Source organism: Oncorhynchus tshawytscha, linkage group LG12 (assembly GCF_018296145.1).
Source record: "Oncorhynchus tshawytscha isolate Ot180627B linkage group LG12, Otsh_v2.0, whole genome shotgun sequence".
In the NCBI taxonomy this organism is placed as follows: domain Eukaryota; kingdom Metazoa; phylum Chordata; class Actinopteri; order Salmoniformes; family Salmonidae; genus Oncorhynchus; species Oncorhynchus tshawytscha.
The window spans coordinates 55,936,368-56,143,552 of NC_056440.1; the positions used below are offsets into that span (position 1 = coordinate 55,936,368).

The window sequence follows — 207,185 nt, forward strand, 5'->3', positions numbered from 1 at the left end:
AGCTCCCCGAAGCTGTCATATAATTAGATAAAGGTAGATGCTGCGATGCCGGTCCAGCCCCGTCGAGAATTCCCGTGACCCCACAGGTCAGCCTGGAGATAGCGCTGCGGGGAACTGTGCAGTGTTGCTTGATTTTTGTCAAGATCACCTCACAACAATTAGGGGGAAAGAAATAAGTGCCTTGAATATTCCCTTTGAGTAATCGACCGCTGCGTTCTATGATAAAAGAGACGTGGAGTCATCTATGTGGTATGGATGTTAAAACGTACACGTTCCTAGCTACTCTCTTCTCACCTTCCTGCTAGCAGCCGAGCTACATGTCCCAGTTTGCTGAAAGCCATGTTGGGAATAGCAGAGTATATGTTAACTAATTTGACGAGGAAGTGCATATGCTTTTATCTGGTACTTTTATTAATACCTTTGTTCCAGTGCTGTTGGTAGTGCGAACAAAGTGAATCAAATCATTTGTGCTTTTGATATGAAATAGCTACTAAATTAAGTGAGGAAATACCATGGATAGTTGTTTCTACAGTACAGTCAAAAAATGTGCTATCTAGAATCTTAAGCGGTTCTTCGGCTAACACCATAGGAAAACACTTTGAAGAAACATTTTTGGTTCCAGGTAGAACCCTTTTGGGTTCCATAACCCTTACACAGAGGGTTCTACATGGGAACCAAAAAGGATTTACCTATGGGGACAGACAAAGAACCCCTTTGGAACCCTTTTTTCTAAGAGTGTAGATAGGTTTTAGTTGTATTGTTGTTTTGGACCTTTCTTGTTGTATTTGGTCATAAAGGCTGGGATTCAATCTGAGCCCTGCTATAAGCACAGGTCACTATACCTATATTTTACTAGGCAAGTCAGTTAAGAACAAATTCTTATTTTCAATGACGGCCTAGGAACAGTGGGTTAACTGCCTGTTCAAGGGCAGAACGACAGATTTTGTACCTTGTCAGCTCGGGGATTTGAACTTGCAACCTTTCAGTTACTAGTCCAATACTCTAACCACTAGGCTACACTGCCGCCCCATATACAGCTGACAATGCAGTCTAAAGGCTTTTTCCCAGGGAGATTACATTTATGGTACATGCTGCATATAGTCAGGTTAAAACATTATTGGGACCCTTGATAAATTAGAGTAAAAAATACTATAAAATAAATCAAACAAATACTCAGCTGTAAAAAAAAATGGGGGAAATTATATTATTCTCTACTGATACAATTGATATTTTGTAATAAATTAAGTAATTATCACACCCTGATCAGTTTCACCCGTCCTCGTTATTGTCTTCACCCCCTCCAGGTGTCGCTTGTTTTCCCCAGTGTATTTATCCCTGTGTTTCCTGTCTCTCTGTGCCAGTTCGTCTTGTATGTTTCCAAGTCAACCAGCTGTTTACCGTTTTCCTGCTTTTTGCATTCTCCTTTTACTATTCTTTCCGGGTTTTGACCCTTGCCTGTTTCTGGACTTTGTACCCACCTACTTGACCATTCTGCCTGCCTTGACCACGAGCCTGTCTGCCACTCTGTACCCCCTGGACTCTGAACTGGTTTTGACCTTTTGCCTGTCCACGACCATTCTCTTGCCTACCCCTTTTGGATGAATAAACATCGAAAGACTCCAACTATCTGCCTCCTGTGTCTGCATTTGGTCTCGCCTTGCGCCCTGATAGTAATAATTTTATTTCAATACCTCACCTTGAACGGATAACAGCACTGAGCTTTTTTCAAAAATGTTCTCTGAGATTGGAGAACAAATTGGGAGGGATCTCAGACCATTCCTCCGTACAGAATCTTTCCAGATCCTTGATATCCGTCATGTGCGCTAATGGACTGCCATCTTCAATTCAAATCACAGGTTTTCAATAGGGTTCAAGTCCGGAGACTGAGATGGCCATTGCAAAATGCTGATTCGTTTTTTTTGGTCAATGAACCATTTCTTTGTAGATGATGATTATTATTATTATTATATATATATTATTTAAAAAAAAATTGTAACCAGATGTTTAATCGGTTTATATTTTTTCAGAAGGCGGTTACAGGTATAACATCATATTAATTCAGATATCTTCATACATACAGTTGTATTTCATACTTTCCTGTACCTGTGGACTGACACTCGAAAGAGTTCCCCTCCCACCCATCCAGCCCCTGAGTCTCTCCTTAAATTCCCCCCAATCCCCCGCCCCCACAACGAATAGAGAACTCTCCAAACCCTGCTGGAGAGAAGCATACCCATAACATGATGCCACCACAATACTTGAAAATACAAAGGAATCAACAACATTGCATTCACTCCACATTACTGACCTGTATGACAAAGTGAAAAGAAAGAAGCCTGTGTTAAAAATCGACTCCAAATCATCCATTCTATTTTCAACAGCAAAGACATTCACTTTTTGGGTAAATTAAAAACTACATTTTTGGGTCATATCCAAAAAAACTGTGTAACCCTCTGTATTTTCAAGTATTGTGGTGGCAACATCATGTTATGAGTATTCTTGTCATCACCAGGGACTGGGGAGTTTGTCAGGATAAAAATAAATATGAAAGGAGCAAAACCCAGTTAAAAGGTTGAAGGAAAGCTCGCCTCAGTCTTTTGAAAACCTAACCCTGGGATATAAGTTCTATTTTTCAGTGAGACAATTACACACACTTTTATGCCAAAGGAACACCAGAATGGCTTTCCATGAGGTGTTGAGTGTTCCTGAATGGTGGAGTCTGAGTCCTGACTTATAAGTTTGAACATAGCTGTCCATCAATGATTCTCAACCAAATTTTCTGAGCTTGAGTGACTTTGACAAAAACAATGGGCATAGGTTGCTCTAAGAGTTGTGCAAAATTGGTAATATTATTCCAAATGATTCACCGATATAATGGATGCCCGTTGTAGCGATGAGACAAGATCGAAATTGGGGAGCAAAAGGGGGGGGGGGGTAAAGATGTTATATAATATTTAACTTTGAACATGTGGAGTAGGTTGTGTAGATCTGTAGGAAATGTAATTTTAAGACAGACAATGTGAAGACTGTGAAAAGGGTATATAGACTTCCACTAATCACTGTACCTCAAATAATTGAACACAATATTACATCTTGTTCTAAGGGCAGTTCTACCTCAAGGCCAAAAATGAATGCAATTGTTTAAGTAAACAATTTCAGCACATCACAGGGGTATGTGAAGGCACGAGGCCGAAGGACACAAATCAAATCTTCTGGATTGAAACATTTTATTTGGTTCCCTCTGAGAATTATTTTTTTTGCAAAATAATCAAGTATTTTGGGGTCGCGAGAGTTCCGTTTAACTTCTGACAATTACGTATCCCCCACCACTCTCTGTTGCGGTGTCACTACACCACAAAACAAGTTGTCCCATTATGCAGATGTTGACAGAACGATAATATTAGCCTTAGTATTCTTTAGTTGCTAGTAATGGATAAGTGCTACATACCCACATGGCTAGCCAGTCATTGGAGCAGGAAACGTGCTGCAATTGCATAGCTACACCTTGTCCTCTCTGTGTTGGTTGCTATGAAAGCTGGCTGAAGTTCTTGTCACTTCACTTGCTAGTTAGTTAAGTTTCTTCAGCAGAGTCATGTCAGACTATACAGCTGGAATGGAAACTAACTATGTTTGCCTAGTATTGCAATGACTGCTACAGTACCAGTCAAAAGTTTACTCAGCAACTCATTCAAGGGTTTTTCTTTATTTTTTACTATTTTCTATGGTGGCATAATAGTGAAGAAATCTGTAGTAACCAAAATGATGTTAAACAAATCAAAATTTACACTGCTCAAAAAAATAAAGGGAACACTAAAATAACACATCCTAGATCTGAATGAATGAAATATTCTTATTAAATACTTTTTTCTTTACATAGTTGAATGTGCTGACAACAAAATCACACCAAAATTATCAATGGAAATCAAATTTATCAACCCATGGAGGTCTGGATTTGGAGTCACACTCAAAATTAAAGAGGAAAACCACTCTACAGGCTGATCCAACTTTGATGTAATGTCCTTAAAACAAGTCAAAATGAGGCTCAGGAGTGTGTGTGGCCTCCATGTGCCTGTATGACCTCCCTACAATACCTGGGCATGCTCCTGATGAGGTGGCTGATGGTCTCCTGAGGGATCTCCTCCCAGACCTGGACTAAAGCATCCGCCAACTCCTGGACAGTCTGTGGTGCAACGTAGCGTTGGTGGATGGAGCGAGACAAGATGTCCCAGATGTGCTCAATTGGATTCAGGTCTGGGGAACGGGCGGGCCAGTCCATAGCATCAATTTCCTTCCTCTTGCAGGAACTGCTGAGACACTCCAGCCACATGAGGTCTAGCATTGTCTTGCATTAGGAGGAACCCAGGGCCAACCGCATCAGCATATGGTCTCACAAGGGGTCTGAGGATCTCATCTCGGTACCTAATGGCAGTCAGGCTACCTCTGGCGAGCACATGGAGGGCTGTGCGGCACCCCAAAGAAATGCCACCCCACACCATGACTGACCCACCGCCAAACCGGTCATGGTGGAGGATGTTGCAGGCAGCAGAACGTTCTCCACGGCGTCTCCAGACTGTCACGTCTGTCACATGTGCTCAGTGTGAACCTGCTTTCATCTGTGAAGAGCACAGGGCGCCAGTGGCGAATTTGCCAATCTTGGTGTTCTCTGGCAAATGCCAAATGTCCTGCACGGTGTTGGGCTGTAAGCACAACCCCCACCTGTGGACGCCGGGCCCTCATGGACTCTGTTTCTGACCGTTTGAGCAGACACATGCACATTTGTGGCCTGCTGGACATCATTTTGCAGGGCTCTGGCAGTGCTCCTCCTGCTCCTCGCACAAAGGCGGAGGTAGCGGTCCTGCTGCTGGGTTGTTGCCCTCCTATGGCCTCTTCCACGTCTCCTGATGTACTGGCCTGTCTCCTGGTAGCGCCTCCATGCTCTGGACACTACACTGACAGACACAGAAAACCTTCTTGCCACAGCTCGCATTGATGTGCCATCCTGGATGAGCTGCACTACCTGAGCCACTTGTGTGGGTTGTCTCATGCTACCACTAGAGTGAAAGCACCGCCAGCATTCAAAAGTGACCAAAACATCAGCCAGGAAGCATAGGAACTGAGAAGTGGTCTGTGGTTATCACCTGCAGAACCACTCCTTTATTGGGGGTGTCTTGCTAATTGCCTATAATTTCCACCTGTTGTCTATTCCATTTGCACAACAGCATGTGAAATGTATTGTCAATCGGTGTTGCTTCCTAAGTGGACAGTTTGATTTCACAGAAGTGTGATTGACTTGGAGTTACATTGTGTTGTTTAAGTGTTCCCTTTATTTTTTTGAGCAGTGTATTATACATTTGGGATTCTTCAAAATGCAACCCTTTGTCTTGATGAAAGCTTTGCACACTTTTGGAATTCTCTCAACCAGCTTTATTCTACAATATAGAAAATGCAATGTGTTTCAATTAACACATGTGCCTTGTTAAAAACACTTGTTAAAAACTCCTTCAAGACTGTTGGAAAAGCATTCCAGGTGAAGCTGATTGAGAGAATGCCAAGAGTGTGCAAAGCTGTCATCAAGGCAAAACATGGCTACTTTGAAGAATCTGAAATCTGAAATATATTTTTCTTTGTTTAACACTTTTGGTTACTACAAGATTCCATATGTGTTATTTCATAGTTTTGAATTCTTCACTATTATCCTACAGTACAATGTAGAAAATAGTAAAAATAAAGAAAAACCCTTGAACGAGTAGGTGTGTCCAAATTTTGACTGGTACGGTATGTGGCTAGCGAGCCACAGTAGTGGGGCAAATTGTCTACAATTTGGGTAATCCAGTGCTTATTGGGTTGATCACGCAATCACAATTAGCTGACTCACTTGGCTGCTGCCTGGCCATTGAGCCAGCATCCTTCTAAATGCAGTGGCCAGTGAGTAAGGTAGCTATGAGTTGAACATACAGTATTTATATGAACTAGTCGGCAGTTGTTGCTTCCCATGGTGTATAAACATAGATAATCAGCTGGTTGTAGCCCATGTATCAAACAGCAGCATAAACACAAAGTCCATTTGAATTAGCTTGCTAGCGTTGCAAATTATCCAGCAATAATCCACTGCACCATGCTACGAAGTTACAGAAAACTGGCCTCCCGGGTGGTGCAGTGGTTAAGGGCGCGAACCCAGGGATTCTGCTGTGCAATTCGCGCCCAGGCTCTGTCGTAACCGGCCGCGACCGGGAGGTCCGTGGGGCGACGCACAATTGGCCTAGCGTCGTCCGGGTTAGGGAAGGCTTGGTCGGTAGGGATGTCCTTGTCTCATCGCGCACCAGCGACTCCTGTGGCGGGCCGGGCACAGTGCGCGCTAACCAAGGTTGCCAGGTGCACGGTGTACCCTCCGACACATTGGTGCGGCTGGCTTCCGGGTTGGATGCGCGCTGTTTTAAGAAGCAGTACGGCTGGTTGGGTTGTGTATCGGAGGACGCATGACTTTCAACCTTCGTCCCTCCCGAGCCCGTACGGGAGTTGTAGCGATGAGACAAGATAGTCTACTACAACAGTAGTAGTCTACTACAACAATTGGATACAATGAAATTGGGGAGAAAAAGGGGGTAAAATTCAACAAAAAAAAACAAAAAAAAGAAGTTACAGAAAACTAAACCAACAATCAAGCAAACCAAAATTGGATACATTCTAAATGCAGGACCCTCGAGGGAAAATGTAGCTAGCTAGCTAGCATTCCTTTGTTTATGCAGAGACATCTTTGTTGCATAATCTTATGGTGAGTCACGAGTTGTTGTTGTCCATGTGAAATCATAGCTAACCAGTTGGTTAATGTAGCTACAAGCTCCTGAGTCTAGCTGCATCTAGGTAGCTGGCGTCGTCATGAACTAGAACTTCACATAGACTGAGCTGTTTTATTAGAAAATGTCTGAGATTACTCAAATCCTGTAGCTAGCTAGCAAGTCTACCTCGGTGACAGTGTTATTGGGGTGTGGGAATGTTAGATGAGTCTTTAAGTATGTGGTTACTACTGGTTATGGATCCAAGACAAGATTCCTTTCCGACATGTTTTTTTGTTTTGTTCAGGGCTCTGAGTTGGAATATTGATATTTTGAAAACTGTCACTACTTCCATAGTGCGGATAACATGGAATAATCACTGGCTTGGAACCCCATTTCATTCAATCAGATTGCAGATGTTCTAAGTTTAGGCAAGTTATTCCAATCAGTTAAAGTTAGAGTAAGGAGTTGGGTTAAATTTACTTGCAACCAGACTTTCCGATAACTAGTTAATTTCATTGAATCCCAAAGAAACACACAAAAAAACTTTATTTCAACTTTGTCCGCGAAGGGGCTAAACCACCGAAGAGCGGCACTACACCATTAGAGCGAGACCAGCTGTGCTTGGCCCGCGACTGGAAAATGCTAGCTGACATTGGCCGGAAACTTGTGTTTCCTCCGGAGATCGCAACCACCACCCTAAGACCTGACATGGTGCTCTGGTCCCGTTCGCTCAATAAGGTCTTCATCATTGAGCTCACAGTACCCTGGGAGGACTCAGTAGATGAGGCTTATGAGCGAAAACATCTGCGCTATGCTGATCTAGCTGCCGAAGCACGGCATCATGGCTGGAACACAGAAGTCCGACCAGTGGAGGTGGGCTGCAGAGGTTTTGTGGCAACATCTACAACCAGACTGCTTAGAGACCTGGGAATTAAGGGCCAGAGCCAGCGTTCGGCAATCAAAGCTGTATCGGAGGCGGCAGAAGGCAGCAGTCAGTGGCTCTGGATGAAGAGGAAAGACCCCAGCTGGGCCCCGAAGTGAGAGGGCCAGGAGGTATGCGGTCAACAATGCTTGACTCAGGGAGGAGGACGCCCCTGCCATGCATAGTCCCATGGGATGTTGGCTATCAACAACAAGGCAACTCCTATGACTAATTGGGAATGGGACGCAAGCGTAGGATTGATCACCCTGTCGCTGGCCGCCTTTGGGGAGGGTGTATAGTGTGAAAGGCCGAAACACCCTAGGAACCAAAGGTACACTACTGACGATGCGCTCCCCAAATTTCACCACGCTCACTGTTCATTAACTCTTGGAAGTGCTTGCACAAAGGATAGTAACATCTCATCCTGTGTTCTTGGAATCATGATACTGAATATACTATTTTTCCATGTCATTTCAAATATACATATTACATTGGCACTTTAAAAATGTCATCCTGGAAATTGTTTGATGTCGCAATCATGTGTTGTGTGTAGACAATGCAGCATTCTGGAACCTTGTTACAAGGACAGGTTTTGTCTGCTGCGGGGTTACAGCACGTTGTGGGGAGGCTAGAACGGTGGGTTCCTGTTTCCATGGCAACCATGTGAGTGAGGGAGAGAGTGTGTCGTTCAGCGGATGCCTGAGGTGAGTTCAGGATGTAGAATCATTTGAACCGTGCAAGATTTTCCATTAAATAATCTGCACTGTTTATGCCATTTTAGTAGTGTGCAAAATCCCTCTATGGTATCTTATTCAGAAAATCATGGCTTGCGTTTGACCCACTCTCTGAACTGTTCGCTAACCACTAAGTACAGTAAATGTGAAGGCTTTGGCTGAATGGATGGATACAGTGATGAAGGCCAATGGACTTCATCTACTTTTTTGGTATATCCTTATTTTGCCCAGCTGGCCATAAAAATACCCTCAAATAAAAGTTGACATTCTGTACTGTCACCTCATGCGAAATATTTTATCTAAAATACAAAATGTTGGAGTATAGAGCAAAGTTTTAAAAAATGTGCTTTAGTGTCCGAATACATATGGAGGGGAGTGTAACCTATGAACACAGATAAAAACTGTATGACTGTGGTAACTAGTATTTAACTATTCATGGTGAATTGAACCTATAATATATGTAGCACCTTGGTGAGTACAACACTAAATCTCCACCCCCTGAAGGAACAAATGTCAGTTTTAATTGTGTGTGCATAATATTTGTTTTAGTAATTTACATTCCCACCTTTCACGTTTTATTGGGTAATTAGTTAGCAGTGGCAGTGCCTTTTAACCTTTGGCTAGTGTTACTCTGTAACCATGTGGCTTCAAGTCTGGTTCCACCATTGTTTTTGTTCATCCATACAGCAAACAGCCCTCACAACCAAACACCACTGAATAGAAAAGGTGTGGAGGGCACAGGCTCTTGCAGGCCTGCGGGAACATGCGGAAAGACATGGCAACCACAGTCTCGCCTCCAGCTAAGTATTTGTGCTTTTCTATGATTGACACCTCATGTTCTCGACAAAAAGTGATTTTCTGAAATGAACCACAAAAGCCATTTAATGGATTGTCCTTCTCAGGCGACCATTATAACCTACGATTGCCTTTTGGCTAGTGGTGGTAAAACAACTATTGTCCCTCTGGCATTTCCTCTACCACTACTTCTTGGCCTCGTTATTGGCAGATCTCAACTGCATGGTTTCAGCGGTAATAATGTCAGACAGGACCCGAGGTTGGGAAGATGCTCAAGGCATGTTTAGAATATTCCATACCTGCCCAAGGCCTCTATTAAAACTTCATAATTGCAATGTGAACAAACAATAGTTTTCAATTGAATTGGTTGTTTGCATGTGCAGTGTTCCAAGGTCTCTTCCCACGGATCGATTGATTTAGGCAGTGGTCGGCCACCAAATATGAACTTGACATAGGCCTGTGTCTAGTTTACATACTTTGATTTCCTAAATAGAGACATATGGGGAACAATGTTAATTATTAATTTCTCATTCTCAGAATTCTTAATAGAAGATAGGGAAGATCAAAAATGTTCCTGGCTAAGCAGTTAAACTAATTAATGACACTTCTCTTAAAATGGCCCACTATTCTTTTCACTGGTTCATCAATTAAAATGTTGATACGCAAGTCTACCTTTCATCATATATCTGTAATTTGGGGGGGGAACAGATTCTCCCAGTATCTCAGTTTTGAACACACATCTAAGATGAAACATTCCTTGGGCACAAATAGTGTCAGGAGTTGCAAACACAAGGTTCAGTTTTCTTCCTTCAATTAGCAGTTCTGCTGCGCAATATCTTTACCTCAGGCTGTAATGTCATGCGGCTTAGTTGACAGGCAACTTTTTCTTCCCCACACAATTAATGCCTTTTCAATTGCTGCTGGCAAGTTGATCCTCAAAAAATAAAATGGTTGATGTTTATTATTTTGTTTTTGCATATCACTATTTTCTATTTTTGCATATCACTAATTTCTGTCTTCCTTAGATTCAGGGGGATAAGGGTAAGGATAGATGTTTATTTTATGTGCTGGTGCGGTCCATAAACAAGAATTGATTAGCCCTTGATAAAACCTAATGGTCATATTGTAATCCCAAAATATCTAATATACTAAAAGAGGCAAGACAATTTTGGTGTAATAAATGCTGGCCCTACCTGGTCCAAACAAGAACGACAGAACAAGCTTCTGCTGTTAAAAATGGATTGTCACTCACACCGCTCATGAGAAATCAATATGCAGCAGAGTGAGCGGACTGTGTCTCCAAAGCAAGTTCAGCAGAGGACTCTCTTTTCACCGAGCCTATAGGGGAGGTAGAGTGTTTGACATTCATTTTTGCCTGAAGCTTCCACTGAGAGTGACTCGCAATTACTGAACGCAATTGAGAGTTCAAGGAACGCGTGAGTGCTCAGTTGCTAGTTTCATCGGGGATTTTGCAAGCAGGTGGAAAAGGAACAGCCAAAAAAGGACTTCTAAAGAAGGCTGCAGTGGGGACTGCTCATTAACTAGGCCTAACCTTAGCCAGTATTGAGGCTAAGGAGAGTTTGTGTCTAATTTCAGGAGAGTAGGAAATGTTTTTCTTCTTCATTAGGTTTTCAAGTTTGTTGACAACTAGGTGAAAGCAAACAGCAGCTTGCTCCTGCCAAAATGAATGATTACTGATCCACTTTTAGTACGATATGACAAGCCTTTGACTTCTACACCTGCATTGCTTGCTGTTTGGGGTTTTAGGCTGGGTTTCTGTACAGCACTTTGAGATATCAGCTGATGTACGAAGGGCTATATAAATAAATTTGATTTGATTTGATTTGGTTGAAATGCCCTATAGTGATGAGAAATTCAAGCCATGACAAATAATGTAAATGTTGAAGATCTGTAAATACTGAAAGTACAAATGCTTTCTTACATTGTTGGTCATTGTTTGGTATCTGTGTCACACCCTGACCATAGTTTGCTTTGTATGTTTATAGGTTTTGTTTGGTCAGGGTGTGATCTGAGTGGGCATTCTATGTTGTATGTCTAGTTTGTCTGTTTCTGTGTTTGGCCTGATATGGTTCTCAATCAGAGGCAGGTGTTAGTCGTTGTCTCTGATTGGGAACCATATTTAGGTAGCCTGTTTTGTCATTGTGGGTTGTGGGTGATTGTCTATGTGTAGTGTTTGTGTCAGCACGATTGTTCATTAGCGTCATGGTTGTCACGTTGTTGTTTTGTGGTGTTCAGTTTTTCCATTAAAATGACGAATACTTACCACGCTGCACCTTGGTCAAGTCCTTCAGCCAGCCGTGACAATCTGTTCATATTTGATCACATACAACCAAATTACAGATGTGGAATGTGAGTCAATAATAATATTCTTCCCACACAGCGAGAATGTTGAAATGAATATGCATTCAGGCTTCTATTTGTTTTTCACTGTAAACATTGATCATTTGAATCGCGATGAACATTCGTGCAGCACAGGGGGACTGATTGCTTTCATTCTGAGAGCCTAGTTTACTTCATATAGGGACCATTTTTATCATATTTTCTCTTGATGGATAATGCACTCTGTCTGTGATACAGGCATTTAGTGTTGGTTTGTCATGTGGTTTGTGACATGCATTAATTTTGCATGGTGTATAAAAGCATGAGCTGGGGTAATGGCCATGTGTTGGAAACAAATTCTGAGTACACCCATTACACATGAACGTAATGTAACAGAGTACAATTCTGTTCTGCCCCAAGGGGGGCTTGAAGTCAGAACCTTCTGCACAATGTCACATAAATCAAATTCCAAGCCAACTATCTTAGCCAACAGAGCAAGAGGCATATTCTGTGAGCTACTGTTGGCTTTCAGATCTCAGGGAGGGTGACATCACTGATGTACTCCGGCCAACATGCTATGGGTAAGATTGCAGTTAGTGAATGCAATTGAAGGTTCGTCTAGAAGTTGGAGGACAATACAGTATGTTCTGATTGTATAAGATTGGGCTTGGATATGTTGTGTACTGTACTTCATTAATTCAGAGTATTTTTGTCCTGAAACATGTCTCTTCTGCAGTTGTTCTCTCAAGGTTAAATATTGGGGATGCAACATTTAAAAGAAAATGCAACATTTAAAAGAAAATGTTGAGGTTGTGACTTTTCAAAACAAGGTTTGAACAAGCGTTTTCAGGTGCAAGTCTCATTAAATGTTTATTCAGCATTGCCAAATGTATGCTGAATTCGGCTACAGGACGACAAAATCTGTCTCAAAGAGATCTGAAATGTATTCCCTTTCTGCATAAGCAGTGGAAAACACTGTCACTGTCATATTTCTCATGAGACGATGAAGAGCAACCCCTTCTCTGAGGGAGCTTATTGATGTCTCCCCGCACCTTTAATGCGCTATTCTAAAAAGGCCTGTCTTGTCCCCGGAGTGACATTTCTGCTGTCGCTAGTAATAATGTGCACATGCACAGGCTAATATCGAAAATATGAATGTACAGTAGAGAGGAAGGCCAGCGGCAATTCCCATGTGTTTCTCATTTGGCTTGAATACCGGTGAAAAAAATAACTGCTATTTTACAGTCGCTGAGTACTGTCCATAGTAATAGCCTCGTGTCATGACGTTGGCCTGGGGGGTAGGTTTATGACAGTCATAAATACCTCTTTCCCCCTTTTTCCTCTCTCTACCCTATTGATGTTACATTTGCAAAACCCTTGGTTAACATAGAGATTCTGGGAACATCAGAAGGTGGGGGGGAAATGAACTATATTCTGGTAATCCGACCAATGGAACATATGCGGTGGTACTTAATGAATATGATGTCAGTTCGGTTGTCATCTGAGACATTCTCATCAATGATAAGATGAAAAACTCTACAGTGGAGAGTCTACACATCAGAGTTATCGGATTCACATGGAATTGTTGTTCAATTTAAATATTTTGAATATTAAATTATTCGTGATGGGATGAAATGTGATTTTAGCTTCTAAAATGTGAGATTTGGGTTTTCATGAGATACGGCTATGCTCAGTCAGTGGCCCGCCCCTGTGAAGGGACATGGGCTATAAACCTTTTCAAACACGCCCTCCTCTCCCTTCCTATATAAGCCCTTGACGACAATATAACCTCCGGTTCCGAGGACGTGAGGACGACGGTCCTATGTCAGAATGGTTCAGATAATAACTACAGAACGAAGCCAACATCAGCGTGAGCTTTGGTTGCGAATGGTATGAACTTTGAACTCTTATTCACTACAGATGTGATACCTCCTAGCCATTGAGTTAGCAACAGCAGATGCAAACGAGGGTTAGGAAGGAACAGACAGAGTATCCCGTCTATCACACAACGATGTTACTACAACGTATTCAATTGACGACCAGATACATTCTTCAAAGGACTCGGTTGGGCAACACGGCCTTCCATCTACCACCAACCTACCGAAGCGCAGCTCAGAGTAAATATTTATTGCATTTTCCTTTTACAAATGGGTGGTAATTTAGAATGCATAAAATACTGTATTTACGATAGCACAGCTTCTTCCCTTTGTTCCTCAGTCTTCCCGCTCCTTCACTCAACCCAGCCCCTTTTCTTTTATGTAACAAGCTGTCATATCTGTTCCGCCCGCTAGGGACGTTTTCCTTTATGACATAATTTGTAATCAAGTTATGATTTAATTATGTGTCTGTGTAATTCTGTGTGATTAGTTAGGTATTTAGTAAATAAATAATTAAACCCAATTTTGTATTGCTGATTCAAATTGTTAGCCAGGGTTCGTGCAGATAACCAAGAATTTACAACTTTCAGATGAGACTGAATTAAGATGCCGATTAATATTGACTGCTATTGATATAAAATACTACTAGGTCTTTAAGAGTTTATTCGGAAGACAACAGCTCTATAAATATTATTTTGTGGTGCCTGACTCTCTAGTTAATTACATTTACATGAATCAGGTAATATTAATTACAGAGAAATTATTTTATAGAATAGCATGTCATATCACTTAATCCGGCATAGCCAAAGACACGACACTAGTAAGTGATAGATTGCAATGCAGGAGCCTACTTAACATTGTACTTGTGTAAACTGCTGAGACTGCAATGAAAATAAGGTAATCTATTAACATTCTAAAGTTTAAAAAAACAGCACTGTTATTTTGTCTCCTAAGCAATTGTTTGTGACAAATGGGTGTTTTTCGATCTGGAAAGCAACTTGTTTGCAGTGGAATGGAGAGGAAGGCACACAGAATGTGGGCTACTGATTAATAAAACATGTCAGTTTCACTGATTATCACATTGTGCCACAAAATGAAATATTAACAGGAAATGTGTTTTATGTTATGAAATGTTTCTTCAGTTACACTGTAGACTACTTATGAGTTAGATGTGCCACGCAATAATTTTGCAGAAAAAACTGCTTACTGAAGTGTCGATTGCTTTTGTTTTTAAGACAAACTAAGTTTCTTGCTCTATAAGGAATATGAAATGCATCTCAATGCTTTTGGTGACATTCAATACTACAACTTTTTTTGTCACCCACACAGTGAAATTGACTGTTCATTTTCATGTATTTTGGGAAACAATTCTCAAATACCAGTGGAAGTGGGACTGTAAAAAAGCATTACTAGCAGACAGGGGGCCAATGCTTTCAGTGCCAAACCTTTTTATACATTTACATTTTAGTCATTTAGCTACAGAAAAGTATTTGGGCAAAGTGAAGAGAAAAAATAAAAATGGAAATGGATAGTACTTTAAAAAATGGAAATACTTTGAGAATAAAGAGGACATTTTGAGAATAAAGTCAAAATGTCACTTCAAGAATGAAGTCAAACTATTTTGAGAAAAAAGTCTAAATATAATTTTGAGAATAAAGTCATCATATTGACAAAGTTGCAATTATATTTATAAATCAAAGTAGGGGATTTGGTTAATTGCATGCCTTCCTGGCTCCCTGTTGCTGTGCACGCCACTGTTGAAATGCCTGGGTTAGATTGCCTGGAGATAATTTCCAGCTATTCTACACATTTTGCCATGATGGTAAGAGAAAATGTTACAGTTTTACAGCTAATTTCTTGTAATTCTAAAAGAAATTGCCATGCCATGTTCATATGCTATCTGTGCATGTGGTTTTCCCAATGTACAGTTTCGGGCAAGGGCACGGCACTGGATAGTTTAGATGACACCCGCAGAGGCACAGGTGGTGGTTCTTCTGTCTGATGGGTTGGTTGGTTTTTGGGTGGGGGAACTGTTTGAGTTTTAGAGATTGTGCGCACAACGAGCGCATATAGCGATCGGTTCACCGTCTGCCCTGGCCTGTCTCCCCCTGTCTGGTACAGGTATCCCCACCACACTCACCTATCTCTCCCGAGCTTTCGCTCGCCTCCAGCACACAGGCACTGTTGGGGCGAGTGACTCTGAACTTACAATTTTTCTTGTGCATTTAGATATTTTGCTATTTGCCTCATGACTCCTGCATACTTTGTTGACTACAAACTTTCTTTACCCAACCTTTAGGTTAGACTGTTTGTTCCCACACTCGAGATTCTGACTCTATTGGTTACACAGACTTTTGGCCTATCCTAATCTAACCACCTCTCGCCAGCTTAGTATTCATGTTACCTGATGAAATTGCTGTACAATAGGATCTTGTTGCCATCTGATGCACATTCAGATGTCATAAGTCAGCACTGCAGATCTCTCCCTGTCCTCTGCCGTTCCAGATAATATCTGGAAATGTGCAAGTATACCCTGGCCCACCTACTGTTGCTAGTCCCAATTCTGACTCTGATATCTGCTTCACTGATTTCTGCTCTTGTAAAAGCCTGACTTATTACCTAAAATGGATCAATTGAAAGTGTGGGTGCACAGCTCCCATCCAGATGTGTTGGTCATTACTGAGACGTGGTTAAGGAAGTGTTTTGAATATGATGTTAACCTTTTTGGTTATGACCTTTTTCGGCCAGACAGATCTTCCAAAGGTGGGTGAGTGACAATCTTTACCAAGGATCACCGTTAGTGCTCGGTTGTCACTACTAGGTCTGTCTCCAAACAATTTGCTGGTTTTAAGCACTAAACTTTCAGATAGTTCTTTGTTGACTGTTTCTGGGTGCTATCGCCCTCCATCAGCACCGGTCTGTACCCTTCCTGCACTAAGCTTTGTCCTGGCCCCTTACACTAAATCTGAATTTGTACTGCAAGGTGACCTAAAATGAGACATGCATAAACCACCTGACCAAGTCCTAAAGCAATGGGACTCCCTAAATATTTCTCAGATGATCACAAATCCCACAAGGTATGACTCCAAATACCCAGAAAAGGCAACTCTCCTTGATGTTATCCTCACAAATAATCCTGATAGGTATCAGTAATGACCTTAGTGATCACTGTTTTACAGCCTGTGTTCGTAGTGACTGCTCAGTGAAACGACCTGTCCTGATTTGTCATAGACGCTTGCTAAAAAACTTTAATGAGCAAGCCTTCCTTCATGAACTGGCCTCTGTAAAATGGTATAGAATCAGCTTGATCCCCTCTGTCGAAGACACGTGTACCTTGTTTTTTAAATATTTTCAGTGGTATTGTTAAAGAAAATTAGAATTAGAAACAGGTTCAGCCCCTGGTTATTCCACCTCAAGAATTGCATTTGGCGAAAGGCTCGGCACACGCACACTCAGGCTGACTGGCTATTGTTCAGGCAAATGAGAAATAAGTGCACTCATCCTATCCGGAAGGCCAAAGTTAGTTACTTTAAGGAGCAGTTCTCTCTCTGTGGGTCTAACCCCAAGAAGTTCTGGAAAACGGTTAAAGACCTGGAGAATAAACCCTCCTCCTCACAGCTGCCCAAGTCCCTTAATGTTGATGATGTGGTTGTTACTGACAAGAAGCACATGGCTGAGCTCTTTAATCACCACTTCATTAAGTCAGGATCCCTATTTGACTCAGCCATGCCACCTTGCCCGTCCAGCATTTCCTCATCTCCCACCCCTTCTAATGCGACTATCCCCGATGCTTCTCCCTCTTTTTCCCCTGACCCAGATGGTTTAGACCCTTTCTTCTTCAAGGTTGCTGCCCCTATCATTGCAAAGCCTATCTCCAACCTTTTTAAACGTTCTCTCCTTTCTGGGGAGGTTCCCATTGCTTGGAAGGCAGCCACAGTTAGTCCTTTATTTAAAGGAGAGATCAAATTGATTCTAACTGTTATAGGCCTATTACTATTTTACCCTGTTTATCAAAAGTGTTGGAAAAACTTTAAAAAAATAATCAACTGACTGGCTTTCTTGATGTCCATAGTATTCTCTTGGGTATGCAATCTGGTTTCCTCTCAGGTTATGGATGTGTCATTGCAACCTTAAGGGTCCTCAATGATGTCCGCATTGCCCTTGATTCTGAGCAATATTGTGCTGCTATTTTTATTGACTTGGCCAAAGCTTTTGATACGGTAGACCATTCCATTCGGCGAAGGGGTATTGGTGTCTCTGAGGAGTCTTTGGCCTGGATGGCTAACTACCACTCTCAAAGAGTGTAGTGTATGAAGTCAGAAAATCTGTTGTCTCAGCCACTGCCTGTCACCAAGGCTTAATCCTAGGCCCCAAGCTCTTTTCAATTTACATCAACAACATAGCTCAGGCAGTAGGAAGCTCTCTCATCCATTTATATGCAGATGATACAGTCTTATACTCAGTTGGCTCCTCCCTGGATGTTGGGTTAAATGTTCTACAGCAAAGATTTCTTAGTATCCAACAAGCTTTCTTTACCCTTAACCTTGTTCTGAACACCTCTAAAACAAACGTCATTGGTTGGTTTGGTGGCCCCTCTTCCCACAGGTGTTATTACTACCTCTGAAAGTTTAAAGCTTGAGGTAGTCACCTCATACAAGTACTTGAGAGTATGGCTAGACAGTGCACTGTCCTTCTCTCAGCACAAATCAAAGCTGCAGGCTTCTTGACCTTTGTGCTGTTGTCTGTGCCCAATAATGTTTGTACCATGTTTTTGTGCTGCTACCATGTTGTGTTGCTACCATGTTGTTATCATGTTGTGTTGTCATGTTTTACTGCCTTGTTATGTTGTTGTCTTTGGTCTCTCTTTATGTAGTGTTGTGTGTCTCTCTTGTTGTGATGTGTGTTTTCTCCTAAATGTATATTGTTTTTATTTATTTATTTTAATCCCAGGCCCCTGTCCCCGCAGGAGGCCTTTTGCATTTTGGTAGGCTGTCATTGTAAATAAGAATTTGATCTTAACTGACTTGCCTAGTTAAATAAATGTTAAATAAAAAAATAAAAAAATATGACATGTCCTACAGGAGTTGGGATAACATCAATCTTTTTTTTGTGTGGATATGTCCGATTTGAGTGCAGCGTACACAAGTTTGTAGCTGAGGTTGGTGTTCCAATATGTGCGATAATATGTGAACTGTGTGGTATCATTATCCATTAAGGTGCCACCAAACTCCAGTGTTCTAGAGACATGTTAGCTTCCGTCCACAAAGCTGCCTGAGGAAGACCAATCGAAAAGATTTGCAGTTGTGCATCCTGTTAGCAGGTTGACGTTTGGACGCACTGCCAAATTCTCTCAAACAACGTTGGAGGCGTTTATGGTAGAGAAATGAACATTCAATTCTCTGGCAACAGCTCTGGTGGACATTCTTTCAGTCAGCATGCCAATTGCACGCTTCCTCAAAACTTGAGACATCTGTGACATTGTGTTGTGTGACAAAACTGCACATTTTGCACAAAACTGCACAAAACTGAGTGTCCTTTTATTGTCCCCAGCACAAGGTGCACCTGTGTAATGATCATGCTGTTTAATCATATTCTTGATATGCCACACCTGTCAAGGGATGGATTGCCAAGATAAAGTCCACTAACAGAGACGTAAACAAATTTGTGCACAAAATTGGAAAGAAACAAGCTTTTTGTGTGTATTTCCGAGATCTTTTATTTCAGCTCAGGAAATATGGGACCAACAAATTACATGTTGCGTTTCTATTTTTGTTCAGTATACTTTACTTATAGTGTATGTAGACCCCCTCAGGTTGCACCTATTGTAGTGTGTCTATTGATCTATTGTTTTGAGTGTCATTGAAGCAAGAATTACATTGCTGCATCAAATACAGCTCCGACTCCAAGTCTTGTTTAATTTAGTTGTGTTCATGTGGGTACAAACATGACAAATTGGGAGATTTGAGAGATTGAACCTGCTTTTTTACCAATGTGCCATCCTGGTCTGAGATTACAGCAAAACTTGAAGGAGAAGACAGAAAAGTCCAGAGGAGTTGGATGTCGAAATCATGCAATGTCAGAATGCTCCGTCTGTCACGCCCTGATCTGTTTCACCTGTCCTTGTGATTGTCTCCACGTCCTCCAGGTGTCGGATATTTTCCCCAGTGTATTTATCCCCGTGTTTCCTGTCTCTCTTTGCCAGTTCGTCTTGTCTGTTTCAAGTCAACCAGTGTGTTTTTCCCTTGCTCCTGCTTTTTCTATTTTCTTTTGCTAGTCCTTTTCTGGACTCTGTACCCGCCTGCCTGACCTGACCTCGAAACCTGCCTGCCACTCTTTACCTCCTGGACTCTGATCTGGTTTTGACCTTTTGCCTGTCCATGACTATTCTCGTGCCTACCCCTTTTGGAACGAATAAATATCAAACACTCAAACCATCTGCCTCCCGTGTCTGCATCTGGGTCTGGCCCTGAGCCCTTATACCGTCTATGCTAGCAAGAGGGATGCGTAAGTCAATTGAAAAGCACAGAATGACTTTGAAATAAAGTTAGCTTATGAATGTTGAATGTTTTTTTCACCTTTATTTAACCAAGTAGGCTAGTTGAACACAAGTTCTCATTTACAACTGCGACCTGGCCAAGAATAAAGCAAAGCAGTTCAACAGATGCAACAACACAGAGTTACACATGGAATAAACAAACATACAGTCAATAATACAATAGAAAAAGTGTATATACAGTGTGTGCAAATGAGTTGAGATAAGGGAGGTAAGGCAATAAATAGGCCATGGTTGCGAAGTAATTACAATATACCAATTAAACACTGGAGTGATTTATGTGAAAAAGATGAATGTGCAAGTAGAGATACTGGGGTGCAAAGGAGCAAGATAAATAAATAAATACAGTATGGGGTTGAGGTAGTTGGAAGGGCTATTTACAGATGGGCTATGTGCAGTGATCTGTGAGCTGCTCTGACAGACGGTGCTTAAAGCTAGTGAGGGAGATATGAGTCTTCAGCTTCAGTGATGTTTTGCAGTTCGTTCCAGTCATTGGCAGGAGAGAACTGGAAGGAAAGGAGGCCAAAGCAGGATTTGGCTTTGGGGGTGACTAGTGAGATATACCTGCTGGAGCGCATGCTACGAGTGGGTGCTGCTATGGTGACCAGTGAGCTGAGATAGGGTGGGGCTTTACCTAGCAGAGACTTGTAGATGACCTGGAGCCAGTGGGTTTGGCGATGAGTATGAAGCGAGGGCCAACCAACGAGAGCGTACAGGTCGCACTGGTGGGTAGTATATGGGGCTTTGGTGACAAAACAGATGGCACTGTGATAGACTGCATCCAATTTGTTGAGTAGGGTGTTGGAGGCTATTTTGTAAATGACATCGCCGAAGTCGAGGATCGGTAGGATGGTCAGTTTTATGAGGGTATGTTTGGCAGCATGAGTGAAGGATGCTTTGTTGCGAAATAGGAAGCCGATTCTAGATTTAATTTTGGATTGGAGATGCTTAATGTGAGTCTAGAAGGAGAGTTTACAGTCTAACCAGACACCTAGGTATTTTGTAGTTGTCCACATATTCTAAGTCAGAACCGTCCAGAGTAGTGATGCTGGACGGGTGGGCAGGTGCGGGCAGCGATTGGTTGAAGAGCATGCATTTAGTTTTACTTGCATTTAAGAGCAGTTGGAGGCCACAGCAGGAGAGTTTTATGGCATTGAAGCTCGTCTGGAGGTTAGTTAACACAGTGTCCAAAGAAGGGCCAGAAGTATACAGAATGGTGTCGTCTGTGTAGAGGTGGATCGGAGAATCACCAGCAGCATGAGCGACATCATTGATGTATACAGAGAAGAGAGTTGGCCCAAGAATTGAACCCTGTGGCACAACCATAGACTGCCAGAGGTCCAGACAACAGGCCCTCCGATTTGACACACTGAATTCTATCAGAGAAGTAGTTGGTGACCCAGGAAAGGCAGTCATTTGAGAAACCAAGGCTGTTTAGTCTGCCGATAAGAATGTGGTGATTGACAGAGTTGAAAGCCTTGGCCAGGTCAATGAATACGGCTGCACAGTAATGTCTCTTATCGATGGCAGTTATCATATAATTTAGGACCTGCTCTGAAACCAGATTTTCATAGCGGAGAAGGTACGGTGGGATTCAAAATGGTCTGTAATCTGTTTGTTAACTTGGCTTTCTATGACCTTAGAAAGGCAGTGTAGGATAGATATATAGGTCTGTAGCAGTTTGGGTCTAGAGTGTCTCCCCCTTTGAAGAGGGGGACGATCGCGGCAGCTTTCCAATCTTTTGGAATCTCAGACGTTACGAAAAAGAGGTTTTAACAGGCTAGTAATAGGGGTTGCAACAATTTTGGCAGATAATTTTTAGAAAGAGAGGTTCCAGATTGTCTAGCCTGGCTGATTTGTAGGGGTCCAGATTTTGCAGGTCTTTCAGAACATCAGCTATCTGGATTTGGGTGAAGGAGAAATGGGGAGGCTTGGGCGAGTTGCTGTGGAGGGTGCCGGGCAGTTAACCCGGGGTAGGGGTAGCCAGGTGGAAAGCATGGCCAGCCATAGAAAAATGCTTATTGAAATTCTCAATTATAGTGGATTTATCGTTGATGACAGTGTTTCCTAGCCTCAGTGCAGTGGGCAGCTGGAAGAAGGTGCTCTTATTCTCCATGAACTTTACAGTGTCCCAGAACCTTTTTGAGTATGTGCTACAGGATGCAAATTTCTGTTTGAAAAAGCTAGCCTTAGCTTTCCTAACTGCCTGTGTATATTGGTTTCTAACTTCCCTGTAAAGTTACATATCACGGGGGCTATTCGATGCTAATGCAGTATGCCACAGGATGTTTTTATGCTGGTCAAGGGCAGTCAGGTCTGAAGTGAACCAAGAGCTATATCTGTTCCTGGTTCAACATTTTTTGAACAGAGCATGCTTATTTAAGATGGTGAGGAAGGCATTTTTAAAGAATAACCAGGCATCCTCTACTGACGGGATGAAGTCAATATAATTCCAGGATACCCCGGCCAGGTTGATGAAGTGAAGTGTTTTAGGGAGCGTTTGACAGTGATGAGGGGTCGTAATTTGCCCGCAGACCCATTACGGATGCAGGCAATGAGGCAGTGATCGCTGAGATCTTGGTTGAAAACAGCAGAGGTGTATATCTATGAGGGTGCCCGTGTTTATGGATTTGGGGTTGTACCTGGTAGGTTCATTGATAATTTGTGTGAGATTGAGGGCATCAAGCTTAGATTGTAGGATGGACGGGGTGTTAAGCATGTCCCAGTTTAGGTCACCTAGCAGCACGAGCTCTGAAGATAGATGGGGGGCAATCAATTCACATATGGTGTCCATATGGTTGGCAGAGGGTTGGCAGAGGGTGGTCTATAGCAAGCGGCAATGGTGAGAGACTTGTCTCTGTAGAGGTGCATTTTTAAAAGTAGAAGCTCGAATTGTTTGGGTGTGAAAACACTTACATGAATACAAATGTTGGGATATATTGGATCTATTGGGCAACCTACATTGAAAGAGTGGAACTTGTTTGTGACATTAACGATGTCGCTGATGGGAAGAAAGTGTCTGTTGTGCTTAACATTATGGTTGCAAAGACATACAGCTTGCTACGCAGCTTGTTTACACCAGAAAAGCCAGCCGACATGTCATTCGAAGACATTGTTGACACATTACAAAACCATTTAAGCCCAAAACCTTTGGTAATAGCAGAGAAACTCTGATTCCATAAATGGAGCCGGTCAAAAAGTGAGACCATATCAGAATACATTGCAGAGCTGAGGAAAATATCTGAATATTGCCAATTTAGGGCAGGGCTGTCAGATGCATTGAGGGACACGTTTGTATGTGGCATGTAAAGAGAAAGCATACAAAAGTGGTTGCTAACAGAAAAGGACTTGACATTAGGACGTTCACTGAACATTACAATTCCAATGGCGAGCGCAGCAAAGGATGCATCTGAATAGCAAAGAAAGGGCTTGAATGTGGTAACAAATAAAATGTAATTTAAAATATGAAGGGAGAAACATGTTTTCCCTGTGGCAAGACATCACGTGATGCAAATGACTTTTGGTTTAAATCAGTGATCAACAACCGGTAGATTGCACTCGACTTGTCAATATCCAAGGCTTTCCTAGTTGATCGCCAAACATTCCTGAAAAAAACATTCCTATTTGTGTCTTTTTTTGCACTGTTTGGGGTAGGTGCACTTGATTCAGCTGCCCTGTGCCCCGGATAGTCGAAGTTCCCCCGTTTTGAACCATTTTCATGTGTCTGAAGGTACAAACTCAGCCTACCCAGCGGGCCCGAAGAGCAAATCAAGTGCACCTATAGGTCTACCGCTGGCCAATCAGAATATTAGTTATTTAACCTTTATTTAACTAGGCAGATAGCTTAGAACACCATGTCTGTAGCTTTCTCGAGCCCACAGCAAAGTTGATAGTTGACTACTGTGTGACTCATGTAACGGCCGTTGTTGGTGGAAGAAGGTGAGGACCAATGCGCAGAGTGGTAAGTGTCCATATTGATTTAATGGAATAAATGAACACTCAACAGAAAACAATAAAGTGACAACGAATGAAACGAAACAGTCCTATACGGTGAATACACAAAGCACAGAACAGAAAATAATCACCCACAACTCAAAGGTGAAACCAGGCTACCTAAGTATGGTTCTCAATCAGGCACAACGATTGACAGCTGCCTCTGATTGAGAACCATACCAGGCCAAACATAGAAATCCCAAATCATAGAAAAAAATAACAACTCACGCCCTGACCCATACTAAAACAAAGGCATAACAAAATAACTAAGGTCAGAACGTGACAACTCAACATGACTGGAGACACACTGTCAACGAATAGCTGCTGTTTTTATCAGTTAGTTCATGTTTAAGATTTTATTCAACACTTATAAGCCATAAAACGCCCTCTTCCTATCCACCTGCTCTACAAAGTGTATTGATAGACTTGCGTTGTTCTTAGCGGCTTGTGTCTTTCTAATATTGCGGAGTAGCCTATTTCACGCTCTCCGGTCATACCAATAACAACATGAATTGGTGCATGAGTCAGAAATAATGACGGGCGACTCAAGTTTCGCCATCAGCTGGAAGACAGTGTCCCCTTTTTGGTCAGTTAGAGGAGGGAGGAAGAGCTGAGGGACATTGAGAGGCAGCCTCTCCGCCTCTCTCTCGCTCTCTCCCCCTCCCCTCCATCCACCATCCACGCATCAGATCAGTAAAGAAAAAAATAGTTGTATTTCATGACTCACAAGTAATACAACAACTGATCTATTGTCAGTGAGATCTTACACCTCATGTTTTGAAATAAAAACGTTAAATGCGGTAGATCTTGGCCTGCATTTTGACTCAAAGTGATCTTGGTTTGTGCCACAAGCAGGAGGAGTGTGTAAAAGCAAACAAAAAAGCACACACAAAGCAAACAGAAATTGCATAGAGAGAGAAACGCAAAACTACAAATGTACACAAAGTGACTGAGAGTGAGTCAGACTCAACTGGAAACAACACAAACTCATAGAAAGATGCTCTGTCATTCCTTGAACTGCATAGCATTACAGAAACAGACCGCAGAGTAATATGGATTACTCCCGAGAGTTGACAGGAGTCCATTTATAAATGGAGATAGACACCGGGTCAGCGTTATCAGTAATCTCAGCGACAGATTACAACAGACTCTTTTCAAAAATACCATTACAGAAGACAACAGTGATGCTCAAAACACACACTGTGGAAAAGGTTTCTCATTTGGGAAAAATGAATGTACATTTTACAAAGGCAAAACACAGCAGCTAGACCTGTATATACTACAAAATGGAGGACCAGCACAGCTGTCAACTGGACAGGCACACTATCAAAGCACTGCACTGAATGTGTCATCACTAGGCAGCAGCAGCACTGCTAAGAGACTATCCAACTGCTCACAAATTCGCAAGGATGTTTTCAAAAAGGGAATTAGAAAACAGAAAAGAATGAAGGCCAGGACTGAGAGAGATAAAAAGGCTACTCCAAAATTTCACAAGGCCCATCCTGTGCCATATGCAATCTGACCTAAAGTGGAGGCAGAGTTGCAGAACTTAAAGAATTCTGGGATTCTGTCCAAGGTGGACTGGAGTGAGTGGCCATTGTTACAGTTTTGAAGAAAGGGAAAGCTGGAATCTGGAAACTTAGGCATCTATGGGACTTTAAACTGACAGTCAACCCCGTATCCACTGTCTCGCATTGAGGACATAGAGTTGAAGTCGGAAGTTTACCTTGGCCAAGTACATGTAAACTCAGTTTTTCACAATTCCTGACATTTATTCCTAGTACAAATTCCCTGTCTTAAGTCAGTTAGGATCACCACTTCATTTCAAGAATGTGAAATGTCAGAATAATAATAGGGAGAATGAGTTATTTCAGCTTTTATTTCTTTTATCACATTCCCAGTGGGTCAGATGTTTACATACACTCAGTTAGTATTTGGAAGCATTGCCTTTAAATTGTTTAACTTTGGTCAAACGTTTCAGGTAGCCTTCCACAAGCTTCCCACAATAAATTGGGTGAATTTTGGCCCATTCCTCCTGACAGAGCTGGTGTAACTGAGTCAGGTTTGTAGGCCTACTTACTACAACTACTACTTACACACTTTTTCAGTTCTGCCCACAAATTTTCTATGGGATTGAGTTCAGGGCTTTGTGATGGCCACTCTAATACTTTGACTTTGTTGTCCTTGAGCCATTTTGCCACAATGTTGGAAGTATGCCTCGGGTCATTGTCCATTTGGAAGACCCATTTGAGACCAAGCTTTAACTTCCTGACTGATGTCTTGAGATGTTGCTTTAATATATCCACATAATTTCCCTCCCTCATGATGCCATCTATTTTGTGAAGTGCACCAGTCCCTCCTGCAGCAAGCACCCCCACAACATGATGCTGCCACCCCTGTGCTTCACGGTTGGGATGTTGTTCTTCGGCTTGCAAACGTCCCCTCTTTTCCTCCAAACATAACAATGGTCATTATGGTCTCATAGTTCTATTTTTGTTTCATCATACCAGAGGACATTTCTCCAAAAAGTACGATCTTTGTCCCCATGTGCAGTTCCAAACCATAGTTTGGCATTTTCATGGCGGTTTTGGAGTAGTGGCTTCTTCCTTGCTGAGTGGCATTTCAGGTTATGTCGATATAGGACTCGTTTTTACTGTGGATATAGATACTTTTGTACCTGTTTCCTCCAGCACCTTCACAAAGTCCTTTGCTGTTGTTCTGGGATTGATCTGCACTTTTCGCACCAAAGTATCTCTAGGAGACAGAATGCTTCTCCTTCCTGAGCGGTATGAAGGCTGCGTGGTCCCATGGTGTTTATACTTGTGTACTATTGTTTGTACAGATGAACATGGTACCTTCAGGCGTTTGGAAATTGCTTCCAAGGATGAACCAGACTTGTGGAGGTCTACAATTTTGTTTCTGAGGTCTTGTCTGATTTCTTTTCATTTTCCCATGATGTTAAGCAAAGAGGCACTGAGTTTGAAGGTAGGCCTTGAAATACATCCACAGGTACACCTCCAATTGACTCATATGTTGTCAATTAGCATCAGAAGCTTGTAAAGCCATGACATAATTTTCTGTAATTTTCAAAGCTTTTTAAAGTCATAGTCAACTTAGTGTATGTAAACTTCTGATCCACTGGAATTGTGATACAGTGAATTATAAGTGAAATAATCTGTCTGTAAACAATTGTTGGAAAAATTACTTGTCATGCGCAAAGTAGATGTCATAACTGACTTTCCAAAACTATAGTTTGTTAACAAGAAATTTGTGGAGTGGTTGAAAAAACGAGTTTTAATGACTCCAACCTAAGTCTATGTAAACTTCCGACTTCAACTGTATTTGCTTCCCTATCAGGAGCGGGACTCTTCACGAAGATAGACCTAGTGCAAGCTTACTTACAAATGGAAATTGAGGAATCGTCATAATAGTTTTTGACAATCAACAGACAAAGGCTTATTCTCATACAACCATCTTGTTTTCGGGATAGCCTCAGTACCAGTCAACTAGCAAAGCAATGGACCAAGTGCTTCAGGGGATATCAGATACCACTACTCCCGAGAGGCGCAGGGGTCTAAGGCACTGAATCTCAGTGCAAGAGGTGTCACTGCAGTCCCTGCATTGAATCCATGCATGCAACGTCTGAGCAGGGGACCATTGTTTGCTTATGGCCCCCACCCCACAGAGGGTGTGCCCGAGTGAAACATGCCAGTGAGATGTTTCGCTCTGGGGCACCCCCTCCGCGGCAAGGGGCAATAAGCTTTGACCAGTGGCCCTGACCAGAGAGAAATAAAGGGCTTTCTCTACTGCCCTGCCTCGGATTTGTTTCCTGTTGTTCGCTAGCGATAGCAAAGATTATCTATTATATTGACAAGATATATTGACAATACATGTCCTCAAAGGGAGGAGACGAGGACAGGTGGGACCATTCTAACCAATGAGAGGGCAGATATGTGTGTGAACCACAGGCACAACTAAGTTGTTTTTCTCAAAGATACCGAATGCCACGTGCGTCCATATATATCAGTACATTTGTAACAACCTAAACATGAATCTGTTTGATGAAATAAGCCTCACGTAATTTGACACACTCTCATAGACCTCCATGCAAAATGGTCTGCTTACCTCATGGGGACAGATTTTGGGTGGAGATAATACTCCATGGTGGTAGCCAGTCATAATGATGCACAAGCTTGGTCTATTTTAAACATTACCGTCCATAAAATTATGCCAGCTGATTCATGATTTCGACTGGCTGAGAAACGCTGCATGCCTGTCTGTCTCGTCCTGACTCCCGACACATTCATTACTATGGCACAGGCTGGAGATCGAATTTGAATATCGAAACAATGTTGCAAATGTCGGAGAGACAGACAGGAAGGTTTATACAAGTCTCTGCTGTTGAAAACTAAATGTCAGTCTCAAAGAAATGTGAGATAATGTCTAGATGCTTTTATATAGTGGAGATCAAGTTTATAAATGCCTGGCTGGGCTGATAAGACAGTGGATTATGCAGTCAGATGGAGCAGAGTAAATATGCATTTTAATGTCATAGATTTAGCCGGTGGTAACTTGTGGAATAGACACCGTCTGGAATGTGGTTTTAACCAATCAACTTTCAGGATTAGATTTACCCGTTGTATAAAAAGGTAGAAAACATGACGCCGCCATTTAAATCCCTGTAAGGATACTGACGAGTTCAATCAGATTTCTTTGAAAATGTAATAAAATTGTTTGAATTGGTAAACTGTCATTTTTACAAACCTGCCAAATGTTTTTGACTAAACTACAGTATGATTCTCAAAGTACAATAACTCTTCCTCTCTAGCAAAACACATGGAGAGAAATCAAAGCGATACTAATTGGACAAATTGAAGGGAAAAGTTCAACATGCTTCATTACCTTTCACAACCTTTGTTTTGCCATGCCTAGGGAAATGCACACCACAAATCCACACACATACAATTTGAACTGCTGTTAACGTGAACAAGTGGGAGTAGATAGTGAATGTATGGTACACCCACCTAACCATCCTCCCAATTGAATCGTTTGCCCTCTCAGTGCATTAAGCATAGCTTTAAAAAACTGGGAATAAATAGTGGATGAAGTCAGCAATCTCGACACACTCTCCGGCACACTATGTTCAAAGATTTTGCAATTGCTCATGCGCGCCTAGTTTGAGTATCAACTGACAGCTGAAATACAAAAAAAAGGAGCTGGGGGAAGCTGTGTAATTAATGTGAGTGTTTAATTGGGTTGTGTGTCTAGTGTACCGAATGCTATTCACACGGATATTACCGCTGACCTTCAATATCTAATGCGGGCATCCCTTCAATTTTCTATTGTGTAAGGAACTTAAAATCTTCATGATTGGCTTGAAAGATTCTTGAACAGCGTTTGTCATTTTGACAGTTGGCTGTCTGCCAGATACAATACTGCCACATACATTGTGGGGACTCTTATCTTGAAGTGGCACCGTAAAGTCTCCTCAATACAAATGTGTTTCATTACAAAAAGTAGTTATGGTGTAATTATTACATAGTACCCACAACAGTCATACCTGTTTTCAGTTTGTGTAATTACACTTTTGTATGAACACATATTGCATTGCATTGATGTCATAAACGTGTGTATAGGTGGCAGGGAAGTCAGGCGCAGGAGAATCGAACTTGGTAAAATGGAGTAGTTTAATAACTTAAAAACATAGCTCCAAAACCATGACAATAAATCAAAACAAAGTGGGTACGAGGACCAGTCGCGCACCAATACAAACAACACGATAAAATGAACAACAAACAATCTCTGACAACAGAGGGTTAAATACACAACAGGTAATGAATGGGATTGGAACCAGGTGTGTAGGAAGACAAGACAAAACCAATGGAAAATGAAAAATGGATCAATGATGGCTAGAAGACCGGTGACGTCGACCGCACCACCTGAACAAGAAGAGGCATTTACTACAATTGTGTCTGAGCAACCACCTAAAATTACATTGCTAAGCCTTGTTTATACATCGTTTGTCCTGATCTTGCCCACATTCTGATTGTACCCACATTTTCCAAAATATGTTTACACAGTGTCTGCATTGTGACCACATTTCCTGTTCCCTCCCTGTATGCAAGTTATTTGACAGTTATTCTTTCAAAATAATATTATTTATTTAAAGACACATATTGATGCCATAAGTCAATGGTGCCACCTGTCAAAGATTTAATGATGATTTTAAATGGTTTCACTGTCCAGATCCGTCTACACTTGTAAGACATAATGAGTGACTGACTTCCTCCGGAGGTGGTCAAGACCAAATCACAATCAGACCACAACTAGTCTTTTAATTGTCTACACTTGTCTGAAAATGTGGGCACAATCAGAATGTGGACAAGATCAGGACTAAATATGAATGTTAGAACCAGAACAGGGCATAAGATCACTCAATGTTCAATCTCTGTTATTGTGCATGCTGGAAACTGGAATACGAGGTACTATGGTACAGTATGTAACAATTTGTTATGTAACTACCACATTAGTACATAGATATGGGGAGTGACCCAAAAGTAAAATCTGAATGTGCTACTTTTGTTTAGCGTCTAATTACATGACATACTGATTGCAGCTCTTGTTTCCTTAGAAACGACATAGTTACACCAGCACTGCCTCTGCCCACGGCACTCGTGGAATCCTTTTCCAGCCAAATCATGGGGAGGAACCCTTGTTGCTTTGTTGGAAAGCTATCCACTAGACCCCTGGGATATGCTATAACCTGCCACAAAGAAGGATTAGAGGACCAAAAAGAGTTGTACACCTGTCATCCCATATTTTCCTGCTCGGTCACACTCGGATCCTGCTGACTGTACCAAATATCACAGGGAAAGGGATAAAAAAAAGTATTTTAAAAAGATGTGATACAGTAGGCCTACTGTGTCCAGTATCACAATTACTTACACAATTACTTACTAACTAACTATATACTTACTTATACATACTGTCACATTCCCAACATTTTTGGGGGCTCTCAGCAGATAAAGGGAACTAATCAATAAGTTACTGATAACCAGTAACCTGGTGGGGGGGCAAGACCAAGTTTGGGAAACCCTAGGTGAGGTAGGAAACAAACAAAGCCTGTAACACATAACTTACGTACTTATGTATCATAATGTTTAATGTCATTGCTATTTGAATGATGAATGTATTTTCTATATTACATGTAATTGACAAGTCCTCATCAGCTGTATGCCGATTTAAAAATGTATTCGGGACCCACTCCTAAATTACACAGTAGTTCACGACACTGCTATTGAAATATCTAGGTTGCTTATAAAGGTGTGTAATTAAAATCATGTAAAATTACACACCTTTTGACATTCATAACACATCTGTTGTGTATCATTCTACTTCATTTCAAGTGACGCACATACATTCATAACAGATCCGTGATGCTGTTGTATCATGTCAACAAGAGACTCCCCACAATCTGTTCACTTTGTTTTTAAATTACCCCCCCAAAAAAAAAAACGATATTTAAATGGTATTCCTAATGATTAATAGCTCTAGCTTCCTTGCTGTCTTGTTTTGATTCATTTGAGAAAGTCAAATAGGGTATCTGGCGCAAGTTGTCGCTAATGTCATTGGTCATGGATATGCTAAAAAAGGCGATGATGGTAGCCCTATAACGGTAGCGGCATTAGCATATTATAAGCAGTATTTTTATGAATCATTACGTTCCAGTTATATTAAGCGGCCAAACATAGCCTAGCTAATAAAAAAAATCACACCAAGACTGATTAAATACTTGACTGCTTTACTTTTCTTTTTAACTCTGCTCCTTTATAAAGTCTGGAATAATTACTAGCTGCCCTCCTTTGAGATTTCTTCCATAATGAATTAGTATGCAACTGCCAATGCTGGAGTGAACATAACTTGAATAAAAATATATCTTTTGGTGTACAGCGACAAAAGAGTAAGTATTTGCTTTAATGACAACGGTTGGTTTTGTTTTAACCTCACACAAAACAACGAAAAAAATATCAGTTGCAGTGTTTTCTTCAGGTCCTTCTTTATGTTTCATTGACCTTATGCCATAACATTATAAATACCCTTGGCCTAAAAAATAGTATATAGTAACTACTGTGATGCCTAGTTGAATTTTCTGTAATTAACACGTCATTTGTTATACACATATTATATTGGCAAGCAAACTGAAATACATTGTTTGATTCTCCCCGTACATTTCCGACTACCTATACTGCAATTACACTGCACTTACAAGGGTGTGATACATTTTTTACGGAAGTGGTATAAAGTCTACATTTTGTAAATAGTTCTTCACACTATAGGTTAAAAATAGACCAGTCGATTCGTTTTCTCCACAAATATCCATTTAATCTTCACAAATTTACTGAAAATCACAGTTTATTGAAAGAAAGGTCAAATAACACAGATCAATGTAGCTAGGAGTAACTACTCAGTGCATGGCACATTCTCAGGGAGACGACTCATTGTGAGTCTTTGGCTCTTCACCTCTAGCATGTTAAAGGCAGAAAGAGCTCTGAAATATTAAATGTTGAAAGAAGTTGGCCAGCCAACTTGAGAGCCTATATACTTTAAAATATGGAGGAGATAGTAAATTAACCTTGCTACAATGAGTGACAAACCATATTTGTAAGTTTGGTGTTACAGCAGTTTTTGTTAATGGGACTACTTATATTACAGAATATCATGACCTCACCAGTGCAAAGGGATTTATTTAGAAATAACACACATTTACTGTAGAAAGTAGTGTCCTCGCTCTGAAAAAAAACAACAATGAACAATCATAAAACAAGTTACCAATGCCATTGCTACCTTTTAAAAGAAGTCTAGAATGCATGCCATGTTATTATGCAGGTTTTCAATCGAAAAATTTAAACATTTCACGGTTGAGAAGTTTGTTTTCGTCCAACAATTCCTGTGTCTCTTTTGCAAACTGTGTGTGTGTGTGTGCGTGTGTGTGTGTGTTGGCACAAGTATGTGCTCTGAAAAAGATCTCCAGGTAACGCAGGTGTTCTGCATCTCCAATGACATCCCATCCATTCAGTTGTTTTTGTGTAGTTTCGTGTTTTTGCTGCCTCCCTCTACTTCCTCCCTGCCATCTGAGGGCTTTGCATTTGATTTTCCAATCTGCGCTGCAGGCCTTTGCTGTTGACAATACAAAAGACAAGAATGTATAGCTCATAAACAACAGCGGCAGAGTAACAGAGAAACAACAGGCTACTGTACAGAAACAATACTGGATTGATGACAGCAGTACTAACAATACAGCAGTATTACTTTAACAATACTGCAATCCTACTTCACACTCATGTTGATTAGCCTATCCCTTTTACTGGAAATATACACTCCACATACACTTAGGTCTGGGACAATACCAGTGTTGCAATATATATTTTGTTCCATGGCAAAATAGAAAACTTGAAGCTGTCCTTTAAAAAGCTGCTGTATGTCAAATATTGTGTGATTATAACTACGTTTCCATCCACAGTTTTTAAGTAAAATCATACTATATATATATATATTTTTTTTTTACAGCTGTGATAGAAACAGGTAGTTTCGGTACAATTTAATAAATGCAGACAGATAATTTGAGATTAAATGTGTGTCGGTTAAATTAATTATGCGAGAAATGCTGGTGGAAACACTTTTATGTACAAATATTGATATAATAACAAAAGTTGAGCTTTAAACAAAATGTATGTTATTTTTCATTTTTTAAACAACTAATTGGCCAACATTAGTTACATTTTTGAATTCCATTTCATTTTTTTTCTGAACTGAATGCGCAGTTTCTCTAGAGATGAATTAGATCAAGCCCGAACTGTGCAATGTGGTAGGGGGTTGTAGTTTCCAACAGGCTAATATTCTACATACAGTACCAGACAAAAGTTTGGACACACATACTCATTCAAGTGTTTATTTTTTATTTTTACTATTTTCTACATTGTAGTAAAATAGTGAAGACATCAAAACTATGAAATAACACATATGGAATCATGTAGTAACCAAAAAAGTGTTAAACAAATCAAAATGTATTTTATATTTGAGATTCTTCCAATAGCCACCCTTTGCCTTGACAGATTTGCACACTCTTGGCGTTCTCTCAACCAACTTCACCTGGAATGCTTTTCCAACCGTCTTGAAGGAGTTTCCACATATGCTGAGCACTTGTTGGCTGCTTTTCCTTCACTCTGCGGTCCAACTCATCCCAAACCATCTCAATTGGGTTGAGTTCGGGAGATTGTGGAGGCCAGGTCATCTGATGCAGCACTCCATCATTCTCCTTCTTGGTCAAATAGCCCTTACACAGCCTTGAAATCTAAATAAATCACAGCAAAGCACCATCACACCTCCTCCATGCTTCACGGTGGGAACCACACATGCAGAGATCATCCGTTCACCTACTTTGCATCTCACAAAGACACAACGGTTGGAACCAAAATATTTTACATTTGGACTCATCAGACCAAAGGACAGATTTCCACCGGCCTAATGTCCATTGCTCGTATTTCTTGGCCCAAGCAAGTCTCTTCGTTTTATTGGTGTCCTTTAGTAGTGGTTTCTTTGCAGAAATTCGACCATGAAGGCCTGATTCATGCAGTCTCATCTGAACAGTTGATGTCGAGATGTGTCTGTTACTTGAACTCTGTGAATCATTTATTTGGGCTGCAATTTCTGAAGCTGGTAACTCTAACTCTAACTCTCTTATCCTCTGCAGCAGAGGTACCTCTGGGTCTTCCTTTCCTGTGGTGGTCCTCATGGGAGACAGTTTCATCATAGCGCTTGAAGGTTTTTGGGACTGCACTTGAAGAAACTTTCAAAGTTCTTGAAATGTTCCGGATTGACTGACCTTCATGTCTTAAAGTAATGATGGACTGTAGTTTCTCTTTGCTTATTAGAGCTGTTCTTGCCATAATATAGACTTGGTCTTTTACCAAATAGGGCTATCTTCTGTATACCCCCCACCTCGTCACAACACAACTGATTGGCTCAATCACATTAAGAAGGAAAGAGATTTGACAAATTAACTTTTAACAAGACACACCTGTTAATTGAAATGCATTCCAGTTGACTACCTCATGAAGCAGTTTGAGAGAATTCCAAGAGTGTAAAGCTGTCATCAAAGCAAAGGGTGGCTACTATGTAGAATCTCAAATATAAAATATATGTCACAATATATAGATCACATCCAGCTGTGATTGGGAGTCCCATAGGGCGGCACACAAATGGCCCAGTGTCGCCGGGGTAGGCTGTCATTGTAAATAAAACTTTGTTCTTAACTGACTTGTCTAGTTATGTAAAGGTTAAAAAAAATAAAAAATTGCTGGATACCTTGAGGCTTCTGCATCACACTTTCTGTCAGTGGCCAAGCCTTTCATTGTCTGAAGTAAAGCCAATACAAACAAACAACATATACAGTGGGGCGATAAAGTATTTAGTCAGCCACCAATTGTGCAAGGTCTCCCACTTAAAAAGATGAGAGAGGCCTGTAATTTTCATCATAGGTACACTTCAACTATGACAGACAAAATGAGAAAAAAAAATCCAGAAAATCACATTGTAGGATTTTTATTGAATTTATTTGCAAATTATGGTGGAAAATAAGTATTTGGTCAATAACAAAAGTGTATCTCAATAATTTGTTATATACCCTTTGTTGGCAATGACAGAGGTCAAACGTTTTCTGTAAGTCTTCACAAGGTTTTCACACACTGTTGCTGGTATTTTGGCCCATTCCTCCATGCAGATCTCCTCTAGAGCAGTGATGTTTCTGATGTTGAGGGAGAGGTTGTGGTCCTGGCACCACTGACCTCCTCTTTATAGGCGGTCTCATCATTGTTGATGATCAGGCCTACCAACATCATGTCATCAACAAACGTAATGATGGTGTTGGAGTCGTGCCCCAGTGTTAAGGGTCAGCGTGGCGGATGTGTTGTTACCTACACTCACCTCCTGGGGGTGACCTGTTAGTGTTCAGTCCCAGGATCCTGAGCTTATTGATGAGCTTGGAGGACATTATGGTATTGAATGCTGAGCTGTAGTCAATGAACAGCATTCTCACATAGGTTAAGGTTGGAGAAGGCATTGTGGAGTGCAATAGAGATTGCATCATCTGTGAATCCTTTGGGGTGGTATGGAGTGGGGTGATGGTGTTGATGTGAGCTATGACCAGCCTTTCAAAGCATTTCATGGCTACAGATGTGAGTGCTATGGGCGATAGTCATTTAGACAAGTTACCTTGGCGTTGTTGAGCACAGGGACTATGGTGGTCTGCTTGAAACATGTATTGTAGGTATTACAGAATGGGTCAGGGAGATGTTGAAAATGTCAGTGAAGACGCCTGACCAGCTGGTCAGTGTATGCTCTGAGTACGCATCCTGGTAATCTGTCTGGCCCCGTGGTCTTGTGAATGTTAACCTGTTTAACACTTTGGCTACGGCGAGCGAGATCCGAGATTAATCCGGAACTGCTGTTCTCTCATGCATGGTTTCAGTGTTGCTTACCCCGAAGCAAGCATAGAAGGAATTTCGCTCATCTGGTAAGCTTGTGTCACTGGGCAGCTTGTGGTTGGGTTTCTTTTTGTAATCCGTGGTCGGTTTTAAGGCCTGCCACAGCCGACGAGCATTAGATCCGACTTAGTAGAATTTGATCTTAGTCCTGTATTGATAGCTCGTCGAAGATCGTAGCAGGATTTCTTATAAGCGTCCGGATTTGAGTCCTGCTCCTTGAAAGTGGCAACTTTAGCCTTTAGCTCAGTGCGGATGTTTTTGGTTGGGATATGTACGTATGATCACTGTGTGGACGACTTCGTCAATGCACTTATTAATGAAGCCGGTGACTGATGTGGTAAATTCCTCAATGCTATTGGATGAATCCCAGAACTTATTCCAGTCTGTGCTAGTGAAACAGTCCTGTAGCTTAGCATCCTCTTTATCGGACCACTTCAGTATTGAGCACGCCACTGGTGTTTCCTGTTAGAGTTTTTTGCTTGTAAGCAGGAATCAGGAGGATAGCTTTATGGTCTGCTTTACCAAAGGGAGGGGGAGGGAGGGCCTTTAGTGCATTTCTGTATGTGTACTAAAGGTGATCTACAATTTCGTTGCCTCTAGTTGCACATGTGACATTCTGGTAAAAATGAGTTAAGACGTATTTCAGTTTCCCTGCATTAAAATGACCAGCCACGAGAAGCGCCACCTCTGGATATGTATGTATTTTATCCATGTCCTTGTTCTGACACGACTCCAGGGAACATAGGATAGTCTTCAACAGAGCTCGTGCAGTTTCTTCTCTAGTGAGTCTATATTGGCCAACAAAAACAGAGGATATGGCAGTCTAGATGCTCGCCGACGTAGTGTAATCATGACGCCGCCGCTTCCTCTTTCAAGACCTGGGGATCATAACGTCCAGAGCTGCTGACTTACTGAATTCAAAATCTTTCTCTAAATTGAGGTTAGTGATTCTGCTCTGATGTCCAGAAGCTGTTTTCGATCATAAGGAAATGATGCAAAGAAAGTTAAAATCATCATTAAAAAAACATAATAACACAAAATAAACGCAGAATTGGTTAGGAGCGTGTACATCTTTAGGCTACATTTATCCTGTCACCTTTAGTGATGAACAAACTAAAATCCGTTTATCAAGCAAAACACACCCTGAAAGAAATATACATGTTAGAACAAAAAATACAAAATCGTGTTATTCTCAGTGTTTTTGAATGGTGACTACCCAACATGGCAGTGGAATTTAGGTTGACGTAAGGTCTCTTTCGCTCCCTCAGTCAGGCAGTTGAGTATCACATGCTCTGGGTGGCTGGCTGCCACATGGCCTTATCAGTGAGGGATCAGCCCCTTTGTGAGCACCTCTCCCTTATAATCAGTCAATTTGACAATGACCACAGGAGGGAGAAAGCACTGGGCCTTTGCTATTCCAAAGCTTTCCCGTGACCTAATAATATTGTCATGTTCATTCCATTCAACCTTTTCTCGTCCCAGGTTCGTCTCTATTATAATATAATCTCTTTTACCAGGGACCCTGGTAAAAGACTCATAAGGTTAAGAATGAGGTTAAAGAATAAACACTCGTTTGAATGTGGGTGGTATTACATAGATCATACTGTAGGCACGGTATAGGTATTAGCCATTTCCCCTGCAAATGGTTATAGAATCGATGGCAGCTGATCCTATTTCAGCGTGACAGAGATGGAGAAATCTCACTTAAAATGCATGACAGCGGCTCAGTTACACAGTGTTATACTACATTCCAATGGGATCTGTTTCGCTGTACCATCTGCCACGTCCAAACAGGTGTGACACTGCTTCCTTATGATTGAGTGAGCCAGGCTTGGATTTGTTTGGCAGAGCGCAATACAATCAATATCACAGTTCAGTAGATTGTGGTGGTATTTGCTGTAACAACGTGTATGTGCATGCAATGTATTAATTTCACCAAAATATCCCACACAGCCCACATTGTTATTCCCATGGGGAGAAATGCAAGAGGCACCTTGTAGAACGGTCACTTAGAAATGTCTTTGTTTTTAAAAAGAAAAGCACATTTTTGGGTCCATTAAAATAACGTAAAATTGATCAGAAATACAGTGCAGACATTGTTAATGTTGAAAATGACCATTGTAGCTGGAAACGGCAGACTTTTTATGGAATATCTACATAGGCGTACAGAGGCCCATTATCAGCAACCATCACTCATGTGTTCCAATGTCACGTTGTGTTAGCTAATCCAAGTTTATAATTTTAAAAGGCTAATCGATCATTAGAAAACCCTTTTGCAATTATGTTAGCACAGCTGAAAACTGATGTCCTGATTAAAAAAGCAATAAAACTGGCCTTCTTTAGACTAGTTGAGTATCTGGAGCATCAGTATTTGTGGATTCGATTACAGGCTCAAAATGTCCAGAAACAAAGACCTTTCTTCTGAAACTCGTCAGTCTTGTTCTGAGAAATGAAGGCTATTCCATGCGAGAAATTGCCAAGAAACTGAAGATCTCGTACAATGCTGTGTACTACTCCCTTCACAGAACAGCGCAAACTGGCTCTATCCAGAATAGAAAGAGGAGTGGGAGGCCCCAGTGCACAACTGAGCAAGAGGACAAGTACATTAGAGTGTCTAGTTTGAGAAACAGATGCCTCACAAGTCCTCACCTGGCATCTTCATTAAATAGTACCCGCAAAACACCAGTCTCAACGTCAACAGTGAAGAGGCAACTCCGGGATGCCGGCCTTCTAGGCAGAGTTCCTTTGTCCTGTGTTTGTGTTCTTTTGCCGATCTTAATCTTTTCTTTTTATTGGCCAGTCCGAGATATGGCTTTTTCTTTGCAACTCTGCCTAGAAGGCCAGCATCCCGGGCTCCCACTCCTCTTTCTATTCTGGTTAGAGACAGTTAACAATGTTTACACTGTATTTCTGATCAATTTGATGTTATTTAATGGACCAAAAATGATATTTTCTTTCGAAAATAAGGACATTTCTAAGTCACCCCAAACTTTTAAACGGTAGTGTATATAAATGCTAACCTTCTGTTCAAGCAGCTTTTTACTGTCGGGAGAGGATTCTGTCTCCGTCTGGTTTTGGAAGCAACCCCCGCCAATCTGTTGTGATACAAAGAAACACAAACTTAAATGTATTTCTTTATTTGACGGGGACAGTACACATTAATCAAAATGTCATTGTAAATCTATGTAACTGTACCAGAGTTAGCTAAAGAGATCAATTTCAGAAGGCCTGAACAAACAAGCTGGTCTAATGAAAATGCATGAGGTGAAAATAACTATTATACTGCAGATTAAAACAATTTTCACGGTGTGTGTCCATGCATTCATGCGTGAAAGTCATACAAGGACATCATTAGCGCCAGCGTGACTATTTCAAAGACCAACTTCAATAAACAGAGGCGGGATCCAGATCTCTCACAACCTGCATCCTTTCATTGAAAGTAGAATCTAACATTTCCCTTTGAACAGAACTACTTTACTCATTACACCTACAGTGCTGTACTGTGGCTAAACGACCACAGATAATATAAAGACATACACCATAATCTCTGTTTCTACCCTCCAGTGTGGGTCTTGGTAAATAGTATTTGAATGATGTGAATGCCCCATTGTTTTTTGCTTTCGTGGACGGTTACCACAGAATTCATATAGTTCAGTGGCAGTTACATTTGCGAGTACTCCTCAGTTTACAAACACAAATGTTATGGGCTCTTGTGGCCCATCTCTTGGTGGCGGAGAGAAAAGAATTGCGGTTTTAATGTTAATGTCCTGCAATTCTACACATTTTACCATGGGGCGTAGAGATAATGTTGCAGTTTTATAGCACATTTTCTGCAATTCTACACATTGTTTCATGGGCCAGAGAGAAAATGTTGCAGTTTAAAAATTAATTGAATGCAATTCTACTCATTTTTGCCATGGGGCGGAGAGAAAACGTTGCAGTTTTATGTCATGTGTGCTCCCTCTCTGGCCTCTAGGTCACCAGGCTGCTCGTTATGGCGCACACCTGTCACCATCGTTACGCGCACCTGCGCGTCATCAGATTCACCTAGCCTCCATCACTTCCCTGATTACCTTCCCTATATATGCCACTCCCTTTGGTTCCTTCCCCCAGGCGTTATTGTTTCTGTTTCTTGTCTCCGTGCTGTTAGTGGTTCTTATTATGTTCTGTTTATTTTATTAAAAACACTCACTCCCCGACTCTCAGCGCACATTGTTACATTTTAAAGCAAATTTCCTGCAATTCGACACATTTGGCCATGACTTATGTCATGTTAATATGCTACATGTGTCTGAGTATGCATGCCCAGTCAGTAATTCAGCCATGATTACGACCAGGTTTAGATACCGGGCTAAACTAACTTACCTAGCAATCTATAAAATGTTAGTTGACGTGGGCTAATTGAGTGACTGTCAGTGACTGACATAACTACAGGAAAACTGCTGATGCACTACCAAATGTCAAAATTGCACCTTCGAGAACTTGGGACCAATGTTCCCTCAAATGTCTTTTGTCACTGAGCAAATGTCAGGTCTGCTGAGCGCAAAGTTGAATCTTGTGAAAATTCTGTGTGAGTTTACTGTGAACATTGATGATGTACCCGCTTTGATGTACTGTTTTAACAGCCGCTACAGTAGCAGCCAATGTGTGGTGTTCCATGAGACTTGAAACAAACATGCAGGGCTTGACATTAACCTGTTTATCCACCTGGAGGTGACTGAACATTTTGTTGTGTTGATAGATCCACTTTACAAAATAAAATGTATTATTATTCCCATATCATTATTAGACAGAATTAGACAAATTATGCTACCCACTGCCTATTGGCTACTTAGCTTAAAAAACGCATGAGATGAAAATAACTATTATACTACAGATTAAAACAAATTTCACGGTGTGTGTCCATGCATTCATGCGCAAAAGTCATATAAGGACATCATTAGCGCCAGCGTGAATATTTCAAAGACCAACAATAAACAGAGGCGGGATCCAGGTCTCTCACAACCTGCATCCTTTCATTGTTGGATGAAAGTAGAATCCAACATTTCCCTTTGAACACCAGTGAATAGATGTGCCAAGCTTATAGAGACATACTCCAAGAGACTGGCAGCTGTAATTGCCGCAAAAGGTATGTCAGCATGCTCAAGTTCTATATTTTGTGTTATTTCTTGTTTGTTTCACAATAAAACATATGTTGTATCTTCAAAGTGGTAGTTTTTGTGTAAATCAAATGATACAAACCCCCCCAAAAATGTATTTTAATTCCAGGTTTGCAAGGTAACAAAATAGGAAAAATGCGAAGGGGGGTGAATACTTCACAAGCCACTGCATTTATTTGTTTTCACCATAAACAGCTTACATTATGGCCATTCAAGTAATTGAAAAAGAGCACATGATATATATGATATAAATAATGGGACTACAATGTTCTATCTGAAAAAAAAAAATGTATCGTTTGAGTCCTAGATCTCAGAACAGTTTTGTGATGTCTTCCTCTTTCATGACTCAATAAGTATATCACCTTATATCACAATTATTTTTGATTGATAACCATCATTGTGTGATTGGATTGGATTGCAAATAGAACCTTAAAACACCCAGTAACATTTTTTTTGCGCGGATAGAACTTTGATGTAAAAAAATATATATTTGTAAATTGACTTTAAATATCTCACATTTAAAGGGCCACCTAAAGAGCAACTCTATGTGAATAACTTATTTCTGATCAAAATGTCAGATAGAAACTTATAGTCTCAAAGTCACGCATTGTGTATTCTACTATTCTTACAGTAATACTGACTTGTATTTATTTTATTTTTGGGAGCCCGAAGCCGCATAAATGGACTCCTTTCAGGAAACTAGGTGTATGTCGCATGTCACTACTTCACAGGAGAGGCATTTGAACGTAAACATATTTAAAAAAAATCTAAATTAGTTTTTGGACAGAAATGCCTTCTGGAACATGTGAACTTTCATATGCCTTTATAACAAACTTATATGCCATCTGTAAATACAAATAAATTGTTAAATTACGAGCCTAGTTGGTTTAGCCATTAAAATAACAAAATTCATCAAAAATACAGTGTAGACATCGTTAATGTTGTAAATGACTATTGTAGCTGGAACACAGGAGTGATGGTTGTTGATAAGGGGCCTCTGTACACCAATGTAGATTTTCCATGAAAAATCTGCCGTTTCCAGCTACAATAGTCACGCTAGCTAACGTTACATGTATGATCTATGAAGCAATATTATTAGTATCTCAGAAAGCGATTTGCATTGCTAGTTATAGCCTAATGTTAGCCTAGTTGGTTAAATTGAGTTACCTTCAGATTCATGCATGGTAGTAATGTTATAAGTTGGGCACTGCATCACTACAAACACCCTGGTTCGAATCCAGGCTGTATCACAACCGGCCGTGATTGAGAGTCCCATAGGATGGCACACAATTGGCCCAGTGTCGTCCGGGTTTTAACGGTGTAGGCCGTCATTGTAAATAAGAATATGTTCTCAACTGACTTGCCTAGTTAAATAACATTTTTTTAAATAAAATAACAAAAGACTCCTGTGCACTCCTGTGACAAATAAATGTTGATTTTATTTGATATTGTGTGTGTTAACCAGAGACAGTAATGCAAAGAACAACATGACCTGCCCCAGAGTCAAATTAGGATATATAGTTAGGCCAAAGAGACAGTGACTAAGTTCAAAAAGTCCCCATTAGAATGTCCTGCTTATATTTTGTCACACGTAGAACCGTAAGCAATTTTCTGTAATTAGTTCACCATTAACTTGTAAATAATGATCTTGTTGTGAGTTTATTTTCCTGTACTAATGAATAAAAATGTGCTAAAGTTAAGACGTTGTCAGCTATGATATCGTCATTATTTGAACTGGCTAGCCAGCTTACTTAACATTAGATAGCTAGCTAGCTAGCTAGCAAGCTACAAACTAACCAAAACAATGTTTAGAAAGTTGCTTTTAGTTGCCTGGTTTGCTAGATTGACATATCCTAAAATAATGTTTAAATGGATGGGTTTGTTGATGTTAAAATATATCAGTTATGTTATTTTGGACCACCAGGCATGTCGGTAGACATATAGTATACCAAAAAACATTCAAGGGCCATTTTCTCAAAAGTGGGGTTACAAGTTTATTAACTTTCAAAGCAGAATTACTTTCCCATTTCCCCTCAACCGTAGTGTATGATATACCATTTTCTAGCTCTGAGTAAAGACTTTAATCCAATGTAAAAAACACAATTTCATTTTTTTCTACATACTGTGTATTCGGAAAGTACTCAGACCTCTTCTTTTTCCACATTTTGTTGCATTACAGCCTTATTCTAAAATTGATTAAAAAAATATTTGTCTTCCCTCAATCTACACACAATACATCATAGTGATAAAGTGAAAACAGGTTTTTTGACATTTTTGCAAATGTATTAAAAATAAAAAACAGAAAAATCTTATTTACATAAGTATTGAAACCCTTTGCTATGAGACTCAATATTGAGCTCAGGTACATCCTGTTTCCACTGATCATCCTTGAGATGTTTCTACAACTTGATTGGAGTCCACCTGTGGTAAATTCAATTGATTGAACATGATTTGGAAAGGCACACACCTGTCTACATAAGGTCACATAGCTAACAGTGCATGTCAGAGAAAAAACCAAGCCATGAGGTCAAAGGAACCAGATGGTCACTCTGGGGGACTCCAAAGTTTCTCTGCGGAGATGGGAGAATCTTCCAGAAGGACAACCATCTCTGCACCAATCAGGCCTTTGTGTTAGAGTGTAGAGTCCTACCCAAGAAGACTCTAGGTTGTAATCGCTACCAAAGGTGATTCAACAAAGTACTGAATAATGGTCTGAATATGTGAATGTGATATTTCAACTTTTTATTTTTAATAACTTTGCAAAAACGTCTAAAAACGTGTTTTTGCTTTGTCATGATGGGGTATTGTATGCAGATTGATGAGAGGGGGAAAAACAATTGAATCCATTTTAGAATATCGCTGTCATGTAACAAAATGTGGAAAAAGTCAAGGGGTCTGAATACTTTCTGAATGCACTGTAGGACCAAATCCAGGTGGTTGGTCACAAATGAAAAAACACAAGGTGATAGAAGGTTATGGGAAGTTGCATTTCACCTACTGTAGTAATGTAAGTGAGTACAAATACATCTTATGATATTACCTGTGTGCAGAAGTTTGAGCCCTATAATTTCTAAGCAAACAGCTGGAGGCATCTTTCTCCTATAGAGCTTCATTTTTATGGAATGGTCTGCCTACCCATGTGAGAGACGCAGACTCGGTCTCAACCTTTAAGTCTTTATTGAAGACTCATCTCTTCAGTAGGTTCTATGATTGAGTGTAGTCTGGCCCAGGAGTGTGAAGGTGAACGGAAAGGCACTGGAGCAACGAACCGCCCTTGCTGTCTCTGCCTGGCCGGTTCCCCTTTCTCCACTGGGATTCTCTGCCTCTAACCCTATTTCAGGGGCTGAGTCACTGGCTTACTGGTGCTCTTCCATGCTGTCCCTAGCAGGGGTGTGTCACTTGAGTGGGTTGAGACACTGACCTGATCTTCCTGTCTGGGTTGGCACCCCCCTTGGGTTGTGCCGTGGCAGAGATCTTTGTGGGCTATACTCGGCCTAGTCTCAGGATGGTACGTTGGTGGTTGAAGCTATCCCTCTAGTGGTGTGGGTGCTGTGGCAACGTGGGTGGGGTTATATCCTGCCTATTTTGCCCTGTCTGGGGGTATCGTCGGATGGGGCCACAGTCTCTCCCGACCCCTCCTATCTCAGTATTTATGCTGCAGTATTTTATGTGTCGGGGGGCTAGGGTCAGTCTGTTATATCTGGAGTATTTCTCCTGTCTTATCCGGTGTCCTGTGTATATTTAAGTATGCTCTCTCTAATTCTCTCTTTCTTTCTTTCCTTTCTTTCCTTCCTTTCTTTCCTTTCTCTCTCTAGGAGGACCGGAGCCCTAGGACCATGCCTCAGGACTACCTGGCCTGATGACTCCTTGCTGTTCCCAGTCCACCTGGCCATGCTGCTGCTCCAGTTTCAACTGTTCTGCCTGCGGCTATGGAACCCTGACCTTTTCACCGGATGTGCTACCTGTCCCAGACCTGCTCTCTAGAGACAGCAGGAGCGGTAGAGATACTCTGAATGATCGGCTATGAAAAGCCAACTGACATTTACTCCTGAGGTGCTGACCTGTTGCACCCTCGACATCCACTGTGATTATTATTATTTGACCCTGCTGGTCATCTATGAACATTTTAACATCTTGGCCATGTTCTGTTATAATCTCCATCCGGCACAGCCAGAAGAGGACTGGCCACCCCTCATAGCCTGGTTCCTCACTAGGTTTCTTCCTAGGTTCTGGCCTTTCTATAGAGTTTTTCCTAGCCACCATGCTTCTACACCTGCATTGCTTGCTGTTTGGGGTTTTAAGCTGAGTTTCTGTACAGCACTTTGAGATATCAGCTGATGTAAGAAGGGCTTTATAAATACATTTGATTTGAGCACTCTGCAGAAATATTGTAAACACTCATCGCTTCACTGAAAACATCACAGAACTTGGTGAATTAATTGTCTGTTTGGATAAACATGATGTGCAAAAATGTTTATTGCTCAAGGCTTCTTTAGCTGTAAAACTATGTTGGGATGCATGTTCTTAAGCTCGAACTTTGACTGGTTAGAAGGATCCTAAAAAGAGTACACGGTTGTTTCAGAACACCATTTTGCAATCCCCAAGCTCATTCATTTTGTATGATACAGGAATAATACAAGTGCTAACGGTGGTCGGTGAAGCTGCCTATGAAGAGGAGATTTAAGGATTGCAGTAAAACAATTCCTAAATGTGAACATTGTAAGAGAACACATGATAACACTTTCTATGAGGCGCGGGGCACACACACACACACGCGATGCCTTATAAATCCATTTATCATGCCTTGATGTACACTTACAGCGCATTATAACGGTTGTTATAAACTGTCCTCATTTCTAATCTCTCTTCCCTCTCTCCATTTCATCCAATCGCACAGTGGAAGAAAAGTAGAACTTGACGGTGTCTGTGGGGGACAGGTCTCTTTGCGTGCAGGATTTCCACTTTTACGGGCCCGCCAAAAATGATATCATCAATAACACGACAGGAGCGAACATTGTTTTTGGCACACGGGATCTCTTTTTGACACGTTTCTCCATAGAGGGTCATTTAGTCTCTGGAAAGGATCCCTCTGGACAGTGCACTGTCTCTCCCCAGCATCCCCCCCGCCTCATTTCTGTAATGGTTATTGATAACCACATGTCAAGGAGAACCTTCCTCCCTGGAACTGTCCCTTCCCTGCCGCCCAATCCAATAGAGTCGGGGCAGTCGTAATTTGGCTTCCTCGTCCACGGATCATAACCATACTAATAAAAATGGCTTGAGTTTGTTTGTTTGTGTCTTCAGCGAAGACCGGCTGTGTATTTCTGGTGTAGCTGTGTATTTCTGGTTTCTTGAAAATACAAACATTCACAACAAATTATTTTTCTCCAATTTCTCCAATGACACTGAAAGCCTGGCCCAAGCCTCACAGACTAGTTGTTGATTGACCCAGATCCTGTGATCTGAAATTAGCCACAGTGCGGGTGTAACACTGTGCAACGGAAAGACGTTTTGGGGTAAAAGTTGCCAGTGATCCATAATGACTGAAGGATTAAAATGAATTTAATGAACAGATGAACCTGCTGGATTGGGGCCTGAGGGTCACAAATATGCTATTACAGATTAATTAGTCCAAAGGTTCACCTTTTCCATCTGGCAGTCCTTGACTCCGGGACTACTGTCTCTCCTCATTACCCCAATGTTCGCAGGCGATTTACTGGCTGTGATGATTCTCTGAACTTTCGGGATATCCTGCGAGAAAGAAGTGCAGGAGAGAAAAGGAAATTCTAAAAATGGAAGGTGGAACATGACAGGTATGGATAAGATTGGTATAAGTCATGACACACAGTGCCTCTCTGTTGAAATAGATCATGACAAGAGATTTGGTACTGAGGTGCATTTAAAGTGGTTTGTTTTTCATTGAACTGGACAGAGCTGAGCATTTTATTTTGCTTATACCACAGCTACTTTCCAGAAAAAGAAAAAGACAGATTTTTTATTTTTATTTTGAATTTGCCTCTTGAAGTGACCTATTTCAAAGTACGTATCATGAATTATTTCAGTTCTTTTTGACAGAATCCGTCAGGGCCAGGACAATTCAATGGAACAGCGATGGGGTATGAGTGCATGCTGAAATAGTTTTCTGCTCACAACGGTCCTGCTACTCAAGGGACACAAGAGATGTCATGTCTTTAGAAATTCATGCATGGATGGCTGGCCTGGAGAGTTCATTTTCTGTTCTCTTAACAGCTCTCACAGCACATAGATCTTACCAGAAATATTAACAAAAACATCTAGAACATTTAAAATAGACAGAAATATGCAAATTGCAGAGATCTTACCCAATTCAACCAAAACATTTAAATAAGTTCTCAATACTTCACTCTGCAGTGTCATGGCTTGTTGCTCATTTCCCTTTCAATCCGCATTAATTATTCCTGTCCATCTCATGGACTTCGTTAAAAGAGAAATTTTAAGTCATTCAAATGAATGTTGCATATTTTAAGAGATCGAATGCGTTCTGATCATAGCAATACTTCTCTACACTGTAAAAAAAGGACAAAAACAAACTCACTGATTTCAGCTGGAGAAACCATCAACAAGTCAAAAGGGAAGTTTAGAGAGGAATCCAGCAAATGAATATCCAGCTGTTTCTTTAGGCAGTAAATTACTGCCTCAAGCATTCCACAGAATCCACATTCCACACATCATCTTCCTTTACTTGGTTGAAAATTGCATGCTATCACCACCACATGACTTGGCTTCCTCCCTCGGCCTGTTAAATATGAAGAGACTTCCACCCTGATCTTGCTGATCCCGGCAACCTCTCACTAATGAATCTTTCACCAACAGGGGATTGTGTCTGCAGCCAAAGACTGGAGTCTTATCCAGTAATTGTTGTCTAGTGGAGCTTAAGGCCCATTACGTTTAGAAACTCAAACACCAAACATGATGCTGAGAGGGTAGCTGGTACACACAAATATCCCAGCACTTATCCACTTTGGAATCCAAAGACAGAAAGTGGGTTTTAGCATAAGAGTGCTTATATAAGCATTATATTTTGTAAAGCTGTAGAGGAAATAATGGTAGCCCTTCAAACCTTTCTCATTTCAATGATGTAATTTCATATTGCTTTCTGTGCAAATTAATTGTACCTTTTAAATCACAGACAATAATGGCCCTTGTCAGGCTAGTCAGGCATACTAACACATATCAGCCTGTCCAGCAGAATGTTTTTAGTAGCTATTCATTTCTATTAAATACCTAATAGATAACCAAATATGCAACGGAAACTGGGCCACAAAAGGGCTGATGGAATACATTTGGTTACATTTGTAAGAGGCCCACTTGCCTTAGAATATTGAGCCCATTCGAGTTGTCCTCCCGCAAAAGGAGGCGAAATGTGGATCAAATCAAATCAAATCAAATGTGGGGTGGTGTTAACGTTTGTCAGTGGTCCCCAGTTTTTGTCCATCTTTGACAGTGATTTATATTAGATGTGGGCCCCTTTACATTGAACAGAAAGCGAAAAACAGATGGGCAGGTCTAGTTGTCTTTACAGTGAGGAGAACCATCTTTGATTCACCCCGCAGACAGTATCCGTGGATACAGCAGCGGATGGCCATAGTGAGTGCTCAGGATGGAGTGGAGCTATCTGTATGCTAATCAAGTGAGAAGTAAACACTTGGTTTGCATAAGCAGATCCCTAGCACCCGTATGTATGTTTTCCCTCAGTTGTCTTTCCTTTTGTCAGATCCCCCCCAACCTCAACCCCCACACAACTCCCTTAATTTGGCTTGGAACATGAGACGACGCCCAGAACATTTCACTCATATCGGCTGTAATAGAGTCATCTTCTGCCATTGTGAACATTGACTATAGTTTATAACTTTGGAGATAAAGTCTCCATTACATCTTTTGCTTTATGTGATGCTTCCGTGTGGAGGGGTATTGGAGCGTTCTCTGAAAGAGCTGTAAAGTCCTCTGGGTGGCACATAGCTAACGTCAAGGCTCTTAGCTTGACACCCAACACACAGAGAGGCAGAATGACTTCCGACTGCATCAGGGATTAAAGCCTCTTTTTGAAACAGGATTGCTCACTAGGATCAAGGCCAATAAGAAACCGCAATGGAGCTGTGATTGACTTCGAAAATTCTGATTTTGATATGACTGCAGTAGTTGACTGATATGACCTGTGATTAGGTCCGACATGACTTTGCACAGCGTATAATTGAAGTGAATGGGATGTAGAAGACGTGGATGTCAATTATGGCAGTCCCCCGCACCTCTCTGATTCAGAGGGTTTGGGTTAAATGCCGAAGACACAGTTCAGTTGACTAGGTACCCCCTTTTCCCTTTAGTTCAGAACAGATGAATGTGACGGAAGAATTGAGCTCAATTTCGGTTTCATTTGAAAAAGTACAGTCAATGAGAGGGAGGCCGTAAATCTTGAAATAAAAAATCTGTGCCCTCAAAGGGTTCATCCTCTTGGCAACGCTGCTGACAAACTTTTCTACATATCCTTGGGCAGAGTGAGTAAGACACAAACCTTCATTTACACTCTTTATGAGGTAAATCACTTTTCTATTTACTGTGGAAAGCTACTAATGATAAGCTACTCATCATCTAGAAACCTGCTCCATTACAATTCCTATGTTTATTTATTTATCATCCATTTTTGGGTGGGTGGAGGATGTTGAGGCCTATGTCTTGTGACAGTACCTACTCAACTAATCAGAGTGACAGCCAGGTGTCAGCATAACAAATCAGCTGTCAATCCTGTAAGCTAGTTGCTAATAGCGCCCCTCAAAATAAATCCTTACTGATCTTCTCTATAAATCACTCACGACATATCCAACTTCGAGTTATTGTGGCCTGTAGGTGTTTCACTGTGCACTCTGTCATGGTGACCGTTTTGACTGAAAATGTGCATATAGAGGTTCCCCAGGTTAGTCCTCCATAGATATAATCCTGTTTTCAATAGATAACCTTCCCCTTACCACTGTCACCCTTGGTTTGCTCCCAGGGGATTAAGTCATTTTGTTAAGTGCTCTACGAAGATGACTTTGAAAGACATTCAACAAAGAATGTGTCACATTTAATTACGGTTTTTATTGAAAACAAGTGCCGATAGCACACCCTTACATTTCAAATAATTGGGTCTTATATTCCTGGCAATAGAGTGTGAAGAGTAACATAAATTACACAAAAGCCTGCTGTATTTGGACATGTTATTATTTTGAACAACTTCTGCAATCCTATTTGCCCGACTATTGTCTTTAGTAGTAATTATGTTCGGAAAGACTCCTCCACAGGGAGTGACACTGGGTGCATTCGATTGAGAAATCGGTACTTTGCTCTGTGGTCGTCACCCCCTATAATCTGCTGCAATGTTTATGTTGCTGTTTCTCTTAACTGGCGGGAGTTGCATGGGGTCAGAATGTGCATTACCTTGGCGTGTGGCTGCTGAAAGGTGACTCTGGAGCTGTTGACGAGTGAGGAGTATCTGAACAAGTTGGTGGGGGTGGCGGGGAACCTGTGGCTGCTGGTGGGCTGGTTGTGCAGAACAGCAGAGAAGCAGATGTGCACTGTGTCCTTCAGTGCCTTCAACTGAGACTCCTGTTCCAAGCAACAGAAGCAAACAGATATGAGTCTTTGACCATCCATCCATGTAACAGCAAATAACAATCACTGGGGCTTCCCTTTCTACATTAATCTGACAATTCCCTCAATTACACACCAATTATTGTATATCCACCCATTGATAAAATGTAACCGTTATCAAATCACATTATATTGATCGCATGCGCCGAAAACAACAGGTGTAGACTTTACCGTGAAATGCTTACTTATGAGTCAATTCCCAAAAACGCAGTTAAAAAGATATTTGCGAAATAAAAACAGAAATAGTAACACAATAAAATAACAATAACAAGGCTATATACAGGGAGTATCAGTACCGGGTCAATGTGCCGGGGTACGAGGTAGTTGAGGTAATACAGCATGAACATGTACAGTTGAAGTCGGAAGTTTACATACACCTTAGCCAAATACATTTAAACTCAGTTTTTCACAATTCCTAACATTTAATTAGAGTAAAAATTCCCCTTCTTAGGTCAGTTAGGATCACCACTTTATTTTAAGAATGAGAAATGTCAGAACAATAGTAGAGAGAATGATTTATTTCAGCTTTTATTTCTTTCATCACATTCCCAGTGGGTCAGAAGTTTACATACACTCAATTAGGATTTGGCAGCTTTGCCTTTAAATTGTTTAACTTGGGTCAAATGTTTCAGGTAGCCTTCCACAAGCTTCCCACAATAAGCTAGGTGAATTTTGGCCCATTCCTCTTGACAGAGCTGGTGTAACTGACTCAGGTTTGTAGGCCTCCTTGTTCGCACACACTTTTTCAGTTCTACCCACAAAATTTCTATAGGATTGAGGTCAGGGTTTTGTGATGGCCACTTCAATACCTTGACTTTGTTGTCCTTAAGCCATTTTTCCAGAACTTTGGAAGTATGCTTGGGGTCATTGTTTATTTGGAAGACCCATTTGCGACCAAGCTTAAACTGATGTCTTGAGATGTTGCTTCAATATATCCACATCATTTTCTTACCTCATGATGCCATCTATTTTGTGAAGTGCACCAGTCCCTCCTACAGCAAAGCACACCCACAACATGATGCTGCCACCCCCGTGCTTCACTGTTGGGATGGTGTTCTTTGGCTTGAAAGCATCCCCCTTTTTCCTCCAAACATAACAATGGTCATTATGGCCAAACAGTTCTATTTTTTTCATCAGACCAGAGGACATTACTCCAAAAAGTACGATCTTTGTCCCCATGTGCAGTCGCAAACCGTAGTCTGGCTTTTTTATGGCAGTTTTGGAGCAGTGGCTTCTTCCTTGCTGAGCGGCATTTCAGGTTATGTCGATACAGGACTTGTTTTACTGTGGATATAGATACTTTTGTACCGGTTTCCTCCAGCATCTTCACAAGGTACTTTGCTATTGTTCTGGGATTGATTTTCACTTTTCGCACCAAAGTACGTTCATCTCTGGGATACCGAATGCGTCTCCTTCCTGTATATAACAACTGCGTGGTCCCATGGTGTTTATACTTGCATACTATTGTTTGTACAGATGAACGTGGTACCTTCAGGCGTTTGGAAATTGCTCCCAAGGAAGAACCAGACTTGTGGAGGTCTACAATTTTTTTCTGAGGTCTTGGCTGATTTCTTTTGATTTTACCATGATATCAAGCAAAGAGGCACTGAGTTTGAAGGTAAGCCTTGAAATATATACACAGGTACACCTCCAAATGACTCAAATCATGTCAATTAGCCTATCAGAAGCTTCTAAAGCCATGACATAATTTTCCAAGCTGTTTAAAGGCACAGTCAACTTAGTGTATGTAAACTTCTGACCAACTGGATTGTGATATATTGAAATAATCTGTCTGTAAACAATTGTTGGAAAAATTACTTGTGTCATGCACAAAGTAGATGTCCTAACCGACTTGCCAAAACTATAGTTTGCTAACAAGAAATTTGTGGAGTGGTTGAAAAACGAGTTTCCATGACTCCAACCTAAGTGTATGTAAACTTCCGATATATAATAAACAGAGTAGCAGAGGCGTGTGTGAAGACTGTGAAAGTGTGCGGCTTCAATATGCATGTGCGTGTTAGCGTATGTAGTGTGTGTTGGAGTGTCAGTGTAGTATGTGTGAGTAGAGTCTAGTGAATGTGCATAGAACCCGTGCAAGAGACGTCAGTGCAATAAAATAAAGAGGTAAAAATAAATCATAAAGGGCGACAATATAAACAGTCTGGCCATTTGATTAACTGTCCAGCAGTCTTATGACTTGGGGGTAGACGCTGTTCAGGAGCCTTTTCACTAGCCATTCCACAATTACGCATTCATCCCTACACCTACTGTAGAATAGCACAATGAAACTCCTTCTCCGAAGCACCCATAAATATAGATAGAACCGTTGAAAACTGTAGGGCGCAAGCGTCGTCTCATGCCATCCATTTATTCATTTAGTAACTAAGGAGTAAAAAGCTACACTTAAAATAGTTTGGCAGTGCAAAGCATTTCAATAGGTTAGACTGAGAACACTATCCCCGGGAAGAAATGAAGAGGAGAAACACAATACAAACAAGAAGTCACCAAATATCAAAGTGAGAGACTGAAAAGTGATGGATTACAAGGAAGTAACAGTTTAATGACATCCACCTTGTCCAGTGCGGCCTTTTCCAGCTCTTCTTTGGCAATGGTTAACTTGTGCTCCAGATCCATTAGCTGCTGTCCCTGCGGAAAGACAAGATACTTGAGCTGAAACAGTTGAACTCTTGCAAACACAGCAATTTCCTAAGCTACCGTGTCTTGACTACTAAATACAGGTTAGGCGGTCACTTCAGTCAGAGGCGCTTGCTCAGACTTGCTCTGCGTGGGTTCATCACTTTTGGCTGAAAGTCCCAGTGATTGTGTTCCTCTCAAAATTATTACCCCCAAAGCCTACGATAAAAACATGACAGAATCAAGAAGATTTGATTGAACATGGCTCAATTACAGTACATACCAAACTGTTTGAGCAATAAGGTGAATTGGGGTAATGAGTTTTACCTTAATCGACTGATATATCACCAAACTACCTTTTTTTTTACAATCCATGAAAAAGGCAGAATATTTCTGCAATTGCAAGTTCCAGTATTCCAACATAATGAAAATGTAGGCTACAGTCTGGCTTTTAGGATTACGAATACCCTTCTGCTTTTAACAAAATATATACATATCCACGACTTATCCCTGTGCGATGTGGTAACTCTAAGCCAAGCTATAGACTGCTAGACACCTTCCCCTCAAAAGCGTCTCAATGTGTAGACCAGTACATTTCAAGGTTCAAACTTCAGGGTTACATACTATAGGAGGGATAAGGGGGAATAAAGGGATCCACCTAAATTCAAGACCGTCTCGACTAAAACAAGATGGCTCTTCACCAAGGGTTTGATCTTGTCAACGGAAAAAAATGCCACCGGTAAAACCATCACGCGTGCTCGAGAGCAGGGTTGAGGCCAACTCGATCTCAACGCAATTAAAATTCCATCCATAAATTGGACATTTCAAAAAGGTTTGTTTTTATTCGCCCTATGAACAAATTTAATCTGATTCATTATGTGAATTGACTGAGTTCAAAATGAATTTGATTCTTGAAGGACTCATTACAATATTGAGGAAGTCATCAGGGAGGGAGGACATGCTTAATAGGAGGGGATTTACAAAGGGTGTGTAAAACAGCCCGGGTGATGGACTTCACATTGTGAAAGTTTATAGCGTGCCTTTTACAGGGCTCTCCAACTGATATATTGTACAGGCGTACATTCACAAATTACAAGGTCAACGTCTTCTGGCATGGAAAAAAACTCAGGTCTAAATGATCAACCATGAATATGTGTAGGAGACTATATGTGAGGGTGTCAGTTCACGTAAGACCTATGGCTATTATGGAGATGTGGAGTGTTGCATGGTGTACATTAGCACATACATGCTACATCAGACTCTAATCGAAAATGTCCTAATATGTCAAGGGATGGCGAAAATATTTTTTTCATAGGGATGCAGGATTTTTTTAAAGCCTAGATAGTTATGTTTCTGCTTATACAGTGCCTTGCGAAAGTATTCGGCCCCCTTGAACTTTGCGACCTTTTGCCACCTTTCAGGCTTCAAACATAAAGATATAAAACTGTATTTTTTTGTGAAGAATCAACAACAATTGGGACACAATCATGAAGTGAAACGACATTTATTGGATATTTCAAACTTTTTTAACAAATCAAAAACTGAAAAATTGGGCGTGCAAAATTATTCAGCCCCCTTAAGTTAATACTTTGTAGCGCCACCTTTTGCTGCGATTACAGCTGTAAGTTGCTTGGGGTATGTCTCTATCAGTTTTGCACATCGAGAGACTGAAATTTTACCCATTCCTCCTTGCAAAACAGCTCGAGCTCAGTGAGGTTGGATGGAGAGCATTTGTGAACAGCAGTTTTCAGTTCTTTCCACAGATTCTCGATTGGATTCAGGTCTGGACTTTGACTTGGCCATTCTAACACCTGGATATGTTTATTTTTGAACCATTCCATTGTAGATTTTGCTTTATGTTTTGGATCATTGTCTTGTTGGAAGACAAGTCTCAGTCTCAGGTCTTTTGCAGACTCCATCAGGTTTTCTTCCAGAATGGTCCTGTATTTGGCTCCATCCATCTTCCCATCAATTTTAACCATCTTCCCTGTCCCTGCTGAAGAAAAGCAGGCCCAAACCATGATGCTGCCACCACCATGTTTGACAGTGGGGATGGTGTGTTCAGGGTGAAAGGCTGTCTTGCTTTTACGCCAAACATAACGTTTTGCATTGTTGCCAAAAAGTTCAATTTTGGTTTCATCTGACCAGAGCACCTTCTTCCACATGTTTGGTGTGTCTCCCAGGTGGCTTGTGGCAAACTTTAAACAACACTTTTTATGGATATCTTTAAGAAATGGCTTTCTTCTTGCCACTCTTCCATAAAGGCCAGATTTGTGCAATATACGACTGATTGTTGTCCTATGGACAGAGTCTCCCACCTCAGCTGTAGATCTCTGCAGTTCATCCAGAGTGATCATGGGCCTCTTGGCTGCATCTCTGATCAGTCTTCTCCTTGTATGAGCTGAAAGTTTACAGGGACGGCCAGGTCTTGGTAGATTTGCAGTGGTCTGATACTCCTTCCATTTCAATATTATTGCTTGCACAGTGCTCCTTGGGATGTTTAAAGCTTGGGAAATCTTTTTGTATCCAAATCCGGCATTAAACTTCTTCACAACAGTATCTCGGACCTGCCTGGTGTGTTCCTTGTTCTTCATGATGCTCTCTGCGCTTTTAACGGACCTCTGAGACTATCACAGTGCAGGTGCATTTATACGGAGACTTGATTACACACAGGTGGATTGTATTTATCATCATTAGTCATTTAGGTCAACATTGGATCATTCAGAGATCCTCACTGAACTTCTGGAGAGAGTTTGCTGGACTGAAAGTAAAGGGGCTGAATAATTTTGCACGCCCAATTTTTCAGTTTTTGATTTGTTTGAAAAGTTTAAATATCCAATAAATGTCGTTCCACTTCATGATTGTGTCCCACTTGTTGTTGATTCTTCACAAAAAAATACAGTTTTATATCTTTATGTTTGAAGTCTGAAATGTGGCAAAAGGTCGCAAAGTTCAAGGGGGCCGAATACTTTCGCAAGGCACTGTAATTTCAGACATTTAGGTGGCTACTTATTGCTCAACTTGGCCTCGCTAGACATTTAGGGACCGGGGCGAAAATCTTAACACGGGAATGAATATTCCCACGCAAAAGGACATCCGTTTAACTGCTTTTGTTTTTAAGGAAATGAAGGCTGTGAAAACGATCCAACGTGCTTCTGATAATATTTCAGTTCGTCTTGGATGCATAACGTTATGTATCTTCCCCTTCCCCCAGGAGACTGAAAATATTTGGCATGGGTCTCCAGATCCTCAAAAAGTTCTACAGCTGCACCATCGAGAGCATCCTGACCGGTTGCGTCATCGCCTGGTATGTCAACTGCTCGGCATTCAACCGTAAGGCGCTACAGAGGTTAGTGCGTACGGCCCAGTACATCACTGGGGCCAAGCTTCCTGCCATCCAGGACGTCTCTACTAGCCCCCCTTTGTTTTTACACTGCTGCTACTCGCTATCTATTATTTATGAATAGTCACTTTACCCCTACCTACAGTACATGTACACATTTCCTCAATTACCTCGACTAACGTGTACCTCTGCACATTGACTTGGTACCCCTTGTATATAGCATTGTTATTGTTGTTGTGTTACTTTTTAAAATCTATTTGTTGGTTAAGGGCTTGTAAAAAAGCATTCCACGTTAAGGTCTACACCTGTTGTATTTGATTTGTTTACATATTTCTCCAGTCCTGTTCCTGAGACAAAATTGACATTTGCAAGAAATACTTAATTTTGATCATTTGTTCAAGTTCATTTTATATTTGACTACATGTGAGAGGTTGGCCTACAGTCATTGTCCAGTTCAGTCCAGTTCATTTAACCCATCTTAAATTCAAAGGTGCGGTAGACCATGGGGTGCTGCCGCACCTGCTACACCCCTACTTCCACCATCGCTTAATTGAAACTTCTAGAGATAGCACCCTTTTTTCAATTTTCGCCTAAAATGACATACCCAAGTCTAACTGCCTGTAGCTCAGGCCCTGAAGCAATATTCTTGGTACCATTTGAAAGGAAACACTTTGTGTGAATTGAATGAAAATAATATAACACAATAGATCTGGTAGAAGAAAATACCACCATCTTTGAAATGCAACAGAGAGGTCCCAGTTCTAGCCATCACTCTGTTTGTAATTCTGATGGTGTCCACAAGAGGGCAGCAGTGTAAGTGCAAAGTTTCAGAAGAATAACAGTGTAAGTTTAGCAAAGAAAAGGCATGCTGTATGCAAGAATATCAAGGTTTGATTTAGCTTTTTCAAATACATTTATAAGTTCAACATTTGCAAAACAGATAACTCTGAATATTCTTATAATTTTTGGGTGCTGTTGCCGGATACTCCCAGATAAAGGGTTTCCCAGCTCATTGGCTATCTAGCTAGCTTTGTTTGACCCCAATTGGTGCTTATTTGACAAAGTTAGTCGATCAAGGGAAGAAGCCCGCGTCATCGGCGTGCCATGAAGGCGTTGCTCTCTGACCAAATATGGTGTCCTATAGGATATACCACACCTCTGATGATATAATGGAGTCCGGTTACGTTCTAGGATCTCTGAGGAATACAAACGAATGTGATTTGACTGGTTGAAACAACTTTTTGGGTTAGATTTTCACAGATTCCTTTCTTTGCAAATTGAACAAGTGGAAATACAAAATCAATCGTGCATGCTATATGGACCTTTTCAGGATATGAAAAAGGATTTTATCTAACAAAACAACATTTCATGTTATCTCTGGGACCCTTTGGATGATAAATCAGAGTAAGATTTCAGAATGTAAGTACACATTACACCTTCAGAGGTGAATTTATCAAACTTATCGCTGTGAAAAAAAGTGTTTTGTTGTTAGGAGCTTTCCTCAAACAACAGCATGACATTTTTTTTCCGCTGTAATAGCTACTGTAAATGGAACAGTGGAGTTATATTAACAAGAATTCAAGAATTTCAGCCGATACAAATCACTTATATGTACCGACATTTGTTGTTTCTCTAAAATCTGTGATCACTTATATGTACCGACATTTGTTGTTTCTCTAAAATCTGTGATCGTGACACAAGGCGCTGCATGATTTACAACTGTCCCATTGACGGGACACCGATCCTTAAGAAGTTTTTAATATGTCCACCATACTGTTGTGGAACATGTTGTTTCTTATCTTCCCCTCCTCTTCTCTAGAATCTTAGAAAAAATAACTTTCTGTGGAAAAGGTTCTACATGGAACCCAAAAGGGGTTTTCAAAGGGTTCTCCTATGGGGACAGCCAAAGAACCCTTTAAGGTTCAAGATAGCACTATTTTAAAGAGTGTGTGACCTTTCTGAGTTGTCTAGTGTCTGAATGTATCCTGTATTTTCCTGCTCTTAGATCATACAGAAATGCTTACACCTGATTTCATGTTTCAACTGTCATTGGCATTATAAAGGCGCGTTGAACTGCACCTGTGTGAATGCACCTGTTGTGTTGATTATGTGACAAGGTTGGTTTACACCCTCCTTTGTAGTACATTTACATGTTGGGTGTTGCATCAGTAGCATTGTGTAAAAGTGAAATACTCAAATTCAGAGTGCTGCTGAGATCACCCAATTGATCTGATCAAAGAGAAGAAGTAGTCCTATTTTGTATTTGTCTTCACATGGTAAGAAAACAGAGCAAGTACATTCAGGCCGAGGCCACAAAAATACATATAAAATACAAATACGCATTCATCATTATCCGTTTTTGTCCGTCAAAAGCTCAACTCACCTCAAACTTTTCAGTCAATATTGACTGAGAGCTTCAAGTTGCAAATGTACAAAGGTGGACATCTTGGCAGTGTTTTTGACAGGCAAGCATCTCTGTTGTCCATCATCCGTCAACAGAAAAACTATTGACTAAATACATTTTTGGAGTAAACAAAATCTCTGTGGTTGTACTGTTGTCAAGTTGTCTCCAGGTTTCAGTGAGCGAGCAAGGACATTAACTGTTGTGCTATTGAAGGCATCACTGAGATGTAGCAATGCAACAAGTCAGCCTTTTGAATGAGGCATTGCAGAAGTTTTGTTTTGTTATTGCGTGGATTTCTTGCAGAGCACAGTCATGGACAGAACTGTGATTCAGAACGAACCGTTTACACTGAAACCAAGGAATCAAGCAGAACACCATAGTCCCTGTTCCCAAGAACACTAAGGTAACCTCGTAGCACTCACGTCTGTAGCCATGAAGAGCTTTGAAAGGCTGGTCAAGGCTCACACTAACACCATTATCTCAGAATCCCTAGACCATCTTCAATTTGATACCGCCCCAACAGATCCACAGATGATATAATCTATATTGCGCTCAACACTGCCTTTTCCCACCTGGACAAAAGGAATACCTATGTGAGAATACTATTAATTGATTACAGTTCAGCTTTCAACACCATAGTGCCCTCAAAGCTCATCACTATGCTAAGGAACCTGAGACTAAACAACTCCCTCTGCAACTGGATCCTGGACTTCCTGACGGGCCACCCCCAGGTGGTAAGGGTAGGTAACAACACATCCGCCTCTCTGATCCTCAACACGGGGGTCCCTTAGGGGTGTGTGCTCAGTCTCTTCCTGTACTCCCTGTTCACTTATGACTGCATTCCCAGGCACGACTCCAAACACCATCATCAAGTTTGCTGATAACACAACAGTGTTAGACCTGATCAATGATGAGACAGCCTATAGGGAGGAGGTCAGAGATCTGGCCATGTGGTGCCAGGACAACAACCTCTTCCTCAAGACAAAGGAAATTATTGTGGACTACAGGAAAAGGAGGATCGAGCATGCCCCCATTCTCATCGACAAGGCTGTAGTGGAGCAGGTTGAGAGCTTCAAGTTCCTTGGTGTCCACATCACCAACAAACTCTCATGGTCCAAGCACACCAAGGCAGTTGTGAAGAGGGCATGACAAAGTATTTTCCCCCTCAGGAGACTGAAAAGATTTGGCATGGGTCCTCAGATCCTCAAAAGGTTCTACAGCTGCACCATCGAGAGCATATTGACTGGTTGCATCACTGCCTGGTATGGCAACTGCTCGGCCTCCGACCACAAGGCACTACAGAGGGTAGTGCATATGGCCCATTACATCACTGGGGCCAAGCTTCCTGCCATCCATGACCTCTATATCAGGCGGTGTCAGAGGAAGGCCCTAAAAATTGTCAAAGACTCCAGCCACACTAGTCATAGACAGTTCTCTCTTCTACCACACGGCACCGGAGCACCAAGTCTAGGTCCAAAAGGCTTCTTAATAACCTCTCTGGGATATGCGGGACGGTAGTTGCCAAAATCCAGTGAAAATGCAGAGCGCCAAATTCAAATAAATTACTATAAAAATCTAACTTTCATGAAATCACACATGCAAGATAGCAAATTAAAGCTACACTTTTTGTGAATCCAGCCAACATGTCAGATTTACAAAAGGCTTTTCGGCGAAAGCAAACGATGCTATTATCTGAGGATAGCAAGCACTATAGTAAACAAAGAGAGAGAAGCATATTTCAACCCTGCAGGCGCGATACAAAACGCAGAAATAAAAATATAATTCATGCCTTACCTTTGACAAGCTTCTTCTGTTGGCACTCCAATAGGTCCCATAAACATCACAAATGGTCCTTTTGTTTGATTAATTCCGTTGATATATATCCAAAATGTCCATTTATTTGGCGCGTTTAATCCAGAAAAACACTGGTTCCAACTTGCGCAACGTGACTACAAAATATCTCAAAGGTTACCTGTAAACTATGCCAAAACATTTCAAACTAGTTTTGTAATACAACTTTAGGTATGTTTTAACGTAAATAATCAATAAGATTTAAGACGGGATGATCTGTGTTCAATACAGGAGGAAAACAAACTGTAGCTAGCTTTCTGGTCACGAGCCTCTATCTAACAGTACACTTCAAGTGACTCTCGTTCAAGATGGCCATACTTCTTCATTACACAAAGGAAAAACCTCAAACAATTTCTAAAGACTGTTTGAAATCCAGTGGAAGCCAACTGCAAGACGGTCCCTTAGAAATCTGGATTCCCAATGAAAACCCACTGAAAAGAGAGTGACCTCAAAAATAAAATCTGAATGGTTTGTCCTCTCAGGGTTTTGCCTGCTAAATAAGTAATGTTATACTCACAGGCATGATTCAAACAGTTTTAGAAACTTCAGAGTGTTTTCTATCCAAATCTAATCTTCTGGCGATGAGTAGCAGGCAGTTGAATTTGGGCATGCATTTCATCCAGATGTGAAAATACTGCCCCCTGTCACCAAGAAGTTTAACAGCTTCTACCCCCAAGCCATACGACTCCTGAACAGCTAATCAAAGGGTTACCCAGACCCCTCTTTTACGCTGCTGCTACTCTCTGTTTAACTCTCTGTTTATTTACCTATGCACAGTCACTTTAACACTACTGTACCTACATGGCCATATTACCTCAATTACCCCGACTAACCGGTGCCCCCGCACATTGACTCTGTACAGCTACCCCCGGTAAATAGCCTCGCTATTGTTATTTTACTGCTGCTGTTTAATTATTTGCTACTTTTATTTTATATTTTTTACTTACTTTTCTTAGAACTGCATTGTTGGTTAAAGGCTTGTAAGTAAGCATTTCACTCTAATACCTGTTGTATTCGACGCATGTGACAAATAAAATGTGATTTGGTTTGAAAATAACAAACAATATGACAGGATTATTCTTTAGATCCCCATGGACCATTCTTAACATTCCTATCTTTTATGAATATTGTTCCAAAGTTCAAAGACTGTTCCAAAGTATCACAGGCATAAAGGCTAGTATATAATTTCCTCATATCAAATGACGTTTGAAAAGAGAGGTAGTCATTGCTCCCTACACTAAATTACTCTGAAGAAGATGGTGGATACTGAAGTGCTTACAAACGATTCAAAGCGGTCCTTTTCGAGACAATTGGACAGAAAAGATTATCAAACATTGCTAGTCAATAACAAGTGGGGTTATTTTCATGCTGTAAACATCTCAGCTGTATACTGTATGCAATGAAGGCTTTGTTCCCTGTTATGCGGGCTATACAGACGCAATTTGAAAATGTCAATATATGTTTTTTTATTGGAGAATAATATGAGTGCAGGGAGTTAAAGACTATTGAGTGTTGAATTTGCCTCTTTGAAAGAATTGACCACTAAAGAAAGGCCACCGAAGGCTCACAGTTTGTTTCCGTGGGGAATATACAATAAGGGTGTGGGGTACATACGGTGGAGAGTAGAACCATTACAATAGCTGTCATCATTCGAGAGTGCTCTGAACACTATATGGGCAAAGTGACCCATATATATCGAATTGTGTCTATAAAAGAAGTCACAAAAGGGAAAATCTTCTACAGTATATCCAGAGATATCCAGGCAGGGGGAAAAAACCTGGCATCTTCAGGATACACAAGCCAGTGATGCGTGCCTTTGCAACATGTACATTTAAAAAAATATATAATAAGTAAATGTAACATACACCATCACAATAAACCCATTATTTATTTTAGGCAGGTCTAAAGAAACATGATGATACTGTATGAAGAAAATGTATTTCAGAAGCACAGAATATGAGTTGGCCTACTGTATGTTATCTGGCTATGCGTCATGCCGCACGCTGGAAGGCTTGTTCATTTAGCAGACAAGATATTCTTATAAATCCCATGTCATTGTTTTATATTAGATGATTTGATAGTATGAAGCATAAAATAGAAAGGATATTTTTCCCATCCTGGAGCGCGTGTGCATGTGAAGTGGCTATGTTGGAGCATAAAAGTGATCATTTGAAACAGGTCCTATATGCTAGATTTTGAGTTATTTGACCACGTTAATTGTGAATGATACAAGCCTTAGAATGTTGTAGAAATCCAAACAAATATGGGCTGCGTGATGCGACTAAAGGCTTTTGATGATTTGAGAAAGTCACCATAAAAAAACTAGCGCTCTGTTCCTTGCCTCTGACTGCACATGCTGTTCTCTCATCAAGTAATCATGTTTTTCACCCATCAGACTATTCTCAATGTAATCTTGTCTTTACTAAGATGTCCAATTTGTTTCGATTTAGAATGGCCTATTATCAAATTGTCAGGAACAGGAGCAGGGGAAAAAAATACATGTCAGTCATATGCACCCGATTAGCGAATGGAGACCACTTTCCCGTCAGTTCGTTTTTCATTCAAGCGGGTAGGCTACTCAGGTTATTTCACTCCACACATCAACCGCTGTTTGAGGAGCAATGCAGCTAGTCATAAGCCATGGGCTCTCGAACCCTGTTCCTGCAGCTATCCAGTGCTTAATTTGGGAAACCAAGTTAAATCTGCTTGGGAACATCAATAGTAACAAGTTTTCACAACTAAACATATTTTATTTAACTGTTGACAGCCCCTCTCTCTGGAAAGGAATGAAGGAGGGAGGGGAGGAGATGGAAATGCACGGTGGTGGGATATTCTGTAGCTAAAGGTCATGTCAGCCTATTAACTATGAAAATATAAAAAATGCACTATTACTAGGCTATTCAAAATCAAATACAAATTCACTATAATTGTAGGCTAACTGTAAGCCGCACAAGCTGCACAATCAATGAACCAACAGCATTGCCTAGACCTATACCTTCTTTCCCAGACTCATGTTTGAAGCATAGCATAAGGTAACGAGTCCATAAGTATGCCTAATAATACAGTCCACACTCAAAGGTCATTACTAGAATTTGTTTCATTTTGGAGTAAAGGCTAGACCAATTCTGTACCAAAGACATATTAAATCTGTTTTTTTTTTCTTTTTTCTGCCATGCATAATATAAGTAGGCTATGTAATTGTATAAAGGCACCATCATCGGGCTTGGACTCATATATAGGCCTATGCTATGCATAAGCTCTAATATGCATGAGGGTTTTGAATTAATCATCCCCTTAGAAAGCACTGTCCATTTCGATGTGTTAGGCTTTTTAACAACATCCCAAATGACCTTGTTTTTCACTCAGTTTCAACCTGTTATTGAACTTCTTTCTTCAAATTCATCAATCAAAGTGAAGTGAGTTTTAAAAGCACATAGAGTTTTGATGATAAGTGTTTGATGTGATGTTCTATTGCATTTGCATTGATGTCAGAGTGGTTAGAGGGACAATAAAGCCCGGAGTACCAGGCCATTAGCGACACAATGGTCATTAGTGAGTTGGGCACTACCAACGCATGTCCATAGTGCATATGAGGAGATTACCGTTGTCAACGGTCATGTGGAATTTTACTGTGGTCATGACTCATGACTGCTGGTGTGGCAGTAATACGGTGACACCAACAGCCCTAGCCACCACCATACTTCACGGTAGGGATGGTGTTAGACAGGTGATGAGCTGTGATGAGCTGTGCCTGGTTTTCTCCAGACATAGCGTTTTGCATTTAGGCCAAAGACCTCAATGTTTGTCTCATCAGACCATACAATCGTTTGCCTTATGCTCTCAGTCTTTCACATGCCTTTTTGAAAACTCCAGGCGTGCTGTCATGTGCCTTTTTCTCAGGAGTGGCTTATGTCTGGCCACTCTCCCATAAGGCAAAGATTGGTGAAGTGCTGTAGAGACTGTTGTCCTTGTGGCAGGTTCTCCATCTCAGCCAAAGAACTCTGTCAGAGTGGTGATTGGGTTCTTGGTCACCTCATTGCTCCGTTTAGTTGGATGGCCAGCTCTAGTCAGAGTCTGGGTACTTCCATATTTTTTCCATTTCCCAATGTTGGAGACCACCGTGCTCTTGGAAACTTTCAACACTCTAGAAATTGTTTTATACCGTTCCCCAGATATATGCCTCATCACAATTATATCTCGAAGATCTACAGACAGTTCCTTGGACTTCGTGGTATAGTTTCTGCTCTGACATGCCCTGTCAACTGTGGGACCCTATAGACAGGTGTGTTTCTTTCTAAATCATGTCCAAACAATTGATTTGGCCACAAGTGAACTCCTATCAAGTTGTAGTGACATCTCAAGGATGATCAAAGGAAATTGGATGCACCTGAGCTCAATTTGGAGTGTCACAGCAAGGGGGTGTGAATACTTATGTTTAGACTTTGTCATTATGGGGTAATGTGTGTAGATGGGAAGGGGGGGAGTCTATATTTGTTGAATTCAGGCTGTAATACAACAAGGGGTATGAATACTTTCAGAAGGCACTGTGTTGGAACACAGTAACAGCTTCTTTCTATAATGACCAAATAAAATATATACCCTAATCACCAAGACACAGGGTCAGCAAGATGCGTAGCCAAATGATGAAAACATCAGTAGCCTAAACATCATTGTAAATGACAAGTAGCCTTGATAAATAGTGAAAATCATCACAAAAGCAATATGTGTCAATATGCCCATTATTGTTAGCTCGTAAAATAGTCAGTTATTGTCAGATTGTGTTCAGCTGTTGACACAAATATTCACACCTTTCACTTGCTTGACACATTTTGACATACAGTACCTTTGTTTGGTTGTAGTGCGTAAGAGTATCCAGTTCTCTCTTTATTGTCTCCATCATCTTGTCATTCTTCAGCACTGTTGCACAACTGCTGTGCAGGTGCCTTATTTTGCTCAGAGGGAGGGAGCTCCCAACTCACTTTGTTCATGATGCCGGCCAATGACGGCACCAAGAAATTGTCCATGGTGAAATTTCCAAGAAATTGTCCATGGTGACATTTCCATGGTGACAATGTAAGGTTCCACAAGCTTCATCACCACATTCTCCAACAGTCGCTCACCTGATTCCCGATGTGGATCTTTTCCCATATATTGAAAGTCCTTCAACATGTACAATTATGCACACTCTCACTGTAGCCTAGCGAGTAGACTGATAAGACTGTTTGGATTCTGTGGACTGATATAGGGTACATACACCCCCCCCTCCCCCTCATTTGGGTGGTGGAGCGTGAAAACCCCAGCAGCGTTACGGTTCTTGACACTAACCGGTTCTACCATACCCCGTTCAAAGGCACTTAAATCTTTTGTCTTTCCCATTCACTCTCAGGTACACATACACAATCCATGTTTCAATATCTCAAGACTTAAAAGTCCGTCTTCAACTTGTCTCCTCTCCTTCATCTACACTGATTGACGTGGATTTAAAAGAGTGACATCAATAAGGGATCATAGCTTTCACTTGGTCAGTCTATGTCATTAAAAGAGTTCTTAATGTTTTTGTATACTCAGTGTATGTGTGAAATTAGTTTTGGTTTAGGTTCAGTTTCGAGGCAAGTATCGGGGTGATTATCAGCTGGGCACTGCACTTTCAACTGTCGGAAGGGGAAGGGGCAATGGGGGACCTCCTAAAACTGGTTATAACTCCAGTTCTGTTTGTGATACTAAGCTTCTAACACCGACAGTGTGTTATATATACTTATTTAGGAAATATCAAGAACAGAGGGCATGTAATGAAAGATTAATACATGTTTTAAATTCAAGAGCAGTCAAAATGACTGCTTTAGCAGTTCTAGTGTTAAAGAGCAGATGAAATGTGTCCTGGAAATGCTCTTGTAAACACCAGGTGAATCTATCTTTTGTGACGTCCTCACAATGTTCTCACCAGACTGTTCCAACAACCTAATGAAACATTCTGGGAACATTTAAAGAGCACATTAAATGTCTTACAGGAGCGTTCTTGCAACATCAGGCAAATGTTTTATACAAACATGCTATAATCATCACCAAGAATGGACAGTTTTTGTGTTATGAGAACATTTGCCGCGACCTAACGAATGCTCTGAGAGCTTTCACTGAACCAATTTTGGTTTGCTGGGAAAACATTACTGGTACATTGTGGTAACACATTACCTGGAAACCTAATGAATGTTTCTCTCCGAATGTTTGTGAGACCTTTATCATCCTAATGTTAGATAAAAACCCTAACTAGAACTTAATTGGAATCTTCAATGATGTTCTGGGAAGGTTCCCAGAAAATGTGTTTTTCTAGGAAGCAAACCATGAAAATGAGCCACACAATTGGAATGGTGTCTTCTCATCAGTTACAGTAAAATGCTATCATGTATGAATCATGTGAAGCATTAGCAATAAAGTATTTTTGTATTTGTACATAACGATGCCCAGCCCTTATGTTCACTGCAAAAATCACTGCAGTTCTATAACAGTCACGCCCAGTGGCTTATTGGCAAAGTCATCAATAACTACATTTATTGATTAAACCTATAGCTGACCTCAGCATCACCACTGCAAAGCTGAAAAAACATTGAAGTCAGTGAAGTGTCTGCCTCTTACTGTCTGTTGAAGTGAATGCCTTTGGTCAGGTCTTACACATGACTAAACAAGAACTGAAGACTGGAATTAAATCAAAAGTAGCCACTTTTGTCTACTATATCGCCTGTGTTTAATTTTCTAAAGGCCATAATAATTTTTAGGTTGAAGAGTTGGAACATTTTTTCAGGGAGATTGAAAAATAAGGTTGTTCTGGATGAGCATCCCTGAGAGATTTGGGGACAACGATTTCCAACCTGTGACACAATCCCCCACAAAAAGTCCATGCATCCTTGAGATTGAAATTGAACGGTCGAGAGGACCAACTGGACAATATATTCAAACAATTTGCTATTGGAAGCATTAAACTCAGCGGGGAGGATTGAGCCCTTTTCTAGCCACTGTCATTATTCCATCTGACAGAGCTTAAAAAATGACAGGTCTGAGGGATCAAATCTCGCATTTATGAAATGGTAATAGGAGGCACTGTGGCAGAAATGTCAACTGACATTTCTCGACCCAGCCCTCCAAACAAAAACTGAAAGGTCAGCCTATGTCCCCGTAAATGCCAATGATTATTACATGAATTCTTAGATACAAAAAAATACACTTAAAAAGGTCAATTCTTCCAATTAGAATGGGATTATAATGTGTAGTTGTGTGTAAGCGTATAGTTTACTTTATGTGATAGACCTGTGGATTTTTTTCACTGCTGTGGGTTACATTTTATTGTAGATGGTTTATGATACCAGAGCTTGTAGTCTTGTCCAGGTCTCCTTTATCTCAATAGGTCTTCATGGATTGCATAAGGATTCATTTATATATTTAACACCATATACTGATTTATGTATACTACTTTCCAAGGAATTTGGCAATGCAGCATAGATCGGACTTAAATTTCAACAATATCTCAGAAAAGGTTTGACATCGGATAATGTACTTTTTGGTTGTGGAAATGGATGCAACACATGACAAATTAGATTTATTTTTGGAAAGGGGCTTATTCACTTCGGGGATGTGACAACAGTGTAAATAATGTGTGGCATGTCAATGACAATAGGAGTTGACAAGACAGCACAAACAGATCTGGAACCTGCAACTTATCTGTCCAAAGCTGTACACATCATGAAACCAAAGGAAACCTTCCAGGGTGGTAACAGAATAATGCACGTTGCACTGACTACAGTATAAGAGGGGAAAGCAATTGTGCAAAAGCCTGTGAGTCCTCTGTGTACTGGCCATCCCTTCCATTGGAAACTTACTAATCGCAGACTCAATTAAGCCAAGTGGCCCCAGATAGGATCTTCTTTTCAGGGTGGACTGGAGCACCTGTTTACTCCTGGTCTGGTACCATAATAAAGTAGCCCCTTTCACTTTGCGCTTACCTTGAAAATTAAATCCTTTTTCCCGTACCGCAGCTCTTTCAGTTGAGCCTGGATTTTTTTAGACTGCAAGTAGAAGATAAGAAAATAAGTGTTAGCTTATTCAAATAGTGAAATTGGTTTTAGATCACGTAGAAGGATTTCGCCGGATGCAGCGGAGCACACCTTTGTGCGTGTTACTTGGGCAAAGCTCCGGCTCAAAGGAGGGACCTACAGAGAGCAAGAACATGTAAAATCTCCCATTCAGTGAACTGCAAAGCCCACACAATTATTCAGTCATGCACTGGCTACTTGCCCACTGTCTAAAGCCCTATTCCCACTCCACACAACCTTTACCACACATGCAGTTCCCTGGTAGCACCCCTCCCTTCTCATCTGGATGGCGACACACACTCACACATACAGGCACACACAGAGCTCAGACAGTCTGCAAAATACATGGCTTTCCCTGGCCTCTGACTTTAACTGCAGCACACATGTGCACAAACACACACGGTACCCAGCTATCCCTGCCATTACACTACTATTGTTACACATCGGTAAGCTCATGGAAGCACATGGGGGTTGGTTCCCTGATGCTGGAGATTACAGTTAGTCCTCTGGGGGCCTTTGCACTAATACGAGTTTAACAGGTGTTTTCGTCCTCCGGGAAAGTAACTTCTTTAAACAAAAGTTGGATAGCGTGAAATGGCAGAAAGCCCTATTTTAAAAGAATACATAAAAAGCACAAGTTTAAAAGACGACATAAAAAGGTGAGAGTGAAATGAGGTAAGGGACAGATCAAATTTTACTGGGGGGAGGTGTGGTCCAAAATAGTGAAACTTTTATTTTTGCTTTGGGGGCACAGGGAAGGGTAATGCATTTTTTTCCCCCTGGTTTACTTTTACTCTTCTGCTCATATTTCCCCTATAAACAATGGCTTGACTTACTTTTGATATTACCCTAATAAAGATTAGATACGTTTGTGAAGGTTTGGTATGGTGTGGCTATTATTCAGCTTAAATGACTTTAGGCCTATGATTTGAATATCATATGGTGAACACCTAAGCCTATTGGCCTTTGCATGCAATGCCCTCATACATTTAGTGCTAAAATCTTTGAGAACTGAACAGTGAGGTGGACAACTATTGTTTTAGGAAAGTAGCCTAAAACCCCTCCCAAAATATAGGCGATAAAGTTTTGCATATGCTACATAGTAATTTTGTAATTTTGGCTGTTTTTATAGGACACGTAAATGTGGCTCATTTGGCCAACATCCCTTGTTTAGTGATGCTGCTGGCTGCGCCAGGTTGGATCTGAATGCATTTGGATGTCCATTACATTTCTCAAATGTCCGGAAAATGTCAATATTCCCTCTCATGTTGTCCGGCGCCAAATTTTCCTAAAGGAAATTATGAAAAGGCATATTGTTTTCATTAAGATTTTAGAATACTCACATGAAAATCTGTCGCCAATTGGATGGAAACCGAGCTATAGACACCCTAAAGACTCTGATAAGTGTGCAAGTCCAGTGTCACTTTGATTATGCCTGCACTTCATGGTTCACCAGCAGCCTCAAACATCTAAGCTACCAGCCAAACAAGCTTGTAAGAAATGTACTCTCCCCACATACTCATCTGGAGGTTGAGCATTTTCTTCATCTCTATCTCTGTAATGTGTCTATCTATGTAATTGTATATGTATTTATGTATAGAATAGGGACCGCAATCCTGGTCACTTAAAAAATCTTTGAGTATACAGTTAGAAGTTTACATACATGGAATCATTAAAACTTGTTTTTCAACCACTACACAATTTTCTCGTTAACAAACTATAGTTTTGGCAAGTTGGTTAGGACATCTACTTTGTGCATGACACAAGTAATTTTTCCAACAATTGTTTACAGACAGATTATTTCACTTATAATTCACTGTATCACAATTCCAGTTGGTCAGAAGTTTACATACACTAAGTTGACTGTGCCTTTAAAAAGCAAGGAAAATTCCAGAAAATGATGTCATGGCTTTACAAGCTTCTGATAGGCTAATTTACATAATTTGAGTCAATTGGAGGTGAACCTGTGGATGTATTTCAAGGCCTACCTTCAAACTCAGTGCCTCTTTGCTTGACATCATGGGAAAATCAAAAAAAAAGATTGTAGACCTCCACAAGTCTGGTTTATCCTTGGGAGCAATTTCCAAACAACTGAAGGTACCACATTCATCTGTACAAACGATAGTACGCAAGTATAAACACCATGGGACCACGCAGCCGTCATACCACTCAGGAAGGAGATGCGTTCTGTCTCCTAGAGATGAACGTACTTTGGTGCAAAAAGTGCAAATCAATCCCAGAACAACAGCAAAGGTCTATATATATATCCACAGTAAAACAAGTCCTATATCGTCCTATATATTGTGGGAAGGTTGTGGAAGGCTATCCGAAATGTTTGACCCAAGTTAACCATTTTTAAAGGCAATGCTACCAAATACTAATTAAGTGTATGTAAACTTCTGACCCACTTGGAATGTGATGAAATAAATAAAAGCTGAAATAAATAATTATCTCTTATTATGTGACATTTCACATTCTTAAAATAAAGTGGTGATCCTAACTGACCTAAGACAACTGTATGTGTATTTTTTTAAATGACAATTAAAATCAATCACTCAATCAATCCAAACTGTACAGCGGAAAATTGACGAATGCAAAAAGACATCTGTTACAAAACACCAAAATGTCTAAAATACTGGGTAAGCCTACAAGGTAGGGATGTATTTTCTGTTTGTCGAGATTGACATTTATTGTGGTGTTGAAAATGCAAACAATGATATTGAAGTGCCCAAAGTCAGTATACTTTGTTTGTTGGTTGTGTGGTACATTAGCACAGAAACCTGTTGATGGAAATTGGTTGCCTATATTTTATATAATTATCAAAATCAAAATCTTATCAAAATCTTGAAAATCTGATTTCCCCCCGCCGGATCTGATCGTAGTGTAATGAAACAGGCAGGGAGAGTGAGCTCGTCTGTGGTGGTCGAAATATCAACCTTCTGGCCAGTAGCCCTCGGTGGCATCGAATGTGCCACAAAATCATGCTGTGGCAAAGTTGATATCCATGTCTATAAACACAGGGTTGCAGTTACTGTTATTTCTTATCATAAACATTATTTTGAGTTAATTCTATGAGTGGGGAGGAATTTAAATTTATTTGACAGTACAAGGGGAGGGTAGTGTGAAAATATTTTTTACTTTGGGTAGAGGGGTGCAATTTCTTCTTATGACGCCTTGAGTTGGACCAGTTCCCCCCCCCTCCCCTAGTACATTTTGATCTGTCCCTTAGCGTTTCATGTTTTGTTAGTTTGTTTAAGCTCTTCAAGTTTGTTTCAACTAGAATAAACTGGGCACTGAATGTCAAAAGTGAGTTGAAATGGTAACCCAAGGACAGTTAACTTTTCATTGGTCTTAGACTTGAGTGATTGTTATTAACAACCAATGTTGTTAATCCATTTTGTAACATGTCGAAGTGCATGCTCTGAGTACATGCCCTGGTAATCCATCTGGCCCGCGGCCTTGTGAATTTTGACCTGTTTAAAGGTCTTGCTCACATTGGTTACAGGGAGCGTGATCACACAGTCGTCCGGAACAGCTGGTGCTCTCATGCATTCTTCAGTGTTGCTTGCCTTGAAGCGAGCATAAAAGTAATTTAGCCTGTCTAGTAGGCTTGCGTCACTGGGCAATGCTCAGCTGATTTTCCCTTTCTAGGCCGTAATAGTTTGCAAGCCCTGCCACATGTGAAGGGAAATCTTAACTCTACAGCATACAATAACATTCTAGACGATTCTGTGCTTCCAACTTTGTGGCAACAGTTTGGGGAAGTCCCTTTCCTGTTTCAGCATGACAATGCCCCCCATGCACAAAGCGAAGTCCATACAGAAATGGTTTGTCGAGATCAATGTGGAAGAACTTGACTGGCCTGCACAGAGCCCTGGCCTCAACTTCATCGAACACCTTTGGAATTAATTGGAGCGCCGTGCCCGACCTCACTAATGCTTTTGTGGCTGAATGGAAGCAAGTCCCCACGGCAATGTTCCAACATCCAGTGGAAAGCCTTCCCAGAAGAGTGGAGGCTGTTATAGCAGCAAAAGGGGACCAACTCCATATTAATGCCCATAATTTTGGAATGAGATGTTCGCCAAGCAGATATCCACATACTTTTGGTCATGTAGTGTACGATCAGCTGATTGGCCATTGAAAGTGTCCATTGACAGCAGGATCAAGATGATAGGAAGTGTACCGGTCAAGCTTTGAAGGGTTTTGGTTTCTCTTCAGTGAGTATGTTACTGAGGAAAGAAGTATATATGTCACACCTCCCTCAAATGACTGGAGAAGCTGCTGGGACTTGATAAAACATTGACTTTTTGAATAGACAAAAATACACACAGGGAAAAGCCTAATTGCACACAACATATTGTGTTGCTTATCGTCAGCATCCTCGAAAAACCTTGTATGTCCATATTTGCCTATTTTTATCCTTTTTTACATAGACTGAAAGTAATCATTCCCCTCCATGTGCTGTGAAAGTTTCATGACTGTAGGACCAATCAAAGCAATTCCAAAATATCACACTGCTTTTTCAATTGCTGAAAAGTGAACTGTACAAAGTTATCCAAGGCGCCGCTGGTTGTTTTTGCTGGGTAGGCTGTTCTAAGGGGCTTGTGTGCAGGAGAGATTCAGCCATTTGGGATACTATTAAAGTTAAACAAAAAGTGATTATTCATTATTAAAAGCTAAAGATTTTTGCCAGCCTTCATGACAAGCACTCTTATGAAGGCTGCAATGCCAAAATATATATATTTTTAAATAATATATGCATGATCAGAGTAAATGCATGTAAAGTGAGGGACAGTCTAATCAATGAAGACTTGGGCCCCAATTCAATCCAACTGAATTATGACCTTTTTTTTTTTTTTTATTTTTTTTAAACCTGTTCATCTGTGTGATTGAAAGGGCTTACCTCTTCTGCATGGACATCACACAGTTTGTTGCCAGATAGCAGTTTATTTTTCAAGCTCTTGTTCTGCAAAAAAATAAAAATAAATAAAAAGGTGGTATTAGTTAAGGGTTGATGAGAGAAAATCATTGATAACATTTAGTAATGGCTTGCACTGCTTTTCTGTTTCATCCGCAGTGACAAATGTAATTACATTAGACGCTCATACAAGCGAGTTTCGATTCATCAGGCCTAAGTATTGACTACAGAACACATTTACAACAGCAAATGCATTCATCAATGATCTAATTAGCTAATCCAGAGCCTATTCTTCAACCACTCTCTGTTTAACACATGCAGTACGAGAGTAACATGACTCAACATTGACTAATCACTCATGAACATGAAGCAATAGAAATGACTGATAGCATGAGAGAGACATATACAGGTGCACTATTGTACAACATTGTTCCTTCACTCACACAGATTCATCAGAACAACATGTGCAGGGACACAACTCAGAGCAGTGGTGCTGACTGACTGGCATGCAGTAAGAGGTAAGAGGTGGCCTTACAAATAACAAGTTTTCTGTACCAGGGAATAGCCCTCTTCCTTAGAATTGCTACATTTGTTGGTCATAGAAGTATAAAACATGTTGGTTCCAATTTTGGTTTTGGGAAACTGGTCAGAATTGAAGAAATTATGGATGGCTCTAAATAAAGGGAATTCTTGCTGGAAACCTTTTTTCAGTCTTCCAGAAATTTGAGACTGGGACAGAGGTTCACCTTCCAGCAGGACAATGACCATACTGCTAAAGCAACACTCGAGTGATTTAAGGGGAAACATTTAAATGTCTTGGAATGGCCTAGTCGAAGCCCAAACTTCCAATCCAATTGAGAATCTGTGGTATCATAAAGATTGCTGTACACCAGCGGAACCTATCCAACTTGAAGGAGCTGGAGCAGTTTTGTCTTGAAGAATGGGCAAAAATCCCAGTGGCTAGATGTGCCAAGCTTATAGAGACATACCCCAAGAGACTTGCAGCTGTAACTGCTGCAAAAGGTGGCTCTACAAAGTATTGACTTTGTGGGGTGAATAGTTATGCATGCTCAAGTTTTTTTTTTAATCTTCTTGTTTGTTTCACAATAAAACATATTTTGTATCTTCAAAGTGGTAGGCATGTTGTGTAAATCAAATGATACAACCCCCCCCAAAATACATTTTAATTCCAGGTTCTAAGGCAACAAAATAGGAAAAATGCCAAGAGGGGTGAATACTTTCGCAAGCCACTGTATCACTTTTTCATTTATTTTACTATCTCTCCCGCTTTTCTCTTTCTCTCTATGAAACACACACACACACTCTCTTACACACAGAGTTAATGAGGTGGAATGACAGCGCTATGTGATTCAATGAGCTAGAATTGGCCGGGATTCCAGTCCAGACACTTACGCCTCCTCTCCTCTCTAAAGAAAGGGTACTGTGGCTGGGAGAAATGGCAGCTGTCATACAAGGTGACGTGTGCCTGCCTGAGAACAGACCCACAGTGAAATTTTGATCCAGTAGAGCTCATATGTCATGCAGTATTATGCTAAATGAGATCCAGTGAACCGCAAATGTCATAATATATTATGAACCAAGTGTTGCCATATTGGGAACCATGCATGAACTTTATGATAAAAAAGTGTGCGAGACATTACTGATTATGATCATACTTTCCTCTATATTTATGGTTCGCACTTACATGAACAATATCATTTTATTTGTATGTATCCTTTTTTTCCCTCGCTGTATTAATCAAATTAATACATATTTTTGTTTGACCTTTTAAGCTGTTCAGTGTGCTTATGTATTGGTCATCAAGCAAGCAATGCAGCATGACTATTGTAAAGCACAACTAAGATATAACATTAATAAGTGCTTTAGGGGGTGTCTGTCCAAATTATTCTGACAATTTTGTGAATGGAGGGGTAGATAGAGGACCACCTTATTTTCTTCCTCTTCAGTATATTAAAGGGATACTTCAGGATTTTGGCAAGGAGGCCCTTTATCTACTTCCACAGAGTAAGATGAACTTTTATGTCTCTGTGTACAGTTTGAAGGAAGTTGCTCACTAGCATTAGCTCAATTGCTAAATAGCATTAGTGCAATGACTGGAAGTCTATGGTAAATGCTAGCATGCTAGTCGATACCATAGACTTACAGTCATTGCATTAACGCTAGTTAGCATTGGTGTGGAAAACTACCTCTAACTTCCTTCATACTGGATGCAGAGACTTAAAAATGGTATCCATGAGGTCTGACTCTCTGGAAGTAGATAAAGGGCTTCATTGCCAAAATGCCAAAGTATCCCTTTAAGGTTTCATACACAATATGACAAATTCTGTGATGAGATTTGACATTTGGACTTATATATTATAATTCGCTACAACAACAAAGTTTGAAGTTCAGGGAATCCAGGCTAATCAGCAAAAAAATGCTGCGGAAATGCCTCAAGGTATCTCTCTCGAACTTGTTAAAGTTGCAGGTGCAGATGCTCGCTAGAGGATGATTGGACGAGACACGTGTCACCCTCATCTAAACGGTCACCAATAAAAGCATCTGGCAGACCATACTAAACTTCCATTTACCCCTCAGGACTCTTCATACACTGTTTCCGCCTGTCAGAGTGATCTCCTTCACACTCGCTGCAAAGAGTTTGAGCAGCTTATGGATCAGCTGTCTCCTACAGAAGCTCCACTCTTAGCGACTGTCATATCAAAGCGGAAGCGTGGTCTGTGTCGATCACTCAATCATTCTCTAGCCTTAATCCTAAAATGCACATCCTCAGCCCTAAAAGTCAATTATACAAGATGAGTTTACAGCGAATTGCAGCCATACAGATTTTCTGGTGACATGATCGATTGAAACGGATCCTTGGAAGGGCTGATGTGAAAGGAGCATGGTTTGTAAATGACTGCAACAAAGAGTTATCTGCAAATGCAAATGGCCGCATCACACTCACGGACACCACATTTTAATTCCGTTGCAGTGAACAATCGATCCAATCTCGAGTCGAAGTTTAAAAAAGAAGAACAAGAATAAGATCAAGAACAAGACCTCTACGGGCTAATATTTTATTCAAAAAGGAAAAACATGTAGCTTAGCTGAGGTCTGATTCTAATTGGAGAGGAAAGCGTCAAACCTTTTAAGGGAATTGGCGGAGTCAAGGTCTTTACAAAGAGCTCATCAGAGCACCGGATCAAGTAGAAACTCAGACGTCATTGTAAATAAGAATTTGTTCTTAACTGACTTGCCTAGTTAAATAAAGGTTAAATAAAATACATGTAAAAAAATTTCCTGTTTTATACTCTTAACAGATCGCTTAACAAATCAAATTCTTGGAGAGAAATACAAAATGGTCGCACTTTACACTAAGGGGTGGTTTCCCGGACACAGACTAAGCCTAAAACACACATTTATTGGAAAATCTATTGATGGTTTTTAGTGCATGCTTAATCTGCATCTGGGAAACCACCTCCTTGTGTGCAAAAAAAATATGTAAATACAGTATAGTTACAGCGTACCAATTATTATTACTATTACCAATTGAAATGTATATGGCGATACATAGTTTGCCACAAAAAAAATCTTTAATTAGAGGAAAAGCTGATGGCCTTCAATGCCAGACCTTTCTAGCTACGGTATCAACATGGGCCCTGCCTACAAAGTGTCCCTGATATTGAAGAAAAACACGGCTCAAGATGAATCAGCATCTGCAAGGCCCCATATTACTCATTAATATGGTAATAGGGACAGATGCTCAAGCCAGGGTGGCCCACTATCTACTCTCCTGTTTGCATATTGATCTCAAGCTCCTTGCTAATTCAATAAGGTACTGGCGATAATAAGGGAATAAAAATAGTAGCCACAACCCAGTTAAAGTTGAAGTCAGAAGAATACATATACATTTAAACTCAGTTTTTCACAATTCCTGATATTTAATCCTAGTAAAACCCTGTCTTTGGTCAGTTAGGATCACCCCTTTATTTTAAGAATGGGAAATGTCAGAATAATAGTAGAGAGAATGATTTATTTGAGCTTTCGTTTCTTTCATCACATTCCAAGTGGGTCAGAAGTTTACATACACTCAATTAGTATTTAGTAGCATTGCCTTTAAATTGTTTAACTTGGGTCAAACATTTCGGGTAGCCTTCCACAAGCTTCCTACAACAAGTTGGGTGAATCTTGGCCCATTCCTCCTGACAGAGCTGGTGTAACTGAGTCAGGTTTGTAGGCCTCCTTGTTCGCACATGCTTTTTCAGTTCTGCCTACAAATGTTCTATAGGATTGAGGTCAGGGCTTTGTGATGGCCACTCCAATACCTTGACTTTGATGTCCTTAAGCCATTTTGCCACAACTTTGGAAATATGCTTAGGGTCATTGTCCATTTGGAAGACCCATTTGCGACCAAGCTTTAACTTCCTGACTGATGTCTTGAGATGTTGCTTCAATATATCCACATAATTTTCCTACCTCATGATGCCATCTATTTTGTGAAGTTCAGCAAAGCACCCCCAAAACATGATGCTGCCATCCATGTAGTCTGGCTTTTTTATGGCGGTTTTGGAGCAGTAGCTTCTTCCTTGCTGAGCGGTCTTTCAGGTTAGGTCTCGTTTTACTGTGGATATAGATACTTTTGCACCTGTTTGCTCCAGCATCTTCACAAGGTCCTTTGCTGTTGTTCTGGGATTGATTTGCACTTTTTGCACCAAAGTACGTTCATCTCTAGGAGACCGAACACGTCTCCTTCCTGAGCGGTATGACGGCTGTGTGGTCCCATGGTGTTTATACTTACGTACTATTGTTTGTACAGATGAACGTGGTACCTTCAGGCATTTGTATATTGCTCCCAAGGATGAACCAGACTTGTGGAGGTCTACAATTTTGTTTCTGAGGTCTTGGCTGATTTCTTTTGATTTTTCCATGATGTCAAGCAAAGAGGCACAGAGTTTGAAGGTAGGCCTTGAAATACATCTACAGGTACACCTCCAATTGACTCAAATTATGTCAATTAGCCTATCAGAAGCTTGTAAAGCCATGACATAATTTTCTGGAATTTTCCTTGCTGTTTAAAGGCACAGTCAACTTAGTGTATGTAAACTTCTTACCAACTGGAAATGTGATACAGTGAAATAATCTGTCTGTAAAAATTGTTGGGAAAATTACTTGTGTCATGCACAAAGTAGATATCCTTACCAACTTGCCAAAACTATAGTTTGTTAACAAAAAATGTGTGGAGTGGTTGAAAAACTAGTTTTGATGACTCCAATCTAAGTGTATGTAAACTTCCGACCCTCAACTGTATATATGCAGATGACATTTCATTAATTATAACAGGACAGGAAGGATATATCTCTGTTCTGTACTGTAATTGATTAAAAAAAATGTATTTCCCCAGACGTAAGACACATCCTAAAAGACAGGAACTTCTGTTATTATACGGTTCTTTTAGAGATCCATTTATTTAAGCCTTTAGAAAGTCAATACCATTGGTTTGTCACAACGAGATTACAATGTATCTGAAATCTAAGAAAACGACTTCCGTCTCGTCTCAATGGCATTGCAGAGTGTAGTAAAAACACAATAAGAGTGGACAAATTACAAATGTTGTGTGATGGGATATGACAAAATTAGGATACCACTCTGACTTACACAGTAGGAATGAATGAACAGATGAACCCTCTGTATCTAGTGAAAAAAGACACCCAAAGATGTTGAGATATTTTTCATGACACACCCGGTGTAGGATATAGCCAAGACTTGAAATGTCAAAGCTACAGCCGTCAAAGTAGTTCTCAGACGTCACTATCCACTACTGATGACCCCTCTGTATCAAGCTACAATGACACTCAAATCTGGAGAGATAGATCTGGCACAGGAAAAAGCCAAGACTTCAAATGTCAACACTACAGCGACCAACTGATAGGGAAGCGCTGGCTCTACATAATGTACTTCCAAAGTGTTCACAGAGCCCATTTCCAGTGCTTCTGACTGCCAGCAGAAATCTCAGAGGTTCTGCCCAAACACAACTTCAATGAACTGTGTAAAACATTTTCAATTGTAACTCTCCCAAAGACCCATGTTTATTTTGAGCTTGATTTAAGTACAATTCGACTCCCTCCTACATAGGTCATGCTACTGGAAGCCTTTGTTGGCATAGTGATTGGTGTGATTCTGTGCCTTGCAAGTATTTTTAAAGACGCGATTGAGGATTTATACTGAACAAAAATATAAACACAACATGTAAAGTGTTGGTCCCATGTTTCATGAGCTGAAATAAAATATCCCAGAAATTTTCCATGTGCACAAAAAGTGTATTTATCTCAAATTTTGTGCATACATTTGTTTACATCCCTGTTAGTGAGCATATCTCATTTGCCAAGATAATCCATCCACCTGACAGGTGTGGCATATCAAGAAGCTGATTAAACAGGATGATCATTACACAGGTGCACCTTGTTCTGGGGACAATAAAAGGCCACTCTAAAATGTGCAGTTTTGGCACACAACACAATGCCACAGATGTCTCAAGTTTTCAGGGAGTGTGCAATTGGCATGCTGACTGCAAGAATATCCACCAGAGCTGTTGCCAGATAATTACATTTTTAATGTATCTACCATAAAGCACCTCCAATGTAGTTTTTGACCAACCAGCCTCACATCTGCAGACCACGTGTAACCACGCCAGCCCAGGACCTCCACATCTGGCTTCTTCACCTTCAGGATCGTCTGAGACCAGCCATCCAGACAGCTGATGAGTATTTCTGTCTGTAATAAAGCCCTTTTGTGGGGAAAAACTCATTTTGATTGGATAGGCCTGGCTCCCCAGTGGGTGGGCCTGTCCCCCAAGTGGGTGGGCCTATGCTCTCCCAAGCCCACCCATTCATGTGAAATCCATAGATTGAGCCTAATTATTTTTTTTCAATTGACTGATTTCCTTATATGAACTGTAACTGTAAAATCATTGACTGTGGCATACAAAGGACTGTATCCTTTCATTGCCTCATTTACAAGTCATTTAGACTAATCTGTTGTACAACATTACTGTAAAGAGTGCGCTGAGAGTCGGGAAGCAAGTTCAGGGAGTGAATACGTTTAATAATGTTGGTGACAGGTGTTCGCCATAAAGAGCAGCCAGGTGACCTCCTGGTGACCTAGAGGCCGGAGAGGGAGCACACGTGACAGTACCCCCTCCACGACGCGCGGCTCCTGCCGCAGGACGCCGACCAAGATGACGATCACGGAGATCAGGAGCGGACCGGTCCCCTCTGCCAAGGCACGGGAACCTGTAGATCCGGCTGATGCGCGGAGGCATGACAACCTAGAGTGCCGGAGAGAGAGCATACATGACAGCACCCCCTCCCCGGCGCATTCGGCTCCGGCCGCAGGACGCCAACCAAAGGGACGACCCTGGGGATCAGGAGCGGACCGGTCGCCTCCGCTGAGGTGCAGAAACCTGGCGAACCGGCTAAGGCGTGAGAGCCTGATGAGCCGGCAGAGACCTCCCCGGTTCCCTTGGTCGAGGCACAGGAGCCTATCGAGCCAGCTGAGGCATGGGAGCCTATTGAACCAGCTGAGGCATGGCAGCCTGTCGAGCCAGCTGAGGCAAGGGACCTTATCGATCCCGCTGAGGTGTGTAAACCCGTCGAGCCAGCTGAGGCAGGGGAACCTGTCGAACCCACCGAGGCATGGGAATCCGACAAACAGGCTGAGGCCTCCCAAGTATCTCCGGTTTTGACAACCGGACCCGACATCACCTCCAAAATTCTGAATATTGTGGTAGCTTCTGGTCCAGGGCTACTATGCAGCTGTGGTAGAACATCTTCCAAACCGTCGTGACTCCATTTATGATTGATTACTTTCTTCTCCTCTGCTCTGGGGCATTTGCCCTTAAGCTACAGGATTTTGCGCCAGCCACGCTGCAGCCTGTAACTACCCACTGACCCCAGGTTAGCCAATTAGAAGGTCCCACGACACCAGCCCAGCTCAAAGCCCCGAGGCTCTGACGAATTCAGCGCATCCAGTGGTATTAGTGCTCATAATAGGCCTCTCCACCAATTACATCATTCAACACTGACAGTATAAGGCCCTTAGTTGCCTATGGCTATCTGTGACCTTTGCAATTCAAAATGACAGCATCATATTGATTTAGAAAAAAGGATATCAAAACTAGTTCACGTGATGTCGATGACCATAGATATTGTATGATACGATTACTGAGGCATTACTCTTATAACAGTAACATAACATTTACAGGTCATGGTGATCATGAATTAGGAATGTGATCATGAATTAGGAATGAGTCAGTCATTGGCGGTAGGTGAGGAGAACAAAAAGTACCTCCTGTTGCAGGTCCTTGATTATTTTGGTCTTTTTCTCCATCTCCATCTTGAGGAACTTGATCTGTAGGCGAAATAAATCAAAGTAAAGACATGTATTTTCTTACAGACTGTCCATTTTTTACAGACTGTTTCTTACATTTAAATTATGACATTTACGTTAAGCTATCATGAAGGTAGTAACTGTCACCAACCATGCCACCTGCCTGCACTGGATTTCATCATACAGTATGTTGTTGCACTATCTTCAAAACAGATCTATACATCCCAAGGTCAAACAACTTAAAATGATTCTCTGCCTTTAAATCAGACATCCTGCTAATGCTCCAAGTACCTCCGTGTGGTTATATTACACGTTTTACTGCTATTTTAGTTCGTTTTATATGTGTTTTTGTGAATCTTTAGAAGCTAAGTAAAACATTATGATTCACTGCTTGTTTAGACTATGATTTATCGTAAATGTGTGTATCTAGAAAAGGTAGGTTGACTGTTGGTGGGGTTGCTGTTTCTCATATTGGATGCATTTATGCCTGTGATAGGCGACTGACTATTTTCCACTGTGTGATTAATTTCATAGCCATATGCTCATTGTGTCAGAGTGATATCTTTGTTTATTGCAATCCCTATATCGCGAGCTCGGCATGTCTCTGTAGTGCAGCCATTCCCCATGCCCTGTATTTTAACAAGCAGTCAGGCCTTAAACGGCTGATGCAGATAGCGGCCAACCGCAGCGCAGGACTACAACTATAAGACTGGATAGCGGTGTGTGTGGGGGGGGGGTTATTCCAATCCCGATTCTGCTTTCTATTTCACCTCTGCGACGAAGGATTCTGAGGGAAAGGTTGTCCTTCAATGAGGCCATTGAGATTGTCCCAGGGAGGAAGGGGAGAGAATTCATTGCCCAGGTGACCTCAGCTCTGAAGGCACCCGGGGGACTGTAAACTGGGGCTAGGCGGTTGACACACGAATAACATCACAGTTCATGTTGATGTATTTGTAGTTCATGGCCCTGCCCATGGGTACGTCGATAACACATCCCAGCACAACGTTCCCTTTGGGCTGTGGCACGACACACTGAAATGATGGATAGAAAATAGAAAACTGTAGCATTCTACATGGTTAAGATTTGACATTTTGAATTGTGTTATTACAGTATAATTCATTCGTATGACGTACTGGTTAAATCAATGCAATAAGCCTGAGTAATGTTGGGAAAGTTTTGTGTGTTTCCAGAGCTGTTATACAATTAAACGGTATATTGCAATGCACAGCATGTGCAACTAGTGTTACAAATACGATGTCATATTTGTTATGAAAGTGATGAAATAACCAGGTCTATCTTTTTCATCATGATGTAATACTTTTTGGAATAGCATGCCTCCCACTGGGAAATTCAATCATACATTTTTGTGTGTGGTTTATCTATTGGAGTTTTTCTTGGCCTACCTAAATTTGTTCATCTTTTAACGTTTGTTTACAGGCTGCATAACTTTACTGATGCCAGGTTCGTAGACCAGTCATACAGAGGTAATACAATTGGATCTGTGTTTAAGTGACAGGCACCACAGAACCTTTTTGCTAAGAAAGTTATGAGATTTGGGCATCTAGTGTTGTTGCTACTGTCTTGTCTAAGGTACCATTCATTCATGATTGGTTAGTCATGATTGGGGGGGGGCATGCGCCTGTCATCTCACACCTATGTCATAATGTTATTCCTTTTGTAAATAACTCTGACAGTAACCCTCCTTTTTAATTTCCACATGTAGCAGGGAAAGTGTTTGTGTTGTCCAATCTTCATGGTAGTAGGTGAGTCAGACAGACAATATAGTTATCATACATCTAGTTAGACTATTTCTCAGCGGCGCCAGCCCGCATCGAACTCCTCATCTAATTGGCCTCCTCATCATCTCATCTAAAATCAAGTTTTAAAATATTTGGTGAATCAGGTCAGATTCGGATGGAGAGTGAGTGCGTTGTTCAAGATGTATAAACAAAAGTCAAAACCAAGTGGTACACAAAAACTCCCCAAAAAAGATGTATCTGATCAAGCTCATGCCAAATTACAGAAGATAACTACATCAGCAAAGCTACAATCACATCGACTGACGAAACACCATTACAGGTGGAAGATTAGCTAAAGGCTAGTGCTGCCGCTTTCACGGAGCGGGACTCTAACTCGGAAGCTTACGAGAAATCCTGTTATGCCCTCCGATGAACCATCAAACAGGCAAAGCTTCAATACAGGACTAAGATCGAATCATACTACCCCGGCTCTGACGATTGACCGATGTGGCAGGGCTTGCAAACCATTACAGACTACAAAGGGAAGCTCAACCAAGAGCTGCCCAGTGACATGAGCCTACCAGACAAGGTAAACTACTTCTATGCTCGCGTCGAGGAAAATAAAACTGAGCCATGCATGAGAGCACCAGCTGTTCTGGAAAATGGTGTGATCACGCTCTCCGCAGCCGATGTGAGTAAGATCTTTAAACAGGTCAATATTCACAAGGCCACAGGGCCAGAAGGATTACCAGGACGTGTACTGTGAGCATGCGTTGACCAACTGTCTTCTCTGACATCTGTAGCACTCACATCTGTAGCCATGAAGGGCTTCGAAAGGCTGATCATGGCTCACATCAACACCCACTACAATTTGCATACCGCCCCAACAGATCCACATATGATGCAATCTCTATTGCACTCCACACTGCCCTTTCCCACTTGGACAAAAGGAACACCTATGTGAGAATGCTATTCATTGACTACAGTTCAGCGTTCAACACCATAGTGCCCTCAAAGCTCATCAATAAGCTAAGGACATTGGGACTTAACATCTCCCTCTGCAACTGGATCCCGGACTTCCTGACGGGTCGCCCCCAGGTGGTAAGGGTAGGTAATAACACATCCGCCATGCTGATCCTCAACACAGGGGTGCATGCTCAGTCCCCTCCTGTACTGCATGTCCAGGCACGACTCCAACACCATCATCAAGTTTGCCGATGACACAACAGTGGCAGATCTGATCACCGACAATGACGAGACAGCCTATAGGGAGGAGGTCAAGACCTGGCTGTGTGGTGCAAGGAAAACAACCTCTCCCTCAACGTGATCAAGACAAAGGAGATGATTGTGGACTATAGCAAAAAGGGGACCGAGCACAACCCCATTCTCATCAAATTGCAGTGGAGTAGGTTGAGAGCTTCAAGTTCCTTGGTGTACACATCACCAACAAACTATCATGGTCCAAGCACACCAAGACAGTTGTAAAGAGGGCACGACAAAACCTATTCCCCCTCAGGAGACTGAAAAGATTTGGCATGGGTCCTCAGATCCTCAAAAGGTTCTACAGCTGCACCATCGAGAGCATCCTGACTGGTTGCATCACTGCCTGGTATGGCAACTGCTCGGCCTCTGACCGCAAGACACCACAGAGGGTAGTGTGAACGGCCCAGTACATCACAGGCCAAGCTTCCTGCCATCCAGGACCTCTATACCAGGCAGTGCCATTTTGCCACCCCAGTCAAAGACTATTCCCTCTGTTACCGCACGGCAAGCGGAAAGTCTAGGTCCAAGAGACTTCTAAACAGCTTCTACCCCCAAGACATAAGACTCCTGAACACCTAATCAAATGGCTACCCAGACTATTTGCATTGCCCCCCCCTTTTTTTTTTACACCGCTGCTACTCATATGTTATCATCTATGCATAGTCACTTTAATAACTCTACCTACATGTGCATATTACCTCAACTAACCGGTGCCCCCGGACATTGACTCTGTACCGGTACCCCGCTGTATATACAGTTGAAGTCGGAAGTTTCCATACACCTTAGCCAAATACATTTAAACTCAGTATTTCACAATTCCTGACATTTAATCCTAATAAAACCCTGTCTTTGGTCAGTTAGGATCACCACTTTATTTTAAATATGTGAAATATAAAAATAATAGTAGAGAGAATGATTTATTTCAGCTTTTAATTCTTTCATCGCATTCCTAGTGGGCCAGAAGTTTACATACACTCAATTAGCATTTCGTAGCATTGCCTTTAAACTGTTTAACTTGGGTCAAATGTTTCAGGTATCCTTCCACAAGCTTCCCACAATAAGATTGGTGAATTGTGGCCCATTCCTCTTGACAGAGCTGGTGTAACTGAGTCAGGTTTGTAAGCCTCCTTGCTTGCACATGCTTTTTCAGTTCTGCCCAAAAGAATTCAATAGGATTGAGGTCAGGGTTTTGTGATGGCCACTCCAATACCTTGACTTTGTTGTCCTTAAGCCATTTTGCCACAAGTTAGGAAGTATGCTTGGGGTCATTGTCCATTTGGAAGACCCATTTGCAACCAAGCTTTAACTTCCTGACTGATGTCTTGAGATGTTGCTTCAATATATCCACATCATTTTCCTACCTCGTGATGCCATCTATTTTGTGAAATGCACCAGTCCCTCCTGCAGCAAAGCACCCCCACAACATGATGCTGTCACCTCCGTGCTTCACGGTTGGGATGGTGTTCCTTGGCTTGCAAGCGTCCACCTTTTTCCTCCAAACATAAAGATTGTCATTATGGCCAAACAGTTCTATTTTTGTTTCATCAGACCAGAGGACATTTCACCAAAAAGTACGATCTTTGTCCCCATGTGCAGTTGCAAACCGTAGTCTGGCTTTTTTTATGGCGGTTTTGGAGCAGTGGCTTCTTCCTTGCTGAGCGGCCTTTCAGGTTATGTCGATATAGGGCTCGTTTTTACTGTGGATACAGATACCTTTGTACCTGTTTGCTCCAGCATCTTGACAAGGTCCTTTGCTGTTGTTCTGGAATTGATTTGCACTTCTCGCACCAAAGTACGTTCATCTCTAGGAGGCAGAACAGGAGCTTCCAACGCCATAACATCATTTTCTGGAATTTTCCTTGCTGTTTAAAGGCACAGTCAACTTAGTGTATGTAAACTTCTGACACACTGGAATTGTGATACAGTGAATTATAAGTGAAATAATCTGTCTCTAAACAATTGTTGGAAAAGTGACTTGTGTCATGCACAAAGTAGATGTCCTAACCGACATGCCAAAACTATAGTTTGTTAACAAGAAATTTGTGGAGTGGTTGAAAAACTAGTTTTAATGACTCCAACCTAAGTGTATGTCAACATCCGACTTCAACTGTAGTCTCACTATTGTTATTTTACTGCTGCTCTTTAATTACTTGTTACTTTTAAAAAATATATATATATTTTACCTTTATTTAACTAGGCAAGTCAGTTAAGAACCCGTTCTTATTTTCAATGACGGCCTAGGAACAGTGGGTTGACTGCCTGTTCAGGGGCAGAACGACAGATTTGTAACCACTAGGCTACCCTGCCGTCCCTTCTTTTATTTCTTATTCTTATCCATATTTTTTAAAACTGCATTGTTGATTAAGGGCTCGTGAGCAAGCATTTCACTGTAAGGTTGTTGTATTCGGCACGTGACTAATATAATTGAATTTGATTTGATTTGTAGATAGGAGGCCTACTTAAGCTTCAGCTAGCATAAGCAGCCTCCCAGTCCCGACAGAGGCCCAGAAATGACAGTAGCCTTGCTCCTCCTCATCTTCCTCCCCTTGAGAACAGTAACAGTTCTCTAGTGATGGTGCCGGCCTTCCTTATCCGCCTCCTCTCCCAGAAAACCAAGCTGACGACTGCCAGAGACCCAGCGGTGCTCATGAGAGCGACCCCCCCCCTTCTGTGAACACTTGTAAGCCTACGAGTGATGAGATGGATAGCCCCGACAGCGTGGAGTCCACGTTCCAATGTGTAATATAACTAGGCTGCCAGCTACGCCTTTTTGTTTTATTCCCATAGCACTACACAACTGCTTCTAATAATCAAAGCTTGATAATGAGTTGGTTATTTGAATCAGCTGCGTAGTGCTTGGGCAAAAAAACAAAACGTACACCCAGGGGGAACCCAGGACCGAGTTCAGGAAACCCTGGGCTTGACTGCATTGTCTGCATAATGAAACAATCCCTCGTCAGCTATTGTTTTGAAGGTGGACTGATTGTATTATTTGGAATTAATAGACTGGTTTTATGTAGCACAAACCTTCTATCCAAGCTGCAAGAGAGCATGAGGACGGCTAAGGTAGGCTATAGGTCTACAGGACAGTTGTATATTCTTAAATGTTTAATTGGTTACTGATTAGTATACGCTGTTGCATTCAACATTCATTTTACAATCTACATGTTTGAATTTCCCACTTTAATTACTTAACAAGGAAATACATTATTGCCGCCGGCCTACATTCTAAATAGCAGCATTGCGACAGCGTAGGCCTATAGCTTCGTAAAACATAAACGTTTGGCTTAACATGAGAAAATGACGACCAAATAAAAATAAACATGTACCCATTAAAGCAAAGCTACAGGATACTTCAAGCACTAGCACCACATAATCTGATAGCTATCGATTGGCAGCCGCGCAGACGTCACAATTTCAGAACAATTGACCGCGATCAATAGTCGAAACTTTGTGAGTGGCTGACGGGCTCATATTTTTTAGGGGTGGGGGGGGGGCAAACTTCGAGAAACTGAGAAACCGCTACGCCTGTCACGCCCTGACCTTAGTTATCTATGTTTTCTGTATTATTTTAGTCAGGTCAGGGTGTGACGAGGGTGGGTATGTGTGTTTTGTCTTGTCTAGGGTGTTTGTATATCTATGGGGTTTTGATATGTCTAGGTAAATGTAGGTCTATGGTGGCCTGAATTGGTTCCCAATCAGAGGCAGCTGTTTATCGTTGTCTCTGATTGGGGATCCAATTTAGTTTGCCATTTTCCATTTTGGTTTTGTGGGTTATTGTCTATGTGTAGTTAAATGTCAGCACTTGTTGCAATTAGCTTCACGTTCGTTTTGTTAGTTTGTTTAGTGTTCTTCATTTATTAAAGAAGAATGTATTCTTATCACGCTGCGCCTTGGTCTCCTCGTTATGACGAACGTGACAACGCCAGTGAACTTACATTGAATATGTGAACCCAAACAAGGTTTCTGAACCACACATTATGAACATTTTAATTAAATACAAATAAAATAAAAAGGGATCTTTTGAGGGGAACCACAGCTTCACGGTCATCAAATTCTCTACATGTTATAGGCATTTATGATGTGTATGTGTTTCCCATCGCAAATGTCCATTTCCAAGTACAGCTACAGCTGATCGCTGTATGTGGTCCACTGGGGGTACTAAATTATAGTTTTTGCGTGTAAGGAGAAGGAAGATACAGATTCAGCTCGTAAATGATAGATTTATTTCTTGCATCACATTCCCAGTGGTCAGAAGTTTACATACACTCAATTAGTATTTGGCAGCATTGCCTTTAAATTGTTTAACTTCAGTCAAACGTTACGGGTAGCCTTCCACAATTCCCTTTAACACCATATTGATAATTGATTATCGGTTGCACTAATTTCATAACATTTTCATCAATTCCAAATGAGGCAACCCAAGATTATGAAATGTATGAAGTGAGAACTGCTCATTAAAACACGTTGCTGGTTTCGTGCAGTATCGTCCCGAACAAATTCAATTCACTGTGCTTGTTACTAACCCTGGTTTCCACTTTTGCTGCTTAGTAGGTTAATAGAAAACAAACTCTAGAGCTGCCTAGGGGCAGATTATAACTCCAATCAAACAATGTCTTCTTACCCAATGCCTCACATCAAATTCGCCCAGCTACGGAGATGTCAAATAACCTCAACTCACACTCTGTTTCATCACATAGAGCTGTAGGCAATGGTCTCAATTGAAAATAAAAACACTGCACCTTATTACAAACAAGACAGGTATTCATGTAGCATCATCGTGCATTTTCCAAAACTCTATTAGCACACTGAATAGTGGCAGTAGCAGAGTTATGCTGTATATGATACAACCAAGAAATTCAACTTTACAACACATTCTTGTGTTATCCCAGAAATGTCGTAACCGGGCTGGTAACATCATTAAAAAAAAAACGATTATTTCCCCTTGTGAAAACACAGGCATTGATTTGATGCATTGCAGTAGCCAATACAATTTCCTTTAATATAGATAATTAACTCCCTTACACCAGGGACTTGTCACTCATCTGAACATGAAAATGTCAACAACGACAGTTTGATTGTTGGCTACCCACATCAGCCATCCTTGTTCTGTGCTGTGGAAATAAGACGGACGACCATTTTAAGACGTCCATGTTGTTCTTATTAGCATATATTGAATATCTCAAAGCCATTCCACGGTCTGTTTTGAACATTAATTAGGCCTCCCGTTGATTTTCTGATCATTTGTTTTGAGGGGGAATTAGATAGCCATAAGAGATGTGGCAGTAAATATCAAGGCACAAAACAAGGCACAAAAAACCTACGGGCTAATCCATAGAGTTCTTTAGGTATGAAAAAGGCTCCACATGAGTATAATGTTAATTACTGACATTATCATGGCTTTTGTAGCTGTTATAAAAGCTTTATGTGGGCCTACAGTAAAGTTCAGTTATACATAAAGGGCATACAGTAAACTGTTACCTATAGGTTTCATTCATACAGAAGGTATAAACATGACTCTGCATGTGTGGTACCGAAGTTCCCTTGTAGCCTGCTATTCTCAGACGTCTGTATAGATTGGCAATGTAATAACGTCTGAATAGAACAGAATTTATACTAGAACGACAGCCAGGTATAATTGAAAACTGACGGAGTTGCATGAAGGATAGAGGCCTGGATTACCAGGCAAATGAAAAGGAATGTTTATGACAGGATGATAAAAGGAACAAAATGTAAAAAAGGTCCCTGGTCTATTAAGTTTTTATCAGAAACCTATCGTTTAAGGAGAGAGCGAAGAGTGGACCAAACTCCCTCACTATGCTTCCTATTTCTGGGTTACACCTACAGTTGAAGTCGGAAGTTTACATAGACTTAGGTTGGAGTCATTAAAACTCGCCTTTCAACCACTCCACAAATGTCTTGTTAACAAACTATAGTTTTGGCAAGTCTCTTAGGACATCTACTTTGTGCATGACACAAGTCACTTTTCCAACAACTGTTTACAGACAGATTATTTCACTTATAATTCACTGTATGTAGTGGTGTGGGGGCTGTGCTTTGGCAAAGTGGGTGGGGTTATATCCTTCCTGTTTGGCCCTGTCCGGTGGTGTCTTCGGATGGGGCCACAGTGTCTCCTGACCCCTCCTGTCTCAGCCTCCAGTATTTATGCTGCAGTAGTTTATGTGTCGGGGGGCTAGGGTCAGTTTGATATATCTGGAGTACTTCTCCTGTCCTATTCGGTGTCCTGTGTGAATTTAAGTGTGCTTTCTCTAATTCTCTCTTTCTTTCTCTCTCTCGGAGGACCTGAGCCCTAGGACCATGCCCCAGGACTACCTGACATGATGACTCCTTGCTGTCCCCAGTCCACCTGGCCGTGCTGCTGCTCCAGTTTCAACTGTTCTGCCTTATTATTATTCGACCATGCTGGTCATTTATGAACATTTGAACATCTTGGCCATGTTCTGTAATAATTTCCACCCGGCACAGCCAGAAGAGGACTGGCCACCCCACATAGCCTGGTTCCTCTCTAGGTTTCTTCCTAGGTTTGGCCTTTCTAGGGAGTTTTTCCTAGCCACCGTGCTTCTACACCTGCATTGCTTGCTGTTTGGGGTTTTAGCCTGGGTTTCTGTACAGCACTTTGAGATATCAGCTGATGTACGAAGGGCTATATAAATACATTTGATTTGATTTGATTTGATGACTGTATCACAATTCCAGTGAGTCAGACGTTTACATACACTAAGTTGACTGTGCCTTTAAACAGCAAGGAAAATTCCAGAAAATGATATTATGGCTTTGGAAGCTTCTATCTAATAGGCTAATTGACATCATTTGAGTCAATTGGAGGAGCACCTGTGGATGTATTTCAAGGCCTACCTTCAAACTCAGTGCCTCTTTGCTTGACATCATGGGAAAATCCAAAGAAATCAGCCTCAGAAAAAAACTGTAGACCTCTACACGTCTGGTTCATCCTTGGGAGCAATTTCCAAATGCCTGAAGGTACCACATTCATCTGTACAAACAATAATACGCAAGTATAAACACCATGGGACCACGCAGCCATCATACCGCACAGGAAGGAGACGCGTTCTGTCTCCTAGAGATGAACGCACATTGGTGCAAAAAGTGCAAATCAATCCCAGAACAACAGCAAAGGACCTTGTGAAGATGCTGGAGGAAACAGGTACAAAAGTATCTGTATCCACAGTAAAACAAGTCCTATATCGACATAACCTGAAAGGCCGGTCAGCAAGGAAGAAGCCACTGCTCCAAAACCGCCATAAAAAAGCCAGACTACGGTTTGCAACTGCACATGGGGACAAAGATCGTACTTTTTGGAGAAATGTCCTCTGGTCTGATGAAACAAAAATAGAACTGTTTGGCCATAATGAACATCATTATGTTTGGAGGAAAAAGGGGAATGCTTGCAAGCCAAAGAATACCATCCCAACCGTGAAGCACGGAGGTGGCAGCATCATGTTGTGGGGGTGCTTTCCTGCAGGAGGGACTGGTGCACTTCACAAAATAGATGGCATCATGAGGTAAGAAAACGATGTGGATATATTGAAGCAACCTCTCAAGACATCAGTCAGGAAGTTAAAAATTGGTGGCAAATGGGTCTTCCAAATGGACAATGAATCCAAGCATACTTCCAAAGTTGTGGCAAAATGGCTTAAGGACAACAAAGTCAAGGTATTGGAGTGGCCATCACAAAGCCCTGACCTCAATCTTATAGAACATTTGTGGGCAGAACTGAAAAAGCGTGTGCGAGCAAGGAGGCTTACAAACCTGACTCAGTTATACCAGCTCTGTCAAGAGGAATGGGCCAAAATTCACCAAACTTATTGTGGGAAGGTTGTGGAAGGCTACCCGTAACGTTTGACCGAAGTTAAAGAATTTAAAGGCAATGCTGCCAAATACTAATTGAGTGTATGTAAACTTCTGACCATTGGGAATGTGATGCAAGAAATAAAAGCTGAAATAAATCATTCTCTCAACTATTATTCTGACATTTCACATTCTTAAAATAAAGCGGTGATCCTAACTGACATAAGACAGGGAATTTTTACGAGGATTAAATGTCAGAAATTGTGAAAAGAGGAGTTTAAATGTATTTGGCTAAAGTGTATGTAAACTTCCAACTTCAACTGTAGCTCTCTCACTCTCCCAGGCTGGTTATTAAGTGGTGGGAGGGAGGGGGCCAGCCAGGAGAGATGACTGCTGGGTAATGAGATGGGTGACGTGCGCCCACAGGCCCGGATGACAGGTGACAAGGGGGAGGTTAGAGGAGTGAGGTGTAGACGAGGTGAGGACGACTGAGGGCTCCTACTCACTGTGGCCTGCTGTTTCTCGGCTTGCTCCGTTGCCTCGTCCAGCTGCTTCTGCAAGGCAGCCTGGAGGGACTTCATCTCTCCCCTGTTGAAAGGAAAGGTGAGAAACTTTCAGTTAGCACATATCCTTCTCCTCTCCAACTCTTCTCTGACTTCCCGCAGTGGCGAGGCAGTAGTAATAGTATCTCAAGCACTGGCTGACTGACTGACTGAGCACTGAGTAGGATCAAGCCATCAAATCAATTCATGCTTACTTTTTCTACCAAACATTTGTGATAGAATGTGTGACGAAATACCAAACTTTAATCCAGAATACCAGTATACGATTACAGCAGCAAAGGAATTATTCCCTTTGACTGGGCTTAGTGTAGGTTTAGAGTTTAATTACATATGACTTGGTCATGGTCCATCACTTGTGCAGTCGAGGAGCAGCATCTGCAGTCAACAGCACTGTTTGTCAAACTCAGAAAGAAAAGTCTCTCTTCACTGCTGTGCTGCCCTGTCATATTTCACATGCCAATGGTTGTGCCTGTTGGCATGAGCCCAGCCAAGCAAACATTTTTCTTTTACGCTAGTTGGCATTTCATTTTTCTGATCTCACCCCAAAACCAGCAGTATGACGTTTTAAGGGGAGACAGAACGATTTTTTAGAAGTTAGAATCTGAGGTTGACATTTAAAGGGAGCGCAACACCATTTGGTGCTGTAAGTGAGCTTCAAATCAACACGTTGAGTCAACATATTTTCACCAATATTTAGAGACTTTTGCCTATGGGCTACAAACAACCAAAATTATTCTGAGTGACATTTTCCTCAGGCAACACAGCACTAAACTGTGAATAAAATAGTGTATAACCCATTATGGGTATCTGTGGAAAGGCAGTTACTATTTTAACCAAAGCACAAAAGTAAATGTTTGACTTTTAGTACTGGCTTCCCCTGCCCCTCCTTATATTTCATTGGCCACTCAAGTTGGCTGTATTTTTGCAGTTTTAAATATAGTAATTGGTTATGCCCAGGATTAGGTCAAATGTGGTGGTAAAGACGAGGGGTAACGTTTTTGTTTTTTCATCTTGTAACCCTCACGTTTGTAATTATTCGACATGTGTTGACCTGAGGATGTGGCAACCATGGTTTCACATTAAAATAGTTGCTAGTTATTACTCCCTCGAAGCAATCATAAACATGCTTGAAAGCTGTCAAAAACAAATGATTTTCCATAAATCAGCAGCCTGGATCGCTTGTGATGAAGTCATTCGATAATCATTCTTGGCAATGGAACGAACCAAGAGCAGGATTCATTCGGATTTAAAGTGGAAAACAGGTGGCTGCTCAAATCGTCTGTGGACCAGGAGCCATTGCTCCAATAAAACATTGTTTTATGGTTTGTTTATGATTGTCATGTGTTATTGATATGTTGGTTTGCTCTTTATAAAGCAGTAGGATATAAGTATATACTGTGTATACCAAAGGCTGAATTTCAGGTAACATCACATTGTTCCTGCACCATAAAAGGAATGAAAAGTAATGTTGCTCTTCGAAAGAATCCATACGGTAGGAATTTGCAATAGCAAATGGTTAATGGTTAAGAAGCTTAGATCTACCTCTGCTTGTGGCTGAGCGCCAGGATTTTCAGGACATCCGCCTTGGCCACGGAGTCGTCATTTTTCAGTGTCTAGAAGAGAGGAATGAGAGCTTTTTAAGTCTCACAAAAGAAATTGGTTTATTATATGACCACTCACAGTCTCACTCCAACACTCCAATGTGAAGGAGCTGATTCAAAGCACTCATAGGAAAAGAACGAATACAACAGTGCCCCTTTCGAGTGTAAATGCACACATTGCTCCAAGCTGTCATACAGTAGCCTATCTATGCTCGGCAAAAAAAGATGTGAATAATTATTCGAATTTTTCATACATATTGTGTAACGCCTCATAGATTATTGATGTGTATGCTTTTATGAGGGTAGTCAAATACTTTTTGTGGTCCAAAAAGTATTAGTTCATTTGTAAGCTTGTAGGAACTCATATAGTTTAGATTCAGGTTTGAGGGTAATTATGAATCTTTTTTATGACACTTTTTGGGGAAGAAAATTGAAGTGGTACAAGTGTCTTGTTAATAATAAATTAGATCTTCATTTCCATAAATACACTAATTTGAGTTCAATAATTGCAGCTCTGCAAGATTACCGAACGGTTTTAAAATGTGCTTCAGTATAATAATGAGAAGAGACATTCTGAAAAATACCAATATTTTTTTATCACAAAAACTTTAACCTGGGTGCATCCAATCAGGGTTTGATTTAGAGGGATGCTGGCACTACCACAACAGACCAGGGCACCTCCGTAAGCAGTTAAGTTGCAAAGGAATGGCCCACATTAAACCATATACTAGCACACCACAGAGCAACTGCCAAGAATCAAAGCTCTATCATGCAAAGTTTAATTATGAAGGGTTGACCCAGCACCCAAGGGTTGTCTAATTAAAATAATAAACACTTAGGACAGTAAATCTCCACCAGAAAGGTTAATCAGTTACACATACATAATTGATTACTCTAAAAAGTTACTGTTGGTCGTTTTCACCCCTTTTTTGGTAAGAGATCCATCCCCCCTCGCTTCTCCCTTCATCTCCCGCCCCCTGCTTTTCCCGGTACATTTTCACAAGGTACAGGGTACACTGCCATCCAAGTCTGCACATAATCACATAATATACAGTAGCTGACTGACGTCAAAGCCTGCACCGGGGACATTGGTAGCGTAGACTACACACAGTGCCAGCCAGCCCTGACCAAGGGACAATGGATGCCACCGAAAACTGTCAGGAGGACAACACCATGAACCCAGGTTGGCCAGGTCACGTCATACAAGTAGACAAGGTGTATTTGGAAAGTCATTGATTAAAACTGAAATGGGCTACAGCCAGCCAAGCCTACTAAAAAGAACACAGCGGCCCAGACTAATCCAAGGGACCACTGCCTACCACAATTGGCAAAAGAGATTCCATTCAAGACTGACTAGAGGGACAATGATACTCTGACTAACACCTGAGAGACAAATTTGTGTCTGCTGGTTCTCTGTGGGACACAGAATTTTGGACTGAAAATACTCGTCAAACCAAACGTCTTTTTCAATCTATTTGTTCAATTCAATTCATTCCCTACTTGTTTGACGAGAACTGAAATGGAATCGACATCAGCCCTGATCAGTGGCGATATACAGATGTGTCAGAGAAGAAAAAAAACGTATTGCCCTGCTGCGGTAAACAATTTAACAACCAAATTACACTGGATTCACAAGACCTAGGATGAACTATGTTTATGTGGTCTTCCATCCAAGCCGTGCCTTCCCCAATTCTCTACGGGAGTGATGATCATACACTTCTGTCTTTTACCTCTCATTATCTGTCATTCCCCATTCCGTCAGTCCTATTCTGCACTGTGCTCACAGGAATGAGTAACGTTGTAGCGTACATGTACACACACCATCCGGTCTATACAGAGTTTGCGGATCTGTATGTCAAAAAAACGGATGACATTAAGTTGTGGTAGATATCGAGGGTCGAAGCAGAGATACCATTCAAATCATTTCAGTGTTTGCTCAAGTCCGCCTGGACTTCCAGGTGGATAGGGTTTGCACCATTGGGACAATTCCATTTGTTCCATTGAGACAGGCAATTTCAAAATCGAGCACATCTAAAAGTATTTGAAAGATGTAAAATGACGTAACATAAACATCCTCCAGCAGCATCACACATGCACATCCTGTCACGATAGTTATTAGATCCTCTGGTAAAAAAATATATTCCGCAAGTAAACAAAAGGGTCGCTATCTAGAACCTAAAAGCATTCTTCGGCTGTCCCCATAGGAGAACCTGTTGAATAACTTTTTGTGTTCCATGTAGTGCCCTTTCCACAGAGGGTTCTACATGGAACCGAAAAGGGTTCTAAAAAAACCTGTGACCAAAAAGAGTTATACCGGGAACGAAAAATGGTTATCTTATTGGGACAGCTGAAGAACCCCCTTCGGGGCCCTTTTTTCTAAGAGTGTAGGGACAGATTTCCCAACACCGTCACCTTGGAGTAATTTTCCAGTTTTTACAACTGTACCTCAACTACAGGAATTCCACTTCCAAAACAGCTTTGCATTCGTATTCATATCAGGGGGACTGATCGTCAAAACGAAGGACATATCGCTTATTTGCTTTTGATAAATGAGGCCCCAAGTGTGTAGTGGCTCATTATACGCTAGGACAGCGGATGAGAACGAGTGAATCACAGGCTGAGCTGAATTCTTAAGCCATTTTTTTAAAGTCCTAAAACAGAGTCCTTCGAAATAACCTCAGGGTTCCAAAGGCACTCAAAGCCATCCACCTTTCTTTAACATCCCACTATAATCTGTCAGAAAAGGAAACAGTGGGGCTCTAACCTGAAGGTTGCCTTTTATGCTGTCCAGTTCCTTTGAAGTCTTGGAGAGTTGACGCATGATGCCAGTCCGCTCGGTGAAGACCTCCTTCAGCTTCTGCTCCAGCCCCTCATAGCCATGTCTGTCAAGGGGGAGAGAGAAGAGAGAGAGATTTCACTACTTTATGTCCGCCTGAGAGAATCACCCTTTATTGGCACCCTTGGGAGTAGGAGACGGTGTTAAGTGGATTAAAAGTGTTGTCATTAGAGCAAAAATGTAAAGAAATACAGACAAACTAATATCTACTGAATGTTCAGTCCTTGGTTTTGAGATAAAAAAGCACTTCACTCACCCTATCAATTTGGGAAAGTGTTTTACTCCGATGTGTCATTTGGCCAGAGGTCCGCCTCTGCATTTCTATCAAGTAATCCAACTGTCAAAAAGACTGAAATATCCACAACACCAATTTGTCAAATGGGTTTTCTATTTCTATATCAATCCAACTATTGGAATGTAAATTAGGACAATTTTTAATGGTGACCTTGCCAAGAGGAAAACATGACTTTTCGTGCAAATGTGCATGCAAATTTGGTCATTACAGACTCTTGTCTGAGAATCCTGAATGAATGCATTCCATATGATGGAATATGTGTACCCAGCAAACAGGGGAACATTACAGAACTAAGATTCCCATTAAATTCTAATTAGGGTTTTATCTAATATTAGGATGATAACATCCCCAAAACACTCAAAGAATGAAAAATATATATATTTGGGAATGTTCACAAACATTTTGTGCACAACATCTGAACAACCACCAAAGAACATTCTGGGGAAGTTCTGGGAACTTTCACATAACCAATTTTGGTTTGCTGGGTATACTGATAAAAGATTAATTGAAAAGTAATTTTTTATGAGTCCGTTTGACTTTGTCTATACCTTTCGCCTACTATTTTAGGGGTTTGCGTCTCTGACCTTACTAGCCTACCAATTGATAAAACAGACATGTGGCTCTTGAATGACAAGCACACTCGTCAGCCAAGTGAAGTAGAGTTAGGGGACAAGTGAAGTAGAGTTAGGGGACCCAGTGGGTGAAAGCTCAGGAGTGGCAAATAAAGAGCTGGAGAAGAAACTGACAGCTCTGGCCTTTTGGGGCCACGGTTGGCCATGTGAGCTCTCTCTCTCTCTCTCTCTCTCTCTCTCTCTCGCTCTGTCTCTCTCTCTCTGGTCAGAGATAAAGACATTGCAGCTTGCCTACATCTTCCCTAGTGCCAACTGCCGATGTCAGATTTAAAATCTATTTTTATTGAATGCAACACCCTCATTTACAAACACAAATAAACTAATCAATCTTTTGGAAGCTTCCTCAAGATCAAGCTGGTCAGCCTGTGGTTTTCAATGTAACTGGTCGTCCATTTTATATCGACATGCTGTGCATCACTGATTGCTTTCAACTCCGCACAACAGAATCATTATTTGCAAATGTTGTGCGTTACAAAAAAAACATTAAACCACTCCCCCTGTTTGACCCTCCCCTTAATTTGACATGCTAAATAGACAATAAAAGCACTATCTCTACAAGTGACAAGAACATCAAGGATCTTCTACAATCAAAACCAAGAACCAGGAAGTGTAGGGGGGAAAACAACATCCTTCCCACACTGCAGAAATGCCTGTTAGACCAATACCCAAATGACATTGCTTTGTCTTACGTTAGAAGCTCCTGAGGAAAGAGTAGAGCCGCCGCAAGTGCAAGAAAATGTGACTTATCATCTGGAGAAAAACAACAACACGCCATGCAGCTTAATGAGCTTCTCTGTAAACCCCTCTGAGAGTGGATTTTGGGGAGCAGGTTTGAAACAAAATATATATACTTTGTAATTGTTTTTAATCAATGCACTTTTAAATGCAACACTGCTGCCGTCATATTCGGGCTGAAGCTGGGAGGGCTCCCCACCTGTTCCGACCTGGGGCCTTGTTCCAAAAGTCTCATACACTTCATGTCCCAAATCCCATCACCGGATCAAGCACAATAACACACAAATCAGTAATAGAAAAGCAGTTCTTAAGAAATAAATAACATGTTGTAATGCATCCTGCGCATGAGTTGCCACCGTATGGCATCTGTGAAATCTATTGCAGGCTCACGCAACAGAGAGAGGTGAGGAAATCACTCCCAGTCTGCCAGCTTATTCATTACCCAATGGAATTGGCCCATCCGCGGCAGGGGAATGAATAAGACTCGTAATTTGAGGCCCACTGAAACAGCTATATATCATATGAAGAGTCACAGATAACAGTAAAGAACTTGGTCCGACATTGGTGCACATGGTCCGACATAAATTGGTAATTACTGCCAAAAATGGCACCAGATACATAATTATGTTATGACCTTTCTCCGACACCAGCGTCCTGGCAACCTCTCGGTTTCACGGCTCCATTGGACGAGAGAAAAGTGTGCTAATGAGAATCGGGTTGTCTGACAAACTATGATCAGATACGAGGCCGCTGTCCTCAGAATTCTGCTGCCAGTGATCACATAATAACATATTTTTTTATTTGGGCCTCTGCAATTCCCACATTCTTTCACATCCATCTTGATCTAGCATCTTAAAGTCAAGCCAGTAAAACACGACCAGCTCGAAATAATGAAAAGTACCACACACACACAACAACCAAAAAAATGCAGACAAATGAGCTTTCTCCTACATGAGGAGCATCATCATTTATTGGTGGATACTGCGTAAAGTTCTCGGGGACAAACATTTCTCCAGCAAATCAAGTTTCTGAGTAATATGAGGTTGACCCTGCCAGGTAAAAGAGAAGTGCTGAGCCGTGGGCCTGGAGAGGGAAAAAGTGCTGAGGTCCACAATCAGCAGCAAAACAACAGCTCAATAAAGGGAAGGAGGCAAGACCATGCCACTTTCCCTCTCTACCTAGAGAGCAGCTGCAGAAGCAGCTTGGTCTTCAGTTCAGTTGACAGGGCTGGCCTGGTAACGCTCTATCGTAGCACCGGTTAACAGCTATTGACCAGGGCCTTTTTAGAAATAATGGCTAATAGCTTATGAGATCATTCAGCCTCTCTTTGCAACGCCACGGCAGTCAAAGTGTGGAAATTATGTGTAGGAGGTGAGGGAGCGAAGCCATCTGTGAGTGTACATAAAAACAGTATGTAGGCCTGGCTCGCTTATACACACTGGTATGTGTAAAATCAAGAATGTCCACGCTTGTTGGGGCACAGTTGTTAGTTGTGATTCATACATTTGGCTATCTACTAGAGGGATTAACGGAGAACCAGAAGTGAGCGTGGCTTATCTGATGGGGATACTTCCATCCAGCTACTGGGCAATGCTTAATAAATCATTTAACGAAGGCATTTCTAAATATTTATATCTGTTTTTGACAAAAAAATGACAATTAAATAAATCCCTTCTAATCCAAATTTGTAACAATACAATTTGAAGAAATCCAAGGGGTCTCTAACAATGTGCGCTGAGAGTCGGGAAGCAAGTTCAGGGAGTGAGTGTTTTAGTAAACAAATACAAAATAAGAAACACAAACAACGCACAGAAACGTAAACAATGGCACCTGGGGAAGGAACCAAAGGGAGTGACATATAAAGGGCAGGTAATCAAGGAGGTGACGGAGTCCAGGTGAGTGTCATGCACTGATGCGCGTAACGATGGGGACAGGTGTGCCCCATAACAAGCAGCCTGGTGACCTACAGGCCGGAGAGGGAGCACACGTGACAGTACCCCCTCCACGACGTGCGGCTCCAGCCGCAGGATGCCGACCAAGATGACGATCCCGGATCAGCAGCAGACCGGTCACCTCTGCCAAGGCGTGGGAACCTGTCGATTCGGCTGAGGCATGGGTGCATGGCGACCTAGAGCGCCGGAGAGAGAGCATACGTGACAGCACCCCTTCCCCGGCACGCGACTCCAGCCGCAAGATGCCAACCACAGGGACGATCCCGGGGATAAGGGGCGGACCGGTTGCCTCCTCCGAGGCGCAGAAACCTGACAAACAGGCTGAGGCGTGAGAGCCTGTCGAGCCGGCTGAGACCTCCCCGTGTTGCCTCGGTGTCGAGGCACGGGAACCTGTTCACCCAGCTGAGGCATGGGAGCCTATCGAACCCGCTGAGGCATAGGAGCCTATCGATCCCGCTGAGGTATGGAAACCCATCGAGCCAGCTAAGGCAGGGGAACCCGTGGAGCCCGCTGAGGCATGGGAATCCGACAAACCGGCTGAGGCCTCCCAGGTAGCTCCATTTCTGACACCCGGACCCAACATCACATCTAACACACACACAAAAAAAACACTCTTCGGTGAGGCGTCATTCTGTAACGATGTGCGCTGAGAGTCAGGAAGCAACTTCAGGGAGTGAGTGTTTTAATAAATAAACAAACATAATACAAACTAAGAAACACGAACAACGCACAGACATGACACAGTAACAATGACGCCTGGGAAGGAACCAAAGGGAGTGACGTATAAAGGGCAGGTAATCAAGGAGGTGACGGAGTCCAGGTGAGTGTCATTATGCACTGATGCGCGTAACGATGGTGACAGGTGTGCGCCATATCAATCATCCTAGTGACCTAGAGGCCGGAGAGGGAGCACATGTGACAGGGTCTCAATACTTTTGCAGACACCAACTGTAGCTGGCTGACAATGCTTCATATTAATAGGCATTTGTCAATGACCTATTCACAATCCATAAATCCTTATTTTAAAATAAACTAGGCACTCATTGATATTAATGGATGTACTTACTTGAAAGGATCCTACTCACACCAGAAGTAAGGACGTATGATAATAAAAGGAATATGAATAATAAGGAATTCCCATGGTGCCCCATGCGAGGACAATCCATAGATAGTATATGAACACAGTGTGGAAAACATTAGGAACATCTTCCTAATATTGAATTGCCTCCCTTTTGCCCTCAGAACAGCCTCAATTTGTCAAGACATGAATTTTACAAGGTGTCAAAAGCGTTCCACATGGATGCGGGCCTATGTTGACTCCGATTCTTCTATTCTTGATACACACGGGAAACTGTTGAGCGTGAAAAACCAAGCAGCATTTCAGTCCTCGACATACTCAAACCGATGCGCCTTAAATATTTTGTTTTGCCCATTCATCCTCCGTATGGCACACATACACAATCCAAGTCTCAACTGTCTCAAGCATTACAAATCCTTCTTGAACCTGTCTCCTCCCCTTCATCTACACTTGACTGAAGTGGATTTAAGGTGTCATCAATAAGGGATCATAGATTTCGCCTGGATTCAACTGGTCAGTCTATGTCATGGAAAGAGCAGGTATTCCTAATGTTTTGTAAACTCAGTGTATATTAAGCATGGCCCGGTAGCAGGAACGATGAAACCCCAGCAGATAACCCTTATTTAAGAATGCGCTCCGAAACCAATATTGCGTGGCGAACAAACTGAAGGGGAACATATTTTACGACGAACAAGCTACAAAATCAACAGCAGAAGTTATTTGTAAGTGCTAGCATTTAATCCGTCAAGTATAAAAGGACTTTATTTGCTGTAATGCAGATTATGAGGAGACAGCAGTGTATGTAGTGCCTCCAAATTCAGGCTGGATTATTTGTGTCATTAAGAGGGTGCAAATAAATAGTCGTATTAAGGGGAAATGCCCAAGGCTTGTCGAAAAATGTACATATTTCTTTACCCAAGCATGACTACTATTGACTCTTGTCTTGTATAAACATAGCAGACAGCAGGGAATAGGAATTGCATTGGTTTTCAGACTGACACAAAATCTTCTTTAATTGTTTGGTTGACGGACATGGTAAAATGGTAAAACAAGCTGGTGCACGATACAGTGCCTTGCGAAAGTATTCGGCCCCCTTGAACTTTGCGACCTTTTGCCACATTTCAGGCTTCAAACAAAGATATAAAACTGTATTTTTTTGTGAAGAATCAACAACAAGTGGGACACAATCATGAAGTGGAACGACATTTATTAGATAATTCAAACTTTTGTAACAAATCAAAAACGGAAAAATTCGGCGTGCAAAATTATTCGGCCCCTTTACTTTCAGTGCAGCAAACTCTCTCCAGAAGTTCAGTGAGGATCTCTGAATGATCCAATGTTGACCTAAATGACTAATGATGATAAATACAATCCACCTGTGTGTAATCAAGTCTCCGTATAAATGCACCTGCACTGTGATAGTCTCAGAGGTCCATTAAAAGCGCAGAGAGCATCATGAAGAACAAGGAACACACCAGGCAGGTCTGAGATACTGTTGTGAAGAAGTTTAAAGCCGGATTTGGATACAAAAAGATTTCCCAAGCTTTAAACATCCCAAGGAGCACTGTGCAAGCGATAATATTGAAATGGAAGGAGTATCAGACCACTGCAAATCTACCAAGACCTGGCCATCCCTCTAAACTTTCAGCTCATACAAGGAGAAGACTGATCAGAGATGCAGCCAAGAGGCCCATGATCACTCTGGATGAACTGCAGAGATCTACAGCTGAGGTGGGAGACTCTGTCCATAGGACAACAATCAGTCGTATATTGCACAAATCTGGCCTTTATGGAAGAGTGGCAAGAAGAAAGCCATTTCTTAAAGATATCCATAAAAAGTGTCGTTTAAAGTTTGCCACAAGCCACCTGGGAGACACACCAAACATGTGGAAGAAGGTGCTCTGGTCAGATGAAACCAAAATTGAACTTTTTGGCAACAATGCAAAACAGTACATCACTGGGGCCATGCTTCCTGCCTTCCAGGACCTCTATACCAGGCGGTGTCAGAGGAAGGCTCTAAAAATGTTCTAAGATTGCAGCCAGCCTAGTCATAGTCTGTTCTCTCTGCTACCGCATGGCAAGTGGGACCGGAGCACCAAGTCTAGGTCCAAGAGGCTTCTAAGCAGCTTCTACCCCCAAGCCATAAGACTCCTGAACATCTAATCAAATGACTACCCAGACTATTTGCATTCCCCCCCTCTCTTTTATGCCGCTGCTGTTCTCTTATTATCTATGCATAGTCACTTTAATAACCTACATGAACATATTGCCTCAATTACAGTTGAAGTCGTAAGTTTACATACACCTTATCCAATTACATTTAAACTCAGTTTTTCACAATTCCTGACATTTAATCCTCATACAATTCCCTGTCTTTGGTCAGTCAGGATCACCACTTTATTTTAAGAATGTGAAATTTCAGAATAATAGTAGAGAGAAGGATTTATTCCAGCTGTTATTTCTTTCATCACATTCCCAGTGGGTCAGACGTTTACATACACTCAATTAGTATTTGGTAGCATTGCCTTTAAATTGGTTAACTTTGGTCAAATGTTACGGGTAGCCTTCCACATCCTCCCACAATAAGTTGGGTGAATTTTGGCACATTCCTCCTGACAGAGCTGGTGGAATGGCAGAACTGAGTCAGGTTTGTAGGCCTCCTTGCTCGCACACACTTTTTCAGTTCTGCCCACAAGTTTTCTGTATGTTTCAGGTCAGGGCTTTCTGATGGCCACTCCAATACCTTGACTTTGTTGTCCTTAAGCCATTTTGCCACAACTTTGGGAGTATGCTTGGGTCATTGCCCATTTGGAAGACCCATTTGCAACCAATCTTTAACTTCCTGACTGATGTCTTGAGATGTTGCTTCAATATATCCACATCATTTTCCTACCTCATGGTGCCATCTATTTTGTGAAGTCCACCAGTCCCTCCTGCAGGAGAGCACCCCCACAACATGATTCTGCCACCTCCGTGCTTCACGGTTGGGATGGTGTTCTTTGGCTTGCAAGCCTCCCTCTTTTTCCTCCAAACATAACAATGGTCTTTATGGCCAAACAGTTCTATTTTTGTTTCATGAGACCAGAAGAAATTTCTCTAAAAAAGTATGATCTTTGTCCCCATGTGCAGTCGCAAACCGTAGTCTGGCTTTTTTATGGCGGTTTTGGAGCAGTGGCTTCTTCCTTGCTGAGTGACCTTGCAGGTTATGTCGATATAGGACTCGTTTTACTGTGGATATAGATACTTCTGTACCTGTTTCCTACAGTATAGTCACAAGGTCCTTTGCTGTTGTTCTGGGATTTGCAGTTTTTGCACCAATGTACAGTTTCTGATTGAGAGGGGGTCAAATACTTATTTCCCTCATTAAAATGTAAATCAATTTATAACATTTTTAAGTGCATTTTCTCGATTTTTTTGTTGTTATTCTGTCATTCACTGTTCAAATAAACCTACCATTAAAATTATAGACGGATCATTTCTTTGTCAGTGGGCAAACGTACAAAATCAGCAGGGGATCAAATACTTTTTTCCCTCACTGTACTTTCATCTGATTCATCTGATTTCATCTGATGGCTGATTACTTTTAATTTTCCCATGATGTCAAGCAAACAAACAATAATTGTTTGAGAAATTACTTGTGTCATGTACAAAGTAGATGATCTAACTGACTTGCCAAACTATAGTTTGTTCACAAGAAATGTGTGGAGTGGTTGAAAAACGAGTTTAACTTTTTATGGCTGCAGGGGCAGTATTGAGTAGCTTGGATGAAAAGGTGCCCATTGTAAACGGCCAGCTCCTCAGTCTCAGTTGCTAATATATGCATATTATTATTAGTATTGGATTAAAAAAACTCTAAAGTTTCCAAAACTGTCCAAATATTGTCTGTGAGTATAAAAGAACTGATATTGCATGAAAATCAAAGCAGGAAGTGGCTTCTATTTTGAAAACTCCACGTTCCATAGCCTCCATTTGCTCCATTTAAAGGGATATGAACCAGATTCCTTTTCCTATCGCTTCCTCAAGGTGTCAACAGTCTTCAGACAGAGTTTCAGGATTTTATTTTAAAAATGAGCCAGAACGATAACATCGCGTCAAGTGGTCACATGAGTTTTGCTCTCGCAACAGAGTTTGGATAAGTATTGCTTTTCCCTCTCCTACTGTGAAAGACATTTGCGGTTGATATATTATCGATTATATATTTTAAAAACAACCTGAGGATTGATTCTAAAAAACGTTTGGCACGTTTCTGTGGACATTATGGAAACTATTTGGAATTTGTCCACGTTGTCGTGACCGCTCTTTCCTGTGGATTTCTGAACATAACGTGGCAAACAAACTGAGGTATTTTGGATCAAAAAATAATCTTTATGGAACAAAAGGAACATTTGTTGTGTAACTGGGAGTCTCGTGAGTGAAAACATCCGAAGATCATCAAAGGTAAACAATTAATTTGATTGCTTTTCTGATTTTCGTGACCGAGCTACCTGATGCTAAGTGTACTTAATGTTTTATCGTGCGATCGATAAACTTACACAAACGCTTGGATTGCTTTTGCTGTAAAGCATCATTTCAAAATCTGACACGACAGGAGGATTAACAAAAGGCTAAACTGTGTTTTGCAATATTGCACTTGTGATTTCATGAATATAAATATTTATAGTAATATTTATTGTATGAAGCGCTATGCTATTCAGCGGTTGTTGATTACACTTATCCCGATATCGGGTTTCCAGCCATAACAAGTTAATGGCACCAACCTAAGTGTATGTAAACTTCCGACTTCAACTGTGCCTCGACTAACCGGTGCCCCCACACATTGACTCTGTACCGGTACCCCCTGTATATAATCTCGCTATTGTTATTTTACTGCTGCTCTTTAATCCCTTGTTCCTTTTATTTCTTATTTCTTATTTTTTAAACTGCATTGTTGATCAATGTCAGTATATTGATCTACGTCATATTCAGTGACAGTATCCAAAGCCAGTTAACAAGAGTTGTTTGTATCTCCCTCCAAGGTCTTGCATGAGATGAATGTTCTCTCTTTTCATATTGATTTGTTTTTCTTTGTGATTTATATTTGAAATAAAAGAGTGGGGGTTCTGAGATTAAAAGAGACACTAAAATGTACATTTGCATGCCAATGGAAAAAAAAAACGAATTAGGTTTCTTAATTATTTAGGAACTTTAAAAGTGGTGTGTGTCTGTAGGTGTGTGTGTTTTTGAAATGTGATCCACTACCCATTTCTTTGTCAGGGACCTACTATGAAAGGGACTGAAAACTTTTGATTAACGAATTGATTGATACATTTTTCACTGATACAACAGTAATCTGATTATATTTCATAATTAAAAAGTAATTAGCTGTTCTGAGAAATATGTTGAAAAAGTTCAACTACCTTAATCAGGTGCAAATAAGCACATTTCACATTCATTTGTGTTAACACATTGCTGACTAGTTTTTTGAGCAGATAATGAAATATTTGACTTATCATTGGGAATGGAAAGATTGCGGTGTCAGTTCCATTGATTCACTTGCCCCAGTCTGCTGCCCCCACATAACTGTGACAAGTCTAAATGAAACTTGAGATAGATGGAGTATTCTATTGAGTCCTAGAAGACCTAGTTTAAAAAAAATCTTAGACCTTTCCTTTTAAGAGGCCACCCAAATCTATTCCCTGAGGTAACGCTGTGTGTGTATGTGTGTAAATCCCCTGAGTGAACTGACCTGGCCTGCATCTTCAATGATCAACCAGAACAAATGATTTCAGGGTGGACCTTTGGGGACCAGCATGAGCCAAAAATTCCCCCTGCTTATACATGTGTAGGGTAAAGATGCATTGCAGATATATGAGACCATTTTCAGTGTCACCCAACCCAAGCTGGTACACAGCAACTGATGCAATGGACTTTATTGTGTAGAATTTTTACAATAAACTGAGCAAGAAAGTGAAACATTATTCTACAGTGAACAGGAATCTCTCGCCATCTGCTTTTTCTTTCACGTAAGCAAGGCCAGCTAATTTGTCCATCACTTAAATTGCATACGATTCTACAGTGTTCGAATTTGAAGACATTGCAATCGAAATTACTTAGCATAATACATTAATCAATTCAATAATTTCTTGCAGGCATTTTCATGCATAGATTTATGGCAATTACTTCCCTTGACGTTAAACACTCCGTCATTCTGTTATTTCCTCTTTGGAGACAGCATTATTTTTTGGACATTCATTTAAATACTGTTTATGAATAACGCATCAAAGGATATAATGACATTTAAAGAAAAAGTCCACCCCACTATCTTTGCTATTTGTTTCATTGGACCATTGTTAATTTATTCCCATAATGTTTCGTATGTCAACAATCAAGTTTTCAATATACAGAAATACAGCCAGCAATTTATCAAGTAAGAATTTTGCTAGTCTCCCGGGTGGCGGGTGCTGTACTGCAGTGCCAGCTGTGCCACCAGAGACTCTGGGTTTGCGCCCAGGCTCTGTCGCAACCGGCTGTGACCAGGAGGTCCGTGGGGCGACGCACAATTGGCCTAGTGTCGTCTGGGTTAGGGAGGGTTTGGCCGGTAGGGATATCCTTGTCTCATCGTGCACCAGCGACTCCTGTGGCGGGCCGGGCGCAGTGCGCGCTAACCAAGGTTGCCAGGTGCACGGTGTTTCCCCCGACACATTGGTGAGGCTGGCTGGTGCTCGCTGTGTTAAGAAGCAGTGTGGCTTGGTTGGGTTGTGTATCGGAGGACGCATGACTTTCAACCTTCGTCTCTCCTGAGCCCGTACGGGAGTTGTAGCAATGAGACAAGATAGTAGCTACTAAAAACAATTAGATACCACAAAAAAGGGTTCAAAATAAATAAATAAATAAAAATAATTTGCTAGGACTGTTTGGGAGTGGTTTGACTCGGGTAGGGGGAATACTTACTGTTATTGGAAGAGGTTTGGAACGCTCTTTCTTATTGGTCTATTTACTGCCTCACTCGATTCCACCAACAGCTTTTACCAACAGCTTCAACAGCTTTTACAATAAAATGGCATTATCGTAAGGTTCACAATTTCACAGTATTATTCCAACCTCAGTGTGGAAGTATATTGTAATGAAAACAGCAAGGAGCAGGTCTCGAACCCTCGACCTTCTAGTCCGAGGTCCGGCGCGCTATCGACTGTGCCGCAAAAGCATGCTCGTGCGGCAGGGTCGATTTCCGCGCTTATAAACCCAGGGTCGTTACAATATATAAAACACAGGAAAATCGTGTTCGCCCCGGGGCAAACAGAGGTGGGGAGAGTCCAAATCGCAGTACATATTCTACTGTTCTATTGATCGCGCAACGATGTCCGAGAGAAGAAAAAAACTGTGTTCGCAGTTTGTAGTAACTTCTTAGACGCTGTAATATCCCAAATGGATGTGGCTGTTTCACCATTAAGGATTCCAGCTTTAAGCCTATCTTAAGGTGTAAACCAAATGTACTCGCTTGGAGGTGAGAGCTTGTCAGCATTCGGTCTGCTCTCTCCTCGGTCATGCACACTCTGAATCGTTTTCACAGTAGACGTTCAACATGAAACCATCCTCCCAGCTGTGGCCGCGTCTCGAAACGGCATACTTTATTTAATAACACTTGGCCCGAGTCGTCTAGACGCGCAGCCTGCATTAAAGTGTCACCTGGCGAAGGGGAAAAAAAACCTAGGGGAAAATCGCTTTTTCAGGAAACTTTAATATCCGGACTGTGTTTGTCCGCACCATATCAATTCTGTGCCTTTAATAAATACGCCCTGGTACACAAAGAGACAAGGAGCGCCTTGCTCCTTCCCGCCTGATTTACACACGAGTTGTGACTCACTCTCCCTTCCCGTGATAGGAGGCAGAAGCTCTCAACTGGGTCCTATTTTACAAAGAGGGTGTTAAAAAGATAGATTTGAGCAAGGTTGCCAGCTCCAATGAAATCTTTGACATAGTGTTTTCGAATTCTAGCTCCCACTAACATCCAGTTCCTGTAATGTGTTGTGAGCCCCTGTGCAAATCTTGTGTTCCAATCAAGCTGAATGCCGTTACACTCTTTTCTTTGAAAGGCACACATGCCAAACATAACAATCTACACAGTATCTCTCTATTGAGGCTATAGATAATACACTTCCACTGTGTGGGAGAGAGAGAACACCTTTTCAGTCGAAGAAATTTGAAAACGACTACAAAATTAATTTGGGCTGCTGCAAAGGCAGTACACACCTACAAACCAGGCAGAAATGTGTAGGATGAGAAAGTCATAGAGCGAGTAACATTCAGCCCTGTTCAAAAAAATAAATTATTCCACATAACATCTTATATTCCGTTGAAATCCGCTGTTTACTCTTATTCATTTAGAATGCTGTTACGGCCTTGTAAAACATATGCCATATAGAATAGACTGTAGTATGATTATTCTATACTCTTTTATATGGTTGTATGATGTCAATATCTTCTCAGTGTGCCAATGTAGAAAGAAAGCAAACAAACACATATGTACATGTGCGGTTTGCCAGAGCATGTGAGGTTTTGCAAGCCTTGCGAGTTAAAGCTCACATCTTTCACTCCTACTAATTAAAAATTGATCCTGCTGTCGCAGAAGGACGATAACTGCGTCCATGAACCCAGACACACAATGGAAAACTGTCACGACTTCCGTTGAAGTCAGCTCCTCTCCTTGTTCAGGCAGCGTTCGGCGGTTGACGTCACCGGCTTTCTAGCCATCGCCGCTCCATTCATGTATCCATTTGTTTAGTCTTGTTCCCTGCACACCTGGTTTTCATTCCCCAATCAATTCATATGTATTTATTCCTCTGTTCCCCATCATGTCTTTGTGTAGGACTGTTTGTGTTTCGTGTATTTTGATATTGTGGATATTGTTAACACGCATTACTTTTTGTCGATGTTCCGTGTTTGGAGCATATTATGTTCCGTGTTGAGTTATTTTGTGCTGTCATTTTGACTGGAATAAAAAGTGTGCCTGTTCACTACACTCTGCTCTCCTGCACCTGACTTCGCCTCCAATACACACTCCGAACAAAAACGACTGAATATGAAATGCATTATTTGAGAATGGTGGACAAAAACAGGTTGGATAGAGCACGATAACAGAGCATCAGTGTAATAGGCCGTAGTGGTAAGATGGGATAAAAAGGGGATGATGCGAGCAACCAAAGCTTCTTGGTCAGACCACATGAGTATTTCTCAGTTCGTAAATAAGTAAAGGCTGTATAATCGCCTTAGACACACACCACAATAAGCAGATGTGTTTGGAAGCAGCATTACATCGAGAAAAAAAATTCACCTCCCATCAATTCTGTTCCTTTGCAGAGAGAGTGGAATAGCCAGGAAAAATACAATGCATTGTGTTCCTGCCTAATCACATGTAAGTGTGGAATAATGACCGATCAAAGATGTGTTTCGAGATCTACTGCATTGCATTGGGGGTTTTACAGCACCACTGATCTACAAATCATGATTCTGCTCCTCACCTTGCTCAAACTGATCCCCTCAAGCAAGCCGGTTATCTATGGCAGTGGTTCTCAAACATCTCCTCGGGGACCCCCAGCCATTCCTTATATTTGATATATTTCAGGATTTTCAAAAGCTAGCACACCTGATTCAACTTGTCAACTAATCATCAAGCCTTTGACAAGGTCAGTCAGGTGAGCTAGTTCAGGGCTACAACAACATTGTGAAATGTCTGGGGGTCCCCGAGGAGAGGTTAGAGAAGCAATGATCTACATATGAGAGCTATAGTGGCTCTGTGGGTCCTTCTGACCAATAGCAAAGGAAGAAGTGAAGTTGGCAATAGGCAAGCACATGCACCTGATTCACATCAAGGGCAATCAGTGAAGCTTCTGCCCCACTTTCAAGTGTAATTCAGAGAGAGGGAAGAAGAATGAGCCGAGAGGGGAGGAAGGAGAGAGCGAGTGAGTGAGTGAGAGAGGGTGGGGAATTTGGAATTGGATGACGGATGGGACTTGATTACTGGTTAACGACACTGCTGGTGCTCCATTCCGTTTTGGATGACAAATCCTCTGGCGGTGGGATGATCAATTTAGAGTAGGCAAGACCCTGTTTGACTCCATTGTTTAGGCACAGTCGGGCATGTCTCTGGGAGTGCTTTGAGTTTGTTTTCTGTCACTTATTTGCTACAGTGATTTGCCACTTCACCAACTCCTCAATAAAATCCCCCAATCAGGCTTTTCATTAAATTTGTTTGTGTTCCACTGGTCTACTGTGTAGAACACCGTCGCAGGGTTAGATGTCTCTTCTCCACACTATCTTGGCAGAGTTGCAAGACGGACATGATGAAATGCAAAGTCGAGCATGCAATATGGATCTTTTCACAAAATCGCAGCTTAACAAAGAGGAAAGGCTCAGAAAGGATGACTGACACGCTGAAATGAAACTCTTGACAGGTTTGAAATTGACATTCACACATCAACAAACATTTTGAATTATAAACATCAGGGAGGAGTGGGCTAAGATGAGACACCATACATTACTGTTATGAAGAGAATATGTGGTTCTATTACATTGATGTGTAATATAAATTGTTGTTCAACGGTGACCCAACCCCTCAAACAAACCACATCTTTAATAACTGTCCTACTCAGATATTCAAAGAGGAGCTATCTTACATGCTGAGAATACAGCATATTTTTCCACCAGTTTTTAAGCATCTGTGAGACTGTCGTGTAGTTTCTCTTTTACATTGCATGTAATGTCAGCTGACTGAATTAAAGCCAAAAAACCCCCCAATATATACATTGATTAGGCTGGTCTGAGAATTAAGTTGAATACAGATGTTTTGTCCATCAACGCCAATGTCTGTCAGATATTGACATTTTCTCCAGAAATATTGTCAGGTTAATTACCTCAATCCTAACCTTGAAAAGCCCTTACTTCTCCCTAACCCCATCCTTCACCTCAACCACAAACTTAAATTCAGAACCTTAACCCTCACAATGATAGAAATAAGATGAAATTGGAGGGTTTGATAAAAATGTAAAATATGGCATAGTCAGTTCTTTCAAAACGTCAATACGAGATGTTGGCCTACCCAAATACTGCACATTTATCTGACCTTTCCCCAAAATGTCTGCATGCGATGAAAAAGGCATCACACCAAAAAAGCTCTCTTATTTGTCCTCTATAGCCCATCAAAGTCAGTTCAGCCTGGAATATAAAACAAACCCACATTCAACGATTCACCACATTCTTGTTAAATAATTCCAATTGCTTCAATGTCAAATTCATTTTGAACGGCATAAAACCTCTGACTACACTATAGCACAGACCCTACCAGACAACGCCGTCTGACATACATTTGATTAAATTAGCAGCTAATGTGTTGCTTTTTCTTTCACAGCATTGTTAACAGGAATCCAAACACGTTACAGTGTAACACTGCAATTTTATTCTAAAATCTAGTTCATGTATTTAATAAGAACCTCAACAACGGGAAAAAGTCCAATCCTATCTGCATAACATGTTCATAACAATAGACATAAAATATACTCTGCCAGCCCCACAAAACTAGATCCTTCACATCAAGCCCCAGGCGTGTTTTTATTTTACACCATGCAGTCAACATGCTGAATTAATAGATGAAGGAATCCATACACCCATAGTGTGGAAGTGCCCATGATGTTTTCAAGCTAATGGAAAGATATAACCCCCTGAATTTGAATTACAGTTCTACAAACTTCTTGCATCCAGAGAATCAACAGTGGTATGCCAAATGCGGAGTTGCTTTCAATCTCGCTGAGAAACCCAGTGTTGACGTCTCACATTTATAGCTGCTGTGTGATCACAATAAAGACAACCAACCATTTGGGAAGTTTTACATTAGAGGAGATGTTTGCACTTTGAGTGACTCACGTTGTGGTTTTTGTTGACTTTTGCTGTATGGGAATCATCTTGCCTTGGTGAGTCCTCCTTCTGCAGCAGCAGTGTAGCACACACATTTGAATTAAGGCAGATAGATTACCAATAAACAAAAAAGTCTTTGTCTCATTTCAAAGAGCAGCGCAACATTCAGAATCAATCTAAATTCATCACACTCGGGGCACCTGCTTTCACAACTGCGCGGGGGTCCTGGCTGATGAGAGAGAGACGACAACGGACAGCAATCTGACAGAAGCATCCAAGTCAGAAGCATCCAAGTCAAAAGACCTCTCGATTTAGCTGTGCGAAGCAGGCTAAAAAGCCACCGTAGGTCACTTCAAGGCTCCACACCCCCACACAAAGCAATTTTCCCAGAGGACCAAATCCACTTGTGCCCAGACAAACGTTCGTGAAAACAGGCTAATGCGATGTTACTGTACCTTGTGCCAACATGGGCGAGCCGGTTTTTGATAATGGCAAAATTCATTGGAATTACACATTGAGTGAATGAAAGGCATTACCATTGGGGGGGGTCACGTATTGGCAGGGCTCAACATTAATGTGTGTTCCCTTGTCCGGAACAACAACCCCAAAAAATGTTGGGCAAGCAGAATATAGATTTACTTTGATCAGAATTGGATCAGTGTCCTCTGGATGCAGAGTTTTGCACGCTCTTCTCCCAATTACTGCACAGTGCATCGGGGTAGAATTGCATTGAACTGACAGGCACAAGAGGTCTTTTTCAATTACCTTTTGTGATCAAAGTGCAGAGCCATGTGTAAACTCATGTGCACATCCGTTGTCATTCCTCGCTAGCTTGTGAATTATTTGCCCAATTAAAGCACATTTCTGGTCAGCAAATAGTGTTCATGTGGCCATGAAAATCATGGAAAAGTTCATGTGTGAATCACATGCTTGTGTGTCAGTGCGAGTGGGCCTAAGGAGTGGGAGAGAGACATTGCAGCAGCAGATTGTCTGTTGTCTATTAGATAGCCAATTCAAAACACACTGTGCTGCATGGTTAGTTATCTCGGCAGTTAACTTTCCAGCAATTAGCATATACACTGAATACAAAATATAAATGCAGCATTTCTGCACATAATTTGAGAGAAATGAGCTTTTTTGTGCGTATGGGACATTTCTGGGATCTTTTATTTCAGCTATGAAGCATGGGACCAACGCTTTACATGTCGCATTTATATTTTTGTTCAGTTTATTAATGTCATCGTGTCACGTTCACGAGGAGAGGCGGACCAAGACACAGCGTGATATTGGGTTCCACATCTTTTAACCCGTGAAACACACAAAAAAAACAATAAAGGGCAAACGACACGTGAAGACAATGACGTGCTCACAGGCAACGACACATAAAACAAAGATCCCACAAAACACAGTGGGGAAATGGCTGCCTAAATATGATCCCCAATCAGAGACAACTATAAACAGCTGCCTCTGATTGGGTACCATACCAGGCCAACAGAAACAAACACACTAGATTACCCACCCTAGTCACACCCCGACCTAACCAAAATAGAGAATAAAAAGGCTCTCTATGGTCAGGGCGTGACACAGTCATGTCCGGTGTCCTAAAAAATAATTCACTGGCAATCCCGCAAATGGCCGACATGCAATTGATGAACAGGCGTGCGTTAATCAACCAATGCAGCAAACTCCGGTTGTAAAAAAAGTCTCTCAAGCGCTCAATATTGGGAGGTGAGAAATAAAGACATGAAAAGTATTTGGTTGTAATTGTAATGTTGCCATATTTTATAGGCCACTAAGGTTGAACAATCATCCGCCAAGAGCGCCTTAGTGGTTCCTTGCATCATACCCTTTTTACAGGATTGTGTGAACAATCAGTCCCACTTGTCCAAAGGACAAGTGGCTTAAAAAGTTAATGTCAAGCCCTGATTAGGCATTAGTGTTAATTTACTGTAGAGTAATTTAGTCTTACATTAACTAAATTGCCTAAGCTCATGGCTAGCTTAACAAACTCAAGCTTATATACATGATTAACACTTTCATATTTTATTTCTACTTAACCTTTATTTCATCAGGGAGTCATACCGAGACCAAGGTCTCTTTTACAGATAAGCCCTGAATTACACACAAAATGTATATACAAAATGCAAGCAGAAAGAAAAACTTGGTCATAATTTTTTTTTTGAAACACATTCATCAGTAATAGGGTCCTCAAATCAGCTTTCTGAATTACCCTCGAGGCACCAGAACATCAAATGTAAGAACATGTTTTAGATTGTTCCACAAATAAGGTGCAAGAAAGCTGATTTAACTAACTCATTAGAGACCAAAGGAATTTCCAGAGTTAGCCATCCCTGAGACCGGGTGTGGTAACTCGTATGTCTAAAGTAGTAACGGCGTTAGGTACAGTGGGACTTTTAGTAAAAGGGCTTTATAAATAAATATAAAAACATTGTATCAACCGACGTGACATCAAAGGAGGCACACCAACTTTCTGGTAGAGAATGCTGTGATGTCACGCTTATTAAAGCGTGACATCATGAACTTCAGCTAACGGCTTTAATGAAGTGGCAGCTGCGTTCATATAGATCAGTGGTTCCCAAACGTTTTATAGTCCCGTACCCCTTCAAACATTCAACCTCCAGCCTCAAATGTTTTTTTTGCCATCATTGTAAGCCAGCCACACACTATACGATACATTTATTAAACATAAGAATTGAGTGCAAGTTTGTCACAAACCCAGCTCGTGGGAAGTGACAGAGCACAAATAATTATAATAATCAATAATTTTGCTCTTTATTTAGCCATCTTACATATAAAACCTTATTTGTTCATTAAAAAAAGGTGAATAACTCACTACAGGTTAATGAAAAGAGTGTGCCTGAAAGGATGCACATAACTCTGCAATGTTGGGTTGTATTGGAGAGTCTGTCATAAAACATTTTCCACACAGTCTGCCTGTATTTAGTTTTCATGCTAGTGAGGGCCGAGAATCCACTCTCACATAGGTACATGGTCGCAAAGTGCATCAGTATCTTAACAGCACAATTTGCCAAGGCAAGAAACTGAGCGCAGCCCAATCCAGAAATCTGGCAGTGGCTTCTGATTAAACTCTATTTTCACAGAACCGCTTGTTGCAATTTATATTGATGTTACATAAGCCTCTAGGAAGAGGGAACGCAACACCCTGCTACAACTCAACTCCACGTGGAGTGAAAGAGGTATGGGACTGTGGATGACAAAGGCAGAGACTTACCGCTTACTGGGAATTTATTCCTTCACACGGTAATTTGGAGAAAAGGGGCTGAACGGAACCAAAGCAAAGAAAGTAAATGTCAAATCCCCCTCTCCTACCTTACCTGCCTACCCACTACTTACCTAACGTGGCACCACCTGGTGCACTAACTAAAATACAGGGGGTGGTCCGCCCAGGTCTTACCTAGTGTGCATAGACAGTGAATACTACGGGTTATGTATGCCCACGGGCCTCTTGCCTAACCACTCCCTAGGTGCCTTCCCCTTCCCCCCGGGGAACTAATGAAACAGAATAACACAAACAATGTCAATAATAAAATAAACTGCATCCTATTGACAAACACAGGACAGACTAATAAGCGCTCTCTCAGCAACAACCAACATAGGACATGCCAATCAGCTCTCTCAGCAACAACCACAGAACATCATCTCTCTCTCAGCAACAACCAACACAGAACACACTAATCAGCGTTCTCAGCAGCAACCACAGAACATCATCTCTCTCTCAGCAACAACCAACACAGGATACACTAATCATTATCCACTCTTTCTAAGAAACAACCGACACAGACTATCACCCTCAGCTCTCTCCTAACAAAGGAACACTGGCTTATATAGCTGGAGAAGGAGTCTGTAATGGGATACAGCTGTGTCCTCTGACGAGAGGGCAGGGTCAGCTCCAATTAGCAATGGGGCCGACCAATCAGCTGCTTGGGGGAATTTCAGGAAGCCATCCTGAAACACACATACAAACAAAACCACAACACAGAAACTGGGGAACGTAACAATCGGTAAGTGGACTGGAGCCAGTGCATGAAAGGGATAACGAATCCAGTTCTTTGTGTCGTCCGTTTCGGGAAAGTACCTGCGTAGTTGCGCACCCAGCTCACTCAGGTGCTTCGAAATATCAAATTTGACGTTGTCCGTAAGCTTGAGTTCATTTGCCCACAAATAAATCATACAATGGAAAGACCTGTGTGTTGTCCTTGTTAATGGAGACAGATAAGAGCTCCAACTTCTTAATCATAGCCTCAAATTTGTCCCGCACATTGAATATAGTTGCGGAGAGTCCCTGTAATCCTAGATTCAGATCATTCAGGCGAGAAAAAACATCACTCAGACAGGCCAGTCGTGTGAGAAACTCGTCATCATGCAAGCAGTCAGACAAGTGAAAATTATGGTAAACTCAAAAAAACGTGTCAGTACTTTGCCCCTTGCGTTACCACTCCACTATGTCTCCCTGTCATGGCTTTTGTGCCATCAGATCATATAGCAGCACATCTTGACCACCAAATTCCATTTGATGTCACAAAGCAGTCTAGTGCTTTAAAAATATCCTCTCCTGTTGTCCTGGTTTCCAGTAGTTTGCAGAAGAGGATGTCTTCCTTAATTGACCCCCCCATAAACGTAACGGACATATACCAGGAGCTGTGCCAGGCTGTTGACCCATCCAGCTGTAACGCACAGATTGTTGCACGTAAGTCATCGTCGGCTGCGTACACGCCAAACACTCATTTCTGTTCCAGCAGGCTCGCCCATCATGTAAAAAGTACTGTTCCATCTGGTGGAAAAGTCTTGCTTGCTTGCAGGCGGCTGTATGCTAGCTGTGAGCGTTTAAAATGACTATCTTCCTACCTGTTGCCACCTTGTCAGATATGCTGCGTTGGGCCAAAACAGCCAGTTGCAGCATGTGTGACAAGCTTTTGTCATGTTACGTGCATTATCACGTAGCACAGCGTGTACTTTGTCCTTGGGGATTTTCCAAGTTTCAAACACGTTCTCAAATGCCATTGAAATGGTAGCAGTGGTATGAGAACCAGCAGATTCTTGAGCATGCAATACGGCTTTCCTCCTTACGAAGTCCTCGTCGACCCACTGTGCTGTCAGACTCAACATGGGGCTGACATCGCTGGTCCAAATGTCAGTTGTGAAGCTAATAGCAGTGACGCACATAGCAAGTAGCTCATGGATGTGCGTTTCAACAATACTGTGTAACTGCGGTAGGGCAACATCTGAAAAATAGCGCCTACCTGGTAGTTGTGTACCGGGGCTCAAGGTGCTCGACCAGTCGGCGAAAGCCAGCATCATCCACTGCATTGGTGGAGTGGATTGGTGGAGTGCTGCAGAGATGTTTGTCCTTCTGGAAGGTTCTCCCATCTCCACAGAGGAACTCTGGAGCTCTGTCAGAGTGACTATCGGGTTCTTGATCACCTCCCTGACCAAGGCCCTCCTCCTCCGATTGCTCAGTTTGGCCGGGCGGCCAGCTCTATGAAGAGTCTTGGTGGTTCTAGAATTCTTCCACTTAAGAATGATGGCGTCAACTGTGTTCTTGTGGAACTTCAACCATTCCCCAGATCTGTGCCTCGACACAATCCTGTCTCGGAGTTCTACAGACAATTCCTTCAACCTCATGGCTTGGTCTTTGCTCTGACATGCACTGTCAACTGTGAAACCTTATATATACAGGTGTGTGCCTTTCCAAATCATGTCCAATCAATTTAATTTACCACAGGTGGAGTCCAATCAAGTTGTAGAAACATCTAAAGGATGAGCAATGGAAACAGGATGCACCTGAGCTCGATTTGGAGTCTCATAGCATACTCATTCCTAATTGTAAATAAGGTATTTAAGTTTTAGGGGGGGATCCCAGCAACAAATAAATATGTATTCTGGTTTATGGACACATCAACAACCAGTGGCAAAAATGTATTCAGAACATAAATATTTAAATATTGGGACACCATGAAATTAGACTTGACATATATGGCCACTCCCTCCCCCTTTCTGTAACGTCACATCTAAATACATTATAATAATGTACGTCAATGTTTTTTATCACAGAGCCATTTCACCATGTTTCCAGAGAGAGCCAGAATGTCAGGACATGAGTCCTGTACCCAAATGTCAATTGTGTCCATTTTATTTTTAAGCTCTTTCCCATGAGAGCCAGCAGGCATATTCAACTACTATTACTAGGATTAGACGCCCTAATTCTTTTGAGTTATGTCATTATTGGAGTTTATGAGCTTATGTAAGACGTACAATCGTTGCCACCCACAACCATTTACACAAGTGTGATTGTAAACAAATAATCAAAACTTCATGGCAGCTGACCTGGAATGTGCTCACACAAGATTATAAGAGAGCAACATCAAACCACCATCAAGTGCTGAGTCAGTGTACAGTGAGCAGGAAAGCTGTGTAGCAAATGCCAAGACGAGCTACTAAAATATGTAATGCACTCAATGAAGGTGACTCAAATCCGCTCTTTTCAAGTGTATCACCGCCGAAAGCCATTAGTCTATGTGCCAATTGACTGGATCGTCGTTGATCTGAAATAATCGGAAGACATGTTTAGATGAGGCGTGAGGCGTGAGGCGTGGAAGAAAACTTGGTGCTGAACCTACTTCTGGAGCCAGCCCATCATTTCTGAAGAACGTTGAAGATTTGTCTAAAACACTGAGACACCTCCTTGAGTTGTTACATTTGGTTAACTTGGGGGAAACGGATGGCCTGAGGGGAAACCGAATGAGTGCAGATCCCCCAAAAGATTGGGATGAGAGGGCGAATGTTGTCTCATGAGAGCTTCAATCAACGAGTAAATGGAAAAGTCGATCTCACCTGCATGTACTGTCCAAATGTATACACGGCATAGTTTACAACAAACGTTTTTGGTCCGCAACCCCATTTTGATATTCTCATTTGGTGACCCCACCATAGAAATAAAGTGACGTAATCAACGGCCAATGTTTACGTTTTTAATTGGGGCTATGGCAGTCTATTACAAATCAGTCTGACAGTACCTTTGACAGTATTTCAATCTGAAAGAAGTATGGTTTGAAGTGACTGAAATGTACCAGAAAGCTATTGGGAAGTTCAGGAGATCATCAGAAGAACATCATCAACGTTTCCCCCCCCAGTCTGATTTCCTGGTCTTGTCCACTCTATGAGTCCTGCACGGCCTGAGGGCATTGCAGAGGGAAGACAAATATGTGTTTGTGAGAGCCTTATATTTCAGTGATGGAATCATAATATTTTGTAGCTTAAACCGTTCAAAAGATAGGGACACATTTGTAGGAAGAAAACAGAAACCGATCTGTTTATTACAACCGCATTTAGCAGCTACCGGAGGTTACTGACTTGACCCTGGTTCTATGAACCAAGCACAATTTTATTTAAAAAAATTCAGTTTCACTCACAACCCCATTTTCAAATTGTGACCCGTAATTTGGGAAACACTGTTTTAGACTGTGGGAATTCAATAGAATGCTTTACCTACTTTGCCTCCTTAGAGCTGAGTAATTCTCAGGGGGGGCCGAGTAATTTTTCCCACTTTAATCTAAGCATTCTGAAGAATGCTCTGAAATGCTCACGTATAGGTGGGAGGAGTGTTTTTTTTTCCCATGAAGAATAATAAATAGGGGTTTGAAAGACAGACTCCGCGCTCACAATTCGACATGCGGTATCCAAACATTTCCTTTTCTTTTGAGTTTTGAGAACAGACTGTGCACTTTGCCCATGTTCATTTGGAGCGGGTTCTATTTCTGCATTGTGCGGTCCGAAGAGAAAGGTTCAATCTTGAGTCTCTTCTGTTTGCCAGATTGGCTTAGCATCAGCCTGTCTCCTACCATGGCCTCTTGAAACGCTCACTCATACAACACTCAGCTCATGCATAATAACAGACTGACTCAAAGGACCTTGCCGTAGCCTGACATAACTGTCTTTCCTGAGCTACACTGTAATACACAAACACTGTTTCTTGGTTTGATCCCCCCCCCCAGGCATTTGGATGCACTTGCTGAGCTCTCTACCAACCTGACAGTATTGCTACTAGGAACCGGGATCTCTTGCAGGTCGTACCCGTTTCAAATCAGTTTCCGTAATGTCACTGCGAAGACACATCTCACATTTCGCACCCAACTTTCGTTGAGTTTTGTTTGCCGTCTGTAGTTGCTATGAAGTTGCTCTTAAATTGCTTGTCTGACGAATAAACCACAACTTGATTATGTTTGTTGAGGAAGGGCAGTGCTCTTGCACTCCCTTTGCCCCGAGGCACAGAAAGGTTTTAAATGGGGTTCATCATTCATTTCACAAATACTTCAGCAAATACTTGTCGATGAATAGTAATGGTATAAGCAAACAGTCATATCTCTAAGCCAAATAAGGGTGAAGAACCTTTGGAAGTGACCGTTTGCATATGGGGTGAGTTGAGGTTGGGGTGCCTTGCGCAATCCCTAATTTAGTATAAAATATTATGCAGACTAATTTCTAGGCGTATGCTTTGTGGTCATGGCAATTTATGGGATTGCAAAGCCCGTATTTAAATCCACACTTATATGGTTATTGAGGGGGTTCATATGTTTACGTGTAGCTATCCTCTCCAGAGGATACAGGATTTCTGCAATGATGATCAGTCATGCTCTAATTAAGCAATATGGCGGTGGAGGTGTGTTATATGGCCAATATACCAGTGCTAATATATTGGCCATATACCACAAAACCCTGAGGTGCCTTATTGCTATTATAAACAGGTTACCAACATAATTAGAGCAGTAAAAATAAATGTTTTGTCCTACCATGGTATACGGTCTGATACACCACGGCTGTCAGCCAATCACCATTCAGGGCTCGAACCACCCCGTTTATAAGAACAAAGATGACATTAACTCAAGACAAATAGGCATTTGGACTTATCTTGAATGTGTAGGTTTGCCAATTTAGTTAAAATCTCAATATAATTTCACCCAATTCCAATCAAAAAATGACTCCACAAGAGTCATGTGCAGAAAGTCTCTCAGTGCAGGAAACAAACACAAACAGAATATAGAATGATGCATCCCAGCAGGCAAAATTTGGCTGAAATCATTTTTTTTATAGAGTTATATCAATTAGCCAGATTACAACCAGGTAATGACGTCTTTGGGTTGTTATTTGGGTGTTGTTATTTGACCATCCCATGACATCATAAAATATGTCAGCCTTATGTGTTTTAAACCAGTTTTGCATAACAGGGCTTGATTGACAGGACCAATGGAGTTTCTCAATATTAAAAAACAACCAGGATCTCTTTAGGGCTCAATTATGTTTCACAGTAGTCTATGACGTCAAGCTAATATCAATCTACTACCCTTCAATCACTTCCACACTTCCATCAAAAGTCTATTACCAAATATTTAAAGCCGGCAAATAGAAGAAACCAGAAGTCATTTTTATTAGGAAGGAGCCAGGTGTTTGCACTCTTAAGCCAATTAGTATGTTTAATGACTCAACTTAAACTTTAATGTATCAATTAAGTGTCAGGGAGAAATGAAAAGCAGCATGACTGCAGAATTATAGGGCCTGAGTTTTGGAGGCCGACCCTCTGATATAGACTGAATAAAAACCATTTTAGAGTGTATTGTCCTTAGATTGATGTACAATGAGGTAAAGGCGCATGACACAGTCACGCCAGTGTGAAACGCTGATCAAGGACCACTTTTATCACTTAGGAACAATTCCAAATTGAGTGCTCTTAAAATTCCAATATGGTGAACCTGCTGGTCTTTGATAATTCTGCTTTTATGCTGTTCTAGTATTATCAGGCCCAAGGACCGTTGAGTGATTAAATGGAGCATAGCAAAGACAAGATTCCTGTATGTTTGAGTTTGCCTCTTCCTATCTCATCCTGCCTCTTTCCTATCTTTTGTGATTATACCAGCCAGTGGGGTTTATTCGCAGACTAAAGTAACTAAACTTGGAGTTCTACAGGGAGCTAGAAACACTTAATATGCAAGTTGGTAACTTCATATCTACTTTAGTAATTACACTGTAATTGCACAGTAATTGTTGTCCCACATACAACGAGAAGTGGACAACTTAATTTGATTCCATATTAACTGTAGATATAGTTACAATGTAGTCACAGACAATGAATTAGCAATGGTTTAGCTTGATTACAATAGGTAATTCGATTGAGAACACATTCTCATTTACAATGACATGGGGAAGAGTTGAAGTGGAGAGGGGAGGGGTTTTATGAGCCATTTGGAAGCCGGGGATTATTGACTGGCCAGGCAAGTATACATACGGGTCCAGGTTGGAATGTAACCAGGACACAGGAGTTACATCTTCACTCTAGTTGCTGAAAGGCAAGACCTGCTGGTATCATGGCAACTTCACAAAGAGGAAGATCAAAATAATGGTATTGAAATATCCCTTCTTGCAGTCTCTCACATATCGTTGCTTTAATTACAAAAATACAAAATGGGTCAAACATCATGCCCACACATCCATTTACAGTATCAATAGTGTGCCATTTTTTTTCAAATAATGATTATGATCCAGAGATTAAGAGAGCATAAATACATTCTGAGACGGGTGGCAAAAATATGGGCACTAAACGTTTGAATATATATATTTGAATATACAGTGGATCAAAATGTAATGTCATTGCATAGGGTAAGTATATGCCCTCATCACTCCAGTGTAAATGAGATCCTGTACCCTTTTGATGGTTACTCCTTTGTTAATTCTGACACAGACACATGCATATAACATGAGGAATGAACGGTGGATGAATGTGTGACTGAATTTTAATTCACAAACGGTATTCCGTGTCATACTTGAGTTCTATGCAAAACCTGCACAATGAATGATGTCTGTTGTCCGACCGCCTTGAATATAAGCAGGGCAGAGTAGAAGGTTGCACTGAGATGTTTATTCACACAAAAACAGAAGAGGTCCTACCCTTTTTAGCCAATAAACATCAAATAAAAATGCATTTGTCACATGTGCCGAATACAACAGGTGATATGCTTACTTACAAGCCTTAAACCAACAATGCAGTTTTAAGAAAAATAAGTATTAAGTGAAAAAAATAGATAGGTAAAAAAAATAAAAAATAAAAAGTAACAAATAATTAAAGAGCAGCAGTAAAATAACAATAGTGAGGCTATATACAGGGGGAACCGGTACAGAGTCAATGTTCGGAGGCACCGGTTAGTCGAGGTAATTGAGGTAATATGTACATGTAGCTAGAGTTAGCTAGAGTTCAAATCTATTCAGTCTCCTGAGGGCGAGTAGGTTTTGTAGGTTTTGTCACGACTGTCTTGGACCATGATAGTTTGTTGGTGATAAGGACACCAAGAAACATGAAGCTCTCAACCTGCTCCACTACAGCCCCGTTGATGAGAATGGGGGCATGCTCGGTCCTCCTTTTCCTGTAATCCACAATCATCTCCTATGACTTGATCACGTTGAGGGAGAGGTTGTTGTCCTGGCACCACATGGCCAGGTCTCTGACCTCCTACATATAGGCTGTCTCATCGTTGTCGGTGATCAGGCCTACCACTGTTGTGTCACCAGCAAACTTAATGCTGGTGTTGGAGTCGTGCCTGGCCATGCAGTATGAGTGAACAGGGAGTACAGGAGGGGACTGAGCACGCTCCCCTGAGGGGCCCCCATGTTGAGGATCAGCGTGGTAGATGTGTTGTTACCTACCCTTACCACCTGGGGGCAGCCCGTCAGGAAGTCCGGGATCCAGTTGCAGAGGGAGGTGTTAAGTCCCAGGTTCCTTAGTTTAGTGATGACCTTTGAAGGCACTATGGTGTTGAACGCTGAGCTGTAGTTAATTAATAGCATTCTCACATAGGTGTTCCTTTTGTCCAGGTGGAAAATGGCAGTGTGGAGTGCAATAGAGATTGCATCATCTGTGGATCTGTTAGGGCGGTATGCAAATTGGAGTGGGTCTAGGGTTTCTGGGATAGTGGTGTTGATTTGAGCCATGACCAGCCTTTCAAGTGTTCTTGGGCACAGGGACTATGGTGGTCTGCTTGCAACATGTTGGTATTACAGACTCAGACAGGGAGAGGTTGAAAATGTCAGTGAAGACACTTGCCAGTTGGTCCGCGCATGCTCGGAGTACATGTCCTGGTAATCCATCTCAATGTTGACCTGTTCGCAGACACATTTAACTGAAGGGTGGAGCATCAGCTCTGTGCACATCCCAGACAGGGATAAAAGCACTTAGCGTCAGGGTTTTCAGCTGCAGATTACCGGTTTACCCATAGCTCCTCTACACAATGACTAGATGTATTGTCTTGTTGCCATGGTAGAAGACTGATTTTCTTTTAGTTTTTAGTTTGTCACTATGAGTAGTTAAATAGCCTCCTTCTGTCTGAAGACCTGGTTCTGACTGCCATTGCTAAATCCACCTCCTTGTTTGTGGAGGATTTGCTGGGATCTTTCCTGTGCCACTGCTGTGTTTTATACCCCCTAACACTATTGATTGTTACCAGGAGGTTTGAACAAATGTAGGGTGGAAAAGTGACAAATCAATAATGGTACAGTTTAAAGTAGCAGCCAGATATTTATTTCTACAATGCTACAATTCATTCTGAGTTTCCGTCTTTCTTGGCACGTAGGGCATTGCAATACTTGCAACAATCCATCATCTACATCCAAACCTGACAGCAAGGTCAAATGGTGAAACTATGCCTCGATACTCTGATACTCGATACTCCAGTCTGTACTAGCAAAACAGTCCGGTAGCTTAACATCACCAACATAAAGGTTACAAGTCGCTATATAGTATATATAAACAACAGCCCTGTGAATTATAGGCTTGTGTAAATCTCATACCCAGACCTTGCAGAATTCCTTGGATCAAAACATTGTCTCTTGCTGGCTTGTCACATGGCTATGGTTGGCGAGGGTCCACCGAGAGCAGTACTCCATGCCCTCCACCTAAATAGAGTTGATGTATGCTTGACCAGGAACATTCGCCGTACCAAATTGAACAAATGAAAGGAGAATAGTGTGCTGCCCATGAGAGACAATTTCATCAAAGGCCACTCTTAAATGATATTTCATCTGCATATTTTCAATTTGAGCTCGCTCACCAGTCGACTCAGTTGATAAGTCATATTAAATGAATGGGGAGACTTGTGAGCACTCACTTTGGGGCCCTCACGCCTTCTTCAAAAGGTGTTCACTTCATCTATTCATTCATATTACAGTTCTCGCAAGTTTTTGTTAAACCAAAAGGGAACAAGTGGGCGTAGTAACCTGGGGTTTTCTATTTCTCTGTGGACTTGAGATAAAAGTGTTTAGTTTAGTAGGGGCGAGAGACTTTGTTGTTGTCTGGAAGGCAAGAAGAGGAAAAGAGGAAAAACAAAACATTGAATTGACTTTTTCTAAGAATCTGTTTACTATGACTTTTTGGGGGGACAGTAATTTGAGCTTTTCCCAAGCACCCGTAAGCAAGGCACATTACATATCCTATTTAAATCCTCTTTTCCAGCTCTAAACATTTTACAGGAAAGGGGGTAGTTAGATCTCTTCATGAAAAGCAAGCTACACAGGGGAAGGAGAAGCTTGGAAAGATTAGGCTGTTGATTTGATTATTGATGGCTCAACACTCCAAGGAGCTCCAAATCATACCATGCAAACATCAACAGCGTTATGAGCCTCTTGGCCTGTGTTCGAGTCCAGGACTCTGACTCAAGTCACGATTTTCCGAATACAGCTATATCTACAGTATATCAATGTTCCAACTCCCTGCTGAATAGGGCTTCTGGAGCAGTTTAGGGTTAAGTGTAAGGGTACAATGTTGTTGGTACTAGCCCCTGAGATGCTAACGAGGTTCCAAGCTCACATCCTGCAAAATATTTCCAATCAGACATGGGGATTTAAACCAACAACTTCTAACCTCTAAGCTACCTGCCACCCCAAGAAAAGAAAAGTTCACACGATGCATATAAAAATTGGAGACATTGTGAAGTCTCACATTTAAATTGTAGCCATACAAAGCATTTCATAGATGAATGTGGATTTTTATCATGCATTTTTTAAATTACTGCAAAAAGCTTCCGTCATTACGTTGTCAATTGCAATAATTAGACGCAAACACAAGGCATTAATTAAGACACATTCATCTAGCCTGATTAACACAAGCAAAACCCCAGGTCGTAGAACATGCAGGTCCCTGCTTATTGCTGACAAGCCGTGTGTATATTATTGTTGCATAAAACATATCTCCGTATTCTTTGTACATGTAAATTAGTAAAGTGTTTGAATTTGATATGCTGCATATCGGGCAATATGTAGTCACAATAATTAACATACGGTATGCCCAAACAGTCTTAACCTAAGTGCAGTAATCATAGTCAGTCTGCTTGATAAGCTAATGAATGTTAGCTTGACCCAAGACTTCAGGAAATTGGCCCGGCCAATGACAACACAGGAGCATCACTGTCGCTGCCCATCCAAGCTTATAAGGCTTGGATAAACTCTGCTTTTAGACTGGAGGCTTCAGTGGCTTAAAATGAGGCCTCTGATGAGATGAGACAGAAACTGGTTTAAAATCACGCTTGCTTAGATGCAGGAGTGTTACATTTGTCTCTCTGAATTACGTGCACTTCATCTCTCTGCAACGACGGCATGCTGAAGGCACTGGGTCCCAACCACCCCTTCTCCTCCTCCCACCCCCGTCCCTGCTATGACAATGTAAAGAGCATGGGCCCTTCTCTCTCCCATTTCCCTCCCTGTCACCTCTGTTATCCTGTCTCTTTGTATGAGATGTCAAAGTCAGGAGGATCCCTCATTCCTGCTGCTTTGAGCCTCAGTTCCTTCATGACCTTTTCAGATTAAAGATGAGCCACAAACTCTTATCTTCAGCTCAATTCTCTTTTTTTTTTACACTGGAGGTTTTGATGAAATATTTAGAATGGCATTTGAAGGTGCTTCAAAGTGGGACAATGTGCCAATGAACAATTATATTCTGATTAATAGGCATTGAGCACTGGGTGTGAAGGAGCTGATTCAGAAATCTGTGAACTACTGATTTTGTTATTTAAAAGTGGGGATGGCACATTCCCATTATTCACAGAAAAAGCCTAAAAGTTATTGCTAATTTAAGGCTGCACACCTAGTTATATCAGAGGAACAGTGACATAAAGGGATAGTTCACTCCAAAATCAAAGTGTATCAAACATTTTCAGACTTCAACATTTGGTGCAGCTACACAGTTATACAGTATGCCTCAATCCAAAAGTAATGGGAAAGATAGATACCATTTGAAAGATAAAACTAGATGGGGGCCATTTTTCCCATTCTTCTGGAATCCCGGCATAACTGGATTTACACCAAATACTGTAAGATAACCGCCGGAGGGGAAGAAGGCTGCCGTCTTATTGGCTCTTAAACAACCGTGCTATTTTGTTTGTTTTTCGCATTGTTCATAACTTGTTTTGTACATAATGTTGCTGCTACCGTCTCTTATGACCCAAAAAGAGCTTCTGGTCATCAGAACTGCAATTGTTCACCTCAAACTGGACGAAGAGGTCTTCTTCAATGAGTCGGACGGAAGGGATATAATACAGATCCCCATCATTTGCTGAAAAAGAAAACAGAGATTTTGCATAAAGAGATCAGGGTGCCTTGTGAGGATCAGGCGACGAGTGGCTAATCTGCCCTTGCCTTCCGTCCTGCTTGCTAACGTTCAATCCCTGGAAAATAATTGGGATGAACTGAAAGCATGTTTGTCCTTCCAACGGGACATAAAAAACTGTAATATCCTATGTTTCACTGAGTCGTGGCTGAACGACGACAATAAGAACATAAAGCTGGCGGGTTATACACTGTATCGGCAGGACAGAACAGCAGCGTCTGCTAAGACACGAGGCGGGGACCTATGCATTTATGTAAACAACAGCTGGTGCACAATATCTAAGGAAGTCTCAAGGTTTTGCTTGCCTGAGGTAGAGTATCTCATGATAAGCTGTAGACCACACAATTTACCTAGCGAGTTTTCATCTGTATTTTTCGTAGCTGTCTACATACCACCACAGACCGATGCTGGCACTAAAACCGCACTCAATGAGCTGTATTCCGCCATAAGCAAACAGGATAACGCTCATCCAAAGGCGGCGCTCCTAGTGGCCGGGGACTTTAATGCAGGGAAACTAAAATTAGTTTTACATCATTTCTATCAGCATGTTAAATGTGCAACCAGAGGGAAAAAAATTCTAGACCACCTTTACTCCACACAAAGAGACACGTACAAAGCTCTCCCTCACCCTCCATTTGGAAAATCTGTCATAATTATATCCTCATGATTCCTGCTTACAAGCAGAAATTAAAGAAGGAAGAAGCAGTGATAGGTCTATAAAAAAAGTGGTCAGATGAAGCAGATGCTAAACTACAGGACTGTCTTGCTAGCAAAGACTGGAATATGTTCCAGGATTCTTCTGATGGCATTGAGGAGTACACCACATCAGTCACTGGCTTTATCAATAAGTGCATCGAGGACGTCGTCCCCACAGTGACTGTACGTAAATACCCCAAACAGAAGCCATGGATTATAGGCAACATCCGCAATGAGCTAAAGGGAAGAGCTGCCGTTTTCAAGGAGTGGGGCTCTAACCCGAAAGCTTATAAGAAATCCCGCTATGCCCTTCGACGAACAATCAAACAGGCAAAGCGTCAATACAGGACTAAGATCGAATCGTACTATACCTGCTCCGAGGCTCGTCGGATGTGACAGGGCCTGCAAACTATAACAGGCTACAAAGGGAAGCACAGCTGAGAGCTGCCCAGTGACACAAGCCTACTAGACGAGCTAAATAACTGCTATGCTCGCTTCGGGGCAAGTAACACTTTAACATGAGCATCTGAGCATCAGCTGATCCGGACAACTGTGTGATCACGCACTCCGCAGCCAATGTGAGTAAGACCTTCAAACAGGTCAACATTCACAAGGCCGCAGGGCCAGACCGATTACCAGGACGTGTACTCCGAGCATGCACTGACCAACTGGCAATTGTCTTCACTGACATTTTCAACCTCTCCCTGTCTGAGTCTGTAATACCAACATGTTTCAAGCAGACCACCATAGTCCTTGTGCCCAAGAACACTAAGGTAACCTGCCTAAATGACGACAGACCCATAGCACTCATTTATGTAGCCATTAAATGCTTTGAAAGGCTGGCCATGGCTCACATCAACACCATTATCCCAGAAACCTTAGACCCACTCCAATTTGCATACCGCTCTAACAGATCCACAGATGAAGCCTGTTTGATTGCACTCCACACTGCCCTTTCACACCTGGACAAAAGGATGTGACAATTCTATTCATTGACTACAGCTCAGCGTTCAACACCATAGTGCCCTCAAAGCTCATCACTAAGCTAAGGACCCTGGGACTAAACGCCCCTCTCTGCAACTGGATCCCGGACTTCCTGACGGGCTGCCCCCAGGCGTTAAGGGTAGGTAACAACACATCTGCCATGCTGATCCTCAACACGGGAGCCCCTCAGGGGTGCGTGCTCAGTCCCCTCCTGTACTCCCTGTTCACCTATGACTGCACGGCCAGGCACGACTCCAACACCATCATTAAATTCGCTGATGACACAACAGTGGTAGGCCTGATCACTGACAACAATAAGACAGCCTATAGGGAGGAGGTCAGAGACCTGGCCGTGTGGTGCCAGGACAAGAACCTCTCCCTCAACGTGATCAAGACAAAGGCGATGATTATGGACTACAGGAAAAGGAGGACCGAGCTCACCCCCATTCTCATTGACAGGGCTGTAGTGGAGCAGGTTGAGAGCTTCAAATTCCTTGACGTCCACATTACCAACAAACTAACATGTACGGCCCAGTACATCACCGGGGCCAAGCTTCCTGCCATCCAGGACCTCTATATCAGGCGGTGTCAGTGGAAGGCCCTAAAAATTGTCAAAGACTCCAGCCGCCCTAGTCATAGACTGTTCTCTCTGTTACCGCACGGCAAGCGATACCGGAGCGCCAAGTCGAGGTCCATGTGCCCAGCTATACCGGAACCCCTGTATATAGCCCCGCTATTGTTATCTACTGCTGTTCTTTAATCATTTGTTATTCTTATCTGTTACTTAAAAAAAAAAAAATTCTGAAAACTACATTGTTGGTTAAGGGCTTGTAAGTAAGCATTTCACTGTAAGGTTGTATTCGGCGCATGTTACAAATAACATTTGATTTGATAACAGGAATGGAGTGGACTGATCTCAACACTACACCACTTTTGATGTCTTGAAGGACTTTGATTTTGGAGTGAACTATCCCTTTAAACCTGTGGTTTCCTCAGTTTGCTCTATTACAAGCTGAGTAAACTACAGTTTACCTCATTAATAAATGGAAATCAGTTAACAACTTATTTTTGGTTTGGTATACAAAATTGGTAATTGGTATACATAGGGAGTAGGCTATACTAATATTCAGCACTGCAAAATAAATTTATTGTGTTGTGTGTTTACATACAGTAGCTTGTAAGAGTGTGTATGTAAAGAAAACAAGCTCAGTAACCTACTAAAGTATTCCTGGAGAAGTCAAATTATATTATTTCCAAAAGAAGAGTTGTTTTAGCCATTGTGAGGTAAGTGCATTGTGTTCTTCATCACATTAGTGCAGACAGGCAGCTCGCTCAGACAATAAGTCTAAGATTAAGTAAACTGGCAAAGTAGATTTGGGAAATGTACCTGACTCATGTTTCCAAACGTAACCTTTCAGAGCGTTGGTTAGTTTGGTACACAAGTTGTTGACATTTGGTCAAATGTTTGTAAGCTTAGTAAAATAGAAGGCTAGTTCGGTTTGTTTATCTTTCCACTCCTGTTTCGAGTTTACACACAAAATGCTAACTAGCTAGCTTGCAACACAAGACATTCAATATTTTTTGCAATATACTTTATTTGATTTACTACCTTAAAACGAGAGGAAATGGACCCCACGTATTGTTGTGACTCATGAGCAATGGAGATATGGCCTCTCATCGTAATTTACGAAGTACTTCAACCACGTCATCCTGATTGCATAGAAGTAAGCACCGTTGCACATTCAAAGGTCTTATAATCATTATGAATTTCTACCAGCATTATATAGTCAGTCATATGGCAGCCAGAGCATTAAATATTTCACATTTCCTCAGCAAATGAAGGACACTGTATGTACAATTCCACAACAGAGATTTACCAAACTGAAACTGATATGCATGCAATTCTGAGCTCATAAGTCTCAGCTCGAGCAATTGTTAAGCTAACACGTCCCGCTGTTTAATCGTCAAATCGGTGTTAAGTGTTTGGTCAATTACTCTCTGTATTCCCACACTCAACCCCATGTGTTGTTTAACCTTCACTGTGAATTCCAGCTTGACCTGGTCTATCTCTCCAACTCATCTGCCTAATAGAACGTTTCAGCTCCTCTTCTATATGCACCACTTCCTATCATGTCAAAAGGAGATTGTGTATTTTGCATGAAGTAGTGTACAGAATAGATCCTAATGAAGGACAATGGCATTAAAAAAAATGACTGAGCTTTCAATAGGAGTTTTGCATTTTGAATGCAATCATGTTCAAAATGTGTCTAAGGGGTTAGAATTGCACAGCCTAAGGATGTCAGATAGATTTGAAATTGAAAACTTATTGGAAAAGTGGAACAGTAGTAGTAAAATAAAGCACCAGTAAACCAATATATTTCCCTTGATCATTATGGCATATGAGGTAAAGAAGGAAGTCATGTAAGGGTATCCTGCTCTAGGGAACTTACTTTTTATTTAATAAAATCACATTTGCCTTAATGAGAAATTCCTCTACTACTGCCTCAAATTACGCGAATATGGGCCGAAAAGTTTGCCGAAGCCAGAATACTGAAATCACAGCCACCGTGTGTTACGGATCCCTCCGGAACGTTCATTATGCACACCTGGCCCCTTTTCCCAATGATTAGTAATTGTATAAGTGTGTCCTTGGTTTACAAGTGTCCTGTCGATTATGGTTACAATGTCCGTTGGTGCATGTGAGTACCTGTGCTGTGTGTTTTGGCTTTCGTGCCATTGTGGATTGTGCAGATGATTATACGTCTCGTCCTGTGTGTTAATCATTGTGCGCATGTGTTATTTATTCGAGGCACTCCTTGCTCTTCTGCTTTGGGATTCTACCCTGTGTTTGTAAAAGTGTTTGTTTGGTCTTCGTCCCTGTGCCTTTACACGGCACGCCGTAATTTGGGTGTAATAAAAAAAAAAACTATTACGCATTCCTGCGCCTGTCTCCCGAATCATTCAAACCAACGTTACACTGTGTTCATTGGTATGTAAGAGCATGATAAACAACATGTGAGGTGTGCAGTCCATTTATTACAGTGTATTAATGGCCTGGAGAAATAAGGGAATTATTGGGTTGAGAACCCAGCTTATAGCTGCATTGGATTGTGTTGTGGAGGGAAACTGTAGGGCAACATTTCTCAAACTCGGTCCTGGGGACCCCAAGGGGTACACGTTTTGTTTTTTGCCCTAGCACTACACAGCTGGTTCAAATAATCTGAGCTTGATGATTAGTTTATTCTTTGAATCAGCTCTGTAGTGCTAGGGCAAAAAACTAAACATGCACCATTTGGGGTCCCCAGGACCGAGTTTGGGAAACACTGCTGTAGGGCATTGTTTAAGAGCTGAGGCTTTAGACAAAGAAGTGATATAACAACGTGTAATTATACAGGCGCTGTCTGCCAATCCAAATTGGCCGGCGTTGTTGTCATAGCATTGCAGCAGAGGGGCGGACTGACTGCAGTGCACAGGGGGAGACTGACTGGGGCACACTCATTAACGCTGCTCCTGAGTGCTCTTCTCCTGACATTGGCGATTTACTGTCTGGTGTGAACTCTCAAAATTGAATGTTGGGTGGCTTTTCCCCGAGACCCAGAACAATGGGAAGCCTCTCATAAGAAGTGACGTGTGTGCGCGTGCGTACGTGTTTGTGTGTGTCTGTGTGGTGGGGGGCTAGGTGATCATCAGAGAGCTGAGTGACACAAGGATCGCCTCCTTATGGGGTGACTGGTGAGAGGACTTGTGAAATTCAGACCCCGTCCCCATCCACCAGTAGCTCCAAGCTAAACATATTATGTAAAACACTGCACAGCAAGTGAGCCAAGACACTTTCGCCCAAACTCGCATTGAGGATGCTCTTCATGCTTAGAAAGCCCTATTTTAAGCTCAGTGTGTCTGGTTTTCTCCTTTGAGGACAAGCTCCATCGTCTTTGACATTGAATCTCTCCCTCAAACTGCCATGTCTCATAACATAGCACAGGTAACGCACATCTGACTGCCTCCCCTGGGGGATGAGAGAGACACAGGGAAGGAAGAATAAACTGCACAGTCCCAAACATTGAATACATAACACTCATGGCTAAAATTATAGCAGAAATAATGATGGCTGGGAACACTGAGGAACAGATGGCTCAACCTAAAACGGGGGCGGGTGCATTTGCTGTAAAATAACTTAATCAAGCTATTCTGTTGCAATACAAGTAGAAAAGTAAAAAATACGACCCAGTACATTACATGGCTGTTTTGATAATTGAACATGCTAATTTACTGCAACAATGCTGTAGTTAAGACTTATGTTTCCATTGTTCATGGTTATTATAATGCCAGTGAAGGAACTACCCAACAATCCACAATAAAGTAGGAGAAACGTCTGTGTGAACCCTCAATTGACCACAGTTGATTGTGTACAGTCAATGTATGATTTGCCATAGGTGCTAAATACACAGCTTAGCACAAACACACTCCACAATCTGATTGGTCAACGAGAGGTCATCTCCACATCTACAACCCAATATTTCAACGCCACTGCAACCCAGGTTTTACATCCGTACATGTATCCCTGCCAGGAAATTGCTAAATGATTTCGGACATTACCTCTGACAGCTAAAATTGACCATTGCTTTTGCATTGTCAGAAACCCAAATGTGGGAATACTGAGTACTGTCTGGGAGAGGTCTAGTGCTGGTTAAAATGGATCACAATGACAAAACGTACCCAGCACCGTCAGCTAAAATGAAGCCGAGGGACCGTTTGATCTTTGAAAAGGATTGACAGTGATGCCGACACAGATCAAGCCCTCATGAGCTGAATCTGTGCGAGTGTTTGCTGGAACCTGGGCCTTTAATGTTTGTCGTCTCTAGACAGTAATCCTCCATCACAGCTGGTGTGACGTTGCATGAATCTCATGGCCTAACACCAAAATCCCTCAAAGTGATTCGCCATTAACCTTGCAATGGTGACAGACTTTCGGTAGCTCGCAGGGTAAGCTGGGCCATTTCTCCTGCTTGCTGTTCGATGGAAAAGTAATGGTAGGCATTTCACATGTAATCTATCACTGTACAAGAAAAACGATGGCAAGGATCAATAACTATGAAATTGGCTGAGGGCATTAGTAACACTTAAACCCTGTGCCATTACTACACCTCAGACTGAGTCAGGAGGACTCGAGATGTTGTGACGATACGATCGAGATTGAACCGTGCAATTCGGGCACCGACCTTTGGCGACCTTCAGAATCAAGGTCTGCACATTCGAGCAGGATGCTTTTGGGAAGCGTAATACACGTGCGACGTGATGGACGAAAGGAAATAATATTTCACGTCACATTCGAAAAGGACACCTGGAGATCAAACGAGCAATAATATGTTTTAAATCAATGCTCCGCTGCCTGTTGGAGAGTTCCCCTGAAGGTCAACTTCACTAAGTCCGGGAATATGAATAGTCTGACCTTCTCATCTGCAGCAGAATCGATAGAAAATTCAATCAGGTGGTGTCTGCTTGGAACTCAAAATCAAATGATGTCCAAATCAAGTAGCTGTAGATCCCTGGTCAGCATGTATGATGGAGACAGAGTGCCAAATACAATCTCATTAATTGGCCAAAGCTTTAATGTTTACCCGCTCTCCCCTGACAACATATCTTGTTCTAATTATATTTTTGGACCCCTTTGGTCTCCTGATTGACTGAATAAGCAACAAGCATAAATGCTCATTAAAGGCCCAATGCAGCCATATTTATATTCATAAAAAATAATTTCTGCGTAACAATTAAGTACCTTACTGCAATAGATTTCTATTAAAATGGGCAAAAATCGCTAAAAATGATGATGTCACCTTGAAAAGCCGAAACTCCAATCCATGCAAACCTGCTAATTAGAAGGTCCTGTGTAGATTGTATTTTCAACCAGGAACTATAATGACATAACACTGAAACATTGTTTTCACACTTTTAGTTTCATCGGCTGTTGTACAATATTATATAAAACACAGGGAAAACAGAATTTTATCTGCACTGGGCCTTTAATGTTTAACTTTCTGAGAACCCAAAGCTCTTTTCCAAGCACTCCTATGCAATACTTGTAATTGTCAGAGGATTCTTATTTAACAGAAGTCAGCCAAAGTCATTCTACAGCAGTCTCTTATAGTTAATATATCAGTGTTTTAGATGATTTACACAATAACTAACATGCTTACTGTTGTTCATTAGTTTATTAAAATTAGGGGAGGGATAGTAGGATTAGTGGAAAATAATAAAGGAAAAAATATATTTTTAAAGATGTGTATTTATATATGTATATGTATGTACAGTGCATTCAGAAAGTATTCATACCCCTTTACTTTTTCCACATGTTGTTACGTTACAGCCTTATTCTAAAATGGATGAAATAGTGTTTTTCCCTGATCAATCTTCACACAATACCCCATAAAGGAAACAGATTTTAGCAAGTCTGAGGTCCTGATAGCTCTGGAGCAGAATTTTGTGCTGTATCGCCACCATCTCTTTACAACACAAACAATCCTACTCTAGCCATTATCTGGCAGCATCCTCACTCACACCTGTTTGTGTTTGGCTACGCAGACCCTCTAGCTGAGGTGTTTCAGGCAGCATGTCTGTGTTGTTATTGCTACGAGAATGATCTCTTTGATCTGGGGCAACGATCGGCTCAAACATGAAGGGCTTCAGTAGGTTTATTGGCTCCCCAACTAACATTATTTCATTTTCTGTAATAAACTAATTCTCAGACAGAGTTACTCTGTTCTCTCCTGCCAGTGACACAACAATGCCAATATGGCGATTTACAGTTACAGTTAGCTGGCGTTCTAAATCCTAATGTATCCATTCCCCTTTAACAGTCTGATGGTCTTGAGATAGAAGATGTTTTTCAGTCTCTCGGTCCCAGCTTTGATGCAGCTGTACTGACCTCGCCTTCTGGATGAGAGTGGTGTGAACAGGCAGTGGCTCGGGTGGTTGCTGTCCTTGATCTTTTTGGTCTTCCTGTGATATCGGGTGCTGTAGGTGTCCTGGAGGGCAGGTAGTTTACCCCCGATGATGTGTTGTGCAGAATGCACCACCATCTGGAAAGCCCTGCGGTTGTGGGCGGTGAAGTTGCCGTACCAGGCGGTGGTACAGCCTTACAGGATGCTCTCAATTGTGCATCTGTAACAGTTAGTGAGGGTTTTACGTGACAAGCCAAATTTCTTCAGCCTCATGAGGTTGAAGAGGCGGTGTTACATCTTCTTCACCACACTGTCTGCGTGGGTGGACCATTTCAGTTTGTCAGTGATATGTACGGCGAGGAATTTAAAACTTTCCACCTTCTCCACTGCTGTCCCGTCGATGTGAATGGGGGGTGCTCCCTCCGCTGTTTCCTGAAGTCCACGATCATCTCCTTTGTTTTGTTGACATTGAGTGAGATGTTATTTTCCTGACACCACACTCCGAGAGGCCTCACCTCCCTCCTGTGTCCTGTCTTGTCGTTGTTGGTAATCAAGCCCACTACTGTTGTGTCGTCGGCAAACTTGATTATTGAGTTGGAGTCGTGCACGGCCACACAGTCCTGGGTGAATAGGGAGTACAGGAGGGGGCTGAACACACACCCTTGTGGGGCCCCAGTGTTGAGGATCAGCGACACTGGGGCCCCACAAGGGTGCATGCTCAGCCCCGTCCTGTACAATGTATTAGCTGTGCACCAGTGCTCTCTGAAGAGGAAACAACAACACAATGTAGAACAACATCCCTCGCAAACGGCACAGATGTGGGATTTTTCTCCACACTGGTCCTCTTAAATTTGAATTCTAAATTCAACATCAAAATATGTAGGGTCACATGACGGTCTGCTCTGCCATTCCTCTCCTTCACAACAGTGTTGCCAATAATATAGGGTTGCTATAAGATGTAAATGGGAATATAATGGACCTGTTGAAAAAAATACATAACAGCTCCCCACTACCATGAGACATTTATAATATTTTTTTAATTTTTAATTTATTTAACCAGGCATGTCAGTTAAGAACAAACTCTTATTTTCAATGACGGCCTAGGAACAGTGGGTTAAGTGCCTGTTCAGGGGCAGAACGACAGATTTGTGCCTTGTCAGCTCGGGGGTTTGAACTTGCAACCTTTTGGTTACTAGTCCAACGCTCTAACCACTAGGCTACCCTGCCACCCCAATATAGGCCTATCCCATTTCAAATTTGGCTCCCAGTGCGACTTTACTTCCAGCCTATTATGATGCATTTGGCAATTCCTTCTCTGTATGTTCCTAGACTACTAGTAATTTACAAATTGCATCTGAGGTTGCTACTGATCTTGACATAATACATGGCTATGGTGATATTAATAATATATCATTAACACACACTGAAAAAAGTGTTATCTGTTATTGCAGATTTATGAGCAGCAAATCGGATGTTTACATACACTTAGGTTGGAGTCATTAAAACTCGTTTTTCAACCACTCCACAAATTTCTTGTTAACAAACTATAGTTTTGGCAAGTGGGTTAGGACATCTACACATGACACAAATGATTGTTTACAGGCAGATTATTTCACTTATAATTCACTACATCACAATTCCAGTGGGTCAGAAGTTTACATACACTAAATTGACCATGACTTTAAACAGCTTGGAAAATTTCAGAAAATTATGTCATGGCTTTACAAGCTTCTGATAGGCTAATTGACATCATTTGAGTCGATTGGAGGTGTACCTGTGGATGTATTTCAAGGCCTACCTTCAAACTCAGTGCCTCTTTGCTTGACATCATAGGAAAATCAAAAGAAATCAGCCAAAACCTCAGAAACAAAATTGTAGACCTCCACAAGTCTGATTCATCCTTGGGAGCAATTTCCAAATGCATGAAGGTACCACGTTCATCTGTACAAACAATAGTGCGCAAGTATAAACACCATGGGACCACGGAGCCGTCATACCGCTCAGGAAGGAGACGCGTTCTGTCTCCTAGAGATTAACAAAAAGTGCAAATCAATCCCAGAACAACAGCAAAGGACCTTTCGAAGATGCTGGAGGAAACCGGTACAAAAGTATCTATATCCACAGTAAAACAAGTCCTATATAACCTGAAAGGCCGGTCAGCAAGGAAGAAGCCACTGCTCCAAAACCGCCATAAAAAAGCCAGACTACGTTTTGCAACTGCACACGGGGACAAAGATGGTACTTTTTGGAGAAATGTCCTCTGGTCTGATGAAACAAAAATAGAACTGTTTGGACATAATGACCATTGTTATGTTTGGAGGAAAAAGGGGAGGCTTGCAAGCCGAAGAACACCATCCCAACCGTGAAGCCCTGGGGTGGCAGCATCATGTTGTGGGGGTGCTTTGCTGCAGGAGGGACTGGTGTACTTCACAAAATAGATGGCATCATGGGGGAGGAAAATGATGTGGATATATTGAAGCAACATCTCAAGACAACAGTCAATGTATTGGAGTGGCCATCACAAAGCCCTGACCTCAATCCCATAGAAAATGTGTGGGCAGAACTGAAAAAGTGTGTGCCAGCAAGGAGGCCTACAAACCTGACTCAGTTACTCCAGCTGTCAGGAGGAATGGGCCAAAATGAACCAAGCTTACTGTGGGAAGCTTGTGGAAGGCTATCTGAAACATTTCACCAAGTTCAACAATTTCAAGGCAATGCTACCAAATACTAATTGAGTGTATGTAAACTTCTCACCCACTGGGAATGTGATGCAAGAAATAAAAGCTGAAATAAATCATTCTCTCTATTATTATTCTGACATTTCACATTCTTAAAATAAAGTGGTGATACTAACTGACCTAAGACAGGGAATATTTACTAGGATTAAATGTATTTGGCTAACGTGTATGTAAACTTCCGACTTGAACTGTTTGTAAAAAAGGATAGTAACCTTCGTAAATGGCAAACAGGCTGGGTCTCATAGCCCACTATTAAATTGTGATAATATACAGATATCATTCACTTTTAATAAAATCAAAAAATGTCCTTTCATTATTGCCCTATCAAAAAATTGAACAGAGCATGAATGCGAGTGTAATGTCAGAGCTGCGTTTTATATAGTTTTGTCGATCCACATAAGCCTTGTGGGTGTTGCTTCTGTTTCTATCATCTACTGTATAATGTCAGATGTCAAATGTCACTACTTATAATGTTTTATTGTGAAAATGAACATGAGGTCCCATGAGAGAATGTGGCACTATCAATCAGATTATTATTTCCTCTTACTGATGTTTTCCTTTTCCTTTGGATATTATAAATAGATCATATAAATAGGCCACTCGGTAAAATCCTATGAGGTTGGAGTGCACTCTTACAATCCCTTCGGAGCTCTCTGCAGGAACTGATGGCCAAACAAAATCAAAGTCACTTCTCCTGTTGTCACATCTTGCAGATTAATCACTTATTTTGAAGAAAACACACACGCAGACACAGGCACTTCCACATGAACACACACACATACACACACACACAGACACACACAAATATGCATGCACACACACTCATGCATGCACACACAGACACACACTAAATAGTCAAACAAAATGATCCCTATCACTCAGAATTGATGGGAATGCTAGTCTACCTCTACAGTCCTGTAACCTGGGATCATTCCTGTGGTGTCACCTTGTGTTACAAAAGCAGGTAGATGCAGTTTTATCACACCAACAGTAAACATTCCAAGTAAAAGCACTCAAAATACCACACAGCCCCTAGGAGACCGATATCCCACCGGAATTCATTGTTTAACTTAATGTGGGATTACCAACAGGACATTTTTGCAAGGTTACCCAAACATGTTAAAAAAAAATCAAAAACCGCAACATGCCGTGACTCCAAATTCAACAGAGAGAGCCAGGGACAAACAATAAGCCTTGACCAAGTGATTAAGACATATACAAAAGAGCCAGTGAAACAGTAATCAAACCATCGTTGAAATATGACACGAACCATTTCGGTAAACATTGCTCAACGTTGTAGAAGACATGGTTGTCCAGCATTTGCAGCACGATCCATGTCAATCGATTACGTGCCCTTATTCTGTCCGTCGACACTCAGGGTTCCATTTCGCACCCTGGATTTGTTTATCAGGATTATGAGGCAGACCAAACCTCTAGCGAGGCTTAGATGATGTGCCAAGTACAGGCTAGGGGATAATTAACTCTGCTTTACAATTAGGACCAAGCAATCTATTGAGAATACAACAACGGGACAGGGATAAATACCCAGCCATCAGTAAGGCAGAGGAAGAAGGATAGGATAACTGCCAAATAATCAGGGAATACGTATACAAAGTGTAAGATTAAAGATATGTGAGCAAAAGCCAAAGCCGGAGATTGATGCTATTTTGGTATGGTAAAAATATTGTGCTATTTTGATGGCATCAACAGATCAATCATCTTGAATGTTCCTTCATTCTTTTGAGATTTTTCACTTGGGCTCCATATCTGATATAGAAATGTATGTCATTAGGTGATAGGTCGCAAAGTTTCATTAAAGGCTCAACGGGATTTCCCTGTGTTTTATATACAGGTAACTGCCAAAATAAAGGAAACACCAACATAAAGTGTCTTAATAGGGTGTTGGGGCACCCCAGCCAGAACAGCTTCAATGCACCTTGGTATAGATTCTACAAGTGTCTGGAACTCTATTGGAGGGATGCGATACCATTCTTACACAAGAAATTCCGTCATTTACAGTTTCGTTGATGGTGGTGTAAAACCCTGTCTCAGGCGCTGCTCCAGAATCGTAATGCCAAACATTTTAGTTTACCCCCCCTGCAATTTTGTAATAGGACAACAGGACAATATTTTCCATAACCAAAAATATAAATAGCGCACATAAAACAGATCTACTGTTACGTCTACTCCCGCTCCTCCCCTCCGGGGTTCGACATCGCCGGTATACTAACCACAGGTCCTGGGATCCATCATTACGCACACCTGGCATCAATCATTACGCGCACCTGCACGTCATCATGAGGCACACCTGGACTCCATTACCTCACTTATTACATCCCCTATATCTGGCAGTCCCTTGGGTTCCTTCCTCAGTCAGTATTGATGCTGTGTTTATGCTTGTTATGCTGTTTCGGCCCACGTTTGTTGTTTTATTAAACGTTTCACCGGCACCTCGACTATATTGACTCAAACAATGGAAGCAGCAGGAGAACAAAATATCTCCCAGACAATCGACGATTAGGGATACCTTCAACGTCAACACCAGGACCAGATGGCACAACTGGGCACGGCTATGGGAGAATTTCTTTGCATTTGTGCAACGTCTCGAACATACCCGGGAGAATTCCTTGTCATAAACTAGAATCCCACCCAACACTAGAGTTATTTGTATATATTAGATGATGCCACGGCAGCAGCTACTCTTCCTGGGGTCCAAACACATTAAGGCACTTACATAAAACAAAAGATTAAACAGTACAACAGTACAAACATTTAACATTATTACACCACTATATATCTACAATACAAAATGTATAATTCCATCTGTGTAGAGTGCTTGTGCTAGCGTTTGTGTGCGTATGCATGTCTGTACCTGTGTGTGTGTGTATCTTCACTGTCCCCGCTGTTCCATAAGGTATTTTTGTATCTGATGTTACTTGATGTGGAATAGAGTTCCATGTAGTCACGGCGGCTCTGTGTAGTACTGTGTACCTACCATAGTCTGTTCTGGATGTGTTTTTAGTTTTAGTTATTGAAATATTTAGGACTTACTTATTCCTTGCCTCCCATTCTGAAACTGACTGCGGTTCTTTGTGCCTGAGGGCACACACTTTCTAGTAGGCTTAAATTGAAGATATAGCAAATAGGAGTGGCAATATCATCCACTATCATCCTCAGTAATTTTCCATCCAAGTTGTCAGACCACGGTGGCTTGTCATTGTTGATAGACAATACTTTTTCACTTCTTCCACACTCACTTTGTGGAATTCAAAATTACAATGCTTGTCTTTTATAATTTGGTCAGTTATACTTGGATGTGTAGTGCCGGCATTTGTTGCTGGCATGTCATGCCTAAATGTGCTAATCTTGCCAATGAAAGAATCATTAAAGTAGTTGGCAATATCAGTGGGTTTTGTGATGAATGAGCCATCTGATTCAATGAATGATGGAGCCGAGTTTGCCTTTTTGCTCAAAATGTCATTTAAGGTGCTCCAAAGCTTTTTACGATCATTCTTTATATAATTTATCTTTGTTTCATAGTATCATTTCCTCAGATTTTTATTCAGTTTAGTTACCTTAGCTGATACATGATAGTTCCTTTTTAAATCCACCACCAGTATGCAATAATTCTCTGTGATGACTCCTTGTATGGATTAACATATTACCTGCCTCCTCACAGATAAAAATGATTTTACATTTGATCACAGCGTCTTTTGTAAACCCATGACCAAGTTGACACAAAGCTGCGCACTTTGAAGCGGTGCTATTTTGGTCAATTCTACCAGAACGGGAAGTCACTATCTGAGCAGCTACTCTTTAGAGAGAGGTGGGAAGGGGCGGTTAGAGATAGCAGGAGTGACATGACGGCAAGACAGAGGGAGAAAATGGAGGTTCAAACTCACAGCCCGAGGGTTTGTGTGGTGTGACAAACTGTCCGTGTCTATTGTTACACCTATTTCCGGCCATCGTCATTTAGAGCATGTCATCGGTGACTCTCGAAATGTAAAGTGTCTAATTCTTAAATGTTAAGCACACAACCATGATGTTGTGGCAGAAGAAGCGTCACATTAGATTTGAGAAATGTCACAGGACAGTGATTTTCATGTTGTCATCTACACACCTAATCATTAAGTGTTAGCCAATCCCTGAACATGTATTCGGAGTGCTTAACAGTGTACAAAACATGCTAATTATTGAGTCACAAACATTTATTAAAACATTAAAATACATTTTGTTTTTCTTTTTTACTTTTAGTTGTTCATGCGTTGGTCTATACTTTCCTCAGACATGTTTGCAATTGTATCTATCATCCAGTGACCTTCTAGGCAAGGGCATAGGCACGGGTAGGCCCAGGCCCACCCACTGGGAGCCAGGCCTACCAAAACCAGATTGAGCAAGCCCCCCCCTCACAAAAAAAATATATTTATTTTTTATGGTCTTGACAGTTTACCTCAATGGGGCCACATATTTGACGCCGCCACACATTCAACATGTTAAAGCATTTCTACTACACCAAAGCAAGCTCCTTATCAGTCTAGCTCCATGAAGAATGTTGGGTGTGGAACTGTGGATATCTACTCTATATAGGTCAGTGAGAGACTATGGGAGTACCCCTGGTGATGAAACTGTGTAAATCTTGTCTTTACTTGAGTGTACCAAACAGGACGTTATTTTTCCCTTTAACAAAACATTTCAAACACCATCAAATAGAATTCATAGCAAACAGTGCACTGGGTTAGTCAGATTTGATTAAATATAACAGAACAGTTGAACTGGAATGATATTCACTCTCACAGAAAGCCAAACCCCCAATAAGCCACAAAAATGACTGCATTGAGGCATATGACACTGTGCTTCTATTGCTTTATAATAATTTGTTAACATTATTTTTTTATGTTTTTATTTAACCTTTATTTAACCAGGTAGGCCAGTTGAGAACAAGTTCTCATTTACAACTGTGACCTGTCCAAGATAAAGCAAAGCAGTGCGACACAAACAACAACACAGAGTTACACATAGAATTATTAATAAACGTACAGTCAGTACCACAATATAAAAGTCTATATACAGTGTGTGCAAATGAGGGAAGAATTAGGGAGGTAAGGCAATAAATAGGCCGTAGTTGCAAAATAATTACAATTTAGCAATTAAACAAACACTGGAGTGATAGATGTGCAGAAGATGAATGTGCAAGTAGAGATACTGGGGTGCAAAGGACCAAAAAATATACAATAATAACAATATGGGGATAAGGTAGTTGGATGGGCTATTTACAGATGGGCAATGTACAGGTACAATGATCTGTAAGCTGCTCTGATAGCTGATGCTTAAAGTTAGTGAGGGATATACATGCTTGAGCGCGTGCTACGGGTGGGTGCTGCTATGGTGACCAGTGAGCTGACATAAGGCGGGGCTTTACCAAGCAAAGACTTATAGATGACCTGGAGCCAGTGGGTTTGGCGACGAATGCGAAGCGAGGGCCAGTCAACGAGAGCATACAGGTCGCAGTGGTGGGTAGTATATGGGGCTTTGGTGACAAAACGGATGGCACTGTGATAGACTGCATCCAATTTGCTGAGTATAGTGTTGGAGGCTATTTTGAAAATTACATCGCTGAAGTCAAGGGTTGGTAGGATAGTCAGTTTTACGAGGGTCTGTTTGGCAGCATGAGTGAAGGATGCTTTGTTGTGAAATAGAAAGCCGATTCTAGATTTAATTTCGGATTGGAGATGCTTAATATGAGTCTGGAAGAAGAGTTTACAGTCTAACCAGACACCTAGGTATTTGTAGTTGTCCACATATTCTAAGTCAGAACTGTCCAGAGTAGTGATGCTAGGCGGGCGGGCAGGTGCGGGCAGCTATCGGATGAAGAGCATGCATTTGGTTTTACTTGCATTTAAGAGCAGTTGGATGCCACTGAAGGAGAGTTGTATGGCATTGAAGCTTGTCTGGAGGTTAGTTAACACTTCCAAAGAAGGGCCAGAAGTGTATAGAATGGTGTCATCTGCGTAGAGTTGGATCAGAGAATCACCAGCCGCAAGAGCGAAATAATTGATGTATACAGAGAAAAGAGTCGGCCCGAGAATTTAACCCTGTGGCACCCCCACAGAGACTGCCAGAGATCCAGGCAATAGGCTCTCTGATTTGACACACTGAACTCAGTCTGAGAAGTAGTTGGTGAAACAGGCGAGGCAGTCATTTGAGAAACCAAGGCCGTTGAGTCTGCCAATAAGAATTAATGCTTTAATTGTCTCTTGTAGAATTTACTTGGCTTGGCGTAACTTGATATTCACCAGATTCATTCTTGTAGTGTATAACTGACCAAATTTGATATTGACAGCGTTTGGTGGGAAATGGGCCGCTGTTTTAACCAATTCCGTGTGCCTCAAACCGGAAAAACGTCACAAACCGAGAGTCAATCTTTGAAGATCATCCACCATCTTTTTAGGAGGCATCAAATGATATTGTCATCTGTTAAAATGTGAGGGAGTAACGTGTGCAAATGTTCTCATACTTTTGTTTTAGAACATATTTTATTGCAGACATTGATTATTCATGTGTTGCTAACGTTACTTGTCTTTCATTGCGTTGTAACCTGTAGCTAGCTAGCTAGTTCATTCAGCTAGCGCTACTCCGGTGAGACTTGCTAGCTTTTGCCATCTGTAAAAACTCAAAAGCGACAATCGTGCTTTTACAATTTTCAGACTACACTTTATTGAAGAGCATGTGTATCGTTGTGTGCACTCATTGAATTGTGTTTAATGTGTAGCTAGTTCATTTAACTGCATTTTTGCACTTGCATATCAATTTGTGTGGCTCATGTTAGAGAGGGGAGGGAAGAGAAACACGAGGTTAGCTAGCTGGCAAAGTGCAGCTGGTTATATGCTACCTAGTAGGAATGTTGTTCATATGCTGAAGTGTAGCTGTTCCTGCTGTAGCCTATCTTGTATTTGGTATTTAGCTAGCTAACGTCGTCGTTGAATATTCAGTGATGACATGATAGCTAATAATACCACTAGGTAGCATATATGTTTTCCAGATACATGTAGCTAGCTAGGCATAAGATAAAGCTGTTTTTTGCATTGTGCCGATTTTGACAAGAAAGAATATCACATTGCAATTTCCTGTTACCTAGGGATAGTCTGCAATTTAAATAAATTCGGAGCAATTGGAATTGGCTGTACTAACCCTTTTTTGTCCTGTAACCATTTTAACTAGACATTGGAGGGACAGTCCACCCCAAATTGAACATTTGCTTTCAGACCTCAAAACTGAGTGTGGTATTAAAGTGGTTGACATGATACACCATGCCACTGCCTATTTCATTTGTTTATTAGGCAAACAAGACAGCTCATAATCCAGTGCCTTTATCACAGTCATCACACCTATATTTGAGCTTTAATTAACTTTAAAAATGCAACATGTTGTCTCAGCCTCATGGCAAAATGTGTAGAATAGCATGAAAGAGCTATAAAACTGCACATTGTCCACTTTGCCCCATGGCAAAATGTGTATAATTGCAGGAAATTAGCTTTAAAACAACATTTTCTCTCAGCCTCATGGCAAAATGTGTAAAATGTGTAGAATAGCTTGAGATTAGCTATAAAACTGAACATTTTTACATTTTTATCTTTGCCCCATGGCAAGGATTGTTATAATTCTTTTTTTGGGGGGGCTACTCGCGAATTTGTCATTTGTCATTGCTTCACAATCATTTGAAAGTAGACATGTAAACACCTAACCACCATATACTGCCGGTAACAAGTTGATGTGATTGGTCTCTCAGACACAAAATGTTCACCCCAAGGAGCCATTCATAAGATGCGGCACGTTAGTATCTGCACTTCATCAAGTGACCATGGCTTTTTATTTCCCCGTTGACAGCATTTTATCTTCCCTCTGTTGTGCGCTAGCCACCTTCTACGACAGCATTTTATCTTCCCTCTGTTGTGCGCTAGCCACCTTCTACGACAGCATTTTATCTTCCCTCTGTTGTGCGCTAGCCACCTTCTACGACAGCATTTTATCTTCCCTCTGTTGTGTGCTAGCCACCTTCTACGACAGCATTTTATCTTCCCTCTGTTGTGCGCTAGCCACCTTCTACGACAGCATTTTATCTTCCCTCTGTTGTGCGCTAGCCACCTTCTACGACAGCATTTTATCTTCCCTCTGTTGTGTGCTAGCCACCTTCTACGACAGCATTTTATCTTCCCTCTGTTGTGCGCTAGCCACCTTCTACGAAAGCATTTTTTTTTACGTCACTGGGTCACTGGTGTCAATAACAATATTACGTCCACCATCCTCCCCTAAACCTGAATATAATCAAGGGCGGTACCTGCCGCCATAGCTACCATCGAGTCACTGTCGAAGACTGACAGTTCACCTTAATGGCGCCACATATTTGACACCGCCACACATTCAACGACATGTAAAAGCATTTATACTATACTAAAGTAAGCTCCTTATCAGTCTAGCTCCATGAAGAATGTTGGGTGTGAAACTGTGGATATCTACTATATATAGGTCAGTGAGAGACTATGGGAGTTCCCATGGTGATGAAGCCGGTAAAATCTGGTCACTGGCCTGTTTGTGGCTTTCACACTGCCAAGCCACACAGAGTAGTCGCTAGAGGACAGAAGCCCTGAGAGCAATGAGACATGAGAACAAACCAGACTTAACCAGACCAAGACTTAAAGGAAGATATGCTCTGTTCAATGTTAATTGAAATGAATGCCATATAGAAGTGAAATAAAATCGCTTTGCATATTTAATGGTTCTTTATACCAGTATTTCGGTCAACAGTAGAGGATTTTGATAATACAATCTACGGTATGTTATGATAGGAGTGCGATATAGGCCTACTTTTGAAATGAATTATATATATACCAATTGATTCTTGAAGAATATAACTAATACATGCCTTATGAGTATAGTACAAAAGCCTTACCATGATCTTAACCCCCAAAATCTATATGGGTTTGGTGCATATCTGGACATTCATATTAGTGTATATGAATATTATTTCCCTTTGCTGCTTCTACGAACCACTGTTCCCATTGTGGTGGAATTCTGTTTTTACTCTGTTTCACGGGGTATTCTCACCCCTTTCCTCGGCAGTAAGTCTGTGTGAGACCAAGTTGTTGCTCTGGGATATCTACATTGTCATGGTGCCGACACAATAGGTGTTTATTGCTTTCAGGGCCAAAGCACTCGGCAGGGTTTTGACATATCCCGGCAGTCCTTTTAACTGAGCTCAATATTAAAAGTCTGGCTAGCACAACACTCTCAAGCCTGAGTGAGTCGACTGAGTGAGTAGATCTGCCAGTCAAAAGGTTATGTCACATTTAGTTATTGTACAGAGTAGTTAAAGAGTAGGGATCCTGGTATATTCAAGACAACTCTATTTATCCCCTCAGTGGAAATTAAAAGGCCATTGCCGGGTTAGAAATGATATAGTCCTCGTGTCAAGAACATACATTTTTACACATATGGCATTATGTACAATGGTAAAGTGTCATAGGTTATTGTATAGTGCTGAATAGTGTAGAACAATGAATAGGTGTTAAGCCCTGGGTATAGAAGTGTAATATTATGGTGAAATGGGATGGAGTTCTATGCATGAGGGAATAGGCTGAGTGCTGTTACATGTTGCCGGGTGGCCTTAGGGATTCATGTAGCTTTCCTTCTGTGTGTTTTGTACCTGGGGCAACATCATGTTGAGTTCGATGGACAGGATATGGGTGTCAATCAAATAAATGGAGTCAATGAAATAACATTTTGAAGAAAATGTGGTGTATGAATAGGAGTGAGGTGTATTTTACAGACACAAACGTTTGTTCAGATGCTGTTGCGAAGTATAGCATACGTGAATGTAAGGTCAGTTACATTGTTTTGCTTACAGCATTTTATATGTCATCTATTTTCATGACAAACTGGCGCTGTTCATTTTCCTTTATGCAAATGTCTCCCTCTCTAGATAGTAGTTGTGCATGTAGCTCAATGTAAATGTGTGACATTTCCACTTATCCCTGTAGCATTATGGAATGTTGAAGTAAGGTGATTCAAATGCCAGGCCAATGTGGAATCATTTCCAGTAAGCGTTTAGTCAGGTTAATGGGATAATTCAGACAAATTACAAACGTACAGATTTGTTTCCTTGAAAGTAGTCTATGGACAAAGAAATACTGCAATCCACACTTAGTTTTTATTACTAGTCACTGCCACCAACTGCTAATAATAGTATTTTGTAACCAAAAAAGGTTAGCATGCTTTAAATGTAATGCCCAATTTATCTCTGGACGGGATTATGTAGCTCAATGACCAGCGGTGTAAAGTACTTAAGTAAAAATACTGCTTAAGTTGTTTTTTGGGGTATCTGTACTTTACAATTTATATTTTTGAAACTTTTATTTCACTACATTCCTAAAGAAAATAATGTACTTTTTACACCATACACCCAAAAGTACTTTTGAATGCTTAGCAGGACAGGAAATGGTCCACAATTCACACACTTATCAAGAGAACATCCCTGGTCATCCCTACTGCCTATGATCTGGAGGACTCACTAAACACAAATGCTTTGTTTGCTTGGTTTGTATATTACATTTACTTTTGATACTTAAGTATATTAAAACAAAATACTTTTAGACTTTTACTCAAGTAGTATTTTACTGGGTGACTTTCACTTTTACTTGAGTCATTTTCTATTAAGGTATCTTTACTTTTACTCAAGTATGACAATTGGATACTTTTTCCACCACTTGTGTGTAAAGAAATAAATATATACATTTCATTTTGGCTGCACTATCCCTTTAATCTTGGGACAAAATATCACAGATTTAATTTGTGAATAATCAACTAGTTATACAATTAAGATAGAAATGGCATGTTAGTTGTCCTTGATGTTAGGCCATAACATTGGTGTCAATTGATGGATAGACTCTTGTCTGCAACATAACACAATTACCCATCAGGCCATGGGCCTGTGATTAAGATATTTTTGGAAACCGTTGTCTTTGACAAGCATTTGACATTGTAAATCTCATTATGCAAATTAAATTGACTGGAGGGACATTTAAATCACTGTGGGGTCTCAGAGGTCAAGCTTATTAACTAATTCAAAGTGAATGTAGATTTTGAATATAAGAAAAGCTGATGATGTGGGCAGTTTAGAAGCCTCTCTTGGGAGGGCCACTTCACTGTCAAGCCGTCTCACTGGCCCTCTTCATGACAATATTCTTAAGGACAGCTGTCCACTGCAAAGTAAATATGTACCCTAGCTCCCTTAGGGATCAATGTAATCAATGTCCCCCTGTGAGTTGGCTGTCACATTAGATATAGGGGTGAAACATGTACTTAAATGAATAGAGTGGAGTGGTAGGAGTAGCTCAGAAGGTGCTCAACTGATTTCTTTCTCCTGAGGGATGAGAAGAATGTCAGCCATGCAGTCAATGGTTGGTTTGGAAATGTCAATCACAACCAAGAAAAACTCACCCTCAACAACGTGACGAACCACGACTGCTCTGTCTACTGCCTGCACTTCCTATATACTGGCAGATAGGCGAAAAACAATGCTGCTCGGCACGGAGCGTATGAACTCTGCATACACACAGAAAATAGAGCTGTGTTGCGTGAAAGGCAGGGAAGGGAGCGAGGCACTATGTGAGCCTGCTGAAATCGGGAGATGGTAGTGTACCCCTGTAGGTATACGCGCATCTGACCTGAGTATTGGCTGCTGTTATTCCAGATGATTTCTACATTGGGTTGGCAGTGTCGGGACACTCTCCCGCCGTGTGTGCTCCCGTGAAGGGTTTGGACCCTGCCGGGTAGGTAACTGGCTCAGAGAAACATTTTCCGCATCCCTGGAAGGAACACATATGTCTACCTATTTGGTATGGCCACATCACCTGCAGGCATTAGTTAATTGGGGTCCCGCTATTTCACATGGGCATTGTGCCGGCAATTGAGGCACTAGAGATGCTAAAGGGTCCTGTTTGCATGATACACAGCTAATTTCTTACTGCTCGCACGACCCACAAAGTCCAATTAGCCGAAATGACAGTCTCATACACATTCTCATATCCAATCTTATGTACTCTCACTGTCCAATAAACTAAAGAAGCTGTGCCCTCGTGCACTGGGTATTTCATACCTCAGTGAAGCTTCCCTAACATTAACCTCGTTAGCCATTGTCTGGTGACAAGTTATCTCCAACAGGGATAATTACCGAGTTGTGAAGAAAAAAGAAAAGAATGTAGTCAACTCTTAACAACACGTTATAGTACTATGAATTTCATATCAGTAGGAACTAGCCATTTCATATCAGTAGGAACTAGCCATTTCATATCAGTAGGAACTAGCCATCTCATGTCAGTAGGAACTAGCCATCTCATGTCAGTAGGAACTAGCTATCTCATGTGAGTAGGAATTAGCCATCTCATGTCAGTAGGAACTAGCCATTTCATGTCAGTAGGAACTAGCCATCTCATGTCAGTAGGAACTAGCCATCTCATGTCAGTAGGAACTAGCCATTTCATGTCAGTAGGAACTAGCCATCTCATGTCAGTAGGAACTAGCCATCTCATGTCAGTAGGAACTAGCCATTTCATGTCAGTAGGAACTAGCCATTTCATATCAGTAGGAACTTGTCATTTTATTTCAGTAGGAACTAGCCATTTCAAATCAGTAGGAACTAGCCATTTCATCAGTAGGAACTAGCCATTTCATATCAGTAGGAACTTGTCATTTTATTTCAGTAGGAACTAGCCATTTCAAATCAGTAGGAACTAGCCATTTCATCAGTAGGAACTAGCCATTTCATGTCAGTAGGAACTAGCCATTTCATATCAGTAGGAACTTGTCATTTTATTTCAGTAGGGACTAGCCATTTCAAATCAGTAGTAACTTGTCATTTTACTTCAGTAGGAACTAGCCATTTTATGTCAGTAGGAACTAGATCATTTTTGGGGGAGCTAGAGCTGGGCGATGTGGACAAAAAGTAATATTGCGACACATGTAACTATTTTGCTTGATGACATCGATAACACACACACAAAAAATCATGGACGTTTTTAGTTATTTATTTTATTTCACCTTAACCAGGTAGGCTAGTTGAGAACAAGTTCTCATTGCGACCTGGCCAAGATAAAGCAAAGCAGTGCAATACAAACAACAACACAGAGTTACACATGGAATAAACAAACATACAGTCAATAATACAATAGAAAAAAGTCTATATACAGTGTGTGCAAATGAGGTAGGATAAGGGAGTTAAGGCAATAAATAGGCCATAGTGGTGAAATAATTACAATATAGCAATTTAACACTGGAGTGATAGATGTGCAGAAGATGAGTGCGCAAGTAGAGATACTGGGTTACAAAGGAGCAAAATAAATCAAATAAATAACAGTATGGGGATGAGGTAGTTGGATGGGCTATGTACAGGTGCAGTGATCTGTGAGCTGCTCTGACAGATGGTGCTTAAAGTTAGTGAGGGAGATATGAGTCCCCAGCTTCAGTGATTTTTGCAGTTAGTTCCAGTCATTGGAAGCAGAGAACTGGAAGGGAAGGTGACCAAAGGAGAAATTGGCTTTGGGGGTGACCAGTGAAATATACCTGCTTGAGCGCGTGCTACGGGTGGGTGCTGCTATGGTGACCAGTGAGCTGAGATAAGGCAGGGCTTTACCTAGCAAAGACTTATAGATGACCCGGAGCCAGTGGGTTTGGTGACGAATATGAAGCGAGGGCCAGCCAAAGAGAGCATACAGGTCGCAGTGGTGGGTAGTATATGGGGCTTTGGTGACAAAATGGATGGCACTGTGATAGACTGCATCCAATTTGCTGAGTAGAGTGTTGGAGGCTATTTTGTAAATGACATCGCCAAAGTCAAGGATCGGTAGGATGGTCAGTTTTACGAGGGTATGTTTGGCAGCATGAGTGAAGGATGCTTTGTTGCGAAATAGGAAGCCAATTCTAGATTTAATTTTGGATTTGAGATGCTTACTGTGAGTCTGGAAGTTACTTTACATTAGCGGCAGGGCTCTAGACCATTTTTATTCCGTGCCAAGTAAAACAATTTAGATGGTAGCCTATGATTTAAAAAGTAAGCTATTTCATCTAATATATCCAGCTTGATATTTTGATGTGCAACCTGTCAAAATAGGATCCAGAATTATCAGAATTATTTTTGTCTCTTCTGAGAATTTGCCGATTTCTATTGGCTATATTATTCACTAGCCGAGGAAGTCAGTACAATTGCTAGATTGCTAACTCTAAATATGATAGTTGCTAGATAGCCATGTGGGCTAATTGATTCATCTATCAGTAAATGTAGTGTCTTACAAAAACGTCCCACCACTAGACCTAGGCTAGTCATATTCACTGCAAATGGCGTGCTCCACTGGCATATCTGAGACATTTACTGGAACCATATGCATTGGGTGCGTAACCTGATTAGGGCTGTCCACATTTACTTTTCCTCAGTCAACAAGATAAGTAACAAGCAGCAAAATCACCAGAATATGTAAATCTACTACCCCCCATAGTAGAGAAGTTTACCTATTCTATTAGTCAGCTTGTCGTTCTGTGCGAGAAAAGATAAAGAAAGCATCACCGGTCAAATGTATTTCCATCGACTAGAATATCCATCAATGAATAGGCTAAAAAGCATTATACCGCAATGGGATTTTCTTCCTCCTCCCATCTGCTGTTCTATTACCGGCTCACGTAAACCCTGAACTACAGCCTACTCCGTTTGCAAAGTTGTACCATGAACTCAATAGGTGAGAAATACATGATATACTCACAGAAAGATGTGACTTTCCTCTGTGTTACAACAACAACAGTAGTTGCTTTGAAAACTGTATTTTTCCCCTCAATAGCAATTTGAGCAATGGTCATATGCTTGTGCTTCTCAGAATGCATCGCTCCCTCCTCAGTGCGCACAGTCGGGAGAGGGAGTGAGAGTCAGCAGCCGACAGTGAAATAGGGACAGACAGATACTTTCATAGTAGGAATCAACATTATGCATAGGCTATCACTGTTTACCAAATATTGGTTTAAGAACAATCTAAAGGAACGTTGTGTATCAAAATAACAGAAAACGACCAACTTAAGTCAAATCGTCCCGGCTCTACGTGTACCTCACATTGAGATCAATGTTGTTATGTGCTTTTGGGGGCTCCAATTATGACATTGAACAACACCATGTTTCACGTCACCAGCAATGGTCCATAAGCCTCTGAAGCCCTTTGATGTGGCTTTTTCCTCATTCAAGGCTCCTCAACAACATAGTTTGACATGTTTGTTTTTTTTGTCAGCATGATAGGTATGTAGTAGCTGAATGTCAATCAGCTATTTGGGTGTGAAACATCCCTGTGCCTGATAAATAATGTCTCCAAAAGTAGAGGCAACTGTCAATCAATAGGTTGTCAGGGAGTGATGTCTTGACTTTGTCATTCCTCTTGGCTCAGTGATTCGTCAATAATACAATTCCAGCACCCGACAGAAGTCCGTGTCTGTTTTCAAAGTGACGGCGAGACATATGATGGAAATAATTTCCCGTGGGTTTCCAACTTACAGAGTGCATTATTCTAATATCACTAGAGAACGAGAGTGGATGAACAATCCAACTGTGAATGAAAATACATTCACAAGACAGTTAAGTGGCCAACTGCGATCCTGTAGTGCTATAGTCAACTGCTTCCCCACTGGTTGAACCAACGTTGCGTCAACGTGTTGTGACGTGCAATCAACGTGCAAAATGCATTGGATTTGAATAAAGTCATCAACCAGCACTGTTTTCATCTCATTTCAACCAGCGTTTGTAAACATTGAAATTAGGGTCAAACTTAAATACATTGTCTTAACCTGACAAACATGCTGTTACATCAATCTAATTTTAACATAATCATCAGAGCTATGTATACATTGAAATTGCATAGAAAATATCACACAGTGCCTTCAGAGAGTATTCACACCGCTTGACTTTTTCCACATTTTGTTGTTACAGACTGAATTTGTGGAATTATATTTTTCTATTTTTTTCACTAATTATTTAAAAATGAAAAGCAATTCACTTTTTGTTCTGAATACAAAGTGTTATGTTTGGGGCTAATTCAACACCACACATTACTGAGTACCACTCTCCATATTTTCAAGCATGGTTGTGGCTGCATCATGTTATGGGTATGCTTGTAATCGTTAAGGACTGGGGAGTTTTTCAGGATAAAAAAAGAAACAGAATGGAGCTAAGCACAGGCAAAATCCTGGAAGAAAGCCTGGTTCAGTCTGCTTTCCACCAGACACTGAGAGATGAATTCCCCTTTCAGCAGGACAATAACCTAAAACACAAGGCCAAATCTACACTGTAGTTGCTTATGAAGAAGATAGTGAATGTTCCTGAGTGGCTGAGTTACAGTTTTGACTTAAATCTGCTTAAATCTATGGCAAGAGCTGAAAATGGTTGTCTAGCAATGACCAACAACCAAATTGACAGAGCTTAAAAAGCATGGGCAAATGTTGCACAGTCCAGGTGTAGAAAGCTCTTAGAGACTTACCCAGAAAGACATCTATAATTGCTGCCAAAGGTGATTCTAACATGTATTTACTTAGGGGGTTGAAGACTTGGCTAATCAAGATATATTGGTGTTTTTAAACAAAATAAAACATCCTAGATCCTGTATTCATATATTGGGTGGTTGAAATTATGTTGAACTGTAGATTTGATTAGAAATATTTGATTTGATCTTGTTTCAATGTTGATAGTAATATGCTATGTTTGAATCAACGTCATTGTTTCAACTTCATGCTATCAACTTAAATAAAGAGGTATATTGAAATAAAATGTGAAGCCACTGTCCAACGATTTCCGCCTGATCAGTGACTCCTACTGGTATATGAGGGATAATGCACTTCAGTGAGAACAAGCCTACCATCCAGATGCCTATGTCTATGTACCCTGATTAGCTTTCTTAACAAGCTGGTTCGTTTCAGTGGAGGTATCATGTCAACACATTTAGACACCTATATAACACTGAACACCTATATAACATTGAATAGTTGGAAGTAACTCCTAAATTTTCATACACATGAAAGTAATTCGGAGAGAGTTTGGATTTATGTAGGCTGCATTGACATCAGATTTGCCCATCAAAGGACACTATCATTTGAATGTGTAGCTAGATATACTATCATTCATCCATGGTTGATTAGATCTTTGGAAGATTATAAGTTCATTATTTAATTGAGATGTGAATCCAACATATCTATCATTAATTTGTAGACAAACTGGATATTGAATTGGGAAACGCAACCAAATATCAACATTTGAAGGAGTTGTATCTTCTGCATGGATAGTGTTCAGACACCTTGACTTTTCCACCTTTTGTTACGTTACAGCCTTATTCAAAAAAAAAGTTTTTTTAAATCTCTCATCTATCTACACACAATACCCCATAATGCCAAATCAAAAACATGGTTTTAGAAATGTTTGCAAATGTATTAAAAATAGAAAAATATCACATAAGTATTCAGACCCTTTACTCAGTACTTTGAAGAAGCATCATTGGCAGCGATTACATCCTCAAGTCTTCTTGGGTATGATGTTACAGTACAAGCTTGGCACACTTCTATTTGGGGAGTTTCTCCCATTGTTCTCTGCAGATCCTCTCAAGCTCTGTCAGGTTGGATGGGGAGCGTCGCTGCACAGCTATTTTCAGGTCTCTCCAGAAATGTTGTATTGGGTTCAAGTCTGGGCTCTGGTTGGGCCACTCGAGGACATTCAGAGACTTGTCTCAAACCCACTCCTGCGTTGTCTTGGCTGTGTGCTTAGGGTCGTTGTCCTGTTGGAAGGTGAACCTTCAAACCCAGTCTGAGGTCCTGAGCGCTCTGGTGCACGTTTTCATGAAGGATCTCTCTGTACTTGGCTCTGTTCATCTTTCCCTCAATCCTGACTAATCTCCCAGTCCCTGCCGCTGAAAAACATTCCCACAACATGATGCTGCCACCAATATGCTTCACCATAGGGATGGTGCCAGGTTTCCTCCAGACGTGATGCTTGGCCAGAAAGAGAAGATGGGTGAGCTTCCTCATTATGAAGGAGTTTGTGCAGGCCAAGGCTCCTCCTGAAGAAATGAGCTCCAGATGGAATAGCTGGTTTGAGGCAGTGAAGTACCATGCAGAGCATGTTCATCTGTACGGAGAGTTTTTGTTGGCAGAAAAGTCATCATCCCAGGCAGTCACAAACATCCTCGACCAGCTGGAAACAGAGAAGGTCAGGCCCTCACTGTTAAGCTAACCTTCACCTCGGAGGGCTGCTCCAAACTGATTACAGCTCTGTCAATCCTGGAAGGAACCCACCGTCCCACAGTGTCTGCATACAATGTCACGGAGGATCTGGGCTCTTACCTAGTGAATGGAACGGCAAAAACATGTGGGTATGGTGCCAAGACAGGTGAGCTATTGAGAAAGATGGGATTGGAGAAAGGAGGGAGGTGCTTGACCATCTCCATGATGCATTCCACTTGGCCGTCACAAAGTTCTCAAAGCAATGTGACACACATTCAGCCAGAGAGGTCTACAGGCTGGCTAGGGTGTTCAATCCTAGGCAGGCTCCCGCCATGGAAAAGCAGATTGAAGCCTACACACAACTGAAACCCATGGCAAGCCCATCAACAGAGCTCAGTGAAGAATGGATTGCCTATCAGTACAACGTGTCCAGGGAGCCCTCACCTGCTTTGTAGCTTGCTGATTACTGGATTGGCCTGAGTGCGAGATTCCCAAGAGTTGCAGAAGTGGCAGTGCCCTACATCTACTTCCCAGTCAGCTCAGTCGACTGTGAGAGGAGTTTCAGCAAATATAAGACTCTACTCACAGACAAGCGAGAGGCACTCACCGAGCTCAACACAAAGAGGCTGACAATCATGTACTTCAATGGAGATGTCTGTGATAGATGGAAGACTTACAATGGACAGATAGGAGCTCATAAGGTAGTTCCACAGGTTTTGCCTATTGCTGCATTATTGCCTAGATTCTTGCATTAATCTCTTTATTATTTTTTCATTTATAATGAAACACTTATGTGAAGCCCTTTATTTTACAAAAAAACAATGAATGCAATGTTATTTTTTAAGTAAGTCTAGGTTTTCCCTATCGCTTGCTGCATTGTTGCCTAGATTCTTGCATTACTTTTTTTCATTTATAATGAAACACTTAGTAGAACTCTGAACTCTTGCCTTGATAAAAAAAATAGTTCACTGTCATGTTGCATCATTACAAATTTACTGTTATATCTTATTAAATTGTTGACGTTTTATTCATTCAAATTATTAGACACTCTTTCTGATGATAAAATTAGCATAAATCATAAAACACAGAATTCAGAAGAATGTCAACTGAAAAAGACGTATTTGGGAATAAATAAAACGGATTTCATAGGGCCCTAATAACCTTCGGGCCGACTGGAAACTGAAGGCTGCTTAGGAGACACCACTAGAGATACTATTATGTAATTGTGATGAACAGAGAGAATATTAGGGTACCACTGTGATTCATTAATCATATGCTGCTCCAGTGTTCTTACCTCTCCTTTCTGTCTTTATCACTTCTTTCGCAAACTCTTTCTTCCTCTGTTTTTATAATGCACACCAGATGTGCATTGAAGTACAGATTGAACTTGTATTTATAATATAATATTACAATTAGAATATTTATAATGCATGTATTATGTATTTATAACACTTGGATAATGAACTTCTTTCAATAAAGCATTTCACATTCTCTACTGGTTGAAATGAAGTCTCTCATTTGATGAAATACTACACCTGTCCTGTGTTTATCAGATCAATGCAGATGAAGGTAATTAGATATTGAGATGAACCGGTTTTAGAGTATTTCGTTTTTTAAATTATATTTCTGTATATATGAATTACAAATCAGCCTTTAACTAGTTAATTCATGATTCTAGCTTATTGCATAGTTACAATGTGTAACCATTGATGTCCCAGGACCAAGATTGGTAAACACTGTTGAAGTGTATAATTGTAATACATACATGTAGACACAGCGTCACTCAAAGACTACAATTTGATACTCCTGGTATTGGATATGACTGAAAAAATACCTGGACTGCACCTTTATTTGCCAAAGTAGAGTACATGATCATTGAATATATTAAATGTACAAGCTACAATGTGGGGATCTCATGCATGGTACTAACTACATGTATATAGGACTTGCATCCTTGGCACAAAGTTATTATATATATATATTCTATTCTACATTAATATTATTCAGACTGTTTTGAAGTTGACTGGCTATGATAGTTAAGGTTCATAGCTAGGTTCTGAACTAATATGTATACCAAACGTGTTCTGTTCATTCACATATCGGCTACATAGCTAGCTACACATCCATGGGCATACAGGTATTTCCATCCTCCACTGCACAATAAGCAAGAAAATAGTTAGCTAGCTACATTACTTCATCTATCTGCATTGCAAGGCAAATATCAGCAAAGCACGCTTACAAAATTGTACATTCAATTTGCAGTAAATGCTTAAGCTAGCTAGATTCTTCACATCCATTGTTTCACAAGATGACAGCCTGGTTTGCTGGTTGTTTCAGGAGTCCCTAAAACATTAACCAGAATTACACCTTCGCACCGCTTTCCTTCCATTGAAAATGAATGGGAAGCGGTGTATCACCGCGCGGCACCGCTTGCTAGTGAACAACCTCCGTAACACCTCCTGCTCCATGCTTTACTGTGGGAAATACACATGCAGAGACCATCCTTTCACCCACACCGCACCTCACAAAGACATGGCGGATGGTACCAAAAATCTCAAATTTGGACTTGAGAAATTTGGAATTTCCACGGGTCTAATGTCCATTGCTCGTGTTTATTGCCTCAAGTAAGTCTCTTATTCTTATTGGTGTCCTTTAGTATTGGTTTCTTTGCAGCACTTCAACCATAAAGGCCTGATTGACACAGTCTCCTCTGAGCAGTTGATGTTGAAATGTGTCTGTTACTTGAACTCTGTGAAGCATTTATTTGGGCTGCAATTTCTGAGGCTGGTAACTCTAATGAACTTATCCTCTGCAGCAGAGGTAACTCTGGGACTTCCACTCCTGTGGCGGTTCTCATGAGAGCCAGTTTCATCATAGCGCTTGATGGTTTTTGCAACTGCACTTGAAGAAACTTTCAAAGTTCTTGAAATGCATTAAGGAAAGAAATTCCACCAATTAACTTTGAACAAGGTACACCTGTTAATTTAAATTCATTCCAGGTAACTATCTCATGAAGCTGGTTGAGAGAATGCCAAGAGTGTGCAAAGCTGTCAAGGCAAAGGGTGGCTATTTGAAGAATCTCAAATATAAAATATATTTTGATTTGTTTAACACTTTTTTGGTTACTACATGATTTCATACGTGTTATTTCATAGTTTTGATGTCTTCAATATTATTCTACAATGTAGAAAATATTAATAATAAAGAAAAACCCTTGAATGAGTAGGTGTTCTAAAACATTTGACAGGTAGTGTATATGCTTATCTAACTAACTACCCAACGTTAATTGACTTGATTATTCACATCATTCTTAGCTTAGCTAATTGGTATAGTTGTGTGCATTCTCAATGGACATTGTTAATTCTGGCTATCTACTCCAATTTCAGAGCGCTCTTGTCTGAGTGTGCACAGAATAACTGATGAATTTATGAAGGCTCAACACCCGTTGAATGTGGCCGGTGTCAGTAAATGTTGACAAAAAAGTGTAATTAAATTGTTGCCAGCAGCACAGTTACAGTCACCAACGCTCTAGATAACATGAAAACGAGTAAAAGTGTCAGAGTGAGGTGTTCTCTCATTTGTGTCTCGAAATAGCTAGCAATCTAGCCAATGTTAGCCAGTTAGCTTGGGTGTTTAATTGCTGTTTAATTGCTGATGTGAGGTCAGAAAGCTTGGATCAACCCTACTCCTCGGCCAGAGCATCCAGTGTGTGCTTTGAACGCTCCGGTAGTGAAACGCTCTGAATTTAAGAATTAACAATCTGACAATGCTCTGAATTTACAAAAGCTCAGAGCGCACTCTGGCACTCCAGATTAAATTTATGAACACACCCGAAATCGTAAAATGTCTAGCTAGAAATCTAACAAGCTAGCAAGAGGTTGCATAGCAACAGCATTAACTTCCAGTAGACAGGTGAAGCGCTAGTACACTCAACTGAATGGATACTGGTTGTTTACAGTACACTAAAATGAAGTAATAGTATGTAGTATATACTCATTAAGTATGTAGTATACAGTATGTTAATATGGGTATTCGAACACAGCTATAGTTCATGGCAGAAATCATTATAATTGTGGATTCACATTTTATTTTAACACATTTCCAACAGTCAGTTCATCACATTTCTGCCCTGCTAGAGCTGCCCCAGTCAACTGTAAGTGCTGTTATTGTGAAGTGGAAAAGTCTTGGAGAAACAACGGCTCAGCCTCTGAAAGCAACATTAGCACAATAACTTTTTGTCAGAAGCTTAATGAAATTGGTTTCCATGGCCAAGCAGCCACACATAAGCCTAAGATCACCATACGCAATGCCAAGCGTCAGCTGGAGTGGTGTAAAACTCTCCGCCATTAGACTCTGGAGCAGTGGAAATGCGTTCTCTGGAGTGATGAATCACACTTCACCATCTGGCAGTCCGACGGACAAATCTGGGTTTGGCAGATGCCAGGAGAACGCTACCTGCACGAATGCATAGTGCCAACTGTAAAGTTTGGTGGATGAGGAATAATGGTCTGGCTTCGGGTTAGGACCCTTAGTTCTAGCGAAGGGAAATCTTAATGTTATAGAATACAATGACATTCTAGAAGATTCTATGCTTGCAACAATTTGGGGAAGGCCTTTTCCTATTTCAGCATGACAATGCCCCCGTGCACAAAAAGAGGTTCATACAGAAATGGTTTGTCGAGATCGGTGTGGAAGAACTTGACTGGCCTGCACAGAGCCCTGACCTCAACCCTATTAAACACCTTTAAGATTAATTGGAATGCGAGCCATGCCTAATTGCCCAACATCAGTGCCTGACCTCACTAATTCTCTTCTGGCTGAATGGATGCAAGTCCTCGCAGCAATGTTCCAACAACTAGCGGAAAACCTTCCCAGAAGAGTGGAGGCTGTTATGGCAGCACATGGGGGACCAACTCCATATTAATGTCCATGATTTTGGAATGAGAAGTCCGACGACCAGTTGTCCACATACTTTTAGTCATGTAGTGTATCATCGCGTTACTCTAAGTTTACTTCGATATGATGGTTATTATATCAATATTTGCACATACAGTTATTTCCACTGCCATTTCTCGCAGAAGTAATTTTAACAACACGAAAAGATCCCTCCTTGTCAAGTTTACCAGCAAATGTTCTGTTTCCATCAGGCCTGACGTGATATTTTTATCCGACATGTACTTTACTCGCAGAATAAGTTTGGATGGAAACCTGGTCTGGTCACTGTCTATTTTTTCTTCTGGTTGTTGTTAGTTCTCAAAGATGATCTTGTTTAAAAATATATAGCTCCATTATCTTTACTACATACAGTACTTTATATCTGGTTTTAGTTGTTTAAGTTTACACTGAAAACGTTTTCTCCTATGAATATAGAGGAAACACTGATAATGCTGCGTTTGAAAAAACTCTACAACAGTGTGTCTCACTAGGATTTTCTGCCTGGCTAAACATGTAGCTACAGTAGCTTCTTGAGCTCCAAAACTTTACTGAGCTCAAATGATCCCTGTGAATTGACATTATCAAACATGTGCAAGTTCATCCCATGAACTTAAATATTGAACTTTTTGAATAAGCATACACTAATGCATATTAAATGCATACAGCTAATCTAAATTTCTAAAGAGTTCCAAACCTCTCTGCCAATAACAGCTAGTTTTCTGTTTTCCCCTCCCCCACTAAGAAGCCTTTTTTTTCTTATTTTTGACCATTTTAATTGAAAACAATCACAGTAAGGTACTTAATTGTTAACCAGAAATGATTTGATATTAAGATGAAAATGGCTACATTGTACCTTTTCATGTTTTTATTGTCAACATAGGCCTTCTTCATATAAACAACTTAAAATCAGTAAATACTACATCATTACGATCATTTGGAATTATTTTAGCTATATTTCATATTTATTTCCTGATGCTCTCACTAACAGTATCTAACTAGATATGAATACATGGCTACACATGGATCAGAAAAACATTATTGGGAGTAATATCCTGTTTCTTAGAGCCTCCCTTATGATTCATCATTGATGTGCATTATAAAGAATGGAGTTTTTCTACAGTACAATTTTTCTCATTCAATGTAATGCAATATAAGAGTTCCCCCTGTATCTCAAGGGTACTCAGGCTTATGTAAGCCTTTTCTGGAATGTTGTCCCACTCCTCTTCAATGGCTGTGCGAAGTTGCTGGATATTGGCAGGAACTGGAACACGCCGATCCAGAGCATCCCAAACATGCTCAATGGATGACATGTCTGGTGAGCATGCAGGCCATGGAAGAACTGGGACATTTTCAGCTTCCAGGAATTGTGTCCAGATCCTTGCGACATGGGGCCCGTGCATCATCATGCTGAAACATGAGGTGATGCGGCGGATGAAAGGCACGACAATGGGCCTCAGGATCTCATCATAGTATCTCTGTGCATTCAAATTGCCATTAATAAAATGCAGTTGTGTTTGTTGTCCGCAGCTTATGCCCTGCCCATACTATAACCCCACCGCCGCCATGGGGCACTCTGCTCACAACGTTGACAGCTAACCGCTCACCCCCACACAAAGCCATACACGTGGTTCTGTGGTTTTGAGGCCGGTTGGACGTACTGCCAAATTCTCTAAAGCGACGTTGGAAGCGGCTTATGTCAGAGAAATTAACATTTAATTCTCTGGCAACAGCTCTGGTGGACATTCCTGCAGTCAGCATGCCAATTGCAAGCTCCCTCAAAACTTGAGACATCTGTGGCATTGTGTTGTGTGACAAAACTGCACATTTCAGAGTGGCCTTTTATTGTCATCAGCACTATGTGGGTGCAACTGTGTAATGATCATGCTGTTGAATCAGCTTCTTGATATGTTACACCTGTCAGGTGGATGGATTATCTTGGCAAAAGAGAAATGCTCACTAACAGGGATGTAAACAAATTTGTGCACAGAAAATTGAGATAAGCTTTTTGTGCATATGGGATATTTTATTTCAGCCCTTGAAACATGGGACCAACACTTTATATGTTTCGTTTATATTTTTGGTTAGTATACATCACACAATACCGCAATATATCAAAACTGTTTTACATAGAAACACCTGATTTTATTGTTGATTAATTATGAAATTATGAAAAATATGAATAACATTCCACCCATGAGGGCCCACTAGAGGGCAATTTGGTCATTTGACTGTCGGAAAGTGGTACGACCAATACTGAAAAGCGCATCTTGCTGAGTGTTGCTACTTAATATGCAACCTATCAGCTAGGTTGCCAGAAAACTGTGGCTGAGATGTTGTCTATGTGTGTTATTATATGTTTTTAAAAGTATAGGACTCAGGCTCGGGAATGAGGAAGTAGGGGCTTTTAAGTCCAATACTTAAAAAGTGCATCTTGCTGAAGTGTTGATTCCTATCCAAACTATTAGGTTGATGAAAAACGGTGGCTGAGATGTTGTCTGTGTGTTATTGCAATAAGAACGATAGCTATGGGTCAATTAGACCTTAAGGGGGTCTCTGTTTAACGGTAAACATGTCCTCTGCTCTCTGCTGTCACTCGGGTGTCGCAATACATTAGTGTGTACCTCTGTTCTCTATCGAGTAAGGTGCTGGTGTAAGCACATATCAATAGCCAAAGCCTCCTTTTTTAAAGCATACTATTTTCTTTCACCTTATCTGTCCGGTGTGCGTAATTCGCCCTTGGTGCACAATGCGGCAAAGTGAACGCCAGTTGCTGAAAGGCTTTGTTCATAAAAGGCATTTACGTAGAGAGGCAGCTCAACAGATCCCTAGGAGCAGCACGTGATCATTACTAATCCGGTTGGGTTAGAAGTAATGTTTTATCATTAGACCCATCCATTTAGATAATGAGATTCCTTTCACCATGCTACCAGGCTCTATATTCAGAATGCTGTTGTTTGTCAGGTCGGCTTGGTAGTTGGATTAATGGAAGTTGTATAAGGCGTTACACAACTTTTCAGTCAACTAAACGGAATGAACGTGCAGGGGATGGAACACGAGATTCGGATAAACAAGCTACCATGAAAATCCTTCTCAAATATCCATGAAAGCAATACTCAACCGAACTGCTAATGTTAAAATAATAGATTTGGTAACATAATACTATTTATTACCAAATTGAGGGATATGTTATTGAAAGTGAATTAACTCTCCCAAACAAGATGATCAATTCCTAAAGCCATTTTTCTGAAGTTGAATTACTAAAGTTACTAATTAAATAGAGTTAGCTTATTGTTGATTTACATATGCAGAATCTGTCATGGTGTAAAGTAAAGATCCTCTCACATTCAAGGACAGGAAGGAAACAAGGAAGAACTGTCCAGCTACAGAGGGTGAAGTCAATGCCCATGACAGCTGACATGGGGGACCCTTTGTCTGAAAGATGCCTTATATGGTAGAGGATTGACAAGATCATGTTCTCTGGAGACATTGAGACATTTTGTCCACAAGTGAGACAACCTCAGTATTTACACCTTTAAAATCAAATCAAATTTTATTGGTCACTTACACATGGTTAGCAGATGTTAATGCGAGCATAGCGAAGTGGTTCTAGTTCCGACAGTGCAGTAATATCTAACAAGTAATCTAACAATTTCACAACTACCTAATACACACAAATCTAAAGGGGTGAATGAGAGTATGTACCTATAAGTATATGGATTAGCGATGGCCGAGCGGTATAGGCAAGGTGCAAAAGATGGTATAAAATACAGTATATACATGTGATGTGAGTAATGTAAGATATGTAAAGATTATTAAAGTGGCATTATATAAAGTGGCATTGTTTTAAGTGACTTTAGATCCATTTATTAAAGTGTCCAGTGATTGGGTCTCAATGTAGGCAGCAGCCTCTCTGAGTTAGTGATTGCTGCTCAGCAGTCTGATGGCCTTGAGATAGAAGCTGTTTTTCAATCTCTCGGTCCCAGCTTTGATGCACCTGTACTGACCTCGCCTTCTGGATGATAGCGGTGTGAACAGGCAGTTGCTTGGGTGGTTGTTGTCCTTGATGATTTTTTTTTGCCTTCTTTGGGTATCGGGTGCTGTAGGTGTCATGGAGGGCAGGTAGTTTGCCCCCTGTGATGCGTTGTGCAGACCGCATCACCCTCTGGAGAGCCTTGCGGTTGAGGGCGGTGCAGTTGCCGTACCAGGCTGTGATACAGCCCGACATCAACAGCCAAAGCAGTGTTTTTGTTACGTTGCAAAATACCACAGTTCCACACATCAGTGTTTCACAGACTGCTCAGGATTGAATTTTCTGGCCGTACATTTGTTTTATATCTTGCATTTGGGTAGTTTATGGCCTTAACATATTGCATGGACTTTCATGGTCATGCTGCTCTTCTGTGTAAGCACAATGGCCTTTGTGAAATGAAAGGGATAGTTCCCTGAAAATAACAATCTACTGGTATTGACGTCATGCAGGGTGTCATCTGGTGACTTTCAGTTGCACGACTAATTCTTTACAGGTTAAGTAATCAATCGATCAACCAGTGATCAAGTGACCCATAAAAATGTTCCGTCATGGGTGCCTGTCTATCCATTAGAGCTCCCTCCTTGTCAATTTCACCTCACCGACACTCCCACAGATCACACATGTGTCAGTGATGTACGATAGTGGCCGTGCAATAATGTCCCCTTCTCTATCATGACTGGATGTCGCTAACTGATTTAGACCACATAAACACAAAGTGGGTGGACACTTCGGTAAACTAATGACAAAGCCATAAGGCACTGAAGCTCTGTTGGACTTGAATCATGACGCAACTCTGTTGGATGAAGAGCGAGACTTAAAGCCTTGTGGCCTGTCTGTAACATCATGTTGTGAGGCCAAGAATGCATTCCGATGTCCATTTTAGCAAACATATAGAATGTATGTATGGATATTGGGACGGAACCAGAACAGAGTTCCCAAGTTCCCAAAATGTTGCTCTACCTCCACCCTACCGGGGAAATTGTCAAACTGTCAAATCCACAGCCTGTAAGCAAACCGCTATTTAGCTAACCAGGATACACAAGCAGATTGTGTGGTGACTCAATAGACAAACATTTAAGGACAAGCACTGCTAAACCAACTCCATCCACTTAAAGTGGTTGCATACAGGATTAAGGCTCATATAGTTCTTCCTTGATCTAGTTCTATACTCGTCATTCTACCCGGTAAACTCAACAGTCTCCGATTCCTATGACATTTATTCATAAAAAGGCATTCATATTCCTAATGTGCCCCCAATTATAAAGATTATAAGATTATAAGCACATTAGAACGCTTTGCTAATCCTCCATGTTAAATCAGAACATTAGACTGGGCTACCTCCCGAAAAGAAAAGTCTCGAAAGCTTCAAATTACAAAGAGCTGTGTCAATAGCTACCATGGACCAGTTTCCTGGGTAAGCCCTATTATTGGATTCATAATATTGTTGTTGAGCAACCGTCCTACTTTCCTTACTTTGCTAAACTGTGGAGGCTTAGCTGAGTTAACAACTCTGTCACAATCGTAAAATGTTTGACTGTTTGTATCAGTGTATTCAATCATCAGAATCACTGCAAATAATATAGTTAACGATTGCTATTGGAATGCTTTGAGAATGTGTGCCTCTGTGCGTGTGTGTGTGTGTGGGTCTGTGTGTGTGTGTGTGGGTGAGGTGGGTGTGTGTGTGTGTGTGTGCCACAGCTCCACACAGCCTGCAGCCTGCATTGCTCTCTCTACACATAGCAGCACTGCAGATCTGGTAGAAAAGGGAGCCTCTATGCTCCCTGGGAAACAGTGCTTGCATGCCAAATTGACATTCACTGGAGTATGCTCACTCCTGTCATTTTGTCAACACCGTCACTGTGTGGAGTGCAGCCAAGCAAGCCTTCTGACAGACAGGCAAATGGGGAGGAGGTGGACTTCAGCAACATAACACCCTCTCACCACCCCTCAGCCCAGTGGCGGGGTTCAGTGCACATGCTCATAAACACGCGAAGCATGGCGTGTGCACACACGCCAACATCAACGCTTTTCTTGGACACAAATGATCTGTAAGGTACAATTACCAAGCTATGATTCGCCTCAATGATTTCCCATTAGTCCAGATTTAGGAAAACTTGCACGTAGAATTCAAGGATGCCACAAATGTGTGGCAAATACCAATGGCCTCTGTTTTTTACCCCCTTACAAGCTAAGTACCCCCTGAAGTACTGAGCTTGAAACTATTCAGTTTGCCTTAATGACGATTGTACAATCGATAAGGTATTCGAAAGGTCACCATGGCAATGTTGTTGTGTAGGAAATAGAATCTTGAGGCAGGGCCTGGCATAAGAAGAACCATTGCTGCCTCTTCACCATTCCATTAATCCAATACTCCATTTGCCGGGAATATAATAAGCATGGTATCTGAAGCGCCAGCATATTGCTGAATTCTCCGCCGGGCATGAAGGCACATTGAAATAGTTTTTTATAAACATGGCCGTCGCTGAAGATAAACGACCTCCACAGCATCATTGAATGGTTTATCCATTTCTTTTGTGCAGGTATCCCTTGCAAAACACTCCCTCTCCAGACACACAGGAGGATGCACTTATCAGGAGTCAGGTGTCATGGCAAAACACCGGTGAAACACAGGAGATAGGGACTCAAATGGAACCAGCACTTGTCAGCCAAGATGGATCCCAGACACTGAATATGCTTTGGGAGAAGAGATTAGATTTAAAAAAATAACAGAATCCATCCAAACGTTGTCAGAGGTGTGCAGGTGGCTGATAAAGGATTCAGATTTATGTAGCCCTACCAGAGGAAAAGAGCAAATATAATTTTGCCTGAAAATGAACGCAGGGCACTGGCAGGGTGTATGCTCAGTGGGAGAGAGAGCGAGAGTGGGGTGGGTTAACTAAAGGCAGGAAATTAAAAAAGGAGCCGTCTGTTGTGACTAAATGTGACCCCTAAAATCTATTCTGTTATTTGAGTTTTCGCTCTCGCCGTGGAGAGACCGTTCTTGTTTGTCCTTCAAACCGTAACAAACAATCTCCCACCCACTACTGAGCTTGCCACCTGCCTTTGTTCCCAGATATAGATCTCATGATACGCCCCCCTAGTGGTACCAAATCCATCTGCGGTGTGGTCTGGGTGGGAAACAACTGTTACCCCCCATCATCCAGAGGCGAATCAGAGATACGTAGCTGCCGATAATACAGAAACAAATACAGGAAGAAGAACAAAAACGATACTATAAAAACACCCTGCTTTCATTCTAGGCTGTATTATTTATGATTCCGCTCTTTTGTTCATGCCCAGACACATCTCTCTCCACACACTCTGATCTCTCAAATCATTTGTGAGTAATGCCTCTGAGCACTTTGGTTTGTTCCATAGGGTACCAATCACGGGCCATTAGAAAGCCGAAAGAGAAAGAGGGAGGAAGGGATAGATGCAGAACTCAGGGAGTGGGAGACAAGATCATTCTTCAGATAAGTCCGATACTGTAGGATGCTGCCGTACTGTCATGATTATAGTGTAGATTCATTTTTTTTTAACACCGGAGTAGTGATTACTGAAATATCCATCTTTGTATGTGGTATGATTTTTGATCGGGACCATCGTACAACCTGTAGGCTATATTTGAACTATTCCCAATTGTGTAACGTTTCAATAATGATAGGAATATAAATTATAGGGGTGGCATAGAGTTGATCAGACTATGTCATGCATTATACTGGTATTCCATCTCTCAGAATTTCTCTGTCGTTTCTGCGTATTGACGCTCGACACGTCTACTCAGATCCTTGAGGTCTACAAACTCCAAACGTAAAAAGAAAATGGAGGCGGTGCTCCTTTGAATTGACTGTCTTTTTCAGCTACTGCCAACTCTAAATATTTTACTTAAAACATAGTTGTTGTATTTAATATATAAACATAGGCAAAACCCAGTGTCTACAACACAGCTTTGCCCTTCAGGATTTGACACATTGGAATGACATTAAGTGTCACGCCGAATGTCAGAAAGTGCATTCAACCTCGCAGGGCCTCAGGAGTAACACTGATGGGTTGATTAATGTTAGACTAAACACAACTAACGACTTGCCTGTGTAGTCACTTGCCCCTGTGGTGTTTGTATGCTGCCATGAGATCTGAGCGACATACTCTAACAGTAGAGGTCGACTGATTATGATTTTTCAACGCCGATACCGATAGCGATTATTGGAGGACCAAAAAAAAGTTTATGCCGATTAATTGGCCGATTTTTATATATATTTTTAATAATGACAATTACAACAATACTGAATGAACAATGAACCCTTTAATTTTAACTTAATACATAAGTAAAATATATTTAGTCTGAAATAAATAATGAAACATGTTCAATTTGGTTGAAATAATGCGAAAACACAGTGTTGGAGATGAAAGTAAAAGTGCAATATGTGCCATGTAAGAAATCTAACGTTTAAGTTCCTTGCTCAGAACATGAGAACATGAAAGCTGGTGGTTCATTATTCACATTTATTCTATATTCCCAGTTAAGAAGTTTTAGGTTGTAGTTATTATAGGAATTATGACGCGTCGACTATTTCTCTCTATACCATTTGTATTTCATTTACCTTTCACTATTGGATGTTCTTATATGCACTTTAGTATTGCCAGCCTAATCTCAGGAGTTGATAGGCTTGAAGTCATAAACAGCGCTGTGCTTCAAGCATTGCTAAGAGCTACTTGCAAACGCAGTAAAATGCTGTTTGAATGAATGCTTACTAGCCTGCTGCTGCCTACCACCGCTCAGTCAGATTGCTCTATCAAATATCAAATCATAGACTTAATTATATTATAATAAACACAGAAATACGAGCCTTTGGTCATTAATATGGTCAAATCCGGAAACTATCATTTCGATGTAAAATGTATTCTTTCAGTAAAATACGGAACCATCCCAGTCTAAATCTAAATATTTATGTCTAAAGTCTATATATTGCTGTTACATTGCACAACCTTTAATGTTATGTCATAATTATGTAAAATTCTGGCAAATTAATTACGGTCTTCTTTAGGAAAAAACACAGTTCGCAATGAGCCAGGAGGCCCAAACTGTTGCATACACCCTGACTCTGCTTGCACTGAATGCAAGAGAAGTGACACAATTTCCCTAGTTAATATTTCCTGCTAACATGCATTTATTTGAACTAAATATGCAGGTTTCAAAAAAATATTCTTCTGTGTATTGATTTTAAGAAAGGCATTGATGTTTATGGTTGGGTATATTTGTGCAACGAATGTGCTTTTTTCACAAATGCGCTTTTGTTAAATCATCACCCGTTAGGCGAAGTTGAATTAGGCTGTGATTTGATGATAAATTAACAGGCACCGCATTGATTATATGTAACGCAGGACAAGCTAGTTAAACTAGTAATATCATCAACCATGTGTAGTTAACTAGTGATTATGTGAAGATTTATTGTTTTTTATAAGAAAAGTTTAATGCTAGCTAGCAATTTACATTGGCTCATTGCAGCCACAAGGTCCTTTTGACGCTGCACTCGCGTAACAGGTGATCAGTCTGCCACACAGTTTCCTCATGGATTGCAAGGTAATCGGCGTCCAAAATGGCCAATTACCGATTGTTATGAAAACTTGAAATCTGCCCTAATTAATCGGTCGACCTCTATCTAACAAACAAAGACATGTAGCAGTGTCTTGAAGGAGTCAAGGTTGTCTGAATTCTCCCACCGTGCGAGCACAAAGTGGTGGGAGTCGTTATCTCAAAGTTGCCTGCTCGTCAAATATGACAGCCATGATGTGGTTATACTGATAAATATATACAGATAAAACTATGAAACACACTGTCTTTACTATAACTGCACATGTTAAGGGTATGTTGAAGCAATTGTACACGAGAGGGCCTGGTGTACGAATGCTTTAGCCTGGCTGTGCTGCGGTCGTAGGTACGAGGCGATAGCCAAATAACGAAGAGTTGCTAAAACGTTTGCAGTGTAAATTTAAACAACTAATATAAATGTATGTAGAAATGATAATGGAGCTGTATATTTTTTTATAAGATCCTCTTTGAGAACTAACAATAACCAAATTAAAAACTATACAGTCATGGCATTGATTTTGTTATAATGTTTGAGTCACTCAGCCTAAAAACATGGCAAAAGCCATGGAAAAATGTGTAGAATTGCAGGAAATTAGCTTTAAAAATAGTTTTTGTCCTCCGAAGCACCATGGCAAAATGTGTAGAATTGCCAGAAATTGACTTTAAAACAGAGAAAGGTCCTGTGTGGCTCAGTTGGTAGAGCATCGTGCTTGTAATGCCATGATTGTGGGTTCGATTCCCATGGGGGACGAGTACAAAAATGTATGCACTCACTATTGTAGGTCGCTCTGGAGAAGAATTTCTGTTAAATGACAAAAAACAACAGCATCCATGGCAAACTGAACAAACCTGGCCACGCTTGAAGTATCAAAGTTTTGCCATTGTTATGAACATTCGAAAGAGCAATAGTGGCTTGTCGAGCCGTGTCTAGTCATTCCCAACGGGGGCTAATAACTGTTTAATCTAAATGACACTTTAGTGGCCTGAAAATATGACATTGCTAAAGAAGGCAAATAATTAGTAGGAAACAAATTTGGCATCATTATGATGTCATCAAATTGATTTAAGATGGATGGCAATGTTGCCATTAGCTAGCAAAGTTGTCAAAAATACTTAGTGATGCTAAAAAATACTTTTTGCCAGAGTCCCACTATTTGCCAGAGTCCCACTTGGTCTTTTACCAAAAAGGGCTATCTTTTGTATACCACCCCTACCTTGTCACAACACAACTGATTGGCTCAAACGCATTAAGAAGGAAAGAAATTCCACAAATAAAATTTTAACAAGGCACACCTGTTAATTGAAATGATAATGGAAAGAGTGTACAAAGCTGTCATCATAGCAAAGGGTGGCTACTTTGAAGAATCTCCCATATTAAATAGATTTTGATTTGTTGAACACTTTTTTGGTTACTACATAATTCCATGTGTGTTATTTCATAGTGTTGATGCCTTCACTATTATTCTACAATGTAGAAAACAGTCAAAATAAAGAAAAAACATGGAATGAGTAGGTGTGTCCAAACTTTTAGCTGGTACTGTATGTCACAACGTTCCTTCCCTGGCATTAGATGACAGTAGAACGTCAGCCAACGTGTTTAAAATGAATCACTCCCCTCTTTTTCATAGCTTTGTTTTGACAGCATTTAATTTGAAGCAAAGCTTGACATGAGCAATATTCTCCTTGAGCAGGGCTGTTCCGACATTACATTTTGAATGCGCCATTCACTGACTGCGAGGAAAAGCTCCCACCGTATTATTTCCTCCCTTTTTTGCCTCATTTCTTCCATCTCTCCCAATAGAAAGTCCTCTCTTATTTACTTGACCCTTAAAATCCAATAATTATGTTATTACACTCCGCAGCAGCATGGAGAGGACAATCCTGCTCTAAAATATGTGTTGATCTTAGCTTACACCTTCAGCAATAAAGTCTGCTTGGCACTTCTGCATAGTTCACATCCATATTTCAACACCGAGCGCACAAGAAAAACATCATTAAGTGGATCATAGAAGCAAAAGCAGACGCAGATAACGTTTGACGGGGGAAAAAAACTTCTCGTTTCCCGGAACTAGATGAAGAGAAAACGAGTGATTCACTGGAACTTTGTTTGAGTAACAAAGACGGGGTCATATCAAATGTCTTGCAAGAAGAATGGGTGCAAACAAACATGGAGTGCTACGTCACGTATGGCCTTGAATACCAACTTATTGTATCATGGTGGCCTCTAATTAATTTCTCATTGGTCGGGATTTACCCAAGGTTCTGTTTATTGTAGCCCACTTCATTACTGTCATGTGGCCAATGTGGTTGCCATGGCGCACCGATTACACTGTGTCCTTCGAATTTCAATTATTATTCTCATCCTGCCTCACACTATAAGGACATTACCGTATTACACAAATGTAATTTTTCTCATCTCAGGGCTCGAGACCTACCCTACCTCTGCATTTATGAAATAATTTGAAGACAAGACAAAAATCAGGCCGAACGTCTCAAGCTGTGGCACTGGTTAAAAGCTCTTGGGCTTCGTTTACAATGGTGATGATGCGCCTAGCATTACAAATCTAATCACGAGGGCAATTTTTTATCTAATTAACCCTCTACTGCATGCATTATGATAGAACCATTGTCATTTAAAATGGCCCCAAATAGACAAATGTAAAATACATTTTCGAAGAAAAACAAATTGTACATTTTGTGGGATGTGTGTGACAACATTGTTTATATAATAGAAATATGGGGTTTGAGTTATAATTGTATTGTTTTTATTCCTTCACACTATCTGAAATTCTGTTTTGTTGTAAAAAAAAAACTAAAACATTTACTCTGGACATTTACTTTTATAATGCTATCATTATTATAATGTTATGAATATTAAACATAATTGTTTTATCCACGCATATATAACAAATATTGTTTGGCCATATGTTATCTTTTCAAAAATAAGTTTAAATCATATTAGTCATGTGAATGTTGCCCAAAAGTTGCTACAGAAAATTTGGATTTCATTGTAATTTGCCTATGACCAGGCCACTCCCATTCCAAATGTTTTGTGCCCAGGAATGGAAGCCCCACAAAGTGGGTTCTTCTCATGACTTTACCAAAGCACATCATTGGCTAGTCTAAGCCCCTCCTCACCCCTACTTCTGTAAAAAGTTATGGTGCTGTATTATCTTCATTCAGGGAAACAAGGGGGTGAAGAGAAATGATATGTTGCCATATGGCAACACCATGCAGTAAAGGGATAGAAAAATATCTCCCCATTCGACAACTTATCCATTAGGACAGGTGAATACCAACACTGAACAGTTCCCATGCGCAAGTTGTTATTTAACAGTAGTGTTTCCTTCAACGCTTAATCCCTAGTCTTTTGACACACTGGTGTGTCAAGCTTAGAAAAGAAAGGTAGAACCCTTTCTACAGAGGGTTCGACATGGAACCCAAAAGGCATCAACCTGGAACCAAAAAGGGTTCTCCTATGGGGACAGCTGAAGAACCCTTTTGGAACCCTATTTCTATGAGTTGTAAGTAACATAATAATAAAAATCCACATCAAATTCCGTCAATTTAAAGCTAGCGATTTTTGTATGGGCTGTGTCTCAATCCAATGCATTCGCCTGTGTCGCCCTTCCACATCTGCGGTGGAAAGTGGCAGTCTTCACGCGAAAAGGTTTGAAGCATCCGAACGACCTATAGGAAAGGGGAGACTCTCACGATGGTGTGTTCTCCGTTTTGCTCTATGATCCCCACAAGTGTCACGGGACTTGTCTAAAGGTAACCCATACAAATGAATGGAAGTATGGAGGTAGTTTTGTGCCCCCAAAAAAGTGGTTAAATATGTGAGCTAGATATAGGACAGACACGTCAAAACCTTATTCCTTATGATACATTTTTTACTGTTTTTTTAATGTTTTAATGTGTTATCCTTTGCATTTCTATGGGCTATAGTAGTAAAGACCAAATTCAATATTTTATAAAATCATTTTAAAATATAATTTGCAATACCTAAAGAGGTCTTAAAATTATCTTCTTAAAACAATTACTTATGTCAACTTAGAACCCCCCCCCCAACAGCTTAGACTTTTAACCATCTGAAATCGTCCACCGTTATCCCAAATTGCTACTGTGCAAAATACAGTTTTTTTGAGCAAGATGTCAATCCAACAAACCAGGCTCCGATATGCTTGTGTTACAAATCAAGCAGAGAATTTAATTAAAATAATGATGGACCCTTCACTCCATAATCACAAATAGCCCGACTTAACTACTTGGCAGAGGAGCCAAAGCCGCTTCCTGATGATAGACAAAGAGCAAGCTAGCAAAAACCACTACACTCACATTTACCATTAAATACCTCAGGTGCTAAACAATAGCGGTGGATGAGACGAAATGGTCTCTTTGGTCATTATCCCCGGCCAAGCATGCACAGTCCATCAATGCATATAAATTATTACCATTACCATCTTGGCCCGTTCAATAGTTCAGTCTAATTCCCAGGATGCCCTGCACTTGTCCCTCTGGTCTAGTCAATCACTGTTTAACTTCTCAGTCAAACATTGCTTAGAACTATTACCCAAGACTTCAGGGGGAAAAACATTAAAGCATTTATAGTAACAGAATAACATTATTGGGGTTGATTCTTTCCCATGTTGCAAGAAGGGTTTGTTTCTTTTGAGTCGAAAAATTGTACTGTTTTATTAAATTACTTAATAGCACCATTCCAGATAAGTTTGAATATGTCTTTGATCTTTGTTTGATCAATATCTTTGATCTTTGTTTCACAGAGAGGTTTTCCTCTTAATCTCTAACACGGTCAAAGGTGGATACTGGGTCAATATTTCTAACATAAGAATGTGGGGAATAGTCAGTGGGGAGCAATAGAAAACTAATGTCATATGGGTTTTCATTTTGTGATGTCATTAAACATTGTATGGACAAAATACTGTAACTTGGAAAGTATATCCCCTTTATCTGTCAAGTTTCCATCCAATACGTTGTGCATATAATATTACCAAAGTATTTTTGTTAACTTCTTCGAGATAGGGGGCGCTCTTTTAATTTTTGGATAAAAAACGTTCCCGTTTTAAACAAGATATTTTGTCACGAAAAGATGCTCGACTATGCATGTAATTGACAGCTTTGGAAAGAAAAAACTCTGACGTTTCCAAAACTGCAAAGATATTATCTGTGAGTGCCCCAGAACTAATGCTACAGGCGAAACCAAGATTAAATTTCATACAGGAAATGGTCCAGAGTTTGCATGCCCTGTGTTCCAATGACTCCTTATATGGCTGTGAATGTGCCAGGAATGAGCCTGCACTTTCTGTCGTTTCCCCAAGGTGTCTGCAGCATTGTGACGTATTTGTAGGCATATCATTGGAAGATTGACCATAAGAGACTACATTTACCAGGTGTCCGCCCGGTGTCCTCCGTCGAAATTATTGTGTAATCTCCAGGTCCATGCGCGTTCCATTTTCTTCAGAAGAGAAACCAAACTGCCACGAATGATTTATCGTCGATAGATATGTGAAAAACACCTTGAGGATTGATTCTAAACAACGTTTGCCATGTTTCTGTCGATATTATGGAGTTAATTTGGAAAAAAGTTCGCGTTGTAATGACTTAATTTTCATTTTTTTTCTTACCCAAACGTGATGAAGAAAACGGAGCGATTTGTCTAAAAAAATAATCTTTTTGGAAAAACTGAACATTAGCTATCTAACTGAGAGTCTCCTCATTGAAAACATCTGAAGTTCTTCAAAGGTAAATTATTTTATTTGAATGCTTTTCTTGTTTTTGTGAAAATGTTGCATGCTGAATGCTAGGCTAAATGCTATGCTAGGCTATCAATACTCTTACACAAATGCTTGTTTAGCTATGGTTCAAAAGCATATTTTGAAAATCTGAGATGACAGTGTTGTTAACAAAAGGCTAAGCTTGAGAGCAAATATATTTATTTCATTTCATTTGCGATTTTCATGAATAGTTAACGTTGCGTTATGGTAATGAGCTTGAGGCTATAAATAGGATCCCGGATACGGGATTGCTCGTCGCAACAGGTTAAGATATGAATGTGATTTTAGGAGGGATAAGGGAAACTATCTCCTATAAACTGTTCATAGTAAGTAGCCACACCCCGAATGAGGTCAGAGAGCGTGTCAGACTGGCAAAACAATCCCCTTTTGACGAGAGTGCATAAAAAGCATTGCCAACAAAATTAACATTAGACCAGGAAAGACAGGGAGTTGCAGGCCACATCTAAAATGGTTTAAACGCTGAATCTCAGAGACCAGGAAACATAAGGCATGTTTGAAATGATTGCAATTTTGAACCTCAACATGAGGTGAAGAAATAAACTCACCTTCCTTTAGACCAGAGAGACGGCGAGCTGCAGCGCATGTCCATAGTGGTCTGAATCCTGAACCCTGAATAATCAACACGAGGAGGAAGAGCCGACAAACTCCTCTTTCAGAGCGACTGTTGAGGACTACACAATGGACAAAGACACCCACACGTAAATACATTAATGATTTCTTATTCCAAACAGGCGGCGGTTCGTGTGCAAACTATATGACTAATGTAAGAATAATTTTGAAATGTATCGACGATCAGTGTCTTTTTCTCTTTCTTTCTCTCTCTATGTCGTTGGGTAAAATGCCATATTGTAAAAGTTCGCTAGGGACCTTTGTCTCATGTATTAAGTGTGTATGTTATCCTGTTATTATTTTGTTTGCTAGTAAATAAATAATTAACCAATTTGTGTAGTACTGAATCATGATCAAGGCTGTTTTGTTTTGCAGATGCATGAGATTACGACGGGTCCCGAATGATGATATGATAAGAGGTAATGATTAATAAGATGACTGTTTATCGATTAAATAAATATATACCTTATAGAGTTTAATTCGGGAGATGGTAACTCTTTAAACAACCTCTTCCGTGGTGCCCCAAATCCTAATGAGATAATTGTTACATGATGAATTTACTCGGGTAACAATTAAACATAGTTAGTTAATTAAATAAATAACAGTCATCAGATGAATGAAAGTAAAGTCACGACAACTGCTTGCTGTTAGCCCTGAACATGACATATGGAACACACACAGCGGGAAAACAATTAGTTATGAAATAAGTTGTAAACCAAAGAAAAGACTAAACAGAATATAATTGTCTCAATTTCTAGTTAAATAAGATTTATCTCAATTATATGATCTCAACGAGTATGAAGCATTCCACATATGGAGGACTCTGTAATGGTTAAATGACCAACAAGGACTTTCGGGGTAATAGACTTGCAAATTGGGGTTTATTCTCAGAAAGATTACAATTTTCCAGAGATACAGAAAGATACAGTATTTCCTGTGGATGAGAAATGTATCTTGGCAAATTAGAAATGTAGTCCATCATTTCAACGGGAAGCTTCTGAATCCCATCAGTTGAGGAGCCGCCGACTGTCATGTATAGCTGCTAAGTCATTATGCTCTCATTACAAAGGACCTATTCAATTCCCCATCACCTTTCAGCAAGATGACCTACTGGATATTAGCATGTATTATCAGGCTATTACAACAATTGCCAGGCTCCCATTGTTAATCTCCAGAGTCATAAACCTCATTCCTCTTTAATGCACTACCCTAGCCAACATCAAAGAAAGACTTTCAAATGCAATGTGCTTAGTATTTACAGCCAGATGTGGAGACGAAGCAATGCAGGCCCTGTCTGTGTGATATGTACAGGATCATCCAAGGATTTCGTCAGTCTTTAATTGCGGGCCAGTACCTAAATATTTAATGTTACGGAGTTCCCAATGGACACCGGCATTTACCAGACATGGTTGCGTAGGTAGGAAACATCAAAGTTAGTGTCAATAATAAAGAACATTTGTGAATATCCCATATAAAAGAGACGTTGCAAAGACATGAATGGTGAATAGGCTGGACTGCATTGTTGTGAGTTGTGAGCAGACACAAGAGCTCATGCGTGCACACACACACACTCAGAAACACACAAACATACACACACACACAACCAGAAACAGCCACACACACATATGCACACACACACTCACACACATACACATACACACACACACAAAGAAACAGCCACAGTACTCTAAGCCTAATCAGATGCAAGGAGGAAGTGTGGCAAAAGTAGGTTGAATTTCCCCTAATCAATTCTATACAGTTACTTTCTCCCTGGTCAATTATGTGCCAGTTTTGATATCAGCCAAAAACTCTTGTAGTTGTGAAAAAATGTATGAACAACATCCTCTCTAGCAGCAGTAATGTACTGCTTGGTAAAAGAACAAAATAGATGTCAGTAAAGTGGCATAAGCCACTGGTCTGGATGTATTTGATCATAAGAAAACCGCTAGTATTGTTTGTTTGTGGGGAGGTTTACTAATAAGGACCTTTTTGAAAAACATTATTACAATTTGCGAGTTTGTTTAGTCTACAATATAATACATCCCTACATCATTGTATTTCAATTCATTGTATATACCAAGAAGTCAACATGACACCTTTCATGTCAATTTGCAACCAGAGGATAATACCTCTGGTAATATTACTCAGGGTATTGAGAGCAGTTTATTCAGAGGTTGTGTCTACACTTGACACTTAGATGCGACTTTGGCTGTCAGAATGCAAAGATCGCATTGAAAAGATGGGTCTAGACTAGAGGACGACCGATTATGATTTTTCAACGCCGATACCAATTATTGGATGTCCAAAAAAAAGCCGATACCGATTAATCGGACGATTTTTATTTATTCACTTGTAATAATTACAATTACAACAATACTGAATGAACACTTATTTTAACTTAATATAATGCATCAATAAAATCAATTCAGCCTAAAATATGTTCAATTTGGTTTAAATAATGCAAAAACAAAGTGTTGGAGAAGAAAGTAAAAGTGCAATATGTGCCATGTAAAAAAGCTAACGTTTAAGTTCCTTGCTCAGAACATGAGATGATATGAAAGCTGGTGGTTCATTTTAACATGAGTCTTCAATATTCCCAGGTAAGAAGTTTTAGGTTGTAGTTATTATAGGACTATTTCTCTCTATACCATTTTGGATTTCATATACCTTTGACTATTGGATGTTCTTATAGGCACTTCAGTATTGCCAGTGTAACAGTATAGCTTCCGTCCATCTCCTCACCCCTACCTGGGCTCGAACCAGGAACACATCAACAACAGCCACCCTCGAAGCATCGTTACCCCTCTGCAAGGGGAACAACTACTCCAAGTCTCAGAGCGAGTGACGTCACCGATTGAAACGCTATTAGCGCGCACCCGCTAACTAGCTAGCCATTTCACATCGGTTACACCAGCCTAATCTTGGGAGTTGATAGGCTTGAAGTCATAAACAGCTCAATGCTTGAAGCATTGCGAAGAGCAGCTGACAAAATGCACAAAAGTGCTGTTTGAATGAATGCTTACGAGTCTGCTGCTGCCTACCACCGCTCAGTCAGACTGCTCTATCAAATATCAAATCATGGACTTAATTATAACATAATAACACACAGAAATATGAGCCTTTGGTCATTAATATGGTCAAATCCGGAAACTATCATTTCGAAAACAAAACATTTATTCTTTCATTGAAATATGGAACCGTTACGTATTTTGTCGAACAGGTGGCATCCCTAAGTCTAAATATTGCTGTTACATTGTACAACCTTCAATGTTATGTCATAATTACGGAAAATTCTGACAAATTAGTTCGCAACGAGCCAGGCGGCCCAAACTGTTGCATACACCCTGACTCCGCGTGCAATGAACGCAAGAGAAGTGACACAATTTCACCTGGTTAATATTGCCTGCTAACCTGGATTTTTTTTAGCTAAATATGCAGGTTTAAAAATATATACTTCTGAGTATTGGTTTTAAGAAAGGCATTGATGTTTATGGTTAGGTACAGTCGTGCAACAATTGTGCTTTTTTCGCTAATGCGCTTTTGTTAAATCATCCCCCGTTTGGCGAAGTTGGCTGTCTTTGTTACGAAGAAATAGTCTTCACACAGTTCGCAAAGAGCCAGGCAGCCCAAACTGCTGCATATACCCTGACTCTGTTGCAAGAGAAGTGACACAATTTCCCTAGTTAAAAGAAATTCATGTTAGCAGGCAATATTAACTAAATATGCAAGTTTAAAAATATATACTTGTGTATTGATTTTAAGAAAAGCATTGATGTTTATGGTTAGGTACACGTTGGAGCAATGACAGTCCTTTTTCGAGAATGTGCACCGCATCGATTATATGCAACGCAGGACACGCTAGGTAAACTAGTAATATCCTCAACCATGTGTAGTTAACTAGTGATTATGATTGATTGATTGATTGTTTTTTATAAGATAAGTTTAATGCTAGCTAGCAACTTCTGGATTCGCGTAACAGGCAGGCTCCTCGTGGAGTGCAATGTAAGGCAGGTGGTTAGAGTATTAGACTAGTTAACCGTAAGGTTGCAAGATTGAATCCCCGAGCTGACAAGATAAAAATCTGTCGTTCTGCCCCTGAATAAGGCAGTTAACCCACCGTTCCTAGGCCGTCATTGAAAATAAGAATGTGTTCTTAACTGACTTGCCTAGTTAAATAAAGGTGTAAAAAAAATATATTTAAAAAAATATATACCGGTTTCCGATTGTTTTGAAAACTTGAAATCGGCCCTAATTAATCAGCCATTCCGATTAATCGGTCAACCTCTAGTCTAGACACGCAAAAGTCGCTTTGTGGTCTGATTGTGTTCAGATCTGGCTGACCACTTCAGGAGGTGGTCTGGGATGCATTGTTTGCGGATTTCTCTTCAGTCTGGACTGGATCAGGCTACCGAAAGCTAATGCAGTGGGCGACGTCATCAGCCCTCCTCCTCCCACAAATCGCCAGAAAACTTGAGTTTTGGGACCGAAAGGCACCTTTCATTATAACGTTGGAGGAAATACATTCCTAGAGTGTGAGGAACATGCTTACTGGTCTCAAATGCTAGCCAGCTAGCTAATATTTAGAACAACTATTATGCTTACCCATTTGAAATCCCTTTAGCGTTGTTTGCTAGCTTGCTGGCGAGCTACAGAAGTTAGCTGGCTAGTTGGCTATAGTAGTTAACTACTGCCATCAGTTGTTGCTGTGTTATTATCATATTTTGCCTATTCCAACATTTGTAGAATGCATACAGGAAATTGAATATAGCGTGGGAAAAGGGAATCTAGACACACTGTGGACACGGTAGAAACATTTAAAATGTAGGTGTAGATAGATGCATGACGCATTCAGAATTCCCTGATCAGAACTCTATGATCAGAACACTAAAGCTGCATGAACTGTCAAGTCTAGAAACGGCACAGAAACAGCACAATGCTCAGGGACCATTGAATTATTCTAGGTCAGAGCCATATACAGAAATGGACTGGGCCATAAGCTAGTTCTGGCAAATCCCAGATGGGCTTCATCTTTAGCAGTGTGCCTGTCTAAATTGTTTGTTTTTTTGCACAGAATGGTCATTATTTGGCCAATTATGGGAGCCTCTCAAGGGAAGAAAAGGGCATGGTGTCAGGGCCTCAAGGAAGAAAATAGGCTGGCCGATTTCTGGTCCCAGTCCATCCCTAGCCATATACAATATATATATCTTTATATATTGGCTCTGGTCTAGGTAACTGGGGAGCAACAGAGCTTAACACATCAGTTGAGCCTCTGACACATTAATGCCACTTGTTACATATAAGTCATTAGTAAAATCAATCAATCAACAGTCACTCACTCAATCATGATTTCACGTGTCTCTTTGGGGTCATTTACACGTATATATACACAAGTATGTGGACACCCCTTCAAATTAGTGGATTCAGCTATTTCAGCCATGCAATCTCCATACTACATACTACTTTTGGTAGTAGAATGGCCTTACTGAAGAGCTCAGTGACTTTCAACGTGGCACCGTCATAGGAGGCCATCTTTCCAACAAGGAGAATGCTAAATGTCTCAATGCATAGTGCCAACTGTAAAGTCTGGGGCTGCTTTTCATGATTCGGCCCCTTAGTTCCAATGGTATACAATGACATTCTAGATTATTCTGTGGTTCCAACTGCGGGAACAGTTTGGGGAAGGCCCTTTCCTGTTTCAGCACGACAATGCCTTGATGCACAAAGCAAGGAAATGGTCCATACAGATCCATTTCCATACAGAAATGGTTTGAACTTGACTGGCCTGCACAGAGCCCTGACTTCAACCCCATCAAACACCTTTGGGATTATTTTTTTTTTTATATACCTTTATTTAACTAGGCAAGTCAGTAAAGAACAAATTCTTATTTTCAATGACAGTCTAGGAACAGTGGGTTAACTGCCTGTTCAGGGGCAGAATGACAGATTTGTACCTTGTCAGCTCAGGGATTTGAACTTGCAACCTTTCGATTACTAGTCCAATGCTCTAACCACTAGGCTACCCTGCCGCCCCAGAACAAAGACTGCGAGCCAGGCCTAATCGTCCAACATCAGTGCCTGACCTCACTAATGTTCTTGTGGCTGAATGGAAGCAAGTCCCCTCAGCAATGTTCCAACATTTAGTGGAAAGCCTTCCCAGAAGAGTGGAGGGACCAACTCCATATTAATGCCCATGATTTTGAAATGACATGTTCAACGAGTAGGTGTCCACATACTTTTGGTCATGTAGTGTATCTCATTCAACTTTGTAAAACGCAACCCAAACTTCTAACATTCATCAGCATATTCATTATCCAATATAAAGTGTGCTTTCAACATCAAACGGAATCTGACTTTTTAAAATATCCAGCATCATCAAATTAGCTCATTCAAATCTCTCAGGGCTCTGCAAGATGTGCAAATGCATTGATTGTCTATGTGTATGCGTATGTCTCTGTGCATGTATATTCTGCCCCTACATTCATCACTTAGGAGCACACTTGTAGAAGTCTACCAACTAAAGCTGAAATTCCATCATGTCAAACTAGACACAACTGCAATGAGAGGAGAGCAAGTTTCATAATGTGCAGCTGTCTTTAAGCCATATTTAAGACTCTCTAACAACCTTGGCTTTTGTTTCACAAAGACCCCAGCACTGGGAGTAGTGCTTAGGCACTAGTTTGAAAGAGGAAAGATTTTATCAATGGTTTAATTAATCATTAAAACCTCCCTCCGCACTGCACGTCGCCTCATCTCTCAATTTCTCTCGCCTCTCCTCTTCCTCCCCTCATCCTACTATTCCCCTCAATGCATTATTCTGCGCACACACACACACACACTCTCTCTCTCTCTCTCAAGACACTGCAACATTCTGGGCAGCCCAGTTCCTTCTTTAGCCGGCTCAGACTTAACTTGCTCCCTTCCAGCAAGCAGGAGACGAGACCTACCGCAATCCCAGTAAGCGATGCCTACACAATTCCAAGGCATTTTTAGCCAGTGAATGTCACCACCAAATACATATGTCTTACAGTTTGACAAAGAGAATAGTTCAACAGAGGAACCTTTATTTTGCCTACAGTCTACTGCCTTAGATCATCATGCTCCGTACACGGGCATCTCCCGCCAGAACCCAGGCTGCCTCAACCTATTTCGTAGGACCGACCGGAGCTAAAGATGAACGTTAGTATCTTCTATGATTAGCCATTGTGCATTCACCCTCCCCCTTTCTTTCAGAATCACTGAAGGTGAAGGAAGAAGAATATACCCTTCTTACTTTCGACTTACCTAGTGTTGAGGCTCAAAGCTGGACAAAGAAGCAGGAGGCAAATAGCTCGTATTAATTTCATAGCTTTGTCTTGCACTCGCACTCCGATTCGCTCTCTCCCTCTCGATTGCTTTCCTTCCCCTTTCTCTCTCTCCCTCTCTCTCTCCCTCTCTCTCTCTCTCTCTCGCTTTCTCACTCACTGGCTCGATCGCTTGCCTGCGCGCACTCACGCACGCACACACAGGCAGAGAGAGAGACAGACAGATGCAACCCAGTGGCTCTAACAGAGCAAGGGAGGATCTCTGGCTTTAAATAACACAGTGACACAGACAGACTTATTAATGAGGAAATTAATGGGGGTGGTAAGAGGGGAAGAAACAGACTGGAAAGATGAGAGCAGCTCCCACTGAGTATAGCAGGGACGTAGGCATGGGTGGGCCTGGGTGGACACAGGCCCACCCACTAGGGAGCCTGTCCTTGCCAGGCCCATCAAATTTGATTTAGCAAAAACAAAACAAAAATACTATTATTATTAAAAAATTCAAAGCAAAAAATGTATTATTACAAAAATACTCCTCAGTATTTCTGGCTACACAGACTTTAGTTCAATGTCTAATTTTGATTTACATTTGGCTGAGTTCACTAACGTGAATTCAACGTGAAATCAACAAAAAAAATCTCACCATGACATTTGATTTCGTTTAAAAATTGGTTGAACGGGGGATCACGTGACCCTTGAACGAGATGGCCGCGTGAACTAAGAGTTCCGCACAAGTAGTTTCCAATTCCTAATCTTACCTGAAATTCAAGTTTAAACTCCTTTAGCTTTAGTAAAAAAGTCATGGCGGCTACAAAAGGCGACACTACAGGTGACATTTTTACCCGGACTCAAGCATTAGCGATGGAAAAAGCCTCCAAGAAGAAGCTAGCTTCAGAAAAAGCTAGCGCTATTAGCCAGGTGCAAGAGGACCCGTTCCCCCCCGAGGCCCAACGAATGCCACTCTGTCGAAGACATCCTTTCTGAGTTGAGATCCCAACGTACAGAACTCAACATTAAATTAGATGCCATTAACTCTCAGCTCATTGCGATAGGGGGCAAGGTGACAATCCTGGAAAACGCTTTGCCTGACATCAACAACAAGATAACCATAAACGTGGGGCGCCTGAACGAGGCAGAGGGGCGAATCCTATCCATGGAAAACTTATTGACAGATGCCATGGAAACAATAGCATATGCTAAAAAGAAAATAGAGCATCTGGAAGAGAAAACAGAGGACCTGGAAAACAGGGGGCGAAGGAATAATTGTGTTCTATTAAATCTGGGCGAAAAAGAGGGAAACCTGCCACTGATCCGCTACCGGCAAGACAAACTTCCCGAGTGGCTCCACCTGTCAACCGACAGGCCCATAGAACGAGAGAGAGAGAGAGAGAGAGAGAGAGAGAGAGAGAGAGCTCACCTAGCACTGAGGCCCCCACCAGAAGCCAGACAACCACCACGCCCAATCACCATACGTTTCATGAGATTCACCGACAAGGAACGAGTCCTACATGCGACGAAAATCAACACCATCACAGTGGGAAACGCCAAACTCACTTTACACCAGGACCTGTCAGCTGGAATACGCCGAAACCGTTGAGAGATTGACGAGGTGAAGAAATACTCCATTGACCGAGGCATCTTCAGGGGATTCAAATACCCAAACGAGCTCAGGATTCTTCACCAAGGAGCCCTGCGACACTTCAAAACTCCCGAAGAGGCAAAACGTTTTTTTGAAAGACAATCCTGGTCAATGAGAAACGGACCAATGACTAAATGCGATTAATGCTATTACTAAAGGAGGTAAGACAACATATAGCCGATATCCAAAGACCCACCCGCCCCGCTAAATGTTATTAAAGCCGTCCAATCTATATTTATTTTCCTTTAGCTGAGAGGGATAGGCTCTATAGCCTAACCTAGGCCTACTAATGTTTCAGCCTACTTTTATTTCCCCTTTTTATTTGCTATTATTACTTCTGGTTCTCTATGTCCCTTGGGGAGGTATATTTAGGCTGGGCTATTGATTTTATTTTCTCCCTCTTTTAATGTGGTCTGGACGGTGGCTACGTTGTCATATACTCAATGCGGGGCGGAGAGGATGAGGCATTTCTTTGGTGGGGAGACGTTGTGCGTTGCTAACTGTTCCTGTTTTTGTTTTTTTCGGAACACAGAATTGAGATTGAGGGGGGGGTAATAGATCCATCGGGATGTGTCGAGTTGTTTGGGAACTCGGCTGGGGTGTTCAGAGATTGTTACTTTATGTACACCATTTATTTTCCTTTTATGTGAACGCAGCTGTAACTACTATCCACTTTTACCCAGAGATGACTTGCACTAAAGTTCATTTACTGTTCGATGACGATGACTAGCACCTTAAATCTATTGACATGGAACTGCAATGGTCTAGGTCATGCAATAAAATGGAAAAAGATACTATGTGCTCTAAAAAAGGAAAAAGCAGACATCGCGCTATTACAAGAGACACACCTCTGTGATGCCGAACATGCCAAACTCCGCAGAGCTTGGGTGGGACACGTGTATTTCTCATCTTTCGAATCAAACGGTAGAGGTACAGCCATACTTATCCATAAGAATGTTCCATTCATAATTGACAAAAACATATCTGATCTGGAGGGGAGATTTATTTTGATAACTGGGTCACTGTATGGTCAACCAATTACTATCTTAAATATATACGCCCCGAACACAGATACTCCTGCTTTCATGTCAAAAATGATAACCCTGTTCAATGAGCATTGTGTTTCCTTTGGCGTGATGGTACCCTTAGACAAACCATCTCTAGACAAATCATCTCAAATCCCCACCACAAATCCTAGATCTGCAAAGATGTTGAACTCTCTTACTAAAGCGATGGGACTGATAGATATCTGGAGAGAGACTAATAGGTCATCTATGGACTATACATACTACTCTAATGTCCATAACACCTACTCCCGTATAGATTACATATTTATCCCAAAGAGTTTCATAAATTCAGCCACGTGTACAGTTGGACCCATAGCACTTTCAGATCACACCTTTGTCCACCTCCGCTTTGACCTCTGCAAAAACATCCCGAGGTCAAAGAGCTGGAAATTCAACACCTCCATGTTATCAAATGAAGCGTTCCATACATTGGTAACTACATGGATAGACAACTACACACAAGACAACAAAGATTCTCCTGTTTCTCCAGCCACAATGTGGGACGCTGCTAAAGCCACACTAAGAGGTCATCTATTTGCATATGCTTCCTCTAAGAAAAATGCAAAGGAAGCACACAGGCTAGATCTCGAGAGGGAGCTGGAACGCTGGGAAAAAGTACATAAACAATCCCCAGACAGCACCTCCTGGAGTCAACTGAAAGCAGCCAAAGCCAAACTGAATTTGGACTACACTCGGGAGATTACAAAAAAAAGTTTTCTTTACTAAGCAGAAATACCATGAGTATAGCAATAGGCCTAGTAGATTGCTTGCTTACCAATTGAAAAAAGAGCATGGCTATCCAAACAGCAGAGGAAGAGGTCACATATGACCCCAAAAATATCAATTTAACTTTTCATGATTTTTACTGCAAACTATATACCTCTGAGAGAGAACACACAGAGGCAGAACTCCACTCTTTCCTAGAGAGAATCTCGCTACCTAAACTATCAGAGACCGACCAAGAAGATCTCAACTCCCCCTTCATTCCTGAGGAGATCCTGGAGGCAATTACCTCCATGCCACCTAATAAGTCCCCAGGCCCAGATGGATTCCCCAGAGAGTTCTACAAATAATTTTGGCCCCAGCTCAGCCCTATCTTCATGCCAATGCTGGAGGATTTTTGCAAAAACAGAGTTCTCCCAGACTCAATGCACACAGCTCGCATTACAGTGTTGCTCAAAAAAGACAAGGACCCTCTATCCTGCATGTCCTTCCGGCCCATAAGCTTGTTGGATTTCGACTACAAAATAATTCCCAAATTGCTCGCCAAAAGACTAAACACTCTTCTTCCCAAAATAATAAAAGCGGACCAAACTGGATGTATTAGTGACAGATACGCTTCTGATAACATTCGCCGTCTTTTTGATATTATTGATCAAGTAAACGGACTGAAGACCCCTGTCCTGCTGGCTTCACTGGATGCTGAGAAGGCGTTTGACAGGATGGAGTGGAGCTTTCTGTTTTCAGTCTTAGAAAAGTTCAATATGGGCCCAAATTTTATTAAATGGATCAAATCACTATACTCTCATCCAAATGCCATGGTGACTACTAACAGACTGAACTCTGACAGATTCCCTCTGGAACGGGGCACAAGACAAGGGTGCTCGCTGTCCCCCCTGCTCTATTTGTTGGGGGCGGAGCCTCTGCAGAGTTGATAAGGAGCAATCCAAGTATTATGGGTGTCTCTGCAGGCGGCCTGCAGCACAAGATTTCGCATTACGCTGATGATGTCTTGCTCTACATATCCAACCCTGAGAAATCCCTCCCATTTTAGACCATTGTTCAGTATGGCAAGTTTTCAGGTTATAAGATCAATTTGAACAAATCCACTGTCTGCCCTCTCAATATTACACTCACCAGCTCTATGAAGACACTATGTCCTTTCCAATGGACGACACAGGGGTTTCAATACCTTGGGATCTTCATAACACCAGATCTGAATAGCCTTTTCAAGGAAAATTATCTCCCACTCCTGGATCGAATCAAGAACGATCTCCAAACCTAGATCTCCCTCCCAATCAGCTTAGTAGGAATAATTAATGTAATCCGTATGAACACCCTCCCTAGACTGAACTATTTATTTCAGATGCTCCCATACTATCTCCCAGTTTCCTTTTTCAAAACAACTAACCAAAGCATCACCAAATTTATATGGGGCAATAAAAAACCTAGGATCAAGGTCTCTACCCTATCGAAACCTGAATCTAAGGGTGGTCTTGCCCTTCCCTCCCTTCAATTGTACTACTGGTCTGCCCAAATCCGCAACATGCTAACATGGATCACAAACAGGCAAGAGTCAACGTGGATTCAGATAGAAGCCCAATCCTGTGGTTAATTGCCCCTAAGCTCAATTATATTCATTAATAACTTTAGTGAAGTGGGCAACATAGCCAAAACCTTTGTGATTTACAGCACCCTACTAGCGTGGAGGGACTGTAAGAAATACCTGGGCATTTCCTCCCAAATATGTTCTCACTCGCCTATAATAGGCAACCCAGACTTGCCAAAAGCCCTGAGGGATGCCAACTTTAATCTTTGGCATACTCTAGGAATCAAGACCTTTTCAGACCTATTTCATCAGAAAACTACTACACTGAAATCCTTTCAAGAGCTCTGCAGTGAATTCAATGTACCAAGATCCCATTTTTTTTTATATCTTCAAATTAGACATGTAATTTCCTCATTTACTTCCAAGAGGTTTAGAACTCAGTTGAATGAAGTTTAAACCCTTCTTGTCACAGCACAATCCATTAAAGGCTAAATATCTTATATAAGTGCCTTGCGAAAGTATTCGGCCCCCTTGAACTTTGCGACCTTTTGCCACATTTCAGGCTTCAAACATAAAGATATAAAACTGTATTTTTTTGTGAAGAATCAACAACAAGTGGGACACAATCATGAAGTGGAACGACATTTATTGGATATTTCAAACTTTTTTAACAAATCAAAAACTGAAACATTGGGCGTGCAAAATTATTCAGCCCCTTTACTTTCAGTGCAGCAAACTCTCTCCAGAAGTTCAGTGAGGATCTCTGAATGATCCAATGTTGACCTAAATGACTAATGATGATAAATACAATCCACCTGTGTGTAATCAAGTCTCCGTATAAATGCACCTGCACTGTGATAGTCTCAGAGGTCCGTTAAAAGCGCAGAGAGCATCATGAAGAACAAGGAACACACCAGGCAGGTCCAAGATACTGTTGTGAAGAAGTTTAAAGCCGGATTTGGATACAAAAAGATTTCCCAAGCTTTAAACATCCCAAGGAGCACTGTGCAAGCGATAATATTGAAATGGAAGGAGTATCAGACCACTGCAAATCTTCCAAGACCTGGCTGTCCCTCTAAACTTTCAGCTCATACAAGGAGAAGACTGATCAGAGATGCAGCCAAGAGGCCCATGATCACTCTGGATGAACTGCAGAGATCTACAGCTGAGGTGGGAGACTCTGTCCATAGGACAACAATCAGTCGTATATTGCACAAATCTGGCCTTTATGGAAGAGTGGCAAGAAGAAAGCCATTTCTTAAAGATATCCATAAAAAGTGTTGTTTAAAGTTTGCCACAAGCCACCTGGGAGACACACCAAACATGTGGAAGAAGGTGCTCTGGTCAGATGAAACCAAAATTGAACTTTTTGGCAACAATGCAAAACGTTATGTTTGGCGTAAAAGCAACACAGCCTATCACCCTAAACACACCATCCCCACTGTCAAACATGGTGGTGGCAGCATCATGGTTTGGGCCTGCTTTTCTTCAGCAGGGACAGGGAAGATGGTTAAAATTGATGGGAAGATGGATGGAGCCAAATACAGGACCATTCTGGAAGAAAACCTGATGGAGTCTGCAAAAGACCTGAGTCTGGGACAGAGATTTGTCTTCCAACAAGACAATGATCCAAAACATAAAGCAAAATCTACAATGGAATGGTTCAAAAATAAACATATCCAGGTGTTAGAATGGCCAAGTCAAAGTCCAGACCTGAATCCAATCGAGAATCTGTGGAAAGAACTGAAAACTGCTGTTCACAAATGCTCTCCATCCAACCTCACTGAGCTCGAGCTGTTTTGCAAGGAGAATGGGAAGAAATTTCAGTCTCTCGATGTGCAAAACTGATAGAGACATACCCCAAGCGACTTACAGCTGTAATCGCAGCAAAAGGTGGCGCTACAAAGAATTAACTTAAGGGGGCTGAATAATTTTGCACGCCCAATTTTTCAGTTTTTGATTTGTTAAAACAGTTTGAAATATCCAATAAATGTCGTTCCACTTCACGATTGTGTCCCACTTGTTGTTGATTCTTCACAAAAAAATACAGTTTTATATCTTTATGTTTGAAGTCTGAAATGTGGCAAAAGGTCGCAAAGTTCAAGGGGGCCGAATACTTTCGCAAGGCACTGTATCTATAGACTCCTTTCTGAGAAAGGAGGCTCCTCCTTTACTCCTTTGAAAATAATCTGGGAAAAGAACCTAGGTCTGACTATCAGTGATGAGTTATGGTCGGAGGTTTGCGACAGGGTATACTGCTCCTCTACTAATGTAAAAATGAAATAATCTAATTACAAATATTTGTACACATTTTATTACACTCCTTTGAGACTCCATAGAATGAAAACAGACATGTCTCCTAACTATAAAAGATGTACCGCTGAAAGTGGAACCTATATGCATGTATTTTGGAGCTGTAGAGAGATTGCCAGATTTTCTATACATACTGCTGCACAGAAAATACTAGATGTACAGTTTGATATGACCCCGTGTATCTATCTTCTTAATGCCCAGCAGGACTTTGTTCTTGATCCTGACAGAGAAAATGTTCTCATGACTATTACATACTTTGCTAAAAAATGTATTCTTCTATTGTGGGCCTCTAATACCTCTCCTACATTTAAAATGTGGATTGACCAGATTGTCGACTTTCTCCCTCTTGAAAAGCTCACTTATGACCTCCACAAGAGACAGCCCAAATTTGATAGACTCTGGTCTCCACTACTCAACTATATTTCAAATTGGACAGAGTGAATGGGGAAATTAGGGAAATGAGCAGAAGGTGTGTAAGGTGCTGTAAAATCTCAAAACGAATTATTTGCTCGTTGTCTCAGTGAAGGCTAGAAATAGCTAATAAGAACCTTGATAGTGCTGCTAAAAGTTTTATATATATGTTTTTTTTATTGTTCTTTGTGTGTATGTGTATGTACATGTATATATATATATATACTATATATTTAAAAAAATATTATTTATTATTATTATTATTATTTTATTTTAAGACTGTCACATCTGTGAATGTGGAATGTGTTGTGTTGGTTGACTTAATGTTGGTTGACTTAAACATAATAAAACCTTAAAGTGAAAAAAAATTGGTTGAACAAATTACGTAATTCCCTTACGTTGAGGAATTTTGGCAAATCCAATCAGTTTCTCACCTTGGTTCAACGTCATCACGTTTCTTGTTGTTGTTGAAATTATGTGGAAGCAACTTTGATTCAACCCGTTTTTGCCCAGTGGGCTGCCACTGGTGGTGAGAGCTGAGAGGCATTCTACCTCATTGTGGATTGAAGAATCCCCGCCTCTCACTCAGCACCTATTATTACCTGCACTCTAAGGGACTACAGGAGCAATTATGCGAGGATGGGAGTAACAGGGTCATCAGCATAACAACCACAGGGTTCACCAGCAGCCTCTGTGAATCAGCCATAATAGGATGTGTCCTAATTAATCAGCATGCTGAATATGACACCTGTAAATGCTACAAACAAAATGGTCTAATTTAAGTGGCGTGTTGATAGAAAGGGGGGATGGAAATATCAAGTGATAAATGTATCATTCCTTCAACCCCGTTTCAACCTTGTTTCCTTCAACCCCTTTTCACATGTAGAGGATTCAACCCCGTTTCACATGTAGAGGATTCAACCCAGTTTCACATGTAGAGGATTCAACCCCGTTTCACATGTAGAGGATTCAACCCCGTTTCACATGTAGAGGATTTTGTGCATGTTTTAAATTAGGCATAGAGCGGTGTGTAACCCAGGCCAGAATATTCAACACGACAACACAAAAAGGTAGAGGTCATACGCCATAGGCATGATACATTATTTCCATTAAGGATTTAATAGAGTTTGGAGTCCATTGTCCACGGGGTAGTAACCTACACCTCGTTCTGCAGGACTTCCACCCATTTATTAGGGTCGAATTAGTCTAAGCCCCATGCATGGAAACACACAGTGACCAGTTCTTAATGAGAGCTTTGGACCTCATCATGCTTCGGTGACCAGAGAGTGTCATAAAAGGGGCACCATAATCCGTCTCAATTACGTAGCACATCAGCCAGAAAGTGGAAGTGTCACTGATTGTGAGAGTATACCTGTTTTGTGCATTATTATGGGAAAATGAGATCATTGCAATGCCTGATGAGTTAATTGTATGTTATTTATAATTACTTCTAGAACTACTGTATTCAATCTGGAACTTCTTGACGTAAAGCATGATGATGATTTCATATTTGGTCTGAGTTAACTTGTGAAATCAAAATAGTAGGATTGCTTTTACCATGACCATTTAATTACATGTAGGTCAAATCAATATACACCTTGACCATTTTATTTTACAAGAGCAACATAAGTTCCCAATGACCTTAACACAGTGTTATATTCATATCAACCTCTATTTGAGTTTCTGTATTATATTTTCCAGATATCTAGAAATGACTCAGAGCTCTGAATACTACACACAAAAACATTATTGTTCTAAATAGTACCAGATAAGGGTGACTTGGCTTGTAACCATAGCTATATAGAACCCTTTTTTGAAGGTTCAATGAAGAACCATGCTCAATCGGTTCTAAATGGAACCTGTATGTGGCTATAAAGAACCATTTCCTAAGGTTCTATAAAGAACCATTAAAAAAGGTTCTATATAACACCAAAAAAAAAAAGAGTCCCACTATGGTTACAACGACCCTTTTTTATGGTTCTTTAAAGAACCTTTATGGAGAATGGTTCAATAAAGAATCTCACTTGAATCAAGTGAGCTACCTCTGGAACAGCTGGCGGTCCCTGGGGAGAGAACTGAGAAGCACTGACTGACTTAGTCAAGTGTTCTCAATTGACCCAAGGACATACGTGAGTCTTGAACAAGACACTCTCACTGTCCGTAGCCATATATAACATGTCATGGAACAACACAACACATTAGATCAACTGGAATGACACTCCCTCACGGTTGCTGTGCGCAAACCCCGCTCCAACATTTTCTAATGAGCCACCTCCCCTATATTTAAATGATCACTAAAAGGCCCAAGAACCCTTTTGTGAACTGTAAAGAACCATGGAAGAGCTCCAAAGGGTTCTTTGAGTCATTATGGTTCCTTCCACATAGAACCCTTGAGGAACCCTATGTTTTTTTTGTGTGTGTTGTAGTTTATCTCCTCACATCCTCTCGCATTGCTGCGTTGTCAGTGAGTCAATGTCACAACCTCTAAGGGGCTGGGTGTCACATGTGCTCCCTCTCCCACCTCTAGGTCACCATGCTGCTCGTTAGGGTGCACACCTGTCACCAGCGTTAGGCACATAATAACACTCACCTGGACTCCGTCACCTCCTTGATTACCTGCCCTTTATATGTCACTCCCTTTGGTTTCTTCCCCAGGCGTCGTTGTTTCAGTTTCTGTTCCATGTCGGTGCGCTGTTTGTGTTACTTGTTTGTTTCATTTATGTATTTATTAATTAATGAAATGTATTCACTCCCTGAACTTGCTTCCCGACTCTCAGCGTACACCTTTACACTGGGGAAACAGACGTCTTACACTGCTTTTTTTAAATTATAGAGTTGTACGTTCCAAAGGTCTGAGACGTTTCTTATTTTTTGGGCCATTTCTTCAATACCTTTTTAGTATCTGCTCGGATACAGTGTCCATCTTAGGAACACATTTGAGTTGGTCAGAGTGGGACAGCATCAAAACAATGCTGATAGAGGCACAATAATGCTAGTTTTCATTAAAAATGTGTTTTTAGCTTTCAGATGTTGCTACTTGTTTGCTTGAACGAGGAAGTGTAAACCACCCCAAAACCGAATCAGCTTGAGATCCACTCGAAATTCATCACCGAACTGTGTGGGGGGAAAACATGGTAAACATTGTCAGAATGATGGACCCGGTGTGATCAAAGCACCATAGTCCCCTCTGAGGATTCTACGTCTTCAACCTCAGCAGCAGCAGAAGGAGCTACAGCCTCTACTGTAGCTGCTTCTACAGCTCTCACTGACCCTACAGCGACAGCCCCCACTATCCGAACCCCTACCTCTCCTGCCCCACAATCCCTCCAGCCTTCAACCATAACCATATACAACTCCCACTGCTGCTGCCACAATACCCTTATAGCAACCATAATGACACACATACACACAGCAGGGGTTCCTGCAGCCTATAGTCCCTTAAGTGCTAAGTGGGTCGACGTGATAGAACTACTCAAAAGTGAGTCCAAACAATAACAACACAATGACCAAACAATATGTATCTTCTGGAGATGTTTTATGCTTCTTTTTCTTTCAAAGAAAATAACGTAATTCAACACAATTGTTTTCTCCCCGCAATAAATATGTATTATTTAAGAGTTGGAGACTAATATAATTCAACAGCAATCCAAAATGTCTGAATATTCTCTCACTTGAATGAAAGCATAAATCATGAATGTGTGAACAAACGGATAATCATGGTTTTGATTTTGTAACAAGTAGGTGCCAGTGCACACACACAAAGGGGATCTATAGTACAGTATGTGCTTTGTTTACAGTACCTACGGAGTAATATCTGAGATATTACATGACAAAAATGTATTGCATGTTTAATTAAGTTGAGCCTGTTCTCTGATTACCAAAGTGTGAAAAGTGTGTGTTTGAGTCCTCACTTTAGTCCGTTTTGATCTGATCTTTTTGTAAGAAATGGACAGAATCACCAGACTGCACAGTAAAGCCCACTATAAACTGGAAGTTGGCAAGAGTGTTGAGGCCCAAGGCAGTTTTCCAGCCTGGCAATATGAAAGCATATGGCTGAGCAAGGAGCACACTGCAAACGATGTGTCTTCCCTACAGAGCCATCAGTGTGGGCTGATAGAATACAGAACTTGTTGAGAGACCCCGAAACACTGGTAATGGACTGCCTCACAGAGCCACCAGTGCAGATGGTTAGCGCTATGCCTGAAACCACTGATAGAACCTACCGGGAAGGCACAATTGTCATGTTAATGGATGGGTGTATTGACTACACTTTTGGGATATAGTGAGTACATGGCAAACATCAATACAAAATAATGAAACAATACAAAAAATGTTGGTCTAAGATATAATGCCTGTATCCTCTAATAAACAGATACAGCAGGAAAGCAATAGAGACACTCCTAAAGATGCACAATCAAATCAGAAGACAAAAATAAATAAAAAAGCATGATCATATATTTCTTTTGTCAACAAAGATTCACAGAAATGTAAAACATAGGGAAAGACAGTATTTCTGTGACGTGTATTTGAAGAAACCCTGATTTGTTACAAGATACAACAAATAACGTTGTTGTTTTTTTTTATCTTCAAAACACTCAAGATCTATATTGTGGAAGCTTGGAATCTACAATTGTTTATAAAACATATGTAAAAGGTATTTTCAAGAGGTTCAGAACATAGCTGTAGATGTGCTTCTATCATGGATGCCACGCTTGTACAGATATAGGATCTTAATTTGATCACCTGTTACGTATACGCTGGGAGTCTGAAAGAAAGTGCAGGCAGTGAGTTTAATAATAAACTGAACATCGAACAATGTAACAAACAGGAGTAGCGTACAGACATGAAACATAAACAATAACGCCTGAGGAGAGAACCAAAGGGAGTGACAGATATAGGGAAGGTAATCAGGAAGGTGATGGAGTCCAGGTGAGTCTCATGAGGCGCAGGTGCACATAACGAGGGTGACGGGTGTGCATAATAATGAGAATACTGGCGACAACGAGAGCCAGGAGGGAGTAGACGTGACATCACCCTGTTGCAGGAGAACTTTCCTGCAATGCAGATTTAAATTTGAGGTTTAAAAAGATTTCTGAAGTTCGTCATTTCCACTTTGAAATTTCAGACCTGATTTACCCTTAAGAAACATTTATCAGCCCCTACAAAAATGTCTAATATTATAACCCACGTAAATATTCACATTTCCTGATGCTGCAGGATGATTTTTCTGCTGTAGCAAACTGGCTCAAATCTGTGCCACGACCAGAAGACAAATCTTTGATCCGCAACAAAATCCAAATAATCTGGCCAGGTAAGGAAAGGCAGCTTCCATCATCTTTTAATAATTGATTATGGTGGTTAGACTTCCTACCTAGACCCCGGTCAAGTGATCTATTGATTAGAAGCCATAGATAGAGACGTATCCCATTCGAAGGACCCCTGGCACATGCGTGCCAGGTCAGTAATACACCCATGATTACTACAAAGCTTAGATAGCTGGCTAGCAGTTGCCTGATGACTCAACATGAATTCTTCCGGTGCTCTATCGTCCACTACATACTTAATTGCGGAGGAAAAACTATTGTTGGTCTGAGTGGCATGGCAATTGGTCGGCGTAATAAAGCTGGGAAGCCAGGCAAAGCTAGTGGCTAGACCAACTTATATATAAAATCTTAGCTGACATTGGCTTATTGAGTGACTGTCAGTGACTGACATAACAAGAGGGAAAACTGCTGATGCACTACCAAATTTTGACATTGCACGGTGCGAATTCTGCTATCCTAACTAACAGTAAGTTGACACACCAACTGACTTCCTGGTTGGGGCCCTCTAGCGGCCTCTTATATCGCTTATGACTCGAAATGGCACTGATCAGTTGTGTATATCCAGCTATATACCTTAACCCCAAATGAATGGAATAAATATGGGAAAGACATTTTGGATAATGGTATAACGTTAGATATGCACACCCGATGGTGTGGGGCATGGGTTAATCCTGACATTACTTTTGATATCTGAAACCCTCCAACAAACTTTGATTTTGGAGTGTAATGTCCTTTTAATGGTCAACATTTTGGTAGTCTGTCAAATAACATCTGTTAGTCTGTATCAATTCAGTTACATACATAGGTTACCTTTTCCCAAGTGTTCTTTACTTCAACCTGCCTGCTGTAAAGGAACCTTTGCTATTAGTTGGCCTATGCTGCCATCTAAGGATATACAGTACCAGTCAAAAGTTTGGACACCTACTCATTCCAGTGTATTTCTTTATTTGACTATTTTCTATATTGTAGAATAATAGTGACGACAAACTATGAAATACTACATATGGAATCATGTAGTAACCAAAAAAGTATTAAACAAATCAAAATATATTTTAGATTCTTCACTCTTGGCATTCTTTCAGCCAGCTTCACCTGGAATGCTTTTCCAACAGTCTTGGAGGAGTTCCCACATATGCTGAGTACTTGTTGGCTGCTTTTCCTTCACTCTGGGGTCCAACTCATCCCAAACAACCTCAATTGGGTGGAGGCCATCTGATGCAGCACTCCATCACTCTCCTTCTTGGTCAAATAGTGCTTACACAGCATGGAGGTAGGTTGGGTCATTGTCCTGTTGAAAAACAAATGATAGTCCCACTAAGTGTAAACCAGATGGGATGGCGTATCGCTGCAGAATGTTGTGGTAGCCATGCTGGTTAAGTATGCCTTGAATTCTAAATAAATCACTTAGCGTCACCAGCAAAGTACCCCCACACCATCACACCTCCGACTCCATACTTCACTGTGGGAACCACAAATGTGGAGATCATCCATTCACCTACTCTGCGTCTAACAAAGACAAGGCTGTTAGAACCAAAAATCTCAAATTTGGACACATCAGACCGAAGGACAGATTTCCACCAGTCCATTGATCAAGTCTCTTATTCTTATTGGTGTCCTTTAGCAGTGGTTTCTTTGCAGCAATTCGACCATGAAGGCCTGATTCACGCAGTGTCCTCTGAACAGTTGATGTCAAGATGTGTCTGTTACTTGAACTCTGTGAAGCATTTATTTGGGCTGCAATGTCTGAGGCTTGTATCTTTAATGAACTTATCCTCTGCAGCAGAGGTAATTCTGGGTCTTCCTTTCCCATGGCGGTCCTCATGAGAGCCAGTTTCATCATAGTGCTTGAGGGTTTTTGCGACTGCACTTGAAGAAACTTTCAAAGTTCTTGAAATGTTCCGGATTGACTGACCTTCATGTCTTAAAGTAATGACGGACTTTCATTTCTCTTCTTTTATTTGAGCTTTTCTTGCCATAATATGAACTTGGTCTTTTACCAAATAGTGCTATCTTCTGTATACCACCCCTACCATGTCACAACACAACTGATTGGCTCGAACACATTAAGAAGGAAAGAAATTCCACAAATAATCTTTTAACAAGACACACCTGTTAATTGAAATGCATTCCAGGCAACTACCTCATGAAGCTGGTTGAGAAAATGCCATGTGTGCAAAGCTGTCATCAAGGCAAAGGGTGGCTACTTGGAAGAATCTCAAATATAAAATAGATTTTGATTCGTTTAACACTTTTTTTTGGTTATTATATGATTCCATATTTGTTATTTCATAGTTTTGATGTCTTCACTACTATTCTACAATGTAAAACATATTACAAATAAAGAAAAACCCTTGAATGAGTAGATGTCTAAACTTTTGACTGGTACTGGATATATTTTTACATATTGTTTTCCAAACTAGAATACAAATCTTAAAGACCTGAAATGAGGCATTACAACACACACGCACGCACACACACACGTCTGTTGAAATTCTACTTGTCATCTCCTGCTGTCTGGTGGATTTTCCCTCCCAGTACTATCCAATTTGGAGGTACTAGTTGTGTCAAAAGGCACCCGACAAAAGTAACGGATCTGAGCGTATGGATTTTCTGTTTATACGTTAGGGAAAGATCAGATATGTATCAGATTTTCCAAATAATTGGCAAAAGACCAGAATTCAGTTGCCTGTGTTCAAGCAGCCAATTTGTGCAAAAACAGCTCCCTGATTTAAAATGTAAAATGGTGGGCCTCCAGAGTGGCGCAGCGGTCTAAGGCACTGCATCGCAGTGTTGTGGCATCACTACAGCCTGGGGTTTGATGCTAGGCTGAGTCATTACCTGCCGTGACAGGGAGTCCCGGCCGTGACCACATGACTTGACCTTTGCCTCTCGCAAGCCCGTTGGCAAGTTGCAGTGATGAGACAAGATCGTAATCATGAACTTGGAGAGAAAAAAGGGGTTAAATAAAAATGTAAAATGGTTAAGGGTTATGGTAAGAGTTATGGTTAAGGTGAGGGTTACAATGAAACTCATGTTTAATGACTGAGTGGAATTTCTCATTCAACTCATGAGTTGAATGAGAGTCAATTACAAAATGTTGAGTTGAGCCCAAGCCTGGTTTATGTTACTGTAGTCTATCTGCTGCCGCTTGCTCACCTGTAAAGCATATGGAACAGCTTTATTATTGGAAAAAGTGATATTTGGCAAAGTTAAGTGTAAGGAATACTCAGGAAGAAAAAGGTATAGATTCACACGCAGAGTGCAGCAGGTGTTTATTTCCCCTTCACAGAAGGCAGGAATCGTGGTCACAAGCAGGAAATGGTCATACACAGGTAGACAAACAAGCAGGTGAAACAAAACTAGGACTGAAGGCTATCACTGGTTCTCACAAACTAACTAGGAAAAGCAGGAAAAACAAACTAGGAAAAACAAACAATACCTCACAAAGGCACAAACAGAATGAACTGAACTAAATAAGGAGCTGATGAGACCAGGTGAGTAACTAACACAAGTGAAATCAATGAACAAAAATGAAAGACATGGCTACGTTCAAGAACACAAAGAAACAGGGCTACGTTCAAGAACACAAAGAAACAGGGCTATGTTCAAGAACACAACGACACAGAACACAAGGTTGACTAAGAAAATAAATACAGAACCTTACAGTAAGTGTTTTGGAAACCTCAGAATCTGCTTTTTCTGATACTACACAACAAAAATATAAACGCAACATGTAAAGTGTTGGTCCCATGTTTCATGAGCTGAAATAAAAGATCCCAGAAATGTTCCATATGCACAAAAATTTTGCGCACAAATTTGTCCTTTGCCAAGAAAATCCATCCACCTGACAGGTATGGCATTTCAAGAAGCTGATTAAACAGCATCATCATTACTCAGGTGCACCTTGTGCTGGTGACAATAAAAGGCCACTCTAAAATGTGCAGTCTTGTTACACAACACAATGACACAGATGTCTCATGTTCAGAGGGAGCGTGCAATTGGCATGCTGACTGCAGGAATGTCCACCAGAGCTTTTGCCAGAGAACCACATTTTAATTTCTCTACCATAAGCCGTCTCCAACATTGTTTGAGAGACTTTGGCAGTACGTCCAACCGGCCTCACAACCGAAGACCACGAATAACCACGCCAGCCCAGTACCTCCAAATCCATCTTCTTCACCTGTGGGATTGTCTGAGACCAGCCATCCGAACAACTGATGACACAGTGGGTTTGAGCAACCGGAGAATTTCTGAACAAACTGTCAGAAGCTGTCTGAGGGAAGCTCATCTGCGTTCTCGTCGTTCTCACCAGGGTCTTGACCTGACTGTAGTTCAAGTCGTAACTGACTTCAGTGGGCAAACGCTCACCTTCGAAGACCACTGGCACGCTGGAGAAGTGTGCTCTTCACGAATGAATCCCGGTTTCAACTGTATTGGGCAGATGGTAAGATGGTAGACGTGTATGGTGTCGTGTGGGGGGCAAGTGGTTTGCTGATGTCAACATTGTGAACAGAGTGCCCCATGGTGGCGGTGGGGTTATGGTATGCGTAGGCATAAGCTACGGACAACGAACACTACTGCATTTTATCATTGGCTATTTGAATGCACAGAGATACCGTGACAAGATCCTGAGGACCATTGTCGTGCCATTCAGTCAAACCAACTCATGTTTCGGCATGATAATGCACGGGCCCATGTTGCATTGTAAAATAAGAATTTGTTCTTAACTGACTTTCCTAGTTAAGGTTAAATAAAAACAATTTAAAAAAAGGATCTGTACACAATTCCTGGAAGCTGAAAATGTCCCAGTTCTTCTATGGCCTCATACTCACTAGACATGTCACACATTGAGCATGTTTGGGATGCTATGGATTGACGTGTACGACAGTATCTTCCAGTTCCCGCCAATATCCAGCAACTTCATACAGCCATTGAAGAGGAGTGGGACAACATTCCACAGGCCACAATCAACATCCTGATCAACTTTATGCAAAGGTGATGTGTTGTGCTGCATGAGGCAAATGGTGGTCACACCAGATACTGACTCGTGATCTGATCCATGCCCCTACCTCTTTTTTTTAAAGGTATCTGTGACCAACAGATGCATATCTGTATTCCCAGTTGTGAAATCCATAGATTAGGGCCTAATGAATTTATTTCAATATTTTAATTGTCCTTATATGA

General features: G+C 41.1%; 1 protein-coding gene across 3 annotated transcripts; it reads right to left on the minus strand.

Moving 5' to 3' along the window:
• Positions 1-31,533: 31,533 nt before the first annotated feature.
• luzp2 (leucine zipper protein 2) lies at positions 31,534-189,193 on the minus strand. Of its 3 annotated transcripts, XM_024399159.2 has the most exons (12): positions 188,959-189,186; positions 98,728-98,845; positions 95,905-95,975; positions 94,306-94,387; positions 82,929-82,991; positions 74,571-74,633; positions 69,578-69,640; positions 53,926-54,000; positions 51,142-51,309; positions 47,335-47,442; positions 39,553-39,627; positions 31,537-33,167 (listed from the first exon to the last, which is right to left on the minus strand). In XM_024399159.2, exons 1-12 carry the CDS (start codon positions 189,018-189,020, stop codon positions 33,063-33,065), a joined length of 1,053 nt encoding a protein of 350 aa, XP_024254927.1. In that variant the 5' UTR covers positions 189,021-189,186; the 3' UTR covers positions 31,537-33,062. The 3 variants fall into 3 exon arrangements, with proteins under 3 accessions (XP_024254929.1, XP_024254928.1, XP_024254927.1); XM_024399161.2 differs by lacking the exon at positions 47,335-47,442 and having other exon boundaries at positions 31,534-33,167; positions 188,959-189,193; XM_024399160.2 differs by lacking the exon at positions 39,553-39,627 and having other exon boundaries at positions 31,534-33,167; positions 188,959-189,191.
• Positions 189,194-207,185: the final 17,992 nt, after the last annotated feature.

Excerpts from the sequence above, each read along its gene's own strand:
- luzp2 (XM_024399159.2), bottom strand. The coding sequence starts at position 189,020 with ATGAAATTAATACGAGCTATTTGCCTCCTGCTTCTTTGTCCAGCTTTG. Across the intron at positions 98,846-188,958 it reads GCTTTGAGCCTCAACACTAG|ACATGGCTATGAGGGGCTGG; the intron begins GTAAGTCGAAAG and ends CCCCCTTGACAG. Across the intron at positions 51,310-53,925 it reads AAAAGGCCGCACTGGACAAG|GAGTCTCAGTTGAAGGCACT; the intron begins GTGGATGTCATT and ends TGCTTGGAACAG.